Source organism: Anomalospiza imberbis, chromosome 7, assembly GCF_031753505.1.
Source record: "Anomalospiza imberbis isolate Cuckoo-Finch-1a 21T00152 chromosome 7, ASM3175350v1, whole genome shotgun sequence".
Classification (NCBI taxonomy): domain Eukaryota; kingdom Metazoa; phylum Chordata; class Aves; order Passeriformes; family Viduidae; genus Anomalospiza; species Anomalospiza imberbis.
The window spans coordinates 16,966,508-17,191,417 of NC_089687.1; the positions used below are offsets into that span (position 1 = coordinate 16,966,508).

The 224,910-nt window shown below is 37.2% G+C and overlaps 2 protein-coding genes across 11 annotated transcripts; one reads left to right on the top strand and one right to left on the bottom strand.

Annotated features, from left to right (window-relative positions):
* Nucleotides 1-31,157: 31,157 nt before the first annotated feature.
* SLC4A10 (solute carrier family 4 member 10) lies at nucleotides 31,158-182,181 on the top strand. 10 transcript variants are annotated; one of them, XM_068195659.1, is made up of 26 exons: nucleotides 31,168-31,354; nucleotides 86,262-86,451; nucleotides 88,872-88,953; nucleotides 99,948-100,094; nucleotides 109,631-109,769; nucleotides 116,521-116,681; nucleotides 125,757-125,945; nucleotides 136,864-136,955; nucleotides 141,377-141,534; nucleotides 143,310-143,397; nucleotides 143,884-144,030; nucleotides 144,565-144,665; nucleotides 146,058-146,232; nucleotides 146,418-146,551; nucleotides 147,726-147,971; nucleotides 159,531-159,636; nucleotides 162,323-162,484; nucleotides 162,715-162,828; nucleotides 163,337-163,498; nucleotides 166,209-166,460; nucleotides 167,689-167,757; nucleotides 170,023-170,196; nucleotides 170,752-170,874; nucleotides 173,592-173,659; nucleotides 175,385-175,501; nucleotides 179,912-182,181. In XM_068195659.1, the coding sequence occupies exons 2-26, from the start codon at nucleotides 86,425-86,427 to the stop codon at nucleotides 179,976-179,978; spliced, it is 3,300 nt and encodes a 1,099-aa protein (XP_068051760.1). In that variant the 5' UTR covers nucleotides 31,168-31,354; nucleotides 86,262-86,424; the 3' UTR covers nucleotides 179,979-182,181. The 10 variants fall into 10 exon arrangements, with proteins under 10 accessions (XP_068051766.1, XP_068051760.1, XP_068051757.1 ...); XM_068195663.1 differs by lacking the exons at nucleotides 31,168-31,354; nucleotides 86,262-86,451 and adding exons at nucleotides 64,918-65,288; nucleotides 178,958-179,005; XM_068195658.1 differs by lacking the exon at nucleotides 31,168-31,354 and adding an exon at nucleotides 64,919-65,288.
* Nucleotides 182,182-184,195: 2,014 nt separating this feature from the next.
* Nucleotides 184,196-224,656, bottom strand: DPP4 (dipeptidyl peptidase 4). The gene is made up of 26 exons (XM_068195668.1): nucleotides 224,447-224,656; nucleotides 224,288-224,372; nucleotides 216,114-216,203; nucleotides 215,442-215,536; nucleotides 215,244-215,318; nucleotides 213,256-213,308; nucleotides 213,079-213,151; nucleotides 211,783-211,903; nucleotides 211,229-211,389; nucleotides 209,293-209,396; nucleotides 205,768-205,897; nucleotides 205,578-205,622; nucleotides 202,486-202,590; nucleotides 202,316-202,383; nucleotides 202,077-202,130; nucleotides 201,491-201,615; nucleotides 200,481-200,528; nucleotides 199,907-200,005; nucleotides 197,863-197,932; nucleotides 196,093-196,287; nucleotides 195,131-195,185; nucleotides 193,194-193,293; nucleotides 191,592-191,656; nucleotides 186,481-186,553; nucleotides 186,164-186,237; nucleotides 184,196-185,320 (listed from the first exon to the last, which is right to left on the bottom strand). The coding sequence occupies exons 1-26, from the start codon at nucleotides 224,450-224,452 to the stop codon at nucleotides 185,222-185,224; spliced, it is 2,268 nt and encodes a 755-aa protein (XP_068051769.1). The 5' UTR covers nucleotides 224,453-224,656; the 3' UTR covers nucleotides 184,196-185,221.
* Nucleotides 224,657-224,910: the final 254 nt, after the last annotated feature.

Sequence of the window (224,910 nt, forward strand, 5' to 3'; positions counted from 1 at the left end):
AGTCACCTGTGTTTAGAAATTACGAAAATCTCCAGTGCTTATGGTTCTAAATGACGATTCTTGGGCACATCATTGAGCAGTTATTTCAGTTATGCATTGAGGATGGCATTTGTTGCAGAGTTAGGGTCAGAATAGCATGGATTAAATCCTCATCTGGGGAATACTTATGTCATTTCATGGGCTTCAGTGGTTCAATACTGCTTTGTATTGAAACAATCTGATTGTCTCCTCTTGTGGTTTAGATACAATCCAAAGCAGGTGCTTCTTGATGGAAAGAAAAGGACCAAGTACTAATTGATATACAAACTGATATACAAATTCATTTCTCCTATGGTAACATAATTATGAAATCATCAACGGATATCTTACTCTGCTTACATTTTTGTTTTTCACTGTTTAGATTTTAAGAATAATTGAAACTTCCTTTCTGTTTATAGTCAAGGTTGATTCTGACAATTTAATTGTCTTAATGATTGAATCAAAAGCAAATTGTTTGGTGTGTGTAATATAAGAACTTGCCCCCTTTCAGGGCAATATTTAGGCCAGCTATATCCTTTTAATATAAAAGTGTTGCTCAAAAATTGAATGGAAAGGAGTTAACTAGATATTTAAAGTCTTCTTTTAAGTGTTTAGGATTTTATAATGCCCAAATCCTTATCACCTTCTTTGAAGTGTTATTTAGTGTAGCTCATTTTTTCCTTTGTGTTAAATACTAAAAAACCCTCTGATGTTAACACTTAGTATTGTATTTTTAAATATTTCAGTGTTTCAGTTGCTGTATTTCTGCATACTGTTCACTTATAACTTCTTTCTCATCACTATATAAATAAAAATGATTTTTAAATAGTTTTATTTTAAATTGCAAATGGATTCATTTGTATAAGCAGATATAAACTGAAGTAACGTGAAATGTGATGGCAGAAATAAAAGATGGGCCTATAAAAAATTAATGTAATTTTTTTAATGGCATGTGCAGGTAAGATTTCTTCAGGACTATATTGCCCCATAGGCCATTTAGTCAGATGTAACATAAAAGGCCAAACCCCAAAGCAGTCCATTACTTGTATATGTTTATTTTCCAAATACACTGTAACTGGAGAAACAGCACAAATGATTGTCCTGTAACGGTGTAAAGTTTCGTGTACTTATGTGCACATAAGTCTTTGTAGGATCAGGGCCCAAGTCTCTTCTGCTTTGGCAGTACTCTCTGTTGTGGGTTTTGGGCTTTTTTTTTCCTCCTGGTAATTAAAATGCAGTTCCTGTCACTGCGGTCACATTTCCCAGTTATAGAGGGACAAGGGCAGTGCCTGTGCTAAATACACAATGTGCTAAACAGTAGCTATATTTAATTTTGACTTTGTTTTAATATCTACAGTTGCCTCGGGATAAGGATCTAGGAGATTTCAAGTGTAGTTCTGTGTACTCAACCCTTTTCACGAGGGTTGTTTTGCTGTCAGCTCAGATCTCTGAAGTCACTTGGATGGTGACGGTGCTATTGCATGGGAAAGGCTGCCAGGCTGGTGGGTGCAAGGGCAGGACAGCAGGAAGCTGGTGATCCCTTTCACAGGCAGGTAGGAGACGGGCTTGTCTCTAACCCAAAACCTGCTCTCCCAGAGTTGTTCAGGATAAGGCATGCGATCGCTGAATTCCTGCGTGGTGAAGCAGCAGAGCTCCAAGCTGATGCACATACACCAGTAGTCCCCAGGCAGCCTCTGGTCTCTTAACCTGCTCGATCTCCAAAGCTTCCCAGGAGCTCCAGACCCTGCCTTTCTCTTCACCATCCTTTTCCTTACTGGGGGGCACTTCACTGGCTCTTCTGTGGCTTGCTGTGTTTAGAACCAGTGCATGCAGACGAGTGCTTTCTCCTGCAACTCCTTCTGTGGAGGATGCTTAAACCAGGAAAGCCTTGCTCAAGATTACTGAAGAGAAGGAGATCCATGCAAGGCTGCTTTCTTTTGTACCCAAACTTCTAAAGTTACATTTACATACATTTTTGTGTGATTGTAAAGGGTTTACCTCATATAAAACATTTAATATGACATGTTTTATAAGAATCTACAATGTAAAACATTTTCAGTTGCATAATCAGCATCCGTTTCTGAGTTTTTTCTTCAGCAACATGTAACAGGTGAAGTCCTATTTTTATGGGTGTTGCATTATAATTTATGGGGCCTCTGCTGATCTATTTGATTTGTAATAGATTTTTGTCTTAAAAAAAATTAGAATTTTAACACCATTTTCAAAAAGGTTGCTGGCAAGAGGACATCTTAAAATAACCTACTTAAAATTTATTATTTTATAAAAATATTTAAACTTGTGAAAAATTGTCATCCACTCTGTAATTGCAAGAAAAGTGTTATGTTAAGCCAATATAGAACTAATCTATAGGATTAAATATTGTCTCAAATAATGTTATTTCTGAATGATAGAAGAACATTCTATAACTATTACGCATATTTTTTTGGTTATACATATGCACTGTTTTGCCTGAGAAACACATAGGTTCATCTTAGGTTCTTTTTTTTTTTTTTTTTAAACCATAGAAAAATAGCATAATGCAGCTTTTTGTTCTGTATTTTTCCCCATCTTGGTGTCCTCTTGTTATTCATCAGAGATTTAGGAGCAACTCAGCTAGTGCTTTTATTCCATGCCATCATATTTTTCCTCCTTTTTATTTTGTGCAAGATTAGGTTTTTATTATTATATTTGCAATATCCTCTGCAAAGTTTAATCTCGCATTACAATGCCTGCAATGACAAACCACAGCTAGTCTGAGACTGGGAATATTTTTCTTGAGTGTCTCCACCATCAGTCTATGGTGTGTGTATGTCAGTTTTACCGAAAGCTTGGATAGGGTATCAGCTGTCACTGAATCTTGTCTAGATTTATATTCTAGCTGTAAACCTCACAACTGTGTGAAGACTAGCCTCTGCAATCTAGGCGATGAAAATTCGAAATTCTTCCTCACGGCTGTTACTAGTGGCTTTGTTTCTGACAGCTTCTAATTTTCTGTACATAATAAAATCAATTATTTTGCATGTATATGCTAAAGCTAGAGGCTGTTTTTTGACTGTGCATGCTACAATTAGTTATGTAAATAGCAGCATATGCTACAAGTTTTCAGTGCTCACCCTGTCTTTACAGAAGTGTTGGCTCAGGCTCCGCTTCGAAGTTAGTTGGCAGAGGTGTTTGGCTCTCCATGGCTCAGGCTTTGAAGACATTTCCGTCTCATGTTTAGTGTTTCAGTCTATAGTACCTGTGTGTACACCAAAGCCAATGCATGCCTTGAATGCATGAGGGATTTTGGTAGTCAGACTTTTAAGCTTCCTCATATTTTTCTTAATTCATAATAGAGGTATGCTGGTAATTGTGTGCTATTGAGCACCTCTTGTCTGTGTACATCCGTCTTCTCCCTATCCCACTTTGTCTATTTCTTCAAGTTTGAATTTATGTTTGTGCTTAATGATTTCTAAACCAGACCTTTCCAGAGATTCTGGGGTATTTAATGAAGTTAAATTGTAATTTATTCCCATATGAAACCCTTATTATTGCTGCCTTTTGAATATCATCAAACATTTTTGTTTATATTTGCAAAATACTTCATCTGCAGAGCATAATCCAAAAGGTAGGTTGCTCTCTACAACTGCCTGAAAGGAGGTGAGATGGGGTTGGTCTCTTTTGTCATGTCCCAAGCAAAAGAATGAGTGAAAATGGCTTTACTTTGTACTGGGGAAAGTCCAGATTAGATATCGGAAAAGAAAAAAAAAATCACTGAAAGAGTGCTTAGGCTTTGGAATAAGTTTCCCAGGGAGGTGGTAGAATTCTTTTTGGAAATGTTCAAGGGGAGTCTGGATGTGGGATATGGTTTAGGGGTGATTATGGTGATGCTGGGTTGGTGGTTGCAGCAGATGATCTTGAAGGTTTCTTACAACCTTTATGGTTCTGTGATTCTGTAGAGCAGGACATTCCAAGTGGTGTTTAAAATGTGCTCACATGCAATTGGCTTTCTCTGGAAGATTCTTCTGGAACTGTGATAAAGCACCCAGTGTGGAGCAGGTTTTGATCTCTGAATCTTAAATTACAGACTTTCTTAGTATGAGTCAGAAAACCAGACAGGTCTGTTAAAGTCTATTGTCTATCACTTTTCTGGAACTTCCTTGTATAGGGGTGATACTATTTAAAGATAATTTTGGTTAAGTTTATGTTGTGGCACCTGCTAATAGAGGATATTTGTTAGATATGCACATTCCTCCAGAATTCATTTATAAGGTCAACTTATCTCTTAAGTTAGCTCTGTGCTGGTACTTTTGAGAATTATGGATCTTTTTGTATTTATGTGATAACACCTTACTGCTGAGGGTATATGATAGTAAAGCCACTATGCAATAGTAAACAGGAGCTTCGTGGCTGGTGTCAGACTGAATTTAGGTGCTGTGAAAAGCCTCTGAAAAAAATAATTCCAACAAGATTTGTGAGAAGCCAAGTCCCTACTGTGGATTGACCAAAGAAGTAATTAGATATTTTGAAGACTAATTGATATGCTCATGTCTAAGCAGAAAATAATTCAGAGTCTGCTGGGGGCGTAAGACTGAAAATATTCTGAGTCAATACATGTCATCATAGATGAGGAAAGACCCTAAATCTAACACAGCAAAATAATAAAATTCTTTTTCTAAAAAAAGGAGCTGACATAGTCTGAAATGTGAGAAAGAAAATGCTATAGCACAGCGTAATTGATGAGCTGGGTTAGTAGAAATAGAATTACAAAAGGAGAGACCAATCATAGCTAGTACAAGTCACAATCTTCCATCAAAATCCTTTGTCTGTTGTCTTCTACCAGGGTCATGAGGTAGTGATTACAGGCATGGGACCTCATATTTTAGAGAAAGACAAGGGTTACTCCTTGAGCTGAAGATTTTAATTCCTGCATAGTGCTAAACAGTTGCATTTCTCTCTTCTTTGAGAGAGGGTTTGTTAGCACATGCCTTCTACTTTGTCATACATAACGTGTTCACATCTTCCTATTTTTGAATGTGTATGGTGGGTCTTGAAAGAGGAAATTCCAGTGACAAAATGATCTGTTGGTCTAATAGCAGCTAGTTACAAATCACAGAATCATAGGATATCCTCAGTTAGAGAGGACCCACAACAACTACTGACCCCAAGTACTGAGCCCAAATCCCAAATCCAGTACAGCCCCAAAACACACATCATTTAACTAAGATGTTGGTAACTACACTTCTTAAAATTCCTTTTTTAGCCCTTTGTTCAAATAAAATTTATCTTTTAAAACCCATACCATTTAACATGTGCAACATCTATGCATATGCAAATACTTAGAAACCAACTATAATTATGTTAATTATATTATTGGTAAGGTAAATGATAAATGTTGAAGCCAGTACATTAATTTGGCCTGATTAATGGCTTGAAATGCTGCTTTTGTAAGTATTTTTTTTTCTTTGAAAGCAAACCTATTCTCCAAATGTATTTAAAATGTTAATAAACTATTAAATGAACAAGTAACACTATATTCAACATTTTTACACCATTTCTACAGTGGGTAAAATTGTAGTATAAAGTTGGTGTATACTCGATAACAATTTACATGTTTATTTTACCATCTGGTAAATGTGTAAACGATATTTTGAGAAGCACATTTCAAATTCACTTTAACAACTTATCCCCGACAATATGTATCCTATCTCATGTACTGACTGGAAGGATTTTGAAAACCTCTCAGAGAGAAATGCAGTAACAAAACATTTATTTTTTTTTAGTGATGAGTAAGATCAAGCTTAGCATCAAGTTGGAGGTCTTTCAATATTTAGGAAGGATTTTGGTGCATTACTGGTGTCAAAGAGAGATTCCAGACTGTTTTACACACTCTGGTATAAAGATATCATATCATCTTCCCTAAAGAAACCATAGGGTGCATAGGTAGTAATAACAAAACAAATACAGTTTGCTGTGTTGTTGTATAACTGTATTGTATCCTTTCCAGGGGGTTTGAATTTGCTATCTCTTGTGTCTAAATATGGGAAGCTCATTATTAGAAGTGTTACATTGAACCCCAAGTGAATTGCTTTTCTCATGTACTTTAACAGCACTTTGACATTGCAGCCTTCTGCCTTTTTATTTTAGTCTTCTGTTTATTGGTCTCTCTGGATTAAATTGCAAGCACTTTCTTAAATACACCAAACTAGAGAATATTCTGTTGTAGCTCAGCTTTTATTCACCCTTTCCTAGCTGTTACTAATCTTAACTGAAAAACAAAAACCCAACAACCCTCCTCCCCAAATTAAAAAAAAAAAAAAAAATCCAAACCCCATAAAAGATTTCCTTTTCTGCTTCCCCAACCCCCTCCAAAATTTAAAAAACCCTGCCCTGAAAGCAAGTCTGCCTGGAGAACACCTCCACACTAATGACCATCTGGCCAATCTGCAAATGAGGTTTGAGAGCAGATTTCAAATGTAGGCACCAGCTAGTCTGTGCCTTGCATTAGTCCATTAGAATTTAAAAGATTTGAAAGCATTTATGCAGCTAGAGAGGAGGCAGGTACCCTAACTTTGTGAAATCAAATCAAGCACCTCTTTGTTCCTTCCGGGGCCTAAATGCCCTTGTTCTGGTACCTGATCAGCAATGCTCCTTTAGAGTTTGTGGCAGCCAGCTTTGCTTGCGTATATACATGTTATAATGGGCAACAATCTTAAGACACCTTTGAAAAAGCATTGATGAAAAAATCCATAAAAAATTATTTGTATAAATTCTAATTAACTTCTGTACCAAAGTTAATGCATTACAACTGTCATATATTTTTATTTATGTGTTATTCAAAACCCTGATTAGTGCAGTCTAATCCAGTCCTGGTCTTGAGTAATCAGAGAAACCTGTGAGCTGCTCTGATTTCATGTGTGCTCCTCAAGTCAGGTTTTAGCCTAATACTACTACTACTAATAATAATAATTTAAAAAAAAAGGTTGTCATTAAATAACAACTTTAAACTTAAAAAGATATTTCTATTTTTGAGGTTAATTAAGCCTACTGAATTTAACATTACTGTTTTGTTTCATTTGGTATTAAATATATTTCACTAATGAATTTTAGGCTTAGCATGTATTTTCTCTTTTTGATTACAGATATTAGGCAGGACCTTTCCCATTTGTAAATGAGCACAATCAAAGATAATCTACTTCTTAGCAGACTGTTTAAGAAATAGTTTTACTTTTTACCTCTCTTCCCTTTGCTGGCTTCTTGTTTTGTCTCAGCTCTGTGATAAGTGCTGTCAACTTTATGTAAAGAATAATTTGTTATTGTGTTTCCAATGATAAAAAAATGGATCCAGAAACCCTTTCAACAAAAGAGCAGTGGTTGTTAAGGACACCTGCTGTAACAAAAGAACTTACTACAGGAGCTAATTATTTGATAGGTAAAGTCTGAGCTGAGAGCACCTGGAAACATGCAGAACTGAATCAGAGGTTTGTAAGACCAATAGAAGTTTTAAATATCTACTAAATTTGTCTTTCTTTTAAGGTTGGCTGCTGGTGTCTATATGGCAGAACCAGGTGTTCACAAAATTACTCAGATGCTTAAAATGGTATATAACTGGAATCACCTGGGAGAAATGAACAACACTTGGAAAATCTACTTGATAGCGATCTGGAGAGGCATCCTGAAATGATACAGGTTTGAAGGTAGGCAGAAAATGGACAAAGCTTTGAATAGTGGGTAACATTGCTTTTATTGTTCTGTATTAGAATTTTAATACTGCAAGTTGTAAAATGGAAAATAGTTTAGTCTGTAGCTATTTACTGTCAAACATGGCGCTTGCAGTCAGGAGTGCCAGCACCAGCAAGGAATCTGCCCCTTACCCCACGATCACACTTATCATGGTGCATTTCAAGAATAAGGTCTCCTGACTTGCAAAATGTAAGCTGTTTCCCTTTAAGTGAAAAAATATCCAAGCCCACTTAAGAATGATTTAATAAAAAATGACCTTTTAAAAAAGAAATTTAAAATTAATATTTAGTTCTTGTATTGTTAATATCTGGTGTTCATTTGCCTTTTCCCATACTTTCATTTCCCCTTTCCCATACTTTTTTGTGTGTCTGCTTATTTCAAAAAATTGCAAATATCAAACTATATATTTGGTGCTCTAACTCTTTTAATTACAATTTTAAAATTAAATGTGGCATTTTATAGATTTTGATACTGACTAAAATGGACCTTTTAAACTGACATAAATACATAAATTGAGATTGATAAATTTATTTCAGACTACCATATGGGAAGGCTGATTACAAGGGCATGTGGAGCACAAAGCCAATTAAAGATATTCTTACTTCTTACTGTGGACCATTGCTGCCCATGTTCCTTGGAAGCTAAACTGAATATCATTTACAAAAAATATTAAGCTAAAGGTATCATCATAAATTCCTCCTTTATGTAGTGCTGTTCTCTATTGACAGTCAGATTTGCATCAAAGAACATGACACCAGTGACTTGCTGGCAGCTTAAGTAATTGGGGAAAAAAGTGGTTATTCATATGGAAACAGAAGTTGGCTCATTACAGCCAATCACCTGAATAGCAAATGGTATGGTTGCCAATAGATGGAGAAAAAGGCAAGTCTAGTGGAAAATAGGAGCATTTAAAGGCCAAGAAAAGACATATGGTCTGTCTATGCTTGCCTTATATGCCTGGAAATTATAAATTAAGCTACAATATAGCCCACCACCTTAATGTGAAAATTTTCCATTTTTTCCCATCTTAATCTTAAGAAATTTATCAGATTTGGCTAGTAAGATTGACTGGCTCTTGTGTCAGCATTTAAGTTCTATATGAAAATAATAGTTGAATTGATATTTATCTAGTATTTAATTCTGTTATGGCCATAAAGGATGTACTTTTGAAATAAGCTCTCTTTCATAGCAATTGTAAATGTGGATCTGTTTTGTCCTTTACAGATGTCTATATTTCCATGAGGGTAGGCAAGAAAAAAAAGAGTGAATAGTTCTTGGCAGCTACTTTTTGTAAGGTAAATACTGTGGAGGTGACTGGAAATTTGTCTTCAAGCACTGTAAACACTGCAATGCCTATCTTTCTCATTCCTTGTTGGTTGTAGTAATAATTTAAATGTATTGTTCTAATGCTCTCCTATACTCTGTTATTCCTATAATGAAATAGGAGTCCAAGTTTAAATAACACTGGGCTTATCAAGGTGGCTACCTGACTGCTTTTCTGATAAAGCATTAGTAAATGTTGAGAATATTAAACCTTCTTAAATGTGCTTGTAAGGACACATTTCACTTGGGACATCAAGTTCTTGAACATCTCAGGACAGTCTGAGTTTTAACAAGATTTTATATGGCCTCAAGACTGTGGAGGCTTATAGCCTTTTTACATTTTTTTTTTTTTAATAGATTCCTTATTCTAAACCATCCCATCTCACGTGGAGAGAAGATGCTGAATTCTGCCCTTTTTTAAATGTCATGCTCTGAAACTCCAATGGTTTCTCCTTTTCACTTAGAAATAGTGACAAAACAACCAACACAGGACCATGACATAAGCTTCCTGGCCCGTATTTCTCCATTTAATGTACCTGAAAGAGTTACTGAAACTTTATTTCTGGTTTTCATTCATGGGCTCTAAAAATATAACATACTCCAAAGTTTTTTTGATTGTGGCTGAAAAAAATACAAATCTCTGCTTAGCTGGTAAGTAATTTCTGTCTTCATTGTAGCGCTATAAGAACAATGAAGCTTAAAATTCTGTTTTGAAAAAACTTCAGATCTAATCGAGGAACAGTGGACAGCAAAATGATGTATTATAACTAACATGCATTTAAGATTTGTCATGTGATAGGTCTTGTCAAAGCTGTGGAATTTGGAGCTGCATAAAAATACATATAAACTCACCTGAAGTAATTGCATCTACAGAATTTCTAAAATAGGTCCACTGGTGACAGTAAACTCGGAGTTCTTATCCCACCCTCACCAGTGTTGGGTCCCTTCACAAGTACTTCTTCTCTTTCTTGCTCTTTCTCTGCAGGTGAGTGTCCTGCTGGCTTCATTTCCCTGTTTCATTTCAGCACAGGCACAATCAAATCATCCCAACTGGTGGCCCTTCTGACAAGTAACTGCAGAAATGAAGATTTTTAATCCACTTTAAACCTGACCCATGTCCCACATGGTTAGTTTGGGTTTTCCGAGGTGCAGGGCAGAGTAGGTGTTTGCACAGTTCTGAAAAAACACTGCTAGGAAAAGTTCTTAAGAAAATATTATTCTGGGATAACCCTGCACTCAAAATTATAGAATTTTTTTTTCTACAAGTTCTATCTTGGTGACTTTTTCCATTCAGATCCATAAATCATCCCATAACTCTTTGATGAACCCTTACCAGGTAAGACCAGACTAGGTAACAAGACTCTTTCCCCACCAGCATGCACTGGCATCACTCATTTACTGTAGCTCCAATTAATGGTAGTAGAAGTTACACTTGTAAATTCCCCCACGCATTAATGAGTGAACAGACCCCCTCTGTTTAGTTAACCATCTTCCAGTTACCTGGCACTTTCCCCATCCCTTGTGAGATCTCAAATGTTTAATTAAAGCCTTTCCTTTTTTTTTTCCTTTTTCTTTTTTTTCCTCCCCCCACTCTCCTTCATTCAGTTTGTTGAGTTGTAATTCTTGTTGGCCTGATGCCTTGGCAACATTCAGCACTTCTAATTGCCTGTATAGTCTGGCCTAGTCATGGAGCCTTTTAACTTTCATTCAGGCTTCCAGCAGTATCAGCCTCACTGGTCACAAGCTTCCCACTCAGGTTCCGTTCACAGCCCTTTTGCTGATTACTTGTTATGTATTTAAAGAGCTCCATACTGTTTATTTCATTTCCTGTTTGAGATAGTCTGTTTGCTTAATTTTTTTCTATGCTAATTTAATTTTAAACATATAGGGCTGTCTTCCTGGTCAAACAAGCCAGAATTTTGCATCCATATGTTACATTAAATAATAATAAAACAACAAATAATAGTCAATGCTTTCTACTTCTATAATGTCTACCATTCAATGATCTCATAGCATTCTTATTTTACAAGTGGTAAAATGGTGTCAAGAGACATGAACTACTTGTTAAACAATATGTATGACATCTGTTACAGAGCCAGACACAGGATTGAATAGTTGGGTTTTCATTAATAACAGTGAGTCTAAAAATTGCAATATGCTATAGGAATTATTAGGTTAAAATATGCTTCAACAGAGTGGGCTGTACCCTGGTGCAGACACGTATTGTAGAGATTTTTGTTCTCAGAATATCATCTTTATTGGCATATATGGTGCAGAATGGACAGGGGAATCCAATGGATATACATGTGGACTCTGTAAAGGTTAGTAACCCATGTGATTATAATTCATGTTGATTCTAGAGGCACTATTATTAATCACAAATAGCCTGGTGCATTTTTGTTTCATTTTGTTGTCTGTGTGAAGATCTAGCATTCCCAATTCCCTTTGATTTCAGCAAACCTCTGGCTTACTACGGCTACAATACCTCATTTATATCTCTGCAGAGATAATATGCTTATGTTATGACATACGATAATATTTTCTGAATGTGTTCTTTTTCAATGTCAAACAGCACACACAAATTGAAAGCGGTCACTATAATTCTTGGTTTTTAAGGCTGCCCATGCCCAGCAGCTGATCGTGCCTCTGTGCTGTGAGGGCTGCTAGGACCTCATCTATGGCAAGGTCAAATTCCTTTGATCACTCTGCAGGAGTCAATAGCTGATTTAATGCCTGCACTTTACGTTCAGAAAGTGCATGCTTGTATTCACTGTTACTGTGCACTTAAAGGAAGGTATTACATATGTGTGTTCTCCTTCCCAAGGTCAGAATGCAAGGGCAAAGAAGAACCAGCACAATTGTATCTGTAGCAAGTGAGAGTGGAGGCCAGGCTTGAAAAGAAGAAGAAACATTCCCTGATGGCTGGGTAGGTTCCCTAACATGGTGGTAAGCACGGTGAAATGATCTTTCATTGTTTTCAGGAGTGAAATCAGATTAGTTCGTCTGGTGACACAAAGTTTACCAGGGGCTCCATAGAAATAACAGGGTGGACTAGAAAGCTAGCAGCTGAGATATGTGGAAGTAAAAAATGTTATACAATATCCTTGAAAGAAAAATCTTAAAATTAAATCTGATTGTTTCCTTAAGAACAACTCAAACTGTGTTCAAATTGTGTTCAAATCATATCTGAAAAGCAGCAATATACCAAACAGCTTGCTACAAATTAAAAAGGATTTAATTTGTAACACAAATGTGTGTCCAATTATTTCCGTATTTCTACTTGTTTGACCAGCGTACATTCTGAGCTAAGTGCTAAGCATAACCTGGTGCCCATGGCTGCAACTGGGCTTCCTTTGGATAAGGACTGTGTGGGCTTTTGAACAATAGTGTGCCAAGCAATGTATCATGAATCCTAATTGTTTTAGAAAACAGTTGTTCTTTTTCTTCAGCAAATACTGTTGTATCCACATTATTAACATAGATATATATATAATCATTTTGAAAATCATTCTCGGTTTGAAGAATTGTAATGCTTCATACAGTGATTATGCAAAAGTCTCATGTATAAGCAATACCGATGTTACTGGAAGCGCCTCTTGCAGAGTCCAAATATAGCAGATCAAATCAAAACTGTGCTACATCTTAAGCAACTGTTGACCCATTTCCATATCAATTTGGTTTCTGTTATAGAAGACTTTGCTTTTTCTTTTGGAGATATTTACTTGCACTGTTCTAGCTCAAGTATAGTAACAGCACATTTTTTTCTAAGGTCATTTAATAATCAGTCAATTGTTTTGTTGATTTTAACTCGGTTTATTAACAACTTACTAATTAAGAGACTGTCATAATAAAAAGCTTTTTTCTGCTCTGTGGTATATGAATGTACCACTGGCTCCTGTAAAATCAGTTGCCATGATTCAGCACATGCAGGAAGCTGGTGTTAGGTGCTATGCCATGTGCAGGATGCCCACCAGTTGGCTTGATAAGCTCAGTCCTAAATATCTAACTTAAATAAATTGAGGAGAGGAAATTCTATTTTAAAATTTTCACTTTGGCCCTTGTTTATCCTGCATTTTTTTGGGAAGGCGAGGGGTGAGGGGATCAGCACAATTAATAGACTATGGTATATCAGTCAAATTCAAGAGATTGCTATAAATACCTAGAGTAGGAAGAAGGTGAGTTGTTAGAGGTGTAACTTGTTTGTGTCACTTTGTTAGAACATTAGCAGTATCTCAACATAGATTTCTTTTTTGGCTTCTAATGGTCTATTCATTTCACCAGGGAGAGGATGGGGAGAATGTGCTAGTGCTGTTTTTCTGGCATGAACTGCCATTCCCTTTGGTGGCTCCTGGAGTCTCCCTGGCGGCAGCGGTCCCTGCGGCGGGGATTGCTGCCAGATCTGGCTCTCTCTGCTGCCACGTTTCCTACAGCTGTGCCATTGTGTGTGGACATCGGTGTAGGTGACGCTGCCGAATAGTGAATCTCAGGCCCAAGTAACATTTTAAAGCAGGATTTACTTCTTGCACAAAAAATTTATAGCCCAGGCAGCAGGCCAGCTGGGACTGCAGCAGGCTTGCCAGTGCCTGTGCTCCAAATAGTCCATTATGTTGTATGTGATCAAGCCACACCTACAGAATTAATTACATAGTATGAACAATATTTGAATGTTACAATAAATTTGCTTTTTTCCAATGGTTGGTATTTTTTTATTTTTATATGTGCATAAAAGTCTAAGCATCTTAGACAACAAGATGCTTGTTTAACATGTAAATGTTATTCATACTATAAATACTACAGTAAATAATATTTGAAGAATAAATGTAATAGATTATTTTGGTGATTTTGATACCTTAACAGTGTTTTTTTGCTGAGGTCATGGATTTTTTTGTCATCGGTGACCGTGCAAATGTACAAGAATATAATTTGTAAACTTATTGTATTTGTACTTTTGCAATCTTTCCTTTGAAAAGAGGTGTTTCTAGTAATTTGGGAGAGCAGTGCTAACATCAGAGTTTTTAGTAATAACGAAACATCTTTTCTGGGGATATGGTTTTACATGCCACTTCTCAAAATACATTCTGATCTATGTTAGCAGAAGCTATTCTTTCCTCCCCAAGCTCAACATCGGTATGTTAAATATAGAAATGACAAACATGTGTGGTTTTATGTCTCATGTCAAAGACGATGCCTTCAGAAAGCACAGCCGTTTCCATTACAATGCCAGGGCAGGGTACAGTATTAGTTGACAGGCATGAGAATCTTTTACAAGGCCTGTCCTCAGGGCAGAACTGGCAGGTTACAGCCTGCTCCAGCCTCCTTGGAGCTCCTGCTCCTCCGTGGTGCTGAGCTCTGTGTCCTCCACCTCTGTAGTGGACCTCCAGAATCATGGGTCTGCTGAGGGCCTGGTGGGCCATGAGAAAAACTGCCTGTCCTGACAATAATCTGTAAGGGAACATTTTCTTATCAGAGAATGCAGATTTTTTGGAAATGGCTTTTTAAATGGAGGAAGTTTGATTGAAGAAGCAAGCAGTGTCAGGAAAGGTAGCTGATTCCTGAAGGTTCCTTTCCAGGCTGGTATTCCAGCTTTATGTTAACACGTGTATCAGGTTGCTCTCATTACTGGACAGATTTAGATCCTCTCTGTCTTACTGATAAGCCTTTTAAGGCTGAAGGACACAATTTTCTTGTTGACTTGTTCATGTTAGAAACCCAAACATCACGATGGAATCTCAAAACCCGTGAGGTTTTGAAGTTACTGTGCAAGCCAGGGCTTATCATCTCCAAGTTTCTCAGAGTAAGTGGCTTATTATAATTCCCTTCACCACTGATTATCAGGCCTATTGTAACTATGAATGGCCGTGATTAATTACAGTATTGAAACTGTAATTTTACAGTGCCAGAGAAACAAAATTCACCTTTTTAATCATGCTTTAGTTTATCTCTGGCTGCAGACTGTGAGAATGCTAGATGTATTTGGGAATTTTAGGGCAAATGCCAGCTAAGGGAAACCTGAATCTAGGCTTAGGTATCCAGCATTTCATCTCTGTGGATAACAAATCTATCTGAAAGCAGAGAAAGAGAAACAAATGTTTTTGTAAATCAAAGTGGCATTCTCCAGCTGGAATCCTGTTATACATCATCAGACACTAAAAATACTAGTTTTAGTGAACTCCTCAAATTAATGGCTTTTTTTGAAATGTTCCACTGCATTTGGCAAAATGAAGAAAAGAACCTCATGTAATTGAAAAATTCTTTGGAATAAACAAAGCAGTTTTTATTAGCATTTAGCTTTGTATATCATAAAACCTATTTATGTTCAGGTTTTGGTGATTATGCAACTTGAGTCATTCTTAAATCAGAGACATGGGTCTGAATCATAACTAAACAACTCACTTTTGTTTTCCTTCGGGGATCTTCAGCCTGGCTTTGTTCAGTGAAACTGAATATGCCACATTAGAGCACAAGCAGATGATTACCAACAATGTTTATTGATGCTACCACTAAGAGAAAATGGCAGACTGATATAAAATAAAGAGACTTAGCAGATGGGATATTGGCATTTGAATTGGTTGAAATAGATTACTGATTTTACCCCAAACCTGCCCTTTTATGAACACTACTGTATTATCGCTTGTTGTAGAACTGTAAATCATATTCATCCTTATAAAATTATTTCCTATTCCAACTCAGAGTATTTATTATTATATATACAAACAAGATTTTATTATCAGGGGAATCTAATGCAAGGTTCCTTGTTAGAGCTCCTGTCAGCACTGACTTGAGACATCAGCTGCCAGCAGAGAAAGTTAGATTAAAAGAAACGTTTATTGTTTCTAGGCATCCCCTTAATATAAAACCAGCAAAAACAGATCTGCAAACATAATTAGACACATGGCTCTAATTGAAATAAATGGAATTAGAAGCAACATCAAGGAGCCTGCCTTTCAATAAGTTCCTGTGACTGAGCAGTGCTGAGAACTACATAAGTCTGAAAAGGGATTCAGACAACCCAGCTCAGGGGCAGAGCTGAGACCTGCCTTGAGTCTGCTAAAAACAAAATGCAGATGTATCATACCTTAGGATAAGTGTAAGAAATTACAGAGTTTAGGCTCTCTGAATGTGGCTCTTGGTGCCTAAATAAGTCTGTAAGGTCTTGATTATGGTAATTCTCATGGACTCCAAGCTAGTGTGAGGAGCCATGTGTTGATTGATTAGTATTTTGGTTTTAACATTGAGCATTTTGTGCTATGAACATCCAACAAGCCCTGCAGGCTCTTTTACCCTTTGTTGTGGGTCAAGACATGTTCTTTACACGTAGGTCACCAAAACAGTCCGGACTCATCAGTATTTGTTCTGGAGGCTTTTTGCACTGGATATGGTTCTTGATGTATTTGAATTAACAATGACCCTTAGTACCCAGGATGATTCATCACAATTGCCAATGCATATTTATAGCAGCAAAAATTCATTCAGTGCTAGTCAAGGAAATCGTGTGTGAATTTAAGTCCAGTTGGCAAGGTAGTACAGTATCTGAAATGTTGGCTGTGCAGCAGCTGTCATTCTATGCCAATCTATTCTATCATACAGTAAGCAGGTGGCTCACACATATTGTTTTTACTACATATCATTTTAATTTTGCAATGTCTCACTGAAATAGGAAATGTGTGCTACTGATTTCAATAAGATTTTCTTTATTGAAGCCAGGAGAGCATGTTAATAGCATGCAGCAATTTGCAGTGTAGTTAAAGTAATACAGCAGCTGGTGAACCTGTTTATTCCCTATGGCTGTAGTTGTATATCAGTCTTAAGTGTAGCTAATTAACTCCTATTCATTAGAGATTTTACATAAATTCAAGCAGAAGAAAGAATACAAGCCTCAAACAGTTTGTGTTCCTTCAGCACCCTTTTGAGATGCCATACTGCAGCAGCCCATCTCCTCTGGCAGACATGTGATGTCCTCAGGCCAGCCGAGGGGGACTTTGTGCTCCTCCGTGTTTCTGAGATTGGTAATTTTTTTGAGGGCTTAATCTGCTAAAGGAACTGTCTTTATTGTGATGCTGCATGCTAGCTGTTGTGTGTGATAATGGTGTCTCCATGTATTATAAATAACATTTCTCACAGCACAGCCCTTTGGTGATTTGCCAGTTGCCAGCATTAGTGTTCGTGTAGGTCAGGTGAGGCTGGCAGGGCAGGGTGTGACAGCGTCCCACTGCGGGCAGTCTGAGCATCCCTGTGCAAAATGTTTCTGGTATTTTATGGTCATCTTGGCTTGCTTGATTCTCAGGACATTTCTCAGTCGCATCTTATTTTGTTTGGATGAATAATGTTTTTCTTTTGCAACGAGCAGGAGCTCCTACTCAGTTTTAGTTTTTGTTTATGATTTTAGTTTTTGGATATTTATTGACCTGGGAGAAAATATTTTTGTCTGATTGCAACTTCTATTTATGTTATAGAAACTTCTTTTAAGACATTTCTTTTTGTGGAAATTATTGTTGATAGAACTGATAGTGTATTCTATTTTTTTTCCTCTGCTAGTTGCTGGTTTGTTTTTCATTTAGAAGGGATATTGATAGCAGAGCCCTTATTTTGGCAAGGTGTTTTAAAAGTGTATTATCTGAGGGGGTTTTTAGGTTAAAAAAAGAGAAAATAACCATCCTAAAATAACAAAAATAATTAATGTGAATTAGGAAGGAGAAAGAGGAAGAATAAAGAAATATACTATATGAGATTGCTTCCATCTCCAAGGTTAAATTCAAGACGTTTATTTTGGCAAAGATGAGTTTTTGCCCAGGTGAGCCACAAAGTAGTAATAGCTTGCCTGACTTCTCCTAATAGGTTTTTCATTGTCCCATTCTCTTTGTGTTCACTTGGTCCTTCTCCTGCTTGCATGTGTTTGCTGAATGTCTCTTCTTGCTTCCTCTGACTTTGTCTTGTCTCCTATGTCCTGCAAACTTCTTTCACTCTCCCCTCCTCTCTGCTGGCAATTTCTTTACTTTTCATGGCCATGACATGCCATTTGAGGCTGAATGTCCATTTCCTCTGAAAATCCCACTATGGCTTTTAAACAGAAGCATTGAGGCTAAAGATGAGATCAAATGAAGGATCAACGTCAGCCTCTTTTCTAAAATCCGCTATTCTCTACGGATCAGTACAGTACCATTCCTCTTCGTATCAAGCTGCTGGGTGCCCTGCTAGAGCAGCTCCCTGCAGTTGTGTCATTTGAACACTGAGCGGCACTAAAGCCCACGGCACCGGCAACACAAGGTATTCCGAAAGAGGTCTTTAACTCGGGAGGATGCAAACGGCTAGGTAACAGCTGAGACTGATTTTTGTATGACTGGGAAGGGAGATTTTGTAGATGCAAACCTGTAACAGGCATATCCTACGTGTCTTAGACATGTTGCCTCTCAAGTTACTTTTGAGGAGAAATTTATCTTAAGCTTTGCTAAAGGATCATTCCAGACCTGCTGAAGAATTCTTCTGACTTCTTTTAAAATTTGTTGACCTTAATTCTTAGCTTCAGACAGGTGCAGTATATTAAAATCAAATAATTCTTATGGAAGTCCTATGTCAATGTGAAATTAAATAGCTCAGAGAAAGCATGGAGAAAAGCCTAATGCTGTAAGTACTGTTGGACAACCGTTATGTTTTATTTAAAAATTACTTGTGATCAACAGTTCATTTTTTGCAATACCCTATGGTTCCGGCATAATTTTTTTACGATTTGAAGTTATTTGAGACCCAGCTTCTATCTGCTGTAAATGGACTATTTGATCAAAGGCTTTTAATCTTCATTCAAAAATAAATAGCTCCTACTTTTATTCTAGGAACCCTGTTTTTTTGACTACTCCATGACTGAATGATACATTCAGTTTTCTTGAGGTCAAGATCATCTGTGCTTTACTTGAACAAAACATCTGGGACTTGACCTTAGACAGCTCCATTTTGTGTTTGACAGTTTTTACTGGCGCTTATGTCAGGGGTGGATTTGGCACTTGGCCCTCAATCACTGTGCTGAGGGCAAGATTAAATTCCCAGCTCTGACCTGAAATTCTGGAGGTGTAGCTGTAGTATGTGCTTAAAAGTGGAACTCTGGCGAAAACCATCAGTTTTAGGCATGGTGTGATGGTCTTGTTTCAAGGTGTGACATCAATGCAGAAAACACATGAGGCATATGAAAGTAACTCTAGAAATTGTTTCTATCCCTCTTCTTATTTTCCATCTTTCCCTATGACAATGCAGCCATTCAAACTTAATCTTAGTGCACTGAATCAGTTTCTGAGTGTCACATAGAATTGGCTTTGTCTTCTAATCCTGTCTGAAGGGGGACAGGACACATGGTAGTATCAGTATCTTTCTGTTTTTCTTACTTGATCAAACTTCAGTTATTGATTTGTGTATACAAGTGTCATGCCTCTTAACTTAGTTACTGGTCAGACTGTGTATTACTAATTGGAGTGTTACCTTATTTCTCTTCATGCCTGGCAGACACTTGTTAGCTACAGAAGGGTTTTAAGTGGGCAGGGAGTGATGGTTAGTGGCATGCATTACTTTTTGTCACCTTTCATCTGCGCCCTGCTGCACTGCCTTGCTTCTTCACACCATTTTGAGGCAGATAAGAACTTCTTCCATTTAAGTGAAACTGGGTCAGCTGGATAAGGTCTGGCATCATCTGGAAAAGTTAACAGTTTCCATAATTATCTACATACAGTTTGAGATGAAAACCCTTAACTTAATGTCTAAGTTTGAGGTGGGCTTGTAATTAAAAAATGTTACTGTGTCTTGGGTTGATTTTTATCAGGGATGGGTAAACCAACTTCAACTTACTGCAGGGTCTTTCAGCTCTGTGTTTTGTGTTAGCTTTTTCACTGGCTGTGTTAGAGATAGGGGAAGGTGAGACTTCAGAGTTCTGCACCCTGTTCAGCAGAATGGAATGAGCCTGCTGCACACTGACACCTCCTTTGCTGTGTCTGGCCACTAGCTAGCAAATATCACAAGCACAAGCAGTGACCAATATGTTTCTGTTGGAAACCTCCCATAATAATGCCATTGAAGAACAACAGTTAATCTGTTGTCTTGCATTCATACACTGCAAAGGTTGTATGTTTTTACTGCAATTTGCAGTAATGAAAGGAAAGGCTGTATATATAGACACATATCTATAATATAAATAGCTATTAAAATAATCTTGACTGTATGCAATGTTAGATTAGATTTACTGCAAGGACCCTTTTGTCAAGTGTTCTGAACTTGTCAGGCCTCCATCTGTGGTTACACAACCAACTAATTCTTGTAGCTCTGAATGTTGTGTTTCAGATAATTGACCAGAATATGGACTTTCAGACAGATATGGAATTGCCTTTTGACATGACTCTAAAGCTCTTTGCTCTAAGATTTGTGGCTTTGCACAGTTACCAAAAGCTGTGCAAAGTATATTTTGTGAATTGAGACAAGCTGCTCTTGTGAAGTAATCATGATTGTGTTAAATGACCAGAGATGGCGGCCGTATCCCTCTGTGTTGGAGTTCTTCATGCTTCTTCTACAGATAAAATTTGGATAGTGGATTCTTTTTTTTTTTGACAGCAAATTCATTAGTAGCTGGAATATCTTCCTTACCTTCCTTCTATTTAATATCCCCAGCAGGTGTTTACTACAGTGTGGAAGGTTTTCATATATTTAAGCCAGCCTGGTGATATGTTCCTGAATTGTCCTGCCTAGAAAACAGGCAATTTATTACAGGCACTTCACAAGGGAGAGAAAAATGTCTTCCATTATATTGTTTTTTACTACCTGTAGGCATTAAATTATATTCTTTTCTGATTGATGGTAGCTTTGTGATTTGGACAAACAGTAGCAATTGGCTAAGGTGAAAATGTACTCACCCAAGGGTTTGTGCAGAAACAAAAAGAAATGGCAGAACTTGTGACAATTACTCACAAGGGTATTTTGGGCTAGATTTACTTTTGTTATACAAGCTGCTTTTTTTTTTATCTGTTAGAAAATCTGTTTAAATGTTGTTATTTAAATTCAGTATTAAATAAAATATTAATCACATATTGTCACACTCTTATAATTTTTCTCATCATGGGGAAATGTCAAAGCTTCCATGTTGAATTTGCTAAAACCCTTTTTAGTAATTTTTTGAAGTTTTTGAAGATGACTTACAGAATCATGTGGAAATGCATTGGTATGATCTTCATTGTGTGTTTGCTCCTTTTGAATGGTCTCAAAACATAAGTAATCATGGAAGATCTTACAGGGAGTTGCTCATCAGTTAGGCTGTCATGGTAGCTATCAGGGCAATGGAAGTTAGACTAATTCCTTCAGAGAGGGATGGTTTACAGTGTGCTTGGTTCTTCCACAGTTCCCCTGCCATCTTAGTAATTTAGGTGTGGATTAGATATGACTGAGTGTGCTGCAGTGATAGAAATAGAGTTATATTTTCTGAAATTACACCAAGAAATATAGTAAAATCTAAACTATCTCCTATGCTAGGAGCACTGACATGCAAAAAAGTGCTCTTCCCGTAAACATGCTAACTTCCTGCAAACCCTGAATATGAGTCAAGTTGTATAGTTATAGCTTGGTCTGAGAAACATAAGTCTGTATGGACAGAAAACACCTCTCAGTGCGGTAGGCAAAAGTGTTCACTGCTGAACACGTGCTCTTTTCATGAGGTCTAGCAAAAGGCAGCAAACTACAAGCAAACTATAGGTTTTATGAAAGTGGTCCCAGCGTGATGCCAGACATTAGAGATGTGATTATCTTACAGCTGAGACCTGCAGGATTATCCTGATGACCACTGATTCTTAGGGTAGGACAAAACAATTTATTGTCCTGAGAAGACTCTGACTTCTATGGACTTTCCAGTCTCTCTCAGTGCTTCTTGAGGTAACTGGGATCAAGACCTGCACTCTTGGTGTCTCTCTTCTCTTGCTGGTGATGCACTACAGCTTCCCCATGACAGTTTCCTCTTTTTGGGAATGAGGATGAAATTGTACCATGGTCTTGTTTTGATATGGACATGTCAGAGTGGGAACCACAGGAGATGAGAAGCTGTCTTTGTTCCTTTAGCCAGTTTAGATACTAGTGTCCCACAGTCTCTGTTTGAGATGTTAAGCACAGTTTATGTCATAATTTTGGTCAAGGCTTTAATCAGTCCATTCCTGTTTTCTCAACACACAGCCTGACGCCAAGGCTGAATTGTGAGGCAGTGCCTTAAGGCATGTTTGTAACAGTGCAGTTGTCTCAGTGTGATATTTATGTTTGGTGCTTCAGGTGGTCCTGATAGCCTCACACTTTCACTTTAATGTGTTTTCATGTGTGCAGTGGGAGTATTAGAGGAATTCTGGAAGCTTTAGTGGCTTCTGGTCCTGCTGGCAGGTGGTAAAATATTTCACCTGTGTCAACGCATTGGCCATGATTTTTAGGAAGAGGCAATGATTCCTCAGATTAGAGCATTGCTGGGTGTAATGCAATGGCTACGGAGTGGGTGTGCAGCTGGGTCCTGACAGTTACAAATCTACTAATAATGGGGTATTTGCAGAAATGTAAAGACAATGCATGTACTAAATTGCATCTGTCTTTTAAAAAAATCTATTAATGATTTTAAATAAATGAGATACAGAAATCCTACACTCACTGTCTTAGAAGTCCATAGACATACAGATTAGATTTCTCAGAACTCGGATAGGAATTCTCTTCTGCTCTGGTAAAAGTTCATAGAAACCATTTTATCTATATGTTTAATGTCACAACAATAATTCCTGAATATTGCCATGTTAGTACTCCTCAGTTTTCTCTTTATAATTGGAATTTTATTATTATATTTTTTCATCTCAAGGAGGAAAGTACAGGGGTACTTGAGTTTAAAGCTTCTTATCATAACCATAAGTTTTGAGCTGTTTACCTTTGGTCAAAATAGGATAAACAATTGGAGTTCAGACATTATGCTGCTATTTGTAAGTAATCTCTCTTTTTTCATGTGTAATGCAAGACAACTTGGAGCGAGTTACTCTGACAGTGTTAGGCGACTCAAATGTGGCTAAAGGTATCTGAGAAATTTGTGTGAAATCCTTTCCAAGTCTTTGGAGAGGAGCAAGTACTCCTAGGTCATGAATCATCTTAAATGTTTACCTTAGGGAAATGTGAGTTTTTATAGCTTAGAAATGCCTTTTCCTGTCCATAAAATATTTTTTTTTGTAAATTTAGGCTGACAATGCTGTAAGTATATAATTTGAACAGACAGTTTGTCTGTTATGATTTGAACAGATCTTCCTCTGTGTACTAGGGGCCCAAAACCAGAGCATTTTTATTTCAGATGTGACTTTCTGAGTGCCAAGGGGAATAATCCCATTCCTGCACTTCGCTGGCTGTGATTTTGCTAATTCACCCCATAGAGCTGACCCATCCCAGGTACAGGACTCTGCACTTGTTGCTAAGCTTCATGAGGTTTCTGTCAGCTCACCCCTCCAATTTGCCATGAACTCTCTATAGGCCTCAGGAGGGCTCATTGTGTCCCACCATGGAGGTCATTGATATTAAACACTTGAAACATTAGACACAGGATCCATCCCAAAACTGTCTGGCTGGAAATGAGCATCACTTACACACTAACTGTCTGCAGCTGGGTTTTGAATCACTGATCACTACTCTTTAGGCCAAAAGTGTCTTCTTAATGAAGCAAAATTCTTACAAAACCAAGGAATTGGTATCACTGGTTTCTGTGAGATTAGTCATTCAATGAAGATTTCACTTTCTGTGTCCCAGTTACCTACCTACTGGGGAACATGGATGAATTTGTTCTCTGTGCAATTTAGAAGCTCAGCTTTAAAGTATTTATCTTTAAAGAGAATAGTTATTTCTTTGTAGCTATTCTTTTCAAATAGTTCCTTTATAAATTCCTGCTTTTGATTTGAGTTGGCTACTTCAGTAAGGAATGCACTTTCATCTCATAAACCCCATTTGACTGTATTGGAGCTCTGCCAGTTTATGCCAGCTGCTGCTCTTGTGAAATGGCAAGCTAGTCAAGATCCTGGATTCTGGATTTCAGGTGAGGTTTTTTTTGTCTGGAAATGTAGCATGTGGAAAAATAAGAAGGACATGTAATTCTATTTCATTAGCAGGTCAGTATAAACACAGCAAAGGTTTTCCCCTCTATGTAGGGGGTTTGAGCAGCAAAACTGACAAAGGCAGTATTTTGGAACAAAAGAAGCGTTTGTAAAGCCAGCACTGTTATCTTTATTACTAATGCACTACATGTGGATCTAGTTTTTGTGAAAATCTAGTACAGCACTGCAAAATATGAAAAAAGTAAAACATGCTTACAATGAAGAATTGACATGTGATGTAATTTCTAAAGTATTTGTTTTTAAAATCTTATGTATGGCAGAAAGGCTGCTTTAAAGGCTGCTTAAAGAATGCATGATTAGAAAGTATAGTAAGTATAGTTCATTCAATTTTATTTGGTAACTCAGAGATGCTCCCAAAAGAGGAGAAAATGATCTTACCTACTAAGCAAACTCTATGATACCAGGGTTGGGTTCCTCTCAAAGGTGATGGATAGAGAGGGAGCTAGATTTTCAGCTCCATAAATTACCTGTAGCACTGCTTTGATTTACTGAGAAACTTCAGGGTTATATGCAGCCTAGACTGGGATTTTTATTGAAATATTTATAAATTTTGTAGCTTTGTTTTCAAAATTGTAATTAAAAGATAATTTTCCATGCAGTTTTTTCCCTCTCTACTTTTCCTCCATTTAGATTTGAAGTTATTTGAATTAACTTTGTATTTGGAAAACCTGAGGAGGAGGTGGGTGCTTTTTCTGCCAGGAGTAATTGATTTAGCTAAAGTAGTGTTGCAAACAATCTCTTCAGTTGTCTGAAGTTCAAGACAAAGTTGAAAATCCCAGCAGCTGGGATAATGCATCTTACTCAAGATGTAATGAGAAAAATGGGTACAGCATGACACAGCTTAGTGCTTCTGTTTCTGGGACTAACACAGATAGCTTTGGTGTCTTAGGTATATGTGCAAAATATTACTGTTCATGAATTTTACATAGTTATTTCTATAGTTGAATCAATCACAGTAAGAATCAATCACATTGGCTTAATCACAGTAAGGCCACATGATCAGTCTGGTCTGTCATGGGGGCTGAAAAACTCTCTGCTGAAGTGATTACAGTCTAAGGCAAAACAAAGAATATGACTAGGATTTAAAAGCTGAAAGTAGATAATATGCACTTTGTACCATTTCCTGTAGTATGTACTTGCAAATTTCAGATATTGAAAACAAAAAAATCCGCAGCCAGCCTCATCCATCTCTCCCAATAACCATCATCTGACCCTGTAGATGCCCCAGTTAGGAGCTCTCCTCGTGGCACAATGCTTAAGGGAACTGATGTTCCCTAAGGAACATGCTTAAGGGAGCTGATGTTTCATGATGTGGAAAACAGGATGATCCTGAGGTCAAAGGCGGATCCGGAGGTCTGGCTTCCTAATGCTACACTGTCAGGCCAGGCTTTGTAATGGTGTGGTGTTCCCATGAAAATGGGAAACTTAGAGGAGCCATGGCAGCGGTGCAGAGGATTAGGAGCAGAGAATTAGAAGCACCGTAAAGGAAGAGAAATATTTACACAGTCCTTACCTATATAAGGAAACAATTCCTGATGTCAGAGGACTTCTTGGCCTCGAAGTAAGACTTGTAGCAAAATCCAACTACTTGAAGCTCAATCTAGATAAATGTCTTACATCTGTAAGATACATGTTTAGTTAGAGTTTGCTGTTAGAGTAACTGAGCAAGAAACAATATATTATGCCCCCCCTTGCAGGTTTTAAATTAAGATAGCTTAATCTTTCTGAAGGATTATTTAGGTCAGTGACTAATCAGGGCCTGATTCAACATATTTTATTTACAAAGCAGGATTAAATGCATGATATATCTGAGGAATTTCTTTCACTTGAAAAATAAGCCTAGAAAGAGTAATTATCTTAATAATTAGCAAACTAATATAATGATTAATTACATGTATTATTTTAAGAGTCTCAAACACATCTTAATTTTAGTTTAGATTTTAAAATAGTATTCTCTAATAATGGCCTTATAGCCAAAGTCAGAGGCCTAGCTTAGAGACAGAATACCATAAAATTCATGACCTTTGGTAGAGGATCCATTTTGGGGAAAATTTAAAAAATAACAAATATTTGGTGCTCTTTACCAACACAGATTGTCTCTCTGTGTCATAGGAGTTGTAGGATTGGGCTGTGGACACAGGCATATTTCATTGGCATTACTTCTTTTGGCTGAACAATATGAGAAGTTGTATTAGTGAAACAATTATTAGAGTACTTCTTTCTAATTTGAATGCCAATAGAAAAAAAGAGATTATGTTGCAATTGAAGAATACATTGCAATCAGTACTGAATCTTTTTGGATCATATTTCAAATGAATTAACTTAAAGTAAATTATTTCAAGCAGAGTATATTAGCAAAAGAAAGAGCTGCTAAAGAGCCATTACCGCTTTCCAATCAAATGAGAAACATAACTGAGTACCACCTGTCACAAAGGCAGTACAATGATCCAGATGGTTATTTATCTTCACTTAGGGAGGAAGAATGGAGAGAGGAAACACTGCTGCCAGAATTTGTGTTTTTCCCCTCCCCTTTTTTACCTTTTTGTCAGAATAGTTTCTCTAATTACAAAGGAAAAAAAAGTACTAGGAATAGGCTATATCAATGGGATGTTCCTCTTCATATGTAAAGATAGTTCACATCTTTATTTTAGTAGTATGAAATGCAGTTTGAGAAGTCCATCCATTACTATTTCATCTTCTATGGTCATTAAGACAAAAATAGAATGAAAAGGATTCTGACTGCTTGATAGTTATTTTGTTTCCCTCAGAAGCTTAGGAATTAATTTGCTGTTTTATTTGAAATAGAAATAACCTGTAACAAGATGAAAATAATAAGCAATTTTTAAAAGGTTTCCCTTCATTAAAGAAATATATTTATGATAAATATGCACAGTATGAGCATTCAAATTAATGTGTATTGTGCATGCATTTTATTTACCAGTGTATCTGAGGCTCGAGCTTAGGCAGGAATCAAGAGAGGGCAAACTGATCTAACCCCAGTCCTTTCTGATTCTGAATATTGTGTGAAATTGTTCACTATGTTGCTAAAATCTACTGGCAACCACATTAGGTCTGACAGAGTGCAGGTTCTTTTTGGAATTAAGAACATGCTGAGACAATTGGACATATATGTAAATGAATGAATTATGCTTCAAGCATATTTCTGCTGTGGGGACATTTTAAAGTAAATAGTTCTCATGTTCAGGTTTGTAACTAACAGCTCTGTGGAGTTCACTCTTGCTTAGTAGCAATTCCTACCCCGCTCCATTCTGGTAGAGTGACATATTTTATGGCTAAACTGGGAGATGAGCCAATACTCCCAGGATATCTTCCTAGAAAAAGGAATTGTATTCAGAGAAATAGTTTAAATAAAGAATTTCTTTTAAATTATAGCTATATATTGATCACAAAAACTGACAGAAAGGTATGACAGTAAAAATGTGAGTGGTACTGGGCCAGTAAGTGATGCTAGGACTCTGTGACAGCTTTTATGTGCATATAAAAATACACCCATATATATAGCATCACGTACTATATCAGAATACCTTCTTGAGACTTAGGTGGAGGAAGCAATTCCTTCACCTTCCTGATGAAAGGAAGTGCTCATTAGGCATGAAAATGGAACTTTTTTTACAAAGACTTACTAAGAGAAGTATTGCAAGACCTCTCATGAGCCCAGATAGATGGGTATATGCCTCCAAAATCTATGCTACATGCCTACAAAGTACTTTGAGAATGTTCTGAGCCTTTTGAATGTAATTCAGCTTATATATAAAACATACCCCTTGTGAACAGCTTCTGAGGAACAAAATCTCTGTTCAGTGGGGCTTAACACATTGACTGTGACTTGAGAGAACATCTGAGTAATTGGCTTGCTGCAGGCCAAAGGGGCAAAAGGCAGTTTGAGGAAGGAGAAGAATAAAATTCAACTTTTGCTGTCTTAAATTTCTTATGAAAGCTGACACCAGGCAGGGATCAGGTCAGTTTCTGACATAAATTCAGAATGTTATTGAACAAGAACAATATTTCCCCTTTTTTCCATTGACATTTACTTTAGGAGCTTTATCACTGTCAAAGTAAATGTAGAAACGCTCACTATTTCATTTAACCAATGCACTAGAAATATATATTAAAAAAAATCAGTCTGACATAAATATGCCACAATTTTTAAAATTTTTATAGCATATCCTAAGTATTCTTAATCTTACAACTTAAGTGTATCTGTATGTCATGATTTCACAGCTGCTTTTGTGATGAAGTATCTCCAATTATTGATGATTTGAGAAAATTTTTTTACCCTTCATGTATAAATGCTTGAAAATAACACCTAGTTGTGTACTAAAAGTTGAAACTGGAAATTAAGCCTGCTCTATTTTAAAATTTCACAAATTTAAAGCTTATTCTTTTGGGATGAGAAATGAAATTACTAGTGTAATAGAGTAATACTAACAAAATTGCTGAATGTGGAAGAATGGCTTACAATCAGATGCAATAGTGAAAGAAGCCAACTTGAAATAAGGGAAAACAGAATTCAAATTCAATTATAAATCAACTAGAGGATAAATATTACTTTCTCTTAATGCTCTTTTTGGTGTGATATACTGCTATAATGGTCCAAAAAATAGCTTAGTTATGTTGGATTAAAACCAGAATTTTCAGCAAGGTCCTTTATGTTCTTTGACTTTTGTATATGCAAAGCCCTCGGCTTTGGAGTTCTGGATTCAACATTTTGGACCTTTGTACTGAACCACGTTTGTCACAGCTGCCAAAAGAATGACTTGCAATTTGACTTCGGCTATCAAAGTGTGGCTTTGTAGCTATGGAAGTCTGTGGTGGTTTTATGTGTGTGAAGCAGGACAGTACAGAATGATTTGGAAAGGTTTATTATTTAACTGACTTTTTCCATATTTCATCTATTATTCCATAATGGTGAACTCCTGACTGTAAAGCACTCTGACATAAAACCTTTGCAAAAACAATTACATGGCTGATCCTAACTCTCTTTTGATTGTCCATTCAGTAAGTCACTTGTAATTCCTGAGCGTGGTGCTTGTGGTCTTGATCCTGATTTTCACTGTGAAGTGTTGGGAAACAGTGTCATGCACACAGTGTCTGAGTTGGTTGTGGACTTTACTTTTATTAGATGTGTCTATGTGGATGAGTGTGTTTTGAGGAATATTTTGGGGAGCGAAAGATGTGTAAATGCCATTGAGCTTGAAGAATTGCAGTACCTACTGAAAAAATACTCTTGGACAAGCTTGAGATATTTAGGCAGTGAAGACTAAGGTGCTTATACTAATATTCATTGAAATAACTGCCTGTAGACTGAAAGCTTTTGGTCTTCCTGATTTCACAGGTGGTATATTCACTTTAAATCTATTTTATTTCAAGGAGGAAAAACACTTTTAAATACACTCTTTTCCAGCTTCATCATGACTTTCATAGCTTAATTATAAGCTCCTACAAATAGGGTTTTACTGCGCAAATGCTGACACAGCCTTACCTCTAGTGACCTGAATGGCCTCCTGTGTTAATTACTGTAGGTCTGTAATCATGTTATGAAAATACACATCTCGCCTTTACCCCAGAACCTGGACCATATCTGTTGTCTGTCTTTCTTTACAGTGTTAAATGTATATGTCAGTTTAAAGAATAAGTTCTCAGTTGTAACTCAGAAAAATAGCCCCCTTCTTTGTAAGAATCAGCTTTGACTCCCCTTTCCTTCATGCTGCTCCCCCAGCTCTGTGTCTTGCTTGGCTAATGTACAAATAATTCAGCCTGGAAGACCTCTGGGAGACTTCAAGAACATGTCCCATGGCAGAGGAAATTAATCAGATTTAGTGAAGCTGTTTATTGATCTACTTTTAGACTGCAAAGGATATCCAAAATGTAGGGCATGGCCTGCTGCTTTGGCACGGAAATTAATTTAACAGGGAGAAAGAAGTTTACTTGCTAGTTTATTTTTCATAATCAGATCTGTGTCCAATTTGATTTTTATGCACACAGGTTTGGATGGGCTCAGTTTTTTTGCAAGGTACGCTGGGAAGTGATGAAAATATAAACTTCTCTAGCTCAGTTGTTTTGGTAGGCAGTGTCACACTTGTTCTTAGTAGTACAAGTACTGTGGGGACTCAACTTCTTATTTCCATTTGTACAGCAAGTTTAGGCTTTGACAACCATTTGTGTAGCTTGTTGGGGTTTTGGTGTAGCTGAATGTAACCACTGAGATGCAGAGCCAGACAGACTAGGAGAAGCCAAATGTGTAGCAGGCTTGAATGATAAAATTGGGTGAAAAAGAGGGTAAGACTCCTATCAGCTCTATACTGAAATATATGGTATTCTGATATGTTTGTGATTTGCAAGTAGAAGGGGATGGTGGGGTTATTGTAGTGGGGAGAGGAGCAGAACTCTCTTTTGAAGGTGCTATCTGTAACTAAGGGTCAAATTCGGGCAGGACCAAGTGAAAGGTCACTGTTTTCTGGTACTCTTCTGGTGCTGGCTAAATCAAACCTTGGCCCAAGACTGCACTGAAGCAGCAGTGCTGGGGAGCCTGCGGCTGAAGCTTGGCGTAAAGCGCTCAACTTCTGAGCCGTGTGTGGTGTTTTCTATAGTCTCACCGGCGGTTCGCGGGGCCCGGTCCCTCCGATCCCATTGCAGCGCCCGCGGGGTGCCGGCGTACAGGGGCGAGGCGGACCCGGCCCTGCGGCCCCGGCGGGAGAGGCCGCGTCCCGCATCCCGCGTCCCTCATCCCGCGTCCCTCATCCCTCATCCCGCGTCCCTCATCCCGCATCCCGCGTCCCTCATCCCGCATCCCGCGTCCCTCATCCCTCATCCCGCGTCCCTCATCCCGCGTCCCTCATCCCGCGTCCCGCAGGTGGCTCCGGCTCCCGCCCCCCCGCGCGGGGCCGGCGGTGCGCGCGGCCATGTGACTGGCGCGCGCTTCCTGCCTCCGCGCCGCCGGATCCGCGGCGGGAGCGCGGCGGGAGCGCGGAGCCGGGAGCGCGGAGCGAGCCCCGAACCCGGCGCAGCCCAGCGGCTCCCGCAGCGCCCGGGGAGCGCCCCGGCCCGCGGGCGGCGGGGAGGGGGCGCCGCCGCAGCCCCGCCGCCGCCGCATGGAGACTCAGGACCAGGGGGCGCAGATGGAGCCGCTGCTGCCCACGGTACGGCTGCCGCAGCGCGGCCCCGGCCGAGGGGTTGCGACGCGCCCCGCGGGGAGGCAGCCGGGGAGGGGGCGCGGGGGGCCGCCTTCCCGCCCGCCCGCCCGTGCTGGGCACCGCAGCCGATTTCTCGGCGCGTGGGGAAACAGGTTGGCTCGCTCCGGTGCCGGGCGATGCCGCGGCGGCGGGAGTGTCTCGGCGCCAGGACGCTCGGGGATGGAGCGGTGTGTGTTTGTGCGCGGTTGTGCGCGTGTCCCTCCGGGGGCAAGCACCCTGCCCTCCGGGCCCCCGCCTCTGGCATCCCCTTCCTCTCGGTACCCCCTCTCTTCGTGTTCCCCTGCCTCCGACATCTCCTTTCTCAGGCTCTCTCGCCCCTCTGCTCCCCGGCGGTGGGGCAGCGCCGGGGAGCGAGCACCTGTGGGCAGCCCCGCGGGGATCCCGCTCCGGGGCCGGGGCTGGGGCAGTATCCGGAGGTCGCTGGCCCTCCTCGCTTGCAGACCGCAGAGGAATCTGCTGAGGGCTGGCACTGACGCGGCAGGGTCTGCCTCCCGCCGGATCCCGGGCTGAGCTTCGTGCTGCCGTGTCGCAGTCTCTTGTGCTCAGCCGTGGAGCTGGTGATCTGGGGGTTATTGTTATCTGAGGGGGACGCGCTGCATCCTCTCCTCGGAGCACCGTGTGGCTGCACAGCTACGGCTGGCCAGCCTTTTCCGTGCAAGTAGGAAAGAGATCAGTTGATGGGGAGCTTTTAACACCGTTAGATCTGTAGGGACCCTTTTTCCTGCCAGGCCTCCCCCAAACACAGGGTTGCAGACACACAGAAGGTTTAAATGTGGGTGTCGATCTCGATCTCATACTGAGATTCTGTTTGTGAATGGTGGTTCCTGCCTTGCACAGGAAATCTGTCTGGGGCGAGGAAAAGTCTCTCATGTACATACACAAGTGTCTGTGCGTACACATCCCTGTCAACACACTGCATAGGTCTGTAGAGGCTTTGCTGCTCCTGAAATGGCTGTGTGTTATGTTAGCACGGCGAGCTGCACAACATTGACAAAGCTTGAAAGAGACAAGTCTCAGCTGCTGCAGGTTGATGAGATGCGCTCGTGGCAAGCCCGTTTTTCATAGGGTCTGTTCCCATCATCTGTTGACGTGGTCCATTTTGCAATAGGTGGCAGGTTGCTACACAGTGTGAGGTTGGTTATCTCTGGCATCTTCTTTCTCCTTGTGGCAGGGACAGTTTTTTCCCATTGCTTTCTGGATCCCTTTTATGAATCCTCCTTCCTATTACTGGCTGCCCTCTCAGTTTCTGACAGTGGAGTAGAAGGTCCTGTTGCTTTCACTGACAGACTGGCTGCCGAGTTCCTTTCTGTGGAGAGACAAATAAGTGTAAACCAAGTTTTCATCTGTAGTTCGTGATAGCGATTCCATGGAAGACTTAGTCCTTAGTGTTTCACACTAATGCAGCAGTCAGTAGCAGTTTTGCTCTTGCTCATGCCTTGCTGGCCTGTGTGCTAGTCTCACTTTGTCAAGGTGTGTTGTCTCTGTGCGATGGCCACTGCACAGGGAGCCAGAGGAGTCAGCTTTCGGAAAGCACAACGTGCAGGATTGCCTTGAGCTGTCTGGCTTTGAATTTTGTTTCTCCAGGGCTGTGCCCAGAAAAAAAGGCTGTTGCTGTGGTTGAGAGCACCGAAGAAGATAATATTTCTTGTGTGCTGATGAGGGGACAATTGTCCCTTGTTCCCTCAGGAGCCGTGCCCTGGTGCAGTACCTCTGTGCAGAGCTGCAGGTCCCTGTCCGTAGAGCTGTGGATCAGTGCTGTTGCTTGCTACCTTTGTGACCTCGTTCCCACCTCCATTTACTACAGCTAATTAATTCAGTTGTATTTGCTTCAAGTGGGGACAGGAGACTTCTCCATGTAATATATATATTATGGCATGTACCCTTGTCCCCTCTTACTCTTCTGGTTTCTGAGAGAGCCTGTGCAGCTCAAAACACAACACTGATTTTCCTGCCACAATGATGGCAAAGGCAGAGCTCCTTCCAGATTTCTGGTTCTGGTGATGTTTTCTCTGTGTGTCAGGCAGTAGTGTGTTTGTGCTGTGGCAGTCTCAGCCTGGCTGCTGTCTAGGGCCCTGTAAGGCAGAAATGCCTTTTGCATGCTGGGAGTCTTGTACCTGGAGTCATGGCAGAGTTTGGGGAACAGGAATGGGTGTGAACTAATCAGTGCTAAAGTCTATTAGTTTTGGAGCTAATGTTGTGACATTCCTTTAGAGGACTTCTGTTTTGGGGATCTAGCCTCATCTTTACTGGAAACAAACAGAACAGGAATGCAAGCTGTAAGATGAATACGGGTCTGTTCCCAAGTGTTGTCCCAGTTCAGTGGGCTCTGAGTATGAAGAAAAAGGCTTCTAGCAGAGCCTTTTTCTTCAAGGGTTAGTCTGGGGGCTTTGCTATATGCAACAGAGTTAATTTTTTGTCTTTTTTTGTGTAACACATTATATGCTTTAATTGTTATTTCTAGTAAGAGGATTGGGAATGTAATCCTTTATTAATTTTATCTACTAATGATGCTCAGAGATAGTGAAGCCTCAATAAAATTTCCCACCAAAGCATCACAGTCTGTACAAAGTGGAGTTCACTATTATTCTAGTGTTAGTCATGTGCTATTGATTTATTATGCAAGTTTTTAATTGAAAACCCCAATTCCTAGCAATTTGAAAACTAATAAAGTACATTGTTGCCTGTGGTCCTGAGGAACTAAATAATTTCCTTGGCAGTTTCCTGTCACTTTTTTGGAAAACAGGTCTTACACAGAGACAATAGCCTTGTTAGCAGTTGTGTTTTTTTTCTTTTTTTTTTTTTTTCAGTATGGACAAATTTTGCTGAAAAATATTAGAAATCTATTGCTAATTTACCATAACTGCAATACTGTATGAATAAATTAAAAAAAGCAAATTGTTCACTTGGATACAAATTGTTGAAGCTGCTCTTGGAAATGCAAATATAGTCTTAATTTGTATTGTTCAGTACATATACTAATACAAATGTATTAGTACATTTACAGTAAAAAAATGTATGCTTTCAGAATCATCTAGTTCTTTATTTATCAGCCATCAAGTATGTTTCTTTCAGTGATTATTCAGAATGCTGTAAATAACTGTGAGTAATTGAAAGATTTCTGAGGAGTCATCATTTGTTTACAGAACAGGGGAAACAATCTGCAGACCTCCACAAAGATCTTCTGTTGATTTCCTAACAACGAACTAAATATTGCAAGTTTGTTGTGTACATGTGTGGAAATTATTGCATGGAAATTATTTTGAAAATTGTTGCTTTATTGGCAATTTATTCATAGCACAAGTTGTTCATATTTGTTCCTGTAGATTCTGGATCTCTCACATGCAAATCAAAATTGGTTTTTAAAATAGGGTTGTTATTTGGTAGAGGTTTGATATTTTGCCTATAAGGAGGATGGAGAGACAAAGCGCAGATATTTTTGCTAACTATTTTATGTTTGGATGTTGTTTTCCTGTGTTTTCTGAAGGTAGCAGTAAAACCCATGTATGGAAAGTGAAATTGACTTTTCCCTTTCTAAGTTCATGTTCTCTCACCTTCCTGACTCAGTCTTAAAATTAAAGAGCTATTTAGTTGTATTTATATATTTATTTTTAAATTAATTGCTCCGATCTGGCCGATACAAGGCCTTAAAGCCCGATGTTGCTGAGCTATATGTGGATGCTGCATATGCATGCACTACAGTGTATGATGTGTGTGCTCTAGGTAAGACAGTGTTTGTATCAAGAGCACTCTTGTGCTGCTGCAAATGGTACGCAGTTATTGCTGCTTAGGACTCTGTATGTGGGAGAATGGTATAGCAAGATCTTGGGAAGTAGCTATTTTTAATGTAGCAGGTGACTGTGGGAAGCTGCTCACACTAACAGGCCAAATTCTTTTGCTTTTGTTAATGCTGAGTGGGACCTTGGATGAGACTTGCAGATGAAATGTATTGCTCATTGTGAGAAGGGGTGTCAGAGGCTGACCCCGTGCTTTGTGTAACAGTACTCATCCCCAGTTCACTTCTCCAGAGTACAGCATTATAGCAACACTTAAGGCAAGTTTATAGAGACTGCAGGAATGCTGTGATTCTTTTGGAAAAATACAGAGGCAGCATTATTAAATTTTCAAGACAAGAGTGCTGAATAAAACCCTAAAACTTAATTGTAAGTATAAATATAGGACTGAATTTCTGCTCTTGGTATTTTCTTACTGCTTGATTCCGAATTCTAAATGATAAGAAAAAAGAAAACTTTTCCCGTAAAATGCTAGAAAGAAATGAAGTAACAATCACAATAATGTATTTATTTAGGCCCCCCCAACTTCTCCCTTATATTTGCCAGTGTCACAGTTAAAAAAAATACATCTGGATCATATAGTGTTCTCTGGTGTTTCTGTTTAAGAATAATTGGCAGCCTGAGACATATTTGCACAAAAAACCCCAAAAAAAGAGTACTGTGTGGAAATCATTGCACCTTAATGCATCTATAACTTGTTTGATTTCTTCCCACAAATTCTACATGTTAAATATATGCTTTCAATTTCTTCTGTTGATAATTGTATCTTCTCTCTAGTTTTTCCTTTGGAAAAAATATAGAATGCATTCTAAAACAAAATACTTCCACTGACATCTTTTAATGCTTCTTAAATAAATAATGTTTACAGTTTCAATGGTTGAGAGGATTTAAGTAGGTGAGGGAATACTTAATCCACTGTGAAGTGTCTTAGACAATTAGTTGGGTGTCTGATATGAGAAGGGAAAGCCATAGGCATTGCATGTTCCTTTCATAGGTTCAGGTCTGCCTTGTAAAAAGCCCAAATTTCGAAGAATTGCATCTATCTGACTCCTTTTGCAATAATAATGCCATTTTGATGTCATACAAATTGATGGAGCACTGCATGTGTTCACACAATTTTCAGTGTTGGTGCAGTTTAAAAGTTCTCATGAAATAAAAAAAAAGTGTAGCATATTTAAAGATAATTAAATCCACCCTTGTTCTACAAGGTTGTTTATTAGGATAGGCAAGGTGAAAGTTGGACTAGATGATAAAGGCTATTGCTAAAAATAGAAGAAATGTCTTGGGGAAAAAAGAAGTTACAGGGTAAAATGAGGGTAAATGAGGTGTGGAGTTTTGTACAAACTTGGAGAATCAAGGGCATTATGGCTGACTGGTATGAAAGGCAAAAGGGAGCTGACTAAATTTAATGGGCAAAGAAGTGTAGGGACAGAAGCAGGAAAACCAGAGCTTTTGCCTCCTTGTACAGCAGGCACAAAATAGTATCTTGAATACTGAGTCTTCTCTGTCTTTGCCAATTTCCCTGTTTTGCTACTTAGAGCCTTTCCACTTTGTTTAATTAGGTATTAATGAGACGTCACAAAGTTTATAAATAAATACATATGGAAATTTAGTGGAGATGTGAAAGATAAGGTCAAGATTTGCAAGATCTCAATTTTAATCAGAAAACCAGGAACTTGCTGCAAGAAAACTGGCTCAGTAACATATTTAGAAGAAATTAAGTCTGCAAGTTACATGAGCTAATATTTGGCATTTGTAAGGTATTAATTGATTAGTGCAGTACTGTATGTGTGTTTTGAGAGAAGAGTAGTAATTGTAGAACAATTCAAGAACAACAAAAATGAGCATGGGCCTAAAAATATGAAAGAGCATTTGAAGAAACTGGGATTCCTTAGCCTGGAGACACACGTTTGGTATGTAATACTGATGCAAAAATGATTAACCAAGGGAAGGGATTCCTAGCCAAGGGAAAGGTTATGGGGCAATTTTAAAAGCATGTTAAAGAAAGCTGTCTAATGCTAAGAGTGGTGTAGTAATGGGACATATTGTCTGGTATGTTTGTGGAATCTATTACCCATTTGTAGGAACAGGTAAGACAGTTATTGCTGCTTTAGACCTCAGTAATGGACGGGAAGACCTCACGAGATCTCTTCCAGTCCTATCATTCTGTGAAAAGAGCTCACTTTTGTCTTTTTGGCGCAAGCATGTTATAGATGGATGATAGATTAAGTGCAAACTAAGGAGAAAGAAGTAGTTTATCTGGATTATAAATGTTGATACCCTCAGTTAAGTCCACCTAAATAGTGAATTTACTATAAACATTTACATTTACTGTAAACATATTCAAAGAGTATCATGCAATGATAAATGCTTACTGTTGATCCTTTTTGTTTCAAGCAGGCTTTAAAACCATAAAATGCAACATTACTTAATAATTTGTGTCTGCAAAATGCCAATCTGAAATGTAGATTTTTAAGCCTTTGTGGAATCCTCTTGACTTTTTAAAGAGTGTAGGATTCTGTCTGCATTAGTGGAGCTGCAAATTTCCCTGGGAGTTATTACTGTCACAGCAAGTAGCTGTGACATTCAAAAATGACAGAAAATATTGCATGTTTGTGAAGTTTTTGGGGAGAGATTAGAAAAATTCTGCACCTTTTTCTGGAAACTTTTATTAACAGTAGTTAAAATGCTATAAATTCAAAATACCCTTGATCTGAAGCCACTGTTTTGAAGAATAGTTCCAGATACCTGTCACTAGCAATTGTGCTAAATTATCTCTAGAGCCATTCATAGCCACTGAAACAATGTAAGGATGGAAAAAAGACCCAACCCTGCTGTTAAATCCTGGCAAGAATGAAAAATAGGTACTTAAACTGTAATTAGTCTGGCAAACAATGCCATTAAAGTTGAGAGCAAAATGCCATGTCTTTTCCGGAGAGAAGATGGTAGGTAGATGTAAATTTCTCTTTCAACATATGAATGTACATGGGGGTTTTACTTTAGAGGTAAGCATGCAAAAGCAAGAATGTGATTTCATGTCAAATCTGAAAGCTTTTGAATTCTGAATATCACTGAAAACTTTGTGATGGTTTTGTGGTATCAAGGATGTTCATAGTGTTGTAAATGTGATTAGGAAATAAAGGCACAGTGAGGGAGATTGTGTGTCAATTTTAAGTGCTTTAGATTTTTTTTCAGTGGTACTGACTACTTGTCTTGATAGTTTTTGTTTATTAAGTCAAAGAACAGCATACACAGGGGAATAAAATTATTTTCCTGCTATACTCTATAGTATGAAGAATGTAACAAAAATTAGAATTTTCTGTTGCCTGTGGAGTAGTGAGCATTCGTCTACTTTTGAATTCATGAAAATGTGATAACCATTTTCCTAAAAATGCATTAAGCATTTCTTTTAATAATTTTTGTGACCTATTTAAATAGCTACCAAAATAGAACCAGAGTGTCCCAGAACAGCACATTATCGTGTCAGCAGAAGGGATATGTATTGGTATTTTAAACGAATTTATAGAAAAAAATTAGTTCCCTTCTGCCCCCTTATCCCCAAGTCTGTGCAGCAGTTGCTGCCAGCCCTCTTAATGCTGTTCCTCAGAAGCCACTTAGTTTCCAGTTCTTTTGAGACTATTGCTACTTTATTTGAGGCTTGTAGGTTTCCAAGGTACCATCACCACGGCAAATCTTTATGCAGTATCTGCAAGTCTGCTCTGGGCTGAGATTTTAACATACTTTACTTTTTTTCAGTAAATTTCATAACCCATATTATCCATCTCCTTCAATGGGTGTTATCCTTTCTCTTTATTTGAAGAGAAGATAGAAATGCTCAAACATAAGAATTTACTAACTGTATAATTGTCTTTTAGAAAGCTTCCACTTTATTATGTTTTTTCCTCTTTATGACTATGCTATAGTGAAATACTTAACTATGTCCACTTGTTTTTATTGCAATCTTATAATTGCTTTTGAAATTAAATGTAGCAATGATCTGTTAAAGCACTCATAAAGCTGTGTTTCATAATCATTTGAGAATCTTCTCATGAAAATTCTAATAATAAGTGAATTCCTTGTTTTGGGAGAAGCATCTGAGTGATTTCAGATTAGGTGAATATGTTCTCAAAATAGCATTGAGCAGTGCAGAAGCCTTCATGCTTATCCTCACCAATTTCAGAAAAAGGAGTTTTTTTCTGTAGTGATCTGCCTTGATTTCCCCATCAACATCAAATGTGCGTCTTGCTTTTGGAATAATGCCTTACCCTCCGTCCTCATCTTGTAGGGGAATGGATTGAGAAAAACCTTCTGTGGAGTATACACTGAAAACTCTTAACTCAAGTGATTTTGTCTAATACAACATAGGCAGAAAAAGGCTTTTAAAGGATCTTCTAAAGAAAAAGCCACATTAGCTTTAGAGAGGATGAAATGTATTTTAGTGGTATATAGTTTGTGTCATTTGATTGTGTTCATTTAAGTTTGTCTTACCTAAAAGTTCAGGGTATTTTGTCTGCTATATCTGAATTGATTTACTTTGGCCAGCAAATATGTGAACATTTTATTTCTATTTGCCCACCCATAACCCCAGGTAGATGAGAGGTTTCTAAATGTTAGGCAGTATTGCCCAGAGCAACACAACTGCAGTTGCCTCTGGAGTGAAGACCATTTGAAAGGAAAAAAGTAACTCTTCACTGAATATTTGTGAATTATGATTTTTTCCCCCAATTCTCTGTCCAGTGCTGGCCAAATTTGTGCAAAAATAACAGAAGCAGCAAAGCCCTTTTTTCCTTGAAAAATATCAAGCTGCTGAAGAATGTGCATGCTTTACCAAGGAGTGCTGCTGACAGGCCAGCTTGTGGAGGACAAGAAATGTTTTTGAGAGCTGTACCCTTGGACTAACTTCTGGTACAGGAACTGTGTTCCCATTAGCAGATATTGTGGGACTGTACATGGTAACAGAATTAGAGCTTGCCCCAGTACATTACAGCCAAAACCCACCAAATCCTAAAGCTACCTTACCCTGCCTCCCTCCCCCAAATTTCTCCATAAATGTTAAACTTGTTAATATATGCATGTCTATGAAAAATGTTAAGCTAAAGAGTACAAATGGAACTTTGTAAAATATTTTTTAAAGAAAAATATGGAAATATTTAAGATATATAATGAAAGTTATTACCAAAACATGTGAATGTGGAGATATGTAAAACCTCACTAAATTGTTTTGTTTATTCTTCTGTGAGTGATTCAGACTTACACAATCCAGTCTGTTCCACATTCAAATGACTAATATGTCTTGGGTAGTTCAACACAAAGGATGTAGATTTTGATGATGCATCCAATGCAGGATCTGAGAAACTCTGCTGGGAAAGTAGTGTTCTTACTCTGAAATAATTGTTTTTAAATCTAAAATGGTAGAAATTATGATTCCATAAGTGGTCTGGTATTAAGATCAGCTCATCATATAAAAATTCTGAGTAGTGTTTCAGTGGCAATATTAGAAATATGTATCTCTGCAAAACCAATTCTTGGTGACTCTTAGACTACTAAAATTGCTAACTATGACACTCATCAAAAGTTATCAACTGTTTAATATTTATTTGTTTGTGTGTGTCTCTTCTCTCTTGGATTGCATATAAAGGATGGCTGTACAGAAAAACTGCTGCAAGGTGGATAGAATCAGAGCCTTCTCTTCAAGTCCCTTAGTTGTGTGTGCTGACCTTGCATAAATGCCATGTAGGTTTACCCTTGAGAAAATTGGGCTAATCTGCTTTGTGCTTGGCATCCCACAGGAATAAACATGGTAAGAAGAAAGACTATTAAAGCATGGATAAGATGCTGTAAAAACTTTAGGTGGTTATATTTTATGTTTATTTGTTTAGGAAAAAAAAATGGTGTGAACTTTTTGGGATGTAGACTGGTTTCCTTTGAGAGGGTGTAGGGTCTATCACTCACTGGTGCTGGTCCGTGGCTGGCCTGTTCAGGGGCTAGGGCAGTACACATAGGAACAGCAAGCCTGCTTAGTAGCATGATTGGAAACAAATACATCTCTGGCAATACAAAAATCTACTTATTTTCTCTAAGTTTGTTACTCTCCAGACTGCTCGTGGAAATTACTGAGCTACTGTAGCATAATCATTATGACTATAATCACATAAAGTGCTTGTTCTGAGTTCAAATAATAATAGTTATAAATTGTGAATGGATGGAATTAAAAATACCTCTCAGTTTGTATTTTTTATGGGTTTTTTTTTTTTAGAATAAGAAAACTTCCAATTTTCATGCACAACAAATAGAAAATTTTATGGAATAGGGCAAATGCATTTTTATGGATATGAAATAAAAAAAAATTCTAGATTATTATGATTTGTCTTGTACAAATACTTTAACCCACAGACTTTTATTCTATTATCTGCTATACTTTCACCTTTGAATTTTTAATTTTTCATTTCACAGTGATTGCAGAAATAACTATTTATATAGTGCTTCCATTATGCATATTTATTAAAAAGTAATAAAAATCATTAAAATAAGTCTGACAAAATTGAGCAAAAAAAATTTAGAGATGGTGTGTGCAACCTGTAATACATTTTTAATGCTTCACAGTTGTAGTACAGTTTTTAATTCATTCCTAGAACTGGAATTCATTTAATTCATTTTAATAAATTTTTAATTAATTCCTAGAACTGGGTCTAGATCTGTTACTGATATATTTTATACAGGAAAATAATATAAATTTGTAGTTGTTATGACTTACTATTTTAGTTTGCTTTTTTTTTTACAGTCCATAATGAACTGATTATTTTCATGCTAACATCTGACATTTCTTCAGCAGGCTTTGCTTGTATATTTAGAAAGGAAGTGCTTTCTGTGTCTGTATATACAAATATGAAAATACATTTAATTCTAATGGGAATACTTTTTAAAATTTCTTCCTGGTATATGCAATTCGATGGAATGCTTTCAGCTTTCAAGAAATACAAGACTAAGTAAATTTTCCTTTGAGTTTGTTACTAATACTGTGGTTAGTACTTGTTCTACTCCATTTCATAGAACCATAGAATGGTTTTGGCTGAAAAGGACCTTAAAAATCATCTCATTCCAGCCCCCTTTGTGCCATGGGCAGGGACACCTTCCACTAGACCAGGTTGCTCAAAGCCCCATCCAGCCTGGCCTTGAGCACTGCCATGAACTGAGGCATCCACAGCTGCTCTGGGCAGCCTGCTCCAGTGCCTCACACAGAATCCTGGAATTATCTGGACCCAGGCTTGGTTCTGAGTTGGCAAGTGCTTGACATTTCCTACTGATCAAACTTTTTCAAGGCACTGAAATCACATTGAGATTTATAAAAATATTTTAAGCCTTAAAGCAGCTTCCAACAAGTATTAGAAATGGTTGTAGAATTAAAAAAAAAGAAGAAAAAAGATGTCTTTTTCCTTTACTTATGTGGAATTGGAAAATGTCTCAATCCACAGTCAGCAGCATGATTCCTTTACAAAATCTCAAATTTCAAGTGTCTCATATTTTCATTTTAGATATCTTTATTGGTAGGGATAGGGATACAGTGATAAGGAAGTTTCTCGTATTTGGCAGTGTTAAATTACTGATGTGCCATAAGTGGTCCAAGTGTGAATATAATGCTTAGAGCAAGAAATTATAAAAAACAAAGGAAATTTAGTATTGAATCATTATTGTTGACTTTTTTGCTTCTGCTATAATCTTGCAATCTTATAACTTTGACACCAAGAAAACACCAATATTCTTGTTATTTATTTGAAAGTTAAAAAAATAGGCAAGATTTTGGCTGTCATGGTAGAGACTGAAAATGTGAAAGCATCAGTCTTGACAATCCAGAAAAAATATCATTCTTTGTGTGCTTCTTTCTGTATCTCATTTTTTGAGGCAGTATCTTGATTTTTAGGTGCTACTGCTGGCTGTCAGTATCCTTTGTCTGGAGCAAACTTGCTTTTCCCCTGGAGTGGTTTTCTGTCTTTTGTCCAGCATACTCATTGTTCAGGATATGCCTCTTTCCAGTGCTGTGCTCTGCTCAGGCATTTCTTCCTGCTCTTCTGTTTCTTTTGCTGCACACAGTGTGTGTCTGAGAGTTAAGTGGCTGCTGATGGGGACTCAACATAAAAAGATGTTTCAGTGAGCTTTCTGCACATTATTTTTTAATTTCTTCAGGAAAAAAAAAAGAGAATACTAGATGTTATCTGACCTGTCTGCAGCTTTCATGGGGTAGTGACAGTGACCATCTGGCATGATCTCAGATAATGTCATTGATGGTAGTAGCTCTGAGGAGTGGCAACCTGAGACTGGGCTTTCAAGTTCAGGACTGTAAAGTCTGGATTACATTTTGGTGTTACATGAATCAGGATTTCTTGGCTAGTGGGGAAATAAATTTTGTTCAAATTGAAGCTCTGTAGATTAGCAGTTGTTCTGGAAATGAGGCAATTCAGGAGACACAGGGTGTGATACTGTGAAAAATAAAGCATTGAAAGTGAATACAGAATAAATCCAAATGATTTCATTATAGCAGAAATAGTTCATTAACATTTATCAATTACTAAGTTACAAATGAGAGAAACATTTTTGAGAAAGTATAGAGTTCAAGTGTAGATATTACGGTGATGAAGGGTATTGTGGAGCCCATGCACATAAATAGGTTAAAAAGGAATTAGGTAATTGAGTACAATGATCCTAATTCAACAGATGCAATCACCAGCTTAGGAAAACTTTAAACTGCTGATCACCAGAATGAGGGACTGAATACCAGAGGAAAGACCATTAACTAGATTTCTTTTCTAGCTTGTGCAATTAGAACCAAATAGTGGGCTAACCTGAGGCGAGATAGTGGATTTCCAAGATTTCTGTGGTTCTGCTTTTGTTTTCCTTACTGAGGTCCATGAAATAGGGTTTGTCTTTCTTAGCTTTGCAGGGATGGGTTATCTCTCAGATGGTTCTGTGTAAAAGGAAATAATTCTCTTCGATCTTATCAATGACTCATTCACCTGTAGATGAGATAATTTAAAAATAGCAGGTTGACCAAAATGAGCCTTTCTTGTGCCAAAGAATTAAACAATTAATTTTCTTTCTGATCAGTTACATTTTTTTGTTGGATTGGATATTTCAAGAGAAAGTTGTTCCTGGTTGAGAGGTCCTAAACATAGGAAAATGCAGAACCTGCAGAACCTTAAATGTTTTAGTAATGAGCAGCAGTGACCTAGGAGAGGTCAGTCAGACTGTGTTCTTGCTCAGTTCAGTAGCAAAAGGAGGAGAACACCAGTCTGCTCTACTTGTGCATTCTCATTTTCACACAAGCAAATGAGACATGTATATGTGGATGTCTTCCTGGGCTTGTGAACTGTTGTCCTTCCCCAAAGCACCTCCCTTTGCTGAATTTTGGGGCTTTTGTTAAAGCCATAGCTTCGGTTGTTATCACAGATCTGATTTTTGAAAAATCCATGTTGCTTGCAAGAAGGTTCTATGATCACTGAGAGTGTGCTGCCGAGCAATTTATAGGCTTCAGCTGTGACAAGACTTGCTTTGTATAATTAATAAAATACTTGCTTTTTACAGTGGGCAAATAGTTACATATTCTTTTACAGATTCAGTTATGAGCTTCAGAGGAGCCACTGAGGCTGCCACTGAGCCAGGAAGAGTGGCTGAAGGAGCTGACGATGGATGCCAAGAGCTTTCACTTTAATTGTATTAATGTCAGACTGGCCCTGGTGCTGCTGGGACCAGCTGTGTGTTACTCAGCCGCTGGGCCCTCGATGGTGTCAGGCTCGGCGCTGCTGCTCCGTGCTCTTCCCTCGTGTCTTCCCTGCGAGCTTTGCTTGGCGAGCGAGGAGAGCGCATTGCGTGCGTGGTGACAGCACGTGGCTCTTCCGCTCTGAAACCAACCTTGAGGAGTTTCTAGGAGTTAGGAAATCTGTTGGTTTCAAAGAGCCCCACTAATTTTGGTGCTTCAGTATTCGGATACTGAAACAGCTAAATTTTAGGTCTCCTATTACTCTGCAGTTTCATATAAGAGCATCCTGGTCTGTAATATCAAGCGATATAGTCACGCATGCTCTTAGAAAAATCTCTTTTTCAGATCCATAAACACTTAATATGTTGGAAAATCAGCAATTGTTTTTATATATCATCTTGACAGTAACACTCCATGCAAAAATCCTGTACTTTCACATGGATCAGAATAGACACAAAACCAGCTTTCTAATTTACACCATGGCAAATATAAAAAAAATATTTAAAAATATTTAAATTATTTAAAACAGTGTTCAGAGATGCTGGAATAAAAATGCAATGCTCACATCTGTAGTAAAGTGATGTTCATGGAATGCTTTTCTTGCAGGACAAGGTAAAACTAGATGCTGTGTTGAAACATTCATTAGGAAATCTAATAGAATACTTTCTATGTCTGGATTAAGGAATTATATTTTCAGTTTTGGATTGTATTTTGCTGTGAAATAAAATTGAATTCTATTTTAAAGATTAATTTTCAGGTTTGGAAGTTTGGGTTTAGAAAAATCTCAAATACTTTACCAATATTTTAATCTCAGTCTCTAGGTTTGGATCTGACCTGTAATAAAGAAATGATCAGATACAGAAGGTTTCCATACATATTTTTTGTTTAATGAGATTGTAAGGCTTGACAAAATTTTTTTAGGAAGGTGCAATGCACTGTAACTTGATTGAAACCAATGAAGTTGCCCAAGATTAATATTAGAAGCTAAAAAGAGGATTTCTTTCTCTCTCAAGTATTTCTGTAGTATTTTTGCAGTCTGCACAAACATTCATTAGCATCTTGTTTTCATACGAAAACATCTTCATCCTTTTCCTTTTGTTTTCTTTTTTTTCCACCATTTCTTTGGTTCTCTCTTTATCCATTGTGGCCCAGCATCAGGGGCAGATTACAACTCTGCGTGATCGTGTATGGCTCTGTACAAAACCGGTTTTTGAATCCTGTCAGCTGAGAGCTAAAGTGGCAGCAACCTGAAATTAACTTAGAGACTCAGGGTCCTAATGACTGGGTTTTGTGCTGCTTCAGCTGTCTGCATTTGCAGCCAGCTAAACCAAGTCTGTGTTACTTGCAGATGTGTGATAGAGCAGATGGGTGGGTCAACTCAGGATTCATTCGAAACTGAGAACCCAGCTGGGAGTAGAAAAAGCAATAAAGCCTTTTTTCCATATAGTACATGCATATACTAGAGAAGATGGGTTCTAACTTTTGAAATTTAAAGGATATGTACACAAAATTTCAAAGAAATTCAAACATCAGAAATCTTACTGGGATTTCAAAAAAAGATGTGTAACTAGGTTTGATGTTGTATTTTCACTGAATTAGACTCTTGGGAAACTTATCTGATTAAAAGCCCCACAGAAACAAAACAAACAAATAAACAGAAACCCAACTATCCTTTAAATTCTGTAATTTTCTGACAAAACAATGCAAAATTGACGCTGATCAATATGTTAGTGCATATAGAGCCACCAGATCAAATACATCTTGTTTTCCTCTTCAGTATACCTGCATTGTTAAACTATCAGTTGAGAATAGATCTCTCTTTTTTATTTTGAAAATATCTAAAAATCTAGCTGTAAACAAAGATTCAAAATAGACTATTTAACTAAAATGACCTAAAAGCTAATTTAAATAATGTTTGTATGAATTTTGTTTTAAATTGATCTGCTATGCTTAGGGCATGGTACAAAGGGGCAGAACCTGGAGAGAGAGAGCGAGCTACACAGGCGAGACGCTGGTGGCAAAGTCTGCTGTACATTTGGTTAGTCAAATGCTTAAAGTTGTTTATTTCTCTAGGTGCCTTTTAGCTTTCATCCCCTTCAGCAATGCTGAATCTGTTCTCAGACTGTATTTTCTTTGTGATCCCTTAATGGGATACTTTCTGCTACTGGTTTTCTTTTGGAGGAGACAAAAAACCCCCAACCCTGTTCTCTCATTTACTTCTTTCTGTTACAGATGAGCATAGACTAAAATAGGAGAGCACTCTCAACAATCCATTTATGGCTGAGAACATCTTCTGGATCACTATAGCATAGATTAAGATGATCTAGTTAAGGTTTTAGGTAATTAGTATCTGTATTTCATAATTCAGATTCTTTACAAAGCATAGGGAGTTTTCAGATCACATTGCTGAAACATAATATCTGAATTGCTGCTATGATTTGTACTGACTTCCAAAATCTTCCAAAATCCTGTTTTCTAAAACAAGCAGGAAAAAAAGTAGACGGACTCCTTTTTTCTCAGTATTCCCATAAAGCATTGATGATATAGCTACAGTTTCTCTCCAGCACCTGTGAAAGCACTTGATCCCAATTCCAAGGTGCATAATTGATCCACCCCAGTGAACTGCAGCTGGACCTCTTAGTGGACCTTTGATAGGATTGCGCAGAAAATAGGGATTGCTGGTGCGTTGCAGAACTTCCATGAGGCTTCATGTTGCATTTGCTGAAGTTTCATGTTGTTGCATAATTTATTAAAAAAGTTCTTTTCTTCTTAATTTGCTTAATTAGGTCCTTTTTAATATATGAAACTTCATCCAGTTCCTATAGTAACTGGTAGAATCTCTCACTGAAGTCTTACAGCATAATTGAGTGCTTTGTATATGTATCAATCTGTAAGGTTATTTTGTGTAGTGGGTTTTTTTTAATAGTTTTTTGTATTTTACTTTGTGCAGGCTTTTGTTACATGAGGGAATGTCATGTTAGAACTATACTTTTTAGAGTAGTTAAACAAGACCACTCTACAGAATTTCATAACAGTGTCTGATTTAGCCAGTCCACTGTAGGGGTTCATTCTAGCACCACATTTCTATCCAGCCACAATTATTTTTACATTCTTTCCTCAAATACTTTATGATCAGCATTAGGAGAGCATAGTGAAGTCTCCACAATGTTCATAGACTTCCATCCTGATCTACGTGTCCTTGATTTGGCAGGGATCACAGCCTTCAGTTAGAGTTGATTGCAGATGTTTTTAAGAACTTGATCATGGGCTGGGGATGCTCAGAGTGGCCTTACTGGGGACAATGAGAGATTGCTGGCAAAAAAGGGGGATTGCAACCAAGCATTATCAATTGCATTAAATTACAGTAACCTGTTTCTAGACTGCAGAAATTCTTTCACTCTGGGCAAATTTTGAACTGAAGGGAAGGGGCAGTATACACTTTTTACATGCTTAATCTGTTGTTAAGCTTATTTTTTAACTGATATATTTTTTTAGCTGTTCATAATTTGACGCCAGTTTATTGGCTGTTGTTTCAAAATAGGAACGAAATGTTGGTTTGCTTATTATTTGGGAAAATGTGGTCATTTTGGTGGCAGAAATACCAAGACTTTAAAGGAAAAAGGTCTTCGCCTACTGAAGGAGTATGTTCACTTAAGGAGACAGAATTTTCTCCAACTAGTTATGATCAGAAAATGGATTCAGTAGTCTTTTTCTCCCCCTGCAAGAGATTTGTTAAGGTAGAATCATATAAAGTTTCTGAAAATAGGGCAACTGTTATTAGAATAAATGACAAAAAATGTAGTGAAAGACATTTATCATGTGAATAATATATTTTTGCTTGGAGGCTTACTTATATTTAGTCTCTGTGTTATAAATATCACAGTTGTAATTTTTTGGTAGAAGAATCACAGCAGTAATTGTAACAGAGTTTTGGACGTATTTCCCAGCAACTCATTATAAAATTTAGACAACAAAATATAAAGATGGATATTTTTGTGATGTTGCTGAAGTAATTTTGCTGCTCACTGAGTTTTACTGACATCTGATAATCACCTGAATATGTATCTTTATCCCTTTGTTTTTAAATGTTACGTCCATTCAAAAATACTTCTAAATTTAATTTTGTTGTGAAGTTGTAAAGCCTCATATAAATCCCTGCAACAATGTTTTATGATTTTCATTTTCTTGTCTTATTGACAAGATAAGCTTGTTTTTCTAAGTCACATCAGCTATCAGGAAGATTTTTCTCTCCTCATGTTGTTCTATTGCTACTAAGGAATGAAAAAAGAACTTGATTATTATTTGATTACGACTCTGTACCTGATTCCTTTAGGCTAGAAATGTTCTTACCCTTTACAGTTAAAAGCTAATTTATCTGTGAGCCATTATCTGGGAAATGGCTAAGATCAGCAAGGGTATTTACCTCCTGACAATGCGAATAGTTTCATTATTGTTTCTAGCAATTGTACTAAGAAAAAGGCTGTTACCTTGTGTTTTTTCAGTCTCGCACTTCTGGGTGTCTGGAAAGTAGGGTATTTAATTTGATTCCATTTTTTGAGTTCTAAGGCCTTTAATAATCTCGTTTTTTAAAGGATCTTCAAGTTTAACTTGAATTTTACAGTGAAAAACTTATTCCTGTTCATTTGAATTATGCCTTCCTAAACAATCCTAAATAATTCACCTCAATGGTCAGTTTAAGTGATACCTTGTTATCATATCTTCTTAAACCATTTAAGCTTTATGTTCTTAACCTCTTCTTTTTTTGTAAGTGAACAAATTTGTTGACAACTTTATTGTCTGGATTTCATGAAGCTTTTGGGAAATACACCTCTCTCTACCTGGTTAGGTTTTTTTCAAGTCAAACACAAAAGAAGAATTTGAAGAAATTAAATCCTGGTGTTCAGCCTAAATGATTCAGATTTGTAAAATACACTTAGTACAGGTAGAAACAGTTAGCTGTCAAAGCACAGGTAGTGGTAAAATATGAACAGAATGGGAATGATCCATCCTTTACTGGAAAGATTATTTGCCACATCTTTAATTTTAAAGCATATTATAGTGCTTATTATCTTAGTACCTGTGTTCCTCACACCCTAAAAATGGTGGTATTACATCATCGTCTGTCAAAAGCGGGAGCAGGGGCATTGTTCTTTCACCTATTTAACTTATTCCAGAAAGGATGCTATGTGATATTGATGAGAGACTCTTGAATTTCCTGGAGTCTTGAGTTTTAAGGTGATTTTGAAAATTAAAACAAAAATCTTTTGCAGTTATTTTGCACTGCTGAGAAGTCAAATAGTCACTCACTGCCTTTAGTTTATATGTAATGGAAAATGCACTGGGGAAACACATACTGTGGAATTGGTTCAGGTTCTGCTGTTCGTGAATCTACAGGGCTTCATTAAATCAATGCCCCTGTTTAAAATAACTATATGCATAATTGGACTCACTTATAATAAATCCCTTGCAGATAACTGTGTGAAGCATAGAGTAAAAGGACTGGAAAGGGTGCATGTGCCAAGGGAAATACTCAGCCAGCAGAGATATGTGAACTCTGGTTAGAGCAGTTAATTGCAATTGATGCCATTCATGTGTTAGAGGAAATGTTGCAACTTTCTCCTGACAAAAGCTCTGTAGCTCCAATGTTGTGAGTTATTCTGGAGGACAAGTCATAACCAAAAAAACCAAAAAAGCTGTTTCTTTAGACACTTCAGTTAATTTTTAGGGTAATAAACTTTACACAACAGTTCTGGTTCTTGTGAATTTGAGTACTACTTGTGTTAATATGGTCTGCCCTGCATACTTAGTGTGTTATCCTCTCTAAGTAGGTATTTGTTAGTGCTGGGCAGTGGCATGGTATGTTCTTGAAGGAAATTGCGACCACATTTTCTCACAGAGGTCATAACTAGGTAGAGGTGAAAGACCTTGCAACTGAGTGCTCAGAAGGTGTTGTTAATGAGCTTAGGGTTAAGCAGTGAGCATTAGGGATCATAATGTTTGTGAACCTTGTGGGCCACTGTGAGTCTGAGCTGGTTCCAGCAGTTCTCTTCAGGCCTGGCATGAAGCATGGCTGCCATCTTGATGTGGGAAATCTTTTTGCACAACAGCTAAATCTGAGAATCTGGTTCACATATTTTTGACCTTGTGTGGATAAAATAAATCCAGAAGTGAAGGCAGTTTTGCCACAGCAGCATGGCACTGTGCCTCTGCTAGCTACATCTGTCCAGGGCATCACCCGGTCAGCCTGACTGCACCAGGACACGCGTGCGGCTGTGCTGCTTCAGGCTGGCAGCTGACGCCCTCTGTGCCTTTGCACCAGCTCACTTGTGATTACCCACGTCTGACATTTGACAGGACTAAAGTGTCTACATTTCCTGGTCATTTAGGAATGTTATAGCCTTATTTTCAGTGCAGTCTCCTGAACTTGGTGCAGCTGTTGGTGCTCAGTGTGAGGGTCTGGGTTAGGTGCCCAGACAGGGTGTTGGGTGTTGATCTGCTCCCACAGGTCCCTGACCTTCTCTGTGGGCAAATTGTGGCTATGCTCATGGCTTTCTGTGTGTCAGTGGTTCAGTGATTTTTGTAATTATGCAGGACATAAGACATCAACTCCTTTTGCTTTTTTAGAAGAATAACCCACTGTTTCTGTTGTCTCTAGAGAGTGTTGCAGCTATGAAACAGCTCTCACCTCCCTTCCCAATGGGGCCATTTCCTAGAGGTGTGGAGAGATAGCCCCTCAGTTCCTTCAGGTGGTGATGATAAGCAGACCTCTAGGGGAACAAACAAGGGTGTATGGCGTTATGGTACTTTTAGAAAACAAAGCAGTGGCCGTCTCTGTCTTTCTGGTGTTGGACATATTTTTTCAGAGAATTGAGAAAGGTGAGTGGACAGATGTGAGAACAACACCTGAGCTCAGGCTCTGGCTGCTGTTAGGTTCTGCTGAGACCTCAAGTTATTTGGCCCTGTAAAGAATGATGTGTCTCACAGCAGAATTTTAGCCCTAAATGAAACTTAATATTAGAAAATCCAAACAGAGTGGCCTCTAGGCCAGATGGCTGCTGAACTTTCAGATTTTTTTTCAGTTTATAAGCTTCTGTGTGGTGTGTTTTTTGTTTACGCTTGACTTGCTTTGAATTTATCTAAGTTCTCTCCTAATTTCATTCTGAGCATTTTTTCAATCTGTCTTAGTCTTTTATACTAGGATTCACTTTTAAATGACTGCCTAATGATATCCAGAATGTGTGCTGCTGAGCTTAAGAAAGAACTTTAGTAGTTTGCTTTTATCCTGAGTAGTTTGAGATCACCAACATCTGTCCTCTTTGTTCCTGTCATTATTCCAGTTGTTTTCTGAAGATGGTATAGGTCTTTGTTTTACCGAGAGCACTGACTGGATTTTTTTTTCTTTCCAGTAACATACTTCAAGATGCTTTCTAAGTTTGATTAAGCCTTTTCAAATCAAGTGGAAAGCAGGGAAATAAGATACGGAATGAGAAAAAAATGTTTTAATAGGAGCCTGGAGTATTTTTTAATTGCATGTAGAGCATTACATGGGCTTTTTTTTCAGTGCCAGACATACGCATTTATATTTCCCACCAACATTTGCCTGGTCTGAGTAGGAGTTTAATCAATAAATTCTTGCTTCTATTTTTTTTTCTCCGAGCTAGAGCATTTGATATGAAAGCCTTATTCTGAATTACCATAAAGCAAATGTGAATCTAAGAAAAACTGGGAAAAATGTTTACACTGTACAGGGAGAACAGATAACTTGTGCAAATAAAATCAGATTTTTGTCTCTTTATTAACATCAGCAATTAAGTATTGCTTCTTAGAATCTGATTATGTAAAATTCCCAGTGACAGCATGTTGTTTATGAGTTTTGAAATGATACTTTCTTTGTTAGAGTGCCAGTTCCTTTGGTATGTATTTCCTCTGTCACCTGAGGCTATTTTTCCAACACATAAAACATGTGATTTTTTTTTTCTGCTTTCTGAATAATCAGCTTTTCCTTTTGCTCATTAAGCATAAAATTACAGCCAAGGTATTAATGCAATACAATGCACACTGTATTAAAAGTGACCAGTCTCTACCACATACTAAGTTCTTTTTTTCTATTACCTAATTAACATTAATTAGTTCACTACATTTAGTGAATGTTATGTAAAACTCAACATTTTTACCTTTAGGATAACTGTGACATTCAATCTAATGTGTCAGACTGGTCTGTATGAATAATTAATGTGCTCTATATTTAATATTTAGTGGACAGACTACCTTGACAGAGTGGGTACAGCCACGGTGCTGAATGTGGGGGCCCTGCTGGGAAAGGAACAGCAGGACCCCCCTACAAGAGCTCTGCTTGGGGAGAAAAGAAAGAATGAACCTGAACAGATATCAGAACCTTGCTGATGCCAGGTGTCCCTGAGCCTGGGTTCCCAGCTGGAACAAAGGAAAAGAGATCCTTGGCTCTGACTTCTTCTTTTTGCACCTTTCACCTCCTTTCACTGCTTTGCTGGTACCACTGGTTCCAATCAGAAGTGCTAAATACTACTGTTCCTGCTAATGTTGATGATGATAATTAGTATAAAATAAAACAGATGTATTTCTTAAGGAAAACCTTGCACTTGGGCTATTAAAATCCGGAGGATAACTGTTGAATTCTAACTTCTTAAGCTTCTTGAAAAATCAATTTTACCAAGAACCTGCTGTTTTAATACTTGTGATAGCTGCTCAAACTTCATTATGTCTTGGGTTATGAGAAATGCAATTACATATAGGAAAAATTATGGAACTGCAAAAAAGGTCAAGTTGAGTGGAAATCAGCCTTTCTCTTGCAATCAAGTGTTTTCAAAGTGTTTTTTGTGACCAGCATGACCTGTTGTGCTTTGGTAGCCTATGAGAATTTTTGGCTTCCTGAATATGGGAGAGGCTGGTGGTCAGCCTTTGGCATTGCCTTGTGCATCGTCTGGGTGGAGTGCCCAGTGCTCCAAACCTTCCTCTGTGATTGACACGCATGAAGATGTTTTTGCAAAGATGGAAATTGTCAAAAGCTTCTTTTTAGAAGACCCAAAGTCTTTGCTTACCTCACCAGTACAAAAATAATAGTATAAGTTTCCATGTGGGCATAATGCCATCCAGCTATAAATCCCCCTGGCTGCAAGGCTTTGCACAAGGTCATACTGATGACCTGGAAAATAGGCTTAGATGTAAGAATATCAGCTTGGTAGAGTGGCTTGAGAGCGTGAGTGAGGGAGAGCAAAATGCATTTTTCTTGGAATGGATTATGAAGGTGCTAGGAATTACAGATTCAGACTTACTTACAGTGTGGTTTTAGTCATTGTATTCTTGGGAGAGGTAATAAAGTGAGTATATAGAGCATCTTTTTGAATAGAGAACCCATTCTAGTTAATTCTGTTTTTCCTGATAGTGGAAGACATGTTTTGGTTTTCGAGGTGAGAAAGAGGCAACAGGCCCAGATACAATACGACCTTAAATTCAAGCTCTGATTTGGTTTCCCTTGCTTTCCCAGTTTTCTTTTCCTTGGCAAGTGATTGAATAGTTTCTGAAGTTAGAATAGGCTATAGATAAGCCTATGGTCTATCGACTGCTGGAGGCTAAGTGAGGTAAGAAAGTAATTTAAAAAATATGAAACATTTATGAGAATTTTCTTTTTATGACATGGTCTGAACTGCTTTTCTTGGCTTATAATGCTCAGTAGTGTCTTTTAAATTAGTATGAATTATTTCTATTGCATTTATTTTAAGCACTTCTATTATCATTGAGTGAATTTTTAAATCTTTTGTTGCTAATTAATTTCTTGGATAAATTATTTATGATGATTCACATTACAGCTGTAATATTTATAGTGATTTATGTTAAACTTGGTTTTTGTATGAGTTGTATGAATAAGAACTTTAATGATGGGAAGAATTTATGAAATAATGGACAGAAGTCTCTGTTCACCTTGCTACTAAGTGGGTGCTGACTGCCACATGTTTGTTTTCAAAGTAAGTTTGTTTTCTTTGTAGTGTAGGAAGAAGGCTGCATTTAAGATTTACATTGTCTCTCACCAGCCATAGCAAAGCACTGTAGATAGTTGAAATATTCAAAACTTTTACTAGTAGTGTGTGTGTCAGGTGCCACATTTGAATTATTCTTCTCATGGTTCTCCTTTTGCATACTATTCTCCTTTAAGCTGGCACACAACTCGTTAAACTGTAGAATTCATCCTTGAAGACAAAAATTGGGTTGGTGACTTGAAGTGAATTATTATGTATAACGATAGTACTATAAAAAGTAAGTACTATATAGGAATTTGAGAATAGCCAGACTATTGAAATAACACAGATGTTCTTGGATTATATTTGAGGTAGATTTTTGGTGCAATATATTACATTGAAAAGTAGTCAAGAGCTAATTAAAAAATAGGTTTTGGGGAGCTAACAAAAATATTATTCCTTACATGTACTTAACGAAGTCAGAATTCCAGTTATTTAAAACTAACTGAAATCTTAATGTATTTTTTCAAAATATCTTCTTCTTAACTTCTGAAAATCCTAACTTTTAGTAATTAATCTGAAAATTCTTCAAATTAATGAATATGTTCTGTAACATTTCATTAGCTTTTGTTTTTACATAATAAAAGTAGAAGGGAATCCAGGACTTGGAGGTCATCCATTAGAATGTAAATAACTGAAATCAAGCTTGACAATTGCATTTCCAGTGCTACTGCAAATGATGTGTCTGTGGTGTTACCTCATTACGAAATCACAAGCAGCTGGCAGTTAAAACTTGCATCAGTTTCCTACAAGTTTTTTCATAGTAAACTAATTTATTCTGTTTACCTAAAAGACTCTTCATCTTAAGCCAACCCATGGACCAAAATAACTTAGAGTTGTCTGGGTTGGTGTCATTAACACTGATCACAGAATCACTGAACATGCTGAGTTGGAAGGATGCGGTCTCGTATTCATATGAGGTATTTAAGTAATCTGGTATTTGTGACTTCAGTGTATGGCATGGTACAGCTAAACAAGCCAAGAAGTATGAGATGAAGTAGATTTTTTTAGTGTATTGATGAGAGAACGTGTATCTGTGTAGGAGATTTACAGCATTTTGTCCAGCTGAGTTTTGAAAGCACCATAGCAAGGGTAGCACTGTTTCCTGTGTGAGACTGTTCCACAGGTGACATATTTCAAAGTCAGTTTTTAACCATATCCTTTCATGAATTTCATGGTATTAAATGTCAAATTTCTTCTACAAAGAGGAAGTAGCTCAACATTTTTGTATCAAATTTGGAAACATTTTTTTCTAAATCTTTTTATCAATCCTTCACTGTTTTTCCAGGCCTTCATTTTGTTCCTGAATCTGGTCTGAGAACCCGGTGATCAGATTTTAGTTCAAGAACATATGTGATGTCTTTTAGAGCACTGGAGACAGCACAGGCTGAAGCCATGTAGCTTCTGAGGAGGAGACTGGACAGCTGTTTTGTGAGGAGAATGCCCTTGCTTTATAATTACCCTTTTCTCTTAAATTTCTGTGGAAATGGCTCACAGTTGTAATTTAAGAAGAATCTTAAGAAAGGGTGTTGAGTAGGAGAGATTTTCTTTCTCACCTGGCCTTCTCTTTGCTTCCAGATTCATCTGACTTTTTCTCATCAACTTTGAAAACTGTAAGACTTTAAGAGAGCAGGAAGACCTGAAATAGGGCTGTGTTGGTGGTGGACGTGTGGTGGTTCCACTGATATTCATGGGGTGCAGATGAGAGCAGGAAAGAATTGTCTAAGTCGGGAACCTTGTGTCTGCCATCCTCATCCTCTGGGGAGCTCATCCCAGCACAGTTTTTCTTCCTGTTGGAGGGAGAGATAAAATAAAAGGTGAAATTGGATGCTGCTGGCTTTCTCTTTCAGGACAAAGGGGAAGGTTTATTAGCCTGTGTATATTTAGTCATGATAGATCTGATAATTTAGGTTTTGGACTCTCAAACAGTAGCTCTATCTTTGTGTGTAATGCACAAAAAATCCTTTATGCTGTCCTGGTTCATGTGATAGTTTAGGATGACAAGTGATATGCTTTCCTCATGTCTATATGTATGGTTTATATGTATACACTGAAAGGCAAATGACTAGTGTTCACAGGAGTAGAGCTTTTTGCTAAGTTTTAGCTGTTGCTTACCATCATAAGACAAGCAGCTATGCAAGCACCAACTCCCCTTCAAAACCAGGAAAGTCTCCATGATGGGAATGCCTCTAAGTTTTACATATTCTTCATTTTAGTATTCTTTTATCTTTCATTGTCCTTTACAGCTTTACACTTTTGCAAGTGTCTTCTACCTAAGTAGATAGCTGAAAGGCAGTTTAAATAGAAAAGCAGGCAATGTCTGACTTTTTAAGCTCCTGTGGGAGATTCTGTATGTTTCAATGACCATTTTGTCCCAGTTTTCTATCACTGGCTTTTTTTTCCTTGAGGTCTTAACATTTTCATCTCTGTCCTTGTGCTACTGAGCATAAAATTTGGTTTTAAATATTAAAAAAAAATCCATATGAGCAATTTAAAACATTTTGAATTGTCCCTGGAAATTATATTTTCTCCCATTTTTATCCAAAAATATCTATGAATTTGTCTTGTTTAGATAGTTTGTGTCTCTGATTTCATAATTTATTCCAGAATATCCCAACATCAGCTTTATGCTCTGGTTCTAGTTTTGGGGAGGCTATTCTTTCTTCTCTCCCTTTATTCTTACATAAGCTGGGGGAGGGCTGCCCCCAGCCCAGTGCCTATTTAGCCTTCACCATCATAAATGAGAAGTTTGGCTGTTAGTGAAGTGTATGTGCTGCTTGAACAGCTTTTCCATGTCCCCTCGCACAGAAAAGATGGCAAAATAGATCAGATGAAGTTAATCTTAGCTTGTTTAATCTCCATGTGAAATCCTTTGTTAACTTTGTGAGGAAGCAAATGTTTGTATCAGGGATCACATTTTGGAATTGATTTTGGAATAAACTACTTGTTAATTTTTTTATTGTTGGTTTAAGCGTGATAAAATTAGGTACTAATCATTCTGATAAACTACATATTTATGTGATAAATTGCATTCATAAAACATTTTTTGCATTTTTGCATTTTCTTGTTGTATGGCTTTTTGTCAAGACTAACCTAATCCTAAATTATACTCTAGTAATAGCTCCTTTCTCCCACTGCCTTCTTTCAAAGCAGTGACCTTGCCTCCCAATCCTTGCAATTCTCATCCCACATTAATCTCTTAAGATTCTGAATGGTATCTTACATAGGAACAATATTAAGTTTGTGCTCCAGTATTTAAGTGTACAAACTCATTTGTTTCAGATGTCTGAAATAAACAGTTAAAACAGCCTGGAAATTTTGGGGCTAATCCAGCAATTTTCTTTTTGGATGAGCTTTGACTGAGGAATATTGTCTAAAATAGATCTTTATTTATTGTCATTCTCTTTAGAATCAGTATTACGGCAAATGAGAAGATTTGAAATCTGTGCATTGATAGATACAATTTTAAAATATCTGTATTTGTATCTATATTTTATTGATAAAAGTAAAACTTTTAAAGGACCATGATGTAAAAATGATGTGCAAATAATCTGGTATCTGGGGTTTGGCAAAGATATTCAGACATTTTCATTGCCTAGAAGTATAGGTGAACTAACGAGTAGTGCAAAGCTGAGTTTGTATTCAAATTATGCCAATATGTTTTTAAACAGTGAAGAAACTAGACTGAACCTGTTGTGTGCCTTTTTTCCCCTTGTTTGAACTGAAGCAGAGTTTTTTTTCTCTGATTTAGAGCTAGTTCTGAATATGTTCTAGTTGGACGTAACCTTTATAGAGCCCTTCCTTTAAAAAACTGTCTGGGTTCTCTGCTCATGATGGACGTATGGCTGTCGTGGCTCAGCAGCACGTCAAGGTAATGCTCTAAAGCTCTACACAGATCAAAAAGATTATTGAAGAATGCACAGGCACTTTTCTTTTTGCTAAGTCTGAAATAGAAGGGGCTAAATCCCCAGGGGATAGAAGTTATATAATTTGGTGATGCTATGCTGATTTATGCCTCTTGAGAGTTTGCCTGCAGCAGAAGCTGGAGGTGATGAGAAGAGATTGGATGAGAGAAAGACCATCCAGGAAAAATTCATCAAATTTGTCATTCTTGAAAGGACCATCATAACATATGGTAAGGCATATCATTTACCTCAGGCTCAGAGGAAAATGATTTCTTCTAGGAGAATATTAATTTTATTTCTTAGAGGATCAGCTGACAGGGTAGGCTTTCTCCTGGCTGGTCTTCCCCTTCTGTTTTCTCTGAAGGGAAGGATGGAAGCTTGGAAATGTCTTATCTGTAGCAGACAAGCAAGTTGGCATTTTGCCATAATTTTCTGCTAGCAGAGAGGATAATGGTAATTATATGTCAAAATTTAACATTTCTCTTCTTTGAAAGAGAACTTTTTAATGCAAAATATTTAGAAAAGTCAGATCTATTCTGAGGCAGATAAGGAGCTAGGATTAGTGAGCTGACAATTTTTTCTTAGGCAAAAGGAGTTTTTCTTCCTCTTCAGGCACAAGGGGGAGATGAAAAAGGATCAAAAGAAACAAACATATGAGGTGTGTAATGTAACCAGGCTGCAACTTCAGTATTGTGTAATATTTGGGAGACACCCAGAGCAACATTGCCTGCCCTGCTGCTCCTTTTGTGGGAAGGTTGTTAGAACTCGCTTTGCTAATGAGTTCCAGCCCTTTTAATTAAATTGGTGTTTCTTTGTTATCATGAAAGTAAATTTCTCTTGTGCTATACAACATTGAGTCCAAATTTCATCATCACTTTTTTGAGGAAGGAAAAGTGTTTTCCTATAATAAATTCTAGCATCCCCAGTTGTTGCAAGTTAAGCCCTTGGTCAGCCATGTCCTTAGTCAGTTAATAACAGCAGAAAGGTTTTCTCAGGCTATGGCACAAGTTTCCATAGTGGTGAGATGCTTAAAAACGCGGAAAGCTTTGCTTTCTTTTTAGTCAGAAAAGGAAGGCATGGTTATTTTAGATAGAACCTATTCACCTTCTATTCATACATTTAAAATTTGCCATTTCATCTGATTTTACAGATAATTTTCTAGAATACATTATTTATATAAATATAATTTTGCTTAGAAAATAAATGTATGATTGCAAGCTTTGAGATTTGTATTCTTTATTATCTGTATTTTTCCAAGAACAAGTGTAAGCAACCATCTGTTATATACATTATAAGATTGCTCCTCAGCAGTCTGAGAGAAAGGAGATGTCAGCCTTCTCCTACATTATTTCTGGGAACTGGAATGCCAGACATTTTAAAATAGTTTTTGAAGGTAAAATGTTGGAAAGAAATCTTGGTTTGAAACTGTTTTTTATAAATTTATCCTAATTTGTCAGTAATATGTAATGTAGTGATCTGGATCATCAGTGACTGGCCAGAAGTACAGGCTTTGGTTTTAAATTTAGGATTCAGCCACTCTAGCAGCGAGATATTTGGGAAAGCAGGTTTTAATACAGCTGCATTATCTGCTAGGCAGATTTGGAACCAGTCAGTTAATTTGCAAATTTTGACTATGCATCAATAGTTCAGAGATGCCTCTACTTGTTTCTTATTTTGTTTTATAAATATTTTGAATTTCTTTTAACCATAGTAATGGGTGTCCACAGATGAGCTGATTAGATTTATATAATGCCTGCTGACATAATCCCAGGAGAGTCTTTGGACAGTATCTCATTTGATATGTCCATAAAATATAACAAGTTTAAACTGAGTCAATAAAAATAAACTTCAATTTCCTAATGGTCTTCCTTTTTCCCTAAAGAAGGATTTTAATACTTTATCCGAACCTCAGTAATACAGTGGGAGAATTGAATAAGAGATGCATATGTAGACTAAAGAAAGGTAATAGAAATAGTCGTCTCATCAGGATTAAAGGAGAATAGCTATCATTAATTACTTTTCAGCTTACTCCACTCAACTACAGAGATAAAAATTTATCCTGATCTGAGCAATCAGCTAAAACTTGGAATTTTAAATTTATTTTGGTTAAGAGAAATTGCTAAGTTTTTCATATTGTTAATAACATTCTATGTATCGAGATGAAAGTCTGGTGTCTTTAGAACATGAGAAACCAATTGTTACCATGTCTTTTTATTTTTTTAAATTCAGGTTTCTAAACCAATTTCCAATCAGTGCTGAGCCTCATTACAATCTATGGATTTTTCTTTAGGTCCTGTCCTTGATAGCAATTCTGCTGTAACTTTAAATTCTGCATTTTTCTTCATTTGTCAGTGTTTTCATATATTTTAGAAATAGAGGCGTGCAAGGTACACTTCTGTGTGTTTTCTAGTTTTGATTTTCTCCACTTTCAGGCCTCCAGCCTCTGCTAGTTAAAATTCCCAAATTACTGATGATGTCGTATGGATTTGTGCTTGTTACAAATTTGTACTTGGGTTTCTTTTTCCTTGGCACTTCTTTCTTGACACACCTATGCAGATCTCCCTTTTTGTCTTTTGTTTGTTAAGCTAACCAAAGCAAATGTTTTCAGTTTTTTCTCAAATTTTCCCTGACCATTGTAGAAGTCTTTCTCTTCCAGATTCAGTTCCTTTTTTAGACAATAGATGATCAAAATCAAGAACAGTAGAATTTTAATAGATTTTATTATTGCATTAATGTTGATATCTATGTATTAGAAATATATTACCTGATAAATTAAAATTTTTATTTCATTTCCTTAGGGACATCATTTTGATAGCTCATAACTGTGATCTGCTTTGTACACAGAATTTCATCCACTGTAATTTTCAACTGCTAATGTCTCAACATTCAGCAGAAACTTAATAATCGTCAAGTTCACATCTTTTCATTTTGCACTGTTAAATTTTACCTCAGTTTTATTCTTGTGGTCCTAGAGGTAATCCATGTCTTCCTGGTACTGTTCCAGTCTTATATAGACAAGCAGTGCTTTCCCATATCAGAAATTTCTGAACTGTGATTTTTTGGCTGTAATTCATCCCATGCTCTGGTAATTTATAAAAATATGTAGTAAAACTGATCTCTCAAATTACTGGTGAGAAATATGCATTTGTAGTGCTCTTCCAGCTCTTTTGGTGCAGCTCTACATAATTCACCTTTCACAGTCTCCAATATCTGGCACTAATTTCAACTGTTCTTTATCATGATCATTAGTACTAGCAAACACGGCTTACACTTAATTTAAAAATCTGAGTGACAGAGCTTCTGTTGCTTTCTCCCTCACTGCTTAGGTCAGCTCTATTTGATATGAAACTGATTTGTGGTGGATTCAAAGTGACCATTATTTCACCTTGCATAATTCACAAGAAATGAATTTTCTTTCTTTTTGTCCTGTGAAGAAGAATTAAATAAAAGTGAACTATATTTGTGAGTAATTTTTTGTATGACATAAAGTGGTACTTGTTGATAATGTAAAGGGGATGGGTTACAAGACTTTTACTTTAACATCTCAGAATAAATATCTACAGTTTTAAAAATGTTACTGTATTTCTAGGCTCCCTCTGCTTTAAAATTGTCAATGAAATGTTAAAATTTTCACTTTAGCAAAAAAGTAATGGTATTGACATGAGGAAAAGCATGGAATAAGTTCAATGCAAGTATTCCATTAGCTGGGATAACGTGCACAAAGCAATAATATTGTATTTCTGAGTGCATTTATAATTTGTACTGAGATCTTAACCAAACTCAGGAAAATAGTCTTCTACGTTGTGTTTTGCTAGTTCTTGAAGAATTCTTCAAGTGTCCAGCTAGAGGAGAGGCCATGTACTCTTTGTGAGCAGAAACTCTGAAGCGATGTGTTTGACAGCTGTGGGGAGAACCCCTAGCTGGGTGTTTTTCACTCTTTGAGTGGAGATCATCATGCAGTACAAGACTTGCACAGGGAGAGCCTACATAATATTTATGAAAGGTTGCTTGGCAACCTACATTTTTATATCAATTCTTAGCATCTTACTGGCCTTTGTATCCTAGCAAGCAGCTTTTGGGGACTTGGAAGAGTCAACTTAGAGATGTTGAGTTGTACTCTCTTATATAGTTGTGAGTAGATACTGGACAGAATGAATTCAGACAGAACTCAGGATTTGTACAGGAGAAAGTAACTTAATATTTAGTGCTGATGTATTATTATTATTTTTGTAAATTACCTTTGGAAATAAAAATACTACTTTTGGAGATATTCCTATTCCATACTGATGTGGGGAAAGCTGTTTTCTCCTTTCATTGCTAAATTGCTCTTTTTATTTTTTGAAGGGCCTTTTGTCTCCTTGTGCATATGCATTTATTTTCGTGTGCATAGATTTAGTAATATTTTCTGGTTTGAAAGTGAATTAATAGGTTAATCTGGAGCAAGCTGAAAATTGGCAGCTTTTGAGAACATTTACGATGTTCAGATGTGGCTGATTGCCACTGCCAGTAGCAGTAAAAAGACAGTGTCAGGTTGTTGGACATCAGGATTAACTCTCAGAGAATATAAAAAGCAGCACCAAGTTGGGCCTTATCTGGTTCTTTGCTGTACTTCAGAACTTCACTGACTGGCTCTGCCAGGCTGCTGGACACTTCACTGGAGGCCCTGTACCAGTGTGGCTGACTGTTCCCTTTCCCTGGAGATGTAGCTTCCTTATGTTGAGGCTGTTGCACACTGGATAAAGTGAACCCAATTAAACCTGATAGAAGGTAGCTTCTCCCTCTAAAGGGAAATATGTGTTACTCATGGATGAGACCAGTTTGCTTTTATCAGTGCTATAATGTGAATGACTGTAAGCTAAATTTGATTAACTCTTCAGTTACACAAAGGTGCGATTACTACAACTGTATAAATAATGTTTAACTAACAGGATCTGGGTGAATTAATTTAGAACTATTTGCTTCTACTTTCAGCTTCTGCTTATATTTTGAAGTAAAGAAGGACATCCAAATTACTTTGAATAACACTTGAAGCAAGCTGAAGTTAAATTAGGGTAGAGTTCTTTCTTCCAAGTTTTATTTGTCACTAAAATTCAATTGGTAGCAAAGTGTTTCAATATGTCTTGAGAGAAAATTACTGAGTGTTTAAGCAGATGAACGGAATACCTCAAAATTAGTATCTCACAAGTGGACACAAAAAATTGTTCTGTGGGTCTGGAATTCAGAGAAATTACAAAATGATACTTTTACCAGTTTGGTGGCACTGTTTCATCTTAGGTCTGTGAAGTGTTTTTTCTGTTTGCGTGTTTGCTGCCATAATACTAGCAGCAGTAAATATGAATAATGGTTTATAATAAAAAATTCCACTAGGAAACTTCACTTTGTGTAAAACATATGTTTTAATTAAAAAAATCCAGTTATTACTTTGTAGTCTTAATAATTTTTAAATTATTAAGGAGGTTACTGTACATTGTTTGCTTGGAAGGTCTCTCTTATCAGAAAAAATTAATGCATGATTGTTTTGTTTGATATCAAACCACATTTTTGCTGTCATAACACTGGCACATTTTCAAGTCATGCTGTTTTCTGGCTGATAGCAGGGAGTAATGGAAACAATGCAGTGATCATGCAATTTATTAAAAATAGACACTAAAATACTAGGCAAGCGATGTTGTTATTATAATGTTGACTAGGATTCATAAGTCTTCATAAAAATAGCTGTTACAGTATCACAGAGGCATTAAAATCCCTTGCTGCTGTGAATTGTTTATAATTTATTTCTGGTGATTTTCCTTTAGATTAGATTCTGATGCTTCTTGTGAATGGTGACTGTGCTTGCTGAGGAGTGGTCATGCAAGCAAAATCTGATAACCTCGATATGTCACTTCATCTGCTGCTTTTCTTTTGTTAATGCAAAGCTGGTTACATAATATCTAATTTCTCCTTTAGCTGACCAGAGATGAAAACAAAATCTATAATGGCAGTGCTAGGTTTTATAAAAAATGCGAGTGAGGAGTTGAAGGATGTGGCTTGTTCTGTTTGGACGATGCAGGATTGCTTTAAGCAGTAAGCTTACTGTTTTCAGATGGCATTAGCAGCATCAGTGATGATATAGCTGTGTCAGCCTCCTCGACTGCTGGATGTCTGTAATCGCACCGAGGAAACTATATTTAAGATCTGATATCTTGAGGGTAATGACTCCAGCACTTACTGATGGACAGAATGGCTGTTAATGCTTTCTTCACTAGCCCAGAAGATTTTGAAAGATAGATAGGTTTGTGATGCACTTTGATAAGACAGGAAATGCAATTTTTGGGGGTCTCTGGAAATAGAAAGGTCATGCAGCTTGGAACCGGTGAGACATTGCAGTCCCTAAGTCATCAGGTATGACCTCATGATTTATACTAATATTTCTGACATAGGGTTTGTTTTACAGGTTTAGGTCATTTGCAATCTCTTTGTCTGTGTAATTGCTTCATGTTGGATTTGCTACAGGATTTATAGGGTAGACTGTTTACATAAGCAGAGCAACGTATATCTTGGAATTCTAATGTGTTGATTTGCAAAATGTAAGGTTATTCTCTATATATTTTCAACCTGTTTTATTGTGAATATGTTTTCTTTTAACTAATTAATGGTGAAAGGTTATCCCTTTGCTGTAAAGTAAAATGACAAGCTTGTATTGCATTTTTATTTTGCTCTTTATCTTTGCATGACACACACAAGCTATTGTGATTATGTTTGTTTGTCATATGAAATGCAGGATAAGGCAATTGTTTACCTACAGCGCCAGGTTATTTAAAACAACATATCACATTGTGTAACAGGACAGGGCTATTCTGCAGGCACAGATTTTGCTTCATTTTGCAGCAGTAGATTCTTTTTCTTTTTGCTTCATTTCAAATCAGTTTTAAAAATAGCTCATGGAACATAACCACGAAAGTTTGGCAAGATAACTGTCCTCTTTTTAATTATTACACTCAGTGATGCATACTAATACTAATGGGTTGTAGAAGAGAAGATTAATATCTTAAACATTTAGAATATTATTAAAAACCAGATTAATTTTATTGAAGCATGTCTCTTTTTTTGGGTTGTTTTTTTTTTTGGTAACTGCTGTCAACTTTATTGCAAGACTAATACTTGTGGATCTGTTAATGTGTGTTGTGACGATGTATAGTAAAGTCAGAGTACATAAAAGAAAACAGGTATATGGGTATTTTATATAGGAAGATAGTGGCCTAATTTCATATATGAAACACAAAATAGATTTGGAGATACTGTTAGCACCTTAGGTGTTATAAACGTTAGATAATGGCTGATGTATTCTCTTGATTACATCACAGAGCAATTATATTTAAAATTGTAGGAGAAATTTATTTTAAAAAGGGATATTCGACTCCATCTTAAGAAATTCTACATATATTTGCAGAACATTTCCATGGCAACGTGTTTGACCATGTGTTTTAAAAGCTCAGCTGGAGCCTGAAAGTAGTGGCAATTTTTCCATCTCTTGCTTTACCCTTGTGGAACAACAATTTTCATGTATAACAGGGCAGCAGATTGGCAGGGGTGAACAGTATTTTCTGATCACAAAGCACAGGATTAAGTGATCAAGATTTAAAAATATTTTCATGTATCCAGCTAGAAATGTAAACATGTTAGTCATGGATTTGATTTTGCATTTGGAACTAAATTCTGGTTTCACCCCATTTAATAACATTTTGCTGAAGCTGTATGTGTATGGGAGACAACAGAAGATCAGACTTAAGTTTGTGCAGCAATGGTAAAAATGTCTGTCTTTTAATTTTTAATTAAAAACATATTTGTAGAAAATACTGTATTACTTGTACTGACAATAAATTCCAATTTCACAGTCTACTTTATCCATCTTACGTTCTTATTAATAATGGGCAAAGACTGCCCTGCTCTTAAGCTCGATTAAGTTTGGCATGATTTAACTATACCTTTCTCTTGCTACAAGATCCTTTTAATCTGTTAGAATTTATTTTCAGTATTTTGATGTATTAGTCACAGTGAGTACATTCTGTTTCCTGGCATTGGAGTGAAATTCCTGAAAGTATTGGTTTAATGGTATTTTGGTGCTTTGCAGAGTATTTATAGACCTTTTAATAGGACCAACCTTCCCCAGCTTCTTTGTTTTCCTTATTCAATTTACAAGCTTGACTTGGCTTAATTTTGAAGTTGCTTCTTTGCTCATTTGAAATTATTAGATCTCCATGGAATTTTGCATGTGGAAGCTACAGCAGTAGGTTGTGCTTGTCTTGGACTCTTATCACTTACACTAATTCTGCAAACTGCATTCTGTGGATGGCTTTGGAATGTATCATTGATATAATCTCCAGTAGTGCAGTAGACATCCATTGCAGCCTGTTGACAATGGAAACTATCTACAGTGGAAAATGAATTGGTGAAAAATGCTTGCCTGAGGATGTTTGTGCTTAGGTCATTCTGTTTTGAAGCAACACTATTAATGACTATTGCAAGTGAATTTGAATATGTTTTTTTCACTCAAAGGACATAGTCCCATTAGGCCCTTGTTCATTTGGAGGGGCTAGAGAGTAACACCCCAGAAGAATGTATTAAGAAAGTAAAGTTTTTTTGGAAGAGAAGAAATTGCAGCAAGATAGAGTTAGACACATGAGAGCAGGGAATTGGACTGAAGTGATCAGAAAACTGCAAATGATTTTGTTTGTTTTACTTGTTTAAGTCCCACCTCCAGCCCCCTAAAAAAGACAAGTTTGAAAGAGTCTTGCTGATATTTGATGTTTGCTCTTGCTGCACAAGAGCAGAGTCATTGAATCCAGGGCACTGTGTTAGTAGCAACTTAACAGGAAGACATTTTTGTGCCTTCTTTAAAACTGTATCATCTCTCTTCAAGATGATTGGTACTGTCAGTATTTAAATAATGCTGTGTAAGGAAGGATCTCTCTAAATAGAGAATTCTTTTCCCTTGACTGAGCATAACGAATACACATCCATGAGTATGTGTTTCCTTATCTTAAAGCATTGCAATTACAGGAACCTCTGATAAAGATCTTGTAGTGAAACACTGTTTTAAGAACAGTTGGGCAAGAAACCAAATATTTGTGTCATTTATCAATTTTATACAAGAATGCTCTCACTCATGCACATACACAGTTGTGGTGTTTTTACTTGTTACTGGTTGCTGTCCTGATTCCACAGTACTGACTTTTTTTTTTGTAGGTTGTAGTGGCAGTTTTTAAGGAAATGAGAACACTGGGACAAATGGGAGATTGTGACCAAATATTTGCAAAGCACTAGAAGCAAAAGCACTTTCAGATTTTGCTGAAAGAATTGAAGTGTTTTTGGTGTACATAAATCTACTTCCTAAGACATGATCCTTTTCTCTGGCCAAATTCTTCTCAGTAAGTATTTTAATTCATGTATCAAGCCATTGGGCCTAATGACCAGAATTAGGGAAGGCTTGCTAAAAGTATATCAGAAAGGTTTAAAACATAAAGTAGCATGGCATAAATATGTAATAGGTAACTGTATGGTCACAAAATACATAGCTACACAAAGAGTGTTCCAAGAATCTTCCAATCTATTTAGTGTTCCAAGAATATCATCACATGGTCATTCTGAATAAAGATTATTCAAAGGAGTTTTGCTAAGATACAGTGTGAAAATGTGAATAAGTACTAACAGTAATAAAAATAAAAAAATTATACCATGGTAATCTGTTAAAAAAATTAGAATAGAGTCATATTTAGTCTCCAAAAATTCCTGTAAACATGGAGCCACCTAAGATGAAGTAGTAGGGAAGCTGAGCATATTAGTGCAGTAAAAGAGAATGGTTATGCATTATTTAGAGTTGCATTTTTGAGAGAACTATCTCAGTTCATTCTCTCTCTCTCTCTTTTTTCACCCTGTGCCTCTCTTTTCACCCTCCCATCCCATAATGAGCCTCCTAAAGGATATGACTTATTCATGTTATTTCTTGTTTCTTTGCAAGACCATATTTATTTTGCCTTAATTAAATTTTCAATAAATGTTATTAATGAAATAACCCCATTAACATGGGTGCTGTTACACTTAATGCAGTCAGTGGCTTTGCTGTCAGTATATTTTTTTAAGTAGAAGCTGATCCATAATTCTGGTAAATTCCTATAGATTGCTTCATTAATAAACTCAATATTAACTACAGATCACACAGAGTAAACTCCACACTGCTTGCCACAGTCTTCTCAGTGTGACCCTAAAATCGCTTTTCTGGATCATTTAAACAATGTACATACCAATAAGGATCAGTCACAAGATGTGACTGATGAAAAGGTGGTGAAATACTGCTAGTCCCTTATTATTAAGAGCACCAAGTTTTTTCTTATTAGAAGTGATACTTCTGATATTTCATTGGTATCCATTTGCTCTTACCCTCTCACTGGGCAGCGCCAAGAGTCTGGCTAGGTCTTCTCTACATTGCCACCAGTGAGGGAGTTGTATGTTCTGATAAGACACCTCTGAGCCTTCTCTGTTCAGGCTGAAACAGTCACAGCACTCTCAGCCTCTGCTTTGATGACTTTTGTGTTCCTTTACTGAGCTTACTTCATTATGTCCATTTCACTCATGTAAGAAGGGAATCCAGACCTGCTCAGAGCTCTTCAGTTATGTCTCAACAGGGTTCAGTAGAGAGGCAGAATCACATTATCTGGTAAGGAAACTTGAATTGTCTGTTAACTAGTCAATTAATTATGGAAAAATTTGCACAGAAAGCCTTGAAAAATGAGGACTGAATGCACAGAAAATTATAATTGGTAATCTTGTGGAGAAGGAAAGCTTTGAAAATAGCTTTGCTTCATTCATAGTGGTCGTTTTAGTGATTAAACCTCCTGTTGTTTTGAAATGTCGTATATGGAATCTACAGCCCCCAATACTAATTGACATAAGCAGAGAATAAATCCTGAAGGGAAAGGCTAGACTAATATTTTGAGCTAAGCAAACGTCAAAGTAACTGAATAAAAGGATATTATCTAGTATGATATCACTAATCAAAAAACCCCAAAAAGGTAAACTAAATGAAACATGACCTAGAGGGATTCAAGAGTTGTGTTTTTAGTCAACTTGACAAAAATAACTTGTTAATTTCTAGTTTTGCTTGAAATTCAAGTGAACTGAGAGTTCTCAAATGTTCTCAAGCAATCATTAACTGTTAAAAAATATTCAGCTTGGTACATTCAATGATGTAAAAAAAGGAATTAAGGGACATGAGGGAGTGTTGAGGTATAGAAAATTTTTCTCATTTTTATAATAGCTTCCCTCTGTTCCCCCAGGCTGCTTAAATGAAACAAAAATTTATATAGGACCCTTCAGTGATTTAAGATCCATCCGTTTCTCTCCTGCTAGCATAATGAGTTCAGTTGTTTAAATTCTCTTTATTAAAGATTTTATGCAGGCACGCAGAGTCATTAAAATAAATGCAAGGAATCATACCCATATGGTTTGTATCCACATTTAAGGCAATTAAAAGTATTCTAGCCAAAGCAGTATCAGTTTTATGCCCACATCCTGTGATTAGAACTTTCTGGGAAAGGCAGTGTCATGTTTATGTCTGAATCCTGCAAGCAGAAAAGGAGAGAAATACCTTGTCTTTATATTGATTAGGGGAGCTCAAGTTATGCAAGACCATTCAGGCATGTACTTCTGTTTTGGACACAGGAATTGGTGTGGTGGAGACCTGACAGCAAGTTTATGATATGAGGGGATGAACTATGCTTTAGGTGAGTTTCATTCTGAGAGGTAACCATGCAGGTCAGTTATACCAGCTGATGTCACATTTTAGTTCATTTTAAAAGAATATTTAAGTGTTTTTGTTCTTTTTTCCTGCTAAGGTTATCTGAAATACTTTAAACTTGAAAAATAGCAATCATTCTCTTTCCCTTTTCTCCTTCCCATTGTTTTCTAATTCTAGTTCATTTTGGTGAATAAAGAACTTTAGACTCCATACAAGTATGTGTGTCTTAAGCAGTGGTTGTGGACATCAGAATTTGTAATTTAAGATCAGACAACTTTTAGTATATAAGAAAGTTGAGATTGGTTGGTGTTACCTCAGTGTTGTCTGCCAGGTAACATTTGTAATGGAGTTCACTGAATGATCAATAGAAAAATCTAATACATACCAAAATACAAAATGATAACTTCATAGCAGTGATAGTAATATGGTGATTTTTATTGTGTTTTGTATGCTGCTGAAGATTATTGCTGGGTGCTTAGATTCCACGTGACAAGTGTAGGTCTAGCTCTGTGAGTACTACTAAGGATGAAGCTCAGTGTCTGATAAGTATGCCTTGATCTTATATTTAGAATATAAAGATATTATAGGTTAAGGTAGTTGTGCTAATACATGTCAAAAATACAACATCTTGGATTACCTGGGCACAGGATTTAATGGCCGTGGCTGGATACTGCCAGTGAAGTTTACCTGACATATGAAATGTGAAACATATGGAAATGAAAAATTGTGTTGGTGTTCTTGTCTTCCAGAAGGAACTGAAGGCCTATTTCTCTGGGAACTTGGTTGCTTTGTTGCCTTTGGCAGACTGGATCCTCTGCTGGATCTCAGTGTTCTGTCACCAGTCCTTCTGCATGTAGTCATGAGTGAATTTCTCATTGCTGCTCACTGAATGTCTCACAGTGACTCACTGGGTTTTGTTATTGCCCAGTCTGCCTTCTGCTCCCCTCCTCCTCTTTCCTGAGTGATTTTCTTGTTTCTAGGGTGCAGATGTGCTGAAATTTCTCAGCCATTTAACTTCTAATGCAAACATGCATATTTGCCATGGATGTCAGTGAAAGATGTAATTTGTGCTGTCAAAAGTAGTTACTAGCACTGCCTTGTGTCCTGAACATCTACAGCAACAGAAACCTCAGCACAGAAGTGAGACATGCTCTGAGACCTTTTCTTGTCTCCTTCAACAGATAAGAACTGTTAAATTGTTTCCTTTTTAGTGTCCTTTGCAATTGCAGAGACAAAAATTAAATATACATTTTAAGTAATGTCTGTATCATCAGCTATAAACAAATTCTGCTGGTAATTGCTTAGACTTTATTTCCCTCATGGGCCTCCTTTCATGTTCATAGAAGTGTCACTATCAATTTCTACTTTAATTTCCATTTAATTTTCCTGTCTTTGCTTGGCTACACTGTACACACCTGTAGTTCTCTAATTTAATGTAGGAATGTAAAGAATAGCACCTTTCTCTTCCAGGAGAACGGAAGAATCTTCCATTTATTCAAGTCATAGCAAACAAGATTCAGGCTCTTTTGCTTTGGACACTTTTGGCAGCTTTTTCCATACAGAGCTGGGTAGCAGGGATCCTGTAAAGTAAATTGGTTAAGACTTGGAGTGGATGCTGTTCCTCTAATGGATGTTCCTGCCTACCCAGCACATTCATCACCAAATATCTTCCTCTCTTGGTTTGCAGTCTGCCATTTGGGACAGGCACATACAGTGATCTAGCAGAGCACAGGAGAACAGCCCCACACTTCTCAGAGAACAGCAGGTTTCCAGTTCAAAGGTATGAAGAGAGATTTCAAATAAGTATGTACAGTGTTTCACCTGTAGAATTTGGTATTGTAAGGAGCCTTTTGTTGACTAAAATATATTCTGTTGGAAGGATATGCAAATTTGATACTGCTTCTAGGCTGGCTAGAAATATAAACCAGCATAAGAGTAAGAAGAAAAGTGAGCAAGTAGGAACATTCAGAAAGTGTTTAAAATAAGACACATCAAATACAAGGTAATAATATTACTTAGAATTTCAGTTTTTCTCATTGACAGATTAAAAACGCCATCACATCTCTGCTAATATTTTGCCATAATTTGCCATAAGCATTACTTTTGTGATTCAGGATGTTGGAAAATGAACAGGAATGAGAGTCATCATGAATAAAATTTTCAAGGAAATTATAGCAGTATCTATTAATAGAACTATGCACAAGATTTATTGACTTGATCCTTTGCTGTTGAAAAGGAGAATTTCTCATCTATTACTTAGTAATTAATTGTCTCTTGGTACTCCCCTCCTCTCCCCCCAGTACTCTTTTTAGCAGATAAATAGTAAATGGACATAGATAGTTAAGCTAAACTTGCTGTTCCAGTGCTTGTGAGGTTGGATGATCAGGCTTCCAGAGTGCCTTGTGCAAGTCAAATCCACTGCTAACGGGAGAAGTGGGAACAACTGCATTTTTGGTTATCTTCTTTTATTCCTCTACAAAAAAATCCTTCAGTTTAAATGTAGAATGTACAAGGAGAAGCCATTTCAGTCTTTAGTGGTCTTATAAAAGCTTTGGGCCTTCTTTGTTTGAAGGATAGACAAAGATTCAAGGGAGATACCAGTTCTGTTCTTCTGAGGTCCTGTTGTTGCTTCTCGTCTCTCACCGAATTTTTCTCTGCACTGTGCAGTTTAAATTATGCTCATTCTAAGCAGAGGAAAGCTCTTGTGATATGCACTGTTTAAAGTGTGCTTTTGCAGTCCATGGCAATGCTATATTTCAAGATAATTTTCATCTGGACTCTCATCTAGCTCCCATTGACTACATAGGAGTTGTGCAAGCTGACTTATTTCTTACACCTTTTGAAGAGTAATGCCTTTGTGCGTTATGTTTCCATCTGCTGAGAAGTCTACCACTTGTAAATGGATTTGGAAACCTGATGGGTTACAAACCTACTTCCTAGGGTTTTGTATTCTGCCATACTGATATCGGCAGATGAAATTATCCTAGACCATTAATGTTTCAAAGAAAATAAAATGATTCCATATTTCCATTTCTAAGTGTAAGTGCCTCTTTGTTTTTCAAGTGTACATACTTGTGACTATAATAGCGTATCAGAGTCACAGCATAGGAGTGGTTTTTAATTAACTTGTTCTTTTTTCTTTTTTTTTCCTTCTTTTTTTTCCTTCTTAGGTGAATCAACTTCTATTTAATATATTAGCTGAAATCTGTGGTTCCCATATAGCAGATCTGATTACACCCTTATTTGGGGACCAAAAGCCCTATGCAACTTTCTGGGATATGTCTGGTTTAAAACACATTAGCTGGCCTTACTCTGTTTACAGCATTTTGCCTTCAGAATTTTACTTGAACATAATCATTGGTAAAGTTACGTATCATGTGGGCTGTGATGTTCGGCTTGAAAAGAATAAATAAGCTTAAAATAAGAAAACAAGCTCCTTAAGAAAACCTTTAACATTCCTCTGCAAGAACCCAGGCATCTGTATGTCCATGAATGCATAAGAACCAGTGATGTTATTTACTCCCTCGTGTACTATATCTCGAGAAGAATTAAGCACTCACTATACAATTCTGGCAAACGATCCATAAATGTGATTAAAATTCCTGTGAATGTAGGACTCAGATTACTCCAGTTCCACATTACAAAAGATTTATTAGTGTACATTGGCATGAACTTCTAGTGTTGTCACAGAATGTACAAGTATAAAATGCTTTGACCAGTACTGCTTATATGGACTTGGCATACAGTATAAGCTTCAGGGGATTAAATCTTTCCTAGTATAACTATGTCACAGCAAATCATCCTTATCAACTAGCACTTGAAATCATCATGTTGTTTGTTAAAACAAGTAATATGTGTCAGAGAGTATATGTGTAACAGCTTCAGATAATAGAAGTTTCAGGATATATGAAAGAGCAGCAATTAGTATGATGCTGTTTCCTTTTTCTTGAGATTTTTGATTACTTTATTGGTGCCAGTTTATCTCTGTGTTTTCTGATGCTTTTCATGCTCTTATATCAACCTATGTCTGGGTTACGCTTTGGTGTAATGTCCTTCCCTTCTTCCCTTAATTTACATCTGCCTCTTGTTCAGTTTATGAAATTCCTTTAACTCCCTTTTTCCTTTGAGTGCAAAACTCTTTATCTTCTCTATTATTTGGTATTCTTTTTATTTTTTTGAGGTTTCTAGAATGTTACAAATACAAAGAACCTAGATGTTGTCTTTCGATCTCCTGCCGTTCCCTCCTGCCCACAGAGATTTTTTTTCCCTTGTTTAATAACACTGCCTCATCTCTGGTCCTTTCTGTGGAGATTGTTACCTAAATCATTACCTGTTCTGAATTTGGGTCAAAGAATTGGGTACTTCTGTGCTGTTCTGAGTTCTTCCTGATCCTATTTATTATTTATTTATTTTTCAATAGAATTTCCTTGTGCCTGTCGTTCTAATATTTTTATGGTGTACATGCATACAACGATACCTGTTCCCATCTCTGTCTGACTTTGACTTTCAACTTTTTTCCATTCATAATTTCTCACCCTTCAGTCTCCATATGGATAACCATCCAACTCTGTAGCTGCCCTGGTACTGTTTCTCATTTGAACTATATACCATGTGCCAAATCAGCTACATGCTTGAGTTGGTCTTCTCCCTGCACTCTTGTTATCCAAGTTCCTTTACTGTGGTAACTACAGGAACTTAAAAAGATTTTTATTCTTTCTCTCTTGGAATGAAACTTTGTTCTGTTTTGTTGATCTTGATGATTTTGATTTCCTTTATTGCTCTTTACTTTCTTCTATCAGTTTATCAGTTCCCTTTAGGTACTATTTTTTGTTCTTAGACAGTTCCAAAGCCTTCTGACATTCATGGTTCTGGCTGACTCCCAGTATCCATTTTCTCAGTTCCTAATGCCATCTGCAATGCCTCGGAGATACTGCTAACTATCTCTGGTGAAAATCTTTTGATTCTGCTGACTTTCTGTATTTCATAATCTCTGGGATTTCTGTAATCTCTTATGAATATTTTTGCTTGCAGTTTTGCCTGTTCTGTATTTTTTATTAGTCACACAGCCCTCCATTTAGTTTATCTATTACCCCATCTCTCCATGTGAATTTTTTAAAACTAACAAACTAAGGTGAAGATTCAAGCTTCCTTTCTGTTTACTGAAACAGACTTAAGTTTTTGTTTTGTAGTCTTTGAGCCTGTTCCAATTAACTCTTTCCTGTGCCTATTCATATTTTGACTTCTTTTAAATTTTTGTTTCTCTCCTTGAATTCTTTCCCTTACACAAGAGTTATGTCTGAGTCTCTTCATATTAAAAAAAAAAACCTCAGCACAAGCCAACCCTCTACTTCAGATGTTTCTATTCACCAGATTAATGTCCCAACCTTCTTCATCTTCTCCCACTCCCCACTCTCCCCATTCATATGCTTTGTACACTTGTCTTTGTACACTTGTCTTAACTTGACTTCTAATGCCTTTCTAGAACTGCTTACTTCTGGTTTCTGTCTTTTGCACTGAAATTTATATCACTAATGTTCCACTTGACTTCTTCCTGGAGGAATTCCAGTCTAGTCCTTTATTCTCCTCCACTCCATCTGTCATCTCTCTGTGATGCTATGTTACAGTCTTCACTAAATTTTGTTGTTCTTAGACATTTGTCATTTTGTCCTTGTTGATTGTTTCTCTTTACAGACTCAGTTTTTTATTGGGTGGGTCTTCCTCTCCCCCTTCTCTTTCTGTATGTAGGTGTATGTTTAGATCTCTCAGAAATCCATTCTCAGCTTTGCATCCTCCTCCACACCTTACTTCAGATAATTTAGCCATGAGCATGACCTTTATGAAAGCACCACTGCTTTATTTTTTAATGGATTTCCCGCAGTCCAGTTAAACCCTGCTTAGCTCAGAAAATTCGCTTGGTCTTCAGTGATCACCTGAATGTAATCATGTCAGAAATAATTATTGAATTCTCTTTCCTTTTCTTTCCTGATGTGCTCTTTTTGCTCTATGTAGCTCTGAGAACTGACAGTTCCTGTTGGGTCATGTAGCCATAAATCAGATTGAGGTCTGGCTCACCTCAGCACCATGACTGTTATGATCTCATCTGGCTGGCTGACGTTAATACTTACAGCTTCCCTTCACTTGATTACTGGTGTTAATATCATTGCTTTTCACTCTGCCTACATCACTTGCTATTTAAGGTCTCTTTACTCATCTTCTCAAATACAAATACAATACAACTTCTTGTCTTTCCTTTAACAGCTTTGCAACTTGCCTTGTCCTTTCCCTTCCAAGAGAGAGATTTTACCACATGGTTGTATCTTGTGTTTGCTCTACTGGCAGTATAGTATCAATTTTGATTTCCCAATTGCCGCTCATCTTATAGTCATTAGTGAACTTTATTTCACAGTGCCCAATCTTCGAAGATCCTCATCAAAACTCTTTTTCTGTCATCTATAAAGTGAATTATAGCCTGTTAATGACTTGGTAAATGTTCTAGTTGTGTTCATCTTATTACATTTAGGTTGCTAAGTACCCTTAAGCCATGGCTATTTATTGTTTGTATTCCTGTAAGCTGTTACACCTTCTTTAAGTTATGTGATTATTGATTTATAAATTAAGTAATTTTTTTGACAAGCACATCATGCATGTATTTGCAGCATGTATATCAGTGGAGCCCATAGACATTTTTTTTCTCCACATATGCATACACATCCTTGTTTAATAGCAATGCTAGTGAAAGAAAAATTAGGCAGAAATTGCAGGTCTGATCAGCTGATTATTATTACTTTTTAATTCTTACATTAATACTGTGCTTGAAGAGAAAGTGCCTGTTGCACTGTCTGAAAGTGTTTAACACTGAAAGAAACTCCACAGGGAAGTATTGGAGCCACTGTTCTTGGAAGTGTTCTAAAAATGAGTGAGTGTTCAAAAACTTTGTATATAGTTGAGTGTGTATGGTGGTATTAGGTCAGAGTGGGACTTGGTGATCTTGGAGGTGTTTACAACCTTAATGATATTATGATAAGCCTGGTACAATTTGTAATAAATCAAAGATTGATCCAAATAGCTTGTGGCATGTTTAAATTATAAGAATTGTCTTTTTTGTTCACGACAAAAGAATCCATTATTTAGTAAAAGGAGATGGAGTTATCTTGACAAGGAAGGGTATGAAGAGTATGTGTTGGATATTATTTTTTGTTATCATTCTTGTAACTGTTTTCACTTTAGAGCAGTACAGTAGATAAAAGTAATGATATGTAACTCAAACATTTTATTACCTGTGATGTGCCAGTAAAACTTGATATCTAGTAATTTCTGCTGTTTTCCTAAAGTACTGATCACTGGGATAGCTTAAATAAATACTCTTCAAAGCTCGGTCTGATGGACATCGTTGTGTTCTCTACATTTGCATAGGGGTCTGTCAATTTAGTGGCATTATGAGAAAATTTAAAATTAAAATAATAGCAGTCTTCTCTAAAAATAAAGCATTTTCATGTAGAAGCACTGATGAAAGATGTACTGCCATGTACAGATGTACTACCACCTACTTTCTGCTCTATAGTATATACTCTTTTCTTTTCCAAAAGTTACATTCTGTAACTTCAATATGAAGCACAGTATTAAAGTTACATAACTTGTTTTCAACTTTTAGCTTGTTTTTATTTTCAAGTGTCTTGACTAGTCTAGGACAACGAGGTGTTGTTGTCTATCACTTGGAAGTGATGATTTTAAAGCTTCCAGATTACAACAGGTGGGCAGTGTGTACAAGTTTAATTCTTACGTCTAAGAGGTAGAAAGACCAGTTCAACAACTACTTAATTCTTATTTATCTGTGATTCTTTGGCAGCACATTTAAAATTCCTGACTATTTATGTTGTACTGTCTAAAGTTGTAAGCTATACAAATCCCTCCTTATCTAATCCCCTGTCATGATCATTTTCCCAATATATTTTGAATGAGTCTTCAATATGAAAATTTTCCTTACAGTGCAGTGTTTCATTGCTGGGGCAGAAAGGATGCACGAGTGACTTGACATTTGAAATCTGTTTATTTCTCCTGTTATTTCTCAGAATAGGTAATCAATTTCATTATCTCATTTATTTTCTGCCTTTTCCTTCTCTGTCCTCACTGCTTCTGTACTGTTTCCTGCTTTTCTTAATGTCTGTGTGAATTAACTAGACCACCTGAGCTTTCAGATAGCTGATAGTATTGTAAGTGGCTTGGAGGATTTAGTTATCTTTTTTTCTTCTTGTGAACAAGGGGCTCCTAACTATTTTTTCTAGGATTACCCTTCCTGGTCACCATGGTTTACTGATGATCTGAGACAGATAAAGAGGGAGAACAAAGATAATCAGAATATCATTGTCTAACTATGAGATGAAAAGTTTCTCCTTTTGCTCTGACTGTATTGACAGTGCAAAAGGTCTCCATCTCCATGGTGGTAGCTGTTCATTTGCATGCAGCAGAACATTTCTCAGTGATAGAGATCTTTGTTTTTCAGTCATATCAATTACAGTTGCCTTGATAGAAAATTCACTCATAACAACAAAATCCTTCAGATCAACCTAAATCTTTGGAGAGCAGAAATACTGGGTCATCAGTTCTAGATTTTCAGCTGAAGTTAGTCCCTGAAAATATAGATGACTTGGGAACTCTTTAGATTAAACCCTACATTTGAATTTATAGGTTTTGATCAGGAAGACCTGTCAGTTTTATTCAAGGAAACTATTTACCAGTTTCAGTTTAAAAAACAGCCAAACAAACCAAACAAAATCTTCTTTTCTCTTCTAGAGGACAATAGGTCATATAGAAGTCAATTCTGAAGGCTCACAGGGAATCTAATTTAATGTTTGGCCTTGTAACAGAAAATTTAATGGTATTGGATGTTAATTTTTCTTGAAAATGAATGACAAAATGGCCATACTATTTTTTAACACTTCAGTTAGTTTTGGTTCAGCCAGGCTACCTCCACTGCTAGAAGGGAAACAATATCACTAGTGTTGGCATATTTCTATGGAAGGTCAGCATGAGAAATCTTCCTGCTGCCTTCATTAATCCTTGTATTGTGCTTGAAGAAAGTGTTTGTCAAATACAATTGAAAGTGGTTTGAGAAGCAGAAGAATTGCTGTACATTATATTGGTGTTTCAGAGAATAGTTTAGTTTATTACTGATCTTGCTGGCTCATGATGTCAAAAAAGGTCGTTTTGAAATGTGGCTGGCATATATTTGCATCTAAAAGATGCAGTTGCCAAACAACATCATTTTTGTGTCTGGCTGTAAAGGAAGACAAAAACTCCTCTCTCCTGGGTTGTAGTTGTCAAAATGGGTTCTGAAAAGTTGGTCATGACCCTTTTTCTTTGCACTTGCTATTTCCACATGAGTAGCTGCTTCAAGAAGATCGCTTCTATGATTCCTCTCCCTGACCCTATTCTGAGGTGAAGAAATCTGAAAGCATGTCATAATTTCTGAGGCTGAAAGGAGACCCCTTAAGATGGGAAGTGTATCCAACTTAAAACCAAATACATCTTACTGCTGATTACTAGCAATTACATACTTTTTCCCCCTTTGCTGCCCAGCAGCTAAAATCCTATTGCACAGTGGGCTAAAGTGCATGTTCAGCTTCTAACTACACCGAAATAGGGCTGTTATACTGGATCTGTCCTCACCTGGCACTGGGACAAGAGAGAGGCCAGACAAGCTAAAATTAAATCTCATTTGGGCTTTGGATAAAGCCTTCATTATCCATCTTCTTGCTGTTAGACTTCTCTGTAGTAGTTGACATAGCCATTGCTATGAAGTGAGAAAAGAGGATTTCAGCTAATGGCACTGCACTAGAATGACATAAGAAATTGAAATAATAACCACAGAGGACAAAATAACCATCTGCACTGTTCTCCTCTCTAGAACTTCTAAGTGTTTCACAGCGTAGTAAAAAATATGCAGTAAAAGGAATAAAATCTCAGTGTAGTAAAAAAATATGAAGTAAAAGGAATAAAGATGTTACCCTACTTCTACATCTACATAGCAGCAAGGAGTACTGTCCTTTATTTATTCAGACATCTGTCTGAATCTAGCAATTGAATAAAGATTAGTTTGCAGATCTGGCAGAAGTGATAGGGTAGAAGGAAAGGAAGATGTTTTGAGACTCTGAATGTGACTGAAAATATTCAAAGAAACACAATAACCTAAGTGCTTTGTTCAGGTTTTTGTAAGGTGTTTGCATCACTTGGGCAGTCCTGATAAATTTACTCCAAGACATACAAAACATGGTAAGCAGCTGCAATTAATTGTAGTTGCTTTAAAACAAGCACCATAATCCAGAAAGGATTTAGAAGTTCATTATTTGATAATTATATCCAGTGCTCTAACAGGTTTATCAGGTGATTTAAGTGGGAAAGATTTTTGGTCCATGTTTTGTTGCAATTGCCCCACCTCACCCACCCTCTTAGGCAGACAAAGTGGAACACCTGGCCATTGCTAAAAGTTAAGCTCCTATTTTGCCTTGATTTTTTTTGTTTAATCTTTTCAAATAAAAACGTTGTCTTCAGTTGGATAGGTGTATGGAGAATAGATAAAGAGTGGTTTTTTGTTTGCCTTGCAAAGGGAAGAAATGTATTGTTTCTACCTAAAATGGCTTTTCTAAGAAAGAAGATTTCATATCAAATATGAAGGAAATATTTCTGTGTCAGTTTATAGCTGCTCTTTTGTGCATAAAGATATATAACAAGCACAGGATGCTTCAGTGCAGATGAATACAGGAATTACAAATATTACTGAGATTTAATTCTGTGTAAAACTGCTTGTGTTTTGTTTTATTTATAGCAATACTTTGTGCTTAGAGTTAATGTCTGAAATGGTTCTCTATGCTTATATGTTACAGAAATTGCATTATAACATTAAATATGTGTTCAGTCTCAGGCCAGTAGCAAATCAGTTCTTTGAAGCTAGTGCTGATTAGTGCAATTTTTAGCAGCATTGCAGAACATGACATTTCATTATTGAGTCATGCTAAACATTATCTTGGCTTTTGCTATAAAAATAGAAAAGAGGAAAAAAAGAAGACAGAGAAGGATGCTTTTATGCATATGACACGCAGCCCTGGGGAAGATGCAAATCTGGGATGAAAACTAATTGCTTCTTACTTTGTTGTGTAGCCTGAACTATGTGGAGCAGAGCTGACCCAAAGGAAAGCTGTGCTTTATGTTAACCAGTAGTGATTACTCTAGAAAGCTGCCATAAAAGCAGTGCCATTAAAGGGACACTTAAAAAAATGATCTTCAGACCTTACAGAACAGACCTTATTGCATTATAAATGTGTTTTGATGTGTCTTTTTTGATAGGTAGATAGAGAGGAAAAGGATGATATAATGTAGCTAGTGGAATGGAAAAGCAATTATATTTCATCCAAAAGATAAAATTCACTGTACTTTCCAACTCAGAAGATTGCTAAATATGGCTATATGTAATATAAGCAATTAAACATGATAATATTGGGAAAAAGGTTTTTTTTTTTTTAAACCCTATGTGCTTGTCTTCAGAAAGAGAAAAGAATTATAGCACCTAAATTGTGGGCATACACACTGTGCATTAAATCAGTTTTGTGTGAGTCTGTCTGCTCAAGGACAGTTTAAAGGACAAGATTCAACATGGCAGTCACCAGTGATTTTCCTCCTACAAGAGACATCTACATGTAACAGCTTTTTAGCCATTTAAGTTAATTGTCTTTGCAAAATATTTCCAATATGCACTTGGTAGCTCTTGAGTTCAAGTAACTTAGTTTTCCATATCTTTAGTAATGCCATCTTTATGAAATGTTAAGCTGAACTCAACCAAAATGACCTTAAAAATACAAATACTGTGTAATGATTCTGTAAAATGAATATAACACAAAACAGTAATGTTGGAACTGAGAAAATAATCTTGTGTATGGTGTCTGCAAAAATATTTAGTATTTCATTACAGACCACTGGAAAGGTAAATACACAAGTTTTATACCACTAACTTTATGATAATAGGTATAAACTGAAATGAACATGTCAGGGTTCCATCTTTTAAACATACGTGATTTTTGATAATATAAAATAAATGAGATAATTGTATGTTTGTCATAGTTTAACCCCAGTCAGCAGCCAAGCCCCACGCAGCTGCTTGTTCACTCCCACACCAGTGGGATTGGGGAGAAAACCAGAAGAGTAAAAGTGAGAGAACCTATGGATTGCGATACAGTTTAATAGGGAGAGCAAAAGCCACCCACGCAAGCTAAACAAGAGAAGGAGTTCATTCCCTGCTTCCCGTGGGCAGGCAGGTGTTCAGCCATCTCCAGGAGAGCAGGGCCCCATCACAGGTCACGGTGACTTGGGAAGACAAGCACTGGCACTCCAGATGTCCTCCCCCTTTCCTCCTTCTTTCCCCTCTCTCTATGCTGAGCATGATGTCATGAGGTCTGGAATGTCCCTTTGGTCACCTGGGGTCCCCTGTCCCAGCTGTGCCTCCCAGGCACCCCCAGCCCCCTCTCCAGTGTGGCCATACAAGGAGCAGAAAGGGCCTTGGCTCAGTGCAAGCCCTGCTCAGCAATAACAAAACAGCTCTGAATTATCAACCTGTGTTCAGCACAAACCCACAACACAGCCCCCTACCAGCACCGTGCAGAAAATTAACTGTACCCCAGCCAAAACCAGCACAACATTACAGCTTTCTATTGTTTATGGGAAGGCAGTATTTCATGTTTTATGCTGACAGGTGTTCCTGAGTTCCAGATGGCATTTCAGAATTATGTAGGTTGTCTAATCATCAATAAGGGGCTTATATGAAGAAGCAATTAATACCATGATTATTTTCCTTATGAGTCAGCAGGTGTGTCATATGCATAATTTCTAGTGTGTGCAAAATCAAAATGTCTTCTGCTCCGTTATATATTTTACAGAACGAAGGATGCTGGAAAAAGGTTTGTTGATATGATTTATTCTGTGAGTATATTAAGAATGTAATTTAAAAGGGATAGGATTTGACTGAGAGTCTTAAAAACTGTGAAAAAAAAGTGGAATATTAATACTCTTTGTAGCTGGGTTCTGCATTGTATTTCAAAGGGAAGCAATCTTCCAGTTTATTGAAAACACTGAACAGATACCAGGACAGAAAATTAAGTAGCCAGGTATGAAAAAAAATAGATAAAAAGAAGGATCAAAAAATTTTTGTAGTTTTCCATGTAAAATAATATTTTTTCTTTATCCATTTTGACTTGTCTGCTCAAAATATATTAGGTATTAGATGTCATACTAGTGATCACTGAACCTACCAAGCGAAAGACAGTGAGACATACTCTTTGCAAGTATTTAATACATCCCTCTTGTCCTAATTTCCAGTTTCCTAATGTATATTTATTGTTTACTGTATATTCACTAATATTTCATTTGCTGTAGTGATCAACACAGATGATGTTTAGTAAGTGTTTGCCCAGTATCCAAGTTGTTTTTATGATGTATGCATATTGTAAAATGTAGGCAAACCCAATGGGAAGAAATGATGGTGTCCCACATCAATTCAGAAGGCTGAATGGTTTATTTATTATAACTATGCTATAATACATTAATATACTATATAAAGGAAGTTACTAAAACTACATACCTACTTTTCTAACTACCATATTTAACTACTAACCACTTGTGACACTGTTCTCGAGAGTGCAGACACACGTAAATCTAATTAGCCATAAGGCTCAAACAATCCTCACCAGAATCCAGTCAAGCAATCGCCCCAGGTAAACAATTCTCCAAACACATTCCACATAAGAAAAACAAAAAAAAAAAAAAAAAGGAAATGGTTTTCTCTTTCTTTCTCTGTGTACGCCTCTATAAAAATGCTAAAAGAAAGAGAAATGTACTTACTACATATGCAAGTGTCTTTTAAGAGAATATATTGATTTTCCTCTTGCAGTAAATACATATAATACCTCTATAGATAACTTCAAATCAAAGATTTTTAACTGGACTTCAGTCTACCTTGTTGTCATCCAGAAGATGTGGAATACGTCCTAATTCCATCATCTAGAAATGTACTGAAGTTCTACAAGAGTGTGACTACGTTAGACATACATATTTAAAGAGGTTTGTCGTGTGCCTTTGTACAGATCCACCTTTGAAAGTAGTTCATTTCCTTTTTCTCTCCACCCAGTCATCTACAATGTGATGAAAGCATAGACGGTAACTAAAAAGACACAAAAACATCTGTCATAAAATGATGTTTCTCAGCTTTTCTAAAAGTGTGGAAGGGCAGTGCACAGTTCTGGGAGGTGGCAGGTCAAGGACCAACTTCTTTGCAACCTGTTATGAATTGTAGTTAGGGCTCTATCATAGCTAAAGAGGGTCACTTTGGGAAGCTTTCCAGGTCATTTCTATATTGGACTATCCTGACATTTATTGGAATATCCTGGATGCTGACCTTTATCAATACATAGGTGGAAAGGGAGCTTAAGGCATTTGTTTTTGATTTCTAAGTCATGGGCCTTTTTATTCCTTCTAACCAATACACTTAAAATTCCTGGCAACAGCTGTAGTTTCACTTTATACTCTGAAAAGCAGGTTGTTTATCTAAGGCTTGAAAATCCATACTCCAGGACTCATGGTAACTTTTTTCCTTTGTGATTACTTAGCTAAAAGTAATGTCTTTGAAGGTGGTTTATTTCCTTTTATTTTGTTCAACTTCAAATACATATTTTCAGTGCAATGTGGTTGCAATGTAAAGCACACAGAAGATGACTATATCGTCTGCTTTTCTGTACTTGTCACTGTGTTTAAACTTCTAGTATGTAGAGACAAATGTAGTAACAACTGTATTTATATGACTTTCATGAAATAGATGTTTTCTGTGAAATACATGCAGCTGCTGCTGCTGCTGCATGTTGAAGGTCATTCCAGCATTCATTTGGAAAATGTAAGATGTGAAAAAAATCATGGACTGAGTAGGGTTGCTGGGCCCTAATCTCTAAGGAACTTGTGGTTTCCATGTAAAAGGTTTTGGCTTTTTCTTGATATTTTATCTCAGATACATTTTTTCTTCTACTGCATCTTTGCTGGTATTTTATTACTGTAGGGAAATAAATTTTAGATCAACTATTGTGTGATGACTATGTAAAACTATAAGATATTAACAAATATTATGAAAAAGAGAGTGAAGAAATGTTATATTGTTTATGAAAAGTTTATTACACTCTGATTATAGCTTCACTGAAATATAATTCCAGTGGCTTCTTCAGCATTGCTCTTAAATTAGGCTGGCAGAAAAAAACCCCCTACATTTATTCTTATGTATCTTTGTTGAAGTTGTGCAATGTAAAACTATTGCAAGGTATTAATATACATTGGTTTGATGTAAAAAAAGAGAAAGTTCATGCCTTAATGTTTTTTATCAATTTCTTATTTCCTATTGTTATGTATACACATGGGTAAAATTTCTTAAATTGAATGACTTGGCACTTCTGTAGTGCCTCACAGCTCTGAAATGCTGTGTGAAAATTTATTTTGGCACAGAGCAGCCCAGTGAGGAAGGTAGATGAGTAAGTATTATTATTATCCCTATTTTACAGATGGGGAAGCTGAGGCACAGAGATTAAGTGACTTTTCCAAGGCCACACAGCAAGTCAGTGGCAGATCCAGGATTAGCGCTCGGGGACTTCCTGGATCCCTCTTCCATGCTTTAAGCAGTAGACCACAGTGTTCACTGGACTCAGCAAGCAACTCATTGCAGTAATGGACAGTTCCAAGGACTTGCACATGGTCAGTGTGTCCACACATTTGTTTGCAGGCTGCTGCAGTATGTCTGTATGGTTTCACTACTCCAGTCCTTGCAGATTTGTGCCCTATGTAAAATTTTGTACCTTCATCATCTTCAAATGGTGTAAAAGGAAGAAGTGGTAGAATTCTGACATAAACATGGCATGGCAATGAAGAGCTTTTAGTTTTCATGCCTTATTCTGAACCTTGTGAAACTGATGGGCCAAACTGCAGATTGGCCCATGATTCATGGCTTTGAGGATGTTAGTGTGGAGTTTGGTTGGCATGAATTCTGTCTTCCATGACTGCATTATGGTTAGTCTTGCCTATACTTTCCGTTTCAAACTCTCATGTATTGCAGCACTTAAAAATAATAAGTTAGTAATTTTCCTGAAATTCTAATAAAAAGCAGAGCCTTACTAATTGAAATTAGGTTTCCAGTCTCTATTAATCCAGGGGAGAGTGGAGTGGGATCTGTTTTTATTTCTATTGCAATAGTCCTCACTGCCCAATGAACCTTTGTCTCAACTATCCCCTCCTCCAAAGGGGCAGTACAGGAATCAGAAATTGCTTCTAGAGTAAATGCAGTACAACTCTTGTACTGGTAAATGTGAGGTGGCTTTTATGCTGCTCCCTGGGAAGTCGGCATGCTCAGCGCCAGGCCTGTTTAATTGGACTTTGCTCAGAATTTGACAAGAGAATTGCTAACAACACAGCACTCCCAATTAAGCTGTTTTTCCCTGTAATATTAATGAAATAAACCCACTTCTGAGAATGAGGCAAGGCTGAGACTTGCTGTGACATTACAGGAAGAGGAGGCAGAGAAGTAAAAGTCTGCCAGAAGCTGAAAATTGAACACATGGGAAAGGAGAAGTCAAAGTGTATGAGCATATTTTGATAAATATTAATGAATTAATTTGTATTTAATTTACTTAGATAATCTCTAAAGGCTTTAAACTGCCCAGCAATTTAGTATTTTCCCCACTGCAAATTCTCCCTAACATTGCTTCCTTTCTGATGCAAATGTCTTATGTTAAAATAGTGTTATTTATTATATGGCTCTAATACTTGGCCTTTGACATCCTGCCTAATCACTCAGCCAGGGGCATGGCATTGTTATGTCTAACTGCTTTATAATAATGGATTCATTTTACTAAAATGATCAGATGGTTTGTGCAAAGTTATACTTTCCTGGTGCATCTTAATGGGTTATTAACTAATTCTAAATTATTAAAAGACAAAACAGTTTCAATACAAGCCCATTTCTTATTGTCATGTTTTAGTTATGCACTATTATCTGTGGGAAGGCTCTAATAAAGACATTTTAACACTTGGTCTTTCTTTCTTTAACAGCCCAGATGCTTGGTGCTGACACACTCGTAGGATTTTTCTATGTAAGATAGCTACAGCATGACAGCTATTTTTAAAAAAGAAAGGAGCCTGAAACAAAGCATACATCCAGAATGCACCACAGCCAGCTATATAAGTGAATTTTTTTGCCTGAGGCATCTGATCTTTAAGAAGAGGTGCTCAAAGACTTTCATTTCTCATTTTATTTCATTGCATTCTATATATAGATGTATATCATGCATCACTGGTATTTAAATCTCCTTGCTTCAGACTTGCAGTAAGATACCAGTTTTGCATATTGAAATCAAGTAGTTCTAGTTCTAATATCATTTGCTAAAACCTCTCTACTAATGACAAGTAAATATATTAATTGGTACTTTTGTATAATGCATCATTTTTCATAATAATTTAATGGAGATCACTCTTTCATGTTGTGAAATATAGACTGTATTTAGCAGCTGGATTTTTTCACAAGTGATGTCAAACTCGTAGTGAACCAAATACTCATTTTAGCACAGCACCTAGTGTAATGAAAAGCAAAGGCTTTGCAATTCACCAGTACATGAAGCCAGTTGTTTTCATGCTGTTAGTTTTATTTCACTGAGTGTTATTGTCTAGCTTTGCCAAAGTATAAGGAGTCTTAGTAGTAATAGTTAGGAAATTCTGCATGTAGCTCAAGATCCTGGTCTAAAGACAAAAATACATGTGCAACCCCTTTCTTAAGGTGCTCAAGAATGAAGCTGCCTTGATCAGACATTTCTTCTCTCATCTCTTTCATAGTCCCACTGGCTCATGTTTTTCTTGGTTTCCAGTGACCAGTGTTTACTTATTATCTTGCAGGTTTTATGAGAAGTTTTGCACATTAAAGTTTGCTGTTATCATACCTTAGTAAAAACTGATGCATATGAAATAGATTTAATAAGTAAAATTAAATTCTTAAACCCCTTTTTGTTCTTGAGTTGGAAAAGTTAATAATGAAATATTAAAACCATCTTTGTTTTATAGTACTGTACAATCTTGCCAGTAGTTTCCAAATGAAAAGTAGCTTATCTGTCCTTTTTTCTGTTTTGTAGAGAAATGATGAAGAGGCTGTTGTGGATAGAGGTGGAACTCGCTCCATTCTCAAGACACATTTTGAAAAGGAAGATCTAGAAGGTGAAGGATGATTTTTCTGTGCTTTATGTTGTCACTTTCTTCTGAAAGTACTGAAATATAATTCCAATTTGTAAACTTATTGATTTGAGCAGGGATGCAAAGAGACAAGAGAGTAGAATCTTGTAATTTATTTTAAAAAGAGAAATCCTGTTTTCTCTCACAGCAGTGTTTAGAAATAGATGAAGGTGGAAGAAGTGTGCTCGTTTTTGGTGATCCATGGTCAAGTCCTGTGAATATGCATGTGTGACTTTAGATAAGTCTTTTAAGCTTTCAAGTATGCAATTGCAAGCATACTGCTGATTTAGTACTTATAAAAGCTTCTACATTTGCATTACAATCCTCGTGTGGCTGCCTAGCCACATCTTCAGCTGAACCAAAGGATTCTGGAGTGTCAGAGATTGGATACATATTTACTGATATCCACTGCAGAAACCACCTAACTTTACCACGTAGAAGAAACTGAGAAATTATGAGAACTGTTTAGATATTGGTCTAATGAGTCAATTGCATTTCTGTTTGTTTAGCGTATCCCAAATTTTGGTTACTACTCTATTTAAATTCTCGTATTGAGTTGTGTGAACTCCCAAGTCATAGTTATGATGAAAATGAGTTTCTGTTTCACATATGATATCCCGTTCCTGAGACAGGAACTGGCTGATTTTGTTAGTTTCTTGTACTGGGACATGGAGATTCCTGTCTTTGTCACACATGAACTGGCCCAAAAGAAATTCGAAGATCAACATGCTCCATCTGAAAAGTTTCCTGCTTCAGTTCTAAAGAGAGCTATCTGCCTCTGTGCAGGAACTAGTTTTCTAAATGCCTACCATTGATTACTTAATTTTTTTTTTCTTTTTTTTTCCTGTCTGTGTGAACTTTGTGTTCTCTGATACATGTTGGCCATGTTGATGATTTCATTGAAATACCAACGTTACACTGCAACTCTCTGTCACTGCTTCCTTCAGCAGTGCCTCTCTCAAAAAGCAGATCTAGCTGCATTTGAGAGGGGCTGGCTGTGTCTGTGTGAGGTTGTCTCTCACAGAAGGATGTTAGGTGTTGTGCAGTGTGGCATGTATGAGGTAGGTAGCTCTCTACTCAGCCTGGGGGAAGTCTGGGTGTGTGCAAGGATAGATCTCAGGTAAGATGTTTCAGGGTAGCATTCAGAGTTTTGGTGTTTCCAGGGGTGAGAGTACCAGTGGGTCAGGCTGGCAATGCCAGTTTTGGGCATAGGCACAAAACCTCCTATTTTGAATCTCACATTTAATCTGTGGTCTTCATTCCCTTGATTGTATCCTTGATCAAAGAGAAACCACTGTATCTGGCATCCTCAGAGAAACACCCAATAAAAGAGTGGGAGCTCCCTGTCTCCCTTTCTCCGTGGTACTGACTCAAAGAGATTTTGTGGGGTGAGTCAACCCACAAAAATAGCCTTTTGCTGAATCATTTTATTGATGATAGTAAGGTGGCATTTTAAAGATGGACAGCTTTCTGCAGAATGACATATTTAAGCTCTGTCATATAAGCTTAAATCACATTAAGGTTGTCAGAATTACTGTGATGTTCCATGTGTGACTAAATGGAATATAATTTAAGAATTGTATTTAATTATTTTTCACCCCACCATCCTATATGGGTAGAGTTGCTCCTGTGAAATATCAGTGAAAATATTATTTCAAAGATAGGCTCTTAGGAAGTTTTCAGTAGAAATTGGAACATGGCAATGACACTCCCACAATCTTCCCATCAATTTAAGTTGAATTAAATTTAGAATATTGAAAAATTCTGCAGTTAGCAAATGAATCTGCTTTTATTAAAAATAAAACCCTATTGTTTCATTATGTTCTAAGAAAACAATTTTTCAGTGTATCAATCAATCCTTCCTTGTATCAATCAATCAGTCCTTCATGATGCAGTTAGCTTTCTCAAATAATTTCATGTTCACTCTAAGTTCAGATCAGTTTGTCTTTAAATATATAATCACTACATTCAAAAATACCAAGTGACAGAATAAGTTTTGAAGACAGTGCAGATTTTAATATCCAGTTGCTGTTAATAGCATGCCCATTTGTTTTGCAGTACATTTAGGCACTTCTCCCCCTGGAAACAGAGAATGTGACTCACAAATACCTGTCTTATTCACTGACATTGTGTTGGGTTCTGCTGGAAAACGTACCTTTTTCCTAATGACATAACAGCTATGAAATGTGAAATTAAATAATCAGGTGCTAATTGCATATCTTAGAAAAAGAGTATTAACAGACTATTAATATGTATTACGTAATTAACTTTTTGACAGACATTTAATTGGGTTTATGTTTTAAAAATGTAAATAGCTAGTTACTGAATATTCTAGGGAAGAACAGCTTTGCCAGGGTGTAAGTTTTAATGGCACCATGTCAGCAACATTTCAAAAATTCAAATTCATATGAAGAGCTACAGGCTTAAATCTGAAAATCACCATTCAATTTCTTCCTATTAAATCTTATAATTGTAAGTATTTTGTCTTTTTTTTTTTTTTTTTAATTTTAAACTATCAACTTTCAAACTTCAGAAATACAGATTTAAATGTGTACTAAAGTTTCCATCTGAAATTTCAAAGCCCAGTAAATATTTTGGACTTGCATATTTTAGACAGTCATTGTGCAAGTATATTGCAAGCACATTTCTTGCTGAAAGCATCAAGATATGGTGATTAATCCTGCCGCAAAGAACGGACACAAGAATAGATTTTTGCCTCAGTCTCTTTAGATTAGTATTTTCTTTCCATGAGCAGTATAATAAAACTTTGGGAACATAAGACAGGAACTGCCGTACCTATGGGAACAGAAGAGATGTGGTGCTCATCTTGTTGCCAGTAATGATACTTGCAGTAAGTGTTTCAAATTGTATCTTGTTACTTAAGTTTTGTAGTGCTTCATAGGTGAATTGTTTCCAGAGGTTTGGCATTCAGATTTTCAGCACGAATTATTTTTCCACGTAGTTAATTTTTTGTGAGTTGTAAGGTCAGGATCAGTCACTAATATTGAATAGGTCATTTGCCTGACTATTGCATTGATAGAGGGACTGAGAAAGCATTTCTAAAAGCAAAAAAGAGATTATATTCCCTGGTTATAATAATCTGTTTTGCATGTGATCTTTGAATGTGTGTACAGACAAAAATCCTACTCAAATAAATATGCTGTCATTTTTATCAGTGGTGGAATTCCTAAATGAGAATTGGGCACTGATTCTGGGTACTCAAGTATTTAATTGCAAAATGACAGGTTGTACATGTACCTGTACTGAGGGCAGCTAGGCACATTTTCATGGACAGATGTGCACTTCAGCAGCTGCTCTCAGCTTATTCCATGGGTCTGTCTCTGGCTGGCTGCCATTGCTTCAATGTATGTCCAGTAAGAACAGCTTCTGATCAGGTGGCTATGCCTACTGTTTATCTCATAGGTCAGAAATTCTTGGATTGCTCTGGGCTGGAGGTCTCAGATTCTCTCAGGTCACATGCTGACTTTTGGACTATGCAGATACACAAGGGGATGGACACTAGACACAGTGTGACCAAGGTCTTTTCCTTATGCCCACCGTGTTAGTTGAGGGGAAAAGTGACCGTTCCATGGACTCCTTGCTGGAGGTGCTCAGCTGCAGACTAGGGATTTTTGTGACAGTATTTCAGAACTGCTGTGGGTATTACTGTGACCTGGTTTGAGAAGTAGCTTCAAAAGGGAGATGGATGGAGATCAGATTGCAAGGTGAAGGTCCCAGCATGAATCAGAGGTGAATTCTGGCTCTGTTGGAGAAAATGGCAAAATGATCCTTGATTCAGGGAAGTCAAGATTTTGCTTAAGCTTTTTATGTTTCATTCATTTTAATCTGCCTAAGTGGCATGGGAAAATTTGCCTCAGGGGAAATCAAGTTTGCCATGTTTCATATCTCTGAGGACACATAAAACACTGTATCTGGTATATGCATGACTGTACATCAGAATATGCCTCCTGACACTTTTTACAAAATTCAGATTACATGGATTGCTTGCTGAAAGTCACAAAAAACCTTCAAGCTTAATTAGAATATAAATATAATTAGCAGAACACAGAATGATGCAGAAGCTGAGACTTTAAACTTAATAAAACAAAAATCAATTGTAAATCTTGTAGAGGTATTTTGTAATTAACAGTGCTCATGAAGAATAATTTTGATAGTAGGTGCAGAACAAAAAAGGTGGAACTCCAGAGTATTTAATTATTCTCTTTTAAAATGATTATTTTAATTATTTTTTTCTTTTTAGATTTGCTCTAGCTTGTGACAACAATTTAAAAATTATTTTAATGAAATTTTGATTATATACTGTTGGGGTTAATAGACGAAAAACCTCATTGTGATTAAATGCTAAACTCCAAAAATTATAACTTAGTAGAGATTTGAGTGGCTAAAGTGTTTTAAGTAGCCTTTTATTCTCAGAGACTGGACCTTTTTCGTAGAAATAACATCATAGCACACCTGTCTGCCACTGACATTATTTACCTGAAAATTAATATGACCTAGCAGCTCATAGGACTGAAAGAGTATAAATTTTAATAACCTGGCCTTGATTCACCTGTGCCTCAATGTAGAAACAAATCAGACACCGGCTCTGCTTGGTCAGACAGGAGCATCAACCAAGATTTCCCTTCCCTTTGGCTCCCAGGATGCTACAGCCTACTGCAAATAATTTGTTGCCATGTCAGTACAGATCCCCTGCTCCAAGCTTCCTTGCTCGTGCTTCCCTGGGGTGCCCTGCTCATCCTGACGTTGACTCTGACCTCGCTCGTGCTCCTTGCAGCAATGTTCGCTGCGCTTCCATGGGAGCAATAAAAGCTGAGGAAGCAGAGTCCAGAATGATTTGGCTTAGTCTGTATCTGAAAGGTTGCTCTTTCATTTTGTTGCCTACCAGGTGTCACATACTCAAGCTTGTTCCATTTGTGATTCATAAGACACATATTTCTGTAGTGCCTCTCATCTAGGTTTTTTTTTCTTTTTCTTGTGTAATTCAATATACCTTGAGATCTCACTTTTCTCCTTTTGTCTTGGCAGTCACCTGGTTTGATCCCTTTGCTCCCCTTGTCCCTCCTCAGCAGTTTCTGTTTTAGTGGGAAGGTGGTTCACCTTGAAGATTCATTAATAAGTCTGAAGGATATGTTCCCAGAATCTCCTTGAAATGATGAATAATGAAATAATGAAAGCAAACAAGTGCCACAGTGTTGGTTGAACACTACAGTCTTTAGCTGATGATAAGGTTTGGTTGTGAATTTGGTTTGAATTTGCTCTGAGCTTCACAGACAGGAAACCTTTTCAGTATTTGTAGGGACCAATACATTCAAATACGTCAATCCCAGATGAAACTGACATAAACCAATTTGCCCTTGTTGGTGAAAGCTGCTAAATTGCAGCATCAGAAAATAGAAACATTCATTTTTTAACACACAGTTGTACTGGTACTGAGGTTGCGCTTTTTTTTTTTTTTTTTTTTTTTTTTGCCTTGTTGCTAATTTAGAAATATAGGTCAAATTCTTCCCTCCAATAACCACAGCTTCACTCTCCATCAGTGGAAAGAGTTGTGTATCTGAGCAGGTTCTTTTCTGTGTCTGCTGAGTTTCTTCTTTTGTCTGGCAAGGTCGTGATGTCATGATAGAAACATGCATACCACACCTCTGGTTTCCTCTGGAGGAATCTAGGAAATTTGAAACATAAGTGCTGGTAAAAAAGTACTTTTTAGCCCACCTACAGTCTGCAAAAATCTTTTCATAAAATGCAAGATTTTTTTGGGAGGGCCGTGAATGATCTTTAAAAGGTCCTTGACTTTAATGACATCAGTGAGATGCTCTTATCCTCCATATTCAATGTGTCCTTAATGTTATCTTGAGTCAGAGATATTGTTTTTATTTTTTTCTATATAATTTCTGTTGCAATCTACTCTAGAATATAAATTACATGTATAATTTAAAAGAAACTTTAAAGGTGTTTTTGTCAGTTCCTCCAAATTATGGCACAGCAAAAAGGTGAAAAATGGGTTTTAGGCAAACCATGACCCCAAACAGCAATGTAAACTGTTGATTTAGGAAGGATTGCTTTTGTCCTTTCTGCTTTTTCTCCAGCTCTGCCTCTCTGCTGAACTACAATAACGAATCATGAGTCATGTACTCTACTCCTACACAATTCACCATAATCACTTTCTTTCCTGTGAGGAAGAAGGCAATTTTTTAACCCTACATGGACCAATGGTTTTCTGTCTCTACCTAAGCATTCATTTTTGAGAGGATGAAAAATTGCATTTGGTTCAGCTCCAGCTGTCAATGCATAGGATTGTCTTCAAGTCACTGAGTGTTTTCCAGAGGAGGGAGAAACCCCTCTGGTCCTGCTCAGGTCAGCAGTCAGCTGAGACTTGGCTTGAACTACTGGCAAAGTATTCTTTCTCAAGGCATCTTGCCTTTGCAGTGTGATTCCTCAGTAGGTCACAGAAGCCTGCCTTTGCTCTTTCTGGAGGTGTTTCAAGACCCATCTGTTCCCTTATCTGCCCCTTCCCTCCATGCCTGTGAGCAGGGATCTGAAAGCCTTGGTGTCAGCAGGTGTCTCAGGCAGATTCAGATAATCCCAGGTGGAAGGCAGCACAAGCACATGGACCCTGAGCATCTGGTGCTCATGGATGTTTAGATCCAGGACAGTTATTTTTTTACACAGTTGCCACCAACTGGGATGGTTCACTAAGACGCTCTGAAGTACCTACTTGAGTTTCACATTCCTGGTGTAATATGGAGACCTGAAAGAATTTCCATGTTGAGAGAGGCTCTTCTCCGTACTTTATGTTGTGTTTAATTTATGTTACAATTTAAAAAGTTGGAATTGGTTTACATATCAGTTAGCCATAGGATTTATCTGATCTTCCTGAGTTTTTTCAATTAACATCAGTAGTGTTTTATCATAGAAAGATTATGATTTGGTCCTTGCATAAACACACTCTGAACTCAAATGTTGATTTATTCCAGATGTGCTGCTATGAAAGTGAAACATGAACACATTCATTAGTATTTTCAGTATTAGGATTTAGAAGCAAGTAATTTTTTAAAACAGACCCATTGAGAAAATACAAAGATTATTTAGAATGTGAAAGCTCATTAAAGAAGTGCGGTGCACTGAATTGCTCTGCTCTGCAGTGGTGTTTATACAATGCTACACATGCACTGGTAAATTTTAAAAAGATTATTTTTTAATAAAAGACTATTCTGAATCAAATTGCACATAGCTGGGGAGCAAAACCCAGAATATAAAGTTAGTTCACATGTGTGCATTTATAGCATAAGAAGCTTGTGGTTTACCTTCAGCACTAACACACTCCTTGAGTTTGAGTATTTAAAGATTGAAGAAATAATAACCCTTGTTATAAAGCATTCTTTTTAATTTTTACAGGATTACATTAAATCCAAATGATATTAAAAAATATTTAAAAGGGGTCCTATTAATTATGATTAGCTTTGAGACAGATGAAAGTGCATATAAACATGTGGAAAAATCAGGATCTCCCCTAAACTTTTGAAGAAAAAAATTATTGTGCTGTAAGTGTCTTCAGTTTGTGGAGGTATGAAATCATTGCCCTAGAAAAGAAAGATATGAAACATATATTATTAATATGAATACATCTTGCAGAGATGTTTCTGAGAATAAAATCTAAGTAGAAGTGTTGTTTGGAGTTGCTCAGTTTCAAATTAGGAATTATTCCTTACATTTAAATTTATTTTAAGAATCCAATAGCAAATTAATAATCTAAAACTCCAGGCTCAGAATAGCAAGAATTTTCTGCATATCCCTTGAGAATGACCAAAGTAACATGTAGAAATGGTTTTCAGTATCTGGCATTCTGGGTCTTTAAAACCAGAAGCTTATCCTCGCTACCTATCTTATGCATTAAATAAATGGAAAGAAAAAAGAAATGTAGTGGGGTTTCTAAAGCTCTGAAAACACATAACCCATTATAATTGATGGTGCTTGATGACTTAACTTAGGTACTTCTGGAAATCCCATTACATTTATTTGAGTGATGTGACATTTCAAGGGAAAATGGAGATGGAGAGAAAGGATTTGTAAATATTTCCCTTAATTTATGGAATTAAGATCTTTTTAATGGAATGCTAAGAGTAGAGATTTTTTTACCCCAGTGATTGGAACAATCCTTTGTTCCAAAACTAATTTTAACACAAAAAGCACACCCATTTGGTAGGGAGAGTAACGTGTTATGTTCACCTCTTAAACCATGTGTCGGTTCGGTGTGAGAATGGCTGTTAGGTTGTACCTGATGTCAGTGGTTTGTATCCTGATGTAACCTGCAGTTATTACTATTTCCCATACTTTAATGTCTTTGCAGCCTTGCGAGAAGAATGAGAAATTATGAACTAATTGAGCTAGGTCCTGTGAAAATATATGGCAGAGCAGAATTATTTTACAATATTTGAGCAATATTCAGTCATTTTAAGTTGGCATCCTGATGAAGTAAATAATAAAGGACACAAAAATGTTCTTAAAGGTAAATGAAAGAAATACCCATATATGATCTGTTATTATCTATAAGGATATCCTGGATAGTGGTTATCCTGGTTGATCCTGAGTTCACTCAGTTCTAGGTGCCCTTTCTTGTTAGAAATTTTAGTCAGATTTTCCTGAGATCTGCCCTGCTCTGTCCATGTTTGACCTTCTAGTCTTGGCAAATTTAGAGAGCTGTCTGGAAACTCTTGTTTAATAATGCCTTGGACAATTTGTACAGAAAAACATTCTGGGCTCTAGCTCATAATATCTACCATGAAAAGGTTACTTGAAGTAAGGTAATAGAGTAATTGGATTTCTTTTGTATTTCCTTTTTCTTTTTTTGCTGCTTCTATCATTCATTGTCATTTTGTCAGCAATTCAGAATTCATTACTCTTTTGTTCCCAGATGGTCTCATTTTGCTCCACAGTTGTGATCTTTTAATAAACCAGAACTACTTAACTCTCAGATTTTTTGCTTTTTGCCCTATGATTTTTCTGTAGAGAACTATTGCTTTTCCCCTGTCAGTTTCTTTTCCTCTTATTTGTCTGAACCTTGTTACAAGCACCTACCTTTCTCCATGTGTTTATTGAAATTATGCCTAGGTAGCACTCTGCTGGTCTCAGTAGGTTCACACAGAAAGAGTAAAATCCACTTTGCTTTTTCCTGATGTCTATTTCAGTTTCCAGGTTCCTGTTTTTTTTTTTTTTTTTTTTTTTTTTTTTTTCCAGTGTGAACTGATTGTGTCTGTATAAGGAAAATTGCTGTGGCATTCAGACATACACACATGAATGTTCTAGCACTGTATCCCAGTGTACTGAATAAAGAACAGTCTGGACTCAAGTACTGCTTTCAGCCCTGGAAATTAATTGAAATGTGAGTCTTGATCAGCATTTCCTGATGCAGGTACAATCTGATCATTGACGTGGGAGAAAACTAGGATAAGCATACCCACTTCTATCACAAAGCAGCAGGAATGTACTTAGTTACTAAATTAAAAAAGCAATCTATTTGCACCTCTGGAAATTACTAAAGTCTTAGGAACAGTAAACCTTTCCTTTCAAAATGTTGTTTTGCTTTTTATTCTGTCCAAGGAGGGGGATAAGGAAATGTAAAGTACTACATTACTCATGTCCTTCAGTATATTTTTAATGATTTTTTTTCTTGTGTCATGCACTACTGACTGCAAAGCATTTAAAATATGCAAAAGGCAGCAGTTCTCTTTAAACCATTTCTTGGGTTAAATTGGTGTCTCTGCTTTCTAGTCCCCTCTACATGGATCAAAGTTAAGGAAGTAACTAATGTGTTGTCCAGAGTCTTTTCTCCAGCTTTTTTAGCTCTGTCTCTGCAGAGTATTCCTGTCAGTATCGAATTTCTTTGATGTTTTGTGACACGTGCTGCTTTGCTGTGTTTTCTACCTCCTCTGGAGTCTCCATGGGATTAGAGATCACGTGCTACTTTAGCTTGGTGTTCTTGACATTTTTGGATGATTGACACTGTTGAATGATTACAGTAAAGCAGCAAATATCCATGAGCTGTGTTATGTTCATTTCAAGGAGAAAATAATGTTATTTGAGATGAGTAATCTGGGCTATGTCTTTCTGCTGAGTAAATGTAGGAGACCTGCCTGTAGTGAGTCATGATTCCTTTCCCATTTGTTCTGGTTAGTGCACATTTCTGCTGTGCTCTCCTCCTTCTAAATGCTTTACTGTGCTCTGATTCTGTTAGCCCACATAGCTAAGAGATCTAAATATTTTGGGCTTGATCAGCAACATAAAATTCATCAGGCTTGAAGGCAGCAGGAATACAATATGTACCTTCTCATGTATTTAAAAAAATAAAACAGAAGAAATGAAAGCACTCTAAGATACCAGCAATGTATTTATGATGTGAGCATGTAAAGTGGTATAGGGATTTTGTGCTCTTGCTTACACAGTGTTTTATTGTTTTTTCAATGTCTTTCTTTTTTTCCCTTTCTTCTTCGTTTTTTATTCAGTGAATTTCCCACAAGAATTCTGTCAAGGTTTGGCTCATAAATAGGAATGAGTTTGGTAAAGTTCTTGTACACACAAAGCAAACAGCAACTTTACCAAATGTTCAATCCAAAGAGATCCATGTGTCTCTTTATGTTACTGTTTTGGAAGACATTTAAGAGAACACCTGTCTGGCTTTAATGCAGGTTCACATACAAAGATGCAAATCTGAAGGAAAAAAAAAATCTGGCACTGCAGCATAAGGACTTCAGTACTGGAATTTCTTCCTGTATCAAGGGGTTGTGTATCTGTGATGCTTAATCATCATTACTCAAATCAATGCTGTTATGACTATTAACATTAGAATAATCAATATTATATAACTTCAAAATTATCATAAGAATGATATCATTAATGTTTTTAAGGATATGTTGCTATGTTGCCATAGTTCCTTTCTCAAAGACACCTTTTTTTACATGTAGGCCATCGAACATTGTTCATTGGGGTTCATGTGCCACTGGGTGGAAGAAAAAGTCACCGACGCCATCGGCACCGCGGGCATAAACACAGAAAGAGAGACAGAGAGCGGGACTCGGGCTTAGAAGATGGGAGAGAATCTCCTCCTTTTGGTAAGACAAATTTTATTTTTTCGATAGGTCTCTAAATAATAAGCGTCAGCATGATTGAACATACTCTGTCCTGTTATCACTTGGACATGATTAGCAGCAGGGCTTTGGAGAATCCACCAGAGCCTCTCTGGTGATTCGTTTCTTTGAGCAAATCCACTGAGGGGCAGCAGCCAGTGGCAGTCAATACATGAGAAAGCTCAGTAGTTTCTAGCACTGAAGGAGCACTGTGGGAGCTGTTCCTAAGTGTTCTCACAAGGAGAGACTGCAGCCACCACTGAGGGGGGAAGTGCTTTATGGCACCAGCTGCCCTTGGGGTAGGCTCTGGAGTATCTGCCCCTAAAATGTAACATAGAAGAGCTGTGGTCCTATACAACTAGTTTTTTAATAATGTTGATGTTACTGAAGTTGCAGTTTTTTATCAGATTCTAACCATGATCTAGGCTGTGTTTACCTTTTTCCTAACATGACACTGTAAATTTGCCATTGTAACATGAATCTGCTAACTGTGGACTTGAGGAAAAAGCAGGGAAAAATACCTTTCAGTAAACAAACTTGATATGAAATTCCTAAAGTTGTCATAATTTTAAGTTAGAAAAAGTTACAGAGAAGAGAAGAAGGCAGTCATCAATAAATTAGTCAAGCTTTGCCTCAAAACATGAGAATATTATATGCTGTTCAAAAATAACATAACAAGTGAACGTGATGAAATGTCCAAGGCTATGGTAAGTGTTTAAAATATAATGGAAGCATGTGTAGAAAACAATTTGATGGTGTATTTTTAAATCATTAGGGAAATGTGCCAGTGTAATTTCAGGTTACAGAATAGTAATTATAAGACTTTCTTTTAATCATAAGTTTGTATTATGTATGTGGAAATCTTTTGAGCAAGTATATTGTAAGGGGTGATGGTTAGAGGTTGAAATTCTCAAATCTTGCACAATGGTTTATTATACTGAGAGTAAAACAAAGTCAAGACTTTTTCAAACTCAGCAGATACAAGTTATGTTTTGAAGACTGAGCAGTGAAATAAAAATTGGCTGTAGCGGTTCTGTCTGGAATGGATTTCAAATGTACAAAGACCCAGTACTATACCAAAACCAGTTTCTTGGAAAAAAAACCAAAGTTCATAAATTATTAAAACAGTTTTCAAAAAGAATATGCATATATACATATAAAGTCAGATTAAAAAGAAACAATTGAAAGTTACATTAGCCAAGAAGTGAGATATCTTGAACTATGAAACAGTGTCTTCTGTTGAGTCATCTGGTTTTATTTAAGTGCCAGTATGTGACACATTTTGGCTGAGAACTTAGCTCTGTTCTTTCAACTTCTGGAGACCTAGGCTTGTGTCCTCCTTGATGTCAAAAGTAAAAAAAAAAAGAAATTAATGACTGAATCTGTTCTTAATTGTCTTTGACATTTGGGCATACAATAAAATGCAATGTTCAGCATAATTCTGTGTTAGGTAAATCAGCCTATGTTCAAAGGATCTCTGAGGGTGAAATAGCAGTAATATGAAAAAAGATAGTCTTGATTTGTAGATTTGTAGCTTGATGTTCACTGCACTCGTCCTCTGGTGTACCTCAATAAATGAGTACAGATCTGCAGTTTTTAAAGTCACATTTTCACTTTTAAAGCTATTATAATTACCAGTTAAAGGGTGTGTGTAAGTGGTGTCACTTGACAGACAAGTTACAGGCCAGAAACATGGAAATATTTTCTGGATTCAGAGTGCTGAAGATATTCTTCAAAGTGCTTGGTTGATAACAATTCAAAGAATCCAAAGATAGAACCACAAATCTGGAAGTATCCAGTCTTTTCACCCTGAATAATTATCTGAATAGTCAATTCTGAGGGTTTTCCCCTTTGTCTATCTGACTCCTGGAAGCTGGGCCAGTGAAACAGATTTTGAGCTTTGACATTGGTCCATCCAGGCAGAAATATGGCATTCTATAGACAAGAGTGAAAGGGATTTGCATAATTAAGGCAAATCTTAAAACACTACACTGATGGTGAGGTTAAGCACACACAGAACAGACAGAAAAAATAATACAGAGATTAATAGTAGTCTATATACACCTCCTTCTTTTACTATGGTTTTTCCTTACAGGAGTTTCAGACAACTTGTTGTGCTGCCTGGGGAGAAGCATTGCCTTTAGAGAGAATATAAGCATGTTTTTTCTATGCTTTATTTGCACAGAGGGAGGAACAGATACTTCACACACTAAATCTGAACCTACTAAACCTCATTAAGCTTCTTAGCTGTCCTTCCCCATGACTACAAGTTTCTAACAGTAACCAGAACTGAAGAAAGCTCGAATGAAGTCAAGTACATTTCCTTTTTTTGATACATAACTCAGTATGAGGGACTGTATTACCTGAGAGAGTTCATCCAAGCTAGTCCATAATTTATAAATCATTCTGGTTTAATTGAGCAAGCAGAAATGCTTAGCTCCATCTTTCTATTGACACCTTTTAATGCTTTTCTGCCAAATAGTAGAAGGCTGTATGCTTGGGAACTGTGAGGGAGGAGGGGAAAGAAAAAAACATTTTGATGAGCAGGTGCAAGAAGAAAAGATGGAGAAAATAAGTACTGTGAGACCAACTGATAGAAAACAGTGCTTTGAAGTAAGTCAGAAAAATACATAAGGATTTTTATGATACAAGAGAATAAATTAGCAGTGTTTTGAAGCAGTGAAGTATGAAAGGAGATATAATAAAAGCAAAAGAGCCAACAACTGAATAATAGAGATTCTGGAACAAGACCTGAAGTATTCAGACATGAAGTGCTCCTCACTGTTCAGTTAACCCAGCATCGGATAAAGCATTTTTTTGTCATAATCTATAACTGTATAATTTATAACTGTCTGTTCAGTGCCATCATGTGCAGCCCTTGCTCTGCTGCCCCTGCTCCAGGGAGCTGCGCAGAGCACCTTGTGCTGTGGGGCTCTGCAGGCTCCATGCAGAGTCACAGGTGCCACCTGGTTCCTGTCCAGTAAAAAACAATTCCTTTAAGTGCTTTCTGTGTATCAGCATGGGTAAAACAGCATCAGAAAACACCTCTAGTCATGTAATAACAATAGGGGGAAGATTCCTGGTAACCCCTTTGAATCCTGTCTGGGAAAGCTGCACCAGCTACTTTCTGGGAAGGTTTCTGCGGAGAAAAGATTTTTTAGAACATTCTGATATCAGCTCATTAGCTTTTTTTTCATCTCCTACTCTCACTTTTCAAAACTAACCCAAGTGTTCTCAGTGTACAGATTCAGAGATAACTCCAGATTAGACAAATAATATGCAGAATAGGTACTTAGTGGGATGAGAGTCCTGTCATTTAGGGGCACAGATCAGTTACTCAGGTTTGGGTTTTGTTTTCCCTACACCTGATTCTTGCTGTTGTCTCTTAATGAGACAACTCTTGTCTGTTGCCTCTTAATGAGATGAGGTTGTAAAAGGTGTTTCCATTCTGCAGTAATGATGTGGCTGAAATGGCACAATTTACAGATTTGATGGTTTGCATATCGGGAGGATTTTTTGGGTAGTAAAAATTGTAAGCTAAGTGATGTCAGTCTAGGTTTTCACCATCTTGTCTCTTCAGTTTCTTCTGTTTGAAGATAAGGAGAAATTCAGTGAATTTATCCACTCTAGTTAAAAATGCAGTAGTGCTATTTGTTTTACTGCAGAGGTTTACTGTTCTCAGCTGAAATGCTGCTGTTGTAATTAAGGCCCCAATTTCATTTCAGCCTTAAGCTCCCCTTTTCCACAGTTTTCATTGTGGGGTGAAGTATAGTGACTGCTTTGTGAATTAAATGAGGGAATTGATGCAAATTAAAACTTACTTGATTAAAAAAGGTTCTTTCTAGCCTGGGGCATCTCCTTGGTGCTGCTTGTGAGGGCAATGGGTGCCAGCCCCTGTGAGCTGCAGGGCCACGAGGCTCCATCAGTGCCGTGGGTCGTGGTGGCACTGAAAGCCTGGTGCAGATTTCCTTTTGGCTGGTGGGGTTGCACTTGCTTGTGTGCATGTGGATTTTAGTGGCAGTTTTCTGTGGCTTTTTTGATGTCTGTCGTTTGCCTGCAACCAATGAAACAGCTCTTTGGTACTCATGAGTTAAAGATACTTAAGTAGCTGTTTTAAAATTGTGGAATAAGAGCACTTCGGCTCTGAACAGGGTGTCTTTAAGGACAGTTTTGTTGAGGGTTAAAGTGAACACAGCTGTGAGAGCTGGGATTTGATCACAGCCTCACCTGTGTCCTGGACAAGTAGACACTGTTGAAGCTTGTGGAAGGTTTGGTTTGTTCTTTTAAGAAATTGGGATTTAGTAAGCCCTAGTTTTAAAGAGGCTTACATTTGTAATTCATGATATTGGATGTGGCAAGGCAAGTGGAGCAGCCCTGGAGGTGAGCCTGACAGGACTGCACACACGGCTCAGGAAAAGCTCTGAAGGCAATGCAGGCAAAAAATGTGAGTTGCAAAGTGGGGCTTCTTTTGGTTAGTAGAAGGACCTGAAGAAAGTAAGTCTAAAAGACTCAGCTGGATATATTTGGTACCTAAACTCAAGTGCTGAAGGGTTATTAGTGGGGTAAATTTAATTATTTGTAAAGAGTATGGCTGTTAAGAGAATTCACCTACTGTTAACTATAGGCTTGTATGATGAACAATGAACTCAGAAATTTGAATCTCTGGGCAGCTGTGGCACAGATTGCTGCAACTCTGGATTAAAATAATGTATCATAACTGCAGTTTTAAGAATCTAGCAAAAAGAAGATAATTAAAGCTTTGGAATTGCCCATATTGTCAGATCCAAAAGATATGATTATTTGCCATAGCTCCAGGTTGATGAAAATAATTAATGTCAAGAAAATGCTGGGATAGTTCCCTGAAGCAGATTGTACCTGCAGGGATAAAATGCCAGAGAATAACCAAAGGAATACTTTCTCCCAAAGGAATACTTCCTCTCAACCCAGCATGTGATTTCTAAGGTCTGTGAAGAGACTTTCAGATGCGTTCTCTATGGCTGTTTGCTTTTTTATGTGAGTTTTAGTTATGCAAATTTAATTTAAACTTTTACTAAGTTTTCTAATTAATAAAATTGAATTTATGATCCTTACCTGTACTGATTGCTGAGCTAAGTGCAGGGTCCAATCTGCAAAGGAAGGAGGTTAGGGGAGAGTCCCCATCCACCACTTCTGTGGTGAGTACAAGCAGGAGGATGATGAATGTTTGTGTCTGAAATGAGCCTTTCTTTTCTTTGCTCCTGTGAATTTTCCATACCATTTCCCCTTGGCTTGTGAGGGATTGTTATTAATGTCAACTGTGTTACGATTGTTAACTCCCAGTCTGCTGTTTGTCCTGTGCAGTGAGTAATTAATAAAATAGTTTGCATATTTAATATTATTTTAATGTGGATATACAAGAGCACAAAGCATGGATTAAATCCTGTATATGTTGCTTACTATCTTATGTGAATTTCTGTAATGAAAGATTTATTTTAATAGTTAGCATGTTTTCTAATGTGGAAAAAATAATCTCTTTCTTGTTCATCTGCTGACCCCAGTAAGAAGTATTTGCCTACTAATTCTACCAGGCTTGACAGGCTGAGAAATACAGGAGTGTTAGTAGAAATACATTTTTGCACTCTTTCTAGAGTTTATCAAGAACAGAAGACAGAATTTAGATACATTTTATATGTACAGAAAGCTGTATTTCTGCTTGTGATATCACGGATTGTGTGCAGTTCTGCCTGATGGCAGGGAGGTTTGTCCCAGTGAAACCCGGGCACTCGCTGAGGAGATGTGGGTTACTCTGACTGGTGTAGTGGAACAGAACCTTTGCTGGGCTGAATTTACGTGAAGGGTCTGAGAGTGATCTTCCTTTGTTACCCCAGACTAAGTCTTGATTTTACCTTCTTCCCTTAGGCAAGAGGGAGCAGCCCTAACCCAGAGCTGTGGTTGCAATTCGGGATGTTCTAAATGGGGGAAATGCCAGTTATGATTCCTTTCTACTTGTGTTTTGCAAGGTGGGATGGTGTTGTGGGATGCTGTTTGCCACTACCTGCACTACCTCAGCACTGTTCCAGGGAGCAGCTCTTCATTTCCCTCTGGGAATTAGGTTGTTAGAAATTCTGGCCTTCAAATCTGCTCTTTTGGTATGTCTGTGCCCACATCTTGCATTTGTTTTAGGAATACTGGTGCCTGTAAAGGTGTCATAATATAGATCAATATACCAAGTTTCTGCAGGGTCACTCCCTTTCTGCAGCACTGAGTCCTACTTTGAATTTGTGTGTCTAACAATAGCTTAAGTGCCAGGTCTTCATTTTTCCCCTTTTATTAGACCAGTGGAATTAGCCAGATTTTTAAATGTGGAAAACTCAGAATTTGCATGCATGCAATGAATTTGAGGTATCAGAGGTAGTTTGGATGCAAGTGCTGCATGTATGAAATGAGCACAAGCCCAGAGAAACCCAGGGATAAAACAGAGGGGCTGGTGGAGCCACAGCAATCACAAAGCTGCTTCAATTTTCCTGACTGAGACTGCTCATTAGCCAAATAGGAGTACTTGTTGAGTACTTGTACTCCAGCTCCTGTTGTGCACTAGGCTTTCTACCCTGTTCTGGCTGGTCGTGGAGGATTTCCTGAACTGGTGATGAACAAGTTACTTGAGAGAATCATCAGCTGCTTACTGTGAAATTTTAAATTTATGTTGCTTCTGATAACTCTGATGTAAAACAATTACAGTGATAGAAATACTACTGTAAGCGATTACTCTCAGTCATTAATTTTTTTAAAGAGTAATCTAGATTGTTCTCATTACTTTTTAGAAATATCAATAATAGTATGAAGGATTTTTTTTAATGCTGGCTGTGCTACTTGAAGAATGGATAGACAAAAATAATCAAGCCAATTTTTGTTTGCCTAGACTGCAGAAAACATTGTGTCCTAGTTTGCAAATATTATGCTTCTGCACTGAGCATTAAGTTATCACAGTTTGACAGTCAGCAATTGAAGTATTCTTCCATACTGATTTTGAATCACATATTACTAATTTTCTATATAACATATTAATGACATATTTATTAATCCTATGAATATAAACCAAATCTATCTGGCACTGCTCATAAATAGTCCTGTTAATTCAGTTTTATAAATGGAACCAACAGATCTGTTGTTTTTATTATAATTTTCCTGTTGTTTACATCTTTAGGGTTTTGTCCTTGAAATAAAATTATTGTATCATAAAGCAAATTATATTTTTTTTTCAGTTCCAGCTTGCTGTCTGAAAATGAAGCTGTGACTTACAGGTTTTAAATATCAATAGAAATCACAGCAGTAAAGAAAGACAGAATCTAGCTGCTATTTTTACTGCTTAGTTAACATGGAAGAAGATAATTTAGTGCATATTTAGTCATTTCTCTAAGTGTGGTGCTTAGGGTTGTGGTTTGGTGGTGGATTGGCAGTGCTTGGTCCCGATGATGTTAGATGTCTTTTCAGCCTGAAAGATTCTGATTCACTGCTGTCAATCAAGTAGCTTGTTACACAGAAGACCCAAAAAGAGCAAATTACTGCAGTGAGGTGATTCCTTGTTACTGCTCACCTGACTTCAAGAGGTGTCTGATCCTCTGTTTTTCTTCCCACGCTGAAAGCATGCATTTGCATGAGGATCATAACTGTCACAGAACTGCAGCTTTGCTGTGCAACACTGCTCATTTATTACTTAACAGTAGCAGTTGCTGTAAATCAGTTCTAGAGCTGATTTTATCAAGAGTACAGGATGTTCCTGGCATTGCTTATTCTCAGATTCTAGCTGCAGTCCAGCTTTCTACCAAAGTAGCTTGTTTTCCATGTTCTGTTAGTAGTCATATGCACTAATCCTTTGTAAGTTCATATCTCACTGAATTTTGTCCTTCTGGAAATTAGTTTTAAGAAATTGCGCACTTCTTAACTAGAATGTACTTTCTTGTCTCAGATTTAAAGAAAAAAGTAGAATGCTTTTAAAGAAAAAAGAGGACTGAGCAGTGAGAGAGAAGAGAAAGCAAAGAAAGGGTAAAGTGGAGGAGTTTATTGCTGTTCTTCAGTGATTCACCAGAAGTAATTCCTTTAGCTGTATCTCCTGCAGTTCCATCCTCTGGTTCTTTGTAGTACCTGAGTCCAAATATCTCTTCCTTCTCTCCTGTATTTCTCCTTGGGTTTAATTTCCTTGCTTTGTGAAGGAGTAAAAAGGCTTTACTGCACTAGATCTTTACACTCTGTTAAAGCAAATAGACTTCAGGTGAAAACTGTCGTGTATTGTTTGTGTTTCATTGCTATAGCAAGTTTAGTACTGCTATCAAAAAGGTATCTGTAATGCTGAATTTAATTTTCTGTGTCAGTGGCGCATTTCATTTGTTTGGATCACAGCTGTGTTTTCTCTTTAATTAGCACTCAATGGGTGCTATCATCTCATTTTTTTCCAATATTGAAAGAGCTTTAGGACCCTGTGCAGTCATGCACTTTGCTGTTAGATGGAATACCGTAGCTTGTCTTACAAATATGTTATAGAACTGAACTTCATTTAGACAATGTTCAAGGAGTCACTGAGCTGTTCTGCTGGATAATCAGTTTTTCAATTGACTGGCAGCCTGGTCTCTCTCAACTCTCGCAAAGGAATTCCAATTCCTTTCAGAAATCTAAAATACATTAGCAAAAAAAGCAGCTATGTATTGCTAGAGAGACTGCACTTCATCAGAGTTTGTTCATTTGAGATTTGCATCTAAATAAGCAAATGGGATAGAGGATTTTTAATACAGCATTTGAGCTATGAACATTGAATATACATGTACTTTAAGATGCTATGTGAATTCCGTGAATTTTTTGAGTGAAAAAAACAATAGTATGTCTTCAAAAATATATTTAGCCATCTGCACTGAAAGGTTATGAAGAAAATTAATCAGTAAAAGTATTGAAAGGGAAGACAGGAAGAATAAAATGAGGAAGCTGGGACAGATTAAGAAGTCGTGTATCTCAAGCAGCCTAACCAAGTAGAAAGAGTTAACAAAGGGTCAAGGGTCAAGTCTGCAACTGTATATTCACATTAGGCAGGTTTCATTTGGATTATTTCTCCTACAGCAAAGATTTCACATTTAGCATTCTATCTTTGTGACCTGAGATAGATCTGCAGATGTAGACTTATAAACTGGTAAAGTAGATTTTCCTAACACTGGAATAAGAGACTTTTATCAGCTTTATTCAGCTTTATCTGTGCTACTTTCTGTGTGTCTTTTTTTTTTCTTCTTTTAATTCCAGCTTCCAATACACCCTGTTTCTATACATCAGGTTATATCTTTGTAGGAGTTTTTTGAAAAGTGGACTTGACAACTATAGTAAATGAAGAGATCTCAAGCTGAATGAGTTTGTATGTAATTGAATGTTCTTACAGTAGAACTGTAATTTTTTTGTGTGGCAGTAAGTGATATGCATGAAAACATCTGGATAACCTTATAAAATTTGTTTTCTCAGAGCAAGAAAACTGGTGTTTTGGACTTGATATTTTTATTTTTCTCCAGATACCCCATCACAAAGGGTGCAGTTTATTCTTGGAACAGAAGATGATGATGAGGAACACATTCCTCATGATCTCTTCACTGAGCTTGATGAGATCTGTTGGCGTGAAGGAGAGGATGCAGAATGGAGGGAGACAGCAAGGTGAGCATTTTTATAACTTAAAAATCATCTGTAGGTATTGGTTGCTGGTGTTTTGAGGAATGATTTAAAGCTGTAGCAAGCTCAGGGACAGATTTTGGGTATAAAGCTTAAATAAAACCAGAATTTTAATCCTTAGTCCGCTAGTATTGCAACAGCATTTGTCATTTCCCAGAGCCAAATATTTTCATTGGGATTTATGAATATAGGTTAGAGTGCACAGATGGGAAAAAAAAGTAAATATACCATATATGTGAATTACAAATCAGTGGGTCAATTAATATTTTATCTTCAAATTCAGAGTCTTTCTAACTTCATATTTTGTTTGAATCCTGAAGAAACTGATAAGGGAACCATTATAAAAAGATTAAAGCAAGGAATGAGATTACTTTTGGAGCAATAGAACTTTTGCATATTCTAAGTCTCCATGAACAGTTTATTTTGAGAATGAGTATTCAGTGTTGGATTATTTTATTTCTGCAAAATTACTGGGAAAGATTTTTAGCTTGTATTTCTGGTGTGAAAAAAATAAAAATGGTATATAACTTTCTTTTAATTGTATATTTTTTTTCTTTGAGCATTGAAATGGGAGATAATTTGCTTAATTTCATTAATAATTTACATTTTATGACAATTTTGGCCAGAGGGCCAAAAACTTTTCTATGACCTTCCCTTCCATGATCTGTTCATAGGCAGCATAGATAGATGCTAAATATAGATTTTTATGTGTAGAAAATTCTCTTATGGGAATTGTGCTGCAAAAGGAAGGCAGTAATGTTCCTAAATAATCTTATTAATATTCAGAGAGAGAAAATCTAATCAAGGTAATCATCTGCAATGTTCTCATACTGATTAGGAATACATAGAACCTCTCTAGGAGGGGTATTAACTTCTTTTGAAATTATAAAGTAAAAATCACTGTGTGTTATGTTATTTTTAAGGAGAAACAACAACTTTAGTTCAACTTAAAAAAATCCCTTTGCAAATTATCAAATATTTATGTTTCTGAAAATTTTAACAATTTCTGTCAGCAAGTGGTTCTGATGAAGATAGAATTCAAAAAGAGTAGGTGAGTTAAATTTCTGTTTCAGTTGATCTGTCTATATGTACACCCTTCTCAATTGTTTGTGAAATGAAGAATTAAAAATGTTTAATAGAAACGATGTTGTTGAAGAAAGGCAGGAGGAAAACAGCCATGAAAACTACATTTTTGGAGCTCAGAAAATACAAGAATGACATAATAGCTAATAGTAAAATTTTCTTTAGCTTTAGCTGGAAGATGGAAAGACAGGAAGAGAGAAAAGCCTAAGAAATCAGGGTGACATTGCTGCTGTGTGGAAAGAACTGGCCAAGATAAATGGTCTTTTTTAGTTTGGATCCCCTAATTTCACACTGCATTTGACATGGGGTGACTTGTTAGAAAAGGAGGAGATGGCAAGGAAATGACCAAATTCAAAATAGAGATAAGACTCAAAGTGCTTCTCTGTGCAAATAAGAGGGTGCAATAATTTCCATCCCAGAAAGGTGAAAGAACACTTATTTAATGGGTAGGGCAATTCCTGTCTCTCCGTGAGTCTGTCAGGTGTGGTGTACTAATCCAAACACAGCAATACTATTAAATAAAGGATAATAATGACTGGGGCAAACAGAGCCCTTATAGTCCAATTTCAGAGCCATACAATGCTTGAAAGAAGAAAAATTATAGACTTTGAGATAAATGGAAAATTGGATAAAATGCTGTACAGTGGTATGTCATGTCAGACTAAGTTAATAATGCTCTTTAATCAGATAATTGATTTTTGTTTTTCTGACAAAGAAAAAACAGTGGATCTAAATTTTTCTATGTAAAGCATTTGATATGGTACAGCAGTGGGAATGTATTACTTAGACTGCATTCTAATGTAAAAATTGTATTAGTAGGTCAGGAACTATTTGAAGAGGTGCAGCAGACCATGCTGAGAGATTATACTATTAGTGTGAAAGGTAGTGACAGCTAGCTTTTGAAGAATTAGTCTTAGTAAATAGGTTTATTATTGAATTAAAATGGGATTATAATAAGGAAACTTGGTGATAATAGGAAATTAGAAGGTATTACTCTAGAAATAGAGGTACTCCTCTAGATAAAGGTATCATACACAAAGAACCAAGTAGCTTTGAGTAGAGTAATAGAAATGGGATGGTGTTTAATGTGCAAGATCATGTGCTTAGAAACTAATACAATGTGTCACTTTAAATACCTGTAGTTGAGTCAGGACTTCAGAATTATTGATTTGACTAAAAGCATGGTATGGAGAAGATACAACTTGAATTTGTTGCTGTTCCAGGCTTATTGTATATTTTTCATCTGTGTGCAAAATGTCACTTGGAAATATTTATAAATCTTACTGTTTGGCTTTGGATGTAGTTTCAGGTAGAGATTAATTACATTTAATGAGAGTGATAGCACTAAGTGGTTATACACTAACTTCACCAAGCTCTGCACTTGGTGCACCTGGACTGAAGTGTTGTGTTGCCTCTGACGAAGTACATCTGTATGTTGGTAATTTCATCATTTTGATTGAAAGTGCACTGGACTTTTCTGTTCCAGAATCTGATTTAGACTGTCCTATCCATGGAATTAGATAGTGAGCAGAATGGAATGAATAGCTTGGTTATGTTGATACAGGGGTAAATTTTTTTTTTCCTCCATCAATTGATTTCAAGCCAGAAGAAACACATAGCCTTTAAAGTCAATAGTCATTCTTAGACCAGTTTTTGTATGTGGCCCAGCTGTACAGTCATGCATTCTCTATGGAGATGATGCACAGTTTCTGTTCTGGGAAAAAAAAAAATTATGTTAAGTTAGTGGAGAAACGTGCTGAAGTGTAACAGTTGGATTTATTTTATACACCCAAATAGTGTAGCTGCAAGGTGCAGCTGTTGGGAAAGCAGTTCATGTGTCATGGCTGGAAAGTGGTGCCTGATTTGTAGCAAATTTTACCCAGACTTTTGGGACTCATTTATCTGCTAGTATTAACAAAAAATATCTGGAGAATATCACTATCTTTATGGAGCAGAAAAAATTATGTAGTAAGGAGGAAAACAGAAAGAACCTTGGAACCAGGAGGAAAGTGCTTAAGCTTAAATTTTAATGCACAGTTAGGGAAATAAACTCGTGTCCATAGTTTAGAAAGTAAATTGTTAGTAGTGACTAGAAAATTGATGGCTTGGGGAAAGTTAGGAAGTGTAATGAATTTTCCCTGGATCTAAACTTTTTTCCAAAGAAACTGGGTCACAAGAAACATAAGTTTCTCACTCCTGCTTTGTTCCTGACATGCTTGTGTTCTTTGATTGGTTTTCAAATTGATGTGTGCAGGCCCTAGCTCATGTGGAAATTTGTACAGATTGAAAGATTACATTAAAACCATTAACTGTTGAGTTAATGGTTTGAGTTAATGGGCTGTGAGTACATACCCCATCTCTTTGCTGCAGACATACCACACTCCAAAATAGATAAAATATAGTCACCCACTTCATATTGTGCAGCAAATGCAGTAGCTGTGTCTAAAATGAAGCACATGCCTGAGAAAGTGATGAGGACGGCTTTAGAGGCTAGGACACATACATAAGGTGTGTGTACACACATTAGCCTGAGTAATATTTTTCCTATAGTGACATGCCTTGCTGAAACTCTTGTTGGCCTATTTTTTCCTAGCAAGCATTCTATCAGAGGAACTAAACTGTGTTATCAATAGACCTATGCCAGTCTTTACCAGTATAAGAAAGCTGTAAGGATGAAAGTGCTCTTCCATGCAATCAGACATAGCAGAGATAGCTCCAGATATGTTCCAGTCACATGGGATGTGTGTGACATGAGCCCAATAGGGGCCAGTGGTGTTTCCCCAAGAAACTACGAAAGGCTTTTATCTCTCAGTCATGCCAATTTAAGGGGTTAAACTGCAAAAGTGAATATATTTAAATTTGTCTTTGGGAAAATAAAAGGAGTACAAAATTGGCAAATTGGGATCTATGCCTGAGTTTGTATTTCAAAGCCATTTCTGTCATGGAGCCTTGCTCACTAATTCAGAGGATTGATGAAATAGTATTATGATTTTTAAAACTACTGAACACTTAGAATTGAAAGACTCTGCATAAGATTAGAGTTGTTTTATGTTTACTGCTACTGTTTCTCATTTGATATGTTAAATAAGGATTATCTGAAATAAAAGGAATATTTCTGAAAAGACAAAAGGTGATAAACAGTATGATGATATTCTCTTGATGAAATTAATAAACGTATGATATGCTTATTAAAATCAAAATAGAAGTTTATTCCAAATATAGAATGCTGTCAGCTGAACATGATTTAATTCTATATCCTGACCTTTTGGCTCATTGAGTAACAATGTATGATATAAACACCTAAGTTGCAGCAACAGCAGGAAATGGGGTGCAACCTATACAATATACTATTCCAGTTCATGGAAACCCAGATGATTGCATGGCAAGTATAATTATTTGAGCAGTAACAATAGTTTCCTATGGATTTTTATGCACCAGTGCATAAGCTTTAATGTCTGACACTCTAAACTCTAATTAAAGCTGTTTTCATGATTTAGACTTCTCTGTGTCCCTAGTATGTTACAAGCTCTGATAATAAGACGGCCTCTGTCCAGTCACCTGTCTCAGACTTTTAAGAACATTTTTGTCTTTTATTGCTCTTTTAAAATCTGTTTACAACTGGTCAGTAGATTTAAATTAGGAGATATCTAGGACAGACTGCAGTGGCATAATTAGATAAGCAATGCTGAAGACTGACTTGCATGAACAAAGGGTAATGACAGTATGAGGTTTCTGATGATATTTTGTCAAATTCTGTGCTTGGATCATTGTTTTTAGAGTACATGGAGCATGATTTTAATTTTTTTTTTCTGAATCAGCATAAAAGATATAACAAGCTAAGCGCAGAAATAATAAGATATATAATAACACTAATAATAATACATAATAACAGAAATAATTAAGAATACTCAAGCATAAAGATCTTCTAAATCTCCTAAAGAGATTAGAAACATGCACGAAAATGGAGGTATGAGAAGAGAAAAATGTGGGTATTTTGCAGAGTCTTGGGAGATGGTTTAAACAGGACAATAAATGCACTATATTTGTGATCCTGTGGATACAAATATGTACTGCACATTTTTCAGCTTGGAAACGAGTGCCATTAGCAAGATAGGAGCAGCCTCTTCTTAGGGAGTTGAAGTGTAATTGCAAAATGAAAAAAAATTTAAGACTTATTTTTCCTTCTCACATGCTTCTTCTCTGAGTTGTTGTAGGCCTCCCTTTAAAAGCATCACTTTTAATTTGATGGGGAGAAATGTGTTAAATTGTTGATGTCCCTTTGGACCTGGTTTTGAAAATTTATTTGGAAAAATCTCATTTGCATATGCAAATTCAATTTCATGGTTTGGCTTTGTGGAAGCAAATTTTTGTGCTGTGTCCTCCTTGCTGCTTCTCTGGAGGAATGCAAAGGTGAAGGGGATGGGCTGGGAAGAGAAAAGAGAATGCAGCAAAGGGAGTGGGAAACAGGTTTGATGAAGAGTTAAGAGTTTTTATGGGCAAAGACTAAGTACAGACCCTGGCCAGTTTCCTCACAGAGGAGATGGAGGGAAAATGTTTTGATACCAAGAGGAGGAGAGGGCTAAACATAGGACACTGGAGATTTTGAATGACCCAAGGAGTTGAGGCAAATTGTCTCTATGAGTAATGAGAGAATGATTAGAAGGCAGCTGGGACAGTTCCAAGGAATGGAGTACATCAGGAAGGGAGCAGATATGCTGATGATGAGTGGGTCAAGTGAAGTGGTGGCTGCCAGCAAAAGGGGAAGAACTTGGTACACAAGGACTGAAAGGAGGAAAGTGTCTAAACTGTGGTTACACTTGCTTATTTTACAAGTAGGAGCAGAGCTAGACATGAGGAACAGAAGAGGACAGCAGTGATAGCGTGATAGCTGCTTTGCTGGGCTGTGAGGCTTAGTAAAACTGCAGATTCCTCAGCCTTAGCGGTCTTAAGGCTTCACATTTCCCTGCTGTCTGGAAATGTGTGAAGATGCTGTCCAGGTGTGTGGCTCTGCTTGACTTCTCTGCTGCCATGTCCCTATCAAACAGCTGAGTGCTGTAGAGTCAAGCAGTACAGGTGTGTGCTGTGCCTGCAGCTGTTCAAACCTTGCTAGGCTGGTGGGTTGCAGGGCTCCACAGAGCAACATCCCTGTGTGACTTCTCAGATGTTTGTTTGTTTGTTCATTTAATATTCTTTTAACATTTTAAGTGCAATATTTATCAATAGAGAATTCAGTCTCAAGCAAACTCATCTGGCTGGATGGCAACAAAAGACTTGATCCTTTCATGCCAGTTTCATATATCCTTTTACATTACTGAAGTTTCTTCAGACTCCTTTTCATACAACTTATTCTATCACAGAAATATCTTTGTATGCCGAAGAATTAGTCAAAGTTCTTGTAGAGTACAGATATAATTGCTTAATATATTTCTTTCTTCATCTCTGTGGTCAGAACTTAACCTCAAAAATGACATAATACAGCATTATATGGAAAGAAGTAGGCAACAAAAGTTTCTCATACTTCCTAAAAAGGAAGAATAAAGTGAAACCTAAAGACATGTTTAACATCCTTGTCTGTACTTTCAGCATCCATAGAAGTAAATAAATTTTTCATTTCTTATGCACAATGGAATTATAAAATTGATTGTTTGTATAGGTGGTTGAAGTTTGAAGAAGATGTAGAGGATGGTGGAGAGAGGTGGAGCAAACCCTATGTTGCCACACTGTCACTTCATAGCTTGTTTGAGCTGAGGAGCTGCATCCTGAATGGCACAGTTCTTTTGGACATGAGAGCTAACTCCATAGAAGAAATTGCAGGTAAATATCAATGTTTCATGTATTGGTTATGAAAATTATCTAATAAAAACTAAATGCTTACCAAGAAAGTTATTGCATAATAATCAGTTCAGTTTAGAAACTCCTAGGAAATATTTTTCTCAATGTACTACAAAAGAAACTCATGCCTGGCACAGTTAGTAAATATTCTATTTATATTTTTTATGTGGAATCTGCCGCTTTAAGAATCAGTTTTTGAACAAAGAAGAGAATTAAAATGGAAAAAACAAAAAGGGTAGTTTGGTTATATTTGATTAGAGCTGGCATGTTCTCTGCTCCTGCTATGCTGCCTCACATGAATGAGGTGTGTGCTAACTTCCACAAACTTAATCTACTGCTATGCTAATTGCAGGCAATCTAGATGAAAAAAAAAAAGCCCAAAATATAGGGAAGTATTTATTGCAATTAAGTTACATGAAAAGAGACATGTCTCTGAGCTGACAATGAAATCAGGAGTAATGATACAATGTAAGTTTAAAAATAAATTTTAGGTACATAAACTTCTTAAGATAAAGTTGAGTGCTTTTTTTCCAACAGAAGTTTATTTGGTAGTTGCAATTCTACAGTTTGTGTGAGCAAGACAAAACATAATGGATGAGTCTTCTCTCCCAAAAGTATAAGTGAGATTGAGACTAAATGCCATTTCCTGCTTTCCTGCTGTTTCCCATAGACTGTAACTAGTTTAGGAAAGATACAAAAGACAAAGCAGTAAAATTTTTAACACTCAAGATTATCAAGAAAACTGCTTTGTGAATTATATATAAATCTATGTAAGCCCCATATAAAATTAATTTTACTTATTTAAATTGGAGGGGAGATATTGTTTGGTGGGCTATATTTAACAGCGGAATTAAAATTGGCTCAGATAGTGGTAGCTGCTTTTTGTATTTATTTTTCCCAAATTGTTTATGTCAAACTGATGTGAGATATTATTAATACAAGTCTGCAGAAAGTTGTGTGGGTTTCTACTCTGTGCCGAGATCTGATTCTCTCATGACTCATAGTCTGAATTAGACCTTCAAAATTTGTCTTGATAAAGATAAAAGATAAACATGGAGAATAAAAAGCAGCTCATTTGAAAGAACAAAGGTGTCTATCAGTATGTTGCTTTATTATTTATTTATAAAAAATTAAGAAGTACTTTGTCAGCTGCTTGATGTTCTTGTATTACTTTTTTGCTTAAATAGTACACTGGTTTTTTCAGTCTTGACCTTTACATTCTTAATCCAGAAATCACTCAACTTTGTCTGTAGTCAGCTAAGAAAGCCCTTCCAGAATTGTTTTTTAGTAGGTAAAAAAAGTAAGGATGAATGCAGAAGAACCCCAACTTCAGTGACCATCCTTTTTTCCCCCCTGTTTTTGGAAGATATTGTATATTTTCCAATACAGTGAGGCCCAAATTAATTACTGTTTATAATCTCCATCCTTAGTTTTAGTGATTCTGTTTCAGTTAAGGTGGCCAAGGATTTCTGCATTCATAATACTAATGTTGAAACTCACCACAGATGTAAGTTGTTCTTCAGTAGAGAATTTGGGGAGTTACCCTCATGCTATTTTAAGTCAGCCCTAGTTGGGGCTTATCCTGGTTGGTTGATTAGGAAAAACCTATTCTGAGAAGAGGCTTTAGGATGACTTTCATTAAATGGCATGCACCATTTTCATTTAAAAAGTATCTGTTGTTGTGGCAGATTTGGATGCATTTTATTTGTTGTATTATTTGCTTGAAGTGGTTGGCATCTCTTTCTGGTAAGGTGACCTGACACATGACAAGGTCTGCATGGATTGTGCTTGGTCTTTGAGAGAAGACTGGTTTTTTTTCCTCCTCTGCGGATCCAATAAGGAATGAACTATTCTTTTTTTAAAAAAGCTTTGCAGCAGGTGCTTTAGGCAAGTGAATCATTCTGTAAATTACTCACGTTCTGTCAGGTGTCTTTGAAGAGATTTATTTTTTTTTTATATCAAGAAAAAAAGTAGCTCAAGACTCAAGAAATAAAGTAGCTACTCCAATTGCTTTTCTCTGTTAATATTATTTGTGCTGTAGCAATGCTGTTTAACTTTTCCTCTTTAGGAGAGTTTGTGAAAACAGGTTGTGCCCTACAGTTTTAAGTGGTATTCCTGAATTAGATTTAATTCTTGTGCTTCTGACTCATAGTTTAAGCTTTTGATTTTTTTAAGGCAATCTTTTGATAATTTTACTGCACTGGTATAATGCATCATCTTTTGAGAACAAATACATTATTTGTGTGCATGTACTTTCCTCTTCCTTGCCTTTGTTAGTGAGAAATGTGTGCTCTGTATTTATTGGTAATGTCTTGCTATCTGGGCTATATTCCAATATCAAATTACATTGCTGTTAATGCAATGCCAGTCTTCATATCCTGAAAGAGATGTACTTAAATGTTATTGCTAAATTGAGACTAAGAATTCCTATTTGTTTTAGTGAAGGCTTTTAATCTATAAACACTCACTAAAGCATTAAACTCTTAGCACTTAGCCCTTGAGAATTTCTATTATTAAAGTCTGTATTTCAGAACATTAATGGACTTGTGGTAAAATGTATAGATGAAAGCCACCTTTGTAATGTTTTCATGGTTTCCAGAACCATGTATTTTGTATTTTATCCCTAGAAATACTGACAGTTTTGCATAAAAATATTTTGGTACTGTTTATGTGGTGAGAGTTTTAAAATCATCCTTTATTCCAGCATGTCTGTTCTCTATCAGGTCTTTTTCATTCCAACTGTCGTATTTAAAAATTACTTCACCTATAAGATTGTGTATTTCTTTGGACAGGCACACAATTTTCCTTGTTGCAAAAGAGCTTATTCATACCTATATGCTGAATTCACAGACAGCATCTTGTTATAATGCAGACTTCTGAGGTGAATTCCCAACACTGTCATCATACATCAGAACAGCATGTTTGTTCCTGAATTTCTCAAATTGTTTTAAATTTTTGTAAGATGGATTTTGCTTCTCTTGGAAAGAGCTCAGTTCCTCAGCTGAACTTTATCCTGTTTGAAAATGCAATTTTTATTAGACATATTTTAGGGGAGTTATTACTATTTCTAATATGTGATGTTATTTTTCATATGTCTTTGCAGTGACTCCTGTATCAGTAAGTTAGCACTCCGTGCACAAGGAATTCCTTTGCACATTATGTAGTAATATTTTATCGATCACTTCTGTATAGAACATATGTTAAAAGGAAGTCTGAAAAATCTATGTAATCAAAACAGTTTATTTTGGAACTTGTCTCTTGAGGATGTATTTGCCAGAATCTGGCGGTACCATTAGAGAGCAGCTTCACTGTGTTGTTCAAGTTGGCAGATGAAAATGTTCTCTTTTGATATTTTCATTTAGTTCCTTTGAAACCATGTAGATTCTCAGATTACCATCTGGTTTTTTGATTATAACCACTGAATGAACCCAAAAGGTTCCTCTATTTAACATATGATGCCATTTTCTGTTGTTTGGTTCAAAAACTATTCAGTCCAGCCTTTAATGGCAATACTTTACAGCATGAGCCACAGAACTTGCATATTCTTGTAGTTGCGCAGAGTGTTCTGTGAACAAATGTCAAACCTTGTCAAATACAAACTGTGGCCTCTGTTGCACAGTGGAGCTTTGGCGACTTGCACATATTTGAAATATTTCCATTTATTTTAAATGGTTTAATTATAATAATGGTTTCTTTTTAAAATTAAATTTTAAATCGACCCTTCCTTTTCAATCCCAAGATCTGACTATTTTTTCCCAAGCAGTCTTTTGTATGTTCCTCACGATTGAATTTTCAATCTGTGTAACAGCTTAATCTTGTGATTGAGGTCAGCAGGCTCTGTGCTCAGTAACTCGGGGCATTACATTCCAAGTGTGCAATTTTATTGATTTCATTAATATCATGTTAAGCTTTCAATCTGAACAAACCTTCTTTTACCTTTGTTTGCTTTAAGCTATATTATTCCATAATAACCATATATTTTAACTGGCTCAAGTTGAGATTTTATTTCGCTGGAGTCTTTTGTTTCATCTGCAGCACTCACACTGTGTTATGTTTCTGACAGTGCTTTTATGGTACATTTAACTTTTATTACAAACACTGTAATAAAGCGTGGGATTGCCTGTGAGTAATCTGCTTCTCTGTTTGACCCTACACCTGTCTTTTGTTCAGCTTTCACCTTGCTTACCAAGGTTTCTGCATTTGTTTGATTTATTTTCAGCTTAGCATGTGGTAATAACCTCTGCAGAGAAACTGTCAGGTTTTGTTCCTTTGTCTGTGGGTAAATTGTAGATCTCGTACCAACTTCTAAGTAGCACTGTCTTTTTCTGTGGTTGTTTTGTGTTTTCCCATGTTAACACAACTGTAGAAATCTTTTTAGATTGCAGAAGTCAATCTCAGCTTGCAAAATTTATTTTTTGAGGCATTCACTGTGCCTGCAGTTCTGAACTGCAAGCTGGGAATTTTGGCCTTGTCTCTGCAATTTACGGTTTTGTGAAATACTTGCTCTTGTTCCTCAGTAAAATGATGTACTGTTATTTTAAAAAGCAGACATTTTTCATTCTTTCTTTTCTTTTCAAGTATGTTAACTGAATATTTGAACCAAATAATTTCAGGTAAAACTGGAAGCAGAATCCCTGTCTCGAAGCACTGGAGTGCTCTGCCCTCTTGGATGAGCTGCTAAATCTGCCAGCTTAGCTATCTTGTTTATGCAGCCCAGGAATCCTAATTGTTTGTATTGCTTCTCCTGCCTGACTCACTAGGGAAGGGTATATTTAGGTTCCTCTTTAGAGACCCATGAAGATAAAGGACAGAGCTCCACCTGATTGTCTTCCATAAAGCGATGCATTAGGGTTGCTTGGTTTTTTTTCTTCCCTGTCTTTAAGGGCAATGACCACAAGCCAGAAGAACTTTGGCTTTTAAATTAGGTTTTGTAATCACCTATCACTGTAATTGTGGTGCACACAGAAGCCTGTGTCTTTTATATTTTGTCATTAATCTCCATTTTTTTCTTACAACTGTACAGTTACAAAATTTGGAAATCTGAATACTAGCACCCTTGTTGGTATATACTGAATACAGTTTCTGCTGTAAACTGTCAGTGCCAACCTACATCAGGAGAATGAGCCCAGTAATTTCTTTTTGGACTTCAGAGGTATTTTGATACAAATGCAGTATGTTTTCTATGAATTTATTCTATATTTCACCTGAACATTCTTTGTGTTATTGCACATCAGGTAATGAGCACACTGTAAACCTGGTGCAGTGGGGAGTGAGCAGCTGCCACAATTGAGAGCCTCCTTATTGTCCATTTGCCTGGACCTGGGGGGACTCCACGTGGGTCTGGCCATGTGTCTCTGTACAAAGCTGCAGTGTGTAACAGACCCCTCCAGAGTGAGTGGAAGTAGCCAGCCTGCTTTTGCATCCTTGCCGATTCTAGAGGTGGGACAGATGGAATTTTCTTAGCTGGGCCACACATGAGCCATGCTGCATTTGAACTGATACAAATTGTCTGCACCCCAGTGCTGTAATTCACAGCCTGGGTAAATTGTTCACAGGTGGTGATGAGTTATAGCTCGCGTACTGTAATAGCTTGTCAAAGTACTCACATTGCTTACATTTACTCACAAAATTAATTTTATACAGATGATGTACTGTAACTGAGTCTGAATGGAGAAAACATTCTTGAAATTATATGAAACCCCAAGTTTCTTTGAATTCTTCTAAATGACCAGGTCAGGGAGAGTATCTGTTTTTAACAGCTTGAAAAAATTATTTCATGGTTCCAGTATCAACCAAGATTCCTTACTGAAGAAACATCCTACTTTATCCTACTTTATCACACTGTCTTGATGTCAGCAGAAATGCTACAGTGTGAGCATTTAACAGAATGGGTAACACTGTGCTGCTGGATATTCCACAGGTTCCACATCCTTCTGAAAACTTCATATGGTAGTGAAGCATCCTTGAAAAATGGAATGGTAAACTGTGTCTCTGGCTAGAACGGGGCTGTGCAGAATTTAAAAGGACGTTCAAAAGGAAAATTCTTTAAAAGAAAGATTCTTTACTCCCTTTTTTTTCATATGGAGTGTGAAGAAACGGCTGCCTGTTCTAGATACAAAAGTGAAGACCAGGGCTTTGAAAATATGTACGGCTTCAACTGATGTGAAGGCTCTTCTACTTACAGGATTAAGTGATTACAGTCTATTTTGAAAATTAATTGTTTAAAATGCTCCTTTTGGCCTTTTACTCTTGGTACTTAACCATACTGCTCTTGTTTTGAAGACAGTCTTTGCAATCAAGGGTGTTACTGATAGTGCAGGGGCCTGGGCTTTTAAAAAATATTTTGAGAAGCTTGGGAAGAAACTGAAAAGGAATCCCATGATAGGGGTGGATGGACACAGTCTTTCTTATTCCAGCTCATATCTGTGCAGGGCTTGAAAAAAGGTCAAAATACAGCAATCTGCCAGAAATTTGACTGTATCTAAGCTCCTGCAGCTACTACTGCAAGTGGGTCATTGTTAAAAGAATGGCAGCTGGAAGGAAATACCAAGGCAAGCAAGCACATCTTTACTCTTTCCAAAACTGAATGCATCTTCTCTCATTACACGTGGTAGGAGTGCTGCAGTAAAAGGGAAGTCATTGTAAAAACCTCTGTCTAGACTGGGAGTGCAGAGATAACTGACCTGATGGTGTTTGAGTTAACCCTGGAGATAAAAGTTCCCTTCAGGCTCCGGTGAAGCACCCTGAAGACAGAGTTTACTAGTTTGGGCACAATATGGGGCAACATTACTCCTTGGTATGAGCTGTTTGGTCAACCCTGTGGCTGATACTGCACAGGATGTAGTTGCTTGGGGGGATCCACATTGAAAACCTGTGCCTGATTCTTCATTGCAAAGCTCTGGATTTGTCACTCATGGTCACATCTGTTGGCAGCTGCATTTACCTGGACCCCATCCTTGTCCTTCTGTCTGCATGTCACTGTAGATGTCAATGTAGACTTGCTGGTAACCTCTCCATCACAAGTGAAACATGCCGGTTTCTTCTTGTTCAGGTCACAACAGGTGTGTAATACATTGGCTTGTTATGTTTATATTGAGGGCATCAGAAAAACTTGTATATTTTGAGTATATATTCAGTGCATAGGTGACTGTTAGCAAACTCTGTTTTTAACCAGCATAGTTATTTAATGCCTTTTATTATCTCCTATTGCTCCTGGCCGTTACCAAAGACATGACAAATAATGTCTCTACGGATGATGCATCTGCTTTTTATTTTTCCTGCTCTGCTTGCTTTTCTACTGAGTTTACTGGCAGATATGAATCTGACTCCAGCACAGAATCATGAGCTGTCTGGATTTTCAGTACAAGGAGTTTTGGACTCAGCTTATTGTATCACTATTTTTGTTCAGTGCAGTTTCTTTCAATTGATATACAAGGGCAGTGTGTACTTAAATTCTGTATCAAAGCATATATAACAGCATTTTTTCCCTTAATTTTTCTGTTAAGCATCATTACTGTTGGTAGCAGTATTTCCCCAAATAATAATTAAAAAAAATCCCACAAAATTCTCAATAATTCTTTCCCATTTGAAACACATAATTCATGTCATAGAATCATGGAATCATAAAGTGGTGTGGGCTAGAAAGGAACCATAAAGATCATCTAGTTCCAGTGCCCCTACTGTAAGCAGGGACACCTTTAAGTAGACTGGTTTGGTCAGAGCCGCATCCGACCTTGCCTGCAGCACCTCCAGGAATGTGGCATCCACAGTTTCCCTGGGTAACCTGTTGCAGTGCCTCAGCACCCTCACAGTAACGAATTTTCCTAATAATTTTAAACTACTCTCAATTTAAATCCATTACCCCTTGCCTTGTTACTACGTGCCCTTGTAAACAACCTTGCCCTATCTTTCCTCTAAGTTCCCTTTAAGTATTGGAAGGCTGCAATTAGGTCACCCCAAAGCCTTCTCTTTTTCAGGCTTAGCAATCCCAGTTCTTTCAGCCTGGAGCTTGCCTGTATGATGCTTCCTGTAGCTGGAGCAGGATGGATTCATCCACCTCTGCTTCTTGCTGTTCTTCAGAGGCAGCTCCTCATGCTCAGTCCCTGTCTGGATGTAGAGGGTGACCCCTCAGCCTCCCCTTCCTTTCCTGTCTGTTATGAACAGCTTTGGCCATTGATAGCCGCACTCCAGTTGAGGAATTTGCCCCACAAAGTGTCAGTAATGGCACCAAAGTCATAACTATCCAGCAGCAAAGTGGCTTCCAACTCCTTCTGGTTTTTGTCCATTCTGTGTGCTTTGGTGTAAAAGCACCTCACTGGGCTGTGTCACCTTCCTAGAAGAACGGCTGTGTATGTAAAAATAGTGTTGAGTATGAATACATAAAACTATTTTCTGCTAGTGCACTGCAAAAATGGTTTTAATTTCTTAGCAGGGGGATCAGTTTCACTCTCACCTCCTTGAAATTGTCCTCTTGCAGTAACATATACATCTGGAAGTAGAAATAGATTCTATTTGGTAGCGACAAATAATGCAGGAATTTTTCTGTATTGTCTTACCTGAATTTTCGTTGCATTACACCAAAGGTATTGTAATTATAGCTACAAGAAAGAAAGACTGATCTCCTGTGGTAAGTACAAAGGGAATAAAAAAAGTGTTTCCTCACAGCCTGTCCTTTGTAGGAAATAGAATAGGGATTATTTGGAAAAAAAATGACATCTTATACACATCATAACTTTGGGTTTAAATAGGTTATATGTAAGAGTGCTTAAGAACTGACTTCAGTCATTGCATAGATGACCTTAATTTGTGAACAGCAATTTTTTGGAGGATTTTTAAAATATTAATAGCATCCTTTTGTCCCTGCCCTTCCCCTGTCTCTCTCCCTTCTGAAAATGAAATGCTTCTCGATAATACTTACATTTAATTCTGTTGCATTAAAGGAATTGGTGCATTTCATTTGTAATCCTATAGGGTACTAATCACTATTATTACTACAATTTAAGAGATAAATTGTTTCTTCTTTCCCCTCTTTTATTATGTTTGTGTGTATATTTTCAGACATGATTCTGGACCAGCAGGTGGGTTCTGGGCAGCTCAGTGAGGATGTTCGTCACAGAGTGCATGAGGCATTACTGAAACAGCATCACCATCAGAACCAGAAGAAGCTGAGCAACAGGATCCCAATTGTGAGATCCTTTGCTGATATTGGAAAGAAGCAATCTGAGCCTCATTCCATGGATAAAAATGGTAATGCTTTACTTTGCATTTTGAGCTTTCAATAGCATCTGCCTGTTTGGTATTGCATGTGCTTTGTACTTACAGCTTAACAGTGTGACTCTGCTCTGAAAAGCTACCCTGTAAAAATGGTACCTTTGGCATGAGAGTGGCTCCTCTTATGCATTCAGAAATATACCTGCTCAAATTTGAAATCTGGCTACCTTGCACAACTCAGGGCTGGGCAGAGCTATTCAAGGGAACTCGCTGAGGTGTTGGAAGCTGTGCTGGGTATCCTGGATAACTGGCATGGTGCATTATTTCCAGTGCAGCTTTAGGTGCCCTTCACAATTCCTCAGACTGAGCTTGAGCATCTTTGCACAGGGTTGTTCTGAGCTGTGGACAGGCTCCATCAGTGCCAGGAATGTGGTAGGACTATTTTCAACTTCTGTTGACTATCCAGGACCTATTTATTTAAAATAAGTGGATTGTTGAAACAGTGTATGCATTAGCTAGAGTTCAACTGCTGCTTCATATTTTGTAGGTGAGTTTGAGGGGTTGAAAAATGAGGCAAACATTTCAAGATAACTGTTGGAGAGTTGTCACAAAAGCTGTACCTTGTTCTTTTAAAAAAACCCTTTTGGGAAAATCAGGATAATGCAAATGTGAAATGTTTGCAGAATGGTTCTAGAGTAAAATACTGGCATAACTTCCCCCCCCCCCACTCTTGCTTTTACTGAAGACCTTACAAAGTCTATTATTGTGCAGGTCATTATAATGAAAGATTCTTATTGCCCATTCTTTATTTGCATAAACAAAGGTCTGGGTTATTTTGCAAATATTTTGCAGTTAACTCTTGTTCCAGAAATCAACTGTAGTGAAATCCTGGTCCCTTCTGCTGTCACTCTGTTTCAGAGTACTACTGAGCTCCTCTATCACCTTGGGAAGTGGGGAGTGAAGAAACAGCCATAGCACAGGGAAGGACAGGATTGCAAGGGGAATTTGTGTGCTCTGAGGCACACGGCAGAAGGCAAAGAGCAGTTGTGTGGCTGATCTGGAAAGATTGGGCTGCTTATATATAATAAAGGTTAACTTGATTTCAAGGAAGAAGGTTTTTTTCAATCATTGCCATATAAAGTTTTAAGAGATCTAAATCTAGTTGCTTCCCTTGGGAAGATTCTAGACCTAAAAGGCAACATACAATTTCATTTGATGAGGATATTAAATAGAAACCTTAATTGTGGCAAAGTGTCATTGTAAAAGTAAGGAAAAAATAATATTTACTAAGATGTGTGGGATCATGCATATGGACGCAGAAGAGTAAATGTAAGTAGGATGATTCTCCATCCTTTTTAAGGCAACTTTCTTGTTGACTTATACAGCTTTTGCTGATGACTTTAAACAAATATTCAGGAGAGGCTAGAGAAAGTTTATGATGTAATGATCCTGTACTTAATTTCCACAGGATGTAAGATGACAGCTTGCATTCCTTTAAGCTTTTTGTTCTAGATCTTATGTAATAAATAGCCATTAGTTGCTTTAAGAAGAACCTTCAGGGCAAGCTGTGAAATTATCATGAGCTCAATTTCGGTAACTTTGTGTCCGTGGAACTGATGCAGTAATTCACTCCAGAAACATCTTGCTTTTGCCTAAGTTTCTTCTGGCAAACTTCCTAGCTCTTCCTAAATTCCCCCCAAAAATAAATTCTCATCAGGATACTATCTAAGTCCATATTAAACACACTAATTTTATATACTCAGTGGTTAAGTGATTTTCTTAAGTAGGGAGACATATTCTTACAGTTTTTCATTTGTCTGTCTCTATTTTGCAAGATGAAAAAATGCCAAATGCATAATTCATGTACTTATATAGAAATGTCTGAGTGCTCTGACCTCTTTAAAAAAAATCTTAGTTACTTTTACTGTGTTAATTTTAATTAAATGTACCAATAGACATAATTGAAATTATATATGTATGTAAAAAATAGAATAACCTATAGAGATACAATAATTTTCAGGAAGCTTATGTGAAAGTATATCAGATTTCTATCTTAATTTCAGTGACAAGTCCTAAGCATGAACTTTTTGGACAGAGATGTTTTTAAATCAATTTGAGGCATTGTTGTTCTACTCGTGTCCTTTAAGTACTAACGCACATTTGGCAGTCTCCTGCATTGACCTCCTCAAAACTGATGATGGCCCTGTGATTAAGCAAGGAGGATTTGTTTGTTAGAGGTTTTTTTCTTATCATCCATTGCCCTGTTACATTAAAAAGTCTGAATCTTATTTTGTTGCCTGAATTGCATTGAAATTAGTATTAGCTTTAGAAAAGGAAAATCTAGTCTAAATTTTTTGTTCTAAAAGGAACTAGAATTTTTTCAGTTTTCAAGACAATTACAAATAAGCTGCTCAGGGTTCTGAGTGGCAGCTATTGCCTGAGTACTCCAGGATATAAGAAGTGGGAAAAGAGAGAATTCTGGAGAGCTGCCTAGTTTCATATACACTAACTGTGCCTCTTCTGGCATACTCTTAGTTATTTCCTCACCCTATGTAACTTGCAAGTGTAGATGGTGTGTAAATTATGCAGGAATCTGCGCTGAAATGCTCAGCTGTCAGGAACTCTGCTGTTCTTAGAAGCTTGACCAGGAGTAGCAGTGAGATTTCTGATCATTTTCTCTGCCACTGCCTCCCAAAGGCTGCAGTTCAGCTACAGTGTTATGCTCACTCAGCTATATGTTGTTTCTTTTTAGATTGTCATGGAGTGTCTGTACAAGCTACTCATAGTAATATAAAAATGTATTGTTAAAAATAAAAGTTTGAATCATGTAAAACCAAAAGCTGAATATGTGTAAAAGAATGAAAAACTAAGGTATTTAAACAACTTACATTATTGTCCAAGAGTGTGCTGTAAAACACATCTTGTTTCCTGAGGACCAACTGGTAAAATGCATTTAAGGCATCATTTTAATCTGCTTAATCCCATTTGTCCATAAACATTGCTTAAAATGTATGAAGGTAAAATGTTTCTAATATTTCCATCAGTAGTAGTATTTTTCTCTCCTTTTAATAAAAAGGAGGAATCAAAATACTGTTGCTTTTACTTTCTGGATGACAAGCTTCATTCCAGGCTGCGGGGAGAGAAACGGATCCTCTCAGATACTGCTGGTGAACTCAGAGCCCAGCTCACCCCATCAGAGACAGGAGTTCTCATAAGGAGCATGTGCCAGGAGCTTTGCAAGGGACACTTGTTTGTTCCTGCTGAAATGAGACACGGGAACTTTGACACTTTTTCTGCACAAAAGGAAGTTGTCTCTTTGGTTAAATTTGGGGTTAGTGTTAGACAGCTGAGCTGGAAACAATCCTTAGCAGTCTGTTGATTGTAAAAAAGGTGATTCAGAGCCCGAAGTCCCTGATCTGTGGGTTATGTGGTACAGCTGAGGATTCAAACTCCCTTCTTTGTCCAAGTTCTTGACAATAGCTTATCAATGTGTCAATTTTCAGATGTTCAAGAGCCAAGGCTCAAAATGAATACATAAATTAATTCAATATATGGCAGCACTACTGACAGGCCATTGTGATATCTTTGCTGGAAGATAGTTGTACATATGTTCTCCCTCCATTTTTCTTTGTTTATGAATCTGTCAGACCATCTAATTAATTTGCTTTGTATTTAGTAGTATTATCTTTTGTTTACAATGGCTTTTCTTCACATCCTCTGCAGGGCTAAGATGTCAGGGTGCTATGGATTTACCATGCATTTTTAATGCTGCCATGCTGTGTTTAACTTTCACTTTTCATTAGGCATCAAAACTGTGAGAATTAAAAGCCTGCTTTTGATGTTCCAATAAAAAACGACAGTCAAATTTGGCATAAGAGCAGAAAAAATGATTTTTTTTATGGGCTAATTTGACACCAAATACCCAAAATAGAGTGTGGCAAGTGATTTTAGCATAAATACTATAAAAGACAGGTAAAATATGATTTTTTTTTCATTGGTACATCATCTTTAGAATGTTTGCTTTATAAAGGAATTTACCCTATTTTCATTGAGATGAGTAGGTTTCGCACTCTGATACCTCAGAGCTGTGTTTGTAAATTCCTATGGCATGGCCTAAAAAGCCAAAGACAACTGCAAATATATGACACCTCTCTGTTTTAGAGGAATGCTAAAATAATTTCATAAGCCTCTCCCCTTTTATAAAAGGGGTTCTGATATTCAGAGTTTAAGCACGAGTGGCATGAAAATATAACTGATTCTGTGAAAATGTAGTTAGGAAAAGAAGTTTTCATGATATAAACATTTAAAGGTTTTGACTGGCTATTTCACTTTTAGTCTAGGGGCGTGTATGTTTTATTCATTTATATATATATTAAAAATAATAATTTAAAATATATATTTATAATGAAATCTAGCAGACTTTATACTGGTTAAAGCCCAAGAAGAAGAAACTTAAGAGAGGAGTACGGCAGGCTAAGTTACTTTTATTTTCATGCACCTTGCTGAAGTGTTCTTTACCCAAAATAACATGATCTTATGCCTGTTTTCTGTTCCATACTTATGCCATTTATAAGAGCTTCTTGTCCCTTGGCGTCAGAGCAGGCACATTATTGGTGTAAAAATTGGGTTACACCACACATCATGTCTGATTCTGAGAAATTCTGAAATTCCAAGCAGAGGTTTATTGGCATTCCAAGGAGCTTGAAGGAAGCATGAAATATTAAATTTGGGATCTCTGGATGTCAGAGTCCAGGATATCCCTCTGGCTGCCCTGGCTGTCTCAAGACCCTGGCAGGGGTCTCAGAGACCCTGGCATGAAATCAAAAACATCTGTGGCTTCAGTTTTAGCCTGTGGAAAAAGCTGTCAATTTTGTATGAAGAATTACAAGCCACAAGGGTTTGAGTAGTCTGATATTTGAATTAACACAGGGTGGAAAAGTAGAATTTTGGGATTTTTAGAATAGGGTTCAAGGGGGTACAAGATGGAGGAATTTGGGTGTGTCCTAGCCTTCTTCTCCTTCATCTTGTCCTCCATGTCTTGGTGTGATGGTGACACTTTTCTATTGGTTTAAGGTAGAGACACACTGTCCAACATAAATGTTAGATATTGGTAGGGGAACTGTAAACATAGAACACGTAGTTTGGAGTATATAATGTGGTAGCTGCCCAAGGCTCAAGCCGAATGCCATGGCCTCCTTGCTAGCCAGAGCGTGGCAGGTCAAAGAAAGAATGTTTAGATAAGAAGAAATAAACAACGCTGAGAATGCAATTGGACGCATTCCAGGCTCCTTCTTTGGCTGTGGCAGGCTGGGGAAGCAGAGACTCTTTACGATCTCTTGGGGTCACCCTGACCAACAGAACCCCGAGTAATCAACATCCGGAGTTAATAGCATGAGCTGCTGAAACTGTTCATTTTGACATATTCTTTTTTTCACCCTTTTCCCAGTTATTTCAGTTAGTATGATGGGCTGGTTTGGACTTCATTCTTTTGTGGCAGTATGAGCACAAGCAGAGGTATTGAAGCCTGTGCTTGTCCTAATTTAGGATAGCATCCTTCAGTATTCTGGAGGAATGAAAATTCTCAGTTATGTTATGGTGTTAGTTACCTTCTTCAGTTTCCCAATCTTTTCTAAAGATCAGTTCAAGGATTTATGTCAAAGCTTGGAGCGAGCTTACAGCAGTGAATCTCCCATGTCAATACTATCACATGGAGAAACCTGGACATGACCTGGAGCCCCATGAAGAGAGTGGGGAGGCTTTCCTAAATATATGACCATGCAATTTCATTTTGTGAGTAAATCACAGCCAATGCCATTGATATACTCGCGAGTTTTCTGAAGTATTGGATCTGGATCAGGGGAACGGCTTCAGCTTACCTTGAAGAGAAGACAAACTCAGTGATAATTAATTCTGCCTTAATGTTGCTAATGCTGTATTTCTTGTTTTAGATTCTTCTCAAATGTATATATTTTAATCAGATTATATTTTCTACAGGTGTTTATATTACTAAAATATAACTTGTATTTATGAATATTTTCATTTGATGTTTATTCTTTCTTTCTCTACATTTCCTTGTACCCATGATAGAATGTGTAATCTGTATGTATAAAGCTGTATCATTCATCTTTGTATTTCTTTATTTTGCTCTGTCTTTGTTGTATCTGTCTCTAACAGGCTCATCTCATCTCTGTACCTTCCTCATCTCCTATCCTTTGGGTTCTGTAAACTCCCTGAAGGTTCAGAGGTAGTATAAATACCTATTCTTGCTTGGGCTTCAGATAATTCCAAATGTACACCCATATCTTCATATCAATTTCCTGTCAGCATGCAACTTCTTGCTGTAGTGATTTTAAAAAATACCTCAGGCCTTTGTCCAGAGCTGTGGCACACTGAAGAGAAGTTTGTGTGGAATTTGTTGTTTTGGTGGGGGGACAGTGCCATTTCTTTATTAAGTTCATTTTCTTGCATCAATTTATAAACCTGCAAATCACAGCATTTTTGTTTATACTGCATGACTTCATGTGAATTATGCTTGAGATATTCAGGCCTAGCATTAGAAAAACAGCTAAAGTGACTTCTTTCTCATCCTTTTAAATTTTATATCATTAGTGAACACCAAATCTCCCTGTAGTTATGGAGGTACAATGGGAGTGACATGATTCCCCACTGATTAAAAATGTTGTTCATCAGGAGGCCTAAATGCACACATGCAATTCAGCCTGCAGAGATGCTGTCAATGCTCTATTAGAATTTTATCATATACTGAAGAAAACATACTGTTTTTCAATCTTTGAATTGGACAGTGTTGCCCATTTAGATTTGGAAAATTGGTGACTAGTTGCAGTGAAAAGTCTGAAGATTGAATAAATTTGAAAATGAGGATTTTTTTTCTGAATGGGAAGAAATATGTATGGTTTAGATAAATAAGCAACTACTTTTCTGGTTTAGTTTCCTTTGATCTGTTGGTTGCTTCCAGTTTGTTTCCATTAACTGTGATTTGTGTCTGACTATATTGTTCTGCATTTTTATCATTGATGTTCTAGAGACATATTGGATTTTGAACAACCACAATGCACATAGTTAAATGTCTTAAGTTCTACATTTTAGGGAGGGAGAATATGTTACATGTGACATTAATTTACTGGGATTATTTTTTTTTTTAAATTTACCAGGACTAACTGTCTCAAAAATGGCAGACTGTATCTGCAAATGCAAACTTCTATTTCTTTAACAAATGTGGACTATATTTTGATTTATAAGTGGCTTGACTTTGCATGAAAGAGTGGTTTTTGTATGAATTCTTGCTCTAGTCAAAGCTCTGGCAATTTCACATTATCTAAAAAAGATAGTTATTTTTTATATATGCCAATTTTTTAAAGCAAAGATTTAAAACTGTGCTGATGGCTTTTTATTACATACGAAAGCTGTTACACGAATGATGTGGTTTTATCTGTTACGTATTAAGTTCCTTTGTATGCACCCTGGATATTTCAATTATGCCACATTGTGCATTTGATTCCTAAAACTCTGTGAATGGCTCTGATGCATTCTCGAAGAATGCAGCTCTTCACATGTTTTATGTAGGTGGACTGCAGGATAAATCAAGGCTTTAGCTTTATAGTGACTAAAAGTATTACATTGCACTCTTGAAGAACAAAATTCTGTATTTACCCCATACAACGTCTAAATAACCATTTTGCTTGGAGTGCTGAAAAGGAGCTGGTGAGGAGAGGGCAGGAAAAAATGGAATGGTGGGGCCGTTGCTGCTCTTATTCCATCTTGTAGGGAGTTGATGGCTTATGCCTTCATCATTGGTAGCAGCCTAGACCCTATAATTTCAGCTCAAACAAAATAAATAATAAACCATGGCAAATGTTTAAAATCTGGCTTGAGTTTGGGGTTACTTTGCTGGTTTATTTTTTTGTGGAAAGAGATTACCTGTTGTCTCTGCCTTGTATCTTTGATTGTTACTCAATACAGTAAAAAACCCAAACTTGTTGTTCCATGCTCCAGAAAGCTGTCCGAAGTTGTAGAGCTATTTAAACATGTCTTTCTGCCTCAAGGTAAAACTTGTGTTCTTTCAGATTACTCCAGCATATGGGTAAATCAAAGTTTGAGGTCTTCTGTTGGCACAGAAAAAGAACATATGCTATTCTTAAAAACTTCACATACTTACTCGTGGTGGCTTTTTATTCCTTATATGTATATCTTTACATATTTTTCTCCTAAAAGAAGAGTGGACACAAGGTTTAAAAGTCCTCTGGACTGTTATGCTGATTGCTTTTGACACCTCCAATTATGATGTTAAAACTTCAGTATTTAAACAGGGGGTCCATGCTTTGACTCCTTTGTTGGTCAATATATTTTTCTCTGGCAGATATTTCTGCTCTCATTTTCTTGAATTTTTGGGTCCAGAAAAAAAGTGCAAATGCCTAATTAGCAACAGAAAGATGATTAACTACTATTTCTGTTACTTTCCTGTAGCTTCTTTCTAATGTAATATGTATATTAATATGAGTAATTATTACAACTATTTCCCTTTAAATACATCCTAGGGTATAGAGGAATGTTTAAAAGGAAAAAATGAAGAGTCAGCAGGTTTTATATTACTAGAGTTTAAATTTTTGGGAGTAAGTTAAGACAGAAACTTTCCCTGAGCACTGTATGCCTTCTCTGTTTGAATAAGTGGAAGGGTTATTTTTTGTCACATCAATAAAATCTCCAAAATAGAACAGAAATAAAATTTATATCATTTTTATATTAATGATTTTAACAGCTGTAATGCTACAGGATGATTCCTGTGAAAATAATTCAAGGACTGCTAAGTAAACAATACAGAAAAAGAATTATAATATGAAGTAGTGCACTGGAATACATATTGTAAAGATGATGGTGTATCAATGATGGAACTCTATTTTTCTTTCACTTCTAATTAAAACAGACAAATTGAATGGCTGTTTGTAAATACCTTGCATATGTAATAATTTCTGGCTTCTGTTTTGCAAAAGTTTTCTCCTATGACATGTAGGAATTAATAGCCTCTTTTCATATTAATTCCTTTAATTTACATTAATATGTGGATTTCTAAAATCAATCCTTTATTTTTGTCGTATGTAAATTTGAATCCTGACTTTACTTTTATTCTACTTGCTTAGATTTACATGCTTTTCATGTCTGTTTGTCATTCTCTGTTTATTTCACTGTAGAGCTGAACAAAAGCCCTGATTTCTATTCTTATTTTGATCTGTCCTCGCCCTGAATCAGAGAGAAAAATGGAAATACTTGCAGCTTAAAGATAGGATTTCTAGCAATATATTTTTAAACATTCTGTTAATGTACTACCTAATCAAAGCGCAGTATCTCTGTCTGTGCTACCAGGATGCACGCATGAGCCTATAACCTGTTTTGTGTCATGGGAGATTTGTCTAGTGGAAAATGACATGCTGATATTCATGAAAACCAGCATTTTCCTTGAGCAAGTGTTTCAGCTGGGAATTCATGACCAGACTTAGGGTTCCTGTATTGCTCAGCTGTGACAGAAACTGGATACTTCAGCATTTTGGCAGTGGCTGTGGTGCTCTTGCGAGTGTCTGGTCCTGTTCAGGCTGGATCCTGCCAAGTGCTCAGTCCAGGCTGTGGCTGGGGACATTCCTGGGCTGCAGGTGTGAGTCCCAGCAGTGTGAGGGGCCACACTGTGGCTTCTGGAATTGCCCAAACAATGTGCCTAGCTTAGGACTTCCCGACTGTCTTCATCTTCAAATATCATGAACATATGGTCTTTGTTACTGTGCAAGTTTAGGTTGATTTTCACCAGAACCAATGTTTTCACATCATCATTTCTCAGTCATATGAGAGACTTTATTCGCTATGGAAACAAATATATGCTGGGCACGAGATGCTGACTCTGGGCCAGTTGGACTCTGTAGTTATTCCTGGGTATGTGTTAGGGCAGTAAGAGATAGTTGGCTCATATTTTTGGTACTTTCTCTTGTACTTTATTGTGGTGTTCAGAGCCGTGTGTGGCTTCTGACATGCCAGAGAGGGAGAAAGAGTGAAGACAAGCAGGGCATGGCCAGTGCCCCTGTGGGGTTTGTGCCCTGTGGGGTTTGTGCCAGCCCCACACCCTCGGTGTGTGCACGGTGGGCTCTGGCCATGTGCTGGAGCAATGTTGGCTTTAAGTAAAAATATGCTTTATATGACACAGACTTGTTACTTGACTTAATTTTTTCTTTTTGAGCTTTTATTGGCAAAATTCTGTTTATCAAAAGACTTGCTTTTTGTTTCCACAAGACTGAGGTGTATTTAAACATTTCTCACTTGAGATACTTTTCAAATGTCTTTAAAATATTTGACTAAATCCTCATTTGAATTTTTTTGAAAATGTGTTTACTGGAACATGTGTTTTATACATGTCCATAATCACATTTTTCAATACTGAGCTTATAAATCAGTTATTGTCCAATATATATATTTATACCAGTTCACTTTTATGTTGTGTTTTGTAGTTGTTACAATCAGGACATACTTATACTCATGAGCAACTTTGTAAAAATTTATAATCCTATTTAAGTCAATGAGGATTACTTTTGTAGACAGATATTACCCAAAACTGGCAGCTTCTCAAATTATTTACAAAAGCTATGTGAAGGCAGGACTTTTCCCAAATGTATATCTTTAGAATTATATGCTTTAATTGGTATAGAAATTTTGTCTTCTAGTATCCAACAGTCTCTTATATTTTCTAAATTACCTTGTCATGTTCCTAACTACACATGATGAATGTTCTGTCTTTTGAGAATGTGCTATTCTAAATAAGTTTTTAATTCAAATGCTATGTTTAGGTGGATCATATATCTATGATATGAAATGTATGCAGAGCTCTTATAATTGTGTCACTGGATGTTGCTTTATTTATAGAACTGTTAGTATTCTGTAATAATGATACTTTTTTTAGCAGGTCAGGTTGTTTCCCCACAGGCTACTCCAGCCTGTATTGAAAACAAAAATGATGTAAGCAGAGAAAACAGCACTGTTGACTTTAGCAAGGTAAGTGTTCACTGATGGTGAAGAGAGCTTCCTGACTACCAAACAGATATTTAAAATTAAATAAAATAAATCCATGTGAGTCAGGAAAATTCAATAAAATAGATTTTACTTTAGCATTGAAGTTTTGTATGCACTGCAGTACAGTTTTTGTATGATAAAACAGAATCTTACATTTTCTTTCTAAATTATATGTAAGAGGAAATCAGAGTTTAGGAGTACAGATATATTTAATATCATAGGTGTATATTTGTAGGGGAAATTTTACAAGTTAACAAAAAATTATCTAAGTAGGAAAGTAATTCAGAATTCCTATAATTCACATTTACCTCAGATTTTTACTTTCTGTAGAAGTGATGCATGAATGCAAACGATGCTTTTTATAACCTGAACTCATGGATTCCAGATGTCTCAAACAGAATGTGTTTCTGTAAACCTATAACTTAATTCTTCTGGCAAGCCAAGATCTTTCAGTACACTTTACAAAAGATGTTAACTGCTCAGTAGTGGAGATTGCAATGACAGTTCAATGTTAGATAGCAAAGAAAAGCAAACAGCTTCCCAGCTTTAATGTGAAGGAGAATCCTAATTTGTGTAAGAAGTCTGTATGTACCTAAGACAGTCACAATGGATACAGATGACAGGCCTGACAGGGATAGATGACTTCAGCTGGCACATTAGTGCAACAAAGGTTGAGTAAGTGAAGAAAGGTGATTTAAACGAAAATCCTGAAGAACAGCACTTTGAGTCTGTTGAATTTTAATGTTAGTGCAGCTGAGCTAAAAGTAGAGTTATGTGATTGCTCCATCTGGTGCCAGACTTATTTCCTAGCAGCAGTAGCTATTTGCATCATTTGAATTTCTGACTGAACATTCCAGACTATGAATTGTATATGGCTGAAATAAGAGGGGAAACAGATCTTTCTTTCAATGACAATGAGAAAAAAGGAGGCTGGCTGGGAATGTATTGTGAAGCACATTTCTATAGAGGCTGTGAGAACATCTATAAACAGTGGCAGGTTGTTAAAAATTTAATATTAATCCTTTAAACATATTTCAAACTAAAATTATAATGCTTTAAAAAGTCAGGTACAATATTGGTTTCATGATATTTATATTAAAGTCTTAAGTAAAACTAATTGTTTTTGCAAGTGTTCTAATATCAAGATGTAAAATTTGTAGAGGATATAAAATATAAATAAAATTGTCTATTCAAAATTAAGCTATGCAGAAGTGAAGGGAATGACTTAAGTTTCAGTAGTCCTTTTCTTGAATGTTTCTCCAGTTGCTTTGAGTGTTGTAGGATCCAAATTCCAGGCAGTTGTCTAACTGCAATTCTGTTTGCATTAAACAAGAATGGAAGCTGCATCATTTGATCCTTCACTCATTATTTTTGTAGTGCTGCAGCTTTGCTGATCAAAAGAGCTATTCCCATTTAAACTAGCTGGAAGAAATCAACATTTCATCTTTTTCTAACCTCAACAATGATGGATACCAACACAGATGTCAGGAATATGAAAGGAACAACTTCTGTTAGGAGGAATGAAATAACAGTAAAGGATTGTAATCTAATGCCTTTCTTTTTGACTGACTTTAAATAGATCCATTTATCCTTTTGAAGATGCATAAGTGCAGTTTCCCCTTGAAACGTGCTATTGCAATAACTCTCAATGGTTATAATTGGAATTATATGCACAGATTGAGTGGAAAGTAGAGCAATACACTAATTTTCTCTTGAGTATTGTGATTTCTTGCTCTAATTTTGTTCCAGATATTAAATTCATTTATCTTTTACAAAAAAAACACCTTTGACTACCCCACATATTCTCTCCTTGCTAATCTGTCTCCCTTGGGCTACATCTAATATTCCAAATTTGGAGTTGATTCAAAAAGCTGGCTTAATCTGGATACAGCATTGAGACTGTGTTGATTGTATTGGTATCTATCTATGAAAAATGTGAGACAGGCACTAAAAGCTGTCTTGAATGTTACTTCAGTAGCATGGAGAGATGGTTTGTGCTGTAAATGTGCCACTCCTCTTCCTCTGCTGCTGTAAATGTGTCACTCTTCCTCTGCTGCCACCACCAGGACTTTGTGTTCTCAGGGTGATGTGGAGGTGATTTGTCACAGCACCACTTTACCCCCTGCCTGAGCAGAATGGGGGTGATGGTTTAAGAGCTCCAGCTGGCTCATTTCTACTTTTTATGCCAAAGACTGAAGGGAACATTAATTGTTCTGAAACACAAAATGTATAAAGAGACTGTACCCACATCCCTTCTCACAGCAACATTCCTGTGCTCTGTGTGGAAACATTATTTCTGAGACAAACCCCTGTCCCACACTGACACAGTTTGGTCTTTCAGATACCATGTGAAGCAACTGACTGACTCTGAATGCTGGTTGACCCTGCTTAAAAATAAATTTGATTAATATGTTTTACTAAGAAGGGATGTTGGGTATTTAGTTTGTCTTTATGTCAGTTATGTTTGGTTTCAGGTTAGATGTCCACCACTCTTCAGTCTTTAAGCTGCCCTGAAGGCACACGGTCTCTGCATTAGTTATTCAGTTTTATATTTAATTGAAGCTTGCCTGGACTATTAGGGTCAGGTCAGGAATGTGACTCAGGTTAGGGTGCAAATTAACATGCCCATACGGTCTCTCCAGCTGAAGACCTGGGATAAGAGGTGTATAATGGATAGGTTAGATAAAACATTTGAAATATGTAGCTTCTGCACTGCCATAAATTCACTCCAGGAGTACTTCCACTCTCATTATGCAGTGAAAGCAGTGCCTTTGGGGTTTGGGTGTGCTTGCTCAGTTTGCTCCTCTGCCAGCTACTTTCCTTTTAATGTGGTTCTCTTCACTACCTAAACAATATTAGACAGTATTAGAATCCCAAGCTGATAAATAGTACAGGAAATATCTGGAAATACTTTCTTGTAGACAGGAGACAGAATGTTTATTTCAAATTTGAATTTTGTGATCTGTATGTTAGAGGACCTCAATGTCACAACTGTAGCATATTGTATATGGGACATTAATTATTAAATGTTAAATCCATCCATTCACAAGGTAAACTCAGCACAGAATGTAGATTTGTACATGCTTGAAAGACTGCTTGCATCCTCTCAATTATAAATAACCTCTGACACCAAAATTAGGTGCAGAGTTAACCTTAGTTATGTATTTAATCCTAAAGAGTTATTTTGTGATTTGTGTGGGGAATAGAATTTACCTCACTTTTCAATTTACCTTGAAAAGTACTTGGTCTCCAACCTTCCAGGTTGATCTGGTTCTTGTTTAACTTTGTGAGGTGTTTAGTCATCTTTGTAGCTTAGGGAAGCATTAGATATCTCTTTGTGATCTCAGCAAACCAAGATTTCATTACACAGGCAACTGTGTTATATCTGAATTCTGATTTAGTGCCAGAGCCATTTGCAAGAAAACAATTTTCTAAATATTACCAAAAACTATGCAAACTAGTACTGACAGATGGCTGTAAGATAGACATTAAAATGGTCCACTTTAACAGTTTATATTGGATTTGGTTGCTGTTGTTGTGTTTAGATTAATAAAAGGAAAGCAAATGACAAAATTCATGCATTTTGAAATGTAGACAATACTGTTGCATAATTAAATCAGACATACATTATATACTTTATTACTCCATGTCAGTCTTTGTTACAGAGTAAAGCCTAGAGTCATACAATCCTACACAAATACTTTGAGTCTATAATAGCAATGTCATGATGAAGCTCTGTCTCTGCTTTTCTCTCATCCTGCAAAAGTCAACATCGCTGTCTAAAATTCCAAAGTTTTTCTTCTGCTTTGTTCTTTTCATTTGCTCTTGAGACTGTCAATGCTCATGATAGCTTATTTTCTGTTACTTTCAGCAGAAGGGCAACTCTCTTCTGTTAAATCTGAAAACAAAAATGTCTCTCAGAGTAGAAAAAGGAAAATTGTGTGTAGTGGAATGTAGTGTTCTTCTCAGTGAGATAATAACACAACTATGAACTACAAATTACTGATTTCCAGAATTCTTAATTATGGAAAAGTAAGCTGTCTTAATTTCTTCTACTGTTATGATTGTTTTTATGAGTATAGATAAAAAGCATTACTAGGAAATTAATCCTATATTCTTAAAAATATTTTGAGTTTGATTTGTTGTCTTTATAAATTAATTTGGCACTGCTTTGTTTCCAAGAAAACTGTTTTTTGACTGTTTTTCAGTCAAATAATTAATGTCTAGTTTCGTGTAGAGAAACATTTTTACTAAAAGAAAACTATTCAACAGACAAGAACAGGGGAACTGCATAACTGAAATAGCCAAAGTTCTAGTGCAGCAATTAGCAAGTCTCTCAACAAAGCAGGGGGAAAAATCCCTGTGAGTAACTTTTAGGTTGTAATTTAATATACTTTTCCCAGGTTGACCTACACTTCATGAAAAAGATACCACCTGGAGCTGAAGCATCAAACATCTTAGTTGGTGAACTCGAGTTCCTAGACCGTGCCGTTGTGGCTTTTGTTAGGTTGTCTCCTGCAGTGCTGCTTACAGGACTGGCTGAAGTTCCAATTCCAACCAGGTACAGTTGGGCTGATTTTGCTTTGTGTTTTCCTGAGTACCTTGTGGGGACAGGCTGATGTGACCCTCGGCTTTGCCATTTATTGAGTGAGGAATTTGGTTTGATCTTTAACAAAGACACCTCTCAGCCTTCCACTCATGCTGTAAATGATGTGTGGGTATATTCAGACATGTGCTAGTTTGGAGTACTTCACAGATGTAGAAATGTAGGTTATAACACACAGTTTATCCTATACAAACTGGTATTACTTCAGATGAAATATTTCACTAAGGTGAAATATTCAGCTTTGTAGAATAGTTCATCTGGAACTGAAACTACTTGTGTGATACTGCATAATTATGTACAGAACTAAAAAAAAATGAAGATGGAGTTGAGAAAAGGAAAAAAGCAGCATGTGATTTGGTTGACTAGGGATAGTGAGTGAATGGATGGAGAACATGCTGTGAATATGTTCTTCAAAATTTTTTACTCCTTCAACAATTTACTTTGCATGGTACGGAATGTGACTTTTAACCATAAATTTGTTTTAGATTAATTTTTTCCAAGTTGAAACTTCTTCTGATTGAGTACTTTGATTCTAAAATAAATAATGAGGAATTTAAAAAAAAAGTCCAAAATAAACTTTGTGTTAAAATAGAAGGCATTGGGATAGATCTGTGGTTACATTGTGTCCTGCTGAGGTTAATTCAGATCAAAACTCCAAAGTGATTCTCCCATATCTGTGTTCACTGACTGAACTATTATTGCAGAATCTCCCCTTTTTTTTTAAGTAATTTGTGCTTATGTTTGTACACATATTCTTTCTTTCCCCTTTTTTAGTTTCTGTGAAAGTAGAATTCCAACAGTAGGCAGTAATGTATTCCAGTTTGTGATACTCAGGACACTCACATAAGACACTCATGTTACGCTATGAAATGCAATGCTGAGACTCAGATCCTTGCTTCCAACCAGATAAACATTTTCTTTGAGCTGTACTTTGTAGTTACTTTGGATATTACTTTTTTGATGTTTTCTTGTTTTTGCATGTGTATAAGAAACACTGAGGGAGTGAATTGGCTTTGGAAAAAGCTTTTCATTTTAATCTCCCCCAGATTCCCACAAGAAAAAAAAACACCAAAAGGAAAACAACAGATTTCTTCATTTTTGGTCAAAATAAAAATAGCTACAAATTAGGACAATTAAATGTTTCTGCAAAAATTTGTATGTAAAAAAACCCCAGTAATACACATCAAAATATTGTCTTTTGCATTTTAGCAAAACTGAGAATTTTAGTTATTTCATTTGAACAAATCCTCTGCCTTTTATAGAACTTTACTTGCCTACAGCCTCAAGTAGAGACTGTCCAGAGGACAGGAGTAAAAATGATTTAAAAATTATTTTTATTTGGGTTAATTTAACTTCTCCAATATTGCAATAATTTATGTAACCATTTTGTTGAATTAACATAATTAAATAAATTAATGTGTTCTGTGCATAGATTACAATTGCATACATTTATTATGTAAGTTAAGGTTTGTTATGTAAGGAGGTTTTGGTAGCCTCAATCAAGACTGACTGTTAAGCTTGTGATATATTTTTGGAAGCTATTTTCACATTCTTTTTCTAAGCAAAGCTTCATGTTTAAATGCATGAGTGAGGATCTTGAAGGAGATTATATATAGTGTTTATCTGAGAGATTCTTCTAGTGCACATTTTAGATAAATATTTCTGTAATAATTATATTGGTTTCAACCATTTATGCTTTACAGTTTATCAAATCTACTTTTAATTTGCAGATTTTTGTTTATTCTTCTTGGACCACTGGGTAAAGGCCAACAATACCATGAGATTGGAAGATCAATTGCAACACTAATGACAGATGAGGTATTTTTATTCATGGTTCAGTTTTGGCTAACTGAAGCGGTGTAATAGGGAATCTCCAATTCTTCAGATGAGATGTGGCTAATCATTCTGGTGATGACAACGAGCATTCTAGCTCATTTCATGAGCCTGTGACAGCCCAGATTATGCTGCTGTAAGGGGATAACAAAATGAGAAACAATATTCATAAGCGAAGATGTCTTCACCAATAAGGTTCCATTTTACACAGTTGCTCTCCAGTGGATTTAATTTTGTTTAAACTGCAAAATCTCTAGAATATTCAGCAGCCATAAGGACATTTTTCTGTAGCAGCTGGAATTTCTATGAGAACTATATACCCGAAGCTATTTTCAGTTGAAGCTGAGATTGTTTGCTCAGTGGGAACTTTACAAAGTGTGCTCTATTTCAGAGAAGTGGGGCCATTATTTTAGAGAGAGCTCCTTTTTCCATCTCTCTTTCCTCCCACACAGACTTCTTAATTTTTCACAGGTATTCCATGATGTTGCTTACAAAGCAAAGGACCGCAATGACTTGGTGTCTGGAATTGATGAGTTTCTTGATCAGGTTACTGTTCTCCCTCCTGGAGAGTGGGACCCAACAATTCGAATAGAACCACCTAAAAATGTTCCCTCTCAGGTTTGTACAGTGTAAAATTCAGACATGTAGATTTAAGTCTCATTAATTTAGCATTTAGCAGAGTCACTATGTTTTGCACGCTCTTTTTATTTTAAGTTAATTTTCTCTAGAAGAACCCTTGACTTGCAAGCATACAGTATAGTGATGACATTTGGTTTAGTTCAATACTAGTTCTCTCCTGAGTAAATACAGGCAGTTCTATCTAAAGATACTAGATTCAGGGATAAGTGGTCTTAAGCATCCTTGATTATTCCAAATAGCCATGTTTTGCTTTTGTCCTAAGCTTATTGCAAGAATTGATCAAGGCTTGTTACTCTTTAAAATGTTTTCTGACACAAGATTTTTCGTGATCAATTCTTTAAATTTCACAGAAACACAATTCTTTTTAGTATTAACTGGTAATAGAACTCCTTTACAGCTTATGAGGAGGTTATGTTGATAAATTTTAAAATGAAATTTTTATGTTTAAGCTTTTAACTTTCAGAGTCTGTTTCGGTACTAAAACCCACAAGAAATGTCTTTTCATTCTGGTAGGAGAAGCGTAAGATCCCAGGAGTGCCAAATGGAACTGCAGCCCATGGGGAAGCAGAACATCCTGGGGGACACTCTGGACCAGAACTGCAACGCACTGGAAAGTTAGTGAAAACATATTCAAAATCTTTCATATTCTAAGTGTTCATAATGACGTTCAAAAGGAATCACAAAGGTCTGATTGTCTTTCAGAAATGTCTTGGTGCATGATTTCTTTCTTTCTTTCTGATTTGCATGTGACATGTAGCTGAGGAAGACAACACATGCTCGTTTGCAGAGAGCAGGAGAGGGCAAGAGGGTTTGAGTTTTCTCATTGTATTTATTGCAAGCTCCTTTCTCTAATATTTACAAGGCCAGACCTTTCTTAAACTTGATTAATGTTTCTTGGTTTTGTATAGGATGAAGGAGAACTTGGTATAGTGTTGTGCCACATATTATGAATGCTTACAGCTGTCTTGTAGTTGAAGTTTCTGGGTTGTGCAGCTCTAGCATTTCTTTTTTACCACAGTAAGCCATGATATGTCCTGGTACATGAGGCTGTGGTTACCCTAGTGGCTGCAATATACAGAATGAAGGATTTTCCCCAAGGAATACTTGTTTTCTCTCATCTAATACAGTGTGGCATAAGTGCATCAGTTTCAGTGGCTGCTTTAGTGCAGTGTAGTTGGACAATAGATGTTTCTTTTACTTTGCTGCCTCCTGATATTTAAATATTGTTCCTATCTTTAGCATGAAGCTAAAGATTCAGCTGCAGTGCTGGTATACACTGGGGCAGGGGAGGTGATGGCCAGTCTGGCTGGAAATTGTTCTCTCACCAGAGAATCTGCTAATTGACAGCTTGAAGGATTGTTTTAATATTTAGGAGGTAGTAGCACTACACCTTCTTTAACTCAGCAGCATCTGATACATTGTGTGCCTGTGAGGAAAAGAGCATTGTGGGGTTATTTACTTTAGCTGTATGGTATTTTGCAAGGGACCGTCTGTTCCTAAATATTTGATTATACTTGACACAGTGTGAATGACAAAAGATGACAGTTCTCATCCTTGAAAAATGGTAGCGTATATTCATTTCTATCATCAAGTGTATTTAGGAACAGGTTCTCAAAATAAAGAATGTTAAGCTCTATATATGAATGCGTGGGCAAATAGGCACTCTCTGATTAAACAAATGTAAACAATTATTTCATATAATAAGCAGTTTGATTTAGTGCATGGGGGCAAGCAACTGTTCAGAACATTGGTGTTTGAATGATTAGTTGAAGAATTTATAAAAGAGACATGGAAATTAGTTCGTTTTAAAACCACAATAATTTCCTGGTTGAAGTTACAAAGACAGGTTTCCTATAAACTTATCTTTTTATGAAGGGTGAAACATAAGAGTATGTATCATTTGATCAAGGAACAGTAGCTTCTCTGCAGTGTGGTTGAAGCAATACTGTAGAAGAAAGTTTTGTGTGCCACCTTAATTAATTTGAGCTCTTCTATTTTTTCTTTAGATTTTTTGGAGGATTAATTTTAGATATCAAAAGAAAAGCTCCCTTCTTCTGGAGTGACTTCAGGGATGCTCTCAGTCTGCAGTGTCTGGCATCATTTTTGTTTCTCTACTGTGCTTGCATGTCTCCTGTCATCACATTTGGTGGTCTACTGGGAGAAGCAACTGAAGGTCGTATAGTATGTGTTAAATCTGTACTTTTAAAACAAACTTACATTCCTAGTTTTGTGGTTAGTATTTCCTTACTGTTGCATGAACCACCTTTATATATTGGTGTTTCAATGTTTAGAAGGCTACAGACTAAGACATTGCAAAAAGAACCTGTTTGAAAATTTATGGACACTTCTCTCTGTATCACATTCAGAGTGCAATAGAATCGCTGTTTGGAGCATCCATGACTGGGATTGCCTACTCTCTTTTTGGTGGACAGCCTCTCACTATACTTGGCAGCACAGGACCAGTTTTAGTGTTTGAGAAGATCTTATTCAAATTTTGCAAGTAAGTGAAGATCATGGTATTCCTCATCCTTCATTTGTTGCTAGGTAAAAGTAGACACACCTATCCCAAAATTGAAATCCTAAGCAATGCACTACAAGATAAATTGTTGCCTTTATCATGTTGCAGAATCTAAAAACTAGGCATGAATTCATAACGCAGAAAGGTGCATTTTCTTAAATTTTGGGCTTTTGTTGCTTTTAAACTCTCCTTCTTTCTTTTCTTCCCACTTCCCTCTGCTGTTTTGAAGGGAATGACAGCTTGAGGATGTTTGTGGGGATTTTTTTTTTTTTTAATTTTATCATTCTCTACTCTGAGACAATATGTTTAAGGCAGTGGTTTATCTCATCCCTAACTTGAAAAGTGTTGCCTCTCACCAAGAAAGTGCATGCAGTTCTTTCTTGGTGAGTACCAAGTGTACTCATCAAGAAAGTTGTACCACTTGCAGAAGTGGTACCCTGTTTCAATAGTCACTAACACAGACCATGCCATTCCACCACCTGGACAGAAATAGGGTGAAGTGTCATGCCACAAGAGCCACATTTAGGCTACTGTGCTGTACTTGACATGTCTCTGCCACAGTGTGGGTAAAAATTATGTCTCCATTTGGAAGCCATCATGCTTCTCTGCTATGCAGTCTGCTTTTCTGCCTCACTGCTGTGACAGAGACTTCTGTACCAGGATCTCCTGCACAACACAGAGTAGGAAACCCTGCTTAGCACTCAAATTTTCTCGCACCTTCAGACAGACCTTTCAGTTTGCTGTGATAATGTCACACGGTGTGTTTGAGCTCTATTATCATATGCACTAAGCTTACAGAATTTTGATGAAAGTTGTTATAGCTACTCTTTCACAGCTTAAAAAGAAATTGACAGGTGTTGGCTGTTCACAAAGCAGGATAAGGAATAAAGAGTGAGTGGACCTTATACACTTTGTGTGTTCCTATTCTCAAAGCTGCTCATGTGATTACTTTAATAGAGATAGAGCTCTTTGTGTCCTGTTAATTGGGGGAAGAGCTCTGGTCAGGAGGTGACTTGATAGGATCTTCTGTTCACATTAAGTATATAATTCCTGATTCAGACTGTCCCCAAAAAGGAAATTTTGGAACTGCCTTGTCTCCACTTACTGTGGCTGGACAAAAGGTTAAGTGAGTTGTTTTTTTTCCCCTTCCTTTTAGAGAGTATGGGTTGTCATACCTTTCTCTGAGAGCCAGCATTGGGCTGTGGACTGCAATCCTGTGCATCATCCTCGTTGCAACTGATGCAAGCTCCCTTGTCTGCTACATTACCCGGTTTACTGAAGAAGCCTTTGCTTCTCTTATCTGCATCATTTTCATTTATGAGGCCTTAGAGAAGCTGTTTCATCTCAGTGAGACGTATCCAATCAACATGCATAATAATTTGGAGCTGCTGACAAAGTACTCGTAAGTAAGATTTCTTCTGTTAAACTGTTAGAGTGTTTTTTCCATAGGTTGTTTTCTCTGCAAGGAGCACAGCAGGAAAAGTTTGCAGTAGTTGTAGCAGGTGGAAGCTACTCAGTCATTATGCTATCTTATGGAAGTAGTAATTACTAGGGAGATGTGTTCAAGAAGGACACATTTACTTAAGATAAGTAAAAAATATATTTCCTCCAATATATTTGAGGTTTGGAAAGGCTTCAACATAATTACATGGAAATCCTAGAATTAAAAATAGGATTTAAAGGGACCTTGGTTTTAGGTCTCTATTAATTTCTATTTAATGAGACTCAATTAATGGTCTCTTCCTGTAACATTATACTTATGATTTATAATCTTTAAATGGCAACAGGATATTCAGGTAATGCTTGTATATCTTATTTATCTTGTTTTGTTTTGTGTTTTTCCCAAATTGAAATATTCACCTTTCTAAAAGGTTGTAAGTTGAGGTACCTCCTTTATTTTTAAGTCTCTGGCATTTAGGTCCAAGCTTAATTTATAAGAGCTGAAGTGGATTTGGAATTGTTAGATGCATCTCAGTAGCTCATAATCAATTTGTTTTTAATACAAAGATTTTTAATTTAGCTCCATTTAAACAGCTTTACTTTATTGTGAAGTTTAAACAGGTACAAATCTACTTGGGGAATAAAAAAGTGAATTGCTTTTATCAATAGTGTTTCATTGAGAATAAACCCTCATAGACCTGTTTCTGTGATATGAGCATAAAAATGTTCTAGTAAAGGACAAGATCCTAGTCTGCCCTGAGGCCAGTTAAGCTTGGTCACATCAGTAAATAAAATGCAAAAAGCATTTTCAATGAAAATCCCTCTCCAGAAATGTCTTTATCATTTCACTGAACCTATTTGAACCCTCTGCATGAGCTGGGTGGGGCCCTAAAGCAACTGTGCTTGAACAGTGTCACATCTTCTGTTCACTGGAAAAACAGGAGTGTCTCAACCAAATGTCTCATTTGCATTTTAAGCTGGGAAAAACAGAACACAGCAACAAAGAAAACATTTGAGCTTTGTGTATATTATCACTAGAAAAATAGTTAGCAAATCCTGAATCTGAGGATTTTATAACCTTAATACACAGAACAAGTTAGAGAAACTATAGTTCTGCCGTGACATACTCCCAACATGCTGAAAATATTATTGCTCCTCTCTAATAGTTTAATCAGTAGACAAAGGAACATTAATTTGAAGAGAAAGCAACAGACATCAAGACCATGCATGCAATTGAGGTCATATCCTTTTATATAACTTTACTCACCTTCTAGGAAGTAGGTATTTTACTCTGAAGATCTTCATATAGCAGAGTCTTAGCAGATTTTTTCTTTTCCTTTACCACTGCAAAGTAGTTGTCTCAAAGGGAAAGAAAACATAATGTCCTCCTATCATTTTGAAAATCAGATGTTGAAATGATATACAAAGACAAAAAATTATTTAGAAGACATTTACCAGGTGAAGCTGAGATATTAAAATACGTCATGGAGAGCATGAACACAAGTAGAAACATGGGTTCCTGGGTAACTGTATTCATGGTTAGCTGAATCCCTTAATATTGCTAGAGATTTCAGAGAAATGAGTTTAACAGTCCTGCTTGTAGGGGTACAGTCATAGTTATGTCTATATTTTGTCAAAATGTTTTCTCATTATAGTCCTTGTGTTAATCAATAAATGTTGTTGGTTTTAGTTAGAACACCATTCAATAACCAGAATCCCAGAGTGGGTTGTGAAGGGTGCTGTTTTAATGCTGCCTGCTCTTGGTAACTGAGCAATGAATGTAAAATGTGCAGAACACGCAGAATGGTGAAAGAGCAGCCTTTGTCATGCTCCAGTTCCACCTATTGACCTGTCCTGGCCTACAGAGTTGGAACAGCACAACAGTTTCAGCTTTTTCAAACACAACTCCTGAAAGATAAGTGTCTTCCAGATGTTTGGAAGAAAGATTTCACCACTGCCTGGTGTTTTCAAACACATATATCAGAATTATTTTATATCACTGATATCAAACTTACTTGATATACTACTTTTGTAGTTGAGTTTATTATTTCATATCTATATTTTCAGTTATTCTTTCACCCTGTTTAGACAGTACAAATAGCTTGCTTTTAAACTCTTATATTAAATCTCACATTTGGCACTTATAAAGTATATCTTCTAGTTGCAGCATGTTCCTGTTTATTATCAGTCATGCCTGTAGCAACTGACCCCACTAATAGCAAAATGCCTAGCTGTAGACATATAGGTCTTCTGGGATGGGACTTACATTTTTTTTAGCTTTGAAATAGATTTTTTGAAATGGCAGTGTACTGACAATCAATGCATGTTGATTATCTTGTAAGAGCATATCTGCTGCTATTCAAGGATCTGTGCTCTGAACATATCAAAAGGCTAATTCCAGCCTCTCTTGTTCTCTCCATTCCTTTCTCTTTCATCTGAGATTTCTTAGTTATTCAGAACCAGTCCCAAAGATTGGGAGAATTGAAAGATGTGGTCAGTTGTAACAACTCTGCACCAGGTGCCCAAATCAGATTTCACAGCAGACTTGATGCAACCTGAACTCCGAGGGCTTGCTGTGCAAATGTGCACATATTAGTGTTACTCTGTCTAGGTACAGTGGCCTTTTGCCCAGAAGGTGAGATGTCACAATTTTCATCCCCATGGGATCTTCACAAGACATTTCAACTTGTTCTGGACAAGTTCTGGACTCAGTTCTGGAAAGATAAGAAACTAAAAGATGGATAAGCATGAAAGTTTAATCAAAAGAAAAATCTCTCTTTTGTGTACTTGAAGTTAGGAAATACTGATTTTGCAAGGAATTAGCTTTTCCTACAGCATCTGATTCCAATCCTTCTACTTGTAGTTTAAATGTGTAACAAACTTGGGCTAAAACTGGTCCTGTCCTTAAAGGACCAGCATACTCTGTTACAGAAGCTAATTAGTATCTGCTGTTTTGCTAATTAAAACAGCTGTTTGCATTTTCCTCTTTGGGGATTTTAAAGACAAGTTTTTAATTGTTAGTAAAGCCTTGGCAGGTCTTTAATTAGCCATGGGTGATCTTCAAAAAGTTGAGCAACTAATTTCTCTTTGAATGCTCAGCCAAAGCTTATGTAAAACTTTATCTTGGATCTGCAATTCTATGCTAGAAAACTTGGGTTACACTGTAAAATTTCTGTGTTTTCTGTTGCCCACTCAAAAAGTTGATGATAAACTGATCAGAACACTGAATATATTTGAAATTTTTAGTGTATGCTGTGGCCCAGCTGTCCGCTTTTCTGCCATGGGCTTTCTGAGGATGCTCTGATGTCCACAGGTAGTCTGTCCACATGCCAGTATTGTTCCTTTGCTCTGGTGAAGACATGAATTTGACCCAGGAAAAGTCATGGGCATTCTGTTAATGCTCTCTTTGGAGTACTAGAAAGACAAAGAAAACAGTAATTTTAAATGGTTTGTGATTCAACCAGATTGAAACCATATTTCAAGAAAGACAACCCATTCTGTATTTTTGGTGGCCTTGAATTCTGTTACAAACAGTCTCTGTTGCAGGAACTTGATGTAAAAGACTGAACTGCACGTATCTCTTATATTTGAGAGTACAGGAGTCATTACTAATATCTGCCATAATACACCTTAGAAGACTAGGGGAAGAACATTTGGAACAGTTGGGATTTTTTATTTTTTTTTTTTTTTTTTAGTTTTTAATCAAGCACACCCAAATATTTGAAAATTGACTGAAAGTCCTCCTAAAAGATTTCTTAAAAATTGCATCTAGCTTTTTACCATTTTAAGTAGAAGATAGGTTTTGGGGTTGTTACTGAATTCTACCTCAAAATGACAAAAATATCTTTTTGCATTATCTAATTAATGTAAAACTAGACATTATGCACTTTTTACTCAGTTTTAAATTTTATCTTTTACTCTGTATTTAAATACGTGATCTACTTACAGGCAAATCCATTTAGCATTTATATATAACTTTTGCCTAAAACACCATATTTTTGATATGGATGATAAAGAATAAGGCATTTAAGTGATAAATCAAAGGAAGGACAAAGACAACCTGATTTTCAGTGTGGTGCTGTGCTGTATTTTCTTATTTTTAAACTGTATTGTTTTGATGGAACTTGAATAGCATAGCTACATTGTTTATTAAATTAAATACAAATACTTCTTTATCAGAGCTTTTCTTTCCATTTTTTTACGTGACCTTTTTGTATTTGTCATGCCATTAGCATTTGTAGGTTGGCATAGCAACTCTCTTATTTCTGCACTCTCCTCCTCCTGTTTTTTTCCTACCCTGGTAGCAAATATATCTCCAGTTAGTGAAACCTGTCTGGAACACTGATGCACATCAGTTTTGAAGCGTATATTAAAATGCTATATTTGCTAGGAAAAGAGAACCTCATATTGGAGCAGATAAACCTCCCTGTTTTTAAAAGAAAAACAGAATAAATATTGTGGATGAAAGGAATGTGATTTAGAAAGCAATCCAGTATTCTTTAAAATACAAGCATTTTAAGGTAGTTATCTTAGAATACAGAAGTTCAGTTATTTCTCAGGGTGAGGTTGCTTGGATCTTTATATATCTTTTTGATATATAAAGAAATTTTATATACCTTTTTGGTTTTTATTAATTCTTTTTTCAAAGTGATGAATTAATGTTGTTTTAATAATTCTTTACCAGAAGTTACTCAATTATTAACAGATTACATTGAATAATTTTAAAGTGATTTCTTGGCATAGTAATATGCATATTGCAATCTGTCTTAGTATTGACATGCACTTAAGCATTAGGAGTAGAAAATCCCACTCTGATGTAATTAGGGAGCCAAGATCATGTCAATCTCAGTACCATTTCAGGCTATAGAAACTATTGCTTCTAGAAGACGTCGTGAAGATTAGTTTTGTACATACTACTGTTTGCACAAGCAAGTTTTAACTCTTCCATTATCTATATAAATTAATCCAAATATATCAGTATTGGATACAAATTAGGTTGGTTTATACCATGTATCCCTTAAGCTGCAGGTGGAATGAGAAGAGCCAGTGATGATGAGCACAGTATTGCTCATTATGGTCCCAGGCATGTAATTGAATTTCAATTCCTGTAATTATTTCTTTGAGGTTAGATATGAATATAGATTTTCTGTTTCCCTTTTAATAGTTTTTTTTTCCTACAGTTAAGCAACTGTGCCATATACTGAGTGTCCTTCCCTAAGACTATCCCTCTTCTTCCCAGAACCATGCAAGTGCCATCACTGAGTTTAACTGCTGGTTCCCTTTTGCTTCTTGACAAACCTTGGAATCCAGGCTTTCTTTTTCTTTATTCTATTTTTTTCCAAGATTTCTCTGGGCCTGCCCAACTCAGCTGATTGTTTGTCTCTTTCTTCTTCATTTGAACCCAGAGAGTGCCCACCTTGTTTTGTTCTTTCCTACTACTCATCCCCTCTGCTTTGGAAATAGATCTCCTTGTTAAACAATTCTCCACAGCATTCAGTTTGTAGTTGAGAGCTGGTCTACACAATGCCTTCAAAATCTAGGAAGGCTTACATAAAATCTGTGGGTGTTTTTCTTACAGTACCTTATGTGTATTGATGCATTGCACCTGCACAGTTGGTACTCAAGCTGACCATGTAGCACTGCAATGTATTGCAGTAATTATTTCTGTACCAGCATTATACTGGACCTCTTCTCCTCAAGTGTATTCACTCTTAACTTTGGAAGCAGGGTGAAGTGATATCCTAGAAATATTTCACAGTGAAAGCTTTCAGATGAATTGTCAATATCCCCCAGAGTTGCACTGCTTTCCAGCACAGGAACTTCTGTGTATGGCAGTTACCTACCATAGTGCTGCTGCAAATGCACAGACTGCATACGGCACCAGGTAGCTAATAAAACCCAACCTTCGAGGTTAACAAAGCTACAATATGATTATAAATCTGTTTTCTAGACTTTCCTCTTGAAAAAACACCAGTCTCCTCCTGATGTGCTATCCAAAAGAACCTGATTCTTTGAGATTTCTTCAGGCTAACATCAGTTCCTCTTCTCAGATTTATCTTTGTTTCTCTCCCTGTGAAACTATTGTACTGCTGAGTGCATAGTTTAGGTGCTTTAAAAGGCTTTTCTATTTTCCTCCTGAACTTAACCAATGAAACTATACAGCCTTGTAACCTTAGAGAATATATGTGGATGCCTACTGATGTTCGTGACAGTCAGAGATGGGCCACATAACAGTGGTCATAATTCAGGATGGCAGATCTCATAAATAAATGAAGAAAAAAATCTTGTCTTGCCATGACAGCTGTGCTGTGAAAGAGTTTCATGATACTGAGAATAGAACTTAACTGACAAGTCCATTTTCCATCACTATTAATTATTTTGTCTCCAGTCTTTTCTCCACTGAGACTTTGATTTAGTTGATATGAAGGTTGGCACAAGAAGGAATATATGGTAAATAAAATGCCAGGGTACTGTATGCAGGTATTGTAGGTATGAGAAAGCAGAGAAGATATCATTTTATGATACTGTTGTTGTCCTCTTCCCATAGAAGTTGTTAGGCAAACAGAAGGATTCTGTGAATGCCCATAATTCCCATGAAAATGGTGTATTTGGAGAAAGCCTAAACATGCATAGCATAGTGCTATTAATATACTTCAGCTTTGTAAAGGCAATGTAAAGGATACCTACACATATACCTTACTTTAAAAACAAACCTAGTGATGTTATCTTCCCTTTCATACTTCATCTTCCTCTGTCTCTGTTATGTGATCAGCGCTCAGCACGCGCAGAGCATCCTCTGTGCTAGGGGAAAACCTTCCTACTCCTACTACCAAATATATGCTCTGATATTCAGTGAGACATATTGTTTAAACAAGACCATTTTGCAGCTTATTTGTCATACTTGCCTGCAGTTTTTAAAGTATTATAAATATTCATATTGAGCAAATCTCATTCTCAGAGTATCTTAAGTGAGCCAGAAAAGCATTTTTCCCTTCTAGGAAGGGGAAATGGTATATTGACTAATCAGGAAGAAGCTGCAGCTGCATCTTTTATAGGTCATATCCTTATCTAGTATAAATAAGTGGAGCTTACAATATGTAAATGCTGGAAAAATAAGAGATCCAAACCAGTGCCTGTTGAATTTTATAAAATCATCAATAGTAAGTGCCTCCTAGTCTTGAAAACCTGCTACTGAAAAATGGCAACTGCCAAGGGATGAATGGCCACAGGGCTTTCAAAGGGAGCTGCACTGTTTAGGTGTGGTTTATTTACTCACAAAAACACTGTCTGAGTCTCTTTTTTGAAGCTGGACTGGCACCATGCTACATTAAAGTCTGTGTGGGGAGCAGAGCATGCATGACAGAGTAAAGAGAAGAATATGGTGAAGAAGCAAGTTGAAGAATCAGGGGTAAGAGGTGGATATTGTAAGGATTGGAAGGACCAGACTGGGCTTTATTTAAATTGAACAAATAAATGTATGTAATAAGTTTCTTGTTTTGCAGTTAACAGAAAATTACAGTCAGGATGAAAGTGGTTTTTACCTGATTAGTTGTTGAGCAGCCATGATATTTATGTTTTATTGCTAATCTAAAAAGGAGGGGGAAAATATTCCCCAACTTGACATAAAAAGTGACAGGTTTTTAGTTTGCTAACTAATATTCCCTTTCCCATAGTCCAGAGAAAGAGGGATCATACAGACAGTCTTTTTGGTGCTATTAAGGATAGTGATAACTCTTCCTTTTGTGGAACAAAGAGCACAGCTAGTTTTCTGAGGTTTCATGAAGCTGCTGTTGTCAGACCCTAGCTCTGCTCTCTGAAAACAGGACAAGCTGTAGATGTTGCATGCAGCAAAGTTAGGATGGCTGCCTCCAATTAATGAACAAAATTGAGACTTACGAACCAAAACCTAAAACAGCAAAGAAATTGTGGGGAGTTAGGGGGGACAAAGAAGGGAAGTGGGGAGTGACCTTATACTGCCTATACTGTTATAGTTGAATTGGTGCTGGAGATTTAGCTGAAATTTTGATCCTCCTATAAAAGGGAGAGAGATGCAGGCTACAGGGGATACCCATCTGTGATGCAGTCCTAATTTTTTTTATTTCTAATCTACCTTTGTTCTCCATTCTGATTTGCCAGAGATTTCTTGAGCACTTTGCAAGGGGATAAAGACTCCTTGCTCTGCTTATTGTTTTTAGCTAGCGAGTTCAGGTTATTCTTTGTTACATTCTCATTTTGTCAGTTCTAACCTTAAAACAGTTCTGAGTTGTCTGAAGACTATCTTGTCTGAAATGGTTTATTTATCTGCCTCAGAAGTGTAATCCACTTTTTATTAGGCTGTAATAGATTTTTAAATACCCTAAAAGAAAACAAACTCCACTGGTATCTGCCTAGCTGCAAAATATGGACATTTTAAATACAGGTAGGGACCTGTGACTGGGTATCTAGTGCCATTTTAGATCTCTCAGCCTCCAGCTGCTTTGAAAACAAAGGTATGAGTCAACGAAGATCCTCTCATACGTGCCAAGTCATCATGGAGGTCGCAGATACCACGGAGTGTACAGTCACCTATGCTTAAACATCTGAATTGCTACCAGGAGATCAGAATGTCTTGCCATATCCAAAAGTATAAAGATGAAAAATTATTTTTTTCTGTCATCAGTGTGATGAAATGGATGTGTTGAGATTGGCAGCAAAGATTGCCCCCCCCCACAGTTGACACCTATGCATTTGCTACCACAACCAGTGCCAGATTCTTCCCTGTCTTTATTCTAGCCACAATGAAAGAGAATCAAAAGAATCCTTCTGAATCTTTTAGCATAAACTCCACACAGATCCCTTGTCGTGGGCAAGTGCTCAGCACTTCAGACAACTTTACCAGAATGTAAGAGCATTTGAACCTCCAAGAGGAAATAATTTTTTGCTTATTCCAGTGTTATGAATAATATTTTATCAGGAAAATAGAAGGATGTGTTAGTGTTAACTATTCAGCGTATTTTGCTTTTTCTGGCAAAACTACTCAAAGTAAAAATGGCAATGAAAGGGACTAAAATACTGAAAATACTAAAGTAGGGAGCATTATTTCATTAATGTGAGATTTTCCTTGAAGGTCAGTTACATTGGGAAATAGTTATCATTGAAGCAATTAAATCTGTTATGAAAAGACACATTTTGGTAGATAATGTTTTTATGTTTTGGCACTGAATTGTACCTTCATTTGTGTTTTCTGGGATGGACAGAGAGTGTTTTACTATCTCACAGTTCTATAATGTTAAGCAATTAGTGGGATGCTGGAAGACACTAATACCATGATATAATCTTGCATCAAAATGTCAGTGTTGCCAAAACACATATAATATTGAACGTAATGCAATGTTGTATATATCAAAACACTGATATCATTGTTTGAATGGTCTTCTGAGTAGAAACAGGATCTGATCTCTGCAGTCAGGGCCTAGCTCTGCTTTCATTCAGTGACAGAAGCACTGTGCAGGGTGATTTTGGTCTGCGTGGGTGTAGTTTGCACAAGTCACTTACTTGCTGATTATCAGTCTGCCATTGCTAAATGCCTGTGAAACTTGGTAAAGACCAGACTGGAAGGCTGTGCAGGAGGAAAGTGATATTGCTATGGAAATAAAAAGGTGATCTCATCTGAAGGTGATTCACCTGAGCTGTATTAAACTATAGCTTCAAGTGTCACATTTTGGAGGAAATAGAAATTTTGGGTCCTCTAACCTTTACATGTAATTTTGCAGTTTGCAGCAAGTGTAGCTGTACCATGTAGTGCTGGCGACAGGCACAGTGATCCCTTCTAGTGAGGAAGTGACTGAGTGAGCAGCCCATGCCACCCTGGCCTCTGTAATCAAACCCCGGCGGGCCATGGCCCGGCGTCCAGCCAGTGTGCGATCGGCGATGGACACCAGGGCCGGGGAGCTCCTGTGCTCCCAGAAAACAGCAGTAACCTGACACAGCCACCTCTGTATTGTTGCATGAACAGCCAATACTCCCTTGCAATACATGATGTTGTACAGCCCTACTGTTTGTTGGCTTTATTCTGCTACTTTAGCTCACTGGTAGTCATGTGCTTCATTTACCCCACGCTGTAATACTTTGAAGTACGCATTGAACACGCATTCATTCTGCACTTAGGGCCTGATCCAAAGCATATTAAACATGTTGAAAGATCCAGTAAAGGACTTTTGGCTCAGGCCCTCTACTTCTCTGAATGCAGTTGCTTTTTTTTTTTTTTTTTCATAGGCTGTGAGGGTTTTATCTTTCTTTTGGAAAGAGCTGCATTTAAAATAGAAGCGAGGAATTGCACAAAGACAACCTGTATCTTTTCCTCTCTATGTATTAAATGCAGCTGTTATCACATGTATAATATTGCAATTGAAATAGAATGTCAGTGTTGTGTCCTCACGGTGTAGATGGTAGAATTTCATATATAGAAAATCATACAAATCTAGATGAGTATTGTCATTTTGTGGAAAGATAAACAGTTACATAGAAAATAGATGGCATAGGTAAGTGAATAAACTGATACTCTGCTACAGCTGTGATGCAATTTATGCTTGGTGGTTCTGCACGCGATAGTAAGATGTTATCCTGTCCCCAGCTACTCCTGAAAACTTTATCAGAGAGTACACAATTTATTTAAATTCATCATAAGCACATTAAAATACTAGCAGACTAGATGGTGCTATAGATTATTAAAGTAGGATTAATTTAAAGTGTATTGCAAAGCGCACTTAACATCTTGGATCCTACAGAGTATCCTGGAGGTTTTGAAGACTTTGTCAAAGAAAAAGCCTCCCACAGTTGCTTCAGAGGCTTTAAAGACTTAATTTTGATTTTAAATTACTTATTTTTAAATTACTTATTGTCCTCCTACACTGCCTCGTCACATTTTGTGTGTTAAAATACACAATTTAAAATGAAAAGTGTGCTTTTACAGCAGCTGTGGGGAAAGGAAAAACAAGGGACACAGTTCAGAGAGCCTTTGGTGCTGGTGATCCTGACATTCAGAGCCCTGACAGTTGACTGGGTAGTTGGGCAATTTTGCATGCAAAGGCACTTCTCCATCTAGGAAAGAAAGAGGATGCAGAGAGTTTGTTATTTGAGAAATGGATCAGCCTGGAACAGTACACAGCATCTAATGTCCATGGAGAGAAGTGTTAGGTGTAAAAGGGTGGAACAGGACCAGCATATTCTCAGTGTTACATACTGTGCTCAGAAGTATCAATAGACAAGGGAGAAAACAGGTGGTAAAACTGAATGTGATCATTGGTTTGAATATGTCACGTTACGTACTGTATATGCATAAGCACCTCGCAGCAAATGATACTCCAGTAATAGCACTAGCTACTGAACTGCAAACTGCTTCAAAGCATGCATTTACTGAACTCATTTGAGCTAAAATTACCTGTCAATCCAGAGCATAATTTCAGTGTATCATAAAATTAATAATTGGGATTAATGTCTGATATATCTTTTATTATTAAGGAAAAAAATTATTTATTTTCAGATGCAATTGTGTGGAACCAGAGCATCCTAGCAATAAAACCTTACAGTACTGGCAGGACTACAATATATCTGCATCTGATGTGCCATGGGGGAACCTAACTGTGTCAGTAAGTAAATTTTGGAACTTAATAAATAAAGGCATAGGCATAAATAATTCTGTCCATTTTACTGCAACAAATATATTTAAAAAATACCATTTTTTCCTGCTCATATTTGCTCAAATAAATAATAAAAGATCCTTAACGAAAATTAACATGAACTTTGTGCATTATCTCCTTTTGAAAGCTTTTTGCAGCAAGTGTGTGCATTTTATGCCCTGCTTTGGAACCTTCTTGACACACTAGCGCAGGAGCTTGGCTGAGATTAAGTCAAACATGTCAAATGACAATGAATTTGTCCTAAATTCTGCCAGATGGCAAAACCAAAGTTCCCTTGTGTAGAAAGAATCAGAAGGATTTATTTCCCCTAAAACACTCTTGCAAGAATTCAGGCTATAAAATAGAGGATGGGGAGAAATTTTGTAACATTTTCTCTTCAGTGACCACTTTTTTCTCACGTAAATTCTGTAATTTCTTTTCCCAGGGGAGGAAGGAGATAAAGCTACAGTTTAGTGGGGCTTGCATGAATGTGTAACAAGTTTCTTAACAGTACACTTTTCTATGTTTAAAGGATTCATATAATTCAAGTTTGCCTTCAAAGTGACATTTACAACTTGATTAAAATGTTGTGCTGAGATTGGGCCACCGCTTTTTCTCGCGAATGGATCATTTCATTACCCAGTCAAAGAGAATTGAGTGCAAAAGACACCAGACTGAAGAGATAACTGAATTAACCAAATCGTAGGCATAATCAAATTGAACACTTAAAAGCCAATCCAGTGGACTGTCTCCAGAAGATAATGCTCTTTTTTTTTTTCAAAGGCAGGAATGCAGAAGAGCTCATGTTAAGAGCTGTCTTCCATGGCTGCTATGTCTTGCTTCCATGCCTTTCTCTGAGCAGGGACTGCTCCTCAACTCTGTTGGTGTGGCAACAGCAGAAAGAAAGTTGAGAACTGCTGGCCTGAGGGATTCCAGCAGTCCAGAATGAATATTCTCAAAATTGCAGCACACTCTAAGAGCATCTGTGCAGGAGCAGACTCCTCCTCTCACTTTCTCAGATCTCTGACAGTGTTTTTCAGAGTACATTTGCAGCTGAGGAGATTTAAAATAACAGATTTTGTTTTAACTATAAATGTAAAAGACTTGCTGCATTATATAAAACCCTTAAAAACTTCTGTGAAAGCTTATTACCAAAACTTGAGTTTACATAGGTAGCATTATAACTGACCAACTTTTCCCATGAGTCCCTATAGTTGTCAAAGAAATAACTTTGTACTTTTATGTCTTGTGTTTCTTGCAAGCATCATCAAGAAACTTCTGTTCTAGAGAACTGCAGTAAGAGATGAGACATTGCTGTCTGTAAATATTTGGTCAGACTCACCCTATTATGTCTCTTTTACTGCTCATATCTTCATATATTTCTTGTGTCTAGTTGAAATGTTTCAAGTCTCTGAAGATCTGGATTCTCATTCTCTCTTAATACCCAATGATTGTTTTTTGCTCTCAAGACAAACCAAGTGTGAGCAAAGGATTTTGGACCAAGTATGAAGAGGATTTTGATGGTGACAAAATCCTCTTCAAGAGGAATATGATGAACTTCATCCCGAGTTTACTGCTATAGCAGTATAAAAGCCCTTGCACTCCTTTCTCTCACAGTCATCACATAGCAATTGTGGTTTTTTCCAAGGCAATCTTTTTTCAAAGCCGAAGTTTCCCATAACAGGGTAATTGTGCAGCGAGTGTGATGAGCCAATGACACACTGGATTTAATACAAAAAGATCCTGATCTGGCCGGATATTTCTGCCTGGAATCTCTGATTCTGGATGCTGCATTTCATTTTTCTTAATAAGTGTGGAGGGATTGGGAAGGAGAAGGAAAGGATTGTGAGTCCAGAGCTGGTACCTCATATTTCTAGAGCTACTCTTTATGATTTTAGACAACTAAGGATAGTAGTGGAGAAGTACTCAAAATGCTTTCTACTGTATCTGCATATTGATAATAAATTATATTAAATATAATTCATGTTAAAGATTTAGGGTTTTCGGGCATTATGTCAGATCTTTTTGTAAGAGAGAGACAATTTGCAGGATGTGCTGCCCCCGTGTGGTATTAAATGTATTGGGCTCCTTTTAGGCCAATGCCACAAGTCCTAAATAGCTTTTTCTTCAATTGCTGGGGCTGTGAAGTGAAAACAAAAAAGCAGTTCTTGAAAATGCACCAGGAGCAGACTTTCTCTTTGTGCCTTTTGAACTTTGCTTTCTACACTTGGAGAGTGTTAGTAAGTGTAAATCTGTATTTGTACACAGAAAATAAATCAGTGTACTTGCTGAGTTTGAAAATACCCTGTTTTTATGTTAATGACTTTATTTCTGGTATGTCTTAGTGATGTCATAATTTAATGGCTAAAAAAGAGATTCCTTAGGGAATTTTCCATGCAGACTAGATACGCACATAGTGAGTTTTTAAGTTTTAAAAGAATAAATGTCTAGAAATATGGCTAAAAAAGAGATTCCTTAGGGAATTTTCCATGCAGACTAGATACTCACATAGTGAGTTTTTAAGTTTTAAAAGAATAAATGTCTAGAAATTGTTTTACTATTTCTAGTAATACAGTTTAGGAAAGAAATTGGAAAGAAAATGTTACTGTAAGCATGGATAATTTTTAGAACAATACTATTTTTCTCTCCCTGATAGGAATGTAAAAAGTTTCATGGTGAGTTTGTTGGGAGAGCCTGTGGTCATCATGGCCCTTACGTTCCAGACGTCCTCTTCTGGTCTGTCATCTTGTTCTTCTCTACAGTAACGCTCTCATCCACTCTGAAGCAGTTCAAAACCAGCCGATACTTCCCAACAAAGGTGTGTGCCCTTATTTCAATTCCAAAGTTGTCATTAGTCATGTCTAAGCATGATTTCCCTCTGCATTGCAAATTCAGTTAACTGCTGGTGAAGTAGACAGGGCATCTCTGCTCTGTTAGAAACTTCTATCAGAATAAGCATGGTTTTAGCTGTAAGCTGTACTAAAAGAGTGAAGAAAAATCATACCTGAATGCTTTAGTTAAAATTGTAATTTCTCTCAATAATCGTAGGTACGCTCTGTTGTCAGCGATTTTGCTGTCTTTCTCACTATTTTGTCCATGGTTTTAATTGACTATGCCATTGGAATTCCATCACCAAAACTTCAGGTTCCAAATGCTTTTAAGGTAAGTTGTTGATAAATTGCACTGTTTTATCATTTTGCAAAGTTGGGTTTATAATGGGTTTATAATTTTTTATTATCATCATCATTAGGGAGTAGTGATAGTATTTTAAAATTTTTGTGTTCACAAGGTATTATGCAATCTCTCTGATTTATGGATCATGTAAGTGAACCTCTCCCATCAGGCCCTTTCATGCTTCCTAATGTTATCTCTGCAGAAATTAACAGGGCTCAAATCACCCAAATCCTAGACTACTGTAATGTTCTGGGGCTTCCTCCAAATTTTAGGTTTACTGTATCAAGTGCAACCAAGTCTGTAATAATTCAGATGATTTTATTATATGTAATTTCTTGATTTGTCATCAGAGGAAGTCTAGCATGTTTTTTAGTGCTCTATACAGGTTGGTTTTAAAGGAAGTCATATCCTAATAATGTTTTGTATGTATTCTTGTGAAATTGAAATGTAAATAATCCTTACAGTTCTGACTGGCCATACATGACTGTTTTTATAGCCCACCAGAGATGATCGTGGCTGGTTTATTACTCCTTTGGGGCCTAATCCTTGGTGGACAGTGATAGCTGCTGTAATTCCAGCCCTGCTTTGTACTATCCTTATCTTTATGGACCAGCAGATCACAGCTGTCATTATCAATAGAAAAGAACACAAACTAAAGGTATTCAGTCAAAATTTATTATTTCACTGTTGTTTTCTGCTTCAGATTATGTAATGTGCATCCATCTACTTTATGCTAGTTTGTTAAATAGAATCCCTTTAAATTTTTATGCTTTTTCTTTGTTGGTCTGTGTGATACCTGTGCCCTGTGTCAGTGATCCACTGCCTTACAGAAGACTTTATGAATGTTATTTGGAATACAGATTCTGAGTTTAAAAAGTGATGTCTTCTGTGCTTTAGTAGAAGTAGGATTCATTCACTTAAAAAAAATGCCTTCAACTTAACAATCTCCCTAAATACCACAATATTAATTGCCTTTTCAGGTATTGACAGTGTTGTTCTACTGGATTGGATTTTTAAAAACTACTCAGGGGTTATTTTGTAATATAAGATTTTTTTCCCCTCTCTTCATACTACTCTCTGTGGTTCTACCCATCCTTTTATTTAATGCCCTTCCTATGTTAAAGAAGGGAGAAGAATAAAACTGAGCCTTAGAGGCACAATGGGTTCTTAAAACAACATAGGACAACTTCCTGCTCTGTTCTCTAACACTTTAGTTGCCTACAGATGGAGAGAGAAAAAGGGACATCACCCCTCTGAAAAACTGTTGGGCAAAATCTAGCAGCAGGTTTCTGTACATGTATATGCAGCAAGCTTAGGCTTTTTTTTTGACATACTTTTAATAAGCAGAAATCCAATCCCAAGTTGCTTTAGCAAATGCATTTGCAACCTTCACTTTGCATTGCCTCCTCTTGGATGATTGTGACATTTGATATGTTCTTTTTTTGCCCTCTTTGTCAGCCTGGCTCTTCATGTCACTCCATAGCATTGCATGTGGTTAACTTGACAGATGCAGGAATTTGCTGCCAAGCTTTGGAATGTGTTTTTTCAGCACTGGCATCTGGGAGTCAGATGGTCCTCCTGGCTGCCCCCTTGTCTTGCTGCGTTTTAGTTTTGCTGGGGTCTGGTGTAGCATCACCTGTTGCTATGCTTCCTTTTCTTCCCATATGTCAGGTTCCTCAGATCATGTATGAATGTGAGGAAATGCTCTCGGATTCTGTATGCATTAGCAGATACATTCCTCATAAATGTGTCAGAAGGTAAAAAAAGGTGTCTCTGTTAGGATTTAGAATTAAACTCTTTCTTTGAGTGCATTGTGCCTGTAACTAATATCTGTGTTTGACACATCTCTGAGTTTGTCAAGATGTGTCTTGGAGATAAGACTCATAAGCACTTTTGGGGAGTGAGGGAAGGTTGCTGGAGTTGATTCTCTTCATTTTCTTTACTTTTCCCCCTTTTTAAATAATGTAAGCAAATAAGATGGCATTTTCATTTTGATATGTGGCTTACATTTTCATAAACCCAGACGCTTCCCATTTTAGAAGTAAAAGTTGTCTTCATAAAGAAATGATTTGTTTGCTTCCAACTCATTTTCCCCTCTTTTTTTATACTTCCCATAGCAAATTCTGGATAGTGCACATTTCAGCTTTTGGCAGTCTCTGTAGCAAACCCTTCCAAGTTTAGTTTAGTTACTTTTTTTATGTCAAAAGGCATTTGCATGGGTTTACAGGCAAAATTATGGTTCAACATATTCGCATTGTTTGCATGAACATCGCTGTTTCATCAGATCATGACACTGGATTTGTTGCCATAATGCAAAGTTTTGTGGAGATGGCTAACTATCTGACTTTTTAAAGGAAAATAGCTTGAGCTGCTGCTTGCAGCTGTGAGGAGGTCCTGGATACTTGCTAAAATTGAAGTGAAATATCCCACTCAGCTATGGTTCAGCTGTGGTAGCAGATATCTATAGAACCAAGTGTGATGCATTGATGTATTTTTCTTTTTCAAGTGAAGGTAGTTATTGGAGGTTTTTGAATTTATCTAAGATTTGACCAAAGGGTTTTATGCATGAAAGCAAACCATTATCCACCTGTTGGTAAATTTATGTAGCATTTGGCCACTACAGAAGTGATCCAAGTCCAAAGGTTTTGCATTGACTTTTCGTATGGATGTTACGATGCTATGTTTGAATAAGGAAACCAATAAACCAGTACCTGATTTTGTATTTTAATTTAATGTATCTTATTTTCTAGCTATCTGCTCTTATCTAAGATTGAAAGTACATTACTGAAATGTATATTATATGCTTACTATCTTAGAAAGCATTAGAAGGAACACTGGTTTTATGGCCCCTTCTAGCATAAACTGACTTGGGAAATGTTATGGATTTTTATGTAGGGACCAATAAAAATACATACTTTTCCACCTCTTTGTAAGAATGGATGGAAGGTCTACTAAGATTAGTACAGTGGGAAGTTGGCAGTGCAGCTGGATGTTCTGTGTACTGTTATCCACAGAAGAGACTTGGTTAAACCAGAAAATGTATGTATTTTCCAGTGTCTCACCAGTATCCTTTTATAAGCAGGAAAGCTGTTTGGTGCTCATTGTAGAGTGGATTTGTGGTACATTTAACTCGTAACTGGAAGGAATCCAGTGACATTGAGCACTGAGTGTGAACCAGTACAAATTCCCCTTAGTCTGCCATCCCTACTGACCCAGCCTGGATAACACGTAGAAGGAAGCTATTTTTTTCTTACAAGTCTCAAATTTTCAATTGTTTCTAGCTGCTCATTAGGAACGCCTGCCAGGAGTGTTCTCCTTAATTGAGATGTCATTTTACATCTTCTTTCCATCCTTACTTTTCTTAACAGAAAGGATGTGGATACCACCTCGACCTACTCATGGTGGCAGTGATGCTTGGTGTGTGCTCTATTATGGGATTGCCGTGGTTTGTTGCAGCCACTGTCCTCTCTATTTCCCATGTGAACAGCTTAAAACTGGAATCAGAGTGCTCCGCTCCAGGGGAGCAGCCAAAATTTCTTGGAATCCGGGAGCAAAGAGTCACAGGGCTCATGATTTTTATCCTTATGGGCTCATCTGTCTTTTTGACAAGTATTCTAAAGGTAATTTGGGGGAAGTAAGGGAAAGTTAAAGAATACTGTACTGAACATTTCACTGTTGTTACTGTAGTATTTAATGAATAATGTGCCTTTCCAGGCACATTACTAACTAGCATAATGTTTCACAATGAGAGTTTAAAGTGGAATTCTAATTTTGCTTAATAAAGTGCCTAGCATTTTTAAAATAAAAACCTTGTAATGAAAATCTGGCCTGACTGGAGCCAAAGGGAATTCTGCCATTGAGCTGTATTCACACTTTGTCAATACTTTGGGCCCATGGCAAATTACCATGAAACAGTCGCATTATACCAATTTATTTAGATAATTTAAAAACATTTTGTGGTTTCCAAGTAATTTAAAAATATTTTCACAGTTTCAAGGGAAGTTCTATGGTTTGTTTCTTGGAAATGAACAGAAAAATTATCTCATGCTTCCTGCATACTCAAGACAGCTCACCAGTGTCCTGAAAAAGGGTGTCTAGCCAGAGTCATATATAATACCATGTATATGTGTAATGCTTTTTAAAGAATTATCTGGTATCTGTGAAATCAGTGAGAGTTTTGGCACTGGCTTTAATAAAACCAGAACTTAGTCTTGAATATTGTCACAGTGAGGGCAATAAGCCCTTAGAACTTGTACTTCCCAGCAGTATTTTATTAAGTATATCATAAAGCCTTCACTTTGAGTACACACAGAACATGCATTTTGTGTATTTAGTATTTCTAACAGATTCTGTGGAGATAGTCATTTACCTACACCTGAGTTTATGTTGTGAACCAGAACATTTAAATAGTCTCTTTAAAATCATTCCATAGAATCATTCACCCACTTTGAAATGCTTACAGCACAAAATATTATTTTTAGCAGTAAGAAGTATTTTGTGTCTCTTGAACAATTTTCTGAGCTGTCTTTAAAGTAAAGAATTTAAGTATAAATTAAGGCTTTAATGTTTTTTGTGTAGTTCTGTTAATTTTGTTAATAGGGAATTAAGTATATTGTAATAACTGGCCATGAGAAGAAAATAAAACTACGGAGCCAGATTCTTCTTTTGCTTTATACTCTGAGAAATATTATTAATTTATAATTGAGTGACTCTGAATTTACAACTTGTCTGATTAATGCAGGCATATGGCACTTTGTATTTCAACTGTTCTGAATGTCTTTCTAGAAGCGTTTAAAATTGTTAAGTAGTATTTAATATGCTCTTCTCTTTCTCTGCTTGTTTGTGCAGTTTATTCCTATGCCAGTACTTTATGGAGTGTTTCTTTACATGGGTGCTTCATCTCTAAAGGGAATTCAGGTAAAATGGATTTATGATGAGTGCATTATTGCTGATGCTTTCTATAAAAATATTGTTGTTCTTCTTATATTATTGTATTAGCTTTTGTGTATATTCTTAAAGGAATGTTACCAACCTTATATTTTTGAAAGTGACTACTTAAAAGGAAAATGGATTCTCTCTAAATAGATTATTCCCTTTAGGTAATGTGCTCTATTTTCCCCCCTATTTTTTGGGTGCTGATTTTTCTGTTCTCTCTTGTTACCAAGAGAATTTTGCTGAACCTAAAAACTGAGTAATAACTATTAGGGGCTCTTCCCTCTCTGCTGCCTCCCTATTCACCTGCTTGCATGCTGCCTTTTCAAGTTCCTTTGCAAGGCTACACTTATCTTGAACTCTGCATTTAGGGCTAACTTGCCCTAAAACTAACATAAGTGAAATTCTGAACGTCGTCTTTGTGCAAAAAAACACTCCAGGCAGGGAGGGGGAACTGTTGTAAGCCACAGCACTTCAGGGATGAAGGGTCAAGTCTAGTGGAAGGGCAGCATTCCTGCAGTGGCCTCAATTAGGAGTAGCTGGCAGAAAGCAGGCATTCCAGCACTCAGGTTGGGGTTGTACTGTGGTTTTTTTTTCTCCTGGCTGACTGCAGCATGAAATGGCACAATGTCAAATCCTTTAGCCCATGAGGCATCGACACACCTTCCAAGACAGTTGAGAAAGAGCAATCACACAGTGAAGACACAAGTTATACTGTGCAAAAGGTTAAATACAAAAAGCAAAGAAAATTTCTGATTGTTTTTTTCATTAGATTTGATTGCAAGTTACCTCCATTTATAAGCAAAGCTGGGATTTTTTGACTGGTGGTCTCTATTCAGAGACTCTTCATTTTTAACTTTGCCTATCTCTTATCCTTTGGGTTGATATTCTTAGAAGTGTAGTTTGGGTTTTACTGAGGTTTAAATAATTTCAATTTAATATGGTTCAGCTGTTTCTGAGAACAGGGGTATGAGAAAGTACACTACACTATTGAGGAGTGTTTTAAGGCATGCTGAAATCTGGCTATCTTTACTTGGAAAAGTGATACCATCCCCCTCCTTATCTCCCTCCCCCATGCTGGGATAAGGTATGGAGATTTGATAAGATGGCTTTTGTGGGAGGATGTGCTTTTTGCTGTTTCTGTGAAAAAGGAATATACTCATAGCTGGCCAAAATACAAGCCTTTAAAAAAATGCAGTTTGCACATGCTCAATAAAAATTTCCAAAACTTGACATTGCTGAAGGCTATGTGAATATAACATGGCTCATCCATGCAGGAAGAATTGGTGTATCACCATTGTCACTGTGCCATGACATAAATGTCTCAGGTCAGTATGGAGCCAAATAGGCCTGAAAAATAGGAACCTCTCACATATCTTCCTAGCTGCATGACAGTCAGCTTTCTGTCATTCATTCCTTTTTTTTTTAAATTTTTTTTCTTTTTTTTTTCTTCTTTCCCATTTCTATTTCTGATTTTGTGAATAAAGTGAAATATGGAGAAGGAAACAGCCTGGGATCAAGTGTCTGGTGAAGTAAAAGAAAAGTTGTTCATTCACAGGAAATAAAAGACTGCAGAGGTCCCTCCATGAGCAGCTTTTTATGTGCTAAAGGAGGCAGAGCTCAGTTGTTGAAAAAGAAGTGTAGGATGTATTAGGAAAGCAGTGTGATAGTACACATGTCCAACAGGATCAACCAGCTTCCATTCAGCTGGAGTCACAATTGATTCGTGACCACTCCGAAGTCTGGCTTTGCCTAATGTTAGAGTTCACAATTAGCAGTGTTATTTCAAAGTTACCACCTTCTTTCTAGCATCCAGTGTAGTAACACTGGATGAAATCCAGGGTATTTCCTATAGTATGGCTATACAGAATGTAATTCAGCAGAATTCAATGTCTTAGCACATCTGCAATACAACCTAGGGAGACACGTGTATTAAAATGGAAAGGGACTGAAGTATGACTAACCAAGTAATTAAACTTTGCTTAAGTAACATGTTTCTCATTCCTGCTCTGGTGGCTCAGTGGGTGAGAAGACAAGTCCTTCGCCACTGCTGAACTAAAATCTACATTAAAGGCTTATGGTTGTTACTGAGGGAGTCTCTTCTATGCTGCTTGAATTATGTAGTTTTTGCCTTTAGAATAACAAGCCAGATTCTTTGGATATTCAGGATCTCTTAGGCAGTGTGTGAATGCCAGCATAGATGATCCTACACCTCATTTTGATCCAAACTTGTAAATTTTTTTCTTTCAGCTTTTTGACAGGATAAAGTTATTCTGGATGCCTGCAAAGCACCAGCCAGATTTTATTTATCTAAGGCATGTTCCTCTTAGAAAGGTCCATCTCTTCACTATAATTCAGCTGAGTTGTCTTGTGCTTCTCTGGATTATAAAGGTTTCAAGAGCTGCCATTGTCTTTCCTATGATGGTATGAATTATTTATATTTCCTCTAAAAGTCCCTAATTCTTTTCATATGTGGATAATTATTATTGAAGAAAAATATAATTCTGGGCAGGTAATTATAATATTGCTTTGATTCTGCATTCAAGAAAAATTTATAATGTATTAAGTAATGAAAAATTTGACATTTAACCTCTGTTTTGAGTCCTATATGTGGATATCCCAACTTATATTCTCTTAGGGAAAATTATTTAAGGAATATTAATAAATCCTGTTATAGAAAGAACATTCACTTATTGAGGAAGACTGCTTATTGAACTGAGAAGCCCAACAGTTCTGTGTCTTGGGTGGTCTGCTGCTTAAGTGATTTCTCTAATGATTTCACTAATAGAAAATAGAAGATATTTACTGACCTCAGTGATTGTTAAATACTTCAAACCATACTTCATTTGAACAAAGGAATAGCAGCTGTTAGCTTATTCAAATTAAAGGATAAAATTCTACAAACTGGTCACTTTTGAAAGTCTATTTGTCTGTTTTACTTACTTAATTTCCTAATTCTTTGAATTAATATCTTTTCAGGTCCTAGCTTTGGTATTTGTCCGAAAACTCATGGATTTCTTTTTTACCAAGCGGGAGCTCAGTTGGTTAGATGATTTGATGCCTGAGAGCAAGAAAAAGAAACTGGAAGATGCGGAGAAAGAGGTGGGTCATGGTTTCAGGTTTCTTTGTGTGTAGCCATTTACAAATTTCTCCTTCAGACATTTAGAGAAAATTCTGCAAGGCACATTCCCTGTACCAGTCAGACTTGTTAACAGTATCTAAGTGTAACATTGTCATATTTTGCATAAGTGCTTTTAAGGTTACAAATCTGGTAGGCTTAGGTGGAGATGTAGATTCTTATGCTGTCATACTGTCATATAAAATATTACCCACAGTACTCTGGGGATTGCTTCTGGGACCCACTCAGATGCTGTGCAGAGATGAACCTATGCCTAGAGGAAAGCCCTCAGATCCTAGCCCTGGGGCACTTGGATGCTGCACTGGGCTGGGTCTCATCCCTGCAGGAGATGCTGAGGAAAGAAGTGCAGAATTTAAGGCCTGTTTATGTCCCAGCTGCCTCTGAGCCTTACACAGGGCACAAGGCACCACTCTGTGCCCTTTCTGCTCAGCAATGTCATGACCCTGTGTAGTGTCCCAGTTACACTCTGGGCCAGAGCTGTCTTTGTGCTATTGCAGGAACAATTCCCTTTGACTTTGTAATGAAAGGTCAGTGACACTGCTAACCCCGTTAACCAGACTTGCAGCCTGTGCATCACCACCCACTTGGCTGTTTCAGATCTGGACTCCTCAACTTATTTCAAAGAATATGTTTTTCAGATAATTCCTTATCAACTTGAAAATTATCCTTAAGAATGCCCTGAGATGTGATCCAAGATCAGTGAAATGTGTGTGTTAAGGATTGCCATTAGTAGCTTTATTTGCAGAAATAGGACATGAGCTAATTATTTGAATGGGTAACTACACAAACTAGATTACTCTGCCTTTAGGATTGATTCTTCTGCAACCTTTGACACCTCCCTGCCTCATCTGTAACCTGGCAAACTCTTAACTTTGATTTCCTTGACACATTCAACATACTGTCATGGAATATATTCTGGGGAAAAGATTTTACCTATAAGAAACATCAAGATGATTATTTACTATTTAGTATGTGCCTGTAAAACTACCAGGCTGACATTAAAATATGTGAGTCATTGTTTTCTCCCTTGAATCAAAGCAGACCAGAGAGATGTTTCATCATGGTGTCTGTTGTCATCACAATTCAGAGTAACCAGAAGTAACCAAGGTAGCTCTATTCTTGTGCGTCTGGTTATTGGAAAGAATTCCTTGTTATACTTATGTTTTGGTTATATGTCACTTTCCTTCCCTTGTTTGATAAGATGGCATCAGAAAACAAAACTGGGAAAATCTACTGGTGTTACTTTATTTCATTCACTGTCTATTTTGAGAGGTTATTTTTACATATTTTGGCATTTCTAAATATTTAGAGCTATTATTAAAACTGTTCAACTGTCAGAAACTTATGAAGCTGTGAAGCCTGGAAATGACAAAATTAACTAGTAATAAAAAACTTCTGACATGTAGCCTAAGGAATTAATTGGAGAGTTGCTATCACACAGCTTTTAAAAATAGAAGTATTCTACCCACAAGAATATTCAGAAATGTAGTTGACAGGATCTGAAACTTACTTGATTGGATCCTAATTTCATCACTTAAGTTGTTTTTATATTTTTAGGCCATGTTTTTTCCAGGGCTTTGTACATTTATAGTGGATATGATACATGCCTTCTCCTCACAGACCTCCTTTGGAAGCCACCTTGATGTTAATCAATTAAGTCTTTCTGAGACAAGAATGAACAAAGCACTTTCACATTTACAGAAAAAAATATATTGCGACTTTTGAAATAATTGTAATAATAAAGCATTGAAGAAACAAATTTCTGAGCAGAGAGAACTGAAATTCTACTATTTTGGAAAACTGCTGTCTCTTACTGCTAATACAACAATTAGTGTTTGTGATGCATGTGGGGCTTTGGCAATCTGCCAGACAATGATAAAGTCTCTTTTCAGCCAACCCATGCTTTCAGATAGGCTCTGGCCAAAACTGTTATAAAGAGAAGAAAGCTGTGGAGGTCTCCAGGTGTCTGTTGGGCTCACACACACTGCAACAATTTAGAGCAAGATTTGTTGGTTATGCTCCTGCCAAGATTCGTTCACCTCCGTCCGACCTGTGGTTATCCTGACCAGGGGTGTGGACATTGGAATCCTCTTCTGGAGGTTGTTTTCCTTTGCTCTTGCAGGCAGGACATGGGCTTGAGAGTTGCTCCATTCGTCTCCCCTCCCACTAAGGCAGATTTGCTAAATTTGTAATTACTTTTCATAAGGTTTTTGGTAGATTTATCTCTTAATTCTCTTCAAGTGAAAACTAATTTTGGGTCTCTTGTTTCATTACCTTTCACTGAAAAATCAGTACTAAAATCAGTATTATCAGTATTAAAACTGTGTGTGCAAACTTAAATCATCTTCCCTAATTTTTGCATGTGAACATCAATGCATATATCCTGTTATCAGTGTTATTTAAAATTCAGCAGACAGTTGTTCACTCACTGTTAATAATTCTCTTTATTGTTATAAAACAATGCTCTATTTGGCATTGGAAAATAGCATTAAGTGAAGATACATCTTTAAAATAGAAGGTTTTAAATGTCAACTATTTAAGTAAAAGTTGAAAAGCATCTTACTTTAAGAACTTCAAATAAATACTTAATATTAAAGAAAATGGAAAGATGATTCAAGTACGCAAATTTCACTTTTCACAATTTCATATCCTGTCTCATGTCTAAATTCCTTTGTTCTAGGAAGAGCAAAGTATGTTAGCAATGGAAGAGGAAGGGACTGTTCAGTTACCACTAGAAGGACATTACAGGTAAAATATACCTTTCCTCTTTTAGGTGAGTTGCAATTAAATAAAGTAAACATGCCAGAGTATTTATTCGTAATGCTTACTAAATATCAGGAGGATGTGTTTTTGGTACAGATAGGTGAACTGAACCACACACTGCAGCATTTAACAAAGTCTGCCCTTCTCTAATCTTTCCACACAAGCTCACATTCCCTAGGAAAAAGACACACTAGTTGGAAGTTTTCCATTGGACAGGACTGCAGGATCAGGCTGTTCTCAATGAACTTTGGCTTCTGATATGCACAGTCCAAAAGGAAAATGTAGAGCAGGTCAAACCCTTCAACCTGATGCAAGCAGGGATCCAGGAAAGGTTTTGAAAATGCTGCAGAAAAACTAGGTTCTTACAGTATTACATTCTAAAACATTCTGATTAAATCCTGTTATGTAAGATAATGAGTGAATCAAGAGCTGTCCCAGGAAAATAAAGCATAATGCAGGGTTGACACAACCAAAAAAGCATGAACATCTATGTTATAGATGCAATAATAGATGTTGCCAGATAGTAATAGATAGTAATAATACATGTTGCCAGCCCATAAGGAATAAATATAATTTGAAGTTTTCAAAAAGAAATTCTTAATAAAAGATTTGAAATATCTGGTGACATTAACCTCTGCATGAATTTGAGTTCATAGGAACATCATTTAGGGTCATCTTCTGTCTTAACATTTTAACACAAAGTTACCGTAATGTCTCCTAATGCAAATCAGGAGATTTGTAACTGTGTCTCTGAAAAATCGCAGCCTACTTCTTTTGACTCATCACACAACTAATGGTCTGGTTCTTTTCTTGTTCTGTCCATACCTGCTTGTTTTAATTTATATTAGGAATATGTAGCTTAATTTATCTTGCAGTGTGATCTCTGTCCATCTCCTTTGTGTGTTGATGTTGGTAGAGTTGCCTGGATAATACCTAACTCTCAGTGCTGTAAAAGTTGCAGTTAAAAACAAGAGTCAAGATATTGGTGATTAAAGTGGTTCCCAACACACACAACAGCAAGTTTAGTGAGGGCTTACTGAATGTCAAGTATATATAACTACAAAATCAGGAATAATGTACAGGCAACCCCTCAAAACACTTAGGACTTCATTATTATTAAGTGTATAAATACATGTTTGGAGCAGTCCAGGTAAATAAAAGAGCAAAATGGCTACAAAGTGCTACTTAAGCCTACTGACTAGTTTGTTTAATTGTGGCATTTTTATTAGCTGTTAAATTAAATATTAAAAAATATTTAAACTCTCTTAAATATTTTATTTTGTTAAGGCTTTTGATTGCTTCTAAAATAGTTTTAAAAGTAGGTGGAGTTTCAGAGCATAAGTAGGACCTTTTGGGATCATGTTTAATCCAGTAATTGCCACTATCATGCTGTGAGATCTTGGGCAATATTTAATTTCACACTTCTTCATTTTTCTCTTGTTTATTAGTTGGGAGTGACACAATAAATTTTATTGATGTTACTGTGATTAATTGCTGTTGGAGGAAGAAAATACTTTAGAAGTGCTAAGATGTTCTGAGAGAGTATTTAAGTAATTGTTCGGGACTTCTGAAGTTTAACATAATCTCTTAACTTACATTGCACTTAATTATTGTCATCACTATCAGTTTTCAAGGACTTTTATTGAGTTAATAAGTAACAAGGCTGATTGCTGATTGTTTTATTGTGTATTTACTTTCATTCTTCTCTAGAGATGACCCATCTGTGATAAACATTTCTGATGAAATGGCAAAAACTGCTGTGTGGAAGACATTGTTGATATCCTCAGAGAATGCAAAAGATAAGGAGTCAAGCTTTCCTTCTAAAAGGTCTTAATTTTTTTTAAACTTCATTATACTTTATATATTGGTGTCAAACCAATATTAGACTATTTTGCTAGGGATTGGAAAGATTTTTAGCATTTTGCAGTTTTATTTCTTATGTCCAGTCATAATATTCTGAGATCAAAACACAAATTCACTATTTATTTAAAAACATAAATCACAAATATTTGCATGGTACTTAGTAATGCTCCAGTGGAAAATGAAGCTGAGCATGCCTGATGCTTGTGTAATGAACCACCAGCCTCCACCTGGATACTGCATTTGTTCTGCTTGCTTTTGTTCTTTCCTCTTGAAAAAGAAGTGATCATCACTGCCCTGGAAATAGCTGTATGAAGAACCCATTACTCTGAATGCAATCTAATAATATTTGGAGTGAAAATAATTTTATGATTGCATCATTTCTTTACTTTTTTCTGCCTACTTCACTTGTACTCAAAACAGTTAAATAATTTTAGATTTTAGTCCAGTAAAATGAAGACACGTTATTTTATCTGTGCTACAGAGTTACGACAAGAATAAGAAAATATTAAATTCAAGCACAGTGTGATTTTCTAAGATAATTTTTCCACTGCTTCCATAAATTTAAAATGTAACTCTTTTCTATTTAATTTTCTATTTAATTGTTTTGTATCACACTTCTGTCATAAGCTCCCATTCCTAACCTAATCACTCTAGAAGCTGATTCCCCAAAGGTAAGACCCTGGCCCCAACCTTTTCCTTGATTTTGTCTTCCAATTCAAAATAGTGTCACCTTGGAACCCAAATGAGTTGACTTTGTGTAGTTTTTGGGGAGACAGAATGAGAAGAAATTTCAAATAAGAATGTAAAATGTCTTCACTGAAGTCTCAAATATTAGAATTTTAAATTTACTCTGTATTTAAAAAGTGTATTCAAATGTGAAACTGAATTTATTCCTAGTAATCTTTTTTAAAATACAGAATTCTATTCTGCCCATTTCTAAATATATTTTTCAAAAGCCCATGTTTGAAACAGCTAGTCATTGTTTCAAGGTGAACAGATGCAGTAAGAGAACACTGGTAGTGATAGTGTTTTTTTAATTTTGTCACCCCAAAATGGGATGTTGCCTTTCAGAGTTCTTCCTTTCCCTGTACTGCATGAACCAGGCTGAGCAGTTGATGACCAGAGAACCTTCATTTCAGACACCCATGCAGCAGCCCACTAATGTGGTCATTTTGATGATATTTCACTGACAGTCAAAATAGCATAGCTCTTATTTGCCTTCCACCCTACACCTGGACTGAAAAGGATCCTGAAAGGTCACTGAAATCAGTGTGGTGCACGGGAGGAGGATGTACTGGAGGGTTTTCTTATGTCAAGTGCCTCTGCTGTCCAGGCTGTGAATGCCTGGAGAAAGAGAAGAACCTGATGTGGTACATTCACAGCCCCTGGGTACACAGGAGTTGTAATTTTCCTGGTGGATGTTGCTTTCTTTGGTGATATGATAGACGATGTAAACTTGACCCTCTGAACAAAGAGCATCCACACAGATTGTGTCTCAGATAAGAGATTTGCCCTTTAAACTGCAGTGAAATAGCAACTGATTTTCTAAAGGTCTTATTTTCAATCTGTTCTTGTATCTTTGCTCTTGAAAACAAAGACTCAGGAGAAAAGATTTTTCTGGTTTTAGATATGAGTGTCCCATTGTAAACAACCAACCTTAAACACTCTGAAATCCTGCATTTTCAGGTGCTCTAGTTTGTCTCAAATTCTGAGAGAGGAGTAGATTCAAAGAGCTTTAATCCTGAAAGACTTTCTGATAAGCAAAGCCATGACCAATTTTAATATTAAGTCATATTAGGGATAGAACTACAAAAATATTATAGAACGTAATGCATGTATCATTAAATGAGGATATAGTTCAATCCTGGGTAATTAGTGAGGAAAAAAAGCTTGGAATGGTAGAAGTTGTAAGGATAATTTTTGCAAATGATCAAGATCAGCAGTATTAAATTAACAATTTCCACAGTGAAGGGTACCTTATCATAGAGGGGGAAAAAAATCTCATTTTGAAATAAATTTTACTGATGCCTTGTGAATTTAGTACTTCCTTTCTCCTGTCAGTTCTGCTTCCTTATATCTCACAATATTATTAAATGGGGATAATTAAATTATGATAGTATACTATGATTTTATGTAATGCCTTTTATGCAAGGCACTGACCAATTAACAGGAAGTTACTCATAGTAATTAAACACTGAGTTGACTTGGCCAATTATAAACTAAGATCACCTACAAAAAGAGATTTTAGACAGGAAGTGTTTATACAAATGACTTCCCAGTCTCATGCATGGATAGTTTCTATCACAAGATGTGCCCTGGCCCTGATTCTGTGAAGTGGCATAGTGTGAGAGAGCTCCTACATCCCAGGCTCCTGAATGGTTTTACCTGTCTAAAGAGAGGACTTACAAGGATTCAGTCAAGTTGCCTAGCCATAGAGGCACCTGAACTTTACAATTTTCCAACCTTCATTTTTTATAATAAAAATTCCCAGGGACCTAAAGGTCTGCTTTTGAGCCTTTCTTGGTAGAACAGAACACCAGTGCACCTATCTGAAGCACAGCCCTCTTTGGTACGTGTAACTAGACATTCCTCTGTCTTTGCTTGTAGTACTAGCCCTCCAGAGAGCAATTTCAAAGCATATGCAGATCTGACCATGGACAGGAGATAGACTTCGCTGGTCTTTTAAAGTATTGGAGAAAGAGGTATCTGTCACTTGGTAGATACGTGTTCCCTTTTGGACCTGAAGATAGGAACATCCCACATCCCAGACCTTCCTGCTCAGGCGTGTTAGGCTACTCCCTTGCTAGGGAGGAAGAGAGCTCCAACTCCTTTACAGATCCACCAGTGACGTGTTTTACTGGAAAAAGACTGGACTTGTCCTTTTTTTTTCAAATTTCTCAAGGCATTAAAGCCCACATCTGCAGGAGCTGCTCAGAGATGTGAATCCTAAATAGAAAGAAGACTTTCCTGGTATCACAGAGGCACCTAAAACGTGGAAATATTATAGACTGTAAGGCATACAACACCTCAGTGTTTGCTTTTACTAAGCACAGGTAACTCCCTGCCTGCTGTACTGCTGCACTTTCAATTCACCCCCCCTTCGGAATTTGTTTGCATACCCTTTGTGTGCAGAAAGTGTAACGTACCCAATTCTATCACTGTTCTACAGAAGGTGACAGGTTTGGCACTTGAAGTGGCAGAAGTTGGTATTCTTTAGCTATTTCCATTAACACCTCTGGAAGCTGCCATAGGCATAGAAGTAAGCTTTGGCTGAACTGAATTGTATCCTTAAAGCAATTTTTATGTGAAGAAAAATGTCAAATGATTGTAGAATTGTGCATGAATCGCCTTAAGAATTTGAGAATTGATCTTGCTTCCTTTAAGCCTTGCGTAACTCAGCCTATTTCTCATTCATTCTAGTTAAGGAATTATTCCCATGAAACCTGGTAGGTTATGTTCTTGCTACAGGTTTGTTCTCAGAACCATCTGGTTTTTTTAGATACCCTGCCACTCTTTGTTGAAGGCTTGATTTGCCTGTGTTGTGGAAGCCTTTTTACATTTTCATACTGTGATTGAGACTCATTGGAAGAACATGACTTTTTATTTATTTACGCTGTTGTAAATTAGGACACTCACACAAAAAATCATCTGCTTTGCACGTATATTGCTTTCTGTAGGCAAATCAACATTGTTTTAACTGGGAAAAAAAAAAAAGCTGAATCCAAATTTGAACTCTGGTTTAGTGTTCTGAATGATACAGCTTGTGTCTGATCTTTCAGGCTTAAAAAAAAAAAATCCTTATAATGTATACATGAGGTAGTATGTATTACACTCCACATGGAGAGTATTGTCTCTCCCCATCCTCCACAGACTTCTGCTCTCCCCAATCAAGACTGAAAGCCAAATATTTGTTGGATATTGGCTTGCACTACTCTAGTTCAGAAACATGCCTTCTAAATGTACAGTTGAACAAGAGAATACATTTTAAAGACAAGAAATACTTACTGTGACCTCTTGTTTGTTCCATTTAAAAATGTGCTGGTATTGTCCGAGAACAGTACCATTACCATTATTTAGTAAATTAAGTTGTATTTGCCAAAAAAGAAAAAAATAAGTGGCTATCTTTGCTTGCATGCTGGCTGTCTGTGCATCTTAAGTTCTTTACCTACCTTGTCACTAAAATGCTGCCTGATGTCTTCTACACCATTCAGCACAGAAATTTTCACTTGCTTTCCCCGTTTGTGCCATGAAGCATGAAAAATAAAGTATCTGTGCAATGTTGGCTTTCAGGTAGATTATTATACATATATAGTTGTGTGTGTGATAGTGCTACCATAACTCTATTTTTTTTTTGTTTCCCCTTTCGTTTCCTAGTGCTGAAATCAGAAAAGAGAAGAAAGCTGACTCAGGGAAAGGTGTTGACCGGGAGACTTGTCTATGACTTGCTCTTCAAGTAATTTTTTTACAAATGAATTAAAGGAGTGCCACAACCACTAAATATAAATTATTTACCTTGTAACTTTTGTCTTTCATCTCAAACTAGCACAGGTAATGTAGTGCAATACTTGTCTCATTCCACCTTGTCTAGTATCAATGTAAATGTCTGCAGTAGCCAATGCAAAAAATCTTTGTGTTCGTTGCTGATCTTGGCCATTTATCAGTACTTGTATCAGAAATGTAAGAAGCAAATTTTCTTTCAAATTCAACTTTCCTGTGAATAGGTTTGTACTGTATTTTGCTACTTTTTCTGTGTGAAAATACTTAATAATCTTGATTCAAGATGAACTTGAAAACCCTTGTTCCAATTTTTTTTTTAAATCACCTAACTAGTAAATGATTTCAGGAGACCCAAACTGACGAGCAAACATTAAGAAGTTTATAAAATAACAACTGATCTGACCCTGTGAATAAACTAACAAGGATTATACTTTCCTCCTTCATCTGTCCATTTGAAGTCATGGATTCAGTTTTGCAATGTCAATTGCAGGGTCAGATTCTGTATTTGTGAAGTTTTACTTGATTTAATACAGTGTATTTAATATTAAAATTTGTATGTAACTGGAACATAGTCCTATATATATATAAATATATATATATATAAAATTATATATTAAAACATTTTCTCACCTTAGTTAAAGAACACCACCACATCCTTTGATGTGAAACATGGGTACAGTATTTCGTAAAATGCAATCTGTGATTACGGTCTCTTATCTTGTATTGTATGAATGTTGCCATGGTAGGCCAAACAAATGCATTTTGTCATTAATCAATCCATTATTTTATAATAGGGAAAATTTTGTAGATACAAACTATACCCCACATGCAGTTTTACCACCTGCCCAATGATCTTCCTCTTTATTGCCTAAAATTCAGCCACATAAAGGACGTATTTATATTGTCTTCTCTCCACTAACAACTATAAACCTCTTCATTTCAGAGATTGTGTATGATACTTAAATGGGTATCCTGCTGTTGTTTTGTTACAGCTCTTTATTATTCCATCAAGTACATATTGATTAAAAGATAAAAACAACATTGCAAAGTAAAATGTGGCTATAAGGCTATTACATTTTTTGTAATGGATTTTGTTACTGCCTGATCCTTCAAGCTGTTCTTTTGTGTAAAAGACTGCGAGATTAGGTATTGAATGAATAGGGATGTGGAACTGAAGTTTTATTGTGTTATTTGGAGTTCAGTGATTTTTAAATTTTTTAAGATAAATTTTTAAATTATTAAAATGAAAGCTAACTCTCAGTATTATGCTGTAACTTTAAATCTTAAAAATAAGAATTGTGGTCTTGCAATCTTTGTAAGAACTCATCCATAGGGCTCCAACATTCCTCAGCTTTCCCAAATATGCTAATTTTCTATACACCTTGTGAACAAGTTTTCTGATTCAGCACATTTAAAGTATTCCAATGTTTTTGTGTATGTGAGTGTGTATGTTTTAATACTTTAGCCATAAATAATTGCATTTTGCTGCAAACTTAATAGGGTCACTGTTCTAAATTTACCTTAGCATTTTCAAAGCCCATTAAAAGCCATTTTTATGGAGAAAAAAAATCTAATGGACGCAAAGAAGGATTCACATCTAATTCAATGTTTTGTATATGTAAATTTAGGAAAAAAATTCTGATGCATTAAGGTTAAATGCTTTGTTTTGTGTACTTGATGATAAATTGTAAGATTACAATTGTTTTAAGGTTAGTATAGAAGCTCAATACTGGTTTGTCCTGAAAGCAGCCTGATGGTGTTTTAACATGTTGCTGACTTTGTTACAGATAATGTATACAATCAAAATGTATTAGCTTCACTTGACCAACTCCTAGAATATTAAGAAATCAGTGTATTCAATGGCATTCTGTATTTCTGTTCAGTATTTCAGAGTGGTTTTATTTTAAAACACTCTGGTTTTGCGTGAATTTAAGTGCTTTTCCAATGCTAATCTTAACGTTCTGAAATCACACACAATGTAAAGCAGATGTAGTGCTATATTTACTTCTAATTTCATATTCCTGGTCAAAATTACTCAACTTCTTGGATGTAATTTATTACAAAAGTTTATGTGTACATGTGAATAGACTATTGTGTTTTTCACAATTAAGATATGTTATGTGAAAATAAATATTTATCCTAACTAATTTTCAATTTTATTTTTACACTGCAAAACCCAGAAGAGGTTTGCAATACCATGCGATATTTGAAATGTCTACCTGACCTGAATGGGCTTCACAATTTAATGAGTGGTAGAGCCCAGCGTGGCTCCCTTTTCAAGTGGAATCTCACTGAAGCATGCAAGGCTGTGAGTGTTGCTCCCTGCGTGGAGCTGGTGGTGATGCACTTGGTCTGACCTTAGCAGTAAGTGTGACACCGGGGACAGCTCAGAGCTCGCTATTCCAGGAAGAGAATGGGAATGAAGCTCCAATTTACTACTCCTCAGTTGGCCCCCCTTCCTCCTGAGAGAGAATATTCGGACAAAGCAGGAGTAGTCAGATCTTTTTAGAGATCAGTGGGTAAGGTCATACATTTTAAAATGCTTCTGCTCTTCTCAGAACCCTAAATTTTTGCTACTGAAAAACTTTAAGGCCGTGAATCACAGTACTACATACAGTATTGACTCCATCTTACTAAATCCCTTTTGAGCTTTTTCACCAATTACTAAACCAAAGACTAGAAGTCTCCTAGCCTAAGAATGGTAACAGTGACACCTCAAGCTTCTGCTGCTTCTGTTAGGATTTTACACAAAGTGTATTGTACAACAAACTTAAACATCCATTTCACACAGGAAAAAAATACAGAGAAAACCCATAATTGGTAGGTGTGCAAATAACTAGCATGTTTCAGTAATTCAGGCACAAATGACTTCTAGCCTTGGACATTAATGAAATGAGCTAGATATTTTCTGTGCTCTCAGTTTTAGTTATTTACCTGTGCCCATGTAATTCAAGAGAGTTGTCAGTTCCCTGAGGCAGCTCTATCATCCTATTGCCTGCATTATTTTTGGAGCTGAGGGAGTTCTACCAGAGTGAAAAATTAGACACTGAATTGATGTTAATTAGGACACTTATTACAGCAATGAAATTTTCTTTTGTTTTAAAAGTTGTATCCTTGTCTATTAGCAGCATATCTTAGAAGTTGCTTTCCAAAGTAAGATAATTAGCATTGCATTATGTAATGCCTTGCAGATTAAGACAGTTAAAAGGGGATGATGTATTGAGAGTACAGAAGAGTTTCCCAGTGAGATGCTAGAATCATTAACGTAGGTCAGATGCAAAGAATTGCATCTTAATGAAAGACTTAGACCATATAATTTCTTGTTTCACTTATTTTTTAAAATGTTTCTTTGATTATACCAATTCTTGCACTTATTTAATGAGAGCCTAGTGAAAGTAGTATTCTGGCTTACTGAAACACTTTTTTTTATGACAGTGTGGGTGATAACATTAAAAGAAATCCTAACTATTTACCCTTGCATACACAAACCATATGATAATGATAATCTTTTTTTATAACCTGTCTGTGTTGCTGGGCTCTACCTTATACTGATATAGGTTTCTTTGCCTTGAGTCAAAAGAATGAGAGATGTGATGATAAAACATCTTGGAGATAACGGACAGCCTGTAATCCTGTAGAACTTTTAACAGTGGTGCTAGTCTACATTAGAGCCACTACTCCCTTGAACCCAAAATGGTATTTGCAAAAACCCGCTCCAGTGTGTTTCAAAAAAATGCCAACAAACAGAACAAAACTGCCCATCTTATTTTGTGAGTCAAGGAATTGTTTGTGAAAACAAAATCTGATTTTCTATTTGAGACTTTCTCATTTAAGGATAAGCTGCACAAAGTGTCTTAACATTCCTCCCCATGCTTTATCTGTCTGCATGAGTACTTTTACATTCACACCTAATGTCACTAATAACCCACAATACAGACATAATCAGATGCTGGCATGTAATACCAAGAAGCTAAGTGTTAGATAATCATGTCACACTCCATTACATGATACCATCACATAAAATCAGAAGCTTCACTGTAAATCATCCTCAAAATTAATGGGAATTTAAAAAAAATTCGAATGTTCTTTTTCTGAAGCAATATTTTCAATGATATGGACTACACCTCCTTTCATAAATTAATGTCTTTATTATTTTAAAGCAGTACAAGTAGATTGCATTTTTTCTATGTGAAATTAAGAAAACTAATCCTCAGATTAGATGGAGAAGCCTACCTGGAGTGCTGTAAAGAAAGCTGATATTTATTGGTAGGCTGTAAGGGAAAAGCAGTTTTGCCAAAAAGCCCGTTCACAGGAGAGTGACAGTCCAGCCCTAGCTGTAAGTGACCACAAGTTCGCATTGTAATGTTTTATGTTGCACTGTAAGAACCAGTTTCCATTCACCAGTACATGAGCAACTTCTGCATTAAATAAATGGGGCTCCTGTTCCCAGAGGAGATTTTGCAGTGCAGATTCCCAGTGTAGCAGCTGTTTTTACTATAAAATAAGCAAAAATCACAGTACCATATGATAGCACACAAAGAAATTCAGTGCCATTGGTTTGATTAGGTATCATTCAAAATCTTTGGTGAAAGCTTGTTATGTGCTTGCCTTGCAAGGGTTCTACAACTGTAATACAAGGGAATGCAGAGAAAACACACTTCAGGAACTGCAGTATAAAGTATTTCAATCTGCATATATTAACATTGCAGTATTCCTGATACCTATTTTAAAATAATAATTATCAAGCTTTACTAATTTCTGCAAAAACGTTTCTTCATTATTTTCACAGAAATTACCCCAGGGTTCATTTCATTTTTGATGGAAACATTATTATATTTTTATTCTGCAACTGATTGCCATGTGACATTTTATCATTAATTTCTCTGATATACAAACTGAATTTTTCTCTTTTAGACTGAAATATCAAAAGGTAATTACTCAAGCAAGTACCATGCTTCCTAGAAGTCTCCAACATCATTCTGGTGATGTTAAGACCCGATTAAGTACAATCAATAAAAATGCAATAGTTGCTTGGCAACAGGAATCATTATAAAGATTAGCATTTCATCGTGTACACCGGTATCCCAAGAGCTGACTCTTATCTCATCTTGATTTATACTGGCTCAGAGTACATTATCATGAGAGTTTTCTGGAGAAGTACCATCACTAACAGGCAAAATGCTGGTGCTAGTGCAGTGAGAAACACTGCTTTATGAAGTGACTCATATGGGTATAAATATGCTTATGTGCTTGACCGGAGATGGAATGGTCTTTGTCAGTGTACCACTGTGTGAAAGAGAAATACAGAGAGTGTTAGTTGCAGCTACATCTAAATGACAGAAATCAAACATGACAGACATAAAAACCTGTGCAATAATTTAAAATGATCCTAGCACGAGGCTTTCAGCATGGAGGCAAAGACATGATGGGGTAGGAAGCTGCTATGACACAAGCTCCTTCTTTGCATGTGGGACATGCTCTGTTTTTATGCTGAAGGTGTAAAAACAACATGTGGCTTGTCCACATGGAGGGCAGATTCAGCTGTTCAGTTATGAGGGGTGCCTGACCTCTCTCTCTGTATGTCCTTTGAGTTTGGCTGAAGAAAACCATGCACTTGGCCTCCTTCTACACATCCTCCTTTCTAGCACTGCTCCCCAAGGGCCGAGAGAATGTAGGAAAGGAAGAGCTTGCACCTTAGTCTGAGAACTTCCATGCACAACATAAGAAATAGCAAACAACTGCTTGTCTTACAAGTACAGTAAACACCAGACGTGATGAACACGCTATCTGGGATTTTGTTGAAGCCAACCTTTCATTTTATCTTATCTGTAAGACACTATTCATTGCACTTGGGTATATGCAAAGGTTGGGACTGGCTGTTTGTCTGAGAACACAAAAAATTTAAGAAAATGAAAGATTAGGTAAAAAGGATTGAGTATGAGATGGTATTGCTTTACAGTTTTTCTTGCGCAGAAATAAAATACATGCTTTATGTTCACGTTTCAGTTACTGAACATGAAATGCAACGATATGAACTTTCATTTAAGAAGGCAATGAATTTATACCTTACCACAGGGAGCTTATGTTATTATTCTCATTTGTATAATGATAAACAAAACAGAACCATACCATTGCCTGAAAATCCACTTCAGCATCAACAAGAGCTTTGGAAATCTGTGCTGCTTGCTGAAAGTGAACATTATCTGAAAAGTGGAAGAGGAAAAAGGTAAACAAAAACTGCTTCTGTAATACTCTGGGGGAAAATCAAAGCATTGTACACACTAGACTCCCCAGCACTGCTGACTGAAACACAGATTAGTTGCAAAAATCGGTATTATTTTATTGACGCAAATGTAACAGCCTTGCCCCTTCATGCTTTTGTTTTGTCAGTAGTAGAATTGCGAACCTGTCTGTAATACTAAAATGTCTAATTAACTGCAACTCACCATCTGCTGTTCCATGAATAAGGAGATATTCAACTTCCTTGAATTTTTCAGCTCTGGCCATTACTGTTGAACTCTGAAATTAAAGGAAAAAAAAAGGTGCTATTTATTAGGGTATGACTTGCTACCAACTGAATTTGATTCATGTTGACACTGTCTGGGGTCCTTCAGCTCAAACCAAGCACAGCCCTGCTTACCCCCCTCTGAGCTGCCGTGGGACTCGGTCACACATCCAGGGGCTGGGTGCCCCCACTCAAACCACCCCACACCCACCTACAGCTGTCACCAAGGTTATGGCTGCCAAGGAACAGGCAGCTGCAGAGGGGAAGAGCTCTGCACGGAGGTGCACATTCAGTGCATGGCCAGCATGGTGGTAGCCTGCAGCAACACCATGTGCCATGGGTTTCCTGTTTGACTGCAGATAAGTTAAAAAAAATGTTGCCATGGCAACAGTGCACCCTGTGAGAGCAAGGAGTAGATCTTGCAGAGGCTATGCACATTATCTTCCCCACAAGGTTCACCTGCAGGTAAGGCACCAGAACTAATAATGCCTCAGTCTCCAGTAAAACTGGGTAACAAGAAGTTTAGAAAAATGTGCTCTCCAAATATGAAGGAGAGATGCCTGAATGAAAATCACTAGACCAAATCTCTAAACAGAAGTCAAGCTACATTTTGGGAATGGAAATACGATACAGTAATGAAAAGATTAAATAATCAGTGACTATGATTAATCAAGAAATTTAATACATAGTAACAACATATTCCCTGGAACATTCTAGCCCGCCTGACTTGCTACTGTGACTAAAGAAAGAAGACAGTAAGGATTGCAGATAAGATTTTTAATTTGGGCAAGCAAAGGGAGTAGGATGGTACTCTGCCATGAGCAGAGGAAGAAGAGAACAAAAGGGACAAGACATTTTAGGCTTAATAAGACAACCCAGTTAATCTGGCAAGAAAAAAAAAATAAAATTATGAACAGAATTTAGTGATTTGCCTTTTTTCTTCCCAACTTGTATTAAGGCTGTATCCTTGCACAAGGATTTGCATTTAGTACCCCAAAAAGTCAAATACATTATACTGCCAAGACACAGAAGTGTTCTGATTTCCTTATGTCTCTTGTACACTCACGAATCTTTAAAGCAAGTACAAATATTAAATTCCTTTTTTCGTGGCAGAATAGTGTACCAGAACCCTTCCATACATGAAATGAGTTCTGTGTATGTATTCAATGAAATCTAAAAACCAAGTTCAGCAGAGAGGGCAAAAAACCCCACCCTCCACGCTGTAAAACATTGCAGTTACCCCCTTTTGATAGTCAAAGGCTAGAGAGCACCAGAAATTCAGTACATGCAAATCCACCGACAGTGGAAGCATGACACTTTCTATTTAGATGATTTGGTATCATGGAGTAAGAACATTTAGCTGTGAGTGCCAAAACATGGAGAGAGCACTTTGATGCACTGAGGAGCACTGGTAAACCAGCTGACCAAAAGAACAAATGAGAAAGAAATGGCTCAGTGAGATTAAAGACAAAACAACCCCAACAAAAACAAAACAAAAAACCCCTAAACCAACAAGTATCCTTTGAGTAAATAGTTTTCCACATGTACAGAGGGAAAATTGATAGATCACTGTGCCGTGCTTTCTTCCAGAAAAGCAGTGCTGTTTTAAGTAAACCTTCTGTGAGTGGAAGCCTTATTTAAGCTACACTTCTGAGAACTTGACTTGGCAAAAGCCATTTTAGATTTTTCCTCTTCAGACATTAAATAAAATAAAGTTATTTGTAAAAATACTTTAGAAAGAAGAAGCATATGAGATACTTTCTCTGCTTTTTTATCATTGGTGATACTTCACTTGCTGTACTCACAGTCAACATGAAGAGTCCCTTCCCTAAAACATGCTTTAAGGACACAGTACCTTTGTGTCCTTAAAGAAGGTTGCAAGATAGGGAGCACTCTCAAGTAGGCACAGTCAGACAACAAAGCAACAGCAGCTGAACAAACCTTAAGTGGACAGCAAAAAAATACAACTTTATTTACCACTTCTGTTTTACAGTTACACTGCTGGGACAAAGGCTCTGAAAAGGTAATGTGCACAAGTACTTAGAATTAGGCCCTGCTGAGAGTAACTGGCTTTTCTAAAGATCACACAGCAGTCAACATTTTATCAGCATTCCGCAAACAAGTTAAGGTTTGGCTGAAATTGAAGGTCTCTCTCCCTTTAGCATATTCTCAGATAATAGAACAAATGTCAAATCAGTACAAGATGGCATATTTACAAAATTGTACCCTGTTTTGCATAACCTAATGATGCAGCAGTTCTTAAGGACTGAACATTTCAAATCTGCTAGAAAAAGATTGCCAAATCTATGACTGTTTCAAACACTTGCCAAAAGCATATCAAATTCAGAGTGAACTGCAAAATAATGTTCTCACAAGTTGAACAGTCTCTTCGGTATGCTTTACATGGCTACTGCGTCTGACCTCCAGAGCTCTGCCCCGATTCAGTCTCAAGTCTTTTGCATCAGAGATGTTTATTCCAGGCCGCCAGATTCTCTGCCATTCAGCCTAGGATTATATTAGGAGCACCAGCCATGCTTGCTCCTCTCTTTTACAAAGCTCTAATTTTCAATAGTTTACAACTACCTTAAAAGACACTGAACATACCTAATTAGCCCACTTAGGAGTGTGAGTCCTCCCTGAGACTTGACTCCTGACAAAAAATATTTAACATCTCATATTCTCTGCCTTCAATAAAGTAAAACCTAATGTCACAGTAATACAAAGGCAGGATGTACCCCTCTAACCACAACTAGTTTCTTTAGTCTATATATTCAGTCATTAATAATACTCTGCATGTCAGGAATGTGCCTAGCAGTGCTAATCTTCTCTAAGGAGGTGTGTACACCATCTCATTTCTTTTAAATCAGGGTGCGTACTACAGTTTATGAAACTTTTCTCTTTTCATGCCAACTTTACAGCAATGCAGCAGGATAGAGAATATATGGTGCAGCACACAAACCTGACAGCACAGTTAGCAGTGCAAGCTTTAACAGCTTCAGCTGTATGTACTAGCTTTCAGTACAGATTCTGCATTCACCTCAAAAAACATTCATTTCAGCCAACAGCTCTCGTCAGTGTCAACGGGCCAGGAGGCTGGCTATTGGGACAGGGACAGGGATCAAAGGGGCTGTAAGCCAGGTACATCCTGGGCTGAAGTCAGTAAGGGTCTTCAGCAATAACAAAATTGCACAACACTGTCACTGAAGCTACATGAAAAATAACAAACTCACTTCTCTACCTGCCCCACCCTCCAGGTTAAAAGTAAAGTCCAAGTACTATATTATTTTGAGCTTTTAACACAAACAAGGATTTAAGTTGCATTTTCCTTCCCCTAGGAGCAGCAGCGAAGTGTGACAATCTGATCTAGGCAATTACTCCTCCTCCATCTAGCCACCATTCTCCCCAATTAGTCCTCTGAGTAACACATTTGAAACCTTTAGCTCTTTGGTACTGGCAGTTTCAACGTGGCCATTGCCAGCAATGGATACCATGCCAAGAAAATCCGACTCCTGGCTTGAAAGGATTAAACAGTCCTCTGTTGCCATCTGTGCCGTGAAGCTGGTGAGTGACTTTGTGCACCCAGAGCGTTAACGTTCGTTCTGCACAGCGACAGTGACTTGTATTTACACTGCTACCTCGCAGACCTCCTACTGTTCCCATGCCTTAAAGAAACACATTTGGAAAAAGGCAGGCAGGTGGCTGCAGGCTGCTGGTCAGTTCCTGCTGGGCCCAGTAGCTCAGCGGTTACAAGAGGGAGACACAGACACAGTACCAAGGTGTCCAGCAGTCACTACCATTGTCCCCAGTCTTGACCAGAACGTCTCATACAGCAGTTGACAACACTAGAGTACTGTAAATAAATGTCAAACCACATGTTTCAGTACATATATGTAGGTATTTATATGTTCTATCATACTTTTCAATCAATGCAACAACCCCCACCCTTTTTTCTACCCATGACACTTTTTTAATGCACACAACAATGCTAACTGTCTTCTACCCTGCTTACTAACCCAAACACAGAGAATGCTCTGACTCCTCCTCGAACATCAGTGTTTGGTTCCAGTATCACCATGGCTGGACTGTGAAACAGTTTTCTGTGAAACATTCCAATAACCAGGCCACAAAGTACCCCTCAGATTCCTCACAGTTCTCCCATAGCCTCTGTATTTTCATCTCGGCCTGATGTTTAACAAAACCTAACAGAATGTTTTGTTGCTCTGCCTTATGCCCAGCTACCTGTGACTTCAAAAAGCCCTTGAGGCAACAAAAATCATCTGGCACATGGAAGAGCAAGTCAAACAATTGATTAATCATGCTCTAACAACGACGAACAAGCTACCAGCAATTTGCTTTCAGTAGGACAAATGCAAATTCCCTCACTCCGGTGCAAACACTGGTCATTTTAGAACAAACTTTGGACACCCTATTTATGGAGATCGGGCCAACATTTCAGTCCTGACACTGCTGGCTCTCAGTTGGTCTGCAATTTGATATGCTCACAGTACAGACAGATTAGCCTACCTGTCAAAGTAGTCTAGTATTGAGGAAATTTTGCTTTCCCTGGAAAAAACCTGCAGATTCCTAAAGCAGGGAAGTTCACACAATACCCATTAAAAAAAAAAATTACATTTCAGAAAGAATGGGAGTACATTTGTTTTTTGTGAAAAATGTTTAAGATAAAGCATACTTTGCTCACGAACATATAAATTTTAAACCAAATTTGTTTATTGGTGATCAGAATAAAAGTTTTTACAGCTTGTTTTATGGTCTGCAAAATAGTCAAATGAAAGTGCATGTAAAAAAACCCCAAAACACTAACACATCAAACAAACAACAGAAACCCCACAACATTCACCAAGAGGAAGCAGCCTTGTGCAAATCCAAACACGAGAGTACAGCTTCTAACAGCACGATGCAACAGTTCTAGCAGGAAAGAAGAAACAAACTTATTTCTCCCCACAGGGAAAGAACTAAACTGTTTAAAGTACAATATACCAGTTTAGAAATGAAACAACAGACAAAAAATGAAATAAAGTGATTTTTTCTTACATTATAATTCTTCAGATTATCATTTTCTGTAGGAAGGCCCATGTATCGCTCTGTGTATATTGAATCTGAAATTTAAAAAATCCCAAAATTAGAATCTGCTACTTAATTTTCAGTCTGTCTACCATCAATTTTACTCATCAATACAAGCAGTAACAATGCATAGTGGAAATAGGTTTTCCACAATGAGGGGTGTAGGTAACCATCCTTATTCAGAATAGTTAATCTTCTTGTTGCCATGGACACCTGAATGCTGAATATTAATATAGTACTTTGTGTCAGTGTTTCCTTATTGTTATTCTTTCAGTAAACCTAAAAAAAATGACTGAAGATGTTGCAGTAAATAACTAGCATTTGAAAAAAAAATCTTATTTATTTTACCTAAATGTTTACTACCAAAAATCTATACTATGCAAATATAGTAGTGTCTTAGGATTCAGATTGGATGAAAAAAAAAAATTATTTTCCACGTATTTTTTTGCCATTTTACCATTTGCAGATTGGCAGCTTTGTTTTAAACCATACAAATTCATGCTCTGCTGCCATATTCTAATGCCCATTTGACTTCTCATCAGAGTTGTTGCACTAGAGGTTTTTTTATGCTGAATATGTATGCCTCCATAGTCCTTCATTTAACTAGGTAAAAGTGGAATTTTAGAGATCTTGATCATTAAAAAAATATTTCCTGTCATACTGTAATAGTCATATCCTAAATATTCTGAAGACATTGCAATGTCCCCAGCAGACTACTGCTACTGCCTGGCAGTATGATCTGATCTGCTGAATTAGCTATTATACAGCCTGTGTGCTAGTTGCAGAATGATAAATTATGCCTTCTTTAGCAGAGATTTGCCAGGGAAATCTTTCCCTTGAATGATTTTGGACAAATAAATATGAGGAAAATGTTAAAATGTGTTCAGATTGTACCAGAACCTATTTATAACTTTACATAATTTTTTCAGTCAGGGAGGAGGGCCCCTATAACTAGCCCATTTCTATCCTCATGCAACTGCTTGAAACCTTATGCTCTGAAGCCTTGAAGCATGTAGAGACTTGTCCACTTGATCAGGTTTTTCTCACATCAAGCTATTCTCAAGATGAATTAGATTTATAAAATCCAAATTTTACATGCTAAAAAAGCCCTGACCAACCAACCTAAGGCAATTCAAATCCTGTTCCAGTACTTTTAGAGAGTAAATTACAATTCAAGTTCAAAGTTAATCCTCACAGTTCATTCCTATAAGTGAAGTTTCATTTTGAAGACACAAAACTTTAACTGCGATGGATTTCTGACACACAATACTGGTTTCAAAGCAAACGCAGACACATCACAGCAGTACTGCCAATATTACAATGATATAGCCTTCATTAATGGTTAAAGAGATTACCTGAAGTGATGGGTCTGACTTTTTAAAACGGGAAATAATATTTGGCGAATTGGTTTAATTTCAAAATGCAGTGGCCACAAGCTCATAAAAACAGACCAAGTGGCATTTACGTGGCACCTAGTAGATAATCAAAAGTTCTGCGCTACGAATCCACACTTTGCAGCGTGTGCACTGGAAGACATATGGGAATCCTTGTAACGAGGAAGCCCTCACATACCATAATATTGCCAGCGTGACACGGGGGCAACCGCTATTCCACACTTGAACACGCCGCTTCCAGAGCCAAGCGCCATGGAGGTCACATATCCCCCATAAGACTGAGAAGAAAACATTGCTGTTATTTTAGTCGGAAGGGAAAGGATGGGGCCCATCTGCTACACAGTTCATCAGGCATTTATAGGCTCAGCGTTTTTCATATTAATGAACTCCATTCTGAATTTGGGTCAGATCTCAGCCAGCCTGCTCAGTCGGGGAAACAGGCATCAAACAGCGCATGGCAGCTGTGGTGGCACTGATGAATGAGAACTTGATGGGGAAAAAGGGCACAAACGCTGCCGAACTGTGACTCAGCTGAGGATGACTGTGTTTGGTAGCACTGTAGGCAGCAGCAAAAGACAGGAAACAAGACACTGCTGAACCGCTGTGTCCCTTCCCGTGCTGTGGGAGTGGGTGGAAGCAGAGCTCTGGCCCACAGTGTGCTCTGATGAGTAGTTGCAACAGGGCATCCAAAAATTTCCAGCTCCCTTGGAGCAGGCCTATGGTAACTCGCTCCCTAACTCTCCCCAAACTGTAAGGAGCAAGACTGCGACTGGGGAGTGAAGGATTTGCTGAGTCTGTGGGAGGAACTGTGCAACAACACACTCCTTGCTATACACAGAAAATTTACTCACAGTCTAGCCAGATACACTGATGAGTAAATATCTGACACACTTGAGCATCCAGGCAGCAAGATACCTAAACACTGTCACCAACCGCCCAAATGACTGCCCTCACAAGAGTTTGAATGGGTTATTTAGGAAAATGTGCCCACCCACATTCAAAAACAAGAGCTATTTTTGGATCTCATTCCTGTCTTAAAACCAGATTACAGGCAAAAGGAATTGCATCTTATTTCAAAGTCCTTAAATGTTTGCTCCAACTTCAATTCCTAGGTCCTTCCAATGAGATTAGCAAAGTAACGTGTGCACTTAGTAATTAATCACTGTATAAATGCCTAACCTGGCCACACTGAGGAATCTCTGGCAAACAAAATCCATGTACATAGTGACAGGCTGACAATGAGAGGCTGACAATCTAAAAACTCAAGATATAAAGAAAATCTGTTTGCCCACAGGTCCAGTGTCCATGATGCATAATCCCAAGATAGCTCCAAAGAGGAATGTTCTTGTGCTATTCATCCTGAGGGTCATAAGGACTTAAGATGGGATTGCATAAAATCATCAATTTCTGCAGAAAGAATTCTCCTTTCACTACAGTTAATGTTACATGTAACTTCATATAACAGAGATATTTACCCCCAGAAGAAAAGCTATTAAAGACACCATATTGCCATCAAGCAATTTATTCATTGGTGCCTGTCACCTGCAGTGCCCAAATTTCAGTTAACAACTTAAATCAGCACTGGAATCACTATGTACACATTTAGCTTTGTAGCTGAGGGGGTATGTGCATGCTATTAAACTATTAAATATTTCCAGCTACTGTGCCAGGTTTTAAAGATGCATCAAGTTAGAGAAATCTGGCCTCTGGTTGCAAATACCATGATAACCATCCCACACAGCTGGCTTGAGTGTAATTTCACATCTTTTTTAAAATCAGTCATCCAACTGAAGAAATACTGTTGAATACATACTTGGATTTTTTTTCTTTTTAGTATAGGTTCATACTGTACACAGGAACTTGGCTGTGTCCATTTAAATTGGTTTTTAATCCCTCTAGTAGTCCTAATTTCTCTTACAAAGGCTCCTGAATGATTGCAAAAGAGCAATGTATAAACACACTTTTAAGATGAAATTCATCAGTTCAAGCACTGGATTGTGCACTGATCCCAGAGGTGCCTCACATGAAGCACTCCAGGATCTCACACACACAACAGCACAACAAATAGTTGCTTAAATTAAATAGCATTCCCACCAAAATTATTTGAGTACTTACCCAACCCCAAATAGCTATTCTGTCCTTATCAACAAAGCTCATTTCAGAAAATTTTCTGAAAGCAAACAGAGTAATTAAACACTTAACAAACTGCAAGTATCTGCCATTCTACAGACGTGCCTATTTCCTATCAAATCTGCCTCTTTCTATTGTACAAACAAGCATTTTCCACTTCATCACAGTGACTGCACATGAAAACATGATAATTCAAGCACATGTGTCCTTAGGAAATTTAGAAAAACATCTATGCATATGACACTCTGAAACCCCTAAACCCACACTCGCTGACATTTGTATTGTATTGGGTTAGATTTAACTACCTGCCTTGTATTTTTTTTTTAAAGATGCACAAAAATCAACTTGCAGCAATAAGAAACAGACCAACACATGTAAATATAGTCACCATTAAAAAAAAAAAATCAAGAAGATGGTGAAATTCTATCCGTTTAAACTCCTTAACATTTTAAAATCCCACATAAAAAACCCCCTGTAAGATCAAACTTCATTGCAATTCTGAGAGATCTATACTGGAATTGTTTGGTTTAGTGAGGTTCTACAAGCACAAATCAAGTGACAAATGTGAACTATGATTTGAAGGCCGGCTATTTCTCATAATTCTGTGACAAGAGAAACTTGCAAAAAGCTTGAAGTAAAACTTCCATCTCCAAGTTCCCTGGTAGCGTGTTCTTCTACTAATATGACACATATCGTCTCTATAAAATCATCTCCATAAAATCAGAGATACGGTTAATTGGTAATAGAGCATTAACTCTCCTCTCTTCTTAAACATAAAATGTTGGTTGGCATACAAATGACACACTTCAGTGTACAAAATTAAGCAGAATGTAGTTATTTTTTGCCAATATTTTCAAGATGACAATTTGAAACCTTCACCTTTTTTTCCCCCTACACAATAAGCACGTAAAAGAAGGAGCAGGTGTTGACCTTTCCCTGTGGCTCACCTGGCTGCTGCTATCTGATCTTCCACTTCATATGTTCCCAGCCTTCGGTTTATTGCGTGCATAATTCGGTCCCCCTGGTAGCCGCTGCCCCTGCCGTCGAAGCTGGCCACGATGATGCGCTCCGTGCTTGCCAGGTAAGTTGCCCAGCTGATCCGGAAGGCTTGGTCTACTTTCTGACTACAAGGTCCTGCATACCTAGGGGTATAATGTCACAAAATTCAGGCATTTACTCACCACATATTCTCACATCAAGCATTTGAAATATAATTACTGCTGACAATTTTGGCCTTTAAAACAAGATAAACTTTCAAATTAAACTGAGGAAACAAGAAAAGCATCACTGACTGACTCCAAGGTGCCACTAAAAGCAATATGCTTTTTTGAAACTTCAGCTGTTAATCAAGAAAGCAGACTGGATAATTTTTTTTTGTTTGTTTTACTTCTTTCTGCTTTAATAAGAAACCTTCATTATTTTGTCTTAGGGCAGCTTATCAGAAATCCAAGCCAAGTTTTCTTTTGTTTTGGCATATCTAGTTACCCGAGTCTCAAAGTGATGTTCTCTATTTCTGTTCCATTCACCCATGATTTATTTGGTTTAAATCTGAATTCAATGAATAGCCTTCAACTGGAAAAATGAAAAATACCATTTTCTATGTCTCATCAGTCTGAACTATTTCTTATGCAGGCTGAGAAAAAGGAAGTAAAACTATAATTGTAACTTTTTACTTTAAAATATTTCAGAAGCACTTGATCACTATGAAATTATACTCTGAGTGACTTGATGGTAAAATTCTGTGCAGTGCACTTCTCTAGCCACTGTTCAACAAAGTAAGAAATAGAAGAATGGCTCCTACAGCCCACTTTTACCAATTTTAAAAGCACAGAAGAAACTACTGGGAAATTAATTCAAGCTATGGATCCATATACTTCCAAAGCAATTTCTGATATTAAGATCACTGTGAACCAGAGGTGATCTTGACAAAGGTCCAGGTAAGTCAATTAAAATAGTATCATAACTAAACTTGGCTTGAGAAGCCAAGAGCACTGGCTGTTCATTAAAATGTTCAATGTTCAACAGCACATCAGAAAGTGCTACCAAATTGCATTATATAAAACTATATCTAACAACTAACAGCCATTTTCCTTTGAGAGTCAACTTTTTGTAAAAAAAGGAGTAACTTAATATTTTTCTATTAATGCATAGCTAAAATTCAATAATTTGCATTTAGAAGAAAACATACCAGGATGAACAGAAGCGCCTGAGGAAGACCAGACCAATCAGTACATACTTATGGTCTTGTATTTATGAAAAAAAATACACAGTAAATGCAATCCTGACCACAGGATGATGTTGGTCAACACTGACTGACACTCAAATATCACTGAAAACGTTCACCATCACACACACTACTTCAGCTTTAGAATACAAGGCTTATTCAAGGTTCCATTCTGGATTGTGATTTCATCAAGGATTACTCCTAAGAAATGTCACAAGCAGAGAAGGAGGTAAGCTAACACGAACATCCTGGCTGTTAAATCACATAGCATGTATCTGCCTCAGTGCCAGAGCATGTGCTCATTAAGCATTACATCATCTTAGGGCACAGGAATCCACCATGTATTGGGATAAACCCCTATTTTTCATTCCATCTTAAAACTACTTCAAGAAGTAATTAGAAAATATTCCAGTTTTGTGTTTCCTTATTAAGAACATTTGAAGTAGATGAAAGTGATTATTAACACAACACTGCCATGTGGTTGAAAACTTACACATCAAGGAGCAGAGGATGCTTCTTTGATGGATCAAAATGGGGAGGCAGAATCATTTGATACCATAGGTCTAAAAGTGAAAAGAGTTTGACTTAGGTCAGCTCTCCAGTGAAATTACTTGACATGCATTACAATTCATACAAGAGCACATTTGAGCCACCCCCTAAAAATTAAAGAGCAGTTTCAACTGGACTGTCCTAATATATAAATGCAGAAGTTCCTAGCTAGTCATTTTTTTAAAATGTTTTACAGTTAAACTAGAGAAAGCAATAAAATCTGGGGACTCAACATTCTGTTTCATGACATTATTCTAAGCTTATATGTGAAACTTGTTATGTCTCTACAGTAGTAAATCTAACACAGGTTCAAAAATAAAATTTCTCTCCCAGCAGAGGAAAGAAATTCTATATTATTTTGAACCTGACAGATAGACTTTGCTTGACAGTTTGTAAAGCATCCCAGAAACATATCCAAGTATCTATTATTTTTGAAGCAATATTGGTTCCAGTTCCATTCATGTTATTCGTCCTACCCAAGTTGGCTGTGAGCTGAACATTTTAAAGGCACACCCTGTAAGTTTTGCTAACTGAATGAGTCAATTATTCCCTCATGAATCTTAAGTGAACTGATGCTGCAATGCTGATGGACTGCACTGCAGTAATAGTCAGAATGCAAATCTTACAGAAATTTGCCCAGATACAAATATGCAAGGCATCAGAAGACTGAAACATAAACAATCTAAATTGAACACATTAAAACAGTAATCTTAAATTTTGCATACTCTATAGTCACAGGGGTGGATTTCTTCTCTAATAACCTACATGGATATGTGAGCAGACTTGAAGCTTTAAGTAGGACTACATAAATGGATTTGCTTCTCCTATTTTTGATATTAAAAATAGAATCCCCTTACCCAAAAGCTTTTACCCTGAAGACATGAAGTAGTAAGAACAAAGAGGAATAAAAAAAAAATGAATATACAACTGATAGCATGAAGAACATCTTTAAATCTCCATCTTGCCTGGAAGATTTCATCTTTAGCCCTAATAAAAATGTGACAGAAATAAAAGACAGAAAACACAAAGATAAAGAGAGTTATTATATAAATAAGGTAACAGTGAAAGAAGGGAGGCATCAAAAAGAACAGTTAGCAATGACTGACCTAACTCAATACAGTTTGCAAAATAGAATTCCATTAAGAATATCTGCTCATTTTAACAGGAGGAAGTTTGTCATGAAGAGAAAAGCTAGTAGCAAAGGCAGGAGCAAGTACAGTTCAGATAGGTACCAGGCCTCCCACTGCTGGGCTCTTTGATGCTGCTCAGCCTAAGAGCACACAAGAACATTTCCCCAAATTCTGAGGGGCACCACTCTAAAGGCATTAACAGTTCATTTTCTAGTATTTTGTTCTGGTCTGTATTAAGGTTTATGCAGTCTCAGAGCACGAATGTGCTTTCAAGAATGACTATTCAATCCAAATCTATTTAACCTATTCAACCCCCCCATACAAAGTCAAAGGTGATAGAGTTGAAATGTTGCTTCAATGTTTTTTCAAGATTTTTCATTTAGACTGTGTCTGCTTTTTCATAGTAACTGAACTTCTCCACTGCTAACACAAACCAAGGGGACTTGCACCAGTAAATCAGAAAGACCTACTTGAATTTATAATGTAATTTAACTTCAACAATGTTAAAGAGCTTTGGGTTTGTGCCCCAACCTCATTTTCCTTATTTATTTACTGCACTGTTAGAGACTTCTGGTTTCTAGTGTATTATAAAGGAAAAAGGAGTTAAGCCATTTCATCATGAAAACATACTATGGAAAAAGCACATTTTTGATAAGAATATTTTGGGATTTCAGAAAATAACCAAGAATATCTGGAAATGTCCAAAAAAGAAATCATCTTGCCTCTAAGTTCTGAATAACTGCAAGAATTCCCATTACACCCATCTGTCCTGTCATGCTCCTCAGCAGAAGACCTTGAACCACTTGGTGAAAAGGGTTGGGGTGCTAGGGGAAAGGTAAAAGACATTTTTGAACTTACTGTATCCATCTATATTAAGGGAACCAAATTTTTTTGAAGGCATCTGAATATCTTTCAATGAATTTTCCAGCTCAGTATTACTTTCCAAGTATCTGAGGACTAAATAACAGAGTTAGTAAGAGTCAAAGACTAAAAAGAGTTTTTTTCAAATGCACTGCTCTTTAATTATGATCCACTTTAAATATTAAACATAAGATGATGGCAACTTATATTGCAGTTTTAGTTTACTGCAGTTTTTGTTTTTCCTCTCAGATTCAATGTTTACAATATAGTTTTCCTTCAGTCCTTTTTTCCCTGTTTTTCATCTAAATACTGTTTCAGAAAAACTGAACAATTATTCAGTAAATAAATCATACACTACATACTGTATTCTAGCCCTGTGTAAAATAATGTTAAATAAACTCTGAATAAATATATGCCAAGCTATATAATTTATTCTTGTGGTAATTATTTTAAATTAAATTTACCCTTTATAACTGACACTTTTATTATTACACTATGCAATGAGAAGAAAATTAGAATAAATTTACAGTGCAATTTTCTGGCATAATATAAATTAAAGACAATCCCATACCTTCATCATCAGTGCTTCTGTGCAGCGTAGATATGGGCAGGCCAGGACCTGTTAACAGGGCACAAAACCTTCATGTTTGAATGGTGGCTCGAAACACAGCCCTTGTAAAGTAATTGGAAACGAGTGAATCATAAAAGCTCAGAACTTGTTTCCCTCCAGTCTGCTCAAGCTGAATTTTAGGTTAGCAGGGCCCAAATTCAAGCCAAAGGATCCCACTGAATGTTCAGACTGTCTCAGAGATGAACCACATGACTGTGAGGTACTGAAGAACAGAATTTCCTCTCTTTAGCAAAGCCTATGCCTTGGTTGTGGACAATGGTTTGGCCGTCAGGAAGCCTTGTCACAGGGACCACAGCAGCTGTCTTCAACCATTTTACAATCTGACAGAAAATTCCATCTGCTGTCTGTCCTTCTAGCCCATGGATTAAGGAAGATCTTGGCATGTTAATAAACAGCATACATTTAAATTTAAAGTAATTTTGGAGACCATTTTATTTTTCCCAACCTTTGATTAATTTAACCCTTGTACTATGTAGCAGGAGCACGTACATGTCAGAGACAGACAGTCCCACCACTTGCCTTATGATTATATCACTTGGATTTTTTTCTTGACCAGCACTATCTTAATTTTATTCTCATACATAAAGCCCTGCTCTTTACTCAGTCTGTTGCTTGTCACACTTTCAGAGCCTCCAAATTCCTTCTGCAGGCAGAGCTCCCCATACATCTCTCGAGGAGATGCAGCACAGTGGACAGGAGTGTTTTGCAGCTCTTTCAGGTCCACTGACAGATAGAACTAACAAGTTTTATCCTAGTAATTTCTGTCTAGGTACTTTTGAGCCTAGGAGGCAGTATGTTTTTCCACTGCCAATGGAAATGCCAACATTTATCCAATGTTATCAACACATATCATTGTTACACAGTACATATCAAGATCCTGACGAAGTGAACTTCACCACCCAACTAATCAGTGAGTCATGTTTATGTCAATTAATTCGGGATATACTCACCGAGACAATTTAGCTGATAATACTGTGTGTCTTTGCTGAAGGACACAGAATAATACTGGCATCTTTCTTGATCCAGATTACAGCTAACACATTTAGTAAATTTTGGACTGCTTTCCAAGAGCACTCTGCAAAGTAAATGAGCTTTATCTCAGAGATATTTTTTTGAGCTATGCTAAACCACTATATGTTTTTTAAAGTAAGATGGCCAAATGAAAAATGTTAAAACTCAGAAGTGATAGAAACTGATTCAAAAACTAGAGAAAACAGAGTTTCAGCTTTTGAGTTCAATTAATACTGAAATTCTAGTAATAGGAAAAAAAGCATGAGGGTTATTTTTAGGGTTTTTTTGCTTGAGGATTGGTTGTTTCTTCTCACTATTTCCCTTTATTAATTGAATTTATAGAAAAATATTTAAGTTACATTTGCATTTTATACTCTTACACTGTTTTTTATTAAATATCTTAAAGATTATCCCACATTAGGCTGAACATACAAATCTTTAAGTTTTCAGTGATTTTTCTTAAAGTTTCTCTTTTTCATTAACAAAAGTTTTACTCATACTGCAGAAAAAAAAAACATTTCTTACTTATAAAGATTTCTTCCTCCTGGCATTTTATTATTTTCATTACTGATGTAGTATCTATAAAAGCAAAACATACTGGTTTTAGTAAAATATTTACAGCATAATATTTAAAATTATCTGACATGTTTAAATCAGATTTTTAATAAGTTAAAAACCTTTTCCTTCTTCTCTCTCTGTGCTTGCTTAGACCCTTGTTACCAGCCCTTCTGATAGGAAGAGGTACCTTATTTACAGATACTTACAAAAATTTATTGGTTACAGCTTCTATGCTGATTACTTCCCAATCTCCTGAAGTAACAGCCACTGGAACCTGGAGCAGGGGAAAAGGCAAGGCAAGAAGTAGAACATGAAACTCCTTGATCACCAGGAGAAACACAAGCCAGCAGTGACTGTCCTAGACAATATTCCTCACCTGTGAGCCATTTATGTAATGGATGTGCTCATAACCTGCTGCGTCGCTGAAGACTTTGTAGTAGGAAGAATTGTCGGGTGCAAAGTGAGGGACAGATGGCTGAAACTTGAACATAAGAGAGATGTCTATTAAAGCAAAAAACAAAACTCCAGATCCTAAGTGATAAATTTAGGTTTTAATATCTCTAACCAGGACTCTCAGTGCTTACAACAAGGCATCAATGAATGTACTGCAAACATTTTTGCCTTCTGACTTAGTAGGTAGAACCTGTAGCCATCACTCTTAAAATAAACACACTTGAAATATTTTCCTGCTCCTTAAGCAGCAAAATTTCCTGAGTGCTAGTCCCAGCAGTGATCCACATCCCCCAACTACCTCCCCCCACAAAAAATGTGAAGTACTTTTGGTGGTCTTAGTTTTCTACAATTTTAGGAAACAATATGTGCATCTTCTTTCAAAGGCACTTTTTTATTCCATCCAATGCAGCTGTAACCTATAAAAATGCAAATTTTGCAAATTCATGTTTTTCTTCAATTTTCCATTTTGAAACACATATTTGTGAACAAATTCTTTGAACTCAACGCCACTTTTAGCTTAACAGTGAAAAAATGTCCTGCTCTATTAAAAAACCACAAGCTGCTTTCCAAGAGGAAATTTTGCTAGCAAGTAGGTGATTACAGAATGAGAGAGAACTCAAACTGGAATAATGTTTTCATGAAGTAATTATCCATTTATCAATTGAGAGTGACAGAAATGAATCAATTTCTTCTATTGACTGCCATTTGGATGTGCTACATATGGTAGGAAAAAAGAGAGGAATGAAATTGAGCTGAATGAAATAAAACTTATTTCTGTGACAAATGCCCAAAGGATCTAAATGCTAATTAGGGAACTGACACAATGTAACTGCCTCGGAGATGTTGTACCCATCTTGAAATGGGGAAACAAAGCTTCAGTGATTTGCCTCCGGTCATTCAGAAAGCAATGACAGAAATTAAATCTTTCTAACCGTGGGCTCCAAATAACCTCTCCTTGTTCCCAAGCAATATTTTTGCAAAAAGTAATCTGGCAAATATTTTGCTAGCTTTTCCCGTATTTTTCAAAGTGTGACTTTCCTTTAACTCAACTGGCAAGCTCTAACAGCTGATGACCTGGAAGCCTTATACAGCAATGCAGGTTTTTCTGAGCATTCTTCATTTAAACATAATTTCATCTCTATTAAAAAAAAAAAAAAACAAACCAAAAAAACCCCAAACAAAAAACACCAACAAAAAACCTAAAAAGCCCTCTCCCCCAAAACCCATAAAACATTATAGTTACAAAGAGAAGATTATATGTCTGTATTCTACACACATAGATAATTTACTTGAATTTTTCTATACATAAGTATGTGCATATATACATCTTGTAAATGTATAAAGATATTTCTTATCATTCAAATATCATTTTATCATCCCTAAGGAGGTGGAAAAAAAAAGGAATAAATATACCTATCCTATCCCCTCTTTAGTCCTCTCTACTCTCTATTTCTTTCTCAAATCCAAGAATCGTACAGTGAGATTATCATTTCTTCCAACAGCTCCTAAGAAGTGGGTTGTCTCTTTAAAAGAAACAAAAAACTAACAACCTAGTTTAGTGGCACAGACTTGCATTTTGCCCTCTCATTTTGCACAACTGTTTACAAAGTCTGCAGCTTGATCATCACATTGTCTAATTGTGAAGCCTTTGCTGCAGAGAAGCAAAATGTGTCAGCGTTAAGGCCTTCCTTTCCATATCAAATTTGACAGCAGGTGGGTTGATCTCTCATCTTCATACTGCGGATGATTTCATCCCTGCTGTTGCCTCCCTCTTTGCATTTCTTTAAACTTTCATTTTTGACTTCAAAAGTGAATTAGTGACTAAAGCATAATCAGTGTGTGGAAAATGCGGGAGTGGAAAGTGTACTCTGTGTTCTCATCAAAAACTCTGAAACTCATTTCTCCCTCCAAATCTGAACTTTTGCATCTCTGCTTCACTTCCCCCAGATCTTCTGTGTAGTTCATTAGGTGCCTACTCCCTACCATGTACAAAAGGACTGAGAGGCAGCTTGGAAAGCATCATCCAGACAGCAGCGGCTGGTTTGGCAGAAGAGCATGAAAATTTTAATCTGGCCAGTTACATTCATCTTGCCCCCTCTTCTCTTCAGTGGATATTTCATGCAGGGGAAAAATAAATAAATGAGTGACCCCAATTAAAACCTGGAATGGTCTGTTGCAACCTGATACACTAAAAATTACATTTGTCCTCTATGCCTTTACTCCAACATGATTCAAAGGTTACAGAATACACTTCTGAATACATTTTATTCCTTAGATCTTTCTGGAGGTAGTAAGAAGACTAGAAAGCAGGTAAACCAGAATAGCTGGCAACTCCCCAGAACAAAGGGAATTCTGAATCTAGGCTCCTGAATTTCCCCCCTACCTACTGCTACCAAAGCAGCAGGTCAGAAGCAGAAAGGAGTCTGGAAAGGGAGCTACACTTTTGGTAAGCTGAACATAAAATCACAGAATCATAGAATGGTGTGGGTTGGAAGGGACCTAGAAGTTCATTTCGTTCCAACCCCCCTGCCATGGGAAGGGACACCTTCCACTAGACCAGGGTGCTCAAAGCCCCATCCAACTTGGTCTAAAACACTCCCAGAGATGGGGTATTCACAGCTTCTCTGGACAACCTGTTCCAGTGCCTCACCACCCTCCCATTGAAGAATTTCTTTCTAACACCAAATCTGAGCCTACTCTTTCAATTTAAAGCCATAACCTCTCGTCCTGTCAACAAGATGCACAGGTCACAGAGGGCATGATTAGAGCTCCAGCCATACTGCACTGTTGGCCCAGCCTGGGAGTTCAGAACCCATTACCCATAAAAAAAATTAAGCCTAACCCCAGGTGTGGGGTAACATTTGAGATAATTTTGTCCTATACATGTAAAACACAGCAAGTGAGAGGATTGGACCTACACACAAGAGGCACTGCAAAATGCAACAGGCTCATATGAAATTTTCATAATTATCAGAATTATTTAGCATGTAGTAGTTTCAGAAATTGAATACTCACTCTGCCAATCCAGCCAGTTGTACTTTCTTCAGTAAACTGTTTTTCCTAAGAACGAGAAAAACAAACAATCCCACAACAATTATGTTTATTTTATATCAGGCTTTACTTTTACAAAGATAAACATACAGATATACTCTACTCCTTTCTAGTTTCATCTACCATTGCAACTCTCCCTCCTAATGTCTCTTACCTTTGGACATGACCAAGTAGCATTTTCAAAGTCACAGACTGTGAGGACTGAAAAATTCTGAATTCTTCTGAGCCACTGCAGACAAATCCTTTCATCTGTCACCCATGTTACAACACTCAAATAATGATCACTGAAAACAGCAACAACATAAGATATTTAAAATCCTCTGTATAATAGCATACCATACAATTGCATTCAGCAATTCACTGAATGAGACTCATCTGGCTATTTTCATTTCAATCTACTCTTCAACAATAAACAATGATGCAAATGTAATTGAGCCATTTTTTCATCAATTGTTTTTGCTGCTAGAAGATGCCTGGGTTATTTTCAGAGATACAATAAAGAATTAGATGGCTCATACAAATCTACTTCCAGAAAGACTGCAATTAAATTTTAACAGCTATTCTCTAATGCATAAAATAATAGCTACTCCAGGCTGTTCATAAATCTTGTAAATCTTGTGTGCATCTAGAGGAAATTCTTCTGAATATGAAGTTGTATATGCCTTAGATTAAGCAATTTTATCCTTAGCTGCCTGAAGTTGGTTGCTTGTAATTATTTTCTGAATGATAGATACTTTTGTTCATTTTAGTAGTTATTTCTTTAGTTACAGTGGAGGAAGAGATCATACCAGAATCAGATATGACTATCTGAATATTTTACTTTCATCTTCAGAATACCACCCAGCTGACATGAGGGATGAAGTATCAGAAAAACAAAAAAAAACCAACCCGTTTTCATGAATATTTCTGTATATTAATTTTAAAAATGCACCACATAAAATTTAGTGGTTTTGTTTACCGTAACGATCTGTTAGATGTACTGTCTTTTCTTATTTTAGATCTTTCCTATCTCCTTGAAGACTTATGAACTAAAATAAAACAAACTTCCCCTCCAAGGCAAGTATACATTTTTAACCGCAATTTGCACATTTGACTTAGTTCCAAGTTCATGTTCCCTTTTCCCCCAAAGTTAGTTAACAAAAATGTGTGGGAAGTTTTGTGATAAGAGTATCTTTCTGATCACTGCAGTTTGGGGAAGGAAACACTACAATTAGTGTGGATGGATTAAAAATATGTCAGCTGGTTATCAAAAACATTCAGATTTATTTCTAGATTATAGTTTCAAATTCATGTTTGGAAAAGGTCTATTTCTGCATTTATATTTGACTGGGATGTCAGCAGGTCATTTAATTGCTACTGCCATTGAGTCTGCAGGAGCTTGCTTGTGGAAAAAAAAAAAAAGCCAAACAAAAAACCAACATCATTCTTCCTGTACCTATAATAGTGGTTTCCCCTGTTTTGTATAAGGGGAATTAGTCCCACGCTTTTCATTCCTGCAAAGTGAGAGCTGTTAACAATTTTGGTGACTATAAATCATTAATCAGACAAGATGAACATTACAAGGAAAACAAACAAAACAAATATTATTTATCGAGCTATTAGAATAACTATCCCTCCCCTGTGAGAGTGGGAATGCACCTTCAGCACTCAACAACACACAAAAGGTTAACTAAGCTGCAATTCAGTCAAGTATAAAGTACAGTAATTTTGCACTGCCCTTCCTCATTTGTTGCTGAAAAAGGATACCCTGCAACTACTCTACTCAGAAGTCAGTTTATTCAAGGACAGATCATTTCAGACAAGAAGGATCCATTCCCTTCATCCTCCTGCTGGCTAACAGGAGCCCCCAGCATCCATGGTGCCAAAACCAGTGTTTAAATGCTGGATAGATTTCATGTTGGTCATTCAAGCAGAGTGTCAGGTTTCAAGTACCATCATATGGCAAAGCACTGCCATTCCAGATTCTGGCAGTTTTTCTTGACAAATAAAACTCTTGCTCTGCAACATAAGTGAGCTGTGCCCCCTTCACATGTAGGGGTGAAACTGGTGCTCACCCAAGCTCTGGATAGTACTGTAGCAGGCAACCATTTGCTGAGGCACTGCCCCTCAACATGCCCAACCAGGCAGGTGGAGTGAGGTATGCCACCAACTCAAACTCAGTTTTGCTCAAAATTTAGCTCCGTGGAAGTAAAATTAGAATTTTCCATCAAAAAAACTAACCTTTCCTGTCACACAGTGGTGTACATATAAATACAATGTAAATATTCAATACTTTGCACTTCCAGAAAAAAAAAACTTACCTAACAGCAACACTGCATATTGCTCACCTTTTCCTACTCGTGTACCTTCGCTCTTGTAAAGTTCCCCAAGACTCATTGTGGCCACCTCAACTTTTGCAGGACACATGACTTGACCATTACTTGGATCAGCCACTGGGAGAAGGAGTGAATTCTGATCCTTGAACTCATTGTTCAAGATTTATATTTGTATTAATCCTGACTGAGTGGAAAATCAATTTAAGCATGGATGAACTCCATGTAACTCACACCTCTGTTAGCCAGATGGGTGTGAACCTGAAAGGCAGCTGATGGTTATTCTCCTCACATCAACTTCCTTAAGGTATTAACAAAAGGTAAAAAAAAAAACTCTAAGACAGCAAAGATCTTAATCAGTACTGAGCAAAATGTAAAGGGCTTTTAATTCTGAGGCACTGGAATTCTGGAGGAAAACAAGGCACGACAGCTATCTAACATGCAGCTATTGCAGTGTGACTGTAAGAGAAGATTAAAGAACAACATATTCATAAGAACTTGCATCTCTGTTAACACATGGATGTTACACTGTGGTGAAGCTGAAACAGAAGAGTACTGATTTTCCAGTTATAGCTTTTTGGCCCCCACGTATAAAATGCTGGTTTTATGCATAAGCTAACAGACCTTTGTTTTTTTCTGGTTTATCAGTATAACCTGTGCTTTCATACCCATCATGTTTGTAACTGCAAACCTCTAAAACATTTCCACAATACTGTTAAAAAGAAAAAAACAAAACCCAAGATTTGGGATACCAAATTGTGTGCATGCACTTTAAATTGATGTAGCTGCTCTTTACAAAATACATTTATATCATGTTGTGCATTTCCAGTGGCATTTTGAGGAATACACTTTTCCATTTACTCTGAGAGGTGCTGATTTTCACCATCTTCCCAAAGAAAACAAACATTTTAAGTATAAATCTGAAGACAACCATGATACCTTGCCTTAGCAAGGAGTCTGCTTCCAATGAAATCAAATCTTCACTTACCATTAAGGTTTTGTTTTGTTGGGTTTTTTTTTTCTCCAATGAATAGAAATACATATATTATAATTTGATTATACGAAAACTTGCTCATATTAAAGTTGTACTGTGAAATGACTTCACCATAGTTAGACTCCACTGAATGTGATGAGCCAAGAACTTGTCACATTCTGAATATAACATACATGGAATATGCCATCTATATATAATCACTAGGAGGATAATCTCTGTGCAGATTTTCTCTGGTAAATCTTGTTGCTACCAGAGCCACATTACAGGGAAAAACTGCCATATACACTGAATACAGGGAGGTCACATATAAAAGCTCCTCCTCTCCCATCAAAAGAAACAATCAAATATCAGATATTTAATCAAAATTTCTCACCTTGATTCTATTTCTGTAGGTGGAACAATTTCAACGGGGCTGGAAGCTGGAAGTGATGTGGTATCCACGATAAAGAATTGTACAGTTGGATTTGTAGCTCCTGCCTAAAAATAAAATTTTTCATTGTACTTTTGAAGAGAGAATATTCTTTGTGAAGTGTTTGAAATTATAGATGAATAAGCTACTACAGATAGAAAGGTAAAACCAACCAACTGCAAACATGTGAAAAGACAAGTTCCTAAATGCAGTTTTATGATTGATACATAAATTATCCTTTGTATTTTTCACACACAAGTGTTAGTTATGTGTTTCTAGATAAGAAAGACTACTACATTTAGAAACAATCACAGGGCTTGCTGTATTTGACCAGATCTTGTCCTACATACCAAACGCAGTACCTAGAGAGAATCAAATCCATTGCTAACACACGGGAAAGTGCTTCTCCGTGGAAGCAGCACCTTACAGGAACTAATCATATCACAGTTGCCTATATCCCAATCAAAGCTGTGACTGCAGCACGCACTGCACTATCTCTAATGCAATGCTGTGACAGCAAAAGAGCTGTGTCAGGAAGGGCTGTTTCTCTTGTAGTTAACCAGCCAAGTCCTCATGGTAACAGTTAGACAGCTATACTTGATCCACCTCCAGAAGTCAGCAATATTCCAAACAAAAGGGGCTTGTAATAAAATCTGTAATTTAGATTGGCAATTCATTCTACACCTATGTCTCTTCTCAGGGGCCATGCTCAGGACAGAGCTGTCAGTGACCCCTCTGAGGGAGGCTCCAAGGGCACAGGCAAAGGCCACGTGCTCCAGGACCTTTGGGAAGTGTAGGGAGTGACCACGACTGCTGCAGAGAAACCTGAGCTTGGCACAAAGAGGGCAGTTTTTCTACCAGGCAGCCGTACCAGATGAGCAATAAACTGGCTGTATCATCTGTCCTGCACCATTAATCAAGAGTGAAAATACCTTCCTGGGATGGCCAGACCATTCTGGATTGAGGCAGAGCATGTTGATGCCTTAAGCCAACAACTCAACCCCTGAGTATAAAAACCCAGGGGTGAACAGAAAGAACTAAAATAATGGACTTGAGATGATTTCAACCCATCTATTCCTTCCCAGCAATGGGGATGCCCAGCCCTTGTGATGGTGAGTGTATTATGGAGGCCAACTATGAGAACATGTTTGTACTGACACTCAGCAGGGTATTGCAATTGTTGTACTCGAGGTGTAATTTGTACTTGCTTTATGTATTAAATGCATTGCTCAGATAAATTAAAATCTGTATAATATCAAATAACAGGTAAGTCCTGTATTAAACACAAAACCCTCTCCACATGGAGCACATGAAGGAACCCACTAGAGCACTCTGCACTCTGACTCCCACCCCATCCAGCCCAGTGCCAACTGTGCCAGCAGTGGGCATTAAGTCACGTGGAGAGGAGGGGGAAGGAGGAGCTCCTTGCACCAAAGCTTTCACTCTTACAGCTAAAACTGGAAGAGCTTAAGGTGTGGGCAAAGAAAATCCCTTAGCAGATTCCTCCTCCTCCTTTCAATACAGGAAACTGAAAATGCTGCATTAGCTGAAGAAGATTCCATTATCAATACCATGTACAACCCTAACCTAATGTACATCTGCCTAATGCTTTGTACCAACTTAGCTCCCCGAGAGCTTTTTTATATCAACATCTACTCACTGCCTCTACATTTTATAGTGAAACAACAAAACCTTAAATCATACATTTTTCCCTCTTTTTTCTTTCCCCTGGAGATAATAAAATACTTTAACATTGCCAGATGCTGTTGACTTCAGAAAGAGTAATCACAGCAAGCTGTTGAGGAGAGACAGACAATATTTTCATTAGCAGGAACTGATTAAATGAGACTACTCTCTTAATGAAACTGCAGAACAAACATGTTTAATAAATAACACAGACCTTGGGATATGGGATTTTAATGGTCTTTGGATACTGCAAGGTGTCTTCAGAATAAAAGGAGTACTCTATAACAGGAACTTCTTTATCATTAAAAGATGCATATGCCAAAAAATTGCCATTTGGAGACCACCACAGAGCAGAATGGGTGCCAAACATTTCCTCTGAAAGAGATGCAAATGTATTTAAGTTATAATTGGTAAGTCGGCTCTTCTATCCTAGGTGCTGTTCTTATTAGTTTTTAATAGGATTTTTTTTAAACTGAAGTTCAGATAGTAAAATGCAGACTGTTTGGGCTCTGAAATGAGACATTAGATCAATGTTTATAATCTAATTCACACTAAAATTTCCAGTGACACAATGTAAACTAGGCAAACATATATATTCTTCGATCCTCACACTAGCCAGGTATTAAGCCCAGATAAGGATGCATGTTTCTTTTGAAATACAGAATTTGATTAATTTGAATTTTTCACTGGTAAGGAATGAGACAATAATTACAATAAACCAAAGTTTTCACATAATAATGGAAAGTAAAACTTGCTTGATGTAGTTACCTTCATAAACCCAGTCTGGTATTCCATTGAAAATTTTATTTTCTTCTCCATTTTGAGTGATTTGCACAGCTTCTGCTGTTGGTGAAGCTTTTACATAAACATTATTATTCCAAACATATGCCTGCAAAACATCATTGTGATAACAATTACTATTACAGTAAATCCTACTTCCTTTCTTTATTTCATCCAGAACAGATGACAAAAGCCATCTTTAAAGGCTGCATTTCACCAAACAACCTTGATACTTAAGAAACTTGGTATTACTAATACAAATACTAATACAGATCAGGGTGAGCAAATTAACTTCAGGCATAGATGCAAAAAACCAAATAAAATATGGAAAGTGACATGACTACTGTATAGAGTTTTGAAAATCTTGCAATTCCATTTTCTCCCTAATACAAACTTATTTTCCTTCATCAGGAGTTGTTTTCCACTAATTTGTCTATCAAAGAAAACTATCAGGGCTTTGCTAAAACATTCACTGGGGCCTCAGTGCTGCCAACAGATCTGCTAAGATGGAACATTTCTTCAGTAGCACTCAGAACTCTAGTTTTTGGCGCCTGCCTGCCTCTCTAATCACCCCTGGTTTTCATCTTCAATAACTGAAGAACAGAGATTTATTCCAGAGCTTTGCTCCAAGATACAGAAACTCTTTTCTACTTGCTTTGCTTCTGTTGCTGGTCTTTATAATTGATGTATAAATTCACTAAGCAATAAGAATAAATGCACACCACATTCTCCTGTGGCAGACTAATGCTCAACACAAGGAAGGCACAAGCCTTGCAAATGTGGTGGTTGGCACCACTGACATGGACTGGAGTGGAGGGGAGGAAGAAAACAATAGTGGGAAAGAGTACAAAATAGATTTTAATCCTCTAATCACACTACATGCATCCATCAAGTAAAACTTCATCAACTATTGTGTAATTAGGAGATAAAAATCACACAGTGATGATTAAACAGACAGTTGTAATGATGCTGTCTTTGAAAGGGATGAGCTACTGTCTGCAACTGTAAAAACACAAAATTCCTGTGCATTTGTGCATTTCATGACTGCTGGGGCCACTAGCTACTTTCAGGAATGCATTTTCATTAAAGAACAAAACAGAACACACAGCGGAACTTTGGAGTCTTTCCAGCTGCAGTATTCAATTTTGAAACTAGTTCAGCTACTTCACCTAGCAGTAGGAAAGTCCCAAAACCTCAAGGGTACAGACAACATGAGCTTCCATGTCATGTGTATGAAAATGACTCTTATATATATTTACATAAGTTTCATTTTTCTTTACTAACCAGTTTATGACCAACAGGTGACCAGGATATATACTGTGTATCATTAGGTAGTAGTCCATCATCTAAGATAGAACTGGAAAAACAAAAAAAAAAAATGCAGCCAGGAGAAATCAGTGAAATGACATTTCAGTGCAAAATGAATGTTAAAACAACATTTTATGTGCAAAAATTACTGACCTGCTACTGAAATTATAGATGTGATATGAAGCTGTAAAGGAATGCCTCCACAACTGCAAAGGAATTATTTTAATAGTAAGAAAATAAATTTCACCAGGTTTCACATCTCTTGCAGCTTGAATTACCCCTAAAGCTCTCCTTGTGATTTTTATTAAGATAGAGAGAACACAATGAAATACAAGGGTAACAGATCTCTACTAGGTTTAAGGAAAGAATAAAGAATTTCCACTCCTCTGGGGTCATCACTTAAATACTATGACTGAGGCCATTGACTGATTAAGGATAGAGATACAGATGCCAGAGATGCTGCAGATTTTCAGAAATCCTTGTAGCTACATGGCAGACTATCATCAGTGGGCAGTTAATCCTCCTCCTTGTGCTTTACTGGCTCATTTGCTGTTTCCTGTCTCATGTTTCAAGTTGTATTATTTAACTTGGCATCTTATGTTATAGTAGTTCTCACAAGTCCCAGCAGTATGTCTGCAGCAGTTCCTCCAGGACCAGGGTGACCTATTCCCATTCATATTGTCACAGAAATAAAACCCTTCTGTAAGAAATCTGCCTCTTGAAATCTGTATCGCTCTGTGGGCACTTAACAGAGAGAAAGGTGATGATGATAATGCACACACGTTCAAACATTTTCACTTTGTGGGGCTGGAGAGGTTTGATTTAGCCCACAGCACTGACATGTTGCAATAATGCTCCCTTCTAAGAGGGTTCTTGGATATTTGTATGAAGATATAAACCAACAATTTAGTACTACACAGACAGATGGCTATTACATAACAAGTGTCTACATCCTCATGATTCATTTTGTTACTCTCTTTCTCTGCAATAAAGATTAATAATAACAGAACTTTCAATCACACTGTTATATAAAGGTTAAAATATCTTGCTTAGCATTAAAACAAAATTAACTCTTACGAATGCAACAAATAAAATACTACAGAGCAATAAATTACAAGTAGAGGGGATGTGTAGGGTGGCTGGTAAAATATTAGGCATTTTGTGGCCTCTAATGATGTAGTGAAGAGTCCAATAATTCTGAACAATTCAGAAAAATGAAAGCTAACTGGCTTAGGAGGACCCAGCATGGAAGCTAAAATTGAAAAAAACCGATGACTGAGTGCACAGACTATGTCTGACACAGTGCAAGGACAGCTCTGGGACAGCCGTGCCAGGACATGTAGACAGTGCTCAGTGACACAGTGCTCAAGTATTTGTACACTGCACAAGTTAGCACTGAACTTTTTAGAAACAGAACAGCCACCTCTCTAAAAAAAAAAAAAAAAGAAAGAACAACAAAGTTAGCAGTTTCTCAGTGCACAAACTGCACAGCAAATGATCACTACCACTACCATTAGGCTTCTCAATTGGCACACAGAGCCAGGTTTTCATGCCACCTGGCATAAATGTGGGTTGACCTTGGTTGCTTGGTTCAGCACCGTGCCAGGATGAGGCATTCTGCTGCAGACTCTTCATGTGCTCACTGACAGGAGGCAACAGGGACACACAAGCCCACTCCAAGCACAAGCCTTCTTTGAGCACATGCAGATTTTCATTCACCTCAGTTTTAAACTCTTACCTCCTACCACCACAATATAACAACCACATATATATATATAGCATACATATACAAGGAGATGTATACCAGCATATCTACTCATCACTTCTCCTTACCCACACAATTCCTGGGACAGCCATGCCTATCTACTCTCCTAGATTGTCTTCCCAGATAAACCATCCAGCCTTGCTCTCCTTGCTATAACTCGACATCTTCTTTTTATCCAGATAATTTTTTTCCTCGGGCAGTCAACTCTCCTGCGCCAAGCTCACAGATAATACCAGTCCCTTCTCCTCCTGCCTGCTCAACCTGACTGCTCCCTTACATTCACCCTCCTGCATTGCCCACACGTTCTCTCAGCCTCTCAATTGTTCCCAAACCTTTATTTTCCAGTTTCATCCTCAGTTGTAAAGTGCACTTGTACCTTTGTATAGCTGTATTGCAGAAGAGCAAACTTTTGGTCAGGAGACAATATAACAGTGCTTGCCTGGTACTTATCCTGTCAACAAAGGAAGGGAAAAAGAAACACATTAAACACTGAATTCCAAAGACCATGCAGAACAAAATATGAAATCCAATACCTTTCACAATGTCTGCATATATTACATATAAGTCAACATACTAATGTTGTATTTGCCAGGATTACTGAGGATGTTCCATTGTCAGCACTGATACACAGGATGTCCCCATTATCTGTTTTGTGAAGATACTTATTTCCTAAAAGCACAAGAGAGATGACAACAAAAAGTAAGTAAAACGCTCATCAGTTACTTCAATTTGCCCTTTATGCTTTTAAGCAGGAAATAAATCCCAAAAATCTGGTTAATGCTGTGTTTCCCAATTCTACAATGAAAAGAGGCTTACAGCACATGAATGTTCACAAAACGTAGTTGTGGAGCCCACAGCATCCACCTCCTAGCATCTCTTTCCCTTGGGGCACTAGGCATACTCAGAAGGAAAAGCAGCCTGTATCTCCCTGTTCCTGGCAGCCCGATGCACAGGAAGCTGACACACCTCAGAGGGTAACATGCTTCTACCCTAAAGCACAGAAGTAAGTATGCTCTTTTAGCAGTAGGAAGAATATAACTTGCCATGAACATGAGCACGTTTCTAAGGGAAACAAGGAATCAACCCTTTGAGCTATGCACTGCTCTGTAATGGCACAATTAAATAATTTGGCCTTTTTTCAGAATACAATGGTCACCGCAGCACTAGGTGACTGCAGGTCACCTACTACCATCGCTGAAGGTAGTACATTTTCTTGACATTCAAGTTGTATGTATAAATGAATTACCTGAAATCCACTCCAAATTATATGTTTTGTACTTATAGTCATCATTCAAGTAATTCTGTAGCGTGTACGTTTTTCCTGAAGAGGTCTCTTCTGAAAGAAACAGACAGAAGAGAGATTCTCATCTTTGCTGCAAATTGTTCACCCCAGCTTCTTAACCTGGCTACTAAGTGGATTTTTGTTGCTGGTTATTAAAGTGTTTTAGCTACCTGTCTCTAAAGTAGCAGCAGTGGGAAGGCAATAAAACTTTATTGCAAGGTAAATACAGCAAGCATGAAATAAGGGAGCGTCAGCAAGGTCACTCAACAAACTCACAGAAATGAAAATACCTTTTTGACAGTGAAAGAAATACCTTTTGTACTCTGGCTCTCTTACCTCAGCAAACGTGTACTCCTCAAAAGCTGAAAAGAAGTGATCTTTGTGCCTTTCTCCCTATGCTCACTCTAGGAAGTTCACTGCAAAGCCCCAGTTGCTAATAGTTGCAATTGTGAATAATTTGCTTATCCTTAAGCTCAAATTTCAGAAAAGCCTCAAATAAAAAAACCCTAAAAATCTGAGAAGCAGTAAAATATTCACGGAAGGTCTAATAAAAAAGGTCTAATTAAAAAATATTTAAATAACAAACACTTCCTGATAAAATTATGATGAAATAATTGATTAAATATTTATGCCTCTTTTGATGCAATTTTCACCAAGATATCTTTAAGTTTATTTTAGCATGACAATTTTGACTGGAAAATTAAAGCAAAGTAACTGGGTTAGTCTGAAAAGACCAAGTGAAACTTTGAATCTAATTAAGCTAATGAGTTTGGTTATCAGCTTCAGCTGCAGTCAGCTTCTATGTAGAGTATTTCTTTCTTACTGCCTGCAGTGCACAAGCTACTTTTTCCAAAGTATGACGAGTAATAACAATAACAACTCCGTCTGTGAGTCTTTGTGATTTTTTTTCTCTGAAAACAAATACTACAGATTTTAAATTCAGGTGTGCAATTCTCTCCCTGCATCTTCCCTGCCTTTTCTTTTAAATGGAAAACTAAAATCTCCCTTCATCTATCTGCATATACCCTTTTACCTTCAGGGTCCAGAAGGAGAGCAATTTTAATTTCAACTGGCCAAATCAAAAGACTAGAATAAAAGCAATCAATAAAAACACTCAAATACAGACGTGGTGACTGACCAACCAAGGTGCTAACCTGCCCCTATCAATTCTGACACCCCAGTCTTTTGGATACTTTTGAACAGACTGCATTCTCCTTCCTTATGCCAAAGAAGAAAAAGACAGCAAAGTCCTTGGGAACACACATACACAGAGAAACACCTCACAACAGTTTTTGCAGGTTCTCTTTCTGCAGGCTGGATACCTGTGACATCTGGAACACCACATGAAGACATTTATATCAGCTACTACAGCTTTATTCTTATTTCCAAACAATAAGATAACTGTATATATACAGCACAGACTGTACAACTACCACTGCAAGAGATGTAGCAGACAATGATTTTAGTCTAAAATTCTCAGAAAAGGTTAAAAAAATGCTTGCCCAATTCTATTTGAAATGTGACTCTTAAAAAAAATACTAGTCTGGATTTATTGCTCTTGAAGTTTCTGTGAGAATATTAATTTCTCAGGTTATTTATTTAACTGAATATTTAATTTGATGGATTATGAACAAGTGGGTATTTAGTATTCATACACAGTTGTCTAGTTGGGAATATGACTACTTCCTAATCGAGAAAGTGTCATTTTCAATCAGAGGGGCCTCAGAAAGCAACAAACTCTCTCTTGGAAAAGGAGAAGCAATTTAAGACAGGTGGCTGATGAACAGGTTTAGGGATTTTTCCAAACTGATGAATGTTTTTCTCCCTGGTGACATACATATTTTGCTAAGGTCTCATTACTAAAAATCAGGCCACTATTAAGATTTGTTGGCTATGTATAAAATTAAAATTTCATTTTCTGTCAACACCTTCCACATAGTATCTGAATATGAAAACACACGCCAAGCTGTAAGGGTACAGTCAGAAGTTCTAGTTGAAGCATTTTCTTAATCTACAAGGTAGGCCATTACCAGTATATTCTTATTTATCCACTTTGTGCCACCGACCAAAGATACTCAACATACATTAAATTCCAAATTTTGATTCTTAGTGTTCAGATTCCATTTGAAAACAAAGGTCAGACAGGTTTATTCTGACAGAATAAAGTAATTGCTGACATTCAAGAACATTTTATTGGCTTTGAAGATGGTATACAGGTCAATGGATGTTTATATTTTAGCAAAACTTCTTCTTTCACTCTTAGGTACCTCAGAGAGACTACATTTTCTTGTTATTTTTCTTTTTCAACAATTCCACATACAGATTAATTTTTCTAAACTCCAAATGACTAGCTTCCAATGCTCAGTATTGGGGCCAGTTTAATAATCTAATAATCTTTATCAATGCTTTGGATGAGGGGATTGAGTTCATCCTCATTAAGTCAGCGGACGACACCAAGCTGGTCAGGAGTGTTGCTCTGCTGGAGGGCAGGAGGGCTCTGCAGAGGGATTGATGGACAGGCTGGATTGATGGGCCCAGGTCTACTGCCTGAGGTTCAGCACGTGCCAGATCCTACACCTGGGTTACAACAACCCCAGGAAGTGCCACAGGCTGGGCAGAGTGGCTGGAAAGCTGCCCAGCAGAAAAGGACCTGGGGGTGCTGGTGAGCACCAGGCTCTACATGAGGCAGTGTGTGCCCAGGTGGCCAAGAAGGCCAGCAGCATCCTGGCTTGTATCTGGAATAATGCGGCCAGCAGGAACAGGGCTGTGATTGAGCCCTCGTACTTGGCACAGGGGAGGCCACACCTCGAGTGCTCTGTTCAGTTCTGGGCCCCTCAATTCAAGACAGACCTGGAGGTGCTGGAATATGTCCAGAAAAGGGCAATGGCGCTGGTGATGGGGCTGGAGTACAAGTCCTGTGAGGGATGGCTGAGGGAGCTGGGAGTGTTCAGACTGGAGAAGAGGAAGCTCAGGGGGAATGGTGTTGCTTTCCACAACTACCTGAGAGGAGGCTGCAGCCAGGTGGGGGACAGGCTCTTCTTACAGGCAGATAGTGACTGGACCAGAGGAAATAGCCTCAAACTGTGCCAGAGCAGGTTCAGGTTGGACATCAGGAAGAATTTTTTCACTGAAAGGGTGGTTAAGCATTGGAAAGGAGTGGCCAGGAAAGTGGTGGAGTCACCATGCCTTCCAATGTTTAAGAGATGACAGGATCTGCTATGGTTTAGTTGATAAAGTGGTATTCAGTCAAAGGTGGGACTTGATGATCTTGGAGGTTTTTCCCAATCTTAATGATTTTATGATTCATTTCTACCCTGGTCTGACTCCAGATAGTACATATGTATTTCCACTGTCATAATGATACAATAGAAATAGTTACATCATAATACTCCTGTTACAACAGTAAAACCATAAGTCCTTCTGCAAAAAGTCTCAACTATTTACATAAGTAGCACTCATACAAAGTGTCGATAAACAATTCTGTTTGAATTTTGGAATTTCCCATTAATATGCCACCCTCTCTCAAGAGAAAAATCGAGTTGGTTTCTGTAGGTGTGAGGAGTTGACATTGTTTAGCCCCAGCTGGCAACTAAGTACCACTAGCTTCCTTCCTCCCTTGCCCTCAGTGGAGATGGGGAGGAGAATCAGGAAAAGATAAACCCATAGGTTGAGATAGGAACAGTTAATGATCGAAATAAAACTAAGTATAATACTCTTAATAATAGTAATAATATTTGCAATGTAAAGGAAAGCAAGAGGAATAAAACCCAGGAGAGACAACTGATGCAAAATACATTTGCTCACCACCCACTGACCAATGTCCAGCCTGTCCAGGCAGCAATCAGCACTTCGCAGCCAGTCCCCCAGTTTATGTGAGCATGACATGATGTGTTATGAAATACTACTTTGGCCAGATCAGGTCAGCTGTCCTGGCCATGCTCCCTCCCAGCTCCTTGTGCACCTGTTTTCTGGCAGAGCCTGGGAAACTGGGCGTCCATGACTTAAGAGTAAGCACTACTTAGCAACAACCAAAAAACATCAGTGTGTTATCAGCATTATTCTCATACTGAATGCAGAACACAACACTGGACTAGCTACCAGGAGAAAATGACTTGATTCCCAGGCAAAACCAGGACAGGTGTAAAGCAAACAAGAAGTTAACAATTGTATTACGTTATGACATCTCACTATACCAAAATGGAACCATGTTGAGAAATTACTTTTGGTATATGTATTGGTTATTTCCCAGTGTCAAGGCACATTTTCCTAATTTCCACATGTACTTTAAAAAGAAAAGGGGCAAGAAATTAGTGGACTTTAAACCATGACAAACTATAAAAGCAGTAATATTAGAAGCTTTACTGCATGTTCACCACTACTGAGAGAGACAGGAAAAACCACATAAAAGGAAAGACAAGCGCTAGCATGGTGTTCAGTAACAACAAGAAAGGGATAGAGAAATGATCAAAATCAGAAAAGGTGAATGGTTATTGCCATTTTAAAGTGAAGGCAGAAGAGCAAGAATGATCTGCAATCAAAGCATGTAATTAGGAGCAGCAGGAGAGATGCAAGGGAATCCTTGCTGATTCAGTGGTCAGAAAAGCAAGAGAAATTCCAGGCTAGTTTTTCCAAATCTGCTGTTTCCCCATTTCTCTTCCAATGTATAAAAGAGTACTCTAACTCTTCCCCCTCCTGTATACTCCAGCCCCCAGTTAAAAAACTACTTTGCTTGCTCAGGGCTCAGGCCAAAGGCTCATTTCATCCAGAATTCTATCCAATACCCAGGAGCTAATACAGGACATTTGGGAGAGACCACAATCAAATGTGAGGGCTGTGACACCTCCTGGAGCAGTTCATCCAAAAGCCACTCCATGGGGCTGCAGAGACTTCCCTGGAGGGATTTAATCATTAACTTGGTAAATCATAGCTCTGGAATCTCTCTCGAATTTACCCCATCTCATGCAAAGCAAGGAAATAATAGCAGAAGTGTTCTACAGATAGCAATCTACAGTTGATAATGGGGTTTTATATTATATTACTCAACATTTGAATTAGGGTAGATAACTGAGTTAAGTGACAGTTACAGAAGTCAAGGACACGTAGCAGGAAAACATGCCATTCCCTATCTTTTCAGATAGGGAATGGCATCATCTGACACAGAACACTCTGGCACTTTAAGGTCATTAACTTCCCCAAGACCTGCTGTGCTCTTCCAGCCTCTCCTAGGCACATTTCTATTAAAAGACCACACACATAATACCATATAATCATGATGGTGATGACCCTTCTCATTTAGTGAGTATCTCACCCTTGCAGAATTACACCTGTGAGTGAAGAAACCTAGTTTGTGGACAGACAGCTGTAAGGGATCCTCACTCTAAGGCTGTCTATGACTTGCTCATGGCAACAGAATAATAATAAATACTGCACTGCCTCCTTCTTGCTCCCAGCACTGACTGCTCATCCTCCCACTCTTGGTGTTCCTGCCCAGCTGTAACAAGACCTGCAGTTAGAGAAGTGGTAAAGGTATATAGAGACATGGGATGTCTCAATCTGCCTTTTGCATGGAAGGTTATAGAAGAAAAAAAAAACAAACTGTGAGAAGTGTAAGCAAATTGGTGAATCATGAAGAAACAGACCAAATATTTTTTTTTATAAAATACTCATGCTTTAAGGGTAACAACTTGTTGCTGTAGTCACCTGTTGGATAGCTCCTCAAAGCACAAAAATGCTTTGATCAACAGACTTCAAATACAAGCCCCAACGCTGTTTTGAAATTAAACTGTTTGAGGAAAATAGCCCCATGTGGTTATTAAATATAAAATGAAGTGTCAAAATAGGCAATGGGTCTAAATGAAATATAGAATTTTGTACAGAGTTCTGGTAGTAGACCCTCCAGGTAAATGTCAAATGAGGGAACCACTTCACAAATTGAAGTCTTTACTATTTGTCCATGCTAAGTGTCTGCATGAAAAGAAGCAGAAGTTCTCCTTGAAAGGCCTACAGGACAGCCAACAAGCCAGAACTCTGCTGGAGGGGCAAAATTTCTCTACCTTTCACTGGACTGGAGACCATTTATCAAACTAATTATGTGCTGCATGAGTACTAAGCTTATGAAATGAAAATACATTGAGAAGCATAGCAGGGAAAACAGCTGCAGACCAAAGGTAAGAAATTCAAACTCAGAATTATCTGTTTATATCAATAACTGTCATATTCACTCCCTGTAAAATGCATGAACCATTGGGATGAAATGAAAACTATTTGACTGCAATGACAAGGATTTTTATCAGAGCAGACTTTGATTTCACATAGTCACATGAGCTGCTCCTTCCCAAAGCAGTTTTACCACTTTTCATTTTGTACTCAATCACCTGCATGGCCCAAGAGGCATCCCTCGCTGACTCATGTCCTGTGGTTGCTCATAAAAGCCATATAATCAAACTAGTGATTAATTGCCCTAACCTATAAATTACTACTTTATGAGTACACCACCTGTACACTCTCAGCTAACAGAAAACATCTGTTTAGCTCCGTCAGTCAAAATTCCAAAGAACTCTGCAGTTCCCAAACTACAATGGTCACAGTTGTTCGGATGTTATTGCTGGCCTGATTTGTGAAGAGACAGGAATTCAAGTTTTTGAACTAGACCACACCATCTCAATCCTTATTTTACCCAGAGGGCCTTAATGAACTACCTGGATGTGTTCTCTATGCCTTAATTTGAACCAACAGTAGGAAGTCTGACACACTGTTCTACTCTTTTACAACCAAAGGACACAAGCCAAGGCTGACAGCATGGTAGTATTCAGTGTATCGCAGAACAGAAATGCCTCTTTGAAGTAAAATGAATTTACTATGTAACTGAATGACTGATCTTGAATTGCAGCCACTTCTAGAGCAAGAGAACTCCTATGCTACAATTCATGAAAGAAGAAAACCCACTTTATTTACAGTAAGACATAGCATTGGCATCAAGATAGACAAGTACGAACTCTACAGCAGAGTTCAGGCCTGCATACTGAATTCTTTCACTAGGTGTTACGCCTGCACACATCCATCTGATAAGTTATCAAGACCCTTTCTCTTGCTCTTCCCCACTTGTGAAATTCAGAGTATTTTTTGTCACCTCAAAAATCTGCTTTTTTGAGATAAGTGGCAAAAAAGCTGCCCAAAAATAAGAGAAAATAGACTCAGCATCCACTGATGGAAGTTTCAGCCTAGAAGGCATGTAACTCAGATATCTGGACTTTGAAAATCCAGTTCTGAACGACTGTGATATTGACATTAATATTAATAGAGCTGAACTGCAGAACGGTTTCATGTCAATTATGCCACACAAGCACCAGTGACACAAGCGCCGCCTCTTTAACTGATACAACAAAAGCCCCAGAACTTTGTGCACACATAAGCAATTTCTGAACACATCGTCAAGATCCACTTACACATCTTCACTTTTTCTCGGGGTGCACTTCTCCGACCTAGGTCTAGTCCCGAAAACCCTCCCTTAGAGTGTGCTGTGCTGGCTACACGTGTCACGGCTGCTCAGCTGTTAATCATGAGAGCACAAAACGAGAGCAGCTCTGCCCTGCCAGCTGAAAGCAATGCATTGCTTCACCAGGATTTAATGCTGTTTCACATTAACATCCAGAGCTACAAGGGCGACCTGGAAAGTGCTAACTGGTCAGAGTCCAAAAGCACATTCCGAATCTTTCTGTACTTTTCTGACCTCTGTAACTGTGCTGTTTATATAATTTCACCCAACGGTGTTAACAAAAGTTGTGCAAACAAAGCAAACGAGAGGGAATATAAACTTTTCCCTTCAATACACTCCAAAAAAAAAAGAGAAATTGGCAGTTTACTACTGGTTCGAGAGCCTTTGGCGACAATAAGAACAGAAGATGGTGAAAACGACAATGCTTCTAACTATTATCAACGCAAACGAGAAAATTAAGAGACTTTTTAACTGTCCCCGCGCCCCCCGCCCTCTCCGGTGAGACTGCCGTACCTCCCAGTTTCCAGCTGCAGCTCTGCAGACCCCGCTCCCTGAGGCAGAAACTTTCCGCAGAACTTTCCCCGCCGCCGCGGCCGCAGCGAGCCCCCGCCACCCTCCCCGCGCGGCCGCGCCGCGCACTTACGGCGGGTGAGCAGCACCAGGGGCACGGTGATGGCCACGACGACCACGGCGACCCCCAAGAGCCCCAGCAGCCACTTCAGGAAGCTCTGCAAGAGAAGTCCCGTCAGCCGCCGGCGGCGCAGGCCCTGCCCGCGCTGCCGCCCACCCTCCCGTCGCCCACCGGCATCGCGGAGCGGAGCGGGGCGGGCGGGGCGCGGCTCCGCCGAACGAGCCGGGCGCGCCGAGGCTCCGCAGCCCCCGCGCTGCCCGCGGGGCTCTCCTCGTGAACGGCGCCTGGGCGGGGGCTGGGGGCGGCTGCCTGGGGAGCGGCAGCGCTGGGGGTTGTGCAAGATCCCGGCTGTCTGCTGGCTTTGCGGTTTGAGCCGCGCTTTCCCCGGCAGCCGGCGCCCCGGCAGCGCGGTGACACCGCTGTACGCGGCAGAGGAGAGACTTGGGGCAGCGCCGGGATTGCTGTCGGAAATCAGATAACGGCCCAGAAGTGAAATGCTGATGGAAAACTCCCAATGTTTTGATAACACCAGCATTTCTTGTTAAGTTTCTGCTCTTTGAACTCCTTTTTCTGACAGTCAAGTCATGAAAAATCTGATAAAATTGCAGGAAAGGCTTGTATTTATAGTTTTTTGG

What these genes read in the sequence shown, in the direction of transcription:
- SLC4A10 (XM_068195656.1), top strand. Translation starts at nt 65,208, where the DNA reads ATGCAATTTTTGGGGGTCTCTGGAAATAGAAAGGTCATGCAGCTTGGA. An exon ending in TCATTCCATGGATAAAAATG is followed by an intron (nt 125,946 to 136,863) that starts GTAATGCTTTAC and finishes TACTTTTTTTAG; the next exon opens with CAGGTCAGGTTGTTTCCCCA. An exon ending in CCATTGTCTTTCCTATGATG is followed by an intron (nt 170,197 to 170,751) that starts GTATGAATTATT and finishes ATATCTTTTCAG; the next exon opens with GTCCTAGCTTTGGTATTTGT.
- DPP4 (XM_068195668.1), bottom strand. An exon ending in TCCTGGCAAATACAACATTA is followed by an intron (nt 215,319 to 215,441) that starts GTATGTTGACTT and finishes CTTTGTTGACAG; the next exon opens with GATAAGTACCAGGCAAGCAC. An exon ending in GTCACGCTGGCAATATTATG is followed by an intron (nt 191,657 to 193,193) that starts GTATGTGAGGGC and finishes TTTAAATTTCAG; the next exon opens with ATTCAATATACACAGAGCGA.